We start from the raw sequence: 288358 nt of genomic DNA, 5'->3' as shown, positions 1-288358 counted from the left end.
TCTACTTGACCCAAAGAAAATATTCATATTTCATAGCACATATCTACTCAGGATGTAAAATGAGTTTTCCTCATTACAGTTTGTAACACTCAGTCTGGAACAATTTCAAATGCAGGTAAGCCAAAATCAGAACCATTTATCCAAGACTTCTTGAATTTTGGGTGTTTACCTAAAATGGAACCCCATTCCGGACCACCTGTGGTTTTGCTCCTCTTCAGCTTGAGGAATGGAGCCAAGGCAACATATATTTTAATTTTCTTAGCCACCCTTAGCATAGTTAAAGATATAATCAAAGCCAAGAACAAGAGATAAGTTAGGAGGACAATATTGATTAGAGAGCTAAAATGAACCAGTTAAAGTTTAATATACTGTTATTTGTAAATCACTTCAAAACTTATTAATCTTGAATTTTGATTTTAAATTTGGCTTAAAAAGTAGTAATGCTCATCTTGAATTTCTATTTTTATTCAGTTAAAGACTATCTGATCTCTGTAATCTAAAAAAGGTAATGGCAAACTTCCCCCCCCTCCCCATTTTTTATTCAATACAGGCTCTACCTACCCCAATAGGCCTATTGTGATAGTAATTACTAGGAAATCATCAAAATCAATATCTGCAGTAGGATTTCTTGCCCTTTACTTTGAATGATCTGGTACTCTACACTGTTAAAAACAGGATACAGAACTAGATGGACAATTTTCTCACTGGGTCTGGCAATTTCTATGTTCTTAAAGGTTGTTCTTTGCTGAAAACTCTATTTCAGCTCAGCTTAAATTCTGGCAATCAGGACCCTTGTTGTCATTTGTGTAATGAGGCAATGTATACACATTAGGAAATTAAGTCACTTGCATAACATGTCCAGATTTCTGGAACAGACTTGCCAGCTTTGGGTTGTCAGCAAAGATTTCTGCCTCTCGGAAAGAATCTGCAGGAACATCAAGGAGGTTCCTGTTGGATATGCAAAGGTTTCCTTTCAGTCTCGTTTTCATAGATCTTTTTTCAGAGTAGCAGCCGTGTTAGTCTGTATTCGCAAAAAGAAAAGGAGTACTTGTGGCACCTTAGAGACTAACAAATTTATAAGAGCATAAGCTTTCGTGAGCTACAGCTCACTTCATCGGATGCATTTAGATCTTTTTGTAGCCCTATTTCTTAATGCGTGTGCGCGCGCGCACACACACACACAATCTGAACTCTAGGGTACAGATGTGGGGACCTGCATGAAAGACCTCCTAAGCTTATTCTTACCAGCTTAGGTTAAAAGCTTCCACCACCAAAGTGTTATACAAAGAACAGGGGAAGTGCCCACTTGGAAACGTCTCCCCCACAAAATATCCCCCCAAGCACTACAGCCCCTTTCCTGGGGAAGGCTTGATAAAAATCCTCACCAATTTGCATAGGTGAACACAGACCCAAACCCTTGGATCTTAAGAACAATGAAAAAGCAATCAGGTTCTTAAAAGAGAATTTTAATTAAAGAAAAAGTAAAAGAATCACCTCTGTAAAATCAGGATGGTAAATATCTTACAGGGTAATCAGATTCAAAACAGAGAATCCCTCTAGGCAAAACCTTAAGTTACAAAGAGACACAAAAACAGGAATATACATTCCATGCAACACAACTTATTTTATTAGCCATTTAAACAAAACAGAATCTAACGCATATCTAACTAGATTGCTTACTAACTCTTTCCAGGAGTTTTGACCTGCATTCCTGCTCCGGTCCCAGCAAAAGCATCACAGACAGAGATCGTTTCCCCCCACCTCCAGCTTTGAAAGCATCTTGTCTTCTCATTGGTCATTTTGGTCAGGTGAGGTTATCTTAGCTTCTTAACCCTTTACAGGTGAAAGGGTTTTTTCCTGTGGCCAGGAGGGATTTAAAGGTGTTTACCCTTTCCTTTACATTTATGACATATCCCTATTTCTTAATGCACGTGTGCGTGCACACACATACACAGACACTTTATTAACTTCAAGTGACAGTTGAAATTAGGCTGCAGACGGCAATATCTTCCCACTCATAGCAGCATGAAAGTACAATATCAGCCTTAATTACAGCTGTTCTGATGGTGTGCTATTTTCAGTTCTATAACTTTCTAAATCCGTAACTTGTAGAAAAGTAGGATTTCATTGATGGTTTAATCACAGATTGAGATGCTTTAGAGAGTGTTAGGCAAGATCACATCTCTTTCCTTGTTTTTTTCCTTCCAGTTCAGCACACGTGCAAGCAGGAGTGCTGGTACAATTTGTATACTGGGGGTGCTGAGAGCCATTGAACCAAACTGTACCCTGTATATGATGGAAACCACTTCAAGCCAGGAGTGTGGTAGTACCCTCAGCATCCCTACTTCCAGCACCTGTGTGTGCAAGCCATCAAATTCAGCTAAAGTCCAGATTGTGAACTCCTTACTTCTAGTAAGAAAAGGAGTACTTGTGGCACCTTAGAGACTAACAAATTTATTAGAGCATAAGCTTTCATGAGCTACTGCTCACTTCATCGGAAGTGAGCTGTAGCTCACGAAAGCTTATGCTCAAATAAATTTGTTAGTCTCTAAGGTGCCACAAGTACTCCTTTTCTTTTTGCGAATACAGACTAACACGGCTGCTACTCTGAAATCTGTCATTACTTCCAGTAGTGAGCAATTACTCACCCTGGGACAGCTTGAATGAGTAACTGTTAACTAATAAGAGTAAGACGTTCACAATGGGGGGCTAAACCTTTTTCTTTACTTTTGTTCAAATCCTTCAGGACAAGACTCTTGAGATAAGCTCCATTGTAACCATGTACGATGGGAGCTTCAGTTTTCCAATGTATTTTGCTACAGAGTGAACCATCTCTGCATTAGCTATAACCACCGAAAAGAAGTAGTCCTTTGCCAAGTGCACTGCTAGCTGGTCACAGGACCACAGTCAGAATCTGGTAAAGCTCTGTGAGGTGAGCAAAACATTCAGCCTCAGTTAGAGTACTGCGTGTACCAAGCAATAGTGGAGAAGCTGGCAGTGTTGGTTTTGAATTTAGTAAGAAAGTTTGATACCATCACCTCAAACAGAGCAGTGACCAATGATGGAAGGGATCAAGCATATCAGGAGCTACTATTGGAAAAGCTTGGGATGAGAACTGCACCTCTGAGAGCTTCCTGACATCCTGCATAATTTTTAAGGACTTTAACCTGGTGCTGGAAACTACGCCGAGCCCAGAGAGGTTCATGATAAGATGGTCAACCTGGATGGTGGCCTTCTGACCCCCCCCCCCAAATCTAATATAGTCATCTGCAAACTTTTCCTGAAGTAGGAACTTAAGATGGGTAGTCACATTTCAGGGAAGATGGACTTTCTAGGTCCTCCTTCGTAGGTCACCAGCCTACCCCACTCAAAAGGTGTGTTGTTCATTCAGCATAAGCTCAGAAACTTCTTCAATACTCATAGCTGGCTTGCCCCTGGTTACCTGGAATAGAACATCCTTTTGAAATTCAGGAACCTTCAGAATGATGTCCACCAGACATGATGTTGAATGCCTGAAAGGAATGTGAAACCATATGTAATATACTATGGCACGTGTTGCAACTCTTTCTTCCCAAAAAATTGAAGTCATCTCCCATTTTTAAACATATAATTTGTAAATTCCACTTTACCATTGCATCTGAGAACTTAACTGTAGCAGTCAGCATATACCGAAGCAGAGTTTTACAAGGCATCATTTTTTGGCCTTGAGATTGCAAAGGCCCTTCAACTGATGTAGAGAATCCTCTAATTCTGGCAGGATTAGACTGATCCTATCAAAATTGTCCAAAAATTTTTTCCTTGCATAAGGTTATGTTCTAAAGCAGTGGTTCTCATTTTTTTTCCCCTGCGGACCACTTGAAAATTGCTGAGTGTCAGACCACCAGCACTATATATTTAAGCAGTAGGGTTTCACTTTGCAAACCCCTCTGGCCCTCCCAAGCTGTTTGCCCATGATTTTCTGGACAGTTACTGAAGACAGAACTGTAATGAAAAACACAACCTCAACAGGAGAAGGTGCTGTGTCACATTTTGCCTTCATGCCTCCATAATCTGTCCACCATATTTTTCCTCCCTTTCCAGTATCCTATCTTTCACACTTTCCCTCTCTACCCCTCCTTATTCTCTTCTCCCCATCATTCTCTTCCTTCAGCTTTTCAGCCTTCAATGCTCCCTATTTCCTCCTGAACCTCTTCATTGACCTACTGCACCAGACATTCCTGCCTTCTTATAGTTCCTTGTATAGACCCTTAATGAATTTCACTTCAAATAATGGGAATTGGTGGCCATCTTTTCTAGGGACAGCCTTACTTCCACATGTAAATACTGTTAGGAAATGATGGAGAATGTGACTTAGTGCGGTGTGATGTCAACCCCATTGAAAATAAGCCATTTTGAATAAGGGATCTCTCTGGTTACAGTGTATATGGTAACACCCTTTGTTTCATGTTCTCTATGTATATAAATCTCCCCACTGTATTTTCCACTGAATGCATCCGATGAAGTGAGCTGTAGCTCACAAAAGCTTATGCTCTAATAAATTTGTTAGTCTCTAAGGTGCCACAAGTACTCTCTTTCTTTTTGCAAATACAGACTAACGTGGCTGCTACTCTGAAACTTCACAAAAATACAGTGTCCCTGGATGGGCAGGTAATATGAACAAACAGAGGTAAAATGCTCAAAGAACCACAGTTACTGTGGAAAAGTAACTTATTTTTCACCTTTGATATGACCTTTATATATTCCCAGGTGCTGGCACCTGCAGTTCCCAACAGGAGCTACAGATGCCAATACCACTCAGGATCTGGCATTGAGGACATAAGAAATATAAGTTTTAAAAAGCAGAAAAGGAACTTTTGTAGAAGAATTGTTTTCCCTCTATTTTTATTTTTACAAGAAGAGCAATAGTGAGTATGAAAAAACTCTGCTGTTACATTTTTAAAAGACATTTCTTTGTAGTGAAAGAGTGTACTAACAACAAGAACTAAAATAATTATTGAGAATATTGTTTGTATTAGTACCCTGGATATTTAACATTTTTAATCATAGCAACCTACTTTTTCCACATACCAGTTTGGGTTATCTTGCTACCTATAGACATGGATTAAAAACAGCAAATTGATTCTGCCTCACATGGTATTCCTTCCAGCGTTCCTCAGAAAGCAGGTTTTCCTCCCGTGATATCTCCATTCATAAAATGTACAACATACTTTTATACTATGACTGTATATACTTCAAAATTCACCATTTCCTTGCCACATAAGTACTATAGAACCTCATCCAAAATCAATACCTCTTTTTCAACAGTTATAGAAAAATCCTAAGAAAATGCAAACAATTTCAGAGGCATATAATTTTAAACAGTGAAAATACCCAATGCCACTACTACTTCTCTGAAATATAGCTAGGAAAGGGCTTTTAATGTTTCTTTCACTAGCAAATTCAGGGACAGAATTTTCCAACACCTGTAAATTCAGTTTGATAATTAAGCAATACTTAGTTCAGTTCAAACAAATTCACTGGATTCCAAGAAGATTGCTAAAAGATGACTTTTCTGAAGACGATTGTTCTAATATTAGGGATATTGTGTGGATATGCAAGTGAAAGCATCTTACCCGGAATCAAATGCCACACATAATGGAACTAGTTGGGGAAAGAGCAATACCTCAGTTCATCCATGTAATACCCTTACTGAAATTAAGAACCTCTCACAATTGAAAGAACTAGATTGCATTAACTATATTCTCTGTGACAAAGTGGATGGAATCCAAATTGACCAATATCAGAAGACTGATTTCAGTGTAAAGGAGAAATAGGGTTATGTGAAGCTGATAGACAGAGCTTTGTGACCTGGCAAAATGGTGGGAGGTGTGGGAGCAATTTTTGGAAGTGAAAATATAATTTACATGAGAAAGAAATATAACTTTATGCTCTAAATTGTACACAAGTGTTTTAGATTCAGACATTGATTTCCCCCCCCCATACATCTCTTCCGAGTGTGATTCTATCTTTTTTTACAAGCCTTTCAATTCAAGGATATCCTTTGATGTGTGTATTTTTCCTGTCATGTTTTTGCTGTCTTATCGTTATTGTATATATTCATGTGCATCTATACAAAATAAACGGTCAAAGTAAAACTAACATAGACTGTCTTAACTATATATGAAAGGCTGCATTATTGATTACCAAATTAAAAACATTTATTTTTAATATGCAACATGGGAAAGTTCTCTCGTATTTTAACTGGACCAGAGAAATGTTCTCATTAGTTTAACATCTAATGATGGATTGTGCTGTGCTATTTAAGGCATGCATACATATTCTGGCTCACAGCTGTAATGTGCACTATAGAATTTTAGTTTTGGTTTCAGAACCGTTTCCTTTGAGAAATATAATTCAGTTTTCTGAGTAACAGAATCCTGGTTGCTGAATTTCACCAGGAAGATGGGGAAAAATTGGTACCACGACCAAAAGAAAAAAAAAGTACATATTAAATCCTTTCACAGTAACCCCCCATTCCGTTTACAAGCACCATGACTGACTCAAAAAATAGCAACTAGAAAAGCAGCCTATTGCCACACGTACAGAAAGTAGATTTCAATAAATCTAAACTAACTAATTCTCAAACAATGCTGTGTGGTTTTATGGATACTTTCTCATCAATGCAATAATTTCATTGTACACACGCTTGGCTGCATCAAGACCCCAGGTGAAATCCCAGTGGTTCCAGTCAGAAATATTCTTGTGGTAAACTAGGTTAGTAATTTGAGGGAGTAACATGTCAATATCCTTTGGGTCTACCATCCAGTCCTCTCCACCGGACCATACTGCAGTTGGCACAGTCATATCTTCTATCTTATAGAAGGGAGGGACAGACTGAAAGACAAAAATGTAAGTCTCAGATGCTGTCTTAATTTTTAAACAAAAATCATTGATTAACCATTTGACTGCTGTGCAAAATTGCCAGATTCATCCGAGATGATCAGTGTTTTGGGACAGCAGCTCTCAAACCATGGTCAATAGTCTACACAGCATCTGCTGTTGCTCCATAAAGAGCTGCCTTCTACATGTGTCCCAATTCATCTTTGTAACATAGCGTCTGGGTGCCCATTAGGGTCGCTGGAAATCAGCGGGATAAGCCTGCCTAGTTTCCTCACTAGGAATCAGTGCTACATGGGAGGAGGAGGAGGAAAAGGAACTGTTCTCACAGACTTGCTGCTGGAAAGAAGTTGCCAGTGGAAGAAGAGCCAAGAGCCATCCAGCTGGAGACAAACATCCAGCAGAGAAGGGAAACAGGCAGTATGCATTGGAGATCAGAGGAGAAGGGAAACACATGGCAAGGAGAACGTGCAAGAAGGGAACTGGAACATATACAAGGGAATGGGGAAGAAAAGAAGCTGGAGGCTGTGCAGGGAGAGAGGAAGACCCAGAAGTGGGGGAGCATGGTGCAGGAGGAGACAAGGGCCAAGTAACAATGACCTTTTGCATGGAAGGTGAGGACAAAGCAGCAGTGAACACAGGGCAGGAAAGTGAAGGAGAAGTCGACCAGATGAGCAGGTGAAGCCTGGGGAAAGAGAGGAAATGAACAAATGATGGAGGAGATGAAATGAGGAGCAAAAGGAGACAATATAATTAAGTTTTTCAAATGGATGAAACCCATATTAAATACACCCCAAAAGTCCATAAACTAATGCTAGTTTTCCTGTAGTCAAATGCTGTAACAGATTGGGGATGTGTTGTGACCGAGTGTGGGAAGGCAGGGGATCGTTCTTATTTTTAAAAGATCACTTATGATTTTTATTGAAAACTTTCTCTCTACCTGGTTGTACTTAGCCTTGTTCTCACTGCCATAGTCAAAATATTTGAATTCTCCCGATTTAACTGCCTAGCAAAAAGAAAAGAAAGTGTAAAATTAGACAACAAATTATCCACATGCCTTTGCATATCAGTGTGCTGTTCTGCCTTAAACTATCATGAATCAATGATATTACAGTATACAGGACTTTAGACATTTTGGATGAAATTTTGGCAAAACACTCATTGACTTCAATAGGATCAGAATTTAACCCTTTGCATCTACAACAGCACATTTTGAGCATAAAAAAAATAAAATCACTTCTCACTTTTCATTGCCGACGAATAATTTTTAATCTGTATCTGCTAACAAACAAGTTTTTCCTTTTTGTTAACTTCATCATTAATGTTGTGCACAAGGGGTGCTTTTTGAGAACTTTGTATCAACAGATTTTGGTATTACATAGTCCATGATTTTTTCATTCTCTCTCTTTCTTGACACAATAGTCTTAAAATATACAAACAATTAAGAGAATCATAATTTTCCTTTTCAGAATTGCTTTCTATACTGGTGTTAGTCACTGAGACAAGCAGCAACCCCTATAGTTAAAATCACCTGGCACTTGTCATTATAAGACCCTGTTTTCAGTTTGCCAAACTTTAGTTTAGGCTGAAGTTTTTCAGGCTGGGCATCTATTTCAGGCTAAATTCTTTTGGCAAATTTCAGTAAAACCAGTTAGCGTTTATTAGAAAATGTCTAGGTTTCCTGAACCATGTCCATCCTGTGCACTGAATGAGGCAGGGCCCTGTGGAAAAAAATAGCTTGTGATCATGTAATTAAAGACTGTATCATAATACCTATGTACAAGTGGGCTTAATTAAAGTTGCCTGAGCAAACTTGATTCTGGAATTTCCTAACTTTTGAGTGTGACTTTACACTCTTAATATTCATAGCTTTCCTACATGCCCATCCTTTCACACTAAAAACTCTCGGTAACCAACATCATAAAAGATGGAACTCAAAGGATTGTCACTATATTAAAATCTCATTGATAAATAAATACCTGTCTGTTCTGAATAAATCAGGTTTTAACTATGATCAGAAAGCATAAATCACAGAATATTGAAAGATTTCAGAAGCTTTACCTGGGCCCAATGCAGTATATTTTTAACAGATGTTTCATCTGGAAAGTGGCCTGTGTACACATCCATTCGACTCTGCAAGAAAACATTTTTAGGATATCATGTGTTTTCTAAATGAAATGGGAGAAAGGCAGAATTCTACATAAACAAAACACCTTCAGTTCAGTAACTACAGCATTACAAATCATCCAAACTGGAACAAGTTGGATAGCCAGAAAAACTGCAATATTTTCAGAAATATAATTCCTCTCATATCTGTTAATTTTTAAATCAATTACTTAATGACAGTTCTGCCAAAAATAGTAAGAAAACATAAAATATTAAGCTCTCCTTGAACCTATTGTAAGATTTGGTTTAATTCTGTCTGATTTATGGTTCTGAGTGCTAGATAAAAACAGGCTTGCAATATTTGCCTGAACTACCTCATGCTTTTACCATGTGTAGATCTTGGGGGATTCTATTGACCCATTGAGCTAGGTGGATTGTCAGACCATCTGACTATAAAGGAAGTGGGAGTTGCTTTCTGTAAACAGAGGAGTCAGGGTGTTGCTTAAGCAGCCTCATGTAGGAACAGACAAGTTTGAGTAGAAAGCTGGGCTGAACTTTGTTTCCTGTCCTTAATTTCTGTGCTAAGAGCCAATCCTAACCCGCCCCTGGAAGGGTGCAAGTCTTTGACTCTATGTATTGCATGGGACTTTGTTTCAGAGCAGGTTGAGCAAGATACCAGCTCACACGAGGCATAATTTCCATTTCATTTTTTTATTCAGAGAACTCCAGATTGCCATGTAAATGACACCTCTGGCAAATGGATTACCATTGGACTCTCAACATTTCTCCCAGAGAAAAAATTAAATATTCCTGACAACATAGGTTTGCAAAGTGTGACTGTGTGACAGTGAGTACCTTGCAGCGCAGCCAGCAGACTTTACTTTTATCTTTGGCTGACTGGTGCCTGTTAAGCCTACAGAAAATTTAATATTATTGCTAAATATTACTTGGCAACTGTTAGTTGCCTGTTAGTTATGGAACTGCAGATTTTCCTTATCGGGCTGCATTCTAGTGTAGGGGAGGTTAGATTGAGGAATGGAATTCGCACACACCACCTCCTCAAATGGACAGATAGTCATTAGGACTTTAGCATAACCCATCTATGGCCACTACACTGTGCTACAATATGTTCTCCTGAGTAATGTTTTGGGGGCAGTGGCTCCAACAGCTTGTCTCCTGCCCACCTGCCCCACTGGAAACCAATGCAGATGGCCTACCCATAGCACTGAAAAGCTAGCATTGTGTGACACTCTACAGCCTGCAGTCCCAGGCCCTGTCTTGCATAACAGCAGTGTCACAGAAGCCCCAGGGTGGGTGGGTGCAGGTGCATGCTATGGCCAGAGCAGTTATGTAAACTCCAAATTTGACTGTGATATTTTCATGCCATATTAAACATTTACGCTGCTTTCTTAAGAAAGACAGGTAACACATTAGCCAAACCACTAAGCCAATTGTAGGCTACAGAAATTCCCAGTTAAACTGCTTATCACCACCTGCATTATTGAGGCATTTGCTTTCTCCATTCTCATCATGTTAGAAAGTCCCTAGCAAAACTCTACAACAATTAAAGGACCCTGCTTTACTCATTCCAAATTAAATAATTGCACATTTGGCACAAATGCTGAACTGAAAAAGTTAGCTTGATTTTAATCATCACTAAAATATGGTTGATATAGATATACACACATACCATATTTAGGTTTTTCTCATTGAATCCACCCGCAAAGAAAAATACATTGGCACAAAGTCTATTAGGTAATTCATAGCAGCACATTTTGGCAGCAAGCTCCCTCATAGTCTTACCCCACCAGCGGAAGTCTTTTTTGCCAAGAATATCCTGTGAAAAAGAAAGGGCATTATTTACAGTGAACCTTCAAAGTGTATTTTGTATAGTTCCCTTATCACAGTCCAGGCCTGATCCAGATCATACCTTTAACTGGCTTCCCTGAGGTTCTCATGTAGCTACTAGGACCACAACTGTGCCTCCATCAACTGTGTATTCCACAAACATCACAGTTAATACTTGCATACCTCATGGAATTTTCATTCATTCAAGGCAAGAAGGCAGAAGTGTATTTCCCACCCTCTACCCGACTTGTACAGATACCTCAAAGTCATAAGCATCTGAATGGTATCAATACAGTAAGCTGAATGTGAAGTTGGAAAATTCACATTCGGATACCTTCTCCCCCCATTTTTTTCAAAATAAATTTAAAAAAAATACTTGAATACAGCATTAAAATGGCTAATTTAAACATACTGAAGACACGAATTCAGCAGATAAGACTCTGAACAGGGATGTTAATTCCGACACCTTGCACATACTGAGAGTGTTATGAAGGCATATGTTTAACAAACCAACCAACCACAAACACTACTGAACATACACACGCTGTGACTGAATTAATAGTCCAGTGACAATCTAAACTGTTTAAGGCATATTTCCTTTTGTATTATCTGATTGAGTGGGACTCCTATTCAGGCACAATGCCTCTTTTTAAAGACCAGTACCCAGTAGCATAATAAAATACAGAGAAATCTCATACCTGTAATGCTCCTTCAGGCATTAACAACATTTTTACAACAGGGCTTTTGGTGTGTCCAATGGTGGCAGCAGGAGCCAAGGCAAAAAACATTTTGACTTTCTGTGCCAGCTGTGGCATGGAGGAAAATGCTACGAACGCTGAGAAAGTGAGAGAATAATTACAGAAATCTTACAAAAAATAACTGAATATTTCAGGCATTTGTATGAAAACTCCACCAGAGGGTTCATCAGGACCCAGCATGTAGTATTTGGTTTAGAAGAAATCAGTTCTAATACAGAATGAGGGAATTTGCATGCAGTTTGGGATGGCCCTTAACTATGACTCAGGACAGGTGATGTCATAAAATAGTTTAGCCAGGGACTGACATAAGAGCGCTGTGACTGTGCTGAATGATGCAATTTAGCCCAGAAAAAGAACAGGCAGAAATGGGAACTGTACCAAAGTCATTATCATTTCAGAAGAGTTAGCAGGGATATTTGTTCATGACCTATCTGTTTAACTTTTATATCACTTTCACAGCAGAGATATTAAAAGGAGATTATTTCTTTATTTCTGTGGTCAAATACAGTCCTGATATGAACCTCTTTAATGCCTATTGCCAAGAAACAGCTCTCTCAATTATCGGTTATTGAGACTAAAAGGATAGTCTTTTGTCCCTATTGCTAACAGAGAATATGATAACTTGTGTGACAAAGCTCTGCCCTTGTTTCCGTGGGACTCGCACTTCCTGGTGGATTTCGCTAGCCTCAGAGGCTCACTGTGACCCTCCACGTAACCCTTCTCTCTCTAGAGACAAGGGTCACAGTCTACTGAGCCATTTTCATCATAAGCCAGCGAGGGAGGTGAGGAGAAGCTACTCTCCCTTGCACAGTCTCTGTTGTGTCCCAGTCTCAGTGATTCATTTGGGGGGAGACAGGGCGGGGGGGAGCCTGGGCCTGCCCTCTACTCCAGGCTCCAGCCCAGGGACCCTAATAGTATTAGCTGTGGTAGCTGACCTTTTGGAAACAGGACGTGTACAATTCCCTGGGCCACTTCCCCACAGCAGCCTTCCCACCCGCCTTCCTCAATATGTACTTCACCCTTACCTCAGGGCCTCCTTCCTTGTGCCTGATACGGTTTGTACTGCTCAGGATCTCCCATTGCATGGCTTCCTCCTACAACTCCTGACATGCTCCACCTGACTAACTGGGAGGCTTTTAACTAGTTTCAGCCAGCCCCTGATTGGCTTCAGGTGTCCCAATCAACCTAGCTGCCTTCTGGAAAGATCTTAATTGGCCCCAGGTGTCTTAATTGATCTGAAGCAGCTGCCATTTGCTTATCCTGGTAACAGGGATTTGTTTAGCCTGTGGCTAATATATCTGTCTCCCACTACTTTACTAGAAGGGAGCATCATGCATTTCACTTGAAAACAAAAGCCATGAATTTGGTGCAGAGTCCCTTGGTTAATTTTAGGGGGTATCCTGGTCCTTTCAGCAATGAAAAATATTTCAGGCTGCAGTACAGTCAAGTATTCCATTTGTGACAGCAAGATGAAGTTTAGCAAGAGAGGAACCTTTGGTGGCCACCAAAACCTTTCTGGTTGTTCTAGGAATCTGTTGGCCATCTCTGATTACATCACAGGCTCCATGGCTTCAGTGGGATGTTTACCTGAATCAGGTCTGACTGAAAACTGAGAAAGGAATCCTGCACTTAGCCCTATATAAAGTACTTGCACAATGTTACACAAAAATGGGAATCGTCTCTGCAATTTTCTGCTTATAAACATATGAAAAAGAGTTAATAGCCCAGAGAAAGCCTCTCTTAAGAGAGAGAAAAGTACAATGCAAATGCATCAAATTCTGCTAGCATACCCATAGTGCCGCCCTGGGAGTAGCCAACATAATACAGTTGCTTCTGTCCAGTTTCCTGCAGAATAAAGTTTATCATAGCTTGAAGGTCATATTGGCCCATTTCATGAAAACTGCAATATAAAAATATGAAGTTAACCACATAATGAAGTTACAGGACCAGATTCTCAAGTAAGTTATGGCTCCTATGCACCACTAAGGTTGGAATTGGGGGGTAAGTTTCCAGGAGAAAATTCCCATCCTGTAGGGAAGCTCTCTGCTGAGTGCAACTGCGTGGGACCTGGGGCTGTGCCTCTGGCTACTACTCCATCCTTCCCTCAACCCCCTCGCTGGTAAAGGGTCTATTAAAGACACTATATGAGTACTGCAGCCTTGAGCTACTCAGCAGCATCTGAAAATTAGCACGGCTTGCTCTCAGAATCAGAGAGCTGTAACCAGCTTTGCAGTGAGCGGTGCTCCGGCTAAGGAGAGAATCTGGCCAGCAAATCCTGCCCACATACATTTGAATGCAACACTGGTGAACCATGGGTCTGTCAGATAACAGCTCAGACTATTCAGGGATCCAGCCTAGCCTAGGTTTGCCAGCCTAGAGTTTGAGTCTTTGTCTCTCTACATAATACAGATGCCTTATTTATTTTTCAATATTGAGTGTGTTTACAAGCCTAGGAAAGATAAGACTGCTCTGTTGGCCAAGCCATTATGTTTGAATTAATGTTAGCCCAATGCTCTTTTAATTCTGCTTCTGTGCTAAAGGAAAATGGTAATGTCCTTTAAAAGGCATTCTAATCACTAGACCCAGTTCCAGTAAATAACTAACAAGCAGCTTGTTAGGAAATGGCTCAGCTATAGTTAAACAATGCCCAAAGGGGAGGCAGCAGCCGGGTGGAAAGCTTGATAACATTGCCTAAAACCTGTATTCCATGCATTTTATGCCTGAGCTTTCTCATGTGAAAGGGAACGTGCAGTTGCCCCTTTAGCATGGTGCTGCCTGCTCCCCATAGTTCACCTTGCCTACTCTGGACTGGTGCAAATGGAAGAGGACAGGGCCTGTTCCATGCTCCTCCTTATGCTCTTTGGGACAAACTATCCCCTTGGTGCAAGGTGAGAGCAATCCCTGTTCTGCTTTGTGCTCAGGGACTCACTGCAATCCTATCCAGTGGCCAAGGGCAAAGATTCCTTGTGATATTTAATGAACTAAACATTAACAGCACATTATATTTCTGTACCTGACTAGTGGCCCTGACAATGAAATGTTTCAATGCAAAGGTTTCTACCACACAGAGGGTTCTGTTTAACTCTGTGCTACATCTTTCAGTCCTAGTGCTACTGAAATCAGTGGCATTAATGATGTGAGTAAGGGGTGCAGGAGGAGGTTCTCTGCTGATTTAAACTGTTGGCCTCCCAATGCCTTGGCAATGGAGCTAAAATTATAGATCTAAATCCTGTATGAGCACCATTGCTGTGCACAAACCACACAAATTGATTTTCACATGAATTAAGAGAAACATGGATCACCGCACGTACAGAATTGCCAACAAGCAAAACAGTTTGCTGCTTTCACTAGTTTCTCTCCAGTTCATCCTACCTGAAATCCCAAAATTCCTCTTGGGCAATTGAAAATTTCTGGTGTTTTTGAGACCAGGTTGTGCCTCTGCTATTTCCTATCCAAACATCATAACCAGCATCTGCTAGCATGAAGCCCAGGCTGTTACTGGCCAAATTTTCGACCCAGTTGCTGCCTTGACCAAACAATCCATGCTGGAGAAGCACAGCTGGCTTTGGACCTAAATAAATGGAATACAGGTTTGGTAAAGTAACATGGCAAAATGACGTATTATATTTCACTCATCCCAAACACATGCTGATAAAACCTTTATATCAGAGCACACGCACAAGTATGATACCCCATGGCAAATAATTAGCTATAATTAAAAGCAATGGTAAAGAGGGATTTAGAATGGAAACGTTTAGGGAATTTTAGCTATGGCTGTCATTATTATTCCATACATATACATGTATAATTAACTGTAATGCTGCTAAAATCTGTAGTTAAGATTTCCTAAGCATTTCCATACTAAATCCCTGTTTTTAGTTTCTCATAACTAAGGTTGGTTGCTTGACATAACCAAACAAACAGAACAAAAGTCATGAATTTATAGGGAAAAAAAATATCACTGTGAACTCAGCCAACAGACATCCAGTCTCTCCTGTTCTCAAACTTGTGTCATTGCTAATGTCAAAAACCATGACCTAATCATTCTCAATTTTCCGCACCCTGTTTTGTTCAGAAAAAAATCATGATCATATAGAAATTAGTAAAGATTTGATTGATTGATTGGTTTTCAGTCTGATATTTAGAATCAGGATTTTGGCACAGATATTAAACATGCCTCCAATATATAATGTATTTTTTTTTTTTTTTTTTTTTTACTTGGATTGGTGGTTTGGTTGGATGTTTTTTTTTTTTTGTTTTTGTTTTTTTATTTTGGATGAGTGTTATTTGGGGTTTTTTGCATCAAGCAACATGGAGCCATACCTTTGTCTGTAGGTTTTTCTCTGCCATAAGGAATTCTGTTTATTCTCAAATAATAGCCATCCTCAGTCAGAACTTCATACTCCTCACTGGGATATCCTTCAGAGCAGATCAACTGACTCTGGGGGAATTAAAATAAATGTCTAAGATTGTTTACAGGTATCAGATTTTTAATTATCTATTGCAGGGAAGAGGGCATTTCCCACGAGGAAGTGTTAGCGTGAGTGTTTGTTTAAATTTTGAGTTCCTGCACTTCATTGGTTTCAACTGGGATATGGAACAAAGCCTAAAATAGTGAGAGAATTGTGTTCCTAACCTGGCCCAAACCAGGAAGTATTGAAAATATTCCAAGAGAGCTTGTTCTCCTGAGATTTCCAGCCCAATTATCTGAACAAGGAGGTGCTAAGAAGGCTGGATTAGTCATGGAAAAGCTTAGAAAATTTCTCCACAAAGAATGTAAACATTTCCATGTTCTTCCTTCACACATCCAAATGCAATGGCATTAGCTGGAAGGGAATAAATATTCAGTAATCTATTATTTGAAAATAGTTTTAATTGGAATAACAAGGAGTCCTGTGGCACTTTAGAGACTAACACATTTATTTGGGCATAAAAAGTGTCAATTATTAAACAAGAAAAACATAATAAAAACTAACTTTAGATCTGTGATGATTTGAGGAATTTGTCTATGTACAACTTAAGAATTCTGGTTGATTTTATGTATCATTGAATGTGAACCATTCACTATCAGCTGTCAGGGTTGTCACCTATCTCTCTGATCAGGAACAATGGTAGGCCACTCAACTTTGATGATCCTCCATTCAAATGGAGCACCTTTAGCAAACAGGTTTCAGAGTAGCAGCCCTGTTAGTCTGTATTCGCAAAAAGAAAAGGAGTAATTGTGGCACCTTAGAGACTAACAAATTTATTAGAGCATAAGCTTTCGTGAGCTACAGCTCACTTCATCGGATGCATTTGGTGGAAACCAAATGCATCCGATGAAGTGAGCTGTAGCTCACAAAAGCTTATGCTCTAATAAATTTGTTAGTCTCTAAGGTGCCACAATTACTCCTTTTCTTTTAGCAAACAGATGATTGCTGCCCAGGGCAAACCAGTTTTTCAAAGTCTGAACTCCAGGGATGAGGTAACTATACAATAGATCTGGTGGGACATTGATCACCTGATGAGCCTGATCCCTGATAAAGAGGAAATCAAAGAATGACACAAAGGGCATTTGGTCAGGAAAAAAGAAAAGAGGGACATGCTGTCATAGTAGAACGGTTCTATTTAACTGCAGGACTGGCTGAGGAATAAGGAAACTGTGCGCAGAGGAAAGACTCCATAATTTGGAGGAAAAGCCATGTGCAGGAGATGGTATCCTGGACTCCTTAGTGTACTCTGCCCTAAGCTCAAAGAATGCTCAAGAGTGCTGAGGAAATTGAGGCAGGAAAATGTGTACAGGATTCTTATAGTTTTGTCTAGTTCTGTATATTTCTTGTGCTAGCTAAAGTAAAGAGTAATTGGTTTTTGGAATCTTTTGAGAAATCAGTGCATCTGTTTACAGTTAAACTGTAAACACAGAGTTCCCACAAACTTGGAACTCAGGGATAGGATGATCTTAAATTATGGGGGAATCTGGGTATTAGCACTGGTGACGGGGTAACAAACAAGGAGCCTATGCCCAGGAAGCGTGCCAGAGAGGCCAAGAAAAGAGACAGTGTTACAGACTACTCGGACTAGGGGACACTTTAAGCACATGGGCCCAGTGTGTGAGGCCCAAACACAACAGCCTAGTGAGTGTCCAGGTGGGAGAGCTTGCCAGGACTGCAACATGAACCCAAACAGAAAGGTAATTAAGCACATGGAGGGGAAGATAGATCTGGATCCCAGAACCTGAGTATTTAATCATATAAACACTTCATCCTCGTATGTGAGGAGTAGGTTTGTGCAGAGCATTCTGGAAAAATGCCAGTTTTAGGAACTCGTAAGAACCAGATGATTATAAGCAATGGTGTCTGCTGACAGCTCAACTGAACATAGGTAGCAAAATTGACATGCTAAATCTTTCTGAGCCAATTTACATCTGCAGATAATGATTGCAATATACCTGAGCCAAAACAAGGTAGACGAACTCCATCTTGCCTAACCTGAAGGGCCAGCACTGCAGGAAAACACAAGAGGTGCCGGAATCCTGCATGCTCGTGTAATTCTCTGACAGCGATTGTACTTGCCTTCTGACAGCTCTAGCTATTAAAATCCACTCCACTGAGGAGTTTCAATTAAACCAAACTTTAGACTCTCTTAGATTTACTTTGTCCTATAATAATTATATATCTTGACATCTCAGAAAATGGTTGGCTTGGCAATATAAAGAACTTTGTTATGAATCCTCTTATAAAAGTAAGGGTATAAATATAAGCATTTACAATACCACAGAAAAACACCAAACACCAAGCACCCTTTCTCTGCTCATTTCACTCCCTCCTTGAAACCCACTCCCTTTGCAAAGTCTCCATCTATTCAGTTCCACATTTTCTTACAATTTATCTCTTGTAAAGATCCATCTTATGCTTCATACTTTAAATCATAATAATCTATTTAATAATCCCTTAACAGACATACATCAAGCAATCACTTCCCGAAGGGTTGTCCCAAAAAAAAAAAAAAAAAAAAAAAAAAAAAAAAAGGTGTTTGAGCATAACTATTATTATTGCTGGCTCAGATCCTGTCTCAAAATAGGGAGCCATGACATATGAGAAGAGAAGAGAGGTGTGAATAATTTTCTGCCCGGGAACAAGGAAATGCATGGAACTGAATTATAAGAGATCATTCCAATTTATAGCAGACTTACTCATATGCACACTTCATACTTCCCCTGATCTATCCTTCAATACAGATAAATTGGAAGGCCCTTTTGGAAAAACAGACTGAAGGTATAGTAAGGAAGGTATATAGTATAGTGGGGGAAGGGAAAGAGTTAAAGAGAAAACTTGTTAATGAAACATTATCAATATTAAATATGGACCTAAACTTGGATCCAAAGTTTTCAATTAGGTCACTTGGGGGATGTCTTTAATGAGCCTTTCTAAATCCCAAAACAAGACACTCCCAAATGTTGTGGTTGAAAATTTGAAATGCAGCCCTCAACCTGAATCTGAATTTTCAGGCCTGTGTCTAATTATTATGCTCCATTATAGTTAACATTTTCACAAATACTTGACTTACAATATTCATAAACGTTTCAGGATTCATGTTTCTTTTCTTCTTGATGAGTTCTTCTGAGCTTGTAACGACTTGTATTAGATAGATTAATGCAATAAACCACCACATCTTGTTTCTGTGAAAAAAAGTGTGTCTATTAATAACATTTCTACCAACATACATCTTGGCTTTGTAACATTTATTCCAACTCTCTCGTGTATATAAAAAGAGCGTGAAATTCATGTTGGAAAATGTGTGTGTGTGGGGGGGGGGAAGCACTATTTTACCTGCCAATCCTTACAAGCACGGTAATATTGAATTCAATTGGGGGGAAGACCCTACTTCGGTCTCTGTCATGATTAATTTGAATTTATGGCCATATCCAACGCTTATCGAAACACTCCCTTTGCCTGCAATAGAAGAGGGATCAGATCCTACGTGAAACACTGCGTGGCAGAGCTCCGACCTTGTCCCCATGGGCCCCACAGTTCCAGGTGGTTTATGCTAACTTCAGAGGCTCACTACAACCCTCCACATAGCCCTTTTCTCTCTAGGGCCCGGGATACAGTCTACTAAGCCATTTTCATCATAAGCCAGCAATGGAGGTTGGTGAGAGAATTCCCGCAGTCTCTGTTGCTCCTACAGCCTCATGCCAAAACAGTTTAGCCTCCTGTCCTGACAGGGGCCTGTTTTCCCCTCCCAGGAGGTGTTTCTGTAGTGGTGGGTTAGGGGGAACCCGGGCCCGCCCTCTACTCTGGGTTCCAGCTCAAGGACCCTAATGGTAGCAGCTGTTGGCAGCCAACCTTTTACTGCCAGAGTTGCTACATTTCCCTAGGCCACTTCCCCACAGTTCTCCTGCTTCTGCCTTCTTCACCCTTACCGATTACTTAGTGTCTTCATTAACCAGCCCTTCAGCCACACTTCCTCTTCTCTAACTCCTCTCTTGCCTGACTGGCGTGAACCCTTTTATATTATCAGAGGCGCCTTAATTAGAGTCATGTGGTCACATTAGCTTACTGGTCTCACCTGACTCTTTGCAGGTTAATTGGAGTCAGGTGTTCTCATTAGCCTGGAGCAGTCCCTGCTTTGGTCAATCAGGGAACAGAAAACTGTCAATCCAGGGGCCAGTATATCTGCCTTCTGCTACTCTGCTGTACCCAACTGGCCTGGGTCTATCATAACTGTTATACCTTCAGCACTACAACGCAGTTAAATTGCTTTATACCAGGACAAGTGTTATGTAAGTTAGTGTCTTACGTTTTGTTAAGCACAGAAACACAATAAAAGTAAAAAGAAAAGGAGTACTTGTGGCACCTTAGAGACTAACAAATTTATTAGAGCATAAGCTTTAGACTAACACGGCTGCTACTCTGAAAACAATAAAAGTAAGGATTAAAAATATGTCAAGGAATGCATTCATGCCAGTCAGTTTACGGCCATATTTATATGTTTGTTATTTGATTATTACTTAATAATATATTGTGGATCAGGAGCCTATTGTACTGGACTTTGACCAAACACATAGGAAAACATGGTCCCTTCCACAAAGAGTTTATAATCTAACATACTACTATAAATCATTATTTCCAGGATTATAAATTTCTCAAACTAAATTTTTTTTTTAATAAATTTGTCAAGAATACATCAAAAAACCTCCATACTACTTGGCCCATATAGTAATCACATCTCCCAGTAAAAGACATATTTATAATATGACCAGAATGGCAAGTGTGCTTAAAAAGCATGACTTTAATATAGCCTGCAAGCACTCTCCCTGATCCTATGCAGTGATACCAATCCCTCGCTTTGTTGAGGTGTCAAAAGTACCCTAGAATTTTACAATAAATATGCTGTAAACAAACAGATTTGTGGCACGTCAACGCAAGTTGGGAGACTGAAAGTTAGGTTTGATTGAAAACAGCACAAAAAGAACCACTGTTGAATGCTATATTAAGAACTCAAAATACTCGCCATGCTCAGTTCAGATGAATATTCTTTTGGGCCACGCACTTTTTTAAAGTACTGTAAATAGTACATTTTACAATAACTTAAGTAATGTCTCAATCTATGAAAAGGAACAGATCTACCCTGAGGAAACTTTCTGTCTATTGTCCCTCATTCCAACAATCTTCTCCCACACAAAATACATAGACCAGAGGAGTTGCAATGTCAATTCTCCTCATTCTTTCTGAGGAAATGTTACAAGCTTTCACCATAACTCCATCTAAGGATTTGTCAAAAACCATGTACGAATGTGACACAAACCAAGTGACTGAGGTACAATTTATCAGTTATTTTGCCTCCAAAAGAGCATCTAAAACGTAAACCTGAGTTTAGGAAGGAAAAGATATTACCAACCAGAGTCCACTCACAGCATCAGATGGGATTTGGATGCTTGAATGATAGCAGTTCAGTCAACACCAGTGTTAAGAGAAGCAGGGAGTGACAGACATGCAGTACTTTATTATGTGATACAATTAAAGTAGGTGCATATCACTAAACACCACTGATGACTAAAACCATATTTATTGTGCAATTAAATGCCTTAATTCACCTCCACATGCAGGCATGTGATGTCATTTCATGTATTTCCGCTGTTGTTCGGTAAGACATGGATCCTCCACTCACTTATGCACAAGCTTAACTTTAGGCTACTATATGCATGTTAGCTGGATGCAAACTCATTTAAATTTAATCTTCTCTTATGTTCACACAAAGCAGCTGCTGATTTGTGCAAGTCGTGAAGGGTGTTAATCAGTGCCATATGTCTATATAAAATATATGAATTACTCTGTGTGTGTGCGCGCGTGTGTGCGTGCGTGTGTGGTAACCCGTAATTTTCTATCATCACCAGTCACTGATAAAATACATGTGTGCATAGTCTGAGTTACAAAGGATTTGGTTAGCTTCTTATCTAGTTCATTTGACTACTTCTTTGCCAAAGATCTGATGCGGGCTTTTGTAAATCTATTCCCACTGTTGTGTTGACAAAAATCCTAACACATATAAAATAAACCAAGAACAAATATTTGCACATCTAAACTAATATTTACTTTCCATGATCATGACTACAAGTGGATCATGCCAATGTCTGTATTAAACAAATTCAAAAAAGTGTCAAAGCTGAGCAGGGAAAATCGTATTCATGGAAGCATTATTTACAGAAAATGTTTCATGGTATGTGCCCAGTTCCAGTCATTAATGCCCCTAATTATTTTATGTCTAATATGGACTTTTTTCAAAAGAATTATTTATTCAATAAGTGAGGATATCAGCAATTGTCAAAGCAGTATGTGTATCTAGTAGAGTATGTTTTTGCCAAAAAATAAATGAGAGCAAAATTTAGCCCACAAACTCTTCATTACAGATATTTTCAGGTTTCAAAAAACAGAATTATACTTCTGCACATGTATAAGTGTGGTATTAGCATCAATAATAAAATGTTTTATCTCCATTTTACATTCTCCATTGAATGTGCATCAGAGCAAGCTATAGTCTTACAGAAAGACAGAGCCCCCATAGCAAAAGTGTAATCATTTAGTCCTACCCTCTGGGATCTCTCTGCTTGAAAGAAGTCAAGCCACTTGTGGGTGACTCCTACTCTCTTCAGACATCTCCAGAGACAAAAGGTCCACAATTTCTCACATAAGGGGGACAAAAATCACAAACTTTCCAAGCGATCAATCCAATATTTCTCTTTAGAGGATAAATAATTTATTCGTTCCTCCCTTATTGCTGAAAGGAGGAGCAAAATGAAAACTATCATAGAGGCTAATGACTCAACAAATATCATAGTGTTAATGGTTCCAAATATTAGCTGATCAGTCTAACAAAATCAAATTGGCCACCTGACTTTCATCCATCACTAGCAAAACATTAACCAACAGAACTAGTGCAATGTCCATATCATACTCAGGTCTGAACCCAGATTCATTATGGACACAGAAACATGAAGTATTCAGATATTATAGAATTGTCTCACCGCAATCTTCACAAAACTCATTCCCAGGAAGGGCCTTTATAAGAGCTACTGGATGTTGAAATCTTTGCAAAACAGGCCACTTATTGAGGTTCCTAAATATGGATGTAAGTACCTAAATTTTGGTTTGTAAATGTTGACAAATTATTTTTCTTGTCTCTGTTACTGTAAGCTACCTGCACAGCACTACTAACCACCCTTCTTAGCCACCACCTGTTAGAATTAAATATCATCTGACGTCTACGATAATGATCTACAGGTCTTCCTTGATCAGTTTAAATTGCCCTCTAAATGGCTCCAAAGCATTTTTTGGAGGGTCAGGTGTGCTTCCCTATGTTCTCATCAGCTTCTTTAGGCATCAACATTGATGTTGCTGTCATTGGGTCCTAATATCTGACTGACCAAAGCAGGGACTGCTCCAGGCTAATGAGAACACCTGACTCCAATTAACCTTCTTCTTAACCATCCTCAGAGGATTGGGAACACTTCAGGAGCATTTCTGAGAAATGGAAGTAGGAATGATATTTAATACCAATATTTAGAATAATAGACCCATAGGGTTAGAACAGACAACAATGGGTTATCTAGTCTAACTTCCTGCCAAGATGCAGGATTTGTTGTGTCTAGACCATCCAAGACCAGTGGCTATCCAGCTTCCTTTTGAAAACCTCCAGTGAAGGAGCTTCCATAACCTCCCTAGGCAGTCTGTTCCATTGTCCTACTGTTGTCACAGTTAGAAAGTTTTCCCTGAGATTTCCATGGAAAACCCTGCACCCTTCCACATTCCTGCCCTACCTGAAACCTCCCCCTCAACCTATAGCGCCGGGATTCCAGCAGGGACTTCCCTGCTGGGTGGAGATCAGGTGCCCCAGTCCATTACCTACTATTTGGGCAGTAGGTTCCCAGAGACAGGTAGGTTTGTGCGGCTGAAGCCAGGGAAGAAAGTGCTGAGATGTGCTAAGCCCAGGCAACCAGGGCAGGACGAGCAGGGAGAGGTGAAAAGTTGGTGATAAGCAGCATGGCTGTTGCCAATATCCAAATCTCATTAACATTAATGTCAATGGGATGGACTCAGCTCCTGGCATAACATTACTATTAACCAAAAGTTGTTAATCTCTGGCTTGCTGTTAACTTAAGCCACTGTATTTATGGAGTGGCTTTTCATATTCCCTCTCAGTGTTTGTTAATAGGAGTAATCTCTCCCCTAAAACACCAAATTGGGATGTGATGTCCCCAAAAGTTACAATCATGCAAAGATTGTGAAGAATTTAATAAATTAGATAAAATAGATTGTACTTTGCAGACTGCATATATTATTTCCTTATCACATTCATAGATTTGTTAATCATTCTACAATAATATGTATTGATTAAGCTGATTAAACCGAAGAAGGATAAATCTAGCTTGATGTCAACATTACATTTTGACAGGTTTCAGAGTAGCAGCCGTGTTAGTCTGTATTCGCAAAAAGAAAAGGAGTACTTGTGGCACCTTAGAGACTAACAAATTTATTAGAGCATAAGCTTTCGTGAGCTACAGCTCACTTCCGATGAAGTGAGCTGTAGCTCACGAAAGCTTATGCTCTAATAAATTTGTTAGTCTCTAAGGTGCCACAAGTACTCCTTTTCTTATTACATTTTGAGTGAACATAACTAGGAAACAGGTACTGATTGTTAATCCTATGATATTCCTTCCTGCAAGTAGACCACTGTGTAGGCCAAATTCTGCACTCGTTTACAGTGATGCAGTGCCACGGAAGGCAATATGGTAACTGGCAGAAAACACCACTCCTACTGAATATGTGCCCAGTGCTCTGACATTTGTTGATATACTTGTGTGTGCAATAAAATCATTCTTTTTTAAAACACGCAGTTTAAGCATAGAAGTGTTTGGCTTGTTAATGGCTAGAACTGGGGGCATACCATGAAATGTTTTCTGCAACTAATATACACCACAGATTCGCTTTGGCCATGCTCTCTTGCCCCCTTTTATATTTGTTTAACATAGACACTGGAGTGAGCTAAGGTTTACTCATATAAAAGGCCCATGCAAAGTCCATTTTAAGTTTGTGTATTTACCTGTGGTTTAGCCATGCCATGGAAAAGCCCTTACCAGCTCCTAGGCACTGCGGCAACTAACTGAGTTGGACAAGGATCTGACTAAAACCTTCAGAGCTAAGTCTTCGTGTTTGTGCTGTTGGTTTAGGTCAATGACTGTGGTGATTATAGACACAGATTACAGTGATTACATTGTTACATGATGCAAGTAACATTTTATATGGGATGAGACACAGCTTAGCATCCTTTACAACTTGCTCACTGCACACAGATCAGCGATTGCTTTGTGAAACATGACGAGAAAATTAAATTTAAACTAGTTTGTATCCAGCCAACATATAATACAGTAGCCTTAATGTTAAGTACATGCATAAGTGACTGAATAATTGATCATAAGAAGATTAGGGTTGGGAGAGTCCTCAGCAGATCCCCTAGTATTCTAGTCCAACCCCCTGCTCAAAGCAGGACCAATCCCAACTAAATCATCTCAGCCAGGACTTTGTCAAGCCAGGCCTTAAAAACCTCTAAGGATGGAGATTCCACCACCTCCCTATGTAACCCATTCCATTGCTTCACCACCCTCCTAGTGAAATAGTGTTTCCAAACATCCAACCTAGACCTCTCCCATGGCAACTTGAGACCATTGCTTCTTGTTCTGTCATCTACCACCACTGAGAACAGCCTATCTCCATCCTCTTTGGAACCCACCTTCAGGTTGTTGAAGGCCGCTATCAAATTCCCTCCCCCCCCGCCGCAGAGTGAACAAGCCCAGTTCCCTCAGCCTCTCCTCATAAGTCATGTGCTCCAGCCCTCTAATGCCTCCCCGATCCTTTAGGCTGATACTGAATTACTGCAGAAATGCGTATGAGATGGCATCCCATCTCTGAAAGTAGTCATTTTCATTCTTTCTCTGGCCCAATGAGTATTCAAGGATTTCATACAAAGTGAAGCACTTCTACAGGAGAGACAGAGAGCTGCACTGACAGATATCCTCTATCCCAGTAGTTAGGGCACTCACCTAGGCAGGGAGATACCTGGATTCAACTCTCTAATCCAAAGTGGGGATTAAAACCAGCCTCTCCTATATACCCGATAAGTACCTTAACCACCAGGCTGCAGGCAGCACACCACCACCCCGTTACCCCCCTTTTGTGAATAGCTTCTAAATCCTTTTGTGCATTTAACCTGAAAAAATTCTTTTGACCAAAACTATTCAGGAGATTTGTTTCAAATTTGCGAAGTTTCAAGTTAATCAAACCAGCATTTTTCAGTGAATAAACTAGTCTGAAAACATCACACAGAGCTAAACTGTAGGAATAAAGACTGAGAAGGGAGATGAGACAGGAAGCATTTGTATTCCCATTTTACCAGTGGGGAATTGAGGCACTGAGAGATTAAGTCTTTAGCATAATAAGGGATTTGCAGGATTGGGGCTGGTAGTGATGTGATATAATATAGGGCCAGACTGATGTGGCCTTCACATGGGTGCTTGAGGAGAATACAAGGATTCCTCTACAACTCAGGTTTCAGAGTAGCAGCCGCGTTAGTCTGTATTCGCAAAAAGAAAAGGAATACTTGTGGCACCTTAGAGACTAACAAATTTATTAGAGCATGAGCTTTCGTGAGCTACAGCTCAATTCATCGGATGCATTTGGTGGAAAAAACAGAGGGGAGATTTATATACACACACAGAGAACATGAAACAATGGGTTTATCATACACACTGTAAGGAAAGTGATCACTTAAGATAAGCCATCACCAGCAGCAGGGGGGGGGAAAGGAGGAAAACTTTTCATGGTGACAAGCAAGTAGGCTAATTCCAGCAGTTAACAAGAATATCTGAGGAACAGTGGGGGGTGGGGTGGGGGGAGAAATAACATGGGGAAATAGTTTTACTTTGTGTAATGACTCATCCATTCCCAGTTTCTATTCAAGCCTAAGTTAATTGTATCCAGTTTGCAAATTAATTCCAATTCAGCAGTCTCTTGTTGGAGTCTGTTTTTGAAGCTTTTTTGTTGAAGGATAGCTACTCTTAGGTCTGTAATCGAGTGACCAGAGAGATTGAAGTGTTCTCCAACTGGTTTTTGAATGTTATAATTCTTGACGTCTGATTTGTGTCCATTCATTCTTTTACGTAGAGACTGTCCAGTTTGGCCAATGTACATGGCAGAGGGGCATTGCTGGCACATGATGGCATATATCACATTGGTAGATGCGCAGGTGAACGAGCCTCTGATAGTGTGGCTGATGTGATTAGGCCCTATGATGGTATCCCCTGAATAGATATGTGGACAGAGTTGGCAACGGGCTTTGTTGCAAGGATAGGTTCCTGGGTTAGTGGTTCTGTTGTGTGGTGTGTGGTTGCTGGTGAGTATTTGCTTCAGATTGGGGGGCTGTCTGTAAGCAAGGACTGGTCTGTCTCCCAAGATCTGTGAGAGTGATGGCTCGTCCTTCAGGATAGGTTGTAGATCCTTGATGATGCGTTGGAGAGGTTTTAGTTGGGGGCTGAAGGTGATGGCTAGTGGCGTTCTGTTGTTTTCTTTGTTGGGCCTGTCCTGTAGTAGGTGATTTCTGGGTACTCTTCTGGCTCTGTCAATCTGTTTCTTCACTTCAGCAGGTGGGTATTGTAGTTGTAGGAATGCATGATAGAGATCTTGTAGGTGTTTGTCTCTGTCTGAGGGGTTGGAGCAAATGCGGTTATATCGTAGCGCTTGGCTGTAGACAATGGATCGAGTGGTATGATCTGGATGAAAGCTAGAGGCATGTAGGTAGGAATAGCGGTCAGTAGGTTTCCGATATAGGGTGGTGTTTATGTGACCATCGCTTATTAGCACCGTAGTGTCCAGGAAGTGGATCTCTTGTGTGGACTGGTCCAGGCTGAGGTTGATGGTGGGATGGAAATTGTTGAAATCATGGTGGAATTCCTCAAGAGCTTCTTTTCCATGGGTCCAGATGATGAAGATGTCATCAATGTAGCGCAAGTAGAGTAGGGGCATTAGGGGACGAGAGCTGAGGAAGCGTTGTTCTAAGTCAGCCATAAAAATGTTGGCATACTGTGGGGCCTACATGCCTCTAGCTTTCATCCAGATCATACCACTCGATCCATTGTCTACAGCCAAGCGCTACGATATAACCGCATTTGCTCCAACCCCTCAGACAGAAACAAACACCTACAAGATCTCTATCATGCATTCCTACAACTACAATACCCACCTGCTGAAGTGAAGAAACAGATTGACAGAGCCAGAAGAGTACCCAGAAGTCACCTACTACAGGACAGGCCCAACAAAGAAAACAACAGAACGCCACTAGCCATCACCTTCAGCCCCCAACTAAAACCTCTCCAACGCATCATCAAGGATCTACAACCTATCCTGAAGGACGAGCCATCACTCTCACAGATCTTGGGAGACAGACCAGTCCTTGCTTACAGACAGCCCCCCAATCTGAAGCAAATACTCACCAGCAACCACACACCACACAACAGAACCACTAACCCAGGAACCTATCCTTGCAACAAAGCCCGTTGCCAACTCTGTCCACATATCTATTCAGGGGATACCATCATAGGGCCTAATCACATCAGCCACACTATCAGAGGCTCGTTCACCTGCGCATCTACCAATGTGATATATGCCATCATGTGCCAGCAATGCCCCTCTGCCATGTACATTGGCCAAACTGGACAGTCTCTACGTAAAAGAATGAATGGACATAAATCAGACGTCAAGAATTATAAGATTTAAAAACCAGTTGGAGAACACTTCAATCTCTCTGGTCACTCGATCACAGATCTTAGAGTGGCTATACTTCAACAAAAAAGCTTCAAAAACAGACTCCAACGAGAGACTGCTGAATTGGAATTAATTTGCAAACTGGATACAATTAACTTAGGCTTGAATAGAGACTGGGAATGGATGAGTCATTACACAAAGTAAAACTATTTCCCCATGGTATTTCTCCCTCCCACTCCACCCCCCACTGTTCCTCTGATATTCTTGTTAACTGCTGGAATTAGCCTACTTGCTTGTCACCATGAAAGGTTTTCCTCCTTTCCCCCCCCTGCTGCTGGTGATGGCTTATCTTAAGTGATCACTCTCCTTACAGTGTGTATGATAAACCCATTGTTTCATGTTCTCTGTGTGTGTATATAAATCTCCCCTCTGTTTTTTCCACCAAATGCATCCGATGAAGTGAGCTGTAGCTCACGAAAGCTTATGCTCTAATAAATTTGTTAGTCTCTAAGGTGCCACCGTTACTCCTTTTCTTATTGTCCCCAAATGTGAACCTGGGGTATTCTATCTGCTACCCAAGATCCATAAACCTGGAAATCCTGGACGCCCCATCATCTCAGGCATTGGCACCCTGACAGCAGGATTGTCTGGCTATGTAGACTCCCTCCTCAGGCCCTTCGTTACCAGCACTCCCAGCTATCTTCGAGACACCACTGACTTCCTGAGGAAACTACAGTCCATTGGTGATCTTCCTAAAAACACCATCCTAGCCACTATGGATGAAGAAGCCCTCTACACCAACATTCCACACAAAGATGGACTACAAGCCGTCAGGAACAGTATCCCCGATACTGTCACGGCTAACCTGGTGGCTGAACTTTGTGACTTAGTCCTCACCCATAACTATTTCACATTTGGGGACAATGTATACCTTCAAATCAGCAAGATCTTGTCACCATGAAAAGTTTTCCTCCTTTCCCCCGCCCCGCTGCTGGTGATGGCTTATCTTAAGTGATCACTCTCCTGACAGTGTGTATGATAAACCCATTGTTTCATGTTCTCTGTGTGTGTATATAAATCTCCCCTCTGTTTTTTCCACTGCATGCATCCGATGAAGTGAGCTGTAGCTCACGAAAGCTTATGCTCTAATAAATTTGTTAGTCTCTAAGGTGCCACAAGTACTCCTTTTCTTTTTGCGAATACAGACTAACACGGCTGCTACTATGAAACCTGTTATTTCCCCATGTTATTTCTCCCTCCACCCCACCCCCCACTGTTCCTCAGATATTCTTGTTAACTGCTGGAATTAGCCTACCTTGCTTGTCACCATGAAAGGTTTTCCTCCTTTCCCCCCCCTGCTGCTGGTGATGGCTTATCTTAAGTGATCACTCTCCTTACAGTGTGTATGATAAACCCATTGTTTCATGTTCTCTGTGTGTGTATATAAATCTCCCCTCTGTTTTTTCCACCAAATGCATCCGATGAAGTGAGCTGTAGCTCACGAAAGCTTATGCTCTAATAAATTTGTTAGTCTCTAAGGTGCCACAAGTACTCCTTTTCTCTCTACAACTCAGTCTCTGAGCTCCCTGATCACAGGGACTACTCCCCTATCGAGCCTGAGGGGTATACACTGACCCCAAAGTTGTGAGATGGAGGTGAGGCCAATTCCACCTCCCACAATAGAAAGAAGGATCCCCCTTCATTCCAGGAAACTTGGGGAGGGGATTGTGCCTTCCTGAGCTCCCCTTGAGGAGATGCAATCACCCCCAATGTTGGCCTATGTCTAAATGGCACCATTTATCAGTGAAAACTTAGGAACTGCCCTGCCGGATCAAATGCAAGGAATAGCTAGCTCAGTGTCCCCATCTCCAATAGTGGCCAAAACCAGCAGCTTCAGAGGATGGCATAAGAACCTCACAGTGGCAAGATGTGGAATAACCCTTCACAGGCTTCCTGCTTCTGATATAGTTAAAGAATCTCTTGGGGTTTTTTTTTTTTTTTTCACCCTTTGCTGTTTTCTCCATTTTGGCATTTCTAATTTCTAATTATTTAATGAATGAGTGAAGCGCGCAAAGTGGTAAAACCCAATAAGTAACACATACAGCTATGCAAGGTGTATTGGTTTAATTTGATTTATTTTTATTTATACACTCATTCCATACACTTCCATCCTTTTCTCTGGATTCTCCTTGACACATTTAAAAAATACAGTTATAAACAACTCCGGGACTCTCTTTTTAGCAATAATAAGCATACATACATAACCCTGCAGCCAAACACATTTATGAGCATTATCATCTCCCACTAAAATCTTCCCAATCCCTCAAAGCTAAGAGAAACAAATAGGCCTTAAATTGTGTCCTGAAATGATCATGATTTTTTTCACCAAAACCTTAGCAGTTTTTGTTAGTTTTGTGCCCCCCGAATATCACGTTATGAAATTATCTTTCCTTGTTGAAAACATTCAAATAAACACATGAAATTTTGTATGGCGAGGCTGTTATTTGAATCATTCACTTACGTGAGGAAAATGAATCCCGCTATATTATTTAGTGTGAATTTTCACAACTGTCACACAAATAGTGAAATTTGCATTTTCACATTGAAATATTAAAATTTTTAGGGTTTTCATTTTCATTGTTCAACACATTTCTAGGCATGGGAAAAATTTGAAGCCATAAAAATCTCTCTCCTCTAAGAAATCAAATTCAGATCCTTGAGGAGGTCCCTGAATTTCCAGCAGGATAGACAATATGGTAATGACAAGTAGTGCAAATCCAAGGAATCATAGCAAACACCTTTGTTAACCCTACAATTGGTTCAGAAACAAAGCTTATTTCATAGAAATCCTTCTAAATCCTGCTTAATTCTAACACATTAATATGCAATTCTATGGATGTTTCTTCATCAGATCAACAATTTCACTGTATACTCGCTCAGGAGCATCAAGACCCCAAATGAAATCAAAATGGGCCCAATCAGGAATATACTTTTCATACTGTAGATTAGTGATTTGTGGGAGTAATATCTTTATATCCTCCAGGTCCTCAAGCCAGTCCTCTCCACCATACCACAATGCAGTTGGAATTTTCATATCTTCTAACCTATGCAAGGGGGCTTCAGTCTGGAAAACAAATTAAACACCTTTAAAAGTGAAAGCCTGTGAAGTAGTAAGTTTTAAACACAAAATATTCATCTGTGGCTTGATATAGGCCTGAAGTTCTGGGTGCATCCAGAAAGAATGCAACTATTTCATTAAAAAGAAAAGGAGTACTTGTGGCACCTTAGAGACTAACAAATTTATTTGAGCTACACTTCATCAGATGCATTCATTGTTAGATATAGCTAGATCATCATTAAGTTTCACGGATTTCACTGGAAAGTCAATAGAAAAGCAACAGCTGGACAGGGACAGTGGACGGACACCAAAGAATTTGCAGTGGTGAAAATATTTTGAGCAGAGTATTGAATAATTCAAATAAATCAACTAAGATGATATTTCCACTACAATCAGACAGGAATCCAGCTCTCCATGCAGCTTATATACTAATACACTTTATTCCCTCACTAGAAATATTCTTGCTGTAGTATTCTGTTTATTTTTACTTTTAAGAGATCACAGATTTTTCTTACTTGGTTGTATTTAACTTCATTCTCCTCACTGCCATAATCAAAATATCTGAATTCTCCTGTTTTAAATGTCTAAGAAAGAAAAAATATACATATTTTAATATCCTTTATTATTTGTTCTGTCCCAATGTATCCTGAAATGGTCAAAATGAATAGTGGATTTTAAAAGAAACATTAGAAATTAATTAGATTTTTTTTTATTAAAAAAGGAAACAGTAGGCAGCTTTTCACAATGGAGACTGATATCATGATCTTGTTAAAATGCTTGCTTGCTTCACTTTCAAAATTTAATTCCAGACTGATAAGGCAACCAACCAGAAGGCTTTTAAAAAGTCATGCAGCCCTAAGATCGAGTGCATCATTTCAATACTGGTCCAGAGTTCGCATTCTGTGTTCATTCTTACATTGATCAGAATTACATTCTTTCTGAGATTCTATGCCCACTGATTTACTGGTACTAGAAGGTGATGGAAGTTAAGCAAAGAGCCAATAGAAATACAATAGATTTTTCAATATAACAATTAACCTTCTGTGAACCAGAGGGTTAAAGTTGATGGTTGAGAGCTCTTGGAGATTATCCAAGTTGATGCAGTTATAGTTGATGATATAGTTGGACTAGGGAGATATAAAATATCCCTCTTCATGGCTTTGAGACATATGAAATAATTCTTTAATATCAGACAGGGAAATCCATTAGAATTTTGTCCATCGATTGACAGAATTTGAAAAACTATTCCATATCCATGAAACACAAAGGCTTACTTTCCATTCTATACAAAGTAATCACTGTAATTTACAGCAAATAACTATGTTTATGAAACAATAGAAAATTGACATAGGCAAAGACAACAAAATCGAGGAATGGGCAAATATATGGGTCAGTGTTCCCCACTCCTCAATAAACACATTATTAAAAGAAAATTACATTAAAATTCTTTATCAATTTTCTCACTCCCCTTAAAATTAAACATATTTTGGTACAGGGATAGAGCAAATGCCAAAGAGAATGTAACGAAATAGGATGATTTCTCCATATATGGTGGAAGAGGCCAACAATTAAAACATTTTGGAAAACCATAAGGGAAATCAGGATGTCAGCTGTCAAATAGCTCAAGTATTTTTATTAAGTTGTCCTGAAAACTCTGCATCTTATAAAAGCCAGAAATAACTTATCACGCATCTCCTAGTTGCCACTAGAAGTACTATAGCAAGATAGTGGAAGAGGAGTTACTGTCCTGAAACTACTGACTGGTATCAAAAAGTGTGGGGAATTCTGGTACTCATCAGTCAGGGCTCTACAAGGGAGAAGATACAAAGATCGTTACTTAGAAATCTGGTGGAACTTTTTGGCATATGCTGGAACAGGGTCATTCCCAGCCATCAAACCTGATAGCATTAAAAAAAAAAAAGTTCTTAAAGTAAGGGGAGAGAAACCCTTTCAACTATAGACACAATTAAACTTCAAGAAAAAAGATTAATATCACAGAGTTTTGATACAAGAAGTAAAACAAGTTACATATTTAAATGTAAGAAAAACAGAAGTTTGGACCTAAATATATGGTAATGAAAGACTTTAACTGATACGGAAGACGAAGAATAGAAAAGCATCAACCACAACATGTGATCAATACTACAAGCTGAAGAAAGCGACTGGTAGCAAGTCTTGTTAATACAGCTTTAGGGACTTCCAAAGGCCAATTCATAATTGTGTATTTGTGTACATAATATGTTTATTCAAGCTGTAAACAAGTTTTTTATAAGATTTCTTTTATAAAAGAATGGATCTGTTAATAATAAGGAAAGGAAAGGAAATTTAGTCCATTGGAATGAGATTACTATTTTATCTTATTATCTATACATATATTTTGTTTTCATATTGTAACAGTGAGTGTGCATGGTATTTTGTTTTAACCAAATAATTTATTCCAATATTTTGATAAATGTTTCTGTTAAAGTCTGTAATAACTTATTTTAGACCTTATTCTCCTCTCACACTGGTTTTCAGACCAATATGAACCCAGTTCATGCCTCTCTGATCCATGTGTGAGGAAGTCTTCCCTGTGTGACTCTCTCAAGGGAGATTCAGCCATCTTTATGTCAATGTTTCCCTTCCTTTCCACATAGAAGCCTCATCATGCATTGTTTGTGGAGGATGCTGGAAGGACTGGGCAAAGGAGTGAGTAGCCCAGCACCAGGGTAAGATGCATATGATCTCTCCTTCATTCCTAGGGGGTATCCTCTGAAAAACAGATACAGGCCCAGGCTGTATTAACTTTTTTGCTAAGCCATTCCCTCATATGGCCAAAGAGAGTCCCTGAGAGCAGCGACTTATAATGAAGTCGCATTACAAGGGGGCTGAGGGGAATGGGGAAGTATTCTACTGGGCACTGGAGGCTAAAACACAGGATGGAGACACAAGTTTGGGTGTGGCCAGGTAGCCTTTTCTGGTTGATCCCCCTGCTCCTTCCCATGGGATGATACTGGGGGGATCTCCAGGAAAAATTCTTACAGAGGTTTCCTCCCCAGACAGACAATGCTTTCAACAGTTCCAGCTCCCACCCCTCTTCTATCTCCTTCTCTCAGACCCCAACTAAATGGCCTTTCATTCAGCTTCCTACATGCAGTGACTCTTCAAGGCAGCACAGCCACTTCCCTGTTGGCAGCTGACTGTAGAGGCTGGGCTAGGAAGGGAAGAACTGTTCTACCTTTGATAGACTGTTGCTATCACTCCCATTCCAGAAAGACATCTAAGGGAAGAAGCTGCTTCCCCACACAGGTCAGCTACAGCGCTCAGCTGTGCAAGAGAAAACAGGTATGATGCTTTGAGCAGCCTCTGGCTATAGGAAGCCTCATTAAAGCTGCATTAAAACTTTTACGTCCATATCCTGACTGAAGAGGTTAAGGCCCCAATCCATCAAAGCATGTAAGCGTGTGCTTAATTTTAAGCACATGAATAGTTTTACTGAAGTAAACACACACACATTTAAAAAATCATATTTTTACACCATGGACTGCCTTTCCTAGAGTAAAGATATGTTATGTAATTCACCAATCCATCACCCCCTCTCCTTATTCACATCTCACCTAATGACTCACCTCTGCCATGAAGTCTATGGAATGTGACCCGATTCATGTACTAAAGTGAAACTTAGGGCATGGCTACACTTGCAGGTGTAGAGCTCTGTGAGTTAAACCAGCCTTCGTAGAGCACAGTAGGGAAAGCGCTGCAGTGTGTCCACACTGTCAGATTCAAGCGCACTGGCATGGCCACGTTAGCAGCTCTTGCAATGCCACAGAGAGCTGTGAATTGTGGTAGCTATCCAGCATGCAAGTGGCTGCAATGTGCTTTTCAAATGAGGGGGGAAATGGGGTGGAGTGTGACAGGGAGTGTGTTGTATGTATGTGGGGGGAGCGAGAGTGGGTTTTGGGGGGGCTGTGAGCATGTCAGCATGTTGTCTTGTAAGTTCTGACAGCAGCAGACCCCCCTTCCCCGCGCCTCTCTCTCACACAGTCACAGCAAGCAGCATTCCACACTAATGGGTACTTTGTCCCGGAGCAGATAAGCATGCCGGCTGTCAGAAACGGAGCTTTGAAAGGGCATGTCCGCATTCCTACAGCCGAGTTCAAAACAATGACAAGAGTGGCCACTTGACTTAAGGGGATTATCCGGAGGCCGATCAGAGTGCAGTAATGCATCACCTCGTTCACACTGACATCGGGGCGTTTCAGCCAAGGCACAGCAAGCGTTATGCTTCTCGTGGAGGTGGATTACCAGGAGCGTTCCAGCTACAGAGTCCAGGTGCTCTAAGTGCCTTGCCAGTGTGGACGGGTCATGAGTTAGGGCGCCTGGGGCTGCTTTAATGTGCTTTAACTTGCAAGTGTAGCCAAGCCCTTAAGAAGGAGTCCTGCTTACTAAGGTGATCACATGAACTAACTGAAGCCCCAATCCTGCAAACACTTATACAGGAATATGAGTCTTCACGTGATTTAATTTATGTAACCCTGTCCAAATCCACCTGCTTCTTTTGTGCCCCTATTTTGTTATGTGATGTATAAACTGAAGATGGTAAATGTGTTTTAGCAGAGACCCAGCTAGTTATCTGTTTCAAGGTACCCACTTTCACCTTCAGGTATGTCACAAGTAAGAAAAATAAGCCACACATTGTGTGGAGCAGGTGACTAATGGTGCACTTCCTGCGTAGATGAAGGCAAAAGCCTGAAGATCTCATGCTTCATAACATACCCAAGGTGTGTAATCCTCTGCACACATGGCAACAAACTACTCATGCACATCCTTGTCAGGGTTCCTTCCCCATTCTGAACTCTAGGGTACAGATGTGGGGACCCGCATGAAAGACCCCCTAAGTTTATTCTTACCAGTTTAGGTTAAAAACTTCCCCAAGGTACAAACTTTGCCTTGGCCTTGAACAGTATGCTGCCACCACCAAGCGTTTTAAACAAAGAACAGGGAAAGAGACCACTTGGAGACATCTATCCCCAAAATATCCCCCCCCAAGCCCTACACCCCCTTTCCTGGAGAAGGCTTGATAATAATCCTCACCAATTTATACCGGTGAACACAGACCCAAACCCTTGTATCTTAAGAACAATGAAAAAGCAATCAGGTTCTTAAAAGAAGAATTTTAATTAAAGAAAAGGTAAAAGAATCACCTCTGTAAAATCAGAATGGAAAATACTTTACAGGGTATTCAGATTCAAAACACAGAGGATCCCCCTCTGGGCAAAACCTTAAAGTTGCAGAAAACAGGAATAAACCTCCCTCTTAACATGGGGAAAATTCACATAAAACAAAAGATAAATTAATCCGCCTTGCCTGGTTTATCTATACTGGTTGCAATATTGGACACTTGGATTAGGATAGGTTGGAGAAGATGGATTCCTGTCTGGCCTCTCTCAGTCCCAAGAGAGAACAAAATGTAAACGAAGAGCACAAACAAAAGTCTTTCCCCCACCCACAAGATTTGAAAATATCTTGTTCCCTTATTTTGTCCTTCTGTATACAGAAAGGTGGTTAACCTTCCCTTTATATTATGACAATCCTGCTGTAGTTTCTTGCTAAGTTAGTATCCTGTTCTGAGTCATGCAGTTCTGCCTAGGCACTCTACTAGACTGAGGGTTTGGGGCTCATCCCTTGTGCTTGTGAAAAATCTATGGGAAACCTCATTGAGGGACCTGGGGGTGGGGGGTAGGATGGGGGAGAAAGAGGGAGGGGGAGAGTAAAAGAATATGTTCACGTGGGAATAATAAAACAATCAAGTTCACTGTGTTCTCTTTCTAACAACTGTAATGAAGTATCAGTATCCCAAGATTGAAGAGTAGATAATTAATGTTCTTAGCCACTTAGTGCGGGTGGGGGAAGGATCTAATTAAGCAGCAATCACAAGAGGATCTTACCCTGTTTCCAGGTTACGTGTAAGGATGAGATAGTATCACAACCCAGTATAACATGATACTGCTGAATATATTTATTTTATTAATCTCATTTTAGTTTTCTTTTAACATTATAAAGAGGCTACTTACAGAGACTGCAGTTTTTAAGGAGTAAAGATCGTTCAGAGGCTTAAGATGCTTCTAGTATATACTGAAGTGGCACCTTTAAAGAGTAAATTTAAATTTAGGACCTTCTGGATAGGTTTCCTCTCAGTTCTTAGTCAATGTCTTCCATAGACGCATATTCATCAATATGTATTTCCAAAGACTCATCACTGAGGTTTAAAAAAGTGGTCTTATTGACATTTACACTCCAAGCTGAGTGATCCCAGCAATTCTACTCTTAACCTTACTCTAGCACCTAAACATTTCTTGTTTTACATAGTTTGGTATCCTCTCTGCTCCCTACATGCTCCAAAAAATATCATATGTCCAAGGCCAGAAGTCTCTTTATGGCCTTGTCTAGACTAGCATTTTATGTCAAGTTACTCACAGCCACACAAGTGGTAGCCATGGTGGAAAATTTAGTACTTTGATCTTTGCACATTTTCTTTTTCAAATTCTAATGAAAGACAACATTAAATTTAAGGGGGTGGTTTACATTGTGTATGATGATAGTGATTTATGATTATATGGCAATGATATCTGAACTCAGTGTCAGAGTTAATAAAATTGCACATTATTTTGCATGAATAAATCTCAACACCAGTGCCAGGCCAAAACAAACCAAGGATCTGAGATGTAAAATTTCAGGTAGTTCTTTCTCTTTCATGAATAAATCCGAATTCAAGTATGTTCAGACAGGACCCATGAAAATATAAAATATCAGAATTGGCTGCATAATATTTAAATATAAGCAGTGAATTAAAGCCATTTTATATTTCAGAAACTCTACCTGGCCCCAATGGAGCATAGTTTTTACAGACATTGAATCTGGAAAGCGTGACAGGTGGATATCAATGCGACTCTGCAAGAAAACATTTTAGACATTTATCTTCTGGCAGAAATGGATGAAGTTCAATTCAACTTAAACTAAATACCATTCAGTTCAATAACTACAGAAGGTGAAATATCTACTTTAGAAAGTCTTACTGAAAGGGACCTGGAATACTGCCACTATACAATACAAAATACAAAACACTGGATTCATTTCCAAGAACTGAGCTAACTTTTTTAAATGAACATTTTCACTTTAGTTCTACAAAATGTAACTATATTCAACACTGTTCAGAAATAAGTAATGAACTCCACTATGACAGAAGTTTTGCAAACCATTCAGTAAGACTGACAATTTTCAAGTAAATCTGAAGTTATGGATCCATACGGTTTTCTAAACCAGAAAAAAATGTAGTAACTTCAGCTCAGTTTCCCTCTGAGTAAGGTGGTTCCTTTATGATTGTAACAACATTTTGACTTTCATGACAAAACCATGACTTAAGGTTTCTATAATAAATCCTGGCCTTTGGAATCCTGGCCAGCTTCTGTTTAGCAATACTATTCCATAATTTGTTACAAATCTGAGTCTGATTCTGCCCCACATGCTCGCATTGAGTAGACCCTTACACTGTGGGTAGTCTCATGAAGTACTCCACAGTTAAAATAAGGGTGGCAGAATCTGGCACTGTGGAATATGCTGAGTAATCAGAGGATTTTAGTGGTTTTAAACTGTTTGCTCATTTTTATTGGCATGTTTTGAATAACTTTTACTGCAAAATCAAGGACATCTTGCTTAATGTGATCCTGTGAGTCTTTTCATTTTGTCTTTGTGACTTTTGCAGGGTTTTACAGAGCCATGCCTTTTCCAAGCTTTTGCCATGCCAAACAACCAATATTAGCTTTTTCAACCTCATAACCCATGTGAAATGAAAACCTCAGTTTCCAATTAGACCCATTTACCCAAATTCCAGTCATGCAAAATATTTCAAACTAACAAGATGGCAACACCTCTGTGAAACTGGTGATCAGGGTCCTGCTTTGAGCAGGGGGTTGGACTAGATGACCTCCTGAGGTCTCTTCCAACCCTAATCTTCTATGATTCTATGATTCTATGATTCTAGAGATTTAGATAAAGTATAGATTACAGATGGATGACACTAAGGCCATATCTACACTAGAGAGCTACAGAGATGCTGCTGTAAAGTCTCCCCTATAGCCGCTCTATGCTGACAGGAGAGAGCTCTCCCATCAACATAATAAAATCACCCTGAACGAGCGGTGGTAGCTATGTCTGTGGGAGAATGTCTCCTGCTGATATAGTACTGTCCCCACTGGTGCTTCTGTCAGTGTAACTTATGTCGCTGTGGTGGGGTGGCTGCCCCACACAGGCAGGAGAAGGCTTAAGGCAGCCTTCAAGAGGCTGCGCAGAACCCTGCCCATCAGGAAAAGGTTTATTGGGAGAACCAATCAGGAGAAGGCTTTCTGGAGCAGCCCATATATAAAGGGCTGCTCAGCAGAGCAATGGGCAGTCTCTTCTTGGAGGGCAAAGGGGGAAGGACTGTTTGTTGAGGAGCACTGGAGAGACCCTGCCCAGCACTGCAGTAGTGGAGCAATAGGAGATCTCTTGGCTGACCATGGCCAGACTGAGACCCTGAAGCCAGGGCAGGGAAGGTGCTAGGGCTATGGGGGAAGTGTCCCAGGGAAAGCAGGCAACAGGAATAGGAGGAGGGGTAGTAAGTGACTGCCAGCTATAGTGTCCCTGGGCTGGGACCCAGAGTAGTGGGAGGGCCTGGGTCCCTCCCCCCATTTATCCCTACTTGCCAATGAGGAGTGTGGCCTAAATCTAGACTGCAGTTTGCCCCTGAAGCCACGGGCTAGACTAGAGACTGCAGTTGGCCATTGAGGCAAGTGGAAGGACTGAGGACTGCCTGTCCCCCAAAAGTGGAGAGACAGCAGGCTGGGGCATAGCTGGAGGGCTGTGCCTTGAAGAGGACACTGCAGTCTGGGAGAGGTGCAGATCCAGATGGTGGAGGAAGTGGAAGTAATGGCAAGTGAGATAGTGCTAGTAAAAGGTGGTAGTCCAAAAGAGCTGATTTCCAGTATGATCAGCAGGAGGTGCTGCGATGGTGGGTCTGCACCTCTACAGTCACTCAGGGGGGCATTTAGTCACACTTGAGTGACTTAAGTTATACCGACAAAAGTGCTAGTGTAGACAAAGTTTGCAACTAGAACCTCTCAAACTATCGCTTGGGTTCACGGAGCTTTTTTGCGGGGGGGGGAAGCGGGTCCTATTAATATAACTTTTTTTGTAAGGGTGATTTAATTAAAACATAGTCTAGCTAAAGAGAAAAGGGCAGCTAGTGTAATGTGTTAGAGAATTATCTCAGCCTCTATGATACTCAAAGCTAGGGTGGCACAAGCTTGTGTCCTACCTACATCTGCATTTTTCATCCACCTCATCCCTGTTCTGTCTAGGTATCCTACCAAGAGGAAAAGGCAATCATTCTGTTTGAAATGTTGCCAGTCAACATTCCTCCCTGGCTGACACTGCATTGGTATGTGATAACTATACTTCAATTTGTCTGTAGGAGAGGAAATGCTGGGCTCTTCTGCAGCCATATTTATGCCGGAAATACTTGTGCAAAGAGATTGGTTCTACACAGATACCTCAGGTCTTGCCTACAGCAGAGAGATTTGTACATGTTAACGTGGGGTAGTTTCTGGCATTAGTCACAGCCCTGAGCCAGGAATACGTCACCAGCTACATCGTCCCCACATGCATTGTGATTTGGAGACATTGCTCTTGATCCTAATTCCTTCCCTGCTTCCTCTTTGCTCTGGGGTGGGGGCAGGATGGGAGAAGAATTGTAGTTTGCTGCTGGCCTATACCATCACTAGAAATAGATAATTTTCATATCATAGTAAAGGCTTGTGAATTATACTCTAACTCAGTGAGATTTGTAAAAATGTAAACTAGGACCTTGAAATAGACCTAGAATTAGAGAGGGAGTCAGTGGAAGTTGCATCTACACTAGACTTTTTTACATCTCTCACCAGCTAGCAGAATTAACAAGAATGGTAGCGTAGATAGGGTACTGGTATCTTTCCCCACTAAGTCTACCAAACCTGTTCAAAGCAGGTCTAGATGACAGAAGTAAAAATGCTTGAGTGAGATGCAGCAGTTATGCTCATGTTCTTTTGCAGGTTGGCTGCTATGTACTATTTTGTGTGTGTGTGTTTTAAAGAGCTATATGGTTATACATTGGGTGTATGTTGTACTTAGATTATTTTTCCTGATGCCCTCACAGTTGTTTCCAGCTGGAATGTGAACCCAATAATGTCAGAGTTCAAAAAGAACTTTCAAACCTACAAAGTTCAAGTGGTTTCAGAATAACAAAGTGACTCTGCCTATGTTCAGTGAAAGATTTCAGACTTCAGAGGATTATTGCATTTTGTTTACACAGTGCATTTGAATTCAGAGACTAGTACTTCAAGATATTAAGGGCCTCTTTTTCCATTGCCTTGTGCTTAGCGTAATCATTTACTCCTGCCTGAAGTGAGGGCATCCTACAACATCCCAGGCAACCTGCACTCCCTCATTTGCCACACACAAACTTTAGGAGGCAGTGTCAAAATGTTAGCATACACTGGGATCCAATTGGTAATGAAAAGAGGCCAATTTTGTTGTTAGAAATTAATTATCCATGCATAGGTGGCCAAACAAAACTTAGTTCATTTTAAATCACTAAACCCATACCATATTTAGGTTCTTTTCATTAAAACCCCCGAAGACAGAAAAGACCAAGGAACAAAGCTTCTGAAATACTCTGTAGTGGCACACCTGAACAGTACATTTGCTCTGAATCTCTCCCTTCACAGACTATTCTTTCTTGCCAAGAATAGTCTGTAAAAATGCAAAGACATTACTCACTGTGAAGTGGGGGGGGGGGGTTCTTGTATTTTCCCCAATGGTTTGCATGCAGTGGGGGTGGGATGCAGTTTCCCTAGTTGTTACTGGTTTAATGAGGGGAACTTGGGACTCTGGCCAATGGCCTAAAGAATGGATACCCTGGTGACTGGGAGGTCCAGCTTGGGAGTCACAACCAGTTCTGGCCAGTGGGAGGACAATGGGCTGCAAAGAGTTGACCCCAGTGACCTGACCAGCCTGTTCCAGCCAGAGGGGACAGAGGACGGCAGAGAGGAGGCCCAGGTGACCCTGTTTACCTGGACAGAAGACAATGGACAGAGGTGGGGTTTGGGGGAGGTGTATCAGATGCCCAGCTGGGAAATAGTGGGGCTCGGGTCTGGAGAGAGGGAGCAGGTAGAGCCCACCTGGATGCAGGGGAGACTTAGATGTGCTATGCTGAGGGATGCAGTAAGTCTGACACTCGCTGAGGTTTATATAATCATAGTACTCACCTTAGCAGGGAGTGGGAGTGCTCAGTGGTGTGGAGGAGCATGGCTTCATGTGCAGGAAAGCACAATGCTACAGATTCTGGGACTGTAGATTTTCCCCTTAGCTCCTTCCTCTCTGGCAGTGTACTAACAAAATACTCTGCCAGGAGTTGCAGCAGTAGGGGACTGATAAAAGCCATTGAGTGGGAGGTAACACTGAAGGGAATACTTTAAAAGGTATCAGTGATGGACAGAAATGAACAATTTTATTTCTTTCATACACAGAGCACATAGATCCTTAAATCTCCTTTTGAGTCACAATTTTAGTTAATTCATTTTAAAATACTCCAGGAGATTTCTCCTCCCTCAAGGCTCTTCTGAACAATGAAGTTATTCTACAAAGCCTCTAAGACCAACTCACCCTGACACATGACAATGAAAGTGTTGCATTCTTCTCACAATGAATAAGGAACTTTCTTAGAAATAAGAAAAATAGTATAATTCCTAAATTTTCTCTCTCCTGCTCTATATCCTTCATTGTAGGACCTCTGCTAAAACCTTTCCAAGCCCCTCCTGCCCTGTTTCCTGTTACAGATTTAAAGAAACAGTATACATCTTCACACAACCTATGATGAGTAAAATATAAAACAAAACAAAAAAAAGTGCAAAATCTGCCAAAAAATGATTGACTGCTTTTGTTTGATCCCTTCCTGGAATCTTGTGTAACTACTAGGGCTACTACTATTTGTAGGGCTACTAGGATGATCCGAGGAATGGAAAACTTGTCTTATGAAAGGAGACTTAAGGAGCTTGGCTTGTTTAGCCTAACTAAAAGAAGGTTGAGGGGAGATATGATTGCTCTCTATAAATATATCAGAGGGATAAATACAGGAGAGGGAGAGGAATTATTTAAGCTCAGCACCAATGTGGACACAAGAACAAATGGGTATAAACTGGCCACCAGGAAGTTTAGACTTGAAATCAGACGAAAGTTTTTAACCATCAGAGGAGTGAAGTTTTGGAATAACCTTCCAAGGGAAGCAGTGGGGGCAAAAGATCTATCTGGTTTTAAGATTCTACTCGATAAGTTTATGGAGGAGATGGTATGATGGGATAATGGGATTTTGGTAAGTAATTGATCTTTAAATATTCAGGGTAAATAGGCCAAATCCCCTGAGATGGGATATTAGATGGATGGGATCTGATTTACTATAGAAAATTCTTTCCTGGGTATCTGGCTGGTGAATCTTGCCCATGTGCTCAGGGTTTAGCTGATTGCCATATTTGGGGTCGGGAAGGAATTTTCCTCCAAGGCAGATTGGAGAGGCCCTGGAGGTTTTTTTGCCTTCCTCTGTAGCATGGGGCATGGTTGACTGGAGGGAGGCTTCTCTGCTCCTTGAAGTTTTGAACCATGATTTAAGGACTTCAATAGCTCAGACATGGGTGAGGTTTTTCATAGGAGTGGGTGGGTGACATTCTGTGGCCTGCGCTGTGCAGGAGGTCGGACTAGATGATCAGAATGGTCCCTTCTGACCTTAGTATCTATGAATCTATGAATCTATAACTACTTTTACTACACAGAAGAAAGCCCCTCAATGAAGAGACTTTGCTTTTGTAATTGTCTATAAAACAACAAACACACACTTGGTATTATATACGTAAAATAATCAGGAGCATCATATAGCAGAATCTCACACCTTACTTATTCCTTCAGGTATGAAGAACAGTTTTACCAATGACTTTTGGAATGCTTAAGTGTGATTATAGGAGCCAATGCAAAAAAAACATTTTGATTTTTTTGAGCCAGCTCTGGCATCAATGAAAATGCAATGAAACCTGAGAAAGCACAAGAAATAGATCAGAGCAATCTTGAAAAACAAACAAAAACAAACCTTGCTATATACAACTTTAAAACAAATCCACAGTTGCCAACTATTGCACTTTTAAAGTGTATCACGGTGTTTGGAGTTAAATATAAAGCTTCAGCTCCTTGACACAACTGATTATACAAGAGTCTTAGATTTCGTTTAAAAAGAGGAAGTTTCTAGCCTTCATTGTTATGGACAAGGATTTAAAAATGTGATTAAGTGCACTGTAGAGACTCAAAATCCAGAAGGCAAATAAAGACATCCCCTCCTCCCGATCTGTTACTTTTTAAAAATCTTATAATTGTTACACCAATTTCATGATCTTTGGGGGGACCTGATTCATGATTTTTGAATGTTTGGGGGGGAGGAATAATTCTGTATCGGTTCAAACACCTAATCTGATGTAAGGATACGTTCATCCTGAACCATAATTTTGCCTAAAATCTCTAAATTATTTCCTGGCATAACACCATTAACTTCAGGTCAGTTTTGTCAGGGGAGAATTTGTCCTTTTGTTTGTAAGAAATCTGATGTAAAAGAGAAAGAAAGCTAAACATTAGCTAGACTGAATACACACTCAGGCTTGCACATATGGGATCTGAGTTACCCAGGAAAAAATTTTCTGTAGTATCTGGCTGGTGAATCTTGCCCATATGCTCAGGGTTTAGCTGATTGCCATATTTGGGGTCGGGAAGGAATTTTCCTCCAGGGCAGATTGGAAGAGGCCCTGGAGGTTTTTCGCCTTCCTCTGTAGCATGGGGCACGGGTCACTTGAGGGAAGATTCTCTGCTCCTTGAAGTCTTTAAACCATGATTTGAGGACTTCAGTAGCTCAGACATAGGTGAGGTTTTTCGTAGGAGTGGGTGGGTGAGATTCTGTGGCCTGCGTTGTGCAGGAGGTCAAACTAGATGATCAGAATGGTCCTTCTGACCTTAGTATCTATGAATCTATATTGGCATTGGTATATGGCAGGAAGGCAATTCACATCTGCATCAAAATATACTGTAAACCAAAAACTTCCAAATCACACATTTCTGTGGGGCCTGGAATTTTCTTACACATTTCCAAATGTCTCCAAAGAAAGGAGTCAGGGCTACTAAGGGCAGAAATCTTGTCAATATCAGTGCCCTGCTGACTGGGACTAAAGTGCCAGAGATTGGATGGATGAGGGTTGGAATTATGACAGGCTCACCTGGACTAAGACTATGTACATGGGAAGCATTTTGGAACCAAGGGAAGAGAATCATGGTCTTTATAAGAACTATCAGCTCCCAATCTAGGTCAGAATGTCATTCCACTCTTATTCGTGGTGTAATTGCAGCCGTGTTGGTTCTAGGATATGAGAGAGACAAGGTGGGTGAGGTAGTATCTTTTACTGAACCAATTTCTGCTGGTGAAAGAGACAACCTTGCAAGCAACAGAGAGCAAAAGATCTTCTTCAGGTCTGGGAAAGATAATCTGACCTGACCTGAAGAAGAGCTCTGTGTAGCTCAAAAACTGGTTTTTTCAGTTGCACTTTAATGCACTTTCAACATAGCAGCCTTAATAATCCATGATAAAGAGAGAGATGAAGATATTCATTCTCTACCCTAAACAAAGATTATGGAAACTCGATGGTCACGACCTTGAATAAGTTATCATATTTTCATATTTGTTCTTGACTGAAAATGTGAGTATCATACATCCCCCGGGAAATTAAGAACCTTTCAGGGAATTCTCATATTACTAGATTCTTAAGTGCTAACTTTACCAGCTAAAGTGCACACAAGTACAGTGCTTCCCTGCTTTCAGATCTTACCATGCCTTACTCATTGGTTGTGATGCCTACAGAAAACTGCCATCTGCAAGACAGATAGCTAGTTGATATCACTGTTATTAGTGCCAGTGTATCTAATTACATCTATGAATGGTACACACAAGTAGGATAGCTAAAACATGTTGTTGTTACCCAGTCCTCTTTCCCTCATCACTTGTTTGTTTCATCCTCCTGTTACATCTTATCTTTTAAGTTATAAGCTTTTGGGGAAGGAACTGTCATTTACTATATAGAGCAGATAATACAGTAAGGCTCTAATTTTGATGATAAAAATTTGATTTCTCTTACCGTACCCAAGATGGTGCCCTGAGAATAGCCAACGTAATACAGTTGCTCTTGCCCAGTTTAAAGTTTATTATGCCAGGAAGGTCATGTGTGGCCATTTAGTGAAAACAGCAACATAAAATGAAATTGGATACATTATGAAGTTATAATTACTGCCCATGGGTGCAGAATGCAGCATTTCTGAATCACAGTCACAGCAAATCTCACTGATCATTTCTGCCACCATGAGATTTAAATCTTAGTCTCTTTATGTAGTAAAGATACCTTTTCATTTTTACTTTTAAAGCTTTGAAATATTTGGGCTTGTCTTCGTTAGGAAAATATGGTGTGATCATAGCATGTGTTAAAATCATACTGAAGATAAGACAGTTGTAGTTTTAACCTGTGTCATCAAGTCAAGGTAAGCCCTAGGCTTGAGTAATACTTGGACATGAGGAGAGCTGGTTGGAGAGGAGTATGATGTTCACTGGCTTTAACAATTGGTTGAGGTGTTGCATATGTTGTTTACAATGGCATTCTAGCAATATTAAATTATTTTTGGAATTGGTTTGGGGTAGGATCCACAAAGGGCCTTAACCCTTACATTGCTCAGCATCACACCATCTAACTTTTAGGCACCTGGAAAAACATTGCAATCCACAAAGTCAAGTTAGTTAACTAGGCTCTCTATACAATGAATGGTGAGAGATCTAAGAATGCAATCCACAACAACCAGCACGGTAGATGGGGGGCCTGCCTAAGGTAGATAATGGGAGACACCAATGACAGGAGTGTGTGCTAAGCTTGGCTCCTCTCTTGGAGATAGGTGTGTAAGTCCAGGATTCAGAGAAGTGCCTCTCTGCTTAGTGAGCCACAAACTTGAATTCACAGCCTGGAGTCAGACAGTTTAAGCACCCAAGGCATTTCTTGAGGGAATGAAAAAGGATTCCTGCCTCACATCACAAAAAACAGCCAGAAGAGAAGGTGATGGTGGTGCCCATATTCTAACTTTTAGCCTAGTGGTTAGAACCTGGGATATAGGAGACCCAGGTTCAATTCCTCCCTCACTGCCAAAAAATTTGAAGAGGCGACTCCCACCTCCCAAGAGGATTCTCTAAATCCCACTGAAATATGGGAATATTCTGACATGGGACCTCAATCTCTGCTGTTGAAGCTGTTCCACTGTGGATAAATAATAAGAGTGACTGGAGCAGAGGAACTAGACTCAAATTCTCTTGCCTCCCAGGTGGTGCCCTAATCCCAAGCCATGTATCCCCCCAAGGCTAGGAGGATCGCAGCCATCACTCCCAAGAGGAAACGAAGGATGGTGGTTGTCAGTGATTCCCTTCTGAGGGGGACAGAGGCATCCATCTTCTGTTCTGACCTGGCATACCAGGAGGTGTGCTGCCTCACAGGGGCCTATATCCAAAACATTACAGAAGGATTGTGGAGGATCATCAGGCCCTCTGACTACTAGCCCATGCTGATCATTCATGTGGGCACTAATGATACTGCAAGATATGACCCTGAGCAGATCAGCAGTGAATACAGGGCTCTGGAAGTGAGGGTAAAGGAGCTGAAGGCACAGGTAGTGTTCTCATCAATCCTTCCAGTCAAGGGTTGGGGCCCAGAAAGACAGACACATCCTGGAGGTGAAAACATGGCTGTGTACATGGTGACGCCAGGAGGGCTTCAGCTTCCTCAAACATGGGATGCTGTTCCAAGAAGAGAGACTGCTGAGAAGAGATGGGATCCACCTATCACGGTAGGGGAAAAGTATCTTTGGATACAGTTGGCTAACTTACTGAGGTGGGTTTTAAACTAGGTTCAAAAGGGACAGGAAAAAAACCCCCATAGGTAAGTCCAAAACACGGAGACCTGGGTGAAAGGTAGGAATCTGTTGGAGGAGGGTGTGACACTGCACCACACTGCACCACATATTCTTCAGTGATATTATTATGACAATCAATGTAGTTTATGCATGATAAATCATATGAGATGTCATTGGAAAGGTTATTTACTGAATATGATTATCCTATTTGTATGTATGTATCATTTTTGTATCTGAAGTTAGGAATACTGACTATATATTTGTATTACAAATGTGTTTACACCTGGGGAACGCCCACTAGGCAAAAGGCTCTCGATCCAGACGGTTGGCTGGGAAGGGCCCACTCAAGTTAATGAACCACTAGGGAGAGCAATCGGCCTTAGAAGAAGCTTATTTCCCACCTGGGGGCTTTCCTGAGGATGTTACAAACAGCCTTTAACTCATGACTGCTGTGACACTACAGGGACATGTCATCAGGTCACCTGGTGCTGGACTCCATTTTGGGATAACAGTGTTTTTCCACTCACTGGCGTGAGAACCATGCTTTGAAACAAAGGATTCTGGCCATATTAAAAAGGCTATTTAAGGCAGGGGAGTGACATTGTGGTTCTTCACTGATTCCCCACACAAAGACACCTGGAAACACCTGAGAAACAAAGAATGAACAGGGGGAAGTGCTGGACCCAGGCTAAAGGGATGTTTAGCCTGTGAATGGAACACCTGGGGTTTCTAAACCAGTGCAGCTTGCCCCTTAAGAATCTGCAGCCTGCCTGTATCATCACTTAAGTGAGGATCTGCTGTTCCTATCCAATGTCTTTAGTATATTAAGCTTACTTTGTGAGTTCTGTTTATTTGCTAGGTAATCTGCTTTGATCTGTTTGCTATCCCTTATCACTTAAAATAGACTTTTTGTAGTTAATAACTTGTTTTTGCTTTATCTAAAAGCAGTGTGTATGGGAGTCATAACTCAGGACAGAGGGAGGGGGCGAATTTCATGAGTTTACGCTGTACAGTTCCCTGTGCAGCGCAAGACAGCATAATTTTGGGCTTACACTCCCGAGGGGGGTGCATGCCTGAGTAACTGGGAAGTTCCTGAGCTGAGCCTTCCCATGCAGAACTGATCACAGCATCTGCATACAACTGCAGCTGGGTGTGTTCCTACCTATGTGTGTGCTGGTGAAAGTGCAGGCTGGACACAGCAGTACAGTGTAAAGGGAGCCCAGGATGGTGGGTCAGGATGGCTTAGAGGTACCCCAGTTCCAGGTGGCACCCCGGGAGGACCCCATCACGGATGGAACATGAGCAATCTCAGCAGGAACAAAGAAGAGACAAGAGGGAATAGAAAGGGGAAACGTAATTAATGTCTTAGATATCTATACACTAATAGAAGTAGTATGGGAAAAAACAGGAAGAACTAGAAATACTAGTGAATAATCACAATTACAATACAATTTATATCACAGAAACTTGGTGAGATAATTCACATGATTAGAATATTGGTATAAAATGGCACAGCTTGTTCAGGAAGGACAGGCAGGGGAAAAAAAGAAAAGATGTTGCCTTGTATATTGGAGATGTGTATACCTGCACTGAAATTGAGTTAGAAGGGCAGGCAGACCTGTTGAAAATCTCTGCATATGGATAAAAGGGGTAGAAAAAAAGTGATGTCTCGGTAGAGGTCTACTGTAGACCACTTGTACAGGAAGAAGAGCTGTTTTTTTAAGCAACTAAACAAATCATACAAAACTCAGGACTTGGTTGTGATGGAGGACATCAACTACCCAGGCATTGGTTGGGAAAATAATACAGCAGGGCACAGATTATTCAACAAGTTCTTGGAATGCACTGAAGACCACTCTTTTATTACAGAAGTAGAGAAAGCAACTAGGGGAGAGGCTGTTCTAGATTTGATTCTGACAAACAGGGAGAAACTGGTTGAGAATTTGAAGATGGAAGGCAGTTTGGGTGAAAGTGATCATGATTTGATGAGTTCATGATTCCGAGGAATGGTAGGAAGGAAAACAGCAGAATAAAGACAATGAACTTCAAGAAGGCAGACTGTAGCAAACTCAGGGAATTGGAAGGCAATATCCGGTGGGAAGCAAGTCTAAGGGGGAGGGGGGGAAGGTCAGGAGTGCTGGCAGTTTTTTAAAAAGAAACATAAATTAAGGGCACAAAAGCAAAATTATGCCAATGTGTACAAAAGATTGGAATAATAGATTATTAGGATTGGAAGAGACCTCAGGAAGTCATCTAGTCCAAACCCCTGCTCAAAGCAGGACCAATACCAATTAAATCATCCCAGCCAAGGCTTTGTCAAGCTGGGCCTTAAAAACCTCTAAGGAAGGAGATTCCACCACCTCCCTAGGTAACCCATTCCAGTGCTTCACCACCCTCCTAGTGAAATAGTGTTTCCTAATATCCAACCTAGACCTCCCAAACTGCAACTTGAGGCCATTGCTTCTTGTTCTGTCATCTGCCACCACTGAGAACAGCCTATCTCCATCCTCCTTAAAACCCCCTTCAGGTAGTTCAAGGCTGCTATCAAAGCCCCCCTCACTCTTCTCTTCTGCAGACTAAATTTCCCCAATTCCCTCAGCCTCATAAGTCATGTGCCCCAGCCCCTTAATAATTTTCGTTGCCCTCCGCTGGACTCTCTCCAATTTGTTCACATCCCTTCTGTAGTGGGGGGACCAAAACTAGACGCAATACTCCAGCTGTGGCCTCACCAGTGCCGAATAGAGGGAAATAATCACTTTCTTTATCTGCTGGCAATGCTCCTACTAATAGCCCCCTTGACAAGAAGGGGCACACTGCTGACTAATATCCAGCTTCTCGTCCACTGTAATCCCCAAGTCCTTTTCTGCCGAGCTGCTGCTTAGCCGATCCGTCCCCAGCCTGTAGCGGTGCATGAGATTCTTCCTTCCTAAATGCAGGACTCTGCACTTGTTCTTGTTGAACCTCATCATCAGATTTCTTTTGGCCCAATCCTCCAATTTGTCTAGGTCACTCTGGATCCTAACTCTACTCTCCAGCATATCTACCTCTCCCTACAGTTTAGCATCATCTTGCTGAGGGTGCAATTAATCCCATCATCCAGATCATTGACAAAGATGTTGAACAAAACCGGCCCCAGGACCGGAAGCATGGTAAGAGACCACCTTGGCTTAACCAGGAGTCTTCAGTGACCTGAAACTCTAGGAGTCCTACAAAAAGTGGAAACTAGGTCAAATTATAAAGAATGAATAAAATAAAACATAACAAGCAAATAGGGACAAAATTAGAAAGACCAAGGCAAAAAATGCGATTTAAAACTAGCTAGGGACATAAAAGGTAACAATAAAACATTTTACAAATACATGAGAAGCAAGAAGACAACCAAAGACAAGGTAGGCCCATTACTCAGAGAGGAGGGAAAGACAATAAGAGAAAACGCAGCAATGGCAGAAGTGTCAATGCCTTTTTTATTTCAGTTTTCACCAAAAAAAAGTTAGCAGTGTTTGGACGACTAACATAGTGAACATCAGCGTAAATGGGATAGAATCCGAGGCTAAAATAGGAAAAGAACAAGTTAAGAATTTCTTGGACAAATTAGATGTCTTCAAGTTGGCAGGGCCTGATGAAATACATTCCTAGAATACTTCAGGAACTGGCTGAAGAGATCTTTAAACCATTAGCGATTATCTTTGAGAACTTATGGAGAACAGAAGACTGGAAATGGGCAAATATAGTACATAAATATAAAAAGGACAACCCAGGGAATTATAGATCAGTCAGTTTAACTTCAGTTTCAAGATATGTAATGGAGCAAATAATCAAACAATCAACTTATAAGCACCTAGAAGATAAGATAAGCACCAGTCAACATGGATTTCTCAAGAGCAAATCCTATCAAACCAACCTAATGTCTTTCTTTTACAGGGTAACAAACGTTGTGGATATGGGGAAGCAGTAGATGAAATATGTCTTGACTGCATTAACTTTTTTTTTTGGAAAACTGTACTTGAAGAGTAGTTATCAATGGTTCATAGTGAAGCTGAAAGGGCATTGTGACACTACATCCCACATTCGTAATAGTAATTTTGTACAAGATGGGTCATGTAAGGTGTCATTGGAAAAGTTATGATTTGCTGAATATAATTATCCTATTTGTATGCATGTGTCATTTTTGTATCTGAAGTTATAAATTATTGACTATGGATCTGCATTTCACTGTGGGCTTACTCTGGAAAACACTCACAGCCAGCCTTTCAGGTACTACAGTGAAGAAGCCAGATTGTTGATGATCCATTAAAACAATGGGCTGTGGAATAGCTTAACCTTCCTGTGGACATTTCAGCCAGCCTGTAAGTAATGGCTGCTATGACTCTGCAAAGGGCATGTGACCAGGCATGACTCTGGACTCCATTTTGGGATGTCAGTATTTTTCCACAAACTGGTCTGGGAAACAAGTTTGAAACAAAAGGCTCCTGCCCTATGCAAAAGCTATATAAGGCAGGAAGTAATATCATCTGTTGTTCTTGATTCCCCCACAACTCAACACCTGAGAAGCTCTGAAAAAAAAAAAAAAAAGACTTGGAACAGGGAAGGGGATCCTAAGCTGCAAAGCAAATGCACCTTGTCCCATAAGATTCTGCAAGCCTGCTTGTATTATCAGCAAGGGTGAAACTCTGCTAATGCATATCTTATCTTTCTAGTATCTTAGGCTTAGTTTGCAGTTTTGTTTATTTACTAGGTAAATTACTTTGATCTGTTTGCTATCACTTAAAATCTATCTTTTTGTAGTTAATAAACTTTAACCTAAATCAGTGTGCCTTTAAGTGAAGTGTCTGAGGAAAAATCTCAGCTTAGTTACCACAAGTGTGCATATTCCTTTCCACACAGAGGTAGAGTCAGACATATTAATAAGCTTACACTGTACAAATCCCTGTGCAGTGCAAGATGATATAATTTTGGGTTTATACTCCGGGAGGGGAGCGGGGGAGCCTGGGAGCTGGGAAACTGGCTGGGGTCTGCTGTTTGTACTTGGGTGGCTTAGGTAAAGCACTCTCAGGTAGCTCAGGTTGGATGTGTAGCACCATCTGCTGTCGTGGGAAGTGAGCTGTAGCTCACGAAAGCTTATGCTCAAACAAATTGGTTAGTCTTTAAGGTGCCACAAGTACTCCTGTTCTTTTAACAGGGCCTCGGCAAGTCTGGCTGTGTCTCCAACCAAGGAAGCAGTGTGAGCAGGGCCAGTCCAACTGAGTGGTTAGAGAGGCGCAGCAGTTTCTCACGGCTCCCAGACTGCACCCCAGGGATGACAACCCATCAGAGACATATCAAGTGAGGTCCTGCAGGGATCTGTCCTAAGTCCAGTTCTATTCAATATGTGCATAAATTATTTGGATAATGGGCATTGAGAGTGCACTTATAAAGTTTGTGGAGGATACCAAGCTGGGAGACGTTGCAAGCACTTTGGAGGACAGTAGTAGAATTCAAAATGATCTTGACAAACCGGAGAAATGGTCTAAAATAAATAGGATGAAATTAAATAAAGACTAAGGAAAAGTACTACACTTTGGAAGGAATACTCAATTGCACAAAAGCAAAATGAGAAATGACTGCCTAGGAAGGAGTGTAGCAGAATAGGATCTGGGAGTGATTGTGGATCACAAATAAATAAGAGTCAACAATATAATACTGTTGCAAAAAGAGTGAACACCATTCTGGGATGTATTAGCAGGAGTGTTGTAAACAATACATGAGAAATAATTCTTCCACTCTGCTTGGCACTGATAAGGCATTAACTGGAGTATTGTGTCCAGTTCTGGGCAACAAAAATGATTTAAGGACAAGAAAATGTGACCTAGGACAGGAGTGGGAAACCCTTTTTCTATCAAGGGCCATTGACCCACAGAAAAAAAAGCGCTCACAGATCCAGCCCCACAGAGGCCGAGGCTTGGGGCTTCTGGCCCACGGCACCAAAACTAGCGACGGCCAGGTGAAATTAAGCAACAGGACGGATCCAGCCTGCAGGGTCCCCATCCCTGATCTAGGAGGAAAGATTGAAAAAACTGTGTTTGTTTAGTCTGGAGAAGAGACGACTAAAGGGGGACAGGGCAACAGTCTTCAAGTATGTAAAAGATTGCTATAAAGAGAAGGGTGACAAATTGTTCTCCTTAACCGCTGAGAACACCACAAGAAGTAATGGACTTATATTGCAGCAAGGAGATTTAAGTTAGACATTAGAAAATCTTCCTAATTGTAAGAGTAGTTAAGCACTGGAACATATTACCTGGGGAGGCTGTGGAATCTCTGACATTGGAGGCTTCTAAGAACAGGTTACACAAACATCTAAGAGAGATGGTGCAGATAATACTTAGTCCTGCCTCAGTGCAGGGGACTGGACTAGATGACCTATCAAGGTCCCTTCCAGTCCTGCATTTCTGTGAGTCTAACTATTGGATACAGAGTCATTCCCACTCTCTTCTTCTCTGATCTAATGACTGTTCCACTGTGGATAAATCGTTAAACAGTCACTGGGCTCAAAAGGGAGCGAGAATGGGAATTATTCTGTAGGCCAGTTGTTAGGGCACCCACCTGAGAGGTACGAGACCCCAGTTCCAGTCTTCCTGCTACACGCATTCTTGCATTATTTATCCATAGTGGAACAGCTTAAACAAGAGAAACTGAGAGAGCTCCCACATCAGAATATCCCATAATTCAGTGGTTAGAGAATGCTCCCGGGAGGATTTGAAGAGTGGTCTCCAGCCTTTCTCCTCCTCTAGCAGTGAGGGGAAAACTGAACCTGGATTTCTCACAACCCAGGAGAGTGCTCTAACCCCAGGGCTAAAAGTTATGACAGACAGCAAAAACTCCTCCTCTTGCTGGATTTTGAATGGGACTCTGAGCACCCCTAAAGGATTGGGCCCTGCATGCAACTTTGACAGCCATATGCCTGAGGTGTTTCATTGGTTTATGAATCACTCTGGGGTGGGAGATTGGGTCTCTGGATGCCTAGAGGGAGGCTCCAGTGTGCATGGCCAGAAGCAGAAATTTAGGTGATTGAGGGATTTTTTTTTACTCTGAAAACGGTGCCGAGTGAGTCAAGGCTTCAATGGGAGTTTTGAGGATCACAGTGGAGCCAAAACTGGGACTTAGGCGCTAAAGTACCTTTGTGGATCCCACACTTGAACACCAGCAGATGTGAGCAGCAGAGTAAACTGTTAATGTTAATTAAGTCTGAATGGTATAAGCATGTCAGCTGATGTAAATTACTGACATACTGGTAGAGACAGTCATCAGTCAATTGCAATGCTTTTGTGACTATGTTGGGTCATAAAGAGAGCAGTGCAAAGAAGCTGAAATGTACCAGTGAATCTGACCCATTTGTTTAAAAATATAAAAATCTCTAAAATATAAAATAAAATAGTAAGATTTTAAAAGTTTCTCTGCCATTAAATTTAAGGTACCTGTTAGCTGAAAATTCCTCTTGGTCAGCTCTAAGATTGTAGTGTTTTCTTGCCCACTAGTTCGCTCTGTTATTCCAATCCAAACATCATAGCCAGCACCTGCTAGTATGAAGCCCAGGCTCCTGTTGGCCATATTTGCAACCCCGGTGGTTCCCTCTAAAACTAAGCCATGCTGCAGAAGAACAGGCTGGAGACCTGAGAAAGAGAGAGAGGGATTATTTTACAAAAGTAGAATCTCTCTAATAGGATAATAAAAACACTTGACTCCTCTCCTTAGATTTCTTTCACAATGGCACATCTACTGGCAGTCGCATATTAGTTACATGCCATTGTAGGCAGCCTCATCATACCATACTCTCCATAATCTTATCAAGCTGAGTCTTGAAGTAAATTAGGTTTTTTGTCCCCAGTGCTCCCCTTGGAAGGCTGTTCCACAACTTCACTCCTCTGACGGTTAGAACCCTTCATCTAATTTCAAGCCTAAACTTATTGATGGCCAGTTTATATCCATTTGTTCTTGTATCATCATTGGTGCTTAACTTAAATAGGTCTTCCCCTGTCCTTGGTATTTATCCATCTAATGTATTAATAGAAAGCAACCATATAGAGTGACCCGAAAGCAAGTGTGAAAAATCAGGACAGCGGGTGGTGGGCAATAGGTGCCTATATAAGACAAAACTCTGAATAATGGGAAAAAGAAAAGGAGTACTTGTGGCACCTTAGAGACTAACAAATTTATTAGAGCATAAGCTTTCGTAAGCTACAGCTCACTCCATCGGATGCATTTGGTGGAAAAAACAGAGGGGAGATTTGTATACACACACAGAGAACATGAAACAATGGGCTTATCATACACACTGTAAGGAGAGTGATCACTGAAGATGAGCCATCACCAGCAGCAGTGGGGGGGGAAAAGGAGGAAAACCTTTCATGGTGACAAGTAAGGTAGGCTAATTCCAGCAGTTAACAAGAATATCTGAGGAACAGTGGGGGCTGGGGTGGGGGGGGGGAGAAATAACATGGGGAAATAGTTTTACTTTGTGTAATGACTCATCCATTCCCAGTCTCTATTCAAGCCTAAGTTAATTGTAACCAGTTTGCAAATTAATTCCAATTCAGCAGTCTCTCGTTGGAGTCTGTTTTTGAAGCTTTTTTGTTGAAGGATGATCACAGACCTAAGAGTGGCTGAGTGACCAGAGAGATTGAAGTGTTCTCCAACTGGTTTTTGAATCTTATAATTCTTGACGTCTGATTTGTGTCCATTCATTCTTTTACGTAGAGACTGTCCAGTTTGGCCAATGTACATGGCAGAGGGGCATTGCTGGCACATGATGGCATATATCACATTGGTAGATGCGCAGGTGAACGAGCCTCTGATAGTGTGGCTGATGTGATTAGGCCCTATGATGGTATCCCCTGAATAGATATGTGGACAGAGTTGGCAACGGGCTTTGTTGAAAGGATAGGTTCCTGGGTTAGTGGTTCTGTTGTGTGATGTGTGGTTGCTGGTGAGTATTTGCTTCAGATTGGGGGGCTGTCTGTAAGCAAGGACTGGCCTGTCTCCCAAGATCTGTGAGAGTGATGGGTCGTCCTTCAGGATAGGTTGTAGATCCTTGATGATGCGTTGGAGAGGTTTTAGTTGGGGGCTGAAGGTGATGGCTAATGGCGTTCTGTTATTTTCTTTGTTGGGCCTGTCCTGTAATAGGTGACTTCTGGGTACTCTTCTGGCTCTGTCAATCTCTGTCAAGCTTCAAAAACAGACTCCAACGTGAGACTGCTGAATTGGAATTAATTTGCAAACTGGATACAATTAACTTAGGCCTGAATAGAGACTGGGAATGGATGAGTCATTACACAAAGTAAAACTATTTCCCCATGTTATTTCTCCCCCCCACCCCACCCCCCACTGTTCCTCAGATATTCTTGTTAACTGCTGGAATTAGCCTACCTTGCTTGTCACCAAGAAAGGTTTTCCTCCTCCCCTCCTCCCCTCCCCCCGCTGCTGGTGATGGCTTATCTTAAGTGATCACTCTCCTTACAGTGTGTATGATAAACCCATTGTTTCATGTTCTCTGTGTGTGTATACAAATCTCCCCTCTGTTTTTTCCACCAAATGCATCCGATGAAGTGAGCTGTAGCTCACGAAAGCTTATGCTCTAATAAATTTGTTAGTCTCTAAGGTGCCACAAGTACTCCTTTTCTTTTTGCGAATACAGACTAACACGGCTGCTACTCTGAAACCTGAATAATGGGACTGTCCCTATAAAATCAAGGCATCTCCCTTTAGCCTTCTTTTGGTTAGGATAAACAAGCCAAGCTCTTTAGTCTCCTCTCATAAAATAGGATGATCCGAGGAATGGAAAACCTAGTAGCCCTTCTCTGAACCTGTTTCAGTTTGAATTCATCTTCCCTAAACATGGGAGACCAGAATTTCACACAATATTCCAGATGAAGTCTCACCAGTGCCTGTAAAATCGTACTAACACTTGCCTTTCTCCACTGGAAATACCTCACCTGACGTATCCTTGGACTGCATTAGCCTTTTTCACACCCACATCACATTGGTAGCCTGTAGTTATCCTGTGATCAACCAATACACCCAGATCTTTCTCCTCCTCTGTGGCTTCCAACTGATAAGTCCCCAGTTTATAGCAAAAATTCTTGTTGTTAATCTCCAAGTGCATGACTTTGCCCTTTGTACTATTAAATTTCATCCCATTTCTATTACTCCAGTTTTCAAGATCCTCCAGATCTTGTATGATTTTCCGGTCCTCCTCTGTATTGGCAATACCTCCCAACTTTGTGTCATCCGTAGATTTTATTAGCACACTCCCACTTTTTGTGCCAAGGCATTAACAAAAATGTTAAATAAGATTCGTCCCAAGACTGATCCCTGAGGAACTCCACTAGTAACTTCCCTCTAGCCTGACAGTTCACTATGATCCATTGTATGATCAGTATGATCTATTGTAGTCTCCCCTTTAACCAGTTCCTTACCCACTTCTCAAATTAATCTCAGTCTTCTCCACTTTAACTAATAATTTCCCATGTGGAAGTGTATCAAATGACTTACTGAAATCCAGGTAGATTAGATCTACTGCATTTACATCATCTAAAATAATCTTATCTTGTCAAAAGAAGGAAGTCGGATAGGTCTGGTGCAATCTACCTTTTGCAAAACCATGTTGTATTTTATCCCAGTTACCGTTTACTTCTATGTCCTTAACTACTTTCTCTTTCAAAATTTGTTCCAAGATTTTGCATACAATTGAGGTCAAACTAACAGGCCTATAGTTTTCCAGATCACTTTTTATTCCTTTCTTAAAAACAGGTACTCTATTAGCAATTCTACAGTCATAGGATACAACCTGTGAGTTTACAGATTCATTAAAAATCCTTGCTATTGATCTTTCACTTTCATGTGCCAGTTCCTGTAATATTCTTGGATGAAGATTATCTGGGCCTGCTGATTTAGTAAAATAGAGCCATACCTGAGTTCTTATGATTTCCTATGCCAAAGGGAATTCTGTTGATGCTAAGATAATAGCCATCGTCTGTCATAATTTCATACTCCTCACTCAGATATCCTCTGTAGTGAATGATCTTACTCTGCAGGAAACAAAACAAAGGTGTTTTCTAGAATTGTTTGCACTTTTGATATTATCTGGGGGTAGTTATGAGGGCGTCTCTCACATGGAAGTATCTAGAAAGACTTATTTCTGTTTAATTTTCATAAGCTTTTACAGTTTTCAGATGAGCCAGTAAACAAATCGGTGTACGTGCAACTTGTCGCAAACAAGGAAGTACTGAAACTAGGACAGCTCATTTTTCACTACTTGTCTTCTTATACCATAGGAATATTTCCATTAAGATGGAATCAGGTTTTTAGGAAAGGTCTTGGCTAACCTTCAAAAAAATATAGAGGCAGAAGCTGATTTAAACAAATCTCTAAAGGATGAGAAGTGAAATGTAGAAGACAATAAAGAGATTGGCTCTGGGCTGTTGAATGCACTCCTCTTAGAAGACAAAGTTAAAAGGAATACACTATTGCCCCATTCTCAGGCAGAGTGCATCCGGGGAGTCTAGAGCAATGTGGTCACTGGGTTTACCTGTTACTATTAAATTTATTTTGTGAAGTTCAGCCTTGGAGATCATTGGGATAATTATTATTGTACTCTCATTTCTGTCTCCATTTCAAATCTCTTCCTTAGCCTCCTTAGAATGAGAGGTAACTGGACTGAAAAGATGGCACGTGCTTCTGCCCACCAAGTGCCTCCAAACCCTGTACAGCAAGGAGATAGCAAAGGCTGACCCTGCAAATCACTCATTACAATCATGTTTTTTAAACTTCTCTTTCTTTTTCTTTGTTCTTTTGCTGTATATCTGTGTCCCTCTACCATGTACATTACAGTTCTTTGTGAATATGGCATTGGATGTGATCCAGGTGCCAATATATTGTTTGTACATTTAATTAATTTTAGTTCATTAATTTAAAATTTACAAGAGGTCATTTCATATGCACCCAGCCCATACTCTGGACTCTTTACATACTTGCATTTCAGAATGATGAGATATTCCTGTATCATGTAATGGACTGCTCATAATTAAGCCTCCAAAAGAAACTAAGAAAAGTACTTGTGAGTTAGTCTTTTGTTGGTAAAGAACTAAAACAAACACATAAAACATGCTCAGAAAGAAAATTTGTAATTTATATTAAGATGGGATCTAATGGAGCATTATGGAATAATAAATAACCAATATATCATATATGCAAAACTAGGCTGGGCAACATATTCAGTTATTGCCTCACCTAGGAAAGAGAATTTAGTAAACTTAAAAACTGTCTTGCTCTGGTTACTCAGCTCTTTCTTCAAGCCAAATCTGTTCTCTTCATATTAGAACACATGTAACCATAAAGGATAACAATGTCTCAGGATAATCATAGGGAAGGAACAGTGGGTCCACAGAAATGTGGCTTCCCCTCTGCTCTCAGAGGGTAGTAATTACTGCTGGCCTACATCATGCTACCTCTCCTGCGCTGGCCAGTGAGTAAGGGGTGATGTTAAGGCTCCAATCCTCTCCCCTGCTTGCTCCAGGAAGGGAGTAAGCAGGTGAACTCCTATATACCTGGACACACAATGTAGGTAGCCTGTGTAAGGGGGAGTCTTGTGCCCTTTTAGTCCCCTGAACAGACATTTAACCCAAGTTACAATCCAGCCTTTAATACTCCCATGAAAATATTACATTTCTTTTTAAATTGACAGCTACTACTTTGATTAAAAAACATAAAGGAACCATTCTCTTTACGTGCCTCTTCCACCAGTAGGACTACACCGAAAACAAAAGGCTGCTCTCTCTCTAATAAAAACATAGCCAAGGTCTCACTTATTAGTCCAATATAGCCTTCAGCAAAGGAACACTCCAAGGGCTCGTTTGAAGAAAGGAAAAAAAAAGTATGAGAAAACAATTGCTAGGTTGCTTCTTTACAAAAGAAAAAGGACACTAAATTATCTAAACGACTACATGTCACAAGGGACCACAACAGTGGTTCCCTTAACCCACCCAGCAATATTGTTAATCTATCCAACTATACTCTTAGCCCAGCAGAAGAATCTGTCCTATCTCGGGGCCTATCTTTCTGCCCCTCCACCCCCACAAACATGATACAGTCCTGTGGTGACCTAGAATCCTATTTTCGACGTCTCCGACTCGAGGAATATTTCCAACACGCCTCTGAAGAACATACTAACTCACAAAGACCTTCCAACCAAGACTACAAAAAGAAGGATTCTGGGTGGACTCCTCCTTCTGAAGGTCGAAACAACAGACTGGACTTCTACGTAGAGTGCTTCCGCCAATATACATGGGCTGAAATTGTGGAAAAGCAGCATCACTTGCCCCATAACCTCAGCTGTGCAGAACACAATGCCATCCACAGCCTCAGAAACAACTCTGACATCATAATCAAAAAGGCTGACAAAGGAGGTGCTGTCGTCATCATGAATAGGTCGGAATATGAACAAGAGGCTGCTAGGCAGCTCTCCAACACCACTTTCTACAAGCCATTACCCTCTGATCCCACTGAGGGTTACCAAAAGAAACTACAGCATTTGCTCAAGAAACTCCCTGAAAAAGCACAAGAACAAACCCGCACAGACACAGCCCTGGAATCCCGACCTGGGGTATTCTGTCTGCTACCCAAGATACATAAGCCTGGAAATCCTGGATGCCCCATCATCTCAGGCATTGGCACCCTGACAGCAGGATTGTCTGGCTATGTGGACTCCCTCGTCAGGCCCTACGCTACCAGCACTCCCAGCTATCTTCGAGACACCACTGACTTCCTGAGAAAACTACAATCCATCGGTGATCTTCCTGAAAACACCATCCTGGCCACTATGGATGCAGACGCCCTCTACACCAACATTCCACACAAAGATGGACTACAAGCCATCAGGAACAGTATCCCCGATAATGTCACGGCAAACCTGGTGGCTGAACTTTGTGTCTTTGTCCTCACCCAAAACTATTTCACATTTGGGGACAATGTATACCTTCAAATCAGCGGCACTGCAATGGGTACCTGCATGGCCCCACAGTGTGCCAACATTTTTATGGCTGACTTAGAACAACGCTTCCTCTGCTCTCGTCCCCTAATGCTCCTACTCTACTTGCGCTACACTGATGACATCTTTATCATCTGGACCCATGGAAAAGAAGCCCTTGAGGAATTCCACCATGATTTCAACAATTTCCATCCCACCATCAACCTCAGCCTGGACCAGTCCACACAAGAGATCCATTTCCTGGACACTACGGAGCTAATAAGCGATGGTCACATAAACACCACCCTATATCGGAAACCTACTGACCGCTATTCCTACCTACATGCCTCCAGCTTTCATCCAGACCACACCACACAATCCATTGTCAACAGCCAAGCTCTACAATACAACCGCATTTGCTCCAACCCCTCAGACAGAGGCAAACACCTACAAGATCTCTATCAAGCATTCTTACAACTACAATACCCATCTGCTGAAGTGAAGAAACAGATTGACAGAGCCAGAAGAGTACCCAGAAGTCACCTACTACAGGACAGGCCCAACAAAGAAAATAACAGAACGCCACTAGCCATCACCTTCAGCCCCCAACTAAAGCCTCTCCAACGCATTATCAAGGATCTACAACCTATCCTGAAGGACGACCCATCACTCTCACAGATCTTGAGAGACAGGCCAGTCCTTGCTTACAGACAGCCCCCCACCCTGAAGCTAAATACTCACCAATAACCACACACCACACAACAGAACCACTAACCCAGGAACCTATCCTTGCAACAAAGCCCGTTGCCAACTCTGTCCACATATCTATTCAGGGGACACCATCATAGGGCCTAATCACATCAGCTACACTATCAGAGGCTCGTTCACCTGCACATCAACCAATGTGATATATGCCATCATGTGCCAGCAATGCCCCTCTGCCATGTACATTGGTCAAACCAGACAGTCTCTATGTAAAAGAATAAATGGACACAAATCAGACGTCAAGAATCAGAACATTCAAAAACCAGTCGGAGAACACTTCAATCTCGCTGGTCACTCTATTACAGACCTAAAAGTGGCAATTCTTCAACAAAAACACTTCAAAAACAGACTCCAACAAGAGACTGCTGAATTGGAATTAATTTGCAAACTGGATACAATTAACTTAGGCTTGAATAGAGACTGGGAGTGGATGGGTCATTACACAAAGTGAAACTATTTCCCCTTGTTTATTCTCCCCCTCCCCCAGCGTTCCTCAGACGTTCTTGTCAACTGCTGGAAATGGCCCACCTTTATTATCACTACAAAAGGTTTCCCCCCCCACCCCGCTCTCCTGCTGGTAAGGGCTCACCTTACCTGAGCACTCTCCTTACAGTGTGTATGGTAACACCCATTGTTTCATGTTCTCTATGTATATAAATCTCCCCGCTGTATTTTCCACTGAATGCATCCGATGAAGCAAGCTGTAGCTCACGAAAGCTTATGCTCAAATAAATTTGTTAGTCTCTAAGGTGCCACAAGTCCTCCTTTTCTTTTTAGGTTGGGGAAAGAACTTGGTTAAAAGGACACTCTGTTAATGAAGAAATTAGTTCGGATGTTATCAATTCATAATCCATTTCCCTACTCCCGACCTTTTCTCCAGCAATAATATGCAACTCACAATATTCACGAATGCTTCAGGATTTGCATCCATTCTCCTGAACTCTCAATTCCATGTATCAAACACACTACCATAATAAAGAGCCACATCTTGGTATTGTGTAAAACAATGCACCTATTAATAACATGGATATTAAACACATCTTGGCTTTGAAAAATTGCAATACACAGATGCAAAAAACAGTATTATAGTATTACTCAAAATAGGAAACAAATATTAGGGATAGTGTTTCAGTTGTTTGCCCTCATCCTTGTATAATGCCTTTCACTTGACACATCAAGATGATCACGATCAGATGAGTAACAGAATTACATTAGTTTTAAATACTGAATCTTTCAGTTTGCCCTAGTTGTCCATTTTCCCAGACGGATCTTTCCTTTGTGTGGGAAAACTAATAGACAAAGAAGGAAACTCCACTTAGTTCCACCCACACAGAGTTTCCATCAGATTGGGGAAGATAATCCACACGTGTGCAGACTGGTTTTAACAGACTATTTATCTAAACTGAGTTTCAGGCAACATCAACCCTAATTCTCATCAGCCTAACATTTGTTCACATCACAAGTTGAATACGGTGGGTTCCAGTTTTCTGTTTATAATTTGGTTGGGACTCCGGTTACTCATAAAAGTGGGTGTTTATTACTATGCCATAGGACCCAGCCAGTGAATACAGAAACATTTAAGCTACTTTTAGAAAATTAAACCAAAACATAACCACTATTCCAGTCATGAGATGCTACTGCATAGTGCTTGGTCAGTGTGCCAGAAACATATGCTTTGTGGCATGTTCCCTTGGCAAATTTCAGTTTCCGAAATTTCATTGGTTTGGCACAATCCTGTAAAATTAAGGTTTAGAAGAAGTAATCACAACCATAAGTTAATCATTTTAAATTCACTGCTTATATTTATTTATTCAGGTGTACAAAATTATGTTAAAGTTAGGAAATGTCAGTTTCCAGTATAACATCAATTCATCTCCTCATGTGTCCATGCACAAACAAGAAGAGAAATGGCCATTTTTAACAGTTTATATCTCAGCAAAAGATTAATTGAATTTCATGGGACAGAGGAAAGGCACTTCTGTAGTCTGAGGGCATTCCCCCTGCTGAATTCCCCCTGTGCATTTGAACTAATTTGTGGTTATACTTCTGTTATAAACCTAAGATTGTGTCAACCACATTAAATATAAAACATTGTAATTGCAAAGGGAACATAATAAATCCTCTCTTATCTGGCACCCCTGTTCTCAGGAGACTCATGAAATATCCTCTGGATGGAACTCAAAGTACCATGCATATCCTAATTTTCAGCTGAAGAAATCTTCTGAAAACCACTGCTGGAGCATACACCTTCTGAGAGCCACAAAGGAGTTAAATCTATTAGGTACTTATTGCACTATCATGCTTTCTAAACTTCATGTCGTTTTTCCATTAAGTAAAGATAGATGGACCCTCAGCAGACTTCCCCGTCCCCCAGTTCTCTCCTTCCCCATAAAACCATACAGACCTCCTCATTCCTTCAGACCTCCTCATTCCTTCAGACGGAATCTGACAGGCAGCAACAACATCTCTATCTATAGAACAGTCAAAATGCTCTACAGATTTGTTCTGATAAAATAACCAAGTAATTCAGAGACAATTTATTAATCAGTCTATCTCCAGAAAGGTAACCAAAAAGCAGTTTTGATTCAGGGAAAAAGAAGAGATTACCAGAGTTCACTTGCTGTACCAGATAGGAATCAGATGTCTTAATGGTTGCACTGTTGATAGCCCTAATTTAAATGAAGCAGGAGAGAGAAAAGAGAATAAATCACACAACTTTTCTCCCCAGCTTGTTATTTATTATTAAAGGGTGTGCACAACAGCACCTCTGTTGCCTCCCTTTATTATTAATAAGCATAATTTTGTAGGCTGTGATCTGTTTTCTAAGGAAACACTCAAACTTTGCAGCTAAAAGACTGATTTATGGTTAGGAATACATTCACCTACACATTGTCACAGCTACTGTCTCTGTTCAGAATGCACAACCGTTTATTCTCAATTCAACCTAGCAAAGCTTAGGCCAACATAGCAAGATCACACTCCATAGTCCCAAAGGTCATGGTTTGCTACCTTTGGGGCACAGTCAAATGCCCAATTGTCTGTGTCAAGCTGCTGCCATATCACATGCTGCTTCTTTTTGGAGCAGCTGTGAAATCTGCTAACACAGCTTGTGCTCGCAGCACCCTGAGCCATCCAGAGGTGTACAGACAGGATACCAGCAGACAGGATAACGCAGGAACCTGCTTTTTGGCCATCCCTGTTCCACTCCAACAGTGGGCTCCAGACTGGTGTGATTTTTTTCCAAAACTTCTGTATTTTAGTAGCCAATGAAATGACTATTAGATTTTTTTTTTTTCCAAAAATGATCCCATCCATGCTGAACAGGAAAAAAGTGTCAGGAAAAAACTGGAAGCAGGAAAAACCTGTTTAAATATGACTGTTGCTACTGTGATTTCAGGACTAGAGGGAGTGTGCCTATGATGCTTTCTTCATGCTCCCACCCCCTCAGGAGCATAGGACATCTGTCAGTTTCTGCTTTTTTTAACCTGACACCTTCTTCCTGTCTCTGTCACCGATTGACGGGTCTTGTCTGCGCCTCCAATGTGGCATAGAGAAGAGACCCAATGTCATCATGTGACAACCTTCCTGGAGCAGGACAACGCTGCAGTGAGCTCTGCATCTATCATTAAGTGGTTAATTAACAAACAAACTTAGAATTCAGCTATCTGCACCTTTAACCTAGTAAACAAACACAAAAGGTGAGGTACTTTCCAAAAGGCCATGCCCTGGCCCTGAGGGGTCTGGAACTGAGGCATTTCTTTTCATCCTGTCCCAGCAATTCCACTGAGATGGTGCAGGCAAGCCCTCTTAACTTGCCAGCTAGCTCCCGGGCCTGCAAGGAAATCTTGTTGGTACGCTGGGCAGAGTAGGATTTTTGCTAGGCAGGGGATGTTTCAGGGCACCGATTAGCATAAAAAGACTTGCTCAGGAGTTTCTCCACAGAAGGAAGAAAGATCATATGTCTAAATCAAAACATGCCAGGCAAAACATTTTGAAGACTCAGCGTGGGCATGTGTGGCTCTCTCTCCCTGTCCGTCTCTGATGGAGGCCATGCCCCTTTGCTGACAAACTCCTGAAACCACAGTCTAATAAAGGGGGAAATACGAGGTCTCTGACTCCAACCCTTAGTCAGGGTAGCGCTGGGAATAGTTCAGGGGCCCAGGCCCTCAGCCAGGGTGGGGCACCAAAAACAGGGTCTAAGGTGCCAGCAGGGTTTAGGCACCCAGCAAACAGTTTAGGGGGCCAGTAGGGGCGACCACCACCACAGTCTGTCGTCCTGGCTCTGGTGGGTGACACGCAAACGCAGGCCTCTTGGCCTAAGAAGGAGGAGTACTGCCGCCCCAGGGGTGGGGGTAAGGGGATGCAGGCCCACCCAACTCCACTGCATCCCAGCCCAGGGCCCGAACAGCAGTCTGCCACTGGGTCAGCAGGGAATCCCACCACAACATGCTGACCACGGTTCAGATGCCCCTGCAGCCAGACTACCGTCGGCTATCCCCGGGCTCCTTCCTCCCCTTCCCTCCAGGTGTACCTGAACCCCAGGGTCATCCTCTGTTTCCTCGGGGTATTCTGCCAGTGGCAACCCCAGCAGCTTCTCAGCATCAGGCATGTCTGGCAATCCTGGTCCCTGGGAGGTGCCCTCGGAGCAGCAGAAGTCTTCCACGGGTTCCGGTTCCAGCAGTAGGCTGGAAGCATCTGCCTTCCTTGGTAGCTCCTGCTCAATTGAGCTGCTGGGCCCGCCTCTTATACTTCCTGTTCCTGCTCTGCCCTGCTGCTTCTGGCATAGGTCTTCCGAGTTCTGCTCACCGGGGGCACCTGGCACTCCCTTGCTGTCAGTCTCCTGGGGAAACCATGCCCCTCTGCTACACAGCAATAGCTTTCTCCAGCTTCTACGGCCTCTTGTTCCTACAACCCTGACCAGCAGCTGGGTTCTGTCCCTTGCATACATCAAACCAAACAGTTGTTTCTAGGCTGAACTTTAAATAGTTGAATATAATCATGTAATTTAACTATTCAGAAAATATTACCCATCAAATTTTTTGACAAGAAGTTAGGAATAATTAATATATTTGCAGAAATCAGGAAGAGCCCATGAATGATTCAGTTACTTGTATACAGTCACAGGGTTTCAAATCCTCTGTCTGCTCTGTAGAAGCGCTCCATCCCATCAATGCAACATGTCTCTTTTAATGGGAATGCAGAAGGATGTTCGTAGGCAGATCTTTTCTGATCATTCAATAACAGACTGAGCATTAATCAGCAAACATTTGTAAAGATAAAAATCACTGCTTTGGGTCAGAGCGAGGGACTTGAACCACCACATCCAAGGTGAGTGCTCTAACCAGCTGGCTATAGTCTAACTCTCGCTCTGGCACAATGAACATTTAATTTATGCAAAGTGGAACAACTCCCACAGGAAATTAACTCTATAGCCCAGTGGTTAGGCTATGGATACGGGGCACCCAGATTCAAGTCCTTACTCTGAATCAGGCATCACTCCAAATCAACCCGCAGAATAGATCTTGTTCATTTGGTTAACCTTACAGGATATTAGACAGTAGCAGCAAACTCACCAGTCTCGTTTAGCTGGTCCAAATACGAGTAACCACACACTGGAATCACAATATCAAAAATGTTACAATAGCACATGTATTGGTAGCCCTTCACAGAGCAGGAAGCTGTGTGCCATGCTCTCCATGATGGTGTGACACCAGGGTATATCACCAGCTGAGGAAGATTGATTTGTTCCTTGTAGATTCCTTCTTCAAGATAGCTCACAGAATGGACAGCTGCCAATTTGTCAAATACTGCTATGTTGGGGTCCAGCACAGGCAAGGATACTTTAAATGACATTTACAAAGGGCCTGACACAGTCGATGATTTTGTAAGATAACGTGAGTCTTGGTTTGGATGCAGTATTACTAATCCCAGATTTCTAAGAGTGTTGAAAGGCACTCTTTTACAAAGTCTCTCTCTTCTCTTGGTTCTGAGACATCTGGGCCATTGCCACTTAAGGAGTTGCTCATCTTTAATAATTTCAGGAATTCTCTCTTCCAGATCTTTTAAGATTTTGTTTATAATAATTAATACATAGCTTCCAATTGCTTTTTTATTGTTTATATTAATTAATGTATTAACTTTTATTTGTGTCTATTTGAACAATATAGCAATGTTGGGCAAATTGTAAATAATATTTTCTTCTATTGCAAACTTTTTACTCTTGTTATTATGAGCTATAAAACTTTTCTGCTTCTTGATATTCATAATATCTAATATTTCTTTTTATATGTTTCATATCAGCTCTATTTCATATTAACCAACAAACCCAAAATAGATTTAACAAACTTGTTTAAATTATGCAATTTCCTATTCTTAAAATCTTCTCACTTTGGTACCATTTCTTTCTCTGCTATTGGATCTTGAGCTTGTTCCTGATAAATGTTATTATATTCAGTAACAGAGAAATGTAAACAATGATACATTTATTTTGATACCTTGGCCAAATGTAGCCATATTTTCAGTGATAAAAGAGTTAAAATTACTATACACACACACACACACACGTGCATAAACTATACATTATTAAGCAAAGTTCCAGATATTGAGATAGCAGTTAAGCCACTTGTTGATTTAGGCTTTACATTGGGGCGTCTTACACTATGTCTGCACTGCAACTAAACACCTGCAACTGGCCTATGCCAGCTGACTCAGGTTCAGGCTGTTGGCTATACAATTGCAGCGTAGATGTCTGAGCTCAGGCTGGACCCAAGGCTCTAGGACCCCATGAGGGGGGAAGCGTCCCAGAGCCCGGGCACCAGCCCAAGCGTCTCCATCACAGTTTTATAGCCCTGCAGCCTGAGGCCCATGAGCCCAAGTCAGCTGATATGGGCCAGCAGCAGGTGTTTAATTCTAGTGTAGACATATCTTAGAGAAGCAAGGATCACAATCTTCTCTAGTGTTGTAACGGGTATGGGCAGTTCATGAGTTGAAAGATTTTTTACCACCAGCGTGACCAATCTGTATGCTGTCTATATGGTCATGAAGAGGAGGTTACTCACCCTGTGCAGTAACTGACGTTCTTCGAGATGAGTGTCCCTGTGGGTGCTCCACTTCAGGTCAAGGTGCATCCCAGTGCTTTCAATTGGAGATTTCTACAGCAGTAACCCTACAGGCCGCGCATGCGCTGTGCCTACCTCTTGAGCTGTCAGTGTTTGAATAGTGTGTGCACAGCCCCGGCTCCTCAGTTCCTTCTTTACAACGGAGTGTGTTCCAAATTCCAAAGTAGAGGGTGAGTAACCTCCTCTTCTTCAAGAGAGAGAGGTCCCTGTGGGTGCTCCACTTCAGGTGACTGAAAAGCAATATCCCTTAGGATAGTTGGGACTTCAGATCAGGCAAGGTGGCTATTGACAAGACTGCTCTACCCACTCTGGTGTCAGACGCTGCAGTGTGGATGAGAGCATAATGATTGGGGAAGGTAAGGTTCGATGCCCAGGTAGCAGCCTTGCATATGTCAGACAACGGGACATCACAGAGAAAGGCCGTGGAGGTGGACACAGCTCTGGTAGAGTGTGTCCTAATTGATGTAGGAGGGTGTATTTGCCTCAGTTGATAAAGTCGTATGCAGTCAGCAATCCATTTAGAAAGTCTCTGTAGAGATAGTGTTTCCCTGCGAGTGCTGAGCAGTAGAGACAAAAAGTCTGGGGGGTTTTCTGAATGGTTTTGTTCTATCCAGGTAAAAGGGTAATGTTCTGTGAACATCAAGAGTGTGCATTGCTGTTTCAAAGGCGTTAGCGTGAGGTTTTGGGGAAAATGTTGGTAGGTGTATAGGCTCATTGAGGTGAAAGGAAGAGTGTATCTTAGGTAGGAACTTTGGATGTGTGCGGAGTGTGACCTTATTGCAGAAGAACATGGTATACGGAGGGTCTGCCATAAGCACTCCCATTTCTCCTACTCATCTGGCAGACGTGATTGCTATGAGGAAGGCGGTCTCCACGGATAGGTGGAGAAGGGAGCAGGTAGCCATTGGTTCAAAGGGTTTATCCATCAGGACTTTGAGGACTAGGTGTAGGTCCCAAGGTGCAGCAGGCAGTTTCATGTCTGGGTATAACATCTGGATACCCTTCAGGAACCTTTTGGTGATTAGATGGGCAAAGACAGTAGCATTGTCAATCTTATGGTGAAAAGCTGTGATTGCCGTGAGGTGGACCTTGAGTGAGCTCGTGGAGAGGCCAGATGTTTTAAGGTGTAGCAGGTAATCTAGTACCATTGGGAGTGAGGCCTAAACTGGAGAGGTCTGTTTGTCAGTGCACCAAGATGTGAACCATTTTCATTTATGCAGGTAGGTAATGTGCGTGTTGTGTGTTCTGCTGTTTAGCAAGACAGTGCACACTTGGTCTAAACATGTTAACTCCCCATTAGAGAACCATTGATGAGCCAGGCCCTCAGGTGGAGACGTTGTACATCGGGGTGAAATAGTTGTCCCCGATGTTGTGTTAGGAGGTTGCTGAGCGGGGGAAGGGGGATGGGTGGCTTGATTGACATGCGCATGAAAAAGGGGTACCACAGTTTCATAGATACTAAGGTCAGAAGGGACCATTATGATCATCTAGTCTGACCTCCTGCACAATGCAGGCCACAGAACCTCACCCACCCACTCCTACAAAAAACCTCACCTATGTCTGAGCTATTGAAGTCCTCAAATCATGGTTTAAAGACTTCAAGGAGCAGAGAATCCTCCCTCAAGTGACCCGTGCCCCATGCTACAGAGGAAGGCGAAAAACCTCCAGGGCCTCTTCCAATCTGCCCTGGAGGAAAATTCCTTCCCAACCCCAAATATGGCGATCAGCTAGACCCTGAGCATATGGGCAAGATTCACCAGCCAGAAACTACAGAAAATTCTTTCCTGGGTAACTCAGATCCCACCCATCTAATATCCCATCTCAGGGGATTAGGCCTATTTACCATGAATATTTAAAGATCAATTAATTACCAAAATCACATTATCCCATCATACCATCTCCTCCATAAACTTATTGAGTTTAATCTTAAAGCCAGATAGTTGTCTAGGCCATGCTGGGGCTATGAGAATGATGTTGGCCCTGTCTGTTCTTATCTTCTGAATTACTTTGTTCAACACAGGCATTGGTGAGAGTTTTGGTCCATGGGAGCATAAAGGCATCTCCCCACAAGTGTTTCCCCAGGCCTGCTCCGGAGCAGAATGTCGGGCATTTTTTCTTTGTTGTTTGTGACAGCTAATGTATCTTATCTAAATATTAACTCGAATGACTAAACCCCCTATCTAAATAAACTGAGAAAAACTAACTAGCTAATCTCAATGAGCACTACTGAACTCCATCTCTAGCTGGGGACGGTAGAGAAGGAACCAAGGAGCCCGGTCCGTGCACATACTGATCAAACAAACACTGATAGTTCAAGAGGCAGGCACAGCGTGTGTGCCTCCCGTAGGGGTACAGCTATAAAAATCTCCTATCGAAGGCACTGGGATCACCTTGACCTGAAGTGGAGTACCCACAGGGACATCTCTTGAAGAAGAAGAAGGCTAAGATTTTCTCACTGGGGTCATAGAAGTTACAGAATCCATGACTTCCAGAGACCTCCATGACATTTTCCGCCTCAGCTAGCCATCAGCTGGCTGGGGCCATGCAGCTCTCAGCCACTAGGGATGGTGGGGGGGCACCCCTGCCACAGTTCCCAGACGCTGGGAGCAGAGGGGAGACCCCCACGGGGGAACACCGGAGCCCAGCAGCTGTGGGTGCTGGACCCTCCTCTTTCCCCATTTTGTCAGGGATATTTTTAGTAAAAGTCAGGGATAGATCATGGCTTCCATGAATTCTATTGCCCGTGACCTGTCTTTTTCTAAAAATATCCATGAATCATCTGCTATAGGGGCTGCAGAGATTACATTATGCAGTTCTATATTTATAGGGATAATTGCCAAAACAGGAGTCTTAATTGGTAAGACAAGGCTGCGTTGTGGTCCCTCGCTGGCTGTTGCCGGCTACAAAGGAGCGGTGCTGGGGGCAGGCTGAGGTGACTGCTGCACCTGCGGAGGGAGAAGAGGAGGAGGCGCAAAGTTTTGGTAACAAGTTTACTGCTTCCCCACAAGCACTTTATTTTAGCAATAACATTAGCTACCAAGTTTTACCCACGCTTTTTAAAGTTTGTTTGTTTGTTATGCCAATTAAAGTAAAATTCAAAATATAGCTTATAAATGTATATGAACTAGTTCTGACATTTGCTTATCTTTGGGAAATAAACCTTTAAAATTCACTTGATTAGGTTTAACAATTTATAACACAAATAGCCAAACAAGATATAATGTTTGTTTTAAAACATTCTGGCTATAACATACTTACAGCTATTAATATTGTGGTGGCTTCCTTACAGTTTTAAGTCCTTTTTCTTTTCAACAAAAAGTTTTCATTAATAGAAAAAAATCTTTGTTTACAATTAAATTATTCATTGAGGCAAAGTATATGCACACATATTTATGACTGACATTTGGTACCACAAAAAATTTATACTTGTGTGCAAAATTTCTTTGTTGCAACAAAACAAAACCAAAATACAAAAAATCATGTGTCATAAAACATATAAAAACATCATAATCAGGGACAAACAATCCCATTTATTAGGTCTCAACATAAAATAAAAAAATAAAACTGAAGTTTATTAGGACAACGTATCAGAAAAACAAAGTTAAATGCATGAAACAAACTACTGAACAGATTTAAGGCAGGTTGCATGCTTAAGTCTATTAATAACTAAGGAATTTACAATACTTTCATCTTTAAAATACTTCTATATAGAAATCAAGAATACCTATATTTGAGTGTTAGTGGCTATAAAAAAAGTTTTCATAGTTATGCTAGAATTTAAAGCAATTCGCATTTTGTTTGACAACAATATTTTAACCAAGTTTAAAAAAATTACAAGTTCCTTTAACTTTTGAATTCCTAAGGATTAAAATGACTAATTTCACTAGACTTGCCCAATAGCAGAAATGACCAATAAGGTGGATTGGCAATGGAAACACTTCAATCCGACTTGTTGAAATCAGTTCAATAGTTCAGTCGGGAGCCAAAGGTGTTTTTCTTGAAGACTGTAGCAGGTCCATAAATCAGAAAAGAACAGATGTTTTAGAAAATGATGATAATACACTATTTATCTATAGAAATTGGAAGGGAATTGTGAAAGCCCTGTTGGGGATAAGTTTAGACACTTCCACTGAGGTGGTGAGTCAAGATCTATATAGTAACCATGACTACCCTTTTCTGCAGTCAGATTTGCGTCAAGACACTTATTTTAACCATAGCATTTTATAAAACAAAAACATCTGTGCTATCCAGTTCATTGCACTCAATGCAACCTGAATGACTACCTGCCCTATGTGAAGGCAGGGGCGGCGAATTATATGGGCACATGGTGCCAGGCTCCAGCAAATTCAGGGCCCAGCTCCACCAATGTTCGGGGATGGGTCTCTCCCCCAGCCTCACCTGCCACCCCACACATCTCCCCTGAGCAGCACTGCCTGCCCTGGGCAGCAGGCGGGTGCCCCCTGCAGTGCTGCGCTGTGGTCCCTCGCTGGCCGCTGCCAGCTATAAGGGAGTGGTGCCGGGGGCAGGCTGATGCAGCTGCTGCGCCTGCGGAGGCAGGAGGCGTATGGCAGCCCCCTCCCCTGGCAGGTGACTCTGATGCGGGGGGAAGAGGGGCTTATCCTGGCTGGACCTCCTGAGCAACAGCCTGGGGGGGGCCTCCCCTTCCCCTCTCCCCTGGACTTGGCTGCTGCTGGCAGGGAGAGGGTTGGGGGAGTCCTCCTCTCTGGTTACCCACCCCAGCCCCGGGGCAGCCTGCCTGCTTCACCCCAAACTCCTTAACCCTGGCCCAGCCCCATGTCCCGCACCTGCTCCCACACCTCAACCCTCTGTCCCAGCCCAGAGCTTGCACCCAGCATCCAAACTCCCTTCTGTACCCCAACCCTGTCCCAACCCAGAGCCTGCACCCCTCCTGCACCCAAACTTCCTGAGAGCCTGCACCCCAAACCTCCTCCTGCACCCAAACACCCTCCCAGAGCCCACATCCCACAACCCTTCCTGCACCCCAACCACCTGCCGCAGCCCAGAGTCTGCACCCAGCACCCAAACTCCATCCCAGAGCCTGCACCCCTCGTGCACCCAAACTCCCTCCCAGAGCCTTAGGCAGATGTGTGTGTGTGGCGGGAGGGTCAGGACTTGGACCTGTTTTGGGCACCACCAAAAATTATACAAATCTTCTGTCCCTGTGGGCAGGTGGCATGTGTACATTCAGTGCAAGGAGCTCTTGGCCCCCAGAGACTGTGTATGGGCTTTGGAGACCAGAGTGGCTGAACTGGAGGAGTTGAGTGAGACAAAGCAGTACATAGATGAGACTTTCGGGGACATGGTAGAATGGTCTTTCTAAAGAGAGATCCTTCTCTTCTATGTCAGTGGCCTGATTTTGGGAAGTGTCCAGCACCCAACATCTCCCCCCTGAGTTCAACCCAAACAGACCTGAACAAAATTACAAAAAGGAAGAGAAAGAGGGGCTGTGATTATGCCCAACTGGGGGAAAAAAGGAAAGCTAGGCACAAGCAAATTAGAACACTCGCCCAGGATCACACTGTGGCAGTCTGTGACAGAGATGGGAGTTGAAGCCAGATCAACTGATGGCCAGTCCCATGCTTTAATGCAAGATCACCTTTCCTTCTGTGCCTTCCAGCTCCCTTTTCCATGTAGGCATATGTAGACTCCCAGTGACTCTGTTATGAGGTGCCTAAATAACCTCCAGGTAAGATTTCATTTCCTTACTTCTGACTCTGATTCTAGGTTCTGAGGCACAAGCTTCCTCATTTTTTGAAATCCCCCTTTCTAAAGCTTAGTGTCACAGGGCTTGGTTTTGCTAAAATTCTTTCCCCCAGGGTGTTAAACTTAATTCTATTGTGGTCACTATTTCTTATTGGCTCACACACAGTTGTTTCTTGAACCAGCTCTTGTGTTTTGTTCAAGATTAAGTCACAAATAGCCTCCCAGTTGTGCAGCCTATACCACCCGTTCTAAGAAAAGAGGTAATTTAGGGTCTCAAGTATGACAGCTCTGACCATAATCAGATTGAAACCCAGGTCTCCAGAGATGAAAAAGCTAATGCACAAACCCACTGTGCCACCTTGATCCCTGCAGGGACATATTCTGGCTTGAGTTCTCGCCTCATTATTCTTAGATTTCAAAAAGAAAAAGAAAAATCACTTTTCCCTACCTGATTGTATTTATCTTTGTTCTTACAGCCATAGTCAAAAATACTTAAATTCTCCAGATTTAGCTACCTAAAAAGGAAAAACAAAGGCGTAAAATACCACTGAATGATCTTAATTCATTTTTCTGTTTTAAGGTGTCATGAAATGCCCAAACTAAAGAACAACACTAGCATGCAAAGTTCAACTGTTTTTCTATAAACAAGGATACGCAGCTGTGCAACATAAAAGATAAGCTGATTTCATAACATTCTTTAAAATCATTCTCTATTCACCCTTAGGGAATTTTTTCATTTAAAATTATATACTCAAGACTCATAATAGTATACAAATATTATTTTTTTGAAATGAACACATTCTAAAGGAAGGAACTGCTTAGAATCCACAGTTTTCCAATATTCCCATCATATGCAAAATTAACTGATTTCTATCATGGACTGAGAAAAAAGGAAAACCACTTGAACTGAAAAGAAAAGTAGAAGACAGACTGTTGATGAATGGCAAGATGAGGAAAAAAGTGATATGCTGAATCTAAAGAGATCCTTATACAATTATAAGCACTAATTTAATTGTCTTATATATGTAAATAGCACCTTTAATTACCCCTTTTTAGACTGACCAATCTACTCTAGCTAGTTATCCAGGGGGGTTGAAAGTGATGTATCTATTTCCAACGGCTAAAATGAATACTAGTAAAGCACAATATCATTATTCTGCTCTGTAGTCCATTTCTCCATTGGCCCAATGCTTCTGTCCTGTGCTTCTCCCATTAATGTGGAATATTTCTTTTCTTAAAAAAAAAATCACAGATTTATTGGTATCCCAGATTATTAGTGACCATGACGATTATGACAGAAAAGGAGAACTTCCCTACTGGAATCAGGGTCCCCATTTAGCAGGACTCCCCTCCCCTTAAGTAACACAATCATAATCAGTCTGAATTTTCCCACTGACATCCCTGGGAACCAGAATAGCCTAAGAATGTCAAACACATCCTGGGTCAGTGCCACACCAGCAGTATATCCAGGTCCAGGAAGAAGACACTGCACTTGTAATTTTGTTGTAACAAATTTATTGCACTTTAGAAACTGCTGGATTGAACCTTGCCCAAGCCACTTCCTCACAGTGCTTATGCTGAGAAGTGTTTTCTAATCCCCAAAGAAATATTTTTGGGATATTAATATATATTTAAATGCATTGCAGTGATCATGGGTTAAAAGGGTAACAAGTTAGGCCTATCCTGGAAGCACCCTTGTCCCTACCTAGAATTGCCCATGGAGAGACTGATGTAAACAGCCAGGAACTCCTGGGCTCAATGCTCCCTATTCACATGGGACCGGGATGGACAGGCAAGGTGAAGTGAATGGGGGCAGGGACTCAGTTCAGCTCAGGTACTGTGCCTATACAGAAATTCCCCTACTACGCTGTGACAAATCCCCACTTACACTTTGCTGAAGTATAGTTTTGAGCCCAAATCCAGTTAAAAAAAAAAAAAAAGCACATAAACCAATACTAATCTTTAACTATATGAATAGTCCCTTTGAAATCAGGAGGACTTAATGCTTTGCTGGACTGGGACCTTTTCATGAGTTTCTTTGAAGAACTCACTCCATGTGGTCTTGGCTCAGTTGTCAAGATTTCACCTGTAACTAACTAGATTTCCAGTCCCTTAAATAAATTCCACGGGGCTGTCTTGACAATTATGAACTCTATTGCATATGGAGGAAATGGACCTGCCAGTACTTGAGGGGGGAAAAATAAGGCAGTTGGACTTACTGCCATGGGATTTATGTGATTATCTAGCAGAAGGCATTTCTTTTGCCACACTTTTCAAGAGTATGTGCACAGAATTGGAGAAAATCTTTCCTTACAAATTATTCACCTTTCATCCTCTTCAAATAAATGTCAACAACATCAGGAGGATGTTGACACAAATTAGGAATTCCTTTGTAAAATATATAGAGAGAACTAAAACTTGTTCTGCGAAGACATTTATAGAAACTCCCATTGGGGATAATATGTATCTTTGTGGGAAAAATGAAAACCTGGAAAGTGTGCCATGTAATACAGTATCTTAAAGGGCTAATGTGTTGCAGTGCTCAGTCCACAACTTCTCCTCCAGAAATATCTTGCAAAATCAGATTGTATGCGACTTATCGAAAATTAGACAGGAATTCTGTTGAGAACCCAGCTTTCCTATCTCTCACTTTTAGCTACCCGTCCAGCATTGTTAACCACAAAATCAATCATCCTATCAGCACCTTTGAGTGTATTAAACACTGATCCAGGGAGGAACTGAGTACTTGCAACTCCTATTCACCTCAGGATCCAGTTCTGAGTCACGGAGGCCAGGAAAAACTGTCTGCTCAGCTCACTGAGGTTTTGAAAACTTTTAATATAAGCTTAGTTAATTTTTCTTCATCCTCCCTTCTCCTTCATTGAGGACATATAGCAGAAGGAGGATACTTATTACACTGTAGAAATATTTTTCCTCTCTTTCTTTATTTTGGATGATCAGAATTCTTCTGTTTACCAAAAAATTTATAAACTAAACTAAAAATAAAACAAACAGCTAATACCTGATTATTGAGCTAGCCATTCACAGTCAAACTTGCCAACTACAAAAGCAGTTTCTCCTCCCTTGGTGTTCACACCTCAACTGCTAGAATAGGGCCTCATCCTCCCTAACTGAACTAATCTAGTTATCCCTAGCCTGATTCTTGCATTCATATTTATACCCGCCTCTGGAAATTTCCACTACCTGCATCCCACGAAAGCTTATGCTCCAATACATCTGTTAGTTTATAAGGTGCCACAGGACTCTTTGCCGCTTTTACTGATCCAAAGTAACACGGCTCCCCCTCTGATATTTTGCTTCAGTCTTCCTTAAAAGGAAAAATGGTGACCAGATACTCAACAAAATTAATATTAACAACTGGGAATGGGGGTGGGGAAAGAGAAACAAGCCAAAAATAGGGAATGAACAGGTTAAAGAATATTTAGTTAAGTTAAATGTATTGAAAATGGCAGGGCCTGACAAAGTTCATACTAGGGTAATTAAGGAATTAGCTGAGCAATCTTAGTATCATTAGCAATTATCTCCAAGAACTCATGGAGAATGGGTGAGGTTCCAGAGGGCTACAGAAGGGCAAACACAGTACAGTAAAAAGCTGTTTTGTCTGGCACTTCACCAACTGGAAAGCTCTATAAACTGGCATTTCTGATCTTCATTGAAAAGCCAGTTTAAAGTCCGGTTGTCGTGGGACCAGCAGGGGTTTGGGATATGGGAGAGGGTAGGGAGCGTGGGCTCTGGGAGGGAGTTTGGGTGTGGGAGGGGGTGCAGCATGCCAGAGGCCACTCACCTCAGGTGGCTCCCTGCAAGTGACGACCTGTCCTGGGCTCCAGCTACTCTTAGGCAGAGGCACAGTATGCTTCTCTGCACTCTGCCTACCCCCCACCCACACCATGAGTGCTGGCTGTGCAGCTCCCATTGGCTGGGAATTGTGGCCAATGGGATCTGCGGGGGCAGCGCCAGTGGGTGGAGGCAGCACGAAGAGCCACCTGCGGTACTTCCACCTAGGAGCAGCCAGGACAGGTCACCACCTGTGGGAAGCTGCCCGAGGTGAGTGCTCCCCAGATCCAGCACCCCACATCCCCTCCTGCACTCCAAGTCACTGTCCCAAGCTCCCTCTCGCACCCGAACTCCCTCCCAGAGCCCACAATCCACACCCCTACTGTGCCCCAACCCCCAGCCCTGCACCCACTCCCGCACCCAACTCCCTCCCTCTTAGTTAACTGGCAGTTTTCACTTACCAGCGCCCTCATTCCCCCAGTATGCAGGATAAAACAACTTTTACTGTACCTATCTGTAAAAAGGGGGAACAAAGACAGCCCAGGGTATTATAGACCACTAGCCTAACTTCAATACCCAGAAAGATACTGAAATTATTAAACAGTCAATTAGTAAGCACCTAGACATTAATAGGGTTATAAGGAATAGCCAACTTAGATTTGTCAAGAATAAATCATGCGAAACAAACCTCATTTTTCTCTTTCGGCACGTTTCTGGTCTAGTAGATAGGGGCAAAGCAGTCAACCTGATATATCTTGATTTTAGTAATGCTTTTGATACAGTTCCATGTGCCATTCTCATAAGCAAACAAGGAAAATGTGGTATAGTATGAGATGGGTATACAACTGGTTGAAAGACCATGCTTAAAGAGTAGTTATCAATGGTTAGCTGTCAAACAGGGAAGGTATATTTAGTGGGGTCCCATACATGTCAGTCCTGGGCTTGGTATTATTCAATATTTTCATTAATGACGAGGTCAATAAAACACAGAGTCTACTTATACAATTTCTGGATGCCATCAAGGCAAGAGCAGTTGCAAGCAATTTTGGATGGGATTAGAATTCAAAATGACCATGATAAATTGCAGAATTTCAATTCAACAAGATGAAATAAAGACAAATGCAAAATATTTCACTCTGGAGGAAAAAAACAAAATTACTCATGACATTTTCTCACTCAAGAGAAAAAAAAGAGAGAATCACACATAAAAAGTACTAGTCATGGTGCTTAACACGTTCCTGAGAGACATGCAAATACTATGGAACTGAGGGTGGTATAAGAACCATAACAGAAGAGAATAGAAAAGTCTGGAGGATCAATAAAATGTAAATAATATTAAATACTTGCCAACTGAGTGCTCTTACAGTACTCATCTCAGTGTTCACTGTTATTTAAGGGTATGCAGCAAGGCTGACCAGAAAAGCAAACAAACATTCAATTTTGTGATCAATTGAAATCTCAAAAAAAAAACAAACAAAAAACAAAAAAACTTCTAGACAGAAACAAAACAGGGACCCTTTGAAACTTCATGAGAACTCAAGAAAGATCTTGGGCCAGAATAGTTAATAGTCTGCTGTCTTAAAAAAAAGTCACCCTAAACTTGAAAGTAAAACGTAGACTTGGAGTCAGGAATTGTCAGCAAATTCAGGTATGAAATATTCACCTAAATTCTGTATTCATCAATCATATAGAAATCACTTAAATTGTAGGTAACAGAGCATTAGCCTAACACATTAATACACAATACATTTGATAGCATGGTTTAATCCTTTGCTGGGTTGATAATTTATTAGGCAATGATATTTTTCTTTGTTCTGCCTGTGTGCGCAGGTGACAGATACTTTCTCAATAATATTTTTGCAGGGAGGCAGTAGAAATCTAAAAGTGCAATTCAATATTGCTAATTGTAATTTTCATTCCCTATCAACTTTGTCAGAATCACAGGTTCACAAAAAAGACACTTTGGGAGAGACTTCAGGTTCTCCTGGATGATAGCCTCTGATGTGTTACTTTCACTTTTACTCCAAAATAGTTGTTCACTAACACATCAGGAATTTCTTTCAAACATTCCACGTGTACAGTTATTGGAGCTTTCTGCCTTAGCGGTATCTGTAGGGCCAGCTGTGGTGCCTGCTGGAGTAGTGCTCTCATGCAGTGGCATATCAGGCACCGCCGCTTCACACCCTCCCAGTTCCTTCTTGCCAGAAACTCCGACAGGCAGGAGGGCGGGTAATGGAACAGAGACACAAGAAGCGCATCTCAAAGAACAACAGTTATGAAAAGGTAGGTAACTTTTCTTCTTCGAGTGGTTGCTCATGTGGATTCCATTTTAGGTGATTCACAAGCAGTATCTAGGGAGGTGGGCTCAGAGTTCACAGCTTAGTGGCTTACAGTATTGCCCTACGAAAGCCAGCATTGTCCTGGGCCTGCGGGGTAAATGCATAGTTGGACGTAAAGGTATGAACAGATGACCAGGTGGCTGCCCTACGGATGTCCTGGATAGGCTCTTGGGCAGGAAAGGCTGCCAAAGAGGTCTGCACCCTGGTAGAGTGGGCAGTGACAATCGCCGGGGGTGGCACCTTTGCTTGATCATAGCAGAAGCAAATGCAGGCTGTGATCCAAGAGGAAATCCTTTGAGCGGATACAAGGCTACCCTTCATCCTGTCAGCCACAGCGACAAAGAATTGCATGGACTTACGAAACAGCTTAGTCCTGTCAATGTAGAAGGCCAAAGCCCTCCTGAAATCCAGGGCATGCAGCCGACACTCCCCCTCCGACTTATGCGGCTTTGGAAAGACCTGCGAGTAAATGTCTTGGCTCGAATGAAACTGAGAGACTACATTGGGGAGGAAGCCCAGGTTGGTCTTAGCTGGACTTTTTCCCTGTAGAAGACTGTGTAAGGTGGTTCTGAGGTGAGAGCCTGAATCGCAGACACTCACTGGGCCAACATCACCACTACCCAGAACGCGACCTTTCAGGAGAGGAGGAGGAGAGATCAGGAAGCCCGAGGCTCAAAAGGGGGGACCTGTGAGCCGTGACAGCATCAGATTCAAGTCCCACAGAGGCATGGGATCCCTGACATGTGGGTAGAGGCGCTCCAGGCTCTTAAAGAATCTGGCCATGATATTCTGAGCGAAAACTGACCTGCCCCAGAAAGCCAAGATGGCCACTAGATGGACCTTGATTGAAGAGAGGGACAAGCCCTGGAGCTTGAGATGCAGGAGGTAATCTAAAATGAGCTGCAACAAAGCTCCCACAGGACTGACCCCCTTATTTGCAATCCAGCAGGTGAACCGCTTCCATTTAGCCGTATAGTTCGCTCTAAGGACTGGCCCCATATCAACCAGTCATTGAGGTATGGGTAGATCCGAATCCCCCAATGTCGTAGGTAAGCGGCCACTGGCACTATACACTTTGTGAACACTCTCAGGGCTGACGAGAGGCCAAAGGGCATCGCCATGAACTGGAAGTGGCACCAACCCAACATAAAATGGAGAAACCACTGGTGCTCTGGGAAAATGGAAATATGCATCCTTTAAATCGAGGGCGGTGTACCAGTCTCCCGTTCACTGCGGACACCACCAGTGATGCCATGGGGGATGGGTATACAAATACTCAAAGACCTTTGCAGGGACAAAGTATTTCTTTTCTGCCTTCTTGAACATCAGCGGAATAGGAGAGGAAGATTGCCATAAAGCCTTGACTATCTTGAGGACCCCCGGGTGGATGGGAAATGTAACCCATGCTGGGGTAGTGGCTGATATGATGTTGAAGAGGTCATCAGCCTCCTTGGCGACCTCCTCAATTTGTAGGCCAAAGTTCTCAGCCACCCATTTAAGGAGGGCCTGCTGCTCCTTAAAGTTGTCCAGGGGGCTACTAGGGTGGGATGGCCTGGCCACTGCCTCATCGGGGACAATGATGAGGACTGCACCACCTGCAGGAACATGTTGTCCCCTTCCTTGATGAGGGAGGGTTCCCTCGGTGCCAGGATGCAGTGCGCCACCTCGGCCTCGCCTTCGGTACCGCACTCTGATTGTGGTACTGCGGCCAGCTTGTCTGATGCGGCCAGGGAGTGGCTGGGAGTATTGAACTGGCATCACCTGCATCACCATGGGTGGAGTCACTTTGGTCACCTGGTACGGGATCTGTGGAGCTGGCTGGGTCTGCTCTTTAGCTGCTGGGACTGCATCAGGCACTGAAGGCCTCACAATAGGCTGGGAGCCCCTGCTGCTGCCTGGAGTGGAAGGTGGGTCTCGAGTCAGGCTGGGAGGTCTGACCGCTGCAGTATCCCCGAAGCGGGTGCATGTCCTGACACAGGTCCTTTGGTCGTGGGCCCTCTTTCAGTGCCAAGGGACTCCACTTCTTTGGCTGCTTCCTTGGCACCAGTGAAACGGAGCAGTGCCAGGCTGAGTGCGGTGCTGGCGGTGCACTGTACAGCGAGGCCGATGTACCTGGCATGGGTTCTGTGGCAGAGGGCTCCGTCACGGTACGAAGAGCAGCCCCCATCAGGAGGGTCCTCAAGGGAATATCTTGCTCCTTCTGAGTCCAAGGGAGAAAGTTTTTATAGACACGGCACCTGTCTTTTCTTTGGCTTTCTCCCAGATACTTGAGACAACTGTCATGCGGATCATTTATCGGCATCAGCCTGCTGTATGCTGAACACGACTTGAAGCTGGGAGAGTGAGGCATGCCCCGCTTGCTGCAAAATTCCAACCAGGACAGTACAACTTAACACTATCAAGTAACTAAACTGAACTACATACAACCAATAGAATGAAGTCTATGAGAAAGGTTATGAAGAAACTGCTAGTGGTCTTGTGAGACAAGGCTAGGCGCTCCAACCAACCGCCACAGGTGGAAGGAACTGAGAGGACATGGGGCTGATGGTGTCTGATATTCTGCAGCATGAGTGCGCTATTCCAGAGGATGCCACAGCCGACCCTACAGATATCACGAAGACAGAAATCTCCAACAACTGTGCACATGGGGGCGCGTGTGCGCGCACACACACACACACACACACACACCCCTAAAATGGAATCGACATGAGCAAGCACTCGAAGAACTAAGCGCTTGTTTCAAAAGCCTTGAGTTCTTTATTGCTTCCATAGTCCTGCCAGGGTAGAAGTCCCTGCCTGGAAACCCCTTGATGCAGTTCCTTCCTATGGCAGGAATCAGGCAATAGGCAAGGTTCATCAGTGTGCTCATGGAGCGATCCCCATAGAAAATGGGGTTATTTCCAGTGGCCCATTAAACCCCCACCCAGCTCCTACACAGAAGGCGTTGCCCTCTACATCCCAAGTGCACAGGATAAGCTGCGAGTCTAGGAGTTATGGCGAGACCCCGGAAACCCAGGGTGATAATAGCAACTTCTTGTATTCCCAACAGCCTCTGTATTGCATGATGACACAGAGATGCCCTTAGCTTTGGGGATGGGCCAGAAAACAGGTGCATACTGGCAACTGGATACTCTGATACATCACATTGCAGCTAGTTATTTCATTTCTGAGTTGCCTTCTTCTTGGTCCAAACTCAGAAATTCTTTATTGTTAAACACCAATGATGTCCTCAGAGCATGTGAATATTTCACTACTGCCCCAATCCCACAATGAGCTCCATACAGGTGGGTTGAACTCACCGGGGCTCAGTCTGGGGGGATGAACTCCATTCAGGATCATAGACTTATAGAAATGTAGGGCTGGAAGGAACCTTGGGATGTAAAAGTCCAGCCCCCCTGTACGGAGGTAAGGCAAACTAAACCTAGACCATCCTTGACAGGCATTTGTCCAACCTGTTCTTAAAAAGGAGAAGGTTTTTCCGTACTATCTATCCTAAATCTCCCTTGCTACAGATTAAGCCCGTTACATCTTGTCCTTCAGTGGACATGGAGAACAATTGATCACCGTCCTCTTTATAATAGCCCTTAACATATCTGAAGAGTGTTATCAGGTTGTCCACCCTCAGTTTTCTTTTCCCAAACTAAACATGCCCAGTTTTGTTAAACTTTCTTCAGAGGTCAGGTTGTCTAAAACTTTCATCATGTTTTGTTGCTCTCCTCCAGACCCTCTGCAATTTGTCCACATCTTTCCTAAAGTGCGGTGGCCACAATGGGAACAGTACTCCAGCACAGGCCTCACCATGGCCAAGCAGAGTGGGACAATTACCCTCCCGCCCCCCCGTCATACATAGGACGTTCATGTTAATACACCTCTGAATGATATTGGCTTTTTTCACAACGGCATTACTTTGCTGACTCTTATTCAGTGGGATTGTGGCCTGACACTGGGAATGGCTGATGAGACCAGTTCCTTTCAATGAATGTCAGTGACACACAGACACATTTTCTCACAGTATTTGACTACAAACTGCCCAAGGAGAACTGAACATCCACTTTGCACCACAAATAAAAGATTTTTGGGAACACCTCTTTCCCCTCTCAGAATTATTTAGATTGGGCTGAAAACAGCTCTTTTGCTTAATTAAATGTTCCAAATGAAACTGACAGATAACTCAGGCACACTGTGTAAATAATTGCTACTGTTGCAGTCATAACAGAATGCCAGAGTTATAGTTACCGGTCCTGTCCCTTTAAGGATTAGAAGGAAGAGGTCAAGGGGGACACAGCTGGTAACAGGATGTGGTCCCAGGAGAATTTGGTGTACTCCAGAAAGACTCAGCAGCACTGGGGCTTGTGCAAGTTGTGTTTGCTTGTTTCATAAACCCTTCAGTTTTGAAACCATGCCTGGTCTGGGAGTGTAACGCTGACAGGCAGATACATGTGAAGGCTGCATTACTGAGAGCTAATTTTCTAATAAATCCTGTTTGTTCTTCCAGTTTAAGAAGTGAGAACTTTGACTGGAGGCCAAAGAACTGAAAGGAAGGGATTGGAAGTAAGCAGAGATTTACGGATTATGCATTGGGAAACAAAGATGATGAAATCCCAGTCCCATAAAGCTCCATTGCACAATTTCTATTGACTTCAATAGGGCATAATAAAATCTAGAAATTTCTTGTCTGGGACCCTGAAGTACAATTTTGGGACTAATCCATAGTGCAAAACTATTGTATGCTGCTGAAAGGTCAACTTTAACATTTTTTTTTGTGCTTGAGTCATTCAATGGTTTTAAAACAAAAGTAATAAATAAATAAATAAATAAAAAATAGCATGTCTGTAGTCCTTAACAAGATCTAGCAATTTAGAAGACAAGTAACGTGTCACAAAAACAAAGTGAATAGTTAACTATATATTGAAATTTGGTTGCACAAACTACTTGACGAATAGATTAACAGAAATCAGGATTGATTTGTGAACAATTAACAAACAGACAAAAACTCAATTCATTGGCTAATTAAATTACAATGAAGAATTTGACCAGCTTGATTGGAAAGGCTTTGGGCAACTTTATTCATATCTGAATAATCCACTGAAATAAAGCTATTAACATGCATGAGAACTGGAAAGATTGAAACCTTAACCTATATCAAGCTGTATTCATCAACATACCAGTAGAGATGCCCTGTGAATGGCCGACATAATACAATCGCTCTTGTCCAGTTTTCTGCACGATAAAATGTATCCGTGCTGGAAGGTTGTATCTAGCCATGTAATCAAAGTTATAAATGGAAAGTCATCTTTAATTGGATGTAAAATACAATTATATTTCTATATTTAAATGCATGTATTTGAATGTCTCACTACTGATTTTCAGAGTTAGCAGCTGAAGTAACTGAAATATTTAGGTGATTAATTAAGCAGCTGTGATTTGGGGTCTTGTCTAACCACTACTTAGTTGCTTTAAACTGTGATGTGTTATCACTATCAACAACATTTTTATTTTTTGTTAACAGTTAAATGGATTTTTGATATTTGTGAAAATCACTGGATTGACATTGACACTGAACGTGGCATCCTCTTGCTGTCCACAAAACACATATGCTATGTACCACAGTACTACTGACTTCTCCATATATCTCACCAGCTCTGTTTTTGCCCCACTCATACCGATTCAGGAAAAGAGTTAAAGAATTGTATTAAACTGCTGTCTAAGCAATTCTAACAGACAATTATTGGTTTAGTTGTAACTATGTTGAAAACAAAAAGAATGAGGAATACTTGTGGCACCTGAGAGACTAAAATATATTTGAGCATAAGCTTTCATGGGCTAAAACCCACTTCATCAGACGCATGTAGTGGAAAATATAGTAGGAAGACAGACACACACACACACACAATGAGAACATGAAAAAATGCGTGTTGCCATACCCACTATAACGAGAGTGATCAGTTAAAGATGAGCTATTACCAGCAGGAGAGAGGAAAAAAAAAAAACCTTTTGTAGTGATAATCAGTATGGCCCATTTTCAACAGTTGACAAGAAGGTGTGAGTATCAATAGAGGGAAAAATAAGCATGGGGAAATAGTTTCACTTTGTGTAATGACCCATCCACCCCCAGTCTTTCTTTAAGCCTAATTTAACGGTGTCCAGTTTATAAATTAATTCCAATTCAGCAGTCTCTCTTTGGAGTCTGTTTTTGAAGTTTTTTGTTGTAGTATTGCGACTTTTAGGTCTGTAATCGAGTGACCAGGGAGATTGAAGTGTTCTCTGACTGGTTTTTGAATGTTCTAATTCTTGACGTCTGATTTGTGTCCATTTATTCTTTTACGCAGAGATTGTCCGGTTTGGCCAAAGTACATGGCAGAGGGGCATTGCTGGCACATGATGGCATATATCACATTGGTAGATGTGCAGGTGAACGAGCCTCTGACAGTGTGGCTGATGTGATTAGGTCCTATGATGGTGTCCCTTGAATAGATATGTGGACAGAGTTGGCAATGGGCTTTGTTGCAAGGATTAGTGGGTTAGAGTTTTTGTTGCTGGTGAGTATTTGCTTCAGGTTGGGGGGCTGTCTGAAAGCAAGGAATGGCCTGTCTCCCAATATCTGTGAGAGTGTGCGATCGTCCTTCAGGATAGGTTGTAGATCCTTGATGATGCGCTGGAGAGGTTTTAGTTGGGGGCTGAAGGTGACGGTTTTACCCTTCCCCCCACCCCTCCAGCTGCACAACAATGCTGCCCTCTGTTGCACCTTTGCCACAAACATGTTTGGCCTTTCTTCCCTGCTGCCCATTACATGAGTCACCCTCTGCAAATCAATTTGCGCAGCCATTATTCTGTCCTCCTCCAAATCTCTCCCAAGATGAACCTTTACCATGAAGTCTTTGATACACTTCCTAATGCTAATGATTAGGCAATTTGCTTGTTAACCACTCAATAGTCTGCAAACTTATGTAAATAGCAAATATACATAACGTGATATTCCTATTACTGTTACCCTCTCCTTTCCTTCTCTGCTCAACCACCCACCTGTCATACCTTTTCTTTACTGAGCTAGTAAATTCTTTGAGGCAGGCACTGCCTTTTACTATGTCTGCACCCAGTACAGTGGGGACCTGATCCTGACTGGGGTTCACAGGGCACTACAATTACAGAAATAAATAGTAGTAATACCTGAAAGCCCAGTGTTTCTCTTGGCTCACTGAAAGGGTCTCGTCTTCTAGAGGACGTTCCTCTACTATCAAAACATCATAGCCAGCATCTGCTAGAATGAAGCCCAGGCTGTTTGTGGCCAGATTAATGATCCAACTGGTACCATCTGTAAGCAAACAATGCTGCAGAAACACAACAGGCTTGGTACCTGAAAGAGAGATGCACTGAATATATATAAGAAAAAAAAAATTTGTGACACTGGTAACAAAGTGACAGCCATACAGTTAGACATTGTGTGTCTCAGACTTCCAGTCTAGCATCAAGTGCTAAAAGTAATGAATTTGTATTGACAGTAGCTATGTACTGGTAATTGAGTTTTCAGGACCTAAAAAGAACTTCTCTTCCTCATCTCTTGTGGTAGTGTCTGTAATATGATAACAAAATGTCTGTAAAATAACATTACTGAAATGCTCTACACTCTCTATTTTGAAAGTTTCAAAGAAAATGTCTTACTGTGTGTGGCTGAATACTAACCAGTATTACTCCTACTGCATTTGATATTTCTAAGGTTAATTAAGATACAAATTATAAATACATGGAGAGATGTATATCAATTTACCAAGTGTCCTGCCAAATAGAGGCATCGAGGGCCAGATGTTCAGCTCATGTAGTTAGTAAGTGGTGGCAAACAATCATTTGACAATAGAGAGTTTTTACAGAAAGGCATGAATGACCTGGCACGTAAATAGACAGTGAGTAACAACCAATAACCAATCTCAGATCACTTCTAGGAGCTCCCTGTGCCCATTTCACTGACATACGCCTACATATAGGATGTAAACCTGGCTGCATCATAGACAATGGCAAACCTCCCACTGACTTCAGTGAGGCCATAATTCTACCCACAGAGTAGATATTATCCTTGTTTCACTGACATACACCTACAAAAAAGAAAAGGAGTACCCGTGGCACCTTAGAGACTAACAAATTTATTAGAGCATAAGCTTTCGTGAGCGGATGAAGTGAGCTGTAGCTCATGAAAGCTTATGCTCTAATAAATTTGTTAGTCTCTAAGGTGCCACGGGTACTCCTTTTCTTTTTGCGAATACAGACTAACACGGCTGCTACTCTGAAAGAAAATCATACACCTACAAAGAGTGTCCAGTTTGTTGGATCTTGGAAGAATGAGTTTAACACACAAACTGCCTTCAGGAAACTTTCTTTGTGATCTTATCAGAACTGAACTTAAGTGGCCATTAGCCCGTGATAGGGTCCTCGGGGGTTAGGTAGTGTAGTGGTTAGTGCACACTTGTCCTCCACACACTGTCTCTCTCTCTCTCTGAGGCAGATGGAGTTTCAGAAGTGAAGTCTGGTCCCTGACCCCAGACTGAGACTGTTAGGGCCTTCCTCCTGCATCTGGGCTTTTGCCCTTAAGTGGGGTATGGTAAGGGGACCAATGCACTCCCACTCCACCAGCTCCCAGCCCAGGACCCAGTGAGAAGTGATACTGGCAGATTCCTCCCTGTAGAGAGCAAGTCTGCCATCCTGGATTCCTGGGAGATTATTTTGAGAAATATGAACTCCAGAGTCAGAAAATGAAGAGTTAAGATTGAAGTAATCAGCGCTGCCTCCACACTATATGGACACATACCTAAAAATCTAGGCCATATGTTAATATGATAAATCTCTTTTCACATTGAATTAAGAATTAGATAATAAAATCTTGTAACTGTCAGATTGTCTTTCCTATATCTACAAAAATGAGGAGTCTAGTGGCCACTGGACTCCATGTTGTTTTTGTGGATACCAACTAACACAGCTACCCCTCTGATACTTTCCTATATCTGTATTTCAAGATTCATTGCATCAGATTCTTCCTTTCTGATCCTCTATTTAAAAAAAAAAAAGAACATATCTAGAATTTGAATATTTAAGCTCTATTTGTGTTGAATGCAAAGGTAGGTAAACAGAGATAACATACAACAGATCTGGAGATTTGTTTCACATTTATTTATTTTGCTTATGTAGAACAATCCTCAAAATAACCCAACCTTTTCCCTGCACTCTTGTTCAACAAACATATCACACCTCTTTGTGGTCTGTATTAGTAATCATTCGGGTCAGTTCATGACCTCAGTCCTGTGACAGCAGTAAGGACTGACCCTGGTCAGATGATTGGGGTGATGAAATAAAGTCTCTAGTCCTGATCATCGGCTGCATTAGGTCAGTGTAGCTCCATTAATGTCAAAGGAATGATACACATATTCAAAGTAAACCAAGTGTGAATCCAATGAAGTGAGCTGTAGCTCACAAAAGCTTATGCTCTAATAAATTTGTTAGTCTCTAAGGTGCCACAAGTACTCCTTTTCTTCAGGTGTGAATTGGTACCATTGTGATTGCATGTCTAGCCATATTTATCAGTTGTCTCCCATGCCCTCAATTAAATTTTATTGAAAAGGTCATCTAGACACCAGAGCGAAAAAATTATCTTGGAACCAGATGCCTGTCCATGATTGAAGTGTTCTCCGACTGGTTTTTGAATGTTCTAATGATATACTTTATTTCTAAAACTTGGCAGATTAGAAAAACAAAAGATTTATATTTACAATGCATATGCATTATATATTGCAACTCAATATTTCCCTTCTTTGGATACATTTGTGCTGCTCCCCTAATACTGAAGTTCATTAAAGAGAATTTTATTAAAGTAAAGTAAATTCATCAAGTATAGATTGTTACATATAAGAGTTTTGTAATTCATTAAAAACCAAATTAGACAGATATCAACAGAAATTAATATAATCCTTGATCCCAAAGCCACATTTTTAAGTATTCTTTCTCATCAAGTTGAGGATTTCATTATATACGTGCTCAGGTGCATTGAGGCCCCAGATGAAATCCAGGTGGTTCCAGTCAGGAATCACCTTGTGGTAAACCAGATTAGTGACTTGTGGGAGCAAAAAGGCAACATCCGTAGGGTCAGCAAGCCAGTCATTTCCACCACTCCACATCGCAGTTGGGACTTGCATGTCTGTCACGTTGTATAAGGGTGGAATATCCCTTAAAAAAAAAGATTTCACAAAAGAAAACAAGTTTGGATTGGAATGCAATGAACAATCAGTTGCACATCACTAGAAGACTGTTTTAAACAAAGAACTTTATAATGATTTATGGTAGTTCTTGAAAGAGAAAATAATTCAAATTAAACATGATGTGTAATAATTGTAACTTAAATATCACAATTTTGATGACAATAGAGAGAGAGCTTAAAATGAGTTCTCTCACACGAGTTTCATCAATTTCTGGCTCTGAAAGAATGCATTCTTATTCAATGTGTTGCAGAATTTTAATGACCTCAGAAGTTACACCTAAGCCTTACACTGAAACCTCCACTATCGCAGTCTGCTGCCACATATAGAGGACATTTTCAAAGGAACAATCACACAGCAGGTGAGAGACTTCAGGATACTCAGACAAGATAAAAACAAAACAAAAAAGAAACCAAAAAACTCAGGATCTCTTCTGTTTCCTTCTCACAAGCCTGGTTTTGTACCTAGAGTTTCTGAACCTGAGAGCTTATTTACATGGAGCAATAATGCAGATGTTCAGAGTGTGATTTCTAAAGTGAACTAACGTGTTGCTCATTAATAAGTCCACGTACACCCTGCTGGTGTGAGCTAAAAGTTCCCTAGTGCACTGAGTTCACACCAGCAGGATCTACGTGGACCAATTAATCTGTTACTTGTTAACATGCTTTATAAATCACACCTGCGTAGTCCACTTTACTGCTCCACGTAGATAAGTCTTCTTTACATTTTACCTGAACACCTCTTTTCCTCTCATCTTATGACTGTAAAATGTTTGGAAGTAAGGATGAGATATTCAAGTAAGATGTAAATAAAGTATCTAGAGGGCTACATTGATTCATCACCACAATATTTTTCCATCTGATGAGTCTTCAGAGCACAACCGCTGAGCTTCCAGGCAACGTCTCGACTGCGTTTCTTCCAGTTAAAAATTCAGCTCTCTCTGAGGAGGTGCTATGCCTCTTGCTAGCGGAAGCCAAAGACTTGCTTTTGAGTCTTTTCATGCTTCAAATATCCTACACCTCCTCGCAGCCCCCAATGACCCAGCAGACAAAACTCGAATTCCTCCAACGGACTGGTCTCCTTTCTGACTGGAGGTTTTAGCAATAATATAATGGTATTAGCAACGACTTCATTTATATTTCTGTACTCTATCCAAACTAGAATTTAAAGTAGGATTGAGGACAATGAGTGTTGTGGACCACAAGTTTCAACTTTCCAGATATTTTCATTTGAATTTTCAACCAGGAAATTGGGATGCATCATTTTTGTAACTGAGTTTCCTAGTTCTTTTAAAGAAACCAACAGTAATTGATCAGACAAGAACACAACAGATTTTATATTTGAGATTAGAGATTCAAATTGGATGGAAAAGAAAGAAAATTCCAACTAGTTTTTTTCTGCTTTGAAATAAATTAGACCTTATTTTAAAATATGCTTTATTATAACCATAGGCACAGAGATACAAATGTATACTGGTGACTTACTACATAAATATTTTGTGTGTGTGTGTGTTTTTTTTAAATAGAGGACAGTAAATTCAGTGGAATTTCTCTGGATTTATATTGGTATAAATGTGAACATAATTTGTCCCCTAAATATGGAATTTTTTTTTAAAGTATAGCTTTTGCTTGGCTACCACAGCTTTTGCTGTCAGATGGGATAGTATGATGCCCACTCTTTTTTACAGTTTTTAAGTGAAAATATTAAAATGTTTTCACATTAGAATTACCTTACCTGATCATAGTGGACTTTGTTAGATGGTATTCCCCAGTCATAAGCTTTCAGATTACCACTTTTAATGGCCTAGAGTAAAAATTAAAATAAAATATACATGTTTTAACTAAAACAAGGAAAAAAATTATTTCTGAATTTGCACCCGCAAAGTTAGCCTTTGAAACTAGCTACTGCAGAGGTTTGCATAATTTAGTTCAAACTGGATTCTCCAGGGTCCAACAAAGAAAGGATTTTAGGATAAATAAACTGGGATTAGATTGACTCAGGACCTTCTCCCTGATGCAACAAATGAACAGGATCACTGGCCTATGGAAGGCCTGAATCCTTAGGGGAGGGTTGGAAGGACTTGGCCTATTGAGGTCACGGAAGACAGAGTGCTTGTTCTGAGCTTAAACTGTGATGAACTTGTGACCACAAGGAATCCCCTGGGTGGGGGTTGAAGAACTACTCCTGCAGAATCCACATTAGGGTGATGTCTGTTGAGTTTATTAGCATGCATGTAGGTTCTTTTATTGTTTTAACAAGTTTTCTGTGTAGTGTTTTTAACTTAAGACTAAAGTAGGCTTGCATAGGAAGTGCTATGTGGTACCTTCTAACTCTAGTAATTATACCTGTTAACCGTTTCTGAAGAGAAAGCAAGCAGGTGTCCTTGGGCAATCTGCCTCTGATGGGAATAACATAGTGAAGGCAGGGAACTGTACAGTCTGGACATGCCCAGGTCAGAAGGGATTGACAATGTGGATTTCCACTCCAGAAAGCCAATGGCTGGAGAGCTAGAAGCCTAAGAATGGGTGCTCTTGCTGGACCACTGAGGAGGAATACAGGTGCTGCTGCCCTGAACTGAGACAATGGCATGTCTTCTCTACCATTTCTTTATAGAGACCAAAAAAGGATATTTTGTTGATTATATTTCCATGTTTCCTGGGTGGGGACTGGCACAGAGTACTAACTTGCAAGCTAATTTGTACATTATGCAGGGAAAAAAGAAACTAGCAGTGCTGCCCTGTGAGGTTGCTCTGTATTTAGCTATGTTCATGCCTCTGTCAAGTTCTCTGCTTGCAGAATATACTAAGCCACATATATTAAGGGTAGACACAAGTATGATTAAGGGATGATTAGTTCTTTCAATGTGGCCATGCCAGCTTGATTGATAAATTGTTGGGACTGAGAATAAATTATGACAATAGAATAGGAGACTGGCACTAAATCAATTTTTAAACATCATATACAATTGTTACATAACGATTGCAAGGCACTTTATATTTCAGAAGTTCTGCCTGTTTCCAGTGAATCATGTTTTGTACAGAGGTTCCAGCTGGGGCATGTATTATATACACATATATTCGGCTCTGAAAGGAAACATTTATATTTCATAACAAGTTTCATCTCAGGAATGGATCTACTTCTTTATCACAAATCAATGCTGGCAATTCCAAGGATAAATCTGTTTTGCAAAAAATATCTGAGGAACAATTGTAGTTTAGACGTACCATATTTAAGTTCTTCTCATTGAATCCACATAGCTCAAACATGAGGTTGCCACAAAACTCTGATAATATGCCCTGGCTGCAAAATTCAGCAGCAAACAAGTCAGCAAAAAAATTTTGTTGTATGAATTTTTACGCCAACTACAGTCTGTAAAATTACAAAGATTCATATTTAATAAAATTACAGATATTGGAGATAACCTGCCCTTCCCTCTATCTGCCAGTCATAGAATGTCTCCTACAGTATATTCAAGTTCTGTGTTCAATACACATTTAAATAACTCAGGTGATTAGGAAGTGGAAGACTATTCACCATTCCAATTGTCCTCACACTTAAGAATTTTTCCTTCAGATTTTCTAAGCCTTAATTATTACCTTCTACTTACACCTCTTGGATAGACTTAAGTAATTCCTCTCCCTCCTTGGTATTTACAACTTTCAGATACAGCCAAACTACCACACTATCCTCCGTCTTTTGGCCAAGCTACAGGAGCATAGGCATTACTATACCAGATCAGACCTCTGGTTCAACCAATACAATTACTGGTCTCTGCAGTACCACATACTTCAGAGGGAGATACTAGAATCATGGAACAACACGCCTGAAGCAATAAGGCGAAAATCCCTTGTTTTGTACCTTACCATATATAGCTGGATGTACTCATTAATGCCTAATCCTCCTTTGAACCCTGCTAAGCTTTTTCCTTTTAGAGTTTTAGATTTGTTGCCCTTCAGTTTTACTGAATGCTACCCTTTTCTTGTATTAGGAGAAGGGGTAAGTGGCAATGCTTTGTTATAACAATAACATTTTCTATTTTATAAACCTCTCATGTCTCCTTTTATTCATACACTCTCTGAATAGTCCAAGATTTTTTCATTCCCCCATGACTCTGAAGTCTGCCCATCCCTCTAATTGGTTTCCTAATTCTGCTATAATATACTTTGCGGGTAAATTTTTGCACAGTAAACACAGATTATGGATTAAGATATGTGACTAGTTTTAACATTTGTGCAAATTACACAGTAAAATCTCTGGAAATTCTAGAATGTCTCACTTCATTTTAACTATTCTGTCCTAATGGGTTTTAGAATCCCCACCAAAAAGTCCAACTAACTTTGGTTAATAGATATTCTGTCTTAAAAAAAATCACCTACCTTGATCACTGCATCGGGAAGTAATGCAAGCTTTGTCAACAGGCTCTGGGCATATTTAAGTGTAGCTATAGGAGCTAAGGAAAAATACATTTTGATTCTTTGAGCCAGCTGGGGCATGGTTGAAAATGCTATGAAAGCTGAAAATGAAGAGAGAGATTTACAAGTTACTATTGCAAGGAGTTCAAGCACAATGTTTAGATTTTGTGAAAACTATTTTACAAACTGTAAGGAGAACAGAAATGTTGAGAATTTTTAAAGGGTCAATTGAAAACACAGGCTGTTTATAATGTAAACATTCCCTAGCTACATTTGCAGTCTACACATTGCAAAAACCCCCAGTGAAGTATGAAGATAAGATGTCTTTCAGATGAAAGTAACTTGAACGGAATTTAGTGCCTTTGCCTTGCTTAATATAACATTGTTTTTGAACAAAGTTTTGCTGGCTTGTAAATAAATAGTGTCCTGTGTGCACACTTCAAGTTTTCCTTAAAGTGTGATTATAGTTAGAAAAACAACTGTCAGAATGGCACCTACTCAGATATCCTTCCTTGGTATTGCCAGGCCCAGATTTACTTATCTGAGCAAAAGAAATAAGCATTTATTACTCATTAGCACTGCAGAAACCAAATAACTATCGTGACGCTGAGTGGGCTGCTACTGTGGTTCATGTATCAACAGAATTGTTATCTGAATTTCTATGTTCCTGTCCACCCTAGGATAAAATGGTTTATTTTACTATGTGGCAGCTACTATGAAATTCTAAACCTAGAGAAGACAGGGCAATGGTATTTTAAAATGTAATCTGCTTGTGGACATGTATTGTTAAAACGTGATCTAACACTTTCTTTCTAATGTGGACAAGCCCAAGAGCACAATCTGCACTTCATGGTGTACACCTTAATTTCACCTTAACCACACACTCCAGCTGGATCAGTGTTATTGGTGATGGTGATGTGCAAGTCAAAAAACAGAACGTGGCATTCAGGTGACACAGCTACCAGAACGTGATATTGCCCTAAAAAGTTCCCCTCTGGTCACATGTGATATCTCCAGCACAGCGGAAATTGTGTGTGTGTGTGTGTGTGGGAGAGGGGAGGTGGAAGAGATCTAGACTTCAAAGGACAGACAGTTCAATTGTTAACAACAGACACTGCATTCCCCTCAACTTACCTGTTGTGGTGCCTTCTGAATGTCCAACATAATACAGTTTCTCTTGTCCAGTTTTCTACACAATAAAATCTATCACAGCTGGATGGTCGTATTTAGCCATTTCATCATAGCTATAAAAGGAAGGTGATCGTCTTTATGTCAGCTGTGTAATTATCTGCATTTGAACACCAAAAGCCTTAGAACTGAAAAACAGTCATAGCACTACAAGTTTCTCCATATTATTCCCCCCAAGCACCTCAAATGTTTTTAGTCCCCTCTGCACTGGGCCAGGAACTGACATAAGGAACTATATTTAAACTCTGTTCCAGCTACACCAATCAATATAGATCATAGGCACTAACTGCGTTTAAAATAAGAACACATTGTTTTATAGATACCAAACTTGTATTTTGCAACTGCAGCTGTTTTTAGTACCAGGGTTGCAGAGTTGTGCAGAACTGTTTTACTCCTTTCGTAAATTCACACAATACAGTCAGTTATTTGACTTAATGGATTTATCATGTACCACAATAATTTTAGTGTTCATCCCCAGAGAACTCCAAATACTGTATCAACAGAGAAAGACAATAAGACCTACATGTTTGTGTGTATCCACTAATTCTGGAGGTGCAGTCTGACATCTCAAAGCCTGATTTTTTTAGATGCTTAGCAACTACAACTCCAATTGACTTGAATGGAGCTGGAGATTTCAACTCCTCTGAAAATCCAGCTATAAATTGTGAAATTAGAAATTAGTGTTTTGGCTTACTTCTTACTTTAATCAGGACAATGGATTCCCAGCATCACTTTACAAAACAAAATAAATTGGTCACGTCATAGTTTCCCCCAAAACTACAAATTTATTTAAACATAAGCTTTTGTCGAAAGCTTATGCTCAAATAAATTTGTTAGTCTCTAAGGTGCCATAGTACTCCTTTTCTTTTTGCGAATACAGACTAACACGGCTGCTACTCTGAAACCCAAAACTACAGGCTACCTGAAAGCCCAGAATTCCTCTTGGTGCACTGAAAGGTTGATGTGTTGTCTGGACCAAGTGTTCCCTCTGCTATTTCCTATCCAAACATCATAGCCAGCATCTGCTAGAATGAAGCCCATCTGTTTGTGGCCAGATTAATGATCCAACTGGTACCATCTGCAAGTAAACCATGCTGCAGAAACACAACAGGCTTCAGACCTGAAAGAAAGAGAGAGACACCAAATATTCCACATAAGCAAAACTTCTGTGATACTGATAATGAAACAACACTCATGCTTCATAGTCAAATTCCTAAATCCAGCATTAACCTCTGGAGAGAGATTTGTTGAATTGCCAAGGACTGTATTTTAAAGGATTTTAATTTAAAAAGACATATGTCCTTACAGTAGGAAGACTGCATAGACCCCTTTCATTTTTTGTGCAAGTGGGTCTAAACCCAAGAAAAGTGTCAGGGGAAAATGGTGTTTCTCAAATGCATCACTAATAAATATAGAAATCTTTAGAGAAGATTTAAGAGAAAGGCTTATTATTACCATAGTTACATGTAAACAGAGAGTTTCAGGATTAGTCCTATTGTACTTGATTTTCAAATGATTTGATTTTGATATGTAGTTTAGGCTCCAAGCAGTACCTGTCTGGTTGTATCTTAGGTTAGTGAGCATCACTCCGATTATTGGATCCAGGATTTTGTTGTCTATTGGAGAGAATGCAAGCAATTGGGCTCCGTTTCCTCCGGTACTCCACACCTGTTCCCACAATATCTGTATCTCACTGCGTTAGTTTCTCTTGCTCTCCCCCACACTCACGTTTATTCCCCATTCAGTAGCTTCTGATAACATTTGGTTTTAAGTGTCATGTAGTGAGTGTCAATGCACCATATACCACTGTATTTCAGATCATTTCCTTTTCAGAGTCATTACTTTTGTCCCACTCCCTGCAGCACTCATATATATGCACAGTTCTGTGTAAGTGACCTAGAATAGTATCTCAGTTGTGAACATTCGTCCCAAAGAGCTGATATCTGGAGTACACTAGTAGGTAAAGGAGCCTTCCCTTCCACATCAGTAAAACTAGCAGCTCAAGACCAGAAGGGGAATCACTTAATGTCTTGCTGCAGAAAAAGTGGTTCCAGGGACCAAAAGGGTTTGAATGGCTAGGAGGGGATACCACTATCAAAGAGCATTTCTAGCCTTCACCAGAGTCTTGACTAAGTTCACCACCAAACTCTCAGTTTCCTTCTCCTCCAAACCAAATAACCACTCACTCCTGCTCTGAAACCTACCAGCCACAGTCTTCCACCACCAGAGGCCCATCTCTCTCCCCTTCCTTTCCATAAATTGATGCGATAGAAACATTTCACCAGCCCTGGTACTCCAACAAGCAGTTTAAAGATGACAACATAGCTCATGTCCTTAGCATACATATGGTCTACTATATACAATTAAAGCTCTGCCGATCTAACAGCCAAAAGGTCTATTTACAACTGAGGCTAGTTAAATGATTTCTTTACAAAATTAATACAGCTGGCACAAAAAGGTATTCCATTTTGCAGAGGATTTCAGTATTTTGAAATATCGTTTCATTCCAATTTGGAACAAATCCCCAAAATTTCAGATTTATCCACAAAAGGAAATGGAGTCCTGGCTTCAGAGCAGTCCACCTGGTAGGCTGCCCTGGAGCTGTGTGCCCTGGAAACCTGGGCTTCAGAAGAGCCAAGGTGGACAAGGGGACAGGAAATTAAGCATGTGTCCATTGGAAACCTACCTCCCAGGCAGGGTTCTGAAACCTGGCTGGTTTCCAGAGGATCTTCATTAAAATTGAACCATCTCCATGTCACCCAGTCAGCAAATTCTGACAAAAAACTTGCATCTGCACTGACTCAAAATTAAGTGTGCAAAAAATAGATTGATAGAAGGAGAAGCTTTATTCTACTTCACAAGAAACCATCTCTGAAGAGCACTATGAAGAAGATGAACAGTGGATGCCAAGGAAGAGATCGGTTTTCACATTACATAGGCAAACGTTAAACTAAAACAATAACCAAAATTTACACAGCATTCAGACAAACGTATGAAGCTTTTATATGAATGATGTTCATATGTGTTTATAATAATACTGATGGCTTAGTGGTTTATATCTGAAATGAATACAGAAAATTTGGAAAATCTGTTAGGTTTTTGCTTACTCCAAATGACTTATTTTCAGACTTATAAATGACAATTAGGAGTTAGTCAAAATCATCATAAATTTGGGAGACTGCACAAAGAAAAATTGACAGCAAACCCAATACCAGTCTCACTGGAGGGATAACAGCAGTTTACAAAAACACAGTATCATCATGAATTAAATATACTTTATCTATTACTTCTACAGTTACTGTCGCCCCATACTGTAAAGGTTCCCTGAACAGCAACAAAGCCTACAGACCGATGGTCTCTGTTTTAGATTTGTGGCTGGTGCATCTTTTGAACAAGAGACAATGTTGCTCAAGGCAGAACAATTCACTTAGACCTCAACATTTAGATTGCAGCAGTGGCACTTTAGTCATCCTAGCCTCTTTTTCACACCCATAAAGTTTCATACTACCGGGACTCAGTTTTCCCATCCACACAGGCAAAAGCCTTTCATCACATCAGCCTTCAGTTTTTGCTAACTCCCTCTTTTCCCTGACTTCTACGTAGTGCTCCCACTTTTCCTCTTGTCCACCACCCAGTACTCCTTCCCTTGTCCTTTGACTTTTAGGAGACCTTTACCTGCATCTTTATTCTCCCTGATTCTCATATACACTTCACGGTCCTTGAGCAACTTTTAGAGTGCTTCTCTACAGCATTTTCTGCCACCTACCATAAAGACAATTTGCACTGCTGATGTGTTCTCTAAGGGGACTAAGAGTGGAAAGCAGGGTGTGGGCATGTTTAAGGGTCTTTGCAGGGACATTGTTTAACTCCTGCAATGGAAAAGTCCATCTGTAGCTTCAGCATATCTGGAGGCCAGGACTGGAATGTCACATGCAGGAAAACTAGCATTCAGGTAACTCGGGGTAACTCTCCTCCATTCTGCACAAAAATATCACACATCCCTGCAGAGCAGACAGAATGCTTGCTGAAATGCTTAGGAAGAACATAGCATAAGGGATGGAAATACAAGATGGTTCAGTTGATGTATAAGGAACTTTTGTTCATTGTCATGGTCAGTGACATGGATATGAAATGAAGACTAGTATGTCTGTCAGCAAACACATTCAAAAACTTCTAGGCTTAATTTTTATAACCACAAATCCTTTCTTCCATGCATATTATAGAAATTAAAATTTATATTATACACCACAAACATCCTCATAAAACTAAAACTACAGAGAAAAATACTGGCTCCCTGTAACAATAGTAGAACTCCATCTTTAGATTTGCAGAATTTGCTAAGACCCCTGAAAACCTCCTGTATGTATTGCTGTAATCTAGGTCATATTTAAGACAGAGAGGAATTTAAGGTTACAACAAGTTTCCTATTTAATACAGACATAAATTTTACCTGTGTTGTCAGCATTTACTTTCCCATGAGGAATTCTGTTAACACTAAGGATATAGCCATCTGCTGTCACAACATCATGCTCTTCACTAGGGTATCCCCTGTATAGAATTATTTCACTCTGTAGGAAGAAAAAAAATCAAAGGCTTTGGTCTCAGGCTGCCAACAGGTTTTCATTTTTTGAAGGCTTTCCTAGGCCATGTATTTACTATTGGGGGTTTTACTGGACGTAGTTTCTGGTGGGATATTTTCAAGGAATCTGAACGGTGAGGCATTATCTATTATAGCCTCTGTCAGTTTATTCCACCAAATAAGGTGCATTAATAATGTATTTTTCATTGTTTCTCAGAGACTCCCTCCGACCCAACTCTCTCTTTAAAACATTACTTACAATATTCATATACATTTCAGGATTGTCATTTGACCTGCTGTCAGAGAGTCCTTGCATCAAAACAATTCCATGAATCAAACATGGTAGAGCTACAGAATGCCACATCTTGGGTCAGCCTAGAATAATACGTTTCATATTAGTGCTATCTGAATCATGCTTAACTCCTCCAAGCAGAATGTGTCCTCACCAGTTAAGACCAAGTAGCTTAATGTTCCATATAGTCTGCCTAAGAAAACAAGTTATATTGGGCCTGCAAAACTCAGGAACTATGCTACGTATTCTCAAACACCATCTTGTCCATCAACACATAACTTTTATAAGCTGAAAACTGCAGGACTGAGTCCTGCTTATTTTACTGGTCATCATATACTATGTTGGGCACAAAATATTCAACCTGGGCTATGTGAAGTTCTAGGCTGCCTGATTATGCTGTATTTGGTCTCAGTCCTATAAAACAGTAGTACCACACACAGTGTCGGAGACTCAGTAGATGTGGTGTAAAGAGCCATAATTACTTTATATCTTAATATCCTGTTCATTACAGATACTACAGATGGGTCTGAGATGTGAAGTTCGGATTCAAAATTAATCAGTCAAAATTAATGGTTCAACCCATTAAGGAAATAGGAGTTAGGTGCAGAGCTTCGATCAATTTTTCCAGGGAAAGAAAGAAACATTTTCCATTCCCTTCTAATTAAGCCAATTCCTTCAGCAAAGAAGAAAATAACCAACAATGCAATTTAGAAAGACAGATCTCCATTGCAATCTCTTCTGTATTGTCCTTTCCATCTTTCTTCTCTTCTTCCTGGGGAGCAACCTGTTCCTCCAGCAGTTCTTTGTAAATTATCCACATCTTCATAGGAATTAAATCATTTATCTGCCTTTTCTGGAGCATTAACTAATCTAGCTTTTTCACCATTTAGGATCTTTTTTGGCTGGAAACCATAGTGCAAAAAACTTGAATTCTTTCTCCTGGAGATGTTGGTTTACATTAACAAACTAGAATGTCTACCATTGAGACTCTATTTCTACATCCGTAGTTGTAAGCTGATTACTTTGAAATATTCTTACCAAATATAGTCTAAGTCTCTAGCAAGCCTCAGATCTTCACCTGGGTGCTGGAGACAAAAAGCTCTCTTATAAGTAGTGGGGGCCTGCTCTCAACAGGGTTTGAAGTGCAAACTGCAATGTGCCCTATCGCTAAATCAAATCCTGTATCTTCAATTGCAATGATATGCAAGTCAGAAGGAAGTTAACATGCTGTTCTCCTGGCTCCCTTTTAAGGATTTTAGTCACTCCTTCATTTGATTCAAGTTAGATCTGCCAGTGGGCAGGCTCTCTTATTTTACATTAGTGGGCAGTATTTCAACTTCTTTGTGCACTTTTGGGATCCTTCAGGCTACCCATTCTCTGCTCCTCTTCAGTGAGCCTCTCTTCAAAACCATCTATGATAGTCTAAAGGATTTGAGGATGGCTCGTAAAGCTATGACATGTTCAAAGAGATATTCTTTATCACCTCTTGGTACTCTTTGAAAAATGTGTTTTTAATTTCCGCCCCCCCATCTCTTCCATGCATTATTAGCTACAGAGTTTGCCAGCAGCAAACACTATAAACTAATTTAAAATTAAAAAAAATTAATATTATAGCCATCCTTAAGATGCTTTTGATATTGAAGAGAGTTTTTTCTATTTAAAGTATTTTCTACTCCGAGACTTCATGTAAGCAATAGTAAACAATATAACTAAGACTGAAATGTAGCTTCTAACCCTTGCTAACTCTCAGAAACATTTGTTTTCTGCTAGAATTTGTTTTAGAATTGAGAAACACCATTTTTAGTTCTCTATGTATGTACATGGCAATGGGACGAGAGAAATGCTCTCAGACTCCTATGCATGCACAAATGTGCTGATTGCTTTAAAAGGCGGATATAGTTTTGTTCAAATTTAGCAGGTCTCTTAGGCTTTAATAAGCAAGATTTAAGACACTTTATCTTTAAAACTACTGAATAAGTTATTTAAAGTTTTTGACTAATGAGAATCAGGATGCAGAGTCTCAAATTGTTCACAGTTTAAACAATAATCAGAAAGATTCTACTTTTGATTTTGCAGTCTGTTTTGGGTGTTTTGATAAAGTAAAAAACTTATGTCTTTGAATTAAGTTTTTGGCAAAAAAACCTAATATTGATTCAATGTTAATATCAGCTACATGTTAATAGTGCGTCTCTTTTCTCACTGAATTGAGCATTAGCTATTAGAATATTGTAATCTTTTCATTAGCTTGCTATTTATCATTCAAGATTGTTCTATCAGATTCTTCCTTTCTGATCTTCTAATTATGAAACAAAAGAAAGAATACATTTCTGAATTTGAACATTTAAAGAACTTTACTTTTATTGAATTCAAAAGCTATGTAAATAGAGATGATAGATTACAATTACAGAGATTTTTAGTTAATGGCACACGTCAGCTAATACGTATATAGAACAATCTCCTCCTAATAGCCTTTTTCTACTACTTTCTTCTTCAAGGGGTCAATAAAAAGACATGCTTACTGGATCTCTTCATGGTCTGTATTGATAATCACTGGGATTAGTGCAGAATGACTTTTGGTCACGTGACAGAAGTATTGACCCTGATCCTAGGTGGCTGACTGGGACCATGAAATAAAATCTGGCCCAGATCCTCAGCTGCATTAAAATCAGCATAGCTCCAGTGACAAAGGAATTACATGTTTAAAAAGTAATTAACAACTTGGGTGCTTTTCTGAATTTGCATGTGTGATTGCGTGTCTAGTTTAGCCACATGTATCAGTTGTGCCCCATGCATTCAATTCACCTTACAGAAACGGTCATTCAGACACCAGCTAAGAAAATCATCTTGGAAGCAGATCTATCCTCCTATTCATGATGTATTTAATTTACGACACATACTTTAGAAAGCAGAAGACTTAAAACTTGTGTGTGGTGCTTTTAAAATGTACGTTGCTAGTTGAATTACTTTCTTTGGATATGTATGTGGAGCTGACCTAATATTTAAGATCATTAAAGAGAATCTTATTAAAGTAAATATAGTGAATATAATGACAGATTTCAGAGTAGCAGCCGTGTTAGTCTGTATTCGCAGAAAGAAAAGGAGTACTTGTGGCACCTACCTTAGAGACTAACAAATTTATTTGAGCATAATGCATCCGATGAAGTGAGCTGTAGCTCATGAAAGCTTATGCTCAAATAAATTTGTTAGTCTCTAAGGTGCCACAAGTACTCCTTTTCTTTTTATAGTGAATATAGACCATTATGTTTTGTATGCAAACAGTTTTGTAGTTCACTAAAAATCAAGAAAAACAGATATCAATAGAAATTAATCAAATCTTAGATTCTACAGCTACATTATTTTCACGGGTTTTTTCTCATCAAGTCAAGGATTTCATTATACATGCGCTCAGGTGCATCCAGGCCCCAGATGAAATCCAAATGGTTCCAGTCAGGAATCACCTTGTGGTAAACCAGATCAGTGACTTGTGGGAACAGAAGGGCAACATCCTTAGGGTCAGCGAGCCAGTCATTTCCACCACTCCACATTGCAGTTGGGACTTTCATGCGCTTCACATTATATAAGGGAGGAGTATCCTTTAAAAAAAGGGGGTTTATAAAAGAAAAAAAAAGTTTCATGTCACTAGAGGATTATTTAAAACAAAGAACAACTTTATAATGGATTTATTGTCATTCTGGAAAGGATAGCACTGAGGACAAGGGAGTTGTGAATCAGAAGTTTTGAATTTCCCTGACGTTCGTATTTGAATTTTCAACCAGGAAATTCATTGCATCATTTTTGGAGCTAAGTTTTCCTAATTTCTTTAAAGAAACAGTAAGAGAACAGAAACATAATTTAATATGCAAGGTTAGACATTCCAACTGGAAGAAAAGACCAACTAAGTGATTCTATTTTGATATAAATTTTGAAAATGGTTCCTAACCTTTGCTATCTCCCCCTCCCCTTTTTTTTAAAAAAAAAAAACAACAGAAAGACAAATATTTCCCCATTTGGAGAGGTTTACCTGATTATAGTGCAAACGGTTGAACCAGATTCCCCAGTCATAGGCTTTTAGTTTACCAGTTTTAATTGCCTAGAGTACAAGATTAAAATCAAATGTATATATATTTTAGTAAATATAACTGTGATCATTGTGAGGAAAAGATAGGTTCATTACTTCATACATTTACAGATTTTTCACATGTAGAGGCTAATAATTCTCTCTGTCTTAAAAACCTTACAGGGTGAAATACAGGGAGACAGCAGCTGAAGGAAAACTGGGTTGTCATACGTATCCTGAGGTAACTGGAGTGCACGTAGCAGAGCAAGTCTGGTGCATCTAAACAGATATATGGCCACAAGTGGAAAGTATTAAAAATATATGGTTACACCATGTTTACTCTGCTATATCTATCTATAATTTAAATAGCATGACAGAAAAATATTGATATTTTGTTTGCTGCATTCTCATGTATTCTGGGCATGGTTTGGTAGTCAATATCAATTTGCAAGATAATTAACATCTTACTCAAGGAAAAAAACCTAAGGCTTTGTCTACACTTTGTCCATGGTAAATCGACCTAAATTACGCTAGTCCAGCTATGTGAATAACGTAACTGGAGTAGATATAGCTTAGGTTGACTTATTGCAGTGTCCACACCACGTTGTGTCAACAGGAGACACTCCCCCATTGACTTATCTTACTCTTCTCATTCCGGTGGAGTACCAAGTCAACTGGAGAGTGCTCTGCTGCTAATTTAGCAGGTCTTCACCAGACCTGCTAAATTTACCCCCGCTGCATCGATCACAGCAGTGTCGATCTCCAGTAAGTGTAGGAATTCCTATAAGTGCTGCCCTATAAGATTTCTTGCATTTAAGGTATTTTCATGACACTGCCAAAGGTCTGTTTTGCAAAATATACTATGGTAGGCCATTAAGGGAGAATTAATTTTTTTGATGAGGCAATGCTGTCTGGATTGATAATTTATTCTGAATGACAACATTTCCTGACAGAATAGTATGGGAGACTGACCATAAATTAATTTTCAAATACAATGTATAATTTTTACATTATGATTGAAGGGCACTTTATGTTTCAGAAATTCTACCTGTTTCCAATGAATCATATTTTGTACAGATGTTCCCGCTGGGGCATGTGCTGTATACACATGTACTCGGCTCTGAAAAGAAACATTTAAATTTCACAAGAAGTTTCATTCAGGAAGTGGCTCCATTTATTTATCACAAATCAATGCAGACAATTTCAAGGATAAATTGGTCTTTCAAACAAACAAACAAACAAAACACACCCTGATTTATACATACCATATTTAAGTTCTTCTCATTAAATCCACACAGCACAAACAGGATATTACCACAAATCTCTGATAATCTCATATGGCTGCAAAATTCAACAGCAACCACCTCACCAAAGTAAGTATGGGGTAAGAAATCTTTATTCCCAAAAAAAATCTGTAAAATTACAAAGATTTATATTTATTACAATTACAGATATTGGCGACGAAATCTTCCCTTCCCTTATTAACGCTAAACTCAGATGTAATATACGGGACGTTTTATGTTCAATGTATATTTAAATAACTCAGGTGAGGATAGTTCCACCACCTGGAAGACAACACCTTATTCCAAAAGTTTCACTGTTAAGATCTTGATTACTATTTTCTAATCTTTAATTAATTCTTCCTAGTTTTACTCTTTGGATACTCCTAAATAATTCCTCTCCTTCTTTGGTATTTGCAACCTTCAGGGCCTACTAAACTATTGCATGGTCTCTTGGCAAAAGTTATTGGCATTACTGTGCCAGATCAAGCTAGTGGTCCAACTAGTCCAGTTACTGCTCTCTGCAGTAACACATGCTCCAAAGGAAAATACTAAAATCCTCATAATGGGGAATCATGCCAGTGGGGGAAGTAACTTCCAAACTCATGGCAGCTCATGCTCAGTTTATACCCTGAAGCAATAAGATACCCTTATTTTGTATTCTACCTAGTATAGCTGGATACCCTCATTACCCATAGAAATGTCTAACCCTCCTTTGAATCCTTCTAAGCTTCTTCCTGTTAGAGTTTTAGATTTGTTCCCCTTCAGTTTTATGGAATGCTGACTTTTTCTTGTATTAGGAAAAAGGGTAAGGCAATGCTTTTTACCACCTCTATACCATTTACTATTTTATACACCTCTCATGTCTCCCTTTAATTCATACACTCTCTGAATAATCCAAGATTTTTTCACTCTCCCATGAAAGAGAAGTCTGCGCATGCCTCTAATCCTTTTCTAACATACTTTAAGGGTAAATTTTGGCACCGTAAACACAGATTATGGACTAATATACATAACTAGCTTTGACACTGGTGCAGATTGCACACTAAAAATCGCTGGATATTCTACAAAAAGAAAAGGAGTACTTGTGGCACCTTAGAGACTAACAAATTTATTAGAGCATAAGCTTTCGTGAGCTACAGCTCACTTCATCGAATGCATTTGGTGGAAAAAACAGAGGGGAGATTGATATTCTACAGTGTCTCAACTCATTTTAGAATCCCCACCAAAAGGTCCTACTAACTTTGGCCAATAGATATTCTGTGTGAAGAAATTGCATACCTTGATAATTGAATTGGGAAGTAATGCAAGCTTTGTCAATGGGGATTTGGCATATTTCATTGTGACTACAGGAGCTAAGGCAAAATACATTTTGATTCTTTGAGCCAGCAGGGGCATGGTTGAAAATGCTATGAAAGCTGAAAATGAAGAAAGATATACAAGTTACTATTGTGGAGTTCAGGCACAATGTTTAGTTTTTGTAAAAACTATTTTACAACTGCAATGAGAACAGAAGTGTTGAGAATTTTCAAAGGGTCAATTGAAAACAGAGGCTGTTGATAATATAAACATTCTCTAGCTGCATTTATGGCCCACACTTTGACGTGCCGTGCTAGGTCACAATTTTCAAAAGACTCAAGTACTAGGAAGTTCCCATTGAAGTTTGAGGATGAGATGACATTTGCAGTCTGAAACTTTCTTTCAGGTGAACTTAACTGGAATTTAGTGCCTTTGCTTAGCTTAATGAAATGCTGTGTTAAAACAAGGTTTTGACTATTTGAAAGTAGAGTCCTGAGTGTGCATGTCAGATTTTCCATAAAGTGTGATTATACTCAGAAACACAACTGTCAGAATGGCACATCCCTACTCAGATGTCCTTCCTCTGATTTACTTATGTGAGCAAATGAAGTAAGAATTTATTACTCTGATTAGCACTGCAGAACCCAAATAACTACTGTAATGCGGAATGGGGTCCTACCGTGGTTCATACATTAAAAGAATTGTTAACTGAATTTCTCCGAGTCCACCCTAGTATAAAATGGGTTTTTTTTCCTATATGGCAGCTACTGTGCAATTCTGAACCCTAGAGAAAACAGGGCAGTGGTGCTTTACAATGTTAGTTGGCCAAGGTGAACCACAGGTGTTGAAATACAATGTTCCTGCTCTCTGTTAGGATTTTATAATGTGCTAGTTGAAACATGTTAACTCACGTTCTAGCAATACACTTTCTTCCTAAAGTGGACAGGCCCAAGATAAAAATCTGTACTTCATGGTGTGCACCTTAACTACACACTCCAGTTGCATCCAGGTTATGGAATGATTATGTGTAAGTCTGAAAAGAACAGAACATGACTTTCAGAGCAACAGACAGAGCAACCAGGACATGACATTGCCCTAAAAATTCTTTTCTAGATGCCTGTGGTATTTGCAGCAGAAACAAAGAGAATTGGAAACAGGGTGTATGTAGGTATGGGAGGTGGATGTGTGGCAAAGGAGAGAAGAGATCTAGCTTATAATGGACAGTTATTTCCATATTTAAACGATACACCGTATTCCCCTTAACTTACCTACAGTGGTGCCTTGTGAATGGCCAACATAATACAACTGCTCTTGTCCAGTTTTCTGCACAATAAAATTAATCACTGCTGGTAGGTCATATTTAGCAAGTTCATCAAAGCTACAAAAGGAAAAAGTACCATCTTTAAGTGTAATAGAATTAGGTGTCTACTTTTAAACACAAAATGTCTTTGAACCATAGAATAGGCATAGCACATGTACTGCAAGCCTCTCCATATTGTTCCCCCAACGTGCCTCTAATGTTTATAGCTCCATCCACACTGGGCCAGAAACTGAGGTAAGAAATCATGTTTAAACCCTTTTCCACTGTATCAGTCAGACTGATTCACTGGTCCAAACTGTGTTTAAAGAAAAACAAACAAAAATTTGTTGTTTGAGATACAGCTTTCTCATATCCATGTTAGCTGCAACTATGTTTAAACAGAGTCTCTAATGGCAATCTCTGACAGTGACTGTCAGATACTGTAGCAAGGCTTTTGAACTTTTTTGTCCTTTGGTAAGTTCAAGTTAAAAAGGCATTTGATTTCATTTAATTTATCCTGTCCTCATAATAAATTTAGTAATTCCAAGAGAACTCCAAGCATGATACAGAGAAATAGATAATAAACCTTCATATTTATGTGTGTCTCCACTAATTCTGGGGGTGTAGTCTGACGTATCAATTGCCTGATTTTCTGAGATGCTTACCATCTACAACTGCAACTGACTTGAACAGAACTGGATGTGTTCAACACCTCTGAAAAAATCCAGGTGTAACTGTCAAATTGGGCATTCAAAATTACTGGACACATTTTAGTGTTTTAGACTAATTCTTTATTAGTTTTGCACTGAAGTAGTGAAAGCTTTCATAACATCACTTTATAAAACAAAATAAATTGATCACATCATTTTTTTCCCAAATTACAGTCTACCTGAAAGCCCAGAATTTCTTTTGGTGCACTGAAAGGGTTACGTGTCGTCTAGACCAGGTATTCCCTCTGCTGTTTCCTATCCAAACATCATAGCCTGCATCTGCCAGTATGAAGCCCAGGCTGTTATTGGGCAAATTGGTAATCCAGGTGCTGCCATCTGTAAGTAAACCATGCTGCAGAAACACAACAGGCTTTGGACCTGAAAGAGACAGACAGACACATGCTGCATATTCCACACAACCAAAACTTCTGTGACATGGATAATAAAATGACACTCATGCCCCAACAGCCAAACTCCTAACTCCAACACCCAGTTCTAGCTGTAGAGGGATTAAGTTGAATCGCCAGAGACACTAATGTGGAATTCCTTAAAGACACTTCTTAAAACAGGAAAACTACATAGAAGTATTCTCTCACTTGTACTACTGGGTGTTAAACAAAGAACAATTTTATGGAAAAAACTGCGTTTCTCAAATGCTATCACTACTGAATATGGAAAATATGGGAGAAGATTTAAGGGAATGGCTTATAATTACCATGGCTAATGCATACTAAAGGTGTACTTCAATATTAGTCCTATTATATTGATTGTCAGAAAACAGATTTGTTGTGTAGTTCAGGCTCTAAGCAGTACATGCCTAGAAAGATGTATCAGGTTAGCGAGTTTCATCCTGATTACTGGATCTACAGCCTCTCTCAGCCTCTTCAAATAGTCCACACTAATTCCCATAATAACTGTATCTTGATGAGGCAGTTCCTCATGATCTCCTCCCACCATCATGTGGCTATGTTCGTTCCCCTCCTAATCATTGCTACAATACCGTGAATCCCGAAGTGGGGTCCCCGGACTTCTGCGGGTCTGACGTGGGCTCTGCTGAGGTCTGTCCCTGGAGGGCCAGCACACACTGGAACAGCGTTCCAGCTCTTTTTCCATGTAGGGTATGCCATTTTGTTCTCAAAATGGCATCCTCTGCACAGCATACCCTCTGACGCACTGGGCATGCCAGGTCATGCTGGAGGGGGCGTTCCGGTTATACCAGAAATTAAAGGGGTCCAGGACACTTAGTAAGATGCCGAAGAGTTCATTGGGGGAAAAAGTTTGGGAACTATTGTTATAATATTAACTGGTTTTGGTTTTTTTTAAGTGTCATAAGTCAATGCCAGAAAACCTTATACCACTGCATTTCAGACCTTTTTCCTTAAAGAGCCCTGACATGAACCCTTTTCACTGTACTTACACCCATAGACACTATAATTAGAATTCCAGTTTGATCTATGTTGTAATCACTTGACCTGGGGACCTGGTGTCCAGAGTACACTGGCAGGTATAGGAGCCTTCCTTGTCCCCTCCTCAAAACAACTAGCAGCTCAAGCCCAGCAAGGAAATGACTGTGTTTTACTGCACAGGAAGCGGTGCCAGAGAACAGAGATTTGAACTGCTTGAAGGGGATACTGCTACCTAAGAGTTTTTCTTGCTTTCATCGAATATCAGAGTTGGAAGGGACCTCAGGAGGTCATCTTAGTCCAACCCCCTGCTCAAAAGTAGGACCAATCCCCATTTTTGGCCCCAGATCCCTAAATGGCCCCCTCAAGGACTGAACTCACAACCCTGGGTTTAGCAGGCCAAGGCTCAAACCCCCGAGCTATCCCTCTCCCCATTCTTTCACTAGGATCTTGACCAAGCTGGAACTAGTACCACTCACCTTCCTGCCTTTGAACCTACTGTCTTTCCACAGTTGCCCACCTCTCCTTCTTCCCCATCCCTAACATCATTGCAACAGTTTGTGGAAACATTTAACCACCCCATGGCACTCCAACAAAGCAGTTAAAATAGACAACATAACTCAAGTTCCCAGGAGAGCCCTGCAGTTCCACAGATACAGATTTCTATCCACAGACAAATTCGTATCCACGCAGGGCTCTAGTCACGGAACATTTTTTGTGAGGGGGGTTGGAGTCGGAGTGGGGTCGGTCCCATACTGGTAAGAGTCAAAAATCTACTTGTATCACTGGTGTTGATGGCCCATTAAGGGCACTCAGCGCTCACAATAGGCCATTGAAGAAACTCATCCCACCCAGTAGGTCTTCCGGCAGATCCCTCAGACAGCAAGAAGCTGATGGCAAACCATGCAAGGACATGCGATTTGCTCATGTTACCCTGGACTCCATCTTGGGCCAGTAATTTTCCATACAAATGGGCATTGGACTTTATTTGGGATAGTGAATTTCCATGCACATAGAGGATATAAATTGTAGTTGGAATATCTTCATTCTGTCTTCATTTCCTGCTTCATTTCTCCAGACTGGATTTCTATCAAGGAAGCTTTGAACAAGGACTAATGATTCCCATCTGTTTGGGTGATTTCAGAGAGGCTTTTTACAAGTTAGCAGAACATTCCACCACTACTACAAACCTGACATAAATGATTGCCAAGTGCTTATATGTATACAATCTATTAACCATTTTAACTCTCTTTTCTGTTCTTAACAGATCTTTAGTTAGTTTACTAAGGATTGGCTGACAGTGTGGTTTTCGGGTAAGACTGAGATACATATTGACCTGGGGTAAGTGTCTGATCTCTTGGGAATGGAAGAACCTCACATATGGGGAAATGTATTTTCAGTAACCACTCAGCCTATGAGATCAATTTGTCTGGATGGGAACCAAGGGCTGGAATGCCGAAAGGGGACTGTGTTTGACTTCTTGTTAACCAGTGTGGTGATACAGAAGTTCTTTGTTACTTGTTTGGTGAATCTAATTACAGAATAAGTCATCAGTGTTTGGAGGACTGTCTGCCCCATTTCTTGGGGTCTGCCCTAAGCATGGCATTCTCAGTGTGGCCCATCCCGAGCACCCAGTCATGAAGGGTTTTCACATTACATAGGCAAATGTTAAATAACAACCACCAAAACTTGCACTGAATTCAGACACTGTTCTGAAGCTTTTATACGACTGATAGATTGTTGAAACCCATCATAGACTTTCTGTACTTCTTCCCCATCCCCTTGTCATTGCTGATCATCACTTCAATAACAACCTCATTTCCAATCCAATAGCTCCCCCTGATGGATTCATTTAGCCATGCCATCACTCAGTGTACAATGGAAAAAACAACAAAACCCCAAAAAACAAATACGCATTGGTAACATTCATTTATTTAGATTTTAAAATATAAAGAGATGCTCATCCATGGCACTAGATGCCCTATCATCATCATCAACACGACAAATAAATTCACAGCAGTATTAAATAATCACTTTATACTAACTCAACAGACACCTACTAAGACTGCTTTACATCTTGATCATCTTAGCTGTGCACCATACCCTTTTCTATCAGCCCTGCACAGTGACACTTCCCAGGCTCTAAAGATTTTCCCTTAAGTACATGCTGAGAGGCAAAGCAAAAAAAACAAAAAACAAAAACAAACAAACAAACAAAAAAAACCCACACAACTCCTCCAGGCTGGTGGTCTCTGTTTTAGGTTTGTGGTTGGTGATTCTTATGGATAAGCAATAACGTTGCTCTCGGCAGGACAGCTGATTTAGATCTCAAAAACTGGATTGCAGCAGTGGCACTCTAGTCATCCTGGCTTCTTTTTCATGCCCAACATGGTTTATACTAACAAGACTCAGTTTTCCATACCCACAGGCAGAAATCTTTAACCTCTCCTGCCTTCAGTTTGTCTGTCAATTTTGTTTACTCCCTCCCCATCATCTCTCCATTCCTCATTTTGCTTATATTTTTCCTCTTCCCTCCAACTTCCTCTCTCCTCACTTCCCTCCCCATTCAGTACTCCTTCCTTTGTCCTCTCACTATGCTGAAATCCTCACCTGCATCTTTAGTCTCAGTTCCTCAAATACCCTTCGCTGTCCTCTTGTGACCTTTAAAGTGCACTTCACTGCAGAATTTTTTCCCCATTTTTATACAGTTAGCACTGTTTAGCTATACTCTAGGGATTAGCAGGGAGGAAGCAGACTACCCGGGCATTTGTACACTTTGCAAGGACAGGGCTTAACCTCTACAAGGTTGCTTTCAGATGCAGAGTGGATAGGCTTAGTTTAGAATAAGATGCAAACATTACATATAAAGACTCTTGTTCTCTTGAGCATTTTCATATTAATTTGTTTGAGACGCTGCATTTGGTTATTTGTAGTCTTCAAAAAAGCAACAGTTGAGAGGAATCTCTTATTCCAAAAGACTTCCCGTTAGACAACCATACAGCCCACCTATAGTCAAATGGCAATATAAATATTGATTTTTCCCATAATAAAAAAGTTTTGGTTTATAAATTTTAAAGAAGCAAGTGATCACATACTTTCAGTGTTTCAATACCGAATTTATGCAAGAGATTAGAAAGCTAACTGTAGTAAATGAGACAAGTAGTTAAACATTCAGCTATTTGTTGTACATGCTTTGGTTTAAGCCATGGAATCACATAGATAAAACAGATGACTAAGTGAGAGACTGGTTACCCATTTGAAGACTGACCGACAAAAAAACCCCAGGAAATAAGCACTTCTCTAACAAGGGCCCAGATCACCCCTCTCTGCTCCTAGGATATGGGGAAGGCTGAGATCCAGTGGGTACAAGCACAGGGATGGTGTTGGGACTATTCATTAATACTCTTTCCCCACTGTCAGTGCCCTGTGGAAGCTCCACTACTGATGCTCCAGAAGTCTTCGGGCCGAACTAGAACATAACTTTGTTCTCTGTACAACCTACTTCGCAGCCACAGGACTCTGCCAATGGCAGCATGGCTTCCATAGGACCAGTGCTGTCAGCTGGGGATCGTGGAGGTTAGGAGTAGTGCAGAGCTGTGGGGTAGAGTAGGTTGTGGGAGGAAAACCCTTTCAGGGCACTACAGGGAAGGGCCTTCTCCATAAAGCTGCCTTTACTGGATGGAAACGCCATGAAACCAAACTCATGGGATTTTCTGGGACCCCTGTAAGCCTCTTGAACATATGTCTATGATCCAAGTAAAATTCCTTCCTAACCTAACCATAAGGATACAGCAAGTGTCCTGTTTAATATGGACATCAATTTTACCTGTGTTGTCAGCACGTACTCTCCCATGAGGTATTCTGTTAACACTAAGTATGTAGCCATCCACTGTCACAACATCATACTCTTCACTGGGGTATCCCCAGTGGGTGATGATCTCACTCTGCAGGAAGAAAAATCAAAGGCTTTTGTCTTTGAAAACCTGTTGGCAGTCTGTTTTTAAAGGCTTTCCTAGGCCATGTATTCACTCAGGATTTTAACTGGAATCCTAGTTCAAGGAATACTGAACTGTGGGCCATTATCTATTGTAGGCTCTGTTAGTTTAATCCACAGATTTGCACATTTAATTACTAGCAATGTACATTTCAGTGTTTCACAGAGATTTTCCCCCACCCTTCGGCACTTTACTTACAATATTCATAAATGTTTCAGGATCTAAAGGTGTGTTATCGACAACAAGTCCTTGGACTGATATAGTTCCATGGATCAAACATGTCACAACTACAGCCAACCACATCTTGGGTCTCTTTGGAAAAAAAAGAAAAAAGCGTGTGCTGTGTTAGTGCCATCAGAATCAAGGATAACGTACACAAACCGGGATCAGTTGTGACTTAATGTAGCTTACTATTATTCATGTTTATTCTGCAGTGTTATACTCTAGGAAAATTATGAAGTCCTGTTTTCTGCGTGGTTATTCTACTGGTCATTAATTGCTAGGATAGCCTCAAACAAACAGCAACATCACTCACATAGTTCAAGACTCAGCAGAGGTAGAAACAAAGCGTAGATAACACTTGCACTGTACGTTGTTAATACATGGTTTACAATAACAACTAGAGATGGGGTTGAGCTGGAAAGCAACTAGAGCTGGATCAAAACTTATTCAGCATTTGATGGCTTTGGCCCCCCAGATTTTGGTTTGGCCCCGTGTCTAACAGCAATAACAACTGCTGAATCCAGCATTTCCTTACAGTTGACGTCCAGCTGGTTTAAAGCCTTCACATCCATATACAAGGGCTACACAATCAAGTGCTAATCTCTATGGTAAGCTAATTGGAGAAGAGTTCCAGATATACTAGTAGCTAATGTACAGGACAATAAACCTCTATCAGTGCCCCGCACATACCATCTGAAATTGAAAAGTGTATTAAAATAGACTGGCATATGCCTAATTTCTATTTTCATTGTATAATCTCTCTCAAATTCAATTCCTTCTATCTTGTCACTGAACCCAGAAAGTGCCCTGTGTTTCCAAACTGCTGCTTAAGTAATATAGACCTGAGAGAGGCCTCTTTGGACTAATCACTGTTGGTATTTGGCAGGGGAAAAAAAAAATCAGATGCAAAGAACACTTATCACTCTCAACAATATTTGTTGGGTAAATAGACCATTCTAGTAGAAAGTTAGCAGGTGTCTGTCTTTACAGGTTATCTATTACACTTTTGTGGGCACATGTATTTTTATTAGCTAATAAATCTAGGAGTTTATTCATAGTTTGCTACATAGCCTAGCCATTAGGAGTTCCAATCCTGCAAACGCTTACACTTGCTGTAGTCCCATCAAAGCCAATGGTGCTACTAATGTGAGAAAGTCAAACAGGACCTGGCTTGTGATGTTGAACAATGCTAAGTATTGGAGTGAATAACATGCCTCCAGTGCAGCCTGATGTGCCAGGATGGCCTACTTACTGCTGCACACATTCCAACAGCGGAGAAAGGGATATGCCACCTATTTGTAGTTAGAGTGGGTCTGTGTTACATTTCTCTTGCACTAATCAGATCATAAAGTGGTCTGTCTCCCATCAATGCACAGAAGAATAGGTATACATTTTCCAACAGCATTAAGTGACAGAATAGCTCCCTTTAAGGTCAATCTCACCTGCCTCTTCTCCTCTCTAGGCAGTACTATCATGATAATATGGAAACGTGTGTACTTATCTAAGGAGAAATTTTGCAGGCATCAGTATTCTGTATGCACAAATATTTCTTTTAATACAGCTAAACAAGTCTACCCAGCAGTTTGTCATCCTTTTTGTCTCTATCTGATTCTGAACAATTCAATATACATGGTAAGAGCCCAAACAAAATAAGCGATAAGCGCTTTATTTCTAGGCTTGGAGGGATTACATTTGTATTGGTAACTGTTGATAAACGTTAATTTCACCATACACATACAAACAGACAAAAAAAAAGTTCCATTGATAATAGAAATGCATATGTAGAAATGAAAGATGCTGTTTGAGAACTAATTAGAAGTGATTTAAGGATATTTAATTCCCATGTTTTGACATGTTAACTTTATAACCATTAAAACACAAATTGTCAACATCACATTTGAATCTCAACATCTGTCATTAAAGTATTGTCTGACTCCCTCCCATAGTTTCCAACAGAGAACATTTAAATAATTAAAAACTGAAAAAAGCATAAACCCATAATTTTGTGCAACTGTGCAAAATTTAAATTGATAAAAATAAGAAATCCTGTAAAATAAATGTTGACATTATCTGTCAAAATCATTAAATTATACATAATTTTCTATTTCTGCCAAGTCTATTTATTTTCTTTAAAAACAACAACAAAAAACTGGTTAAAAAGAGTTGCTTTGTCTATCTTAGGCTTTTCTCTAGTGCTCATGATCATAGTGAAAGTGATACAAGAATTTACTACAACAATTTTTAATACATTTTCTAAAAATATAGATGTAAGCATAAATCACACCATGTTACACTGATTAACACACCCTACAAAGGGAGTGTTGATCTGAACAAATATCACACACACATTCTATTGTTTTGTGAACAGCCCATCTCTAAATTATTTTTCCCGGTACTACACCTACCACCTAAAAAGCACAGGTTACCAGCTTCATGTAGATACAGGAGTAGGACAGCTCCTTTGGAGGGATTCAAGGACAGGATTCAGAGCACCCGTGACGGACACAATGCTAAAACAATGTCAGGTTGTGGGATGTCAGAGGAGAAGGAACAGCGACAGTATATGGCAATAGGGAAACTAGACTTCCTCCCACCAACTAGCATGGTTTGCTGCACTTTGTGTCCCTCACTAGCCAGACCTTCCTAGTATTTGAACTTGGGGAGTATGTGTGGTTGGGGAGGCAGGGAGAGAAACAGGATAGAAAGAAGAGATATAACTCCTCCATCAGACTGTTACACATGTAGGTTATCTGCCATTCTTTACAAATCTAGCTGAAGTCAGAACGCCAGCTCGAACAGGTTGTACTAAATTCTATTTCACCCTTCTGCAAATATTTATGAAGGTTTTAATAGGATTTTCTTTAGTGAGATGCTTGATATTTTAACAGGACCTAATTGCATTGGCTTCCAGTTAGCTTATTTGTCAAGAACACTATCTTTGTTAGAGTCTCCATTTATTATAGGAGAAAGCAATAACCTACTAAAGAACAAGTGTTCTATACACAAATGCTTTTGAAAATCTTTAATTAAAAAAAAGATATAGCTGGGAGTCAAATGGGTTTCCCACAAAATGGAATAGAAACAAGAATGCTGGCCAAAACTTATTAGCGAGGGGAAAAAAAAAATCAATATTTAGGTCTTTTAGTCTGTATCTTTAATGCAAACATACTTCCAGAGCCAAAACCTATTTCTCAGGAGCAGTGATGTGGTGGAGGGAGCTTTGGGACTGTTCATTATAAAATACATACAGACACTGACAGAATATGAATTTATGCTTGAAATATCCTTTTCTTTGAAGATTACAGCACATGCAACAATATTAATATATCTGCCTAACCTTACAGTTGTCATTAACAAAAAGGTCTAAGTACTAAAATAGAGAGTTTTGGTGTAAGTTTTGTAGACTTTAAGGAAGAAAGGTCTTGTGTTTAAGGCACTGGGCTAGAAGTCAGTATATGTAGATTTGTTACTGGCTCTACTATAGACTTCCTGAGTGATCATGGCCAAGCCACTCAGGCTACATTTCAGACATGGGTAAGTGGGTGCATTGTTCACCTTGTGAGTCCTCAGGGGAACATGGGTGTCATCCACAACTCCTAGCCCACTTTCCTTCAGTGCTTTCGGATAGAATGCCCACAGTGCGGAGTTGAGTGGTTCTGCCCATGGGCTAGATGATATAATCAGGTGCCCTACTGACTATGGAATGCCAGAAGTCCTCAAGGCAGTAAACTGACATATGGTAGCAGTGTTCCCTATAGACCTTTAGATAACTCCAGAGGCCAGTGCACCCAGAGAAGCAATGTTCTGGAGAAGGACAAAGCATGCATGGCAATTTTGTGGCCCTCTCCAGGTCCTCCCTCAGCTCACCTCAGATACGTCACAGTGGTGATCTGGGGTTATTCTGACTAAACCTGATAAGGAAACATGCAAGTTGGCTGCCCTGATAATATCCAGCACTCCTTTTTTATGCAATCCCCCTTTCAGCACTGGCTGAGTATCTGTACGATGTATTAACAGGAGAAAGGTCACTCACAGTATATGGACAGTTCCAACATTGCTGTTGCTTGGACTCGTTTCACTGTGCCCCCTCCTCGTACTGGTGTGCTTAAAGAATAGAGCTACTTAGCTGGGCCTTCAGTGAGACAAGGTGTTAAAACACACTTAGGGCTAGTCTACACTAGAAGCACTACAATGGCACTGCTGTGCCAATGCAGCTGCGCTGCTGTAGCGCATCTGGTGAAGATGCTCTATGTCAATGGGAGACAGCTCTCCTGGCAGCATAATAAAACCATTTCCATGAGCGGCGGCAGCTATGTTTGCGGGAGACTGTCCACACCGGGGCTTAGGTCAGTGGAACTTATGTCACTCTGGAGGGTGGCTTATTTACACCCCTCAGCAACATAAGTTATACCAACAGAACCTCTAGTGTAGAGAAGCCCTAAGGCAGGGGCTACCATGCTTGAACAAAAAATAATCCAAACTCACACAAACAAACAAGTTAAAAAGAATAAACTATAAACTGTATGTAACAATTTGATTAAAGACAAATATACAATAAAATATTAAATGATTGAAATGATTAGAGATATTAATAATGCTCTTTAATTACTAATGGCTATGCTGGCAAGCACACTAGGGCATGTGACCACACACTCCCTAATGTTCCTACCAAAAAAGTGTCTCCTCCTTCAGTCCCCCACATTTCAGGTACTCAAGTGGTACATGTGGAGGCATGTTGCAGGCCGGTAAGGAGATGCTCTTAGAAACACACTTTATTATACTGGGAATTGTAGTGCAAATCTTGATGATCTAGGCAGATTAAAGCCCTTTCACTGACGGAATGTGCCTTAATGGTCTAAGATTAAACCTTAGCTACCTATCTAGCTGTAATACAGGATACTCACTCAGGTTCCTTTTCTGGCTGAGCACTCAGAAGACTGGTGCAAGCATGCAGGTACTTCCTGGGGATCACTGGAGAGGAACTAAAACATCCACACCCTTCTGGAACAGGGCTGACAGTCTTTAAAGCTTGGAACCCACAGGTTCAGATGCAAGCAGGTCAGGTCTCAGGATACAAAATCCCAGATCGGGTGTGGGCTGGCTGCAGGGCAAGCAGGCTGCAGGTGGTGGAAGGAGAACCAGGCTGTCTCCTTCTGTTGCTGGCAAGAGGCGGCAGGAGGAGCAGATTGTACCCTCCCGAGGCTCTTCTGCTGGCTGAGGTTACAGATAGGTCACTGCTGGGCCTGGCAGTGCTATGCTGGCTGGCTATAGGGAGACCTTCTCTCTGCTTCGCTCCCAAGCTAGTCTTGCCACATGGAGGAAAGCAGGGCTATTTGTAGCCTCCCTCCTGCTTTCCCAGGCATCCGGGGCTGGGCCCAGGGTCAGAAACTGCTTTCAGCGCTGCTGCTTGGCTGTCTTGTGCCCTCTAACTGGCTGCTGGTGACTTTGGTTGTCTCTCCTCTTCCCATTGGAGGAGAGTTGCCAGGGTGACTGGGGAGGGGTGCTGTCTCTTCTCTACTGCTGCCAGGGTGGACACCAGTGCAGGACTCTGTTGTGGACCCCAAGCCCACAAGGTGCATCTCTTCTCTTGTGACACGGCCCCCTTGCTATTAAAACCAACTTTAGCACCAAAATATGAATTTTTAAAAAGAATAATCACAGAAACCTAGGGTTGGAAGGGACCTGTCCCCTGCACTGAGGCAGGACCAAGTAAACCTAGATCATTCCTGACAGGTATTTGTCCAACTTGTTCTTAAAAACCTCCAGTGAGGAGGATTCCATAAGCTCTGGTATAGGCTTCAAGGGAGGTTAACTACCCTTATAGTTAGCAAGTTTTTCCTAGTAACTAACCTATATCTCTCTTGCTGCAGCTTAAACCCATTATTTCTTGTCCTACCTTCAGTTGACATGGAGAACAACTGATCACTATCCTCTTTATGATAGCCTTTGCATATTGGAAGACTCTTATCCGGTCCCACCTCGGTCTTCTTTTTGCAAAGCTAAACATGGCCAGTTTTTTTAAAACTTTCCTCACAGGTTAGGTTTTCTAAACCTTTTATGATTCTTGCTACTCTACTCTGGACTCCTTCTGACGGTGGTCTCCGAATATGTGGTCTCTCTAAACAGATATGCTAGTCACAAGCAGAGAGTATATATAAAAAAAGGTTACAACGTATCTACTCTGCCACTTCTTTACAGCAGTATGGTACAAAGACAAAAAAGGAACATTTAATTTTCTATATTCTGATGTATCCTGAATGTGGACTGGCATATAGTACTTACACGCAAGCTAAGTGGCACCTTATGTAGAGAGGGGAGAGAGAGAGAAAAGAAACTTGTAGTACTGCCCTATTAGTTTGCTATGCACTTAAGATATTTTTATGCCACTACACAAGCACAATTAAGGGAGGATTATTTCTTTCAGTGTGGCAATGCCATCCAGACTGATAATTTATTCTGAATGCCAACATTTTATGACAGAATAATGTGGCAGACTGACCACAACTCACCAAGTTTTTTTAGGTTTCAGAGTAGCAGCCGTGTTAGTCTGTATTCGCAAAAAGAAAAGGAGTAATTGTGGCACCTTAGAGACTAACAAATTTATTAGAGCATAAGCTTTCGTGAGCTACAGCTCACTTCATCGAATGCATCTGATGAAGTGAGCTGTAGCTCACGAAAGCTTATGCTCTAATAAATTTGTTAGTCTCTAAGGTGCCACAAGTACTCCTTTTCTTTTTGCAAGTTTTTTTAGTCTTTCCTCAGGATAAAAGGTTTAGAAAACCTGCCCTATTTTTGTTCTTCCCCTCTGAACCCTCTCCAATTTGTCCACACCTTTCTTAAAGTGTGGCACCCAGAACTGGACACAGTATTCCAGGTGAGGCCTCACAAGTGCCAAGTAGAGCAAAATAATTACCTCCTGTGTCTTAACTCCTGTTAATACATCCCTGAATTATATTAGCCTTTTTCATAACTGCATATCATTATTGACTGATTCAATTTATGGTCCACTATAACCTCCAGATTCTTTTCAGCAGTTCTACTGCTTAGCGAGTTATTCTCCATTTTGTAGTTGTGCATTTGATGTTTTTCCTTCCAACGTATAGTACTTTCCACTTGTTTTTAATTGAATTTCATTTTGTTGATTTCTGACCAATTCTTCAATTTATCAAGGTCATTTTGAATTCTAACCCTGTCCTCCAAAGTTCTAGCAAGCCCTCCCAGCTTGGTATTATCTGCAAATTTTATAGGCATACTCTCCACTCTGTTATCTGAGTCGTTAATGAAAATATTCAACAGTACCAGACCTAGGACAGACCTTTGCAGTACCTCACTAGATACATGTTGCCCCCCCTCCCAACTTTTACAGTAAACCATTAATAACTACCCCAAGTACAGTCTTTCAACCAATTGTGCATCCACCTTATAGTAATTTCATAGACCACATTTCCTTAGTTTGCTTATGAGGATGTCATGTGGGAATGTGTCAAAAGCCTTATAAAAATCAAGATACATCACATCTATAGCTTCCTCCTATCCAGTAGGCCAATAATGCTGTCAAAGAAGGAAATAAAGTTGGGTTGGCATGATTTGTTCTTGATAAATCCACACTGGCTATTCCCTATAACCCTATTATCCTCCATGTGCTTACGAACTGATTGTTTCATAATTTGTTCCAGTATCTTTCCAGGTATAGAAGTTAGGCTGATTGATCTATAATTCTCCAGGTCCTTGTTTTTGTTGAATGGGACTATGTTTGCCCTTCTCCAGTCCTTTGGGATCACACCCATCCTCCATGAGTGTCGGAAACTAGGCCTAATTGCTGGCCAAAATAATGAAGGCATAGGCTTTTCCACCCACTATTCCCTTCGTGGGTCCTTAAAGAAAGACTCTAGGGAGAAAAATAGGCTATTGGAGCAAGTTTCACCATTGTGGGTGCCACCACCCGATTTCCTGGACTTTCATCATCCTGATTCTGAGAGATGTTCTGACCAGACCGGGCCAGAGAAAGGGACCTAGGTGACATTGCCATCTCTATTGGCTCCAGCTGAATCCGAAACATCACCTTGATGAAATGGGATCTGACTAACAGCAGCTCTAGCCCACCTCAAGTAACTTCTCTTTCCCCAAAAAGACAGGTATGACCATCTTTGATACCATCTAAGAGACTGTTAAACCAGGTGGGGTGGGGGAGAGGGTCGGGGATTCCTACTAAAAACTCTACAGAAAAAGGAACAAGGGATGTTGTTAAAATGAAAGCATTACTTAATACTTTACATTTCAAATGCTTTAACTGATTTTCCTTCATTTCTTTATCTTTAATTAAAAAAATCTTTTAGACCTTTAAATCATGTGTTTACCATGATACTAAGCAGGCTGAGGTCTCTGTATACTTAATCCTGCAGCTTGTTTAATAATGTTTAAATGTTGGACAGTGACTGGATTATGTTAACACCTTTGGCCCATATATTCCATCTACATTAATACAACAATGGAAGTACAACAGGTATTTCTCAAATGTGTGCGTGTGTGTGAGATGCAACAAGCTTCAGTCAGTTACAAAATGGGCACTTCAGAGGTGCAGCTATTTGGCTCTGCCACAGTTAAAAGGGCCAGCCCCAGAAAAGCACGCTGAGAAAAATATATTCAAGAACTGGGGATCCCTGCACCGAGGAAAGTGAGTAGAGAGCAGGAAAACACCAAGGAAGGAATTGCTTCTCTATGTGTACATCACCCTCATCACATCCATATGCACATACATCATAATAGGAGAACTAATGAGATGAGAGAACTCAAATATTAAGAATACCCCTAGATAGGAATAAGTAATGAAAATTAATATACATTAGTGAACAAGATACCTACCATAATGCAGCTTTAGAGTATGCAGCAGCCATACCATTGTACCCTACAATTTTGTCCGCTTTTATGCTCTAAATGGGTTGAAGATGGATCAGTATTTGGATGGCAGACCTCAAAGGAACATCAAGGTGCTACAGCAAATGGTAGTAGCAATTCAGCTGACACTCTCATTTGGTGGCCGTATTGAACCAATATCTTGGCACAGAGTTAAGGGGAGTGTCCTTTTGGATGAAATTTGAAATTGAGATTCTGACTATTTATGGGTTTCAGAGTAGCAGCCGTGTTAGTCTGTATTCGCAAAAAGAAAAGGAGTACTTGTGGCACCTTAGAGACTAACAAATTTATTAGAGCATAAGCTTTTGTGAGTTACAGCTCATCATGAAAGCTTATGGTCTAATAAATTTGTTAGTCTCTAAGGTGCCACAAGTACTCCTTTTCTTTTTGACTATTTATGGTCACTAAAGAATTTATGGCACTTGTAAGGGTAAGGGAGCTATCCCAGCTGTCACAAAATGTATCACTATCTTGGGCACCTTCACTAAGGTCTAAATGCTCTAGCTGGAAAACTGGCAATAATTGTGATTTAATGAGCTCAGTATTGGGCCCATGGGTTACTTGCTATTTAACTAGTGTCCTATCACATGCATCCTTCATACAGGGGTTTCCCTAGGTCTTCTGCTCCTTGGTGTACACTTCAGCAATAGACTCTACCCTGGAGTGGTTACAGCTCTTGTAACCACTCTTGTAATGAGCTGTCTCATATCGGAGCTTCTTCATTATCAATATTTACTGATTGCTCCTGAAAAATTCCCAGGTTTTTGAAAAAGCCAGTATATGTGTTTTTATTGATTTTCACCTGAATTTTGGCTTTTTTGGGACCTGGAAATTTTTAAGAGGGCAAGTAGACAGAGCCACACTAAAGGGTAGGATCAGAAGAGGGCTCTGCCCACCAAGGGGACCAGTACACATGGGTTGCAGCCTTCCACTGATCTCCTGACCCTTCAGTGCAGCCCAGTTTGCTTCTCCGCAACTTGTGCGGGGAACAAGATGGGAGAGGAGCCAGGTTCCAGCAGCCGAGACTACCCACCACTGCAGGGAGTGGAAGGCTTCCTCAACTGGCACATGGTGAGTACCCTCTGAGAGTACCCAACCCCCCCCTCACCCCCGCTCCCTTTGAGTACGGGGACCCCTCCCCCACTTGCTGACTTCCTTTTCATTTTTACTGATACCCTCCCATTTTTTAAAATTTTTGAATTAAACCCGGTAAATTCCTGGAAAATAAAAAAAATGAAAATAAAGGGCCTAACTCATACCTCATGTAGTTCTTTCTGGGGGCACTCTTTTCTCCCTCTTTCCAAGCAACCTTGGTGACTGACTTACCAGCTGAACATAGAGAGATTTTCCTTCTAACTGTAAATCTTTTGTTTCCAAACTCTCATTGATGTCTTTATTCACATTTAATAAACTCACCTTCTGTAAAAACACCAACAGGGACTCTATATATCACTCTTATTTTCTTCTGAGATTTCACTTGTACTCATAACTTTCTGACTGCTTTAGATACCTACCTCAACTCAGAACCATAATGTCCAGCTGACCCACTTCTACATGATTTCACCAATGAAAATCCACCAGTCCCAGGAGAACCAATCCTGTTTCTCTATAAATTATACTGATGATTAGTAGGCATAGCACATTTCCTAATCATATACCAAACTCTTTGGTAAAATAAATCACTCCCAAAAACAAACAATTAAGTGACATGAAAAGTTATTATTCAAAAAGGAAAAAGTAAATCTAGCAATAGAATACTACTCTACTCATTGCAAAACTAACTTCTATTGGGCCTAAAAAGGCCTTCCAGAAGATAACTGTAAAATGGGATTCAAAGCAAAAAAGGTTTCAGAGTAGCAGCCGTGTTAGTCTGTATTCGCAAAAAAGGAATCACTTTAAACTACACTGAGCCCCCGTCATTGTAATGCATGGAATGTCTTTACTGGAGATGTATATACACCTGCCTACTGTTTTTTTTCCACTCCATGCATCTGATGAAGTGGGTTTTAGCCCACGAAAGCTTATGCCCAAATAAATTTTTGTTAGTCTCTAAGGTGCCACAAGTACTCCTCATTGTTTTTGCTGATGCAGACTAACATGGCTACCACGCTGAAATGTTTACAATGGTTACCAGGCTTGTTACAAATAGAAGTGTTGCTGGCCTGTTGCCATCTCAAGCTCGAGTTTCCTTGAATATGAGCTCAGAATTAATGGAGGTATATAAGAAGCCTTTACATTTTTCTAAAATCAGATAACTATATTCAGAAGTAAAGCCATTATCTACCCCAGTTGAGAAAATAATCTAGATCTCTATAATTTGCCTCAAACTTAGTTATGAGCTCAGTTTCCAACTGATAAAAGCATTTTCTACTGAAAATGTATGTGGTTTGAATAGCCCCCCATTTTAGCCTGATCACTTTTTATAGTATGATAGGTAGGATTTGCCAGCAGCAAACACTAGAAATACTAGAGTGTTGCAATCTACAGGGGACTCAGCTACGTCTACACTAGAGACCTTAGAGCAACACAGCTATACCGATGCAGCTGTGCACTGCAAGATCTCTCATGCAGCAGCTCTATGCTGACGGGAGAGAGCTCTCCCATCAACATAATTAAACCACCCCCAACAAGTGGCAATTGCTATGTCAGTGGGAGAAGCTCTCCTGACAACATAGGGCTGTCCACACCACCACTTATGCCAGCTAAATTTATGTTGCTCAGGGGTGTGTGTTTTTCACACCCGAGTGACATAAGTTTTGCTGACATAAATGGTAGTGTAGACATGACCTTAGAAACAAGAGGCAGTATGGCAGGACAGGGAGCCAGATGTGGCATGATTTGTAGTGCAGGGCCCTTTGGTTGGATTGGATACGGTCCATAGTGAGCTTTAATTCACCACTAGATAGATGTAAATCATTGCATTAAGAATCATACAATTCATTTAAAAACAGCACAGTGCACTGTGAGATGTTTGGGACAAGGGCTGTCCCTTTTGGAATATCTGGAAGGTGTCCAGTACATTTACAGTCCAGTACATTTTATCAGACAAATGACTGAAATTTCCCAAACTTTGGTATATGCCGAAGCAGCCAGGACAATGTGGAAGATGTCTAGATTAAGATGGACAAGCCATTAAGAATTGATGGTGGGATTGCAGGGGATGCAACTGATTTCATTTTCCTAAGGGGGTTCAGTTTACAAAAGTTTTGGAAACACTGTAAAGGAAAATGATAAATATCATTAGTGACCACACTAAGTATATTTGCAAAATACTACGTTTTGGTATAATGCCTAAATGTCCACAGATATAGACTTGAAAGGTTACATTTATTAATCTAGTTAACAGCAGGTTGAACAGATTTTTCTATTCTGAATTCAGCAAATCATTTATTAAAGGAGTTATAGGCAGCTGGGCAGGGAATGGAATGGTTTTGAGGTAATGTGTTGTCTCATCTCTAGAAGAAGGATGAACTAAAAGAAAGATAAAGAATAGAAGAAGTATACTAAAAATACCCACTACTTTAATAATGCTCAAAATCTTGGAATTCAACGCTGGCTGGGGCAGTCTATACCAGATAAGATTACAGCCAAACTTCTCAAAAGTAACCAATGGAAGCTTCAAGTCCTGAAAAAAAAAAAAAAAAAAAAATCAGGCTTTAAGCCCCAGATCCTCAAAAGTATTTAGTAGCCTAATGCCTCATATTCCTTCCTCTTACCAGCCTCCTATAACCGCTGTAATAAATGGTTTGTTGCAGTCAGAAGAGAAAAATCTGTTCAACCTGCTGTTAATTAGCTTAATAAATCTAAACCTTTTGAGTCTCCATAGCTGTGGACATTTAGAGCATTATGACTCTAGGAGCCGAAATACCTTGAGAATCTGGCCCTAGGTGCCTCAGATTGGTACCCAGAAGCTGACACACCCAAAATAAATGGTTACTTCTGAAAATTCAGTATATTCTATGGCTCCTACTCTTATCTTCTGAGGTGCATGATCTTCAGCTGAGGCCAGAATTTGAGATATAGGTTATCAAATAAAACATTGAAATATATGTTGATAAAGGCTTTTTAGAATACCTACTGAATAATAATATTACAGCAAGGACATTGGAAACATTGAAAGTTTACAGCATAAACTACAGGAAATTTTCCACCTTTCCACACTGACTTTCTACTATTCGGTTCTACAGTTTTGTGGTGGTGGTTATTTCTAACCCACTTCCCAATTTCTGCAACAGTTGGCATAACCGTTGACCGCCATTTCCTAATAAAACATCATATAGAAAAACTGATATCTAACCTTAGACCTGGCCTTTGGTTTCCTATCTGCTGGCCTCTGCCCAGTCACACATTACAGTGGTGTTTTGCTCACTCTTGCTTAAAACATAGACATTGCCACACAAGGTGCCATGTACAAATAGCAAAAGAGGCATGTGCTCAATCTCTGGACTGGAAGAAAGGCTTAACTGTGAAGTTGCTAGTTGGAAAAAAAAAAAAAAAAAAGGAAGACTGCAATACTTTAGAGAGTCAAATAATTAAAACGGTAAAGGAAGAGAGACATTCGGAGTTACAGGTTTCAGATGAGACTGGAATAAAGCTAGTCAATGAGGAGGAGAAATACGCGGAGGGGGGTGGGAAATGTGAAAATTAAAGGAAAAGAAACAGAACTGGCATGGTGGTGACCCTTGCCCATGGAATGAGTCAGACGTGGAGAATCTGAAATGCTAGTCATAGGTTGATGCTTGCAGAAGGTACTGACATTATTCTCTAGAAAATGTCATTAATACTGTATTTGAAGTGCAGAATTCTTTGTGATGAAGCACTTCATATTTTGTTTTAATCTAAATGCACGGAAAGGAAAAGTGTGTGATGAGAGAGGAAAGGAGTACTTGTGGCACCTTAGAGACTAACAAATTTATTTGAGCATAAGCTTTCGTGAGCTACAGCTCACTTCATCGGATGCTTCCCCCCACCCCCATTCAGTGTTTGTTCTGTCTTTTTTTGACACCAGTGAAAGAGGAAAATAAAATAAATCCCCTTTGCCTGTTTCTTATGCTAATATTTAAAAGATTTACAAGAGAGTTAGAGGGTTCAGAGTTTAAAATGCTGCTGGCTGTTTAGGAGCTGTGTTGCAATATGGTATAGCTTGAAAGTCCTTCCTGAAAGGATATGTGGAAGGACAGAAAGACAGTATTTTCTTAAGTGCTTTAGATACAGCTGAGTGTCTTTCTTACTCTGCTGTACATAAGAGCACAAGAAAGTATGTTAAAAGAATGGGTGAAAAAATAGTGGAAAAAACACAGACCTTCTGCCTCATTCAGACCCTGTTTCATCCAGCATAGGATTGATGGTATTATTCAATATTTTGTTTTATCCTCATTGTCCAGTGTGTGGCTCCAGGCCTTATTTACTGCATACTATTCAAACCTTGCTTTTAATACAGAATTAGTAGTTTCCTCCTGGGTGCTTCTACGAGGTTCAACAGCATACTGTCAGAGTGCTTCACAAACACTAATGAATTTATTTTCACAACATCCTTGTGAAGTGAGGTGGTGGTTGTGATTCTGGCAGTTTAGGTGCCAGCTCATGCCAAAGTCCATAGGCCTCACTGAACACTGATATAGCTGAAAACCAGTCTGGCCCATCTGTGTGTTTGTTTTGTTAAAATAGGTATTAGACTTATAGAGATGTGTATAGTGTTTGGACGTTATGAAATGCTTGAGAGTTGCTGCATGTATCAATATCACTCATAATATCTGTATCCAATGTCATAAGGTAATATATAAGTGATTGCTTTAACTATGAAAGTGTTTGCTATGAGACAGGAAACTCTTACATTCAGGAAAGGAGTATTACCAAGTGTGAAATACTAGTTTACCACAAGAAGTGTCATCTCCTGCCCCACAAAAGAAGGCCTATACACACCAGATGAACCATTGTGGAACATCAGTGGACAAAAGATTTTGTTGATTGCTCCCCCCACACCCATGAAGTGGGGACATGCACAAACCCATCACAGTTTGAACTGTCCCACCAAAGTTTGAACTCTGGGGGAAGGGGATATTCTATCACCAGAAGGAATTATATCACTATGCTGCTTGGAATTTAGAGAGGGCAATATTTCTAAGCTTAAGCAAGAAATCCCAAAGCTGCTTAGCCCTAAAGGGCATACAGACCTTGCATAATACAGCAGGTTTCAGAGTAGCAGCCGTGTTAGTCTGTATTCGCAAAAAGAAAAGGAGTACTTGTGGCACCTTAGAGACTAACAAATTTATTAGAGCATAAGCTTTCGTGAGCTACAGCTCACTTCATCGGATGCATTTGGTGGAAAAAACAGAGGGGAGACTGATATACACACACAGAGAATAATGCCCCTACTCTACTTGCACTACATTGATGACATCTTCATCATCTGGACCCATGGAAAAGCATCCCTTGAGGAATTCCACCAGGATTTCAACAATTTCCATCCCACCATCAACCTCAGCCTGGACCAGTCCACACAAGAGATCCACTTCCTGGACACTACGGTGCTAATAAGCGATGGTCACATAAACACCACCCTATATCGGAAACCTACTCACCACTATTCCTACCTACATGCCTCTAGCTTTCATCCAGATCATACAACATGATCCATTGTCTACAGCCAAGCTCTACGATATAACCGCATTTGCTCCAACCCCTCAGACAGAGACAAACACCTACAAGATCTCTATCATGCATTCCTACAACTACAATACCCACCTGCTGAAGTGAGAAACAGATTGACAGAGCCAGAAGAGTACCCAGAAGTCACCTACTACAGGACAGGCCCAACAAAGAAAACAACAGAACGCCACTAGCCATCACCTTCAGCCCCCAACTAAAACCTCTCCAACGCATCATCAAGGATCTACAACCTATCCTGAAGGACAGGCCATCGCTCTCTCAGATCTTGGGAGACAGACCAGTCCTTGCTTACAGACAGCCCCCCAATCTGAAGCAAATACTCACCAGCAACCACACACCACACAACAGAACCACTAACCCAGGAACCTATCCTTGCAACAAAGCCCGTTGCCAACTCTGTCCACATATCTATTCAGGGGATACCATCATAGGGCCTAATCACATCAGCCACACTATCAGAGGCTCGTTCACCTGCGCATCTACCAATGTGATATATGCCATCATGTGCCAGCAATGCCCCTCTGCCATGTACATTGGCCAAACTGACAGTCTCTACGTAAAAGAATGAATGGACACAAATCAGACGTCAAGAATTATAACATTCAAAAACCAGTTGGAGAACACTTCAATCTCTCTGGTCACTCGATCACAGACCTAAGAGTGGCTATACTTCACAAAAAAGCTTCAAAAACAGACTCCAACGAGAGACTGCTGAATTGGAATTAATTTGCAAACTGGATACAATTAACTTAGGCTTGAATAGAGACTGGGAATGGATGAGTCATTACACAAAGTAAAACTATTTCCCCATGGTATTTCTCCCTCCCACCCCACCCCCCACTGTTCCTCTGATATTCTTGTTAACTGCTGGAATTAGCCTACCTGCTTGTCACCATGAAAGGTTTTCCTCCTCCCCCCCCCCCCCCCCCGCTGTTGGTGATGGCTTATCTTAAGTGATCACTCTCCTTACAATAAAAAGAAAAGGAGTACTTGTGGCACCTTAGAGACTAACAAATTTATTAGAGCATAAGCTTTCGTGAGCTACAGCTCACTTCATCGGATGCCCTGACTAACACGGCTGCTACTCTGAAATCTCCTTACAGTGTGTATGATAAACCCATTGTTTCATGTTCTCTGTGTGTGTGTATGTGTGTATATAAATCTCTCCTCTGTTTTTTCCACCAAATGCATCCGATGAAGTGAGCTGTAGCTCACGAAAGCTTATGCTCTAATAAATTTGTTAGTCTCTAAGGTGCCACAAGTACTCCTTTTCTTTTTGCGAATACAGACTAACACGGCTGCTACTCTGAAACCTACAACTTCTTAATTATCCATGAGGCTTACAGTGGTTCTGAGGAATCCCTAAACAATCATCTTTCTGTTGGACTTCTTGAAGGGAAGCTTGGCATGCAACACTCATGAAGATACAACTCAATATATTATATCCTAAGAAGCCATGCCAGATTGTAATTACATTCTTATGCAATAAGGCTTGATTTAATATTTGTAAGCTAAATAACATTACTTACCAATGTACTGTGTACAGCACAAGCAGACATATAAGAAGTACACATAATATACACGACAAGTATTACAAATGGAAACTGCATGATAAAGTATAATGTTGTATTTGATGTTACTAATTCAAATAGAATTTTAATTAAAAGTTATACATAGCTTTAGCAATGGGGTAAAAAGTTGAAATTTGCCTGGGAAAGGGTCCTTGTTGAGGAAAAGGACCTTCAAGTGCTCTGGTGAAAATTGGTTTTGATTTGACTGAGTTATATGTGATGGAACAGTATACATTGTAAATCTGCAGTTCAGTTTGTAGGATTATTTATGTATATCTGCAGTACCGAGAGCAAAGATTGGCTGTATTGTAGGCCTCTCTATCAGTGCTTCTTTTAAATCCTTTATGCTGTTCATCAAGCCCTGCATCGTCCCTGTTCATCTTTTAAGAATTCAGCCTTGCAAAACAGATACTGTTATTTACTTGCATGTCCCTAACATAAGGATTGATCATAATAAAATGGAAAGTTATTCTACATGCCTAAGAAAAAAAATTCAGCTGTCCAGGATCAAATAAATATTGTGTGCAAGATACAAATTTCCATCTGCTATGTATTGAATGAGGCAGAGCTCATAGCAGCCCACCTCATTTGTGGCATATCTTGTAAGGCGCATCAAGCAGTCTGTATGTACCTTGTAGTGTACAAATATTCAAACAAGCTCCTTCCTACTAACCTAGTAAGATGCATGAGACTGGATGCTCTCATGAGGTCTGACTTTTGACATTTTTCCTGGGGAAAAGAAAAAAGTGAATTAATTTTTTTTATATATAACAACATTTAAGGTTGCACAGTTAACCACTCAGGTAAGCACAGTTAACCTCATCTCCATCAGGCCCCAATCCAAAAAGCACTTCAGCATGTGCATAATCTCAATAATGTGATTAGTTCCACTGAAATCAATGTGACTATATGTACACAAAGGACTTGGCTACACTTGCAAGCTAGAGCGCATTAAAGCAGCCCTAGGTGCTCTAACTCACGACCCGTCCACACTGGCAAGGCACTTAGAGCGTCTGGACTCTGCAGCTGGAGTGCTCCTGGTAATCCACCTCCACGAGAAGCATAATGCTTGCTGTGCCTTGGCTGAAACGCCCCAACGTCAGTTTGAACGAAGTGTTGCATTACTGCGCTTTGACTGGCCTCTGGAAAAGTCCCATAATCCCCTTAAATCAAGTGGCCATTCTTGTCATTGTTTTGAACTTGGCTGTAGGAATGCGGATATGCCCTTTCAAAGCTCCATTTCTGACAGTCGGCATGCTTATCTGCTCCGGGACAAGGCAAGCAATTACTGTGGAATGCTGCTGTTGAGAGTGTTTCTGAAAGAGAGGGGGGAGGGAAGGGGATCTGCACCTGTCTGAATTTACAAGACAGCATGCTGAAATGATCTCAGCCCCCCAAAAACCCACTCTCCCTCCCCCCACATACAGACAACACTCCCTGTCACACTCCACACCACCCATTTGAAAAGCATGTTGCAGCCACTGGCATGCTGGGATAGCTACCACAATGCACTGCTCCCTCTTGCATTGCAAGAGCTGCTAATGTGGCCACGCCAGCGTGCTTGAATCTGACAGTATGGACACAGTGCAGTGCTTTCCCTGCTGAGCTCTCGGAGGGCTAGTTTAACTCACAGCGCTCTACACCTGCAAGTGTAGTCATGCCCCAAAGGTTAACCACTTGCTGAAGTGCTTTGCAGGACTAAGGCCTCACTACACGTCACAAGATGTGACTTACAAGGTTGTATGAAACAATTGTATGATATTCTATAGTACATTTGCATTTCCTAACATTAGTGTGCTTAATCATTGGACTTTAACAATCTTTTAACATTATTTTAATAGTATAGAAATTAATCTGAGGAGAAATATTTTAAGGTAATTAAAAGGGTTAATTGAAATGCATATATAAATGACAGGTTTCAGAGTAGCAGCCATATTAGTCTATATTCGCAAAAAGAAAAGGAGTACTTGTGGCACCTTAGAGACTAACAAATTTATTTGAGCATAAGCTTTCCTGAGCTACAGCCCACTTCATCGGATGCATCTAAATATAAATGCATATACATGGAGACAGTACTTTCCCGAGTATATGCAATTCAAAAGAATTTTAGTATCATAATTATTGGTGGCCTTCTTCTAAGGGAGAAATTAAATATCTGATCTTGTATAGCTCTAAATTCTGAATTTAATTTAAATGTTGAAAATTATAGGATGTCATGGGCAGCGAATCCCACGGGCCTGTGGTGCCGGGGCACCAGGAATATTCTTGGCCCGGGGCCTGGCTCCAGCAATGTTTGGGGCCGGGTGTCTCCCTCGCCCTCCCCCCCCCCGTGAGTCCTCCGGTTTATTTAAAACAGCCCGGGGCCCCCACTCACCACTGGCAGCGTAGAGGAGCTGAGCGGCTTCCTCCCTGCTCACTCCATGTGGCTGCCGGCCCCTCCCTGCAGCCCCTGGATGGGGTGGGTCTGCGTCCTGCCCCAAGCGCCCCTGCACCAATGGGAAGCTGGGGGGTAGCAATACATGGAGACTCCCGGCCTTCCCTGCCTAGGAGCCCCAGGTAAGCGCTGCACCCCTCCACCCCCCAAACTCCTTCCCAGAGCCTGCACCCCCTCTCATCCCCCAGCTCCCTCCCAGAGCCTGCACCCCCTCCCCTTGCCCCCATCCAAACTCTATCGCAGAGCCTGCACCCCGCACCGAAACTCCATCCCAGAGCCCAACCTCTCACCCGTCCAGATCCCCAATCCCCTGCCCCAGCCCAGGGCCTGCACCCCAGACCTTCTCCCCCCCACCCAAACTCCCTCCCGGAGCCTTAGGCAGGTGTGGGGTGGAGTTTCGGGCGGGTTCTGAGCACCACCAAAATTTCTACAAACCTGCCACCCTGGAGTCTCTTCATGCAGAGTCACTTGCAGGATTGGGCATTCAATGACCGGACTTGTCGTTTGACTCCTGTAGGGGGAGTGTGGCGGGGCGGGGGGGAGAGAGGCCGGTATGTATGCGGAGCGTGTACGGATCGCGCTGGGCCGGGATTTGTTTAGGTAGGGCCGGGTACGGGGTACATGTGTGATTTGTGCATGTCCCTGTCTCTCGTGTGCGCACAAGACAGAGCTGCCCAGGGACACAAAGCAGCAGAAACCCTCGCCCCCTGTAAAAGCTCGTCCCCCCCCCGAGCCCCGGCAGCCCGGAGAGGCAGCGCTGGTAGGCGGCCCTCCGGGGGCCGGCTGTCACTGCGGGCCAGTGGCCCGGCTGCTCCCCCTGCAGGCGAGCGGGGCTGGGGCAGGCTCCGCCGGGCAGCGCGCTGGTTGGGCCCGCAGCAGCAGCGGGAGGAGCCAGGGCCCGGGCCCGCCGCCCGAGCGCAGGCTCACTACCGTCGTCCGGGGACGGTCTGTGTGGCAGAGCCGGCCTTTTCGTCACATCTCCGGGTAGGCCAATGGCCGCCGCCGCGGCGCGGGTGCTGATCGTGGGCGCCGGGCTGACCGGCAGCCTGTGCGCTGCGCTGCTGCGGAGAGAGCTGCCCCGGCGGCCGCTGCGCATCGTGCTGTGGGACAAAGCCCGGGACGCAGGTGAGGCCCTGCCGCGGGCAGAGCGGCCTCTGCAGGGACGGACAACCCCCCGCCCATGCACGGGGACAGCCCCGGGCACGGGCGCATAAGCACTGGGGGTGGCACCCCGGCTCGGAGCCGGGCATCAGCCTCGGGTAAGCGCAGGGCCCGGGTGTTTACATGCCGCGGGGGGGACGTGAGCAGTGCCCCCTGGAGACACTGCACAGCATAGCAGAACTGCCGGTATGGCCTGACGACAGGTGCGGAGAGAGGGACTCTCCTCCCCAGGCTAGTGAGCGGGGCTGGGGCGCCAGCATGTGCCCGAGCGAGAGCGAACAGCTGTGCAGGAAGGAGGCCAGCTGAGAGCTCTGGGGGCTTCGCCTGGACGACTCGAGAACCGGGGCGCTGACCGCCCCTAGGGGCCAGAACCAGACAAACATCCCGCTGGAAAGTCATTTTTGTAACCCCCCACACGTTAGGCGCTAACTTTGTCCGGGGACAGTATATGTGGGGGAGCCTGGCCGTCTTTTAGTCACGTCTCCGTGTTCCCAGGAGGAAGAATGACTACAAGCAGGAGCCCGCACAACCCTCGCTGTACAGCGGATCTGGGAGCACAGTACATAACGCTTAGACCCGCCTATACCCAAAAGCATCAAAGGTGAGGTGGTGAATGAAAAGCTGTTGCAGCTGTAAAAGGATTAGGAAAAGTAACAGGCGAAGGAGCGTTATCTTTTTAATAATTCATGGTGCACTGCCCAGTCTAGGATACAAACAAGGTGATGACACTGATCCTTTAAAAAATAATTTTCAGCTATCAAAGGGTAGTTATATATAATAATGTTTTCTTACATGTCTTACTAAGGACAACTTCTTACTAAAGTGAAAAAATGATAACACCCTTGACATTGTTTATGGGATTTGTTTATTTTCTGAAGTTTTCTCATCTTGGACAATTAAAAAAAAATCTGTAAGATCCATTTCGTTTGTGTTTTATAGTAAGTTTCACTTTTAAGGTCTTTGCTGTTGAGATTTCAGAGGAGGTTTATTTGTCTTAAACCAGCTGGTCAACAGGAAGCTTTGTTTAGAAGTATATATATATATATATATAGTTGGTTTAAAAAAAAATCAACTCACAATATTTAAATTTCAGGCTGTATATAAATTGACAGTGTACCTTTTATATTTTATATGATTTGAATATTACGGTTAAAGTAATTGTATTATTGAATTCAAGAGACCATTTTAGCCATCATTTTTAGTGCATTTTGTAGGCAAGTGGAATGAAGATCAGACTCAAATTAAAATAGTTTGACATTTTAAAATTAGCAGATTTACAAGTATGTGGCAGAGATATTAATTTAGATATGATAGCACTTGTTTGATGTGAACAGCCCCTGCTAGTTTTAAGTATCATAATGTCAACAAATTTCTTAAATGGGTCCAATAAGCTATAATGACAACACTGGACCAGGACTGTATTGTGATTGTCTTATTCATGCACATAGTTGACGTTAATAGGACTGCTTATGTTCAAGTCTGTTTGTAGTTTGGCTTTGGGAAAGTAACAAATAATAAATCTGCATGTACTCCTCAGCAGTGTCCTCACTAGACAAAGATGGAAAACGGTAGTAAGAAAGGTTTCAGAGTAGCAGCCGTGTTAGTCTGTATTCGCAAAAAGAAAAGGAGTACTTGTGGCACCTTAGAGACTAAAATTTATTAGAGCATAAGCTTTCGTGAGCTACAGCTCACTTAAGCATGTCCTTTTGCCTGCCATGCCATGCATTCCAGGAGTTCAGTAAACTTCTGCCATTCTTACTCATGCTGAGTGGTAATTTACTAGTCTGCCAGTCGTTCCGCCAATCACAGTGAAAGTATTCAAGGAATGAGGTACCACTTGGTGTGAACAAGGGTGGCAGAACTGGGCCTACCCAAGTAGCACAATTAAGGGAATAGTTTTGGTATGACATTTGGACCAATTAGAGGTTTGCTTGGGCTTAAATTTTAGGCCCTGACCCAAATCCAAGCCTATTTGACCCGGCCCCCCAAACTTGAATCACCACTGCTGCCTTTTGGCTCTGGGGTTGGTGTAATTACAGCTGCATTCATCACCCCTGCTGTACCGTGTTCTGGCTGCAGAATGAGAGACTCTGCCACTCCGACACATTCACTCCACAGCACACAGGGAGGTAGAGGTGGCCAGCAGGAGTGAGGACGAGAAGAGCTGAACCAAGCAGGTGGGTTTGTTCTCCGACCAGATCTGGCTCTGACACTTCTCCCATTGAGTTTGGCTCGGGTTGCAGGATTCTAAGCCAAATTCTGCCTTGAGTTACTTTACACACTGTCTCTATCCTGATTGGAGTCAGAGGCATTACATGTGAAAAATTAAGAGAAACTTTAGGAATTGTCCAGTTTTCCTTCTAGGCTTACTGAAAATTAAAAATAAAACCTCAGACTTACAGAGTGTACTGTGCCATCAGACTAGCAATAGCGTATTTGTTGAAAAGTTCTACTGGTTTTATAAAAATGTTACTTCCTATCTTAAAAAAATCATCAGGTGTCTCATTAAAATGGTTTTACGCTGCTTTCCAATTGATAGCTTGTCTAATATATTTAAGTTGTGTCATTCTCTCTCTCTCCTGGAGGTATTCATCTTATTGATTATCTTAGGGACCCTGCTTGACTTGGCACCTTGCCTAAGTCTCAAGGATATAAATGGTGGAAAAATGCCTTTTTCCAGTGGCTCTTCACTCTGTCCTCCCAGGTGAGGATCTGACCGCAGAAATCCATCCAGACTAATGTAGCTCACTGTATCTGAAAATAGCAACAGTGCAGATACTCCAGCTTGGATAAAATACTGTAGTGTTTGCCTTGTTAGTGGGCCATACTGCCATGAGTACATCACCTCTCTGCTGTGCTACCTCGGCTAACTCCTAATTTGCTTCTATTATCAAGTCAAGGCCTTGGGTTTGATCTTTCTTGCTGTCAGCGGTTCAAGGCCCAGGTTCTCTGTCCAAGACCTCCTTAACAACTGGAAAAAAAAATGCAGCTAAGAAAGCTCAGAGCAAAGCAAGTATGTCACAGCCAGACGCAAATCATTCGCAAAGGGAGGGGTTCAGCTGTAGAACAAGCTTCCAGAAGAGGCTAATCCAGAGTTTGACCACTTTTAGCGCACGTTGCAAAATCTCTTTAACAAGGCCTTCCTCCATTCCAGATTTGGAGGCGAGAGGTGAAAGGGGAAAACCACACACAAATATCTATCCCAAAACAGAGCTGACTACCAGGCAGGGCAAAGAACAGAAGTCTCAAAATCTACTAGGAACCTTGCCATGCAAACTAATGTACCAGGGAAGTACTTTGATATTACAGTGATAGATGCTGTGGAAAACTAAGGCAGATAGTGGCCGAGTCTAGTTGGAAAGTTGGGGAATCATTGATTTCCAGTGGCATGAAACTTTTTATTTCTTGCCTTATGGAACTGTGAAATATCAGACTTTAAAGTTCTTATGGCTTTTTTTTGCTTAAAAAAAAGTTTTCACTGGACCACGGTAATATTTTGGAGAGAAGGAGAAAACACCCCTATTTTAAAAAAAAAATTTGTATGACTGTTTGAAGCTGTTCATTGGTTTGGAATATTGCAATAAATCCTTAGGAGCTGGGTTAGTGGGCCGACAATGTAATGATAGGTAATTGATGATAAACTGTACAGGACATCTTTTGTAAATACCAAAGGAAGCAAGTTGCACCTGTTAGAAGATACTCAAAGTCCAGCTCTGACATGATCTAGAGCTTTCACAAGAGAAGGAAAGTGAGCAGTAAGTTAAATACTTTTAGCTCCAGACATAATCATATATCTTCTTGCCACAGTAAGTCAGAATTTCCAACTGATGGGAAACTTTCCAACAGGATTGCAATGGGGAGAGCTAGGTGGGTATATTATCTTTCCCTTGTAAGAGACCAGTCCTTATGAAGTAGTGAAAAGTAAATATAAGGTCATTTTTATTTATGTAATTATTAGGAATACATTAATACTAAACATATATAGTTCAGCTTCAAATGCCAGTTGAGTATGTTATAGAAGACAAAGATTATATAATTTGTGTGTTATGCCAGTCTAATTGCTATGGTTAACAATTAATGCTGCTGTTACTGTTCTTGCAGATATTTAGCATGTATATTTTGTTTGATTTTTAGCTTCTACGAGGACCTTTTGGCCCATGGTGTGTTGAAGCCATTGACTGCCCCTGTGGAAGGCATGGTGATGGAAGAAGGATCTCACAATTTTGTGACTCCTCAGGGAATCTCTTCAATTGTCAAGCATTATTTAACAGAGTCAGGTAGTCTTTAGACATCTTGTGTAATTAACAACTCTCCGATAATTATCCTTCCTTTGATCAACAAGGAGTGACCCAGGCTCCCACCTACCTCTTGAAACTACTGTCACGTGAATGCGATAGAAAGTTTTCCTTTGCACCCCAGGCTTAGTATACCCTCTGGAAAGGGATCTGAATGCAGTGACACTGCACTGCTCCCATGTCCTTTGGTCAAGGAAGCTTGGTAGCCGAGTGTAGGATTTGTATATGTAAGACTTTGCATGATGGATTGGAAAGCATGCCTTATAGAGATGGACTCCAGGAACTCAGAGTAGCAGCCGTGTTAGTCTGTATTCGCAAAAAAGAAAAGGAGTAAGTGAGCTGTAGCTCACGAAAGCTCATGCTCAAATAAATTTGTTAGTCTAAGGTGCCACAAGTACTCCTTTTCTTTTTTCCAGGAACTCAATCCTTTTAGCTGAACAAAGTGAGGATTAAGGGGTGACTTAATCAGTCTGTAAGTTCCTACATGGGGAATAAGTATTTGACAATGGGTTCTTCAATCTAGCAGACAAAGTTATAACAAGAGCCAGCAGCTGGAAGTTGAAGCTAGACAAATTCAGATGGGAAACAAAGTAGCGAAGGTAACTAACCATTGAAACAGTGTCCAAGGTTTTGGTGGATTCTCATATCACTGACAATTTTGAAGTCAAAATTGGATGTTTTTTCTAAAAGATATGGACTAGTTCAAACAGGGCTTATTTTGGAGAGAGTTCTGTGGCCTGGGTTATTCAGACTAGATTATCACAGTTGTCCCTTCTGGCCTTAGAATCTATGAATCTGTCATGGCACACGAGCATTTTGAATGAATATGGCTTGATACAGTCTATTTGAAGCTGAAAAAGACTAGATTCTTTTTCATAAAAATGTTTCATGCTGACATCTTGAAGATGTTTAAATGGGTAACATCTAATTTGCAAAACTTTAAAAACCAAGGAAACCAAGTCTCTAGTCTTGTAAGCATTTACACACATGTAACTTCAGCTGAGTGAGCAGTCCTGTTAACTTCAATGGGACTGCTGGCATGTGTACATTTATGCACATGTTTAGGTGTTTACAGGATCGGAGGCCAGAGTTATATTTGCACTCTCTGCTTTATCAGTATAGTCCAGATCCTTTAGGATAAGGATACTTTTGCCATTTAATTCTGTGGGAGTAGGATCGTACCTTGAGTGAGAGGTTTAGGGGGAAATTTGAGTCATAAATCTTGAGTAACTGCATCTGACCAGAATTTGGAATTTTTAAACTAATGTATAGTATTGGTTTAAACAGTGTTCAGTTGATGATCTGGGAATCTATCAACTGACTGTAAAGCCTTGTGCTGAAAAGAAAGATTTATTAACCGTTAGTGTTTCACAACATGTACTTGTGATATAAAGCTGTACTATATTTAGAATTGTTTACAAAAGATTAAGGAGCAGATAACCAAGCTGATATAAACTGTCATAGCAGCATTGCTGTTTTTCTTTGAAAAGCAGTGGAATTTGAGTGTTTTGTTACAGTATTTAGTGCGTGTTCTACCTCTCCATATTGAGATAGTTATTAATTTTAACAGGTTTTTTTCCATCTGTTGATGTTGCAAATCTGTTATAATTGTGATCATAATTCATTAAGTTTTTATGCCCCAGTCCTGCTAACACTTAGGCATGTATTTTAATCATGCGAGTAGTTCCAGCTGAAAATGGGACAGATTAGGTGCTAAAAGTTAAGCACATGCTTATCTGTTTGCGGGATCAGGACCATAGTTTTGATTACTAGTGGAAGTTATTCTGATATTATGCATGTTCTCTACTATCCGATACAGAATTGTATGTATTAAACTATTCTTTTTTGAAGCAGGTGCAGATGTCTTCTATGAACACCATGTAACACAGATCTACCTCAGAGGGGGAAAATGGGAGGTCTGCAAGAAAACAGGATCCCCAGAACAGTTTGACATAGTTGTTCTCACAATACCTGTTCCACAGATTCTTCAACTTCAAGGTGACATTGTGAACAGTAAGTCTTCCTACAATAAGTATTTAACACAGAATAATAATTTATAGTATGCTATAGCAAAGAACCTCTGAGTTTGTGACCAGTTCTCATTTGCAGAAAGGAGGAAATATTTTGTGGATGGTGTAAATGAAGTAGGGGTGCATTGTCCAATAAACATCAGATTATGTTTTTACAGGCAATATTTTAACTGAAACCCAATTTTCAGAAGAGAAAATCTGTTCTTTTGGAAAAAATGAGAATTCTGATCTGTAATTTTTATATTCATAGTAAAAACTGGGACAGATCTGTAGTAACTAGGATTTTTTGTTTGGCCCAGTAAGGGGAGGAGGGAGAAGAGAGATTATTAGATCCCAAAATATAAATAGTCCCTCAGCAGTCCTCCAAGTGGCTGTTTACTGGCTTACTGCCTCCTTCAAGGCCTCTGGTTACAGGAGTAAATAAGTAGCCTTCTAACTGAGAAGCTTGTTGGAGAGAGCAATGAATACAATTTTAGTAACATCTGCAGTTTCAGGAAAAGTTTATGCTGCAATTAAACAACCGCAGATGGCCCACGTCGGCTGACTCAGCTATAGGGTTGTTTCATTGCAGGGTAGACAGACTGGCTCAGATCCTGGAAGCCCAAGTCAGCTGATACGGCCAGCCTCAGGTGTTTAATTGTAGCGTAGACGTACCCTCAGAGACGTGAAGTCAAAACCAATGGTACTGGTATTGATTGACCAGGACTAGCCACTGAGGGCATATTGCCCAAATATTCTGAGTCCTCAGTTGACTCCCTGTGCACTATCGTATGCTGATCTTTAATACACATAGATGACTGGGACCAGGCTACCTTAGAGACTGCCTCTCTTTTCACTGCCTACAAAACAGTGAATATCAGAGACATAAGCTACCTGTGTCCAGAGTGAAACAGTAGGAGCAAAGGGTACAGCTACTGCTAGGCTGTGGAATAGAGCAGGGCAGAAAATTTTGGTAAATAGTAAATTTCCTCAAGAAAAAAAAAAGCAGCATTTTTCGATGCACTAAAACCTTTTGCTGGTTTCTTGTGTTGAATTCAATGAAAAGCTTTGGCTGGAAAAAAAAAAAAAAACAAGAATTTCAGAAATGTTGAAACTGATCATTTTTAAAAAAAATGCATTTCTAAATGAGAAAAGTCAAATCAATTCAACATTTTCAAAACCTCAAAAACGCATTTCAGTAAGCAAACAGAACAAAAAAAAGTCTGTTTAGGTTTGAAGCCAACAACTATTTTTTGGTTTGGCCACCAAACCAAAATAAATCAACTATTTGCTCAGCTCTACTATGGAATATTCTGTCAGAGAATATTAGCATGAGCTCTAGTCTGACGGTTTCCAAGCCCTACATAAAGCTAATCGACGGTAACCGAACCTAATGAACAAAGAGAAGGGGAAGATAAGGAAAGAGCGAAGAACAAAATCTCAAATATAAGCATCACATCTAGAATAACAAAAGCAGAGTCCATGTCCAATGACTGGAGATAAAGGAAAATATTTTCATTCCAGTCTAATTCTAAATGCCATTCCTTTGCTATGGGACAAGTAGTGCCTTAGTGACTATGGAAGAGTCTACTCACCATAGGAGTGTCTCTCGTAGCCGGGTGGCATAGCAGCCTCTTCTTTGGTGCCCCCTGCTAACGGCCACTCCAATACTGTAATGGAGTGCCTCTTCCTTTGACTTGGCCCTCCAGCCAGGTCACTTTTAATCCTTCCCCTTCCAGGGTAAACCAAGCCCAACACACCAATAGTCTGGCAGCATTGAACCAGAACTTTGGGATTTGTGGACCTTACAGCCCTTGGCTCCAGCAGCTTCACACCACATCCTAGGGGGTGTCATTAGGGAACTCAGGCCCACCCTCTACTCTGGGTTCCAGCCCAGGGATCCTGTATGAAGCAAATAAGGTCTGTTTGTTCAGAACCTCTGCTATATCCCTGGGGTGCTTTTTACTAGTCCTGTCTCGTTAGTCTCTTCTTCAGATCCCCAAAAAGGGGAACCAAACTAGTTATGATAACCAAAAGGTCCCAGACCAGGCCCAGCTGCCCCAAAGAGGTATTGATCTTAGCCAGGCCTTCCTTCACAAGCCTAACTCAGGAAGATTATTCCCTCTGCCAGTTGCATTTTACTGAGATGAGCCTTTCCTCTTTATCTCCTCCCTCCAGGCTTGTTGCCTTACACAGGTGTAATGGGGTGGGGCTGATTGGGCTCACAGACTCTCATTATTAATCCTTTTCAGTCAGTGTGGGGTCTGTGTACCCCATCTCAGTGACCACCTCTGCCATTCATGACTTTATATACTCTCTCATAATTCCTCTTACGATCCATAATTCTCCTTTGCCATACTAAATAATCCTGTTCTCTTTAACTCTCCTTATTTGGAAGAGATCACTTCAAATTGACAACATAAACAACATCATGCTTCTAATAATTTTTGTAGCCCACATGTAGACCTCTTATTTTATTAAATATAGTTGTTTTGTTTGAATATTTAGGTTTGAATGTGGGTTTTTTTTAATACAAAGTTATACTGATGGTAGTTTAAAACAACAACAAAAAACCCTGACTAAGACTAGTCATAACCTAGTCATAGACTTTAAGAGTTTGCTAAAAAGAGTACAGTGATATTTTAATAATTTGGAGTAGATTAGAAATGGGGTATGCATCAGAGAGAGGAAGAAGGACTTTGTCTGTATTATAATATTACTATAGAGAAATACAATAAAGTGACTCTTTGATTCGAGAGAAAGAAAAGGTGAGATATGAAAAATTCAGAGTAAATTGGTTGGGAGGCCAAAATTCCAAAGAGAGTGCTCCAATAGTCATGGTATTTTCTGTGTAATTAAGAAGAAAGAGTAGTGGAAAGTGCGTGTAAAGATTATCAGTCATCTGTAGTGGATGAATTGATGTATGGCCAAAAACAGTTCTGCTGTCAAACTACTGGCTGTATTTGGAAACAGTGTTTTCACAATAAGTCAAGTTATTATTTTTTTTTAACTGAAGGAATATCTCAGGTGGAGTGAAAAATAAGGGGAGTAGAAAGGGGGTGTAAGGTAAACATGAACATCGCTAGTATATATTTATCAGGACTGGGCATGCAAGTCAATGCTGGTTTAAATTGGGTTTGAAGAGAGCTGGGTGATGAACCAGGGTTCATAGGCATTAAGTAGCATATAAGCGATAACTGCCATCTACTGGTTAGAGTTGAAATGGTTTTTCAAAGTAAATTGAGTTGGTGTTCAATTTTACATGGACAGAATATCTGGTAAAAGAATATATAAATAAAGAATCAAAGTCTATTTTCTGTACTAACACACACGTCATTTATGTAGACTCGCCCAACTGGATAGGACACTAGACTCGTGTCTCTTAGTTGGATGAGTTGTAAATGTTCAGTTCACAGGTTTTTGAGTACAAGTGAATGTGTGTTTGTGGTGGTTTCAACAATATGTTTAATGACCTCAGCATGACCGTGGATTTCTCTCTAATCAGCGGAAGAAGGCACTTGTCCTTGCAGCAATCAGTTGAGCCAAACCAATGTCAGGGCTAGGGTGACCAGACAGTAAGCGTGAAAAATCGGGACAAGGAGTGGGGGGTAATTGGATCTTATATTGTTATGCCAATAAAATAAAAACCAGCAGGATCTTATTAAAGGGGAAAAGGCAAAATGCCACATTATTGTGAATACAGAAAGAATCCTAGTAAGCAATTAGTTATACCTATAACATTCCATTCAATTTCATATTTATACACACACACACACACACAGAGGTTCTGCAAGGTTGTTATCATAGTTACCAGCCGTAGAGTGGCTCATGCCAAGCCACTGGCCAGGTGGCCTGGACATGAGGAGGGAGCAGGGCTTTGTCAGATGCTCCTCTGATGCTCCTGGAAGTTGGTTTGCAGAATCACACCCCAAAGTTCTCACTTTCTAGAGTCCATTTTTATAGGAATTTATTCCTATGCCAGTCTATGGGAATTGCTTCATCATGCTGTTGCTGAATCAATCAGCAGATGGCACATTCCTGACGGCTCCGTGCTGCCAGATGTTATCTTGTTCTTTGGTTCTCCCATCCTTGAGGCTGTTGGGTGGATTCCAGTCTGCCTTCCGGGGGTCCTCTGGTTATTTCCACTTGACGTCTTCTTCAGCTGATGGACACTGGATTCTTAGGCTGGCACCTCCCTGATCATTCAGTTATTATTCACACCAAGCATCCATCCACATACATCCTCTATCTCTATTTTAATCACAATTGTTAACAAAGAGAGATGAATACAACAAAAGGGTGTGGAGTCTCTGGGTGCTGTTTCTGTTTTTACAGAGTATTGCTTTGAGTCTCTCTCTGTGTGAGTAGTTGTTGTTGTTGTTACAAAGAATTGCTTTGAGAACAGACTCTGTCTTAGAATGTACTAACACAATTAGCCGCTTGCAAGTTTCAAAGTGTAGTGTCTGTTCTTATCAGTTTAATCTCTTTTGATGAACACTTGCAACACCTGCTCTGAAGATAGATTCTCCTGCTGCCATTTTTGAAAAAATTGATTCTGCTTTGAAGATGTATTCTGCTGCTGTTACTTTGGAAGGAAATCCTCTCTCTGCTCCTGAGACATCCCCAGCTGCACCGTGTACCACCACTGCTGCTGCTCCACAGAAGGTCTCTTGGACAATGACTACAAAGAAGATGCTAGGTGCCTCTAGGACATTGCAGCACGAAGGGGAAGAACAGTGGCTGCTCGAAGGACCCACTCCGAGATAGTGTTCCAGTAAGATCCTGCATCCTGAGACTGGCCTGTCAGGACATCACAACCAGAAGGAACATCCCCCTCCCCCTGCTCCCCAGCCGCCGAGGGACAGCCCCCCACCTTACAGCAGTGCCGACGGAGAGCCCTCCCGCTCTCCAGCAACACCAGGCGCCAATGGAGAGCCCCCCCACTCTACAGCTGCAAGATGCTCTGAGGCGACCACCTCCCACCCCCGCAGCTGCCCAGGTCCCTGACGCTGGTGGTGCTCTCGCTGCTCTACACACCATCAAGAGAGGAATCTCCGTAGACAGGACCAGCATCTCTCCAGAGATCACCCAGAGGGTCACCAGCACCTTGCTGGATGCCTGCCCAGCCTCAGAAACCACCCTCAGGGACCCCAGGATCTTGCCGGATGTCCACCCAGCCGGACCTCTCGACCCCACCGCCCACACCAGGATGAACCAGCCAGCGATACCGCTGATGCTGCTGGAACCCCCCCGCTGCAAGGTAATGAGGACACCATCTACCTGCAGTACCCCCTCACTGTGGACATGCTCATCTGCCCCATCTGCTCTCTGCCTCAAAGCTTCTACCTCCTCTGTGGCGTCACCAGGCACCTAAGGAGATGACACAGCAAGCGGGTCGCCTTCAGCTGTGCCCTCTGCAGCCTGCCCTTCGAGATGCAGAAGCAATGCAAGACACACCAAGTAGCCTGCAAGAAACGCCTCAAGGGAACAACACAGTCTCCTGCCCCGGCTCCCAGCCCTCCTACTGCGTGCCGGTCTGCTGCTCCTGAGCCTCAACAAAGAAAAGCAACGTTGCAAGCTGCTGTCAAGAAGCCTGCCCCCGTCGCCAGGCCAGCAGAACGGGATGCTGCGATCGAGAAGGTACCTGCTGCCTCAGGGAACATCACCCAGATCCTCGCCAGCAGGAGGCCCGTCTCACCCTCTCATGTCGCCAAGCAAATCTCCATACTGAGACGACTTAGTACTACCTTGCCACCTGTCCAGCACGTCCCCATCCCCAGAAGGATCAGCGCTCCACCGCGCATAACTACTCGATATCCTGTTGCCAGAAGAGCCAGCGCTGCCCCTCAGACCGCCCTGCAAACTCCAACCATCGGAGCCAGAGCCACACCTCAGACCACCCTACGAGCTCCAGCAGCCAGAGGAGCCAGTGCCAAGCCTCAGACCGCCCTGCGAGCTCCAGCCATCGGAGGAGCCAGCACCATGCCCCAGATCGCCCTACAAACTCCAGATGTTACTGGAGGAACCAGCCCAGCAGCCACAGCAAAGCACCGAGCCTTCATTGCCAGACAGCCAGCACAGCCCCCAAGTCCATTCTGCGGGACATGGCCTACGGGAGATCTCACACTCCAGCAGCAACCACCCAGGCAGAAGCCACACATAGAAGGACCAGCGGTGTCCCAGCAACCCTTGAGTCAGACCGCGTCTCTCCGACCACTAGCAACGCCAGCATCCCACCAGAGATCCCACCCCAGTACCCAACCGAAGGGAATCCTGACCCACGAGATAGACGGCAGGCTGACCACGCAGGCTTTGAGCCTGCACCAGACGAGGTCGAGGACCATGAGGGCCAGCAGCTTATAGTGAGGGCTGCCACTCCGTGGCAGACTGCCTGGACCGAGGAGCTACAAGCAAGTCCTTTGACGACTTCGACCTCCTCGTAGACAGGCTCACCCAAGAACTGTCTGTGGAAGTAGCTCCTAGGAGAAGTTCAAACCAGGAGAACGCCCCGCCTGCCCACAGAATGCCTGCTCCAAACCACAACACCACCACCAGGGGAGCCAGAAGTAGAGACGCCAGCTGCCGCTACGATCCAGCAGCGGCTTCAAGGATCCAAAAGCTGTACCGGGCAAACTGCTCCAAGGCCATGAGGGAGATCCTAGATGGGCCCTCGCCCTACTGCACGATCACATCTGAGCATCTCTACAGCTACTTCAAGGATGTTTTCGACCGCATAGCCCAGAATGACGCGCAGCGCCCAGAGTGCCTCCGTTCTCTGCCCCGTTTCGATGAAGCAGGTGTCCTGGAAACTGAATATACACCCAAGGAAGTGATGGCCAGACTCTCAAAAACAAAAAACACAGCTCCTGGGAAAGACGGCATCCCCTACAGCCTCCTGAAAAAGCAAGATCCCGGCTGCCTGGTCCTCACCACGCTCTTCAACCAGTGCAAGCGATTCTGCTGGACTCTCAGCTCCTGGAAGAAGGCCATGTCAGTACTGGTGTACAAGAAGGGCGAGCGGGATGACCCCAGCAACTGGAGGCCCATCTCCCTCTTTTCCATAATGTACAAGCTCTTTGCCAGCTGCCTGGCGTTGAGGATCACAGAGTGGTCGGTGAGCGGGGGAGCCATCAGTGCCATCCAGAAAGACTTCATGTCCTCTGAGGGCTGCTATGAACACAACTTTGTCCTCCAAACCACCATCGAAACAGCCAGAAGGGCGCTGAGGCAGTGCACGGTAGCATGGCTCGACCTGACTAACACCTTTTGGATCCATGCCCCACCACCACATCTTTACCACGCTCCAGGAGTTTGGGATGCCAGAGAACTTCCTTCGTGTGATCGGAGAGATGTACAAGGGATGCAGCACCACCATTTGCTCGGTCGAAGGGGAGACCGCTGAGAGATCCTGATCCAGAGTGGAATTAAACAGGGCTGTCCCCTCAGCCCCATGATCTTTAACCTTGCCATGGAGCCGCTGCTGCGAGTGATCTCCAATGGCACAGATGGCTTCAACCTCCACCGTGAGAGGGTGAGCATCCTGGCTTATGCAGATGACCTGGTCCTGACCGCGAATGACCCAGAGAACCTTCAACGTATGCTAGATGCCACAAGTCGAGCTGCTGATTGGATGGGGCTCCGCTTCAATGCAAAGCAGTGCGCAACTCTTCACATCGATGGCAGCAAATGGAACTCGGTGCAGACGACAGAGTTCCAGATCCAGGGCGAGCCCATCATCCCCCTGGCAGAGGGGCAGGCGTACCAGCACCTCGGCATGCCGATGGGTTTCCGTGTCCGGCAGACACCCGAGGACACCATCCAGGAGATCTTGCAGGATGCTGCCAAGATCGACGCTTCCCTGCTAGGACCGTGGCAGAAGATAAATGCCCTGAACACCTTCCTGATCCCCCGCATCTCGTTCGTCCTAAGGGGATCCGCCGTGGCGAAGGTACCCCTCAACAAGGCAGACAAGATTGTCCAGCAGCTGGTGAAGTGGCTGTTCCTTCCCCAGAGAGCCAGCGACGAGCTGGTCCACATCGCCCATAGGCATGGCGGTGCCAATGTCCCCCGCATGGGTGACCTGTGTGACATCGTGGTGATCACCTACGCCTTCCGCCTGCTGACGTGTCCCGACTCCATGGTAAGGAACATCGCGGCAAATGTCCTCCATAATGCAACAAAGAAGTGGATCGGCAGAGCCTCCTCCAACCAAGACACGGCCACCTTCCTGAGCGGTTCCCTGGATGGCGAATTCGGACGGGACGGGCACGACGTCGCATCACCGTGGTCCCGCGTTCACAATGCCACGCGTCGCCTGGGGAAGTGGATCGGCTGCCACTGGGAGTGGTGCGAGGAGCGCCAGGAGCTGGGAGTCCTGGTGCCGCAGATCAGGTCCGACAACAACACCATCGTCACCCCGAGTGCCAGGGGCATGCTGGAGAGGACCCTGAAGGCAGCCATCCACTCACTGTACATGGAAACCCTGAAGCGTAAACCGGACCGGCAAGTGGGATGCCAGCAACCACTTCCTCGCCGGGGGCTCCTTCACCCATTTCGCTGACTGGTGGTTCATCCACCGTGCTCGGCTCAACTGCGTCTCGCTCAATGGAGACATCCGCCACGGGAACTGAGACAAGTGTTGGAGGAAGTGCGGCTACTCCAACGAGACCCTGTCCAGAGCCTGGCAGCTGCACCACAACGCCATCCAGAAGCGCCTGGTGAAAGCCATCGCACTGCGCCTGGGGGAGGTTGCCGTGAACTGCGCCATCCCCGGTACTGACAGCCAGTTGTGACCTGACATGGTAGTCACCGATGAGGCCCAGAAAAAGATCATCCTCGTTGACATCACAGTCTCCTTTGAGAACAGGACTCCGGCTTTCAGCAAAGCCCGAGCTCGTAAGCTGGAAAAATACGCCCCCCGGGCCGACCCCTTGAGAGCGAAGGGCTATGAGGTGCAGATGGATGCCCTGATCATCGGAGCCCTGGGCGCTTGGGACCCCTGCAACGAACGTGTGCTGTGGACCTGTGGGATCGGTCGACTCTATGCATGGTTCATGCGGCGCCTCAAGGTCTCGGACACCATCCGATGGTTCAGGGACATCTACATCGAACACATCACCGGCCACCGACAATACCAGGAGGTGTGAGCCGGTACGACATCGTGCATCAACTATGGGAAAGGGAATGAGAGACTTTTTCTATTGGGACCATATGAACTGGACCCATAAACTCACTGAACATTAAATCCCACCAAATGAGGGTAAATCCATCCTCATCATCGTATCCATTCATTATACTCCATACCTGAACATAGCCATTGTCTGAACAACATACCCCCATATCTCAATGTCTGTAGTTTGACCTGTTAAACTTTTACCCCAATCAGGGAGATTGCAGATTATGCATTCTTTATGCCACCTGTTCCTAAACCAAATTTTGCACCCCTTGATAATCTGTACCTTATTCCCTGAACCAGAAACTTCTGGTTAAACGCTTAAACTCTGTACTGTTTTCTTTTTACTTCAACATCCTCTGTACTAACACAATTAGCTGCTTGCAAGTTTCACACAGAGAGGGAGAGAAACAGTACCAAAAACCAAGAGACCTCTTAATTAGTAATACCCTGGAATTTAAACTATGGGGAATCAAACTCATTTGTGATTTTAATACATAATTTCTTTAATATGATCCAACAATATAAGAAAAAGACCCCAAAATCTGGACTATTCCTATAAAATCGGGACATCTAGTCACCCTTGTCAGGGCAGCTATGGCTGCACCAAATCTGCCTGAATAGCTAAAGAAAAGTAAAATCTAGCACCATCAACTGAAGCTGCCAACTGGTTTGCTCTTGCAATGCTTATACTGCAGCAGAAGTTAGTGCAGCTATAGATGTCCTTGAGAGAGGCAGAAGTGAAGACGGGGACCTTTCTGAAGGCCCAGCTCACTCAAGGTTAATAGTCTCTTTTGAGGCCACCTACTGAATCACTGGCCATGACAATTAGTTCAGCTGTGGTGGTATGTGTGGCGGCATTGTGCTGAATTACCCATGTTATCTGCACAGCTGTGCAAATGATTCCCCTTATCAAGGCCTGACAAAATTGTGTTCCTGGTTGGTGAATTACTCTCAAAACCTAGAGATGGTACATTTCTATTAATGTAGTGCCTAGGAGCTCTAGTCCAGGCCCAGTACCCCATTGTGCTAGGTGCTGTACGAACAGAACAAAAGACAGTCACTGCCCCAAAGACATTGCAGTCTAAGGGTATGTCTACACTACGAAATTAGGTCAAATTTATAGAAGTCGATTTTTAGGAAGCAATTTTATACAATCGATTGTGTGTGTCTCCACTAAGCGCATTAAATCGGCAGAGTGCGTCCACAGTACCGTGGCTAGCGTCTACTTTCGGAGCGTTGCACTGTTGGTAGCTATCCCACAGTTCCCACAGTCTCCGCTGCCCATTGGAATTCTGGGTTGAGCTCTCAATGCCTGATAGGGCAAAAACATTGTTGCGGGTGGTTTTGGGTACATTTCGTCAGTTGACCCTCCCTCCGTGAAAGCAATGGCAGACAATCGTTTTGCACCTTTTTTCCGTGCAGATGCCATACTGCTGTCAGCAGACGGTGCAGTAGGACTGCTAACCGTTGTCGTCATCCACCGCTTCCGCTGCAGCTCTGCTCTCCTGGTGTCAGGAATCCACCTCACAGGTCCTCTCGTTGTTCTGTATAAATATCTATTCTTGTGGCATTCGTCGTCATCCACCGCTTCCGCTGCAAATCTGGTTTCCTGCAGACAACATACCACAGCAAGCATGGAGTCCGCTCAGCTCACCGCTGCTGTTGTGAGCATTGTAAAGACCTCTCACATTATCCTGCAGTATGTGCAGAACCTGCAAAAGCAGGCGAGGAGGCAACGACAGCGCGATCATGATAGTGATGAGGACATGGACACAGACTTCTCTCAAAGCACAGGCCCTGGCAATTTGGACATCATGGTGGTAATGGGGCAGGTTCCTACCATGGAATGCCGATTCTGGGCCCGGGAAACAAGCACAGACTGGTGCGATCGCATAGTGTTGCAGGTATGGATGATTCCCAGTGACTGCGAAACTTTCGCTTGCGTAAAGGCGCTTTCATGGAACTTTGTGACTTGCTTTCCCCTGCCGTGAAGCACAAGAATACCAAGATGGAGTGGCCCTCGCAGTTGAGAAGCGAGTGGCGATAGCCCTCTGGAAGCTTGCAACGCCAGTCAGCTACCAGTCAGTTGGGAATCAATTTGGAGTGGGCAAATCTACTGTGGGGGCTGCTGTGATCCAAGTAGCCAACGCAATCACTGAGCTGCTGCTATCAAGGGTAATGACTCTGGAAAATATGCAGGTCATAGTGGATGGCTTTGCTGCAATGGGATTCCCTAAATGTGGTGGGGAGATAGGGATATGCGTTCCGTCTCTCTTGGGACCGGACCACCTTGGCAGCCAGTACATAAACCTCAAGGGGTACTTTTCAATAGTGCTGCAAGCACTGGTGGATCACAATGGACTTTTCACCGACATCAACATGGGATGGCTGGGAAAGCTGCATGACGCTCGCATCTTGGAACTCTGGTCTATTTGAACAGCTGCAGGAAGGAACTTACTTCCTAGACCAGAAAATGACCATTGAGGATGTTGAAATGCCTACAGTTATCCTCGGGGACCCAGCCTACCCCTTAATGCCATGGGTCATGAAGCCATACACAGGCACCCTGGACAGTAGTAAAGAGCAGTTCAACTATAGGCTGAGCAAGTGCAGAATGGTGGTAGAATGTGCATTTGGATGTTTAAAAGCTTGCTGGCGCAGTTTACTGACTAGGTTAGTCCTCAGCGAAACCAGTATTCCCATTGTTATTTCTGCTTGCTGTGCGCTCCACAATATCTGTGAGAGTAAGGGGGAGACGTTTATGAGGAGGTGAGAGGTTGAGGCAAATCGCCTGATGGCCGATTACACACAGCCTGACACCAGGGCGACGATAAGAGCACAACTGGGTGCCCTGCACATAAGAGAAGCTTTGAAAACCAGTTTCATGACTGGCCAGGCTACAATGTGACAGTTCTGTTTTTCTCCTTGATAAAAACCCGCCCCCTAGGTTGCCTCTACTTCCCTGTAAGCCAACCACCCTCCCCCCCTTCGATCACTGCTTTCAGAGGCAATAAAGTCATTATTGTTGTTTCAAAATCATGCGTTCTTTATTAATTCATCACACAAATAGGGGGAAAACTTGCAAGGTAGTCCGGGAGGGGTGGGTGAGGCGGGAAGCACTGGGTGGGGTAGTGGATGAGGGGAGGCAGGAAGGATAAGGCCACACTGCACTTCAAAACTTATTGAATGCCAGCCTTCTGTTGCTTGGGCAATCCTCTGGGGTGGAGTGGCTGGGTGCTCGTAGCCTCCCTCCCCGCATTCTTGGGTATCTGGGTGAGGAGGTTATGGAACTTGGGGAGGAGGGCAGGCAGTTATACAGGGGCTGCAGCGGCTGTCTGTGCTCCTGCGGCCTTTCCTGCAGCTCCACTAGACACCTGAGCATGTCAGTTTGTTCCCCCATTAGCCTCAGCATTGCATCCTGCTTCCTCTCATCGCACCCCTCCCTCCTCTCATCGCGTTCATTTAACACTTTCCTGGGTTGTTTGCCTCCACGCATTCTGCTGAGCTCTTTCAGTGCGGGAGGACTGCATGAGCTCTGAGAACATTTCATCTTGAGTGCATTTTTTTTCGCCTTCTAATCTGCGCTAGTCTCTGGAGATGATAGGGGGAGCGTAGAAACATTTGCAGCTGCGGGAGGGGAAAAAAGGAGAGTAGCATTTAAATGATACATTTTAGAGAACAAAGGAAAGACTATTTCACACTGAATCAAGCGATTCTCATTACATAGCACATGTGCTTTTGGTACAAGGTCTCATTTTGCCTCTTATATTGAGTGCCTCCTGGTTTGGTGTGAGACATCACACATGCTTGGCTGGGCAACAGAATTTGGCTTGCAGGAAGCCATGGTAAGGCAAAGGGTTTTGGCTTCTTCAGCCTTCATAACATGTAGGAACTGTTTCAAACAGCAGTGCCCTCCTTTCCCATACCAAGCAAAGCCCATTGGGTTGGCCATTTAAAAGGAGTGGTTTTGGGTGAATGTGCAGCACAACCCAACACCCCCTTCCCCCCAGTTTTCTGGGAGGATCGCTTCCTTCTCCCCCCTTCCCCCCGCATGGCTAGTATTAGTGAAGATCCCCGTCAGCCAAACGCGAACAGCTCAGCATGAACGGTCCTCCCCCGCACCGCGTGGCTAACAGTGGGAATGATTTCTTTTCAGCCAAAGGCAAATAGCCCAGCAGGAACGGGCACCTCTGAATGTCCCCTTAAACAATTTCCAACCAGGTGACCATGAATGATATCACTCTCCAGAGGCTAACATAGAGAGTACCTGTACCAGGAGAACTTCATGGAGATGTCCCTGGAGGATTTCAGCTCCATACCCAGACAAGTTAACAGACTTTTCCAGTACATGGCTATACTGGCCATGAATGCATCCCCAAGTTTCAGGGCAAATTAATCATTAAACACGCTTGCTTTTAAACCCTGTATTATATTTACAAAGGTACACTCACCAAAGGTGCCTTCTCTGGCTTCATGGTCCAGGAGCCCGCCTTGGGAGGGTATTGGCTCCAGGGTGATGAACAGTTCCTGGCTGCTGGGGAGAAGGAATTCTCCGCTTGCCTGCTGTGTGCTATCTTCAACCTCCTCCTCCTCCTCTTCCTCATCCACAAAATCCTCATCCCTGTGGCGTGAGACTCCCCCCTTGCAGGTGTCCACGGACAGTGGTGGGGAAGTGGTAGGGTCCCCCCCTAGAATTGCATGCAGCTCATCATAGAATCAGCATGTATGGGACTCAGACCCACAGCCATTTGCATCCTTTGTTTTTTCGTAGGCTTGCTTCAGCTCCTTAACTTTCACGTGGTACTGCTGTGTGTACCTGTTTTAGTCTCTGTCCATCATGCCCTTGGAGATTTTGGCAAATATACTGGCATTTCGTCTTTTGGGTCGGAGTTCTGTCTGCACGGATTCTTCTCCCCATACAGCGATCAGATCCAGTGCCTCCTGTTCGGTCCATGCTGGAGCTCTTTTGCGATTCTGGGACTCCATGGTCACCTGTGCTGATCAGTTTGCCATGCTGACCAAACAGGAAATGAAATTCAAAAGGGCTTTTCTTGTCTACCTGGCCAGTGCATCTGAGTTGAGAGTGCTGTCCAGAGCAGTCACAATGGAGCACTCTGGGGTAGCTCCCAGAGGCCAATACAGTCGAATTGCGTCCACACTATCCCAAATTCGACCCAGTGAGGTCGATTTTAGCGCTAATCCCCTCGCCGGGGAGGAGTACAGAAATCCGTTTTAAGAGCCCTTTAAATTGACAAAACAGGCTTGGTCATGTGGATGGGTGCAGGGTTAAATCAACCTAAATTCGTAGTGTAGACCAGGGCTAAGTATCTGTTATTAGAACTGAGATTGCATGTTTTGTTTGGAGTGGAGGCACGTGTGTGTCAGCAGTGGCTGTGGAAGAGGTAACAGAGGAGGTGAAATTATAGTTGTGAACTGCAAGAGAAGAACTTAGGATGTACCTACTGTGTTGCTGAGATATTTAGGTGTATGCTGGTGATTTATGTACCCAAGCCTTAATGAAGCTTTTTGTTTTAGTGGATTTAAGTTGTATAATTGTGTAAGTGCGAGGCAGGATGTATTGAAGACAAGGAATGGTTTAGAACTAAGGCTTGAGATGCCCTTAGTTTAATTGCTCACATCGCAGGACTTTGATACACTACAAGTCAGAAACTGAAGCCAAGAGACAAAGAGAGAGCTCAGTGGCATTGTAACATTGTTACCATGGTTTCAGAGTAGCAGCTGTGTTAGTCTGTATCCGCAAAAAGAAAAGGAGGACTTGTGGCACCTAAGAGACTAACAAACCTATTTGAGCATAAGCTTTCATGAGCTACAGCTCACTTCATCGGATGCATTCAGTGGAAAATTTTCAGTATTTTCCACTGAATGCATCCGATGAAGAAAATGTAGCTCACGAAAGCTTATGTTCAAATAAATTTGTTAGTCTCTAAAGTGCCACAAGTCCTCCTTTTCTTTTTATTGTTACCGTGATAAATACAGAGCTACTTAAAGAAGAAATGTGTGATAACTGCAATGAGGGAAGGGGAGGTGTGACATTAAAGGGAAATAAGTCACCTGTCCTCAAATCCACAGAGAGCCCTAATCGTGCTGTTAGCTCCCACATTCAACAATACATTCCTTTGCCATCTGATGTATCATCATCAATCTTTTGACAAATTCTTAATGAAATTAAAATATATATGGCTCTAGACTGACTGCCTAGCTGCTGCCCTTTCACCAGGTGCTGTGTTCTCCCTCTCTGCTGTCACTCTGGCCTAGAGGTCCTCAGTTAGGTCCTCCCCACACTGCTAGCAATGGTTTTCCTTTCTTGGCCAGAATGAACCAGGATTTTGTTCTGAGAACCTTTGCTCACAAACAGTGAGTCTCTAGCATTGCTGCAAGCATTCCTATCAATGCCAACTGTGTAAATTATGCTAGACCCAACCGTGTTTAAACATGTTTGTCGCTATCACTTACTGAATGGCTTTTGATAAGATATTGTTTGTACAAACCTGTAGGTGAGGATTGTGAAACGAAAGTGATGCTAGAGACCTCAGAGGTTTAGATCGGTTAGTGTGTGCCAGTGTTTACATCAAAAGTTAAGAATCTATTAAAGTGTTGATTAATCTTGGATGCAGCAAATTGCTAATCAGATGTGTCTGACAAGTCTTTTCCTTTCAGAACTAATCTGACTTGTTCCTTCTGTCTCCTTTAATATAGTAATGCTCTGTTCTTACTATTTCCATTTAGCTGTATCCTTTAGGTGAGGCATTTTTGTCATCTTTTCTTCCTTGAAGAGTCCAGAAGGAAAGGGTACAGAAGGGTATGTAGCTGAACTTCTGTACTTCATTCCTACCACAGCTACAAATAAGTCTAAGCAGTTGTGTTTTTTTTTGTAGTAGCTGAGGAAAAAGGAGTAATCAACGGTAATGGATCCCATAAGATGTTGATCTCAATTTAATTTTTAAAAGTGTGAACGGAAAAGCAGTTCTTATGTAACCAATTATACTGATTTCTTTTGAAATTATCATTCAGTATTAGCTGGTATTCACAAATAAATTGTATGAATAGTGTTTCCTTGCAGCTAGAGTGTGGAGTTACCAAAAAAGTTAATAAAACTAGACTCCTATTTTTCTCATTGAAAAGCCTTTGGCACTTGAAGGATTAGAAGCTTTCTGAACCTGGAAGTATTTTGAATTCAGTACTGGAATTGTCTTGTGGCAAATTAGGAAATTCTGTTTAGTTTGTTGCAACATCTTTAAAAAAAACAGTAGGTGGCAGTGGTTAAATAATCTTTGTGACAGCTAAATCTGTAGGCCTAAAACAATTTCAACTAGGTTTGTGCATAGATTTTAACTGTAGCCAATGGTTGTATTTGGGCTTCGTATCTTTCATTAGCAATTCCTGAAATTGCAGAACAGTAAAAAGAAAATAAATGGCACTTTTCTGATTTTACAAGGTCTCTCGTAAGTGCAGAAAAATAAAAATCAAAGCAGGAATTGTAAATTAAAGGATTCAACTCTACAAAACATACATTATGTAATGAATATTTTAGAGATGCTAAAGCAGCTGGAATCTCTATTGAAATCAATAATTTTTGAAGAACTATAGGTATGAGTATACATTTGTGAGTGGGATTATTAAGCAACTAATCTTTTTTGTATTTCCAAATTTAATACGCTTTTGTCTTTCCAGTCTGTTCTAGAGAATAAGCAATTTTTACATTGTAAATCTGAAACATTTAGTAAATGATTAATGCAACAAATTAGGGTAAGTTTCATTTGTTAAAATATTAAAGAAGTCATTTTGCTCCAAGTCAGAAGTTACACTTTTGAATTGAGTAATCTATTAACAGATTTTTTAAAAAATTTTTATTTTCCCCACATATCGATTTTTCATGTACTATATGAATATAATTAGTATAATTCAGCAAGGAGACGTGGCAATATAAATCATGAGCGCAAAGGTCATGTCTTTTCACCATTCCCCAAGTCTTTGTCTAACATTATTGCATATATTTTTATAGAAAGATAGAATGTTTATATTTGATCATATTCCAGGCAGGCACAGCAGGGCTTGTCCAAACTTAAGTGAACAATCAGGTTCACTCACATTATATAACATGACTGAAAAGTGTACTGTAGACAGGGACAATACTGTAGTTTCAGCTGGTTGTCATGTGCTTAGTGTTATGATATAATACCATATGACTTATTGTTTCTGCTCTTTTAAAACTACATGCAAATATTTAAAGGCTATTAGCTTTAATGTGACAAATTGTTGATAACAATATGGCATTTTCAAAACATGAAGTGTAAATTAACATTTAAGATGGAAGCAGTCTAATAATAAATGTTTGATGTTTTGAGAATAAACCACATGAACTGATGTCACAAGAACAACTTGTAGACTCTAATAGGGGTGACAAACATTCAGAGAGGGCCAAATTCCAATTTTAAGTGTGTTTGGTAGGCCAGGGTATAAATATAGATATCTCTCAATTCAGAGCAAGACCCCTAGTGATGTCAAGGGGAGTTTTGCATGAAGATCAGGATTAACAGAATGTGGCTATTGGTAATAATTAAAAGGTTAGTGTTATTCTTTATTATTTGCTGAGTACCTAATTGTCATATTCAGCATTGCTCAGTGGGAAAATAGGCTTCCTTTAGGAACATTGGTATTTCTGTCTTTTACTTCCCATCCTTCTTTCTCTGTTTCTCTCCCCCTCTCTTTGTCTTTGTGTGTCACCTTTGTTCTTCCCTCTGCATTTCCTTTGCTGTAGCAACTCCTAATCCCACCCCTTCCTTGTTCTATTTGCTAAAATGGTCAGCAATGAAGTACTTAATGTTAAAAGAAAAGGAGTACTTGTGGCACCTTAGAGACTACCAAATTTATTTGAGCATAAGCTTTCGTGAGCTACAGCTCACTTCATCGGATGCATTTGGTGGAAAAATGCATTTTGGTTTTTTCCACTGCATGCATCCGATGAAGTGAGCTGTAGCTCACGAAAGCTTATGCTCAAATAAATTTGTTAGTCTCTAAGGTGCCACAAGTACTCCTTTTCTTTTTGCAAATACAGACTAACACGGCTGCTACTCTGAAACTTGTACTTAATGTTGACATTGAAGTGAACTTTAAAACTGACATGCAGATTAGGTTAATGGGGGCAATGGAGTTCACAACTCAGAGTCATTGTTTCAGGCTCTCTGAGAGAGGTTACCTTTGTTTAACATTTGATTTTCTTCATCACCATGAGGGCTAGAAAGTTACTGCTTGTTGTTTAATAACTTAAATTCTGAACAATTGGAACATAATCATACAGGACACATACATACAACAAGTAGGATACATTTGGCTGGCAGACTGTGTTTGACCCTTCTGGATCTCTTTTTTATGTCTGCTTACCTAGTATGCTTATTTTGGACCTGCTCCTATAGCTATTAATTAAGCATGTGAGAAGTCCTGTTAAAGTCACATGAGTAGTCACATTGACTTCAATGGGACTTTTCATATCAGTAAGGGCTAGAGGATCAAGCCAGCTGTGCGAGTGTATGTGTATACAAAATATCAGGAGAATAAAATAGGATACATGCAGGAAATTGGGTCCAGTTTGTATTTTCACCTGATTCCAAATACTGCCTACCCTTGTCAGCTAAAAAACAGAGTCCCTGTCCTGATATTCTCAGAGTTTTTGGCCAGACTGAAACATTACAAATAAAACACAAAGCTGGAAAATATAATAGTGTCTCACATGTACATATTTGGCTATATGGTCAAGTACAAGACTAGAGGCTTATTTGTGGGGGTTTCAAAGGGATCAATTCTCTCTCTGGTCCTTTTCAACATCTACATGCAATCACTAGGTGAACTGGTCAGCCAAGATGGATTCAAGTGCCAAAAAGAGCTCTGTCCTTCATTATCTACAGACTGCACCACTACCACCAAGATGGCCCAGTGTTTGGATGAGATCAGATCATGGATGAAGTACAGCTGCTGAATTGAATCTGAGCAAACCCAAGGTGATGCTGGTGGGCAGAGGAAAGTATTTTGAGCTGTTTGCAGCCATGGTGCAGTCTCCTTTGCTTGAAGGTTCATATCCACAATTAGCCAATGCAGTCCATACTCTTGCATTCCTCGCTCTAGGAGTACTTTTGGATTCCTCATTGATGCTGAGCTCTCACATTGCAATGGCCACAAGTAATGCTTTCTGCCATCTCCGGTTGGCTAGAGGACATCATCCCATCCTCTTGGACGAAGACCTGTCCTCGGTTATTCATGCCTTCGTCATTTCTCAACTGGATTGTTGCAATGTGATATACCTGAGCAAGACATTTTCTGCATTCAGCTAGTATAAAATGCTGCAGCAGCACATCTCCTGAGCAGCACAGGCTGCTGTGAGCACATGACACCTATCCTCTGCTGTCTACACTGGCCTCCAATACAATTTTGAACTAAGTTCAAGATAGTCCTTATCTTCAGAGCACTCCAGGACCTGGGTCCAGGATACCTAAAAGACTGTCTAAAGCTCCAGGACAAAGACCGTGGTCAACAACTAAGCTCCTTTGGCATGAAGGAATTCTCAATGATAGGAGTGAAGTTCATCAGTGCAGGAGACAGAACCTTCTCCAGGTGTGGTCCAAGACTGTGGAATGAACTCCCCCAGGAACTATAGATTCATAGATACTAAGGTCAGAAGGGACCATTCTGATCATGTAGTCTGACCTCCTGCACAATGCAGGCCACAGAATCTCACCCACCCACTCCTGCAAAAAACCTCACCTATGTCTGAGCTATTGAAGTCCTCAAATCGTGGTTTAAAGACTTCAAGGAGCAGAGAATCCTCCCTCAAGTGACCCGTGCCCCATGCTACAGAGGAAGGTGAAAAACCTCCAGGGCATCTTCCAATCTGCCCTAGAGGAAAATTCTTTCCTGACCCCAAATATGGTGATTAGCTAAACCCTGAGCATATGGGCAAGATTCACCAGCCAGATACTACAGAAAATTCTTTCCTGGGTAACTCAGATCCCATCCATCTAATATCTCATCTCAGGGGATTAGGCCTATTTACCATGAATATTTAAAGATCAATTAATTACCAAAATCACATTATCCCATCATACCATCTCCTCCATAAACTTAAAGTCAGATAGATCTTTTGCCTCCACTGCTTCCCTTGGAAGGCTATTCCAAAACTTCACTCCTCTGATGGTTAGAAACCTTCATCTAATTTCAAGTCTAAACTTCCTGGTGGCCAGTTTATACCCATTTGTTCTTGTGTCCAGATGGGTACTGAGCTTAAATAATTCCTCTCCCTCTCTGGTATTTATCCCTCTGATATATTTATAGAGAGCAATCATATCTCCCCTCAGCCTTCTTTTAGTTAGACTAAACAAGCCAAGCTCCTTGAGTCTCCTTTCATAAGACAAGTTTTCCATTCCTCAGATCATCCTCGTAGCCCTTCTCTGTACCTGTTCCAGTTTGAATTCATCCTTTTTAAACATGGGAGACCAGAACTGCGCACAGTATTTCAGGTGAGGTCTCACTAGTGCCTTGTATAACGGTACTAAAACCTCCTTATCCCTACTGGAAATACCTCTCCTGATGCATCCCAAAACCGCATTAGGTTTTTTCTCAGCCATTTCACATTGGCAGCTCATAGTCATCCTATGATCAACCAATACTCCAAGGTCCTTCTCCTCCTCCGTTACTTCTAATTGATGCGTCCCCAACTTATAACTAAAATTCTTGTTATTAATCCCTAAATGCATAACCTTACACTTCTCACTATTAAATTTCATCCTATTACTATTACTCCAGTTTACAAGGTCATTCAGATCCTCCTGTATGATATCCAGATTCTTCTCTGAATTGGTAATACCTCCCAGCTTTGTATCATCTGCAAACTTTGTTAGCACACTCCCACTTTTTGTGCCGAGGTCAGTAATAAAAAGATTAAATAAGATTGGTCCCAAAACTGATCCCTGAGGAACTCTACTAGTAACCTCCCTCCAGTCTGACAGTTCACCTTTCAGTAGGACCCGTTGTAGTCTCCCCTTTAACCAATTCCTTATCCACCTTTCGATGTTTATATTGATCCCCATCTTTTCCAATTTAACTAATAATTCCCCATGTGGCACGGTATCAAATGCCTTACTAGGTAAATCTAGGTAAATTAGATCCACTGCGTTTCCTTTGTCTAAAAAATCTGTTACTTTCCCAAAAAAGGAGATCAGGTTGGTTTGGCACAATCTACCTTTTGTAAAACCATGTTGTATTTTGTCCCAATTACCATTGACTTCAATGTCCTTAACTATTTTCTCCTTCAAAATTTTTTCCAGGATCTTGCATACTACAGATGTCAAGCTAACAGGCTTGTAGTTACCCGGATCACTTTTTTTTCCTTTCTTAAAAATAGGAACTATATTAGCAATTCTCCAATCATACGGTACAACTCCTGAGTTTACAGATTCCTTAAAAATTCTTGCTAATGGGCTTGCAATTTCAGGTGCCAATTCCTTTAATATTCTTGGATGAAGATTATCTGGGCCTCCCGATTTAGTCCCATTAAGCTGTTTGAGTTTCACTTCTGCCTCAGATATGGTAATATCTACCTCCATATTCTCATTCACATTTGTCATGCTACCATTATCCCTAAGATCCTCTTTAGCCTTATTAAAGACTGAGGCAAAGTATTTGTTTAGATATTGGGCCATGCCTAGATTATCTTTAACCTCCACTCCATCCTCAGTGTTTAGCGGCCCCATTTCTTCTTTCTTAGTTTTCTTCTTATTTATATGGCTATAGAACCTTTTATTATTGGTTTTAATTCCCTTTGCAAGGTCCAACTCTACTTGACTTTTAGCCTGTCTCACTTTATCCTTACATGTTCTGACCAAGCATATTGCTTTCAGTTTTGGATGCTTCATTATAAGAAGAAGGTGACACACTTGGTTACAATTATTAATGTTTTACAAATGAGTTGACTCTGCCTCAATAACTTGAGTATCCAGGTAACAGGTTTTTCTAAACCCAAATAAATTTACGTTTTGGAGATTTTCAATTTTCCGTGTGAAGTGAGAAAGTCAGTTCCCCCAACCATACTCCTAGTAGCCTTCTAATATGATGAATTGTCTTTAAAAGTCCCTTGGTAATGCCCATAGAACATCTACCCCCATGAACTCTGATCCAGGGCTACTAACAGTGAGACCAGCTAAAACAGGCAATAACTGCTACTGTTTAAGAGGTTTTTGGGGGGATTGGGATTTTTGTGTGTATAATAAATGTACTTTTCTAAAGCAGCACACTTGGAGGTAAGGTCTCACATTCATAATGTACCAGCTTAGTACATAGTTTCATTAAAAAAATGAAACACTGTTTATGAGATTTAAAAGTCAGCTATAAGACCTCTCAGAGCATTATTTGTCTCATGTCCTTTAATTGTAATTTAAATATCCATTATCAGTGCTTCATCCTGTGACTGATAAGAGGGTTGCAAATGGAGTTGCAATTATTCGACCAAACTAGAGAAAATTGTTTTGTACAATAGTAAATTTTATAATGAATACTATCTCTAAAAACAACAAAGATTTTTCTGAAATTTTTAAAAATAGTTAATATTAGGTAAAAGGATTTATAATTGGAACACAATATAGTAAATCTTCTTACACAAGAGAGGCTACAGGATCTCACTATGGAAAGATGAGTCAATACCATTCCCTCAGTCCTCCCCCCAAAACATCACTTTCCATGTTACAGCAGATGACTACCTGGTCTGATTAGCAAATTGGATCAATCTAATTGCACAAATGACAGCAATCTGGTCTCAACATTGTGTTATAATTAGTTGCAGTTCTGTTTGTGAAGCTTTAGTTAAAGATTTGTCCATCAGTTCTCAAGCATGTGGCTCAGTCAAGCTTTACTGCATATTACTCATACTACTCTGAAACCTGCATATTAATTATATTATATTAATTATATTATATTATATTTTATATTTATTATAACCTTCTGCTCATAGAAAAAAAGCAAAGCAAAATTTTAAAAAACTCTCTGGGTTTTCATTAAATCAAAGTGTCTGGCTATCTTATCACAAAACAAATATATGGTGAGCATTTCCATAAAGCATAGGAGAGAAAATAGGTATTTTCAGGAAGTTGGCACACTTTGGTCTCAAATTTGCTATGCTTTAATCTCGGCAAAGAGGGGAGCATTTTTGGAAAATTTGATCAAAATCCATTCAGCTACTTCAAATTAAGGAATGATTATTTAAATATAAAATCAAAATCCCATTTTGTAAGGCACTATTTTGCTCACATATAACTTAAAAGTGGCTGAACTTTGGAGTTTGGAATGTTTTATTGTTTGCAACATATATTTTCAAAAGCTGAGCTGTAGCTATTTCTGAACTCAAACTTATCTAGTTGGGAATTTTTAGATCAGATATAAGGACCCAAGATGGAATTTAGATGGAATTTGGCATGATTGTAACTCTAATCTGAAAAAAAAAATGCCAAAAAATCTTTGCTGACAAGAAGAAGAATTAATTATCCTTATTAATTATCTTTATTCACAAAGAATTAACAGAAGAGAGGATTACATCAGTATTTCCAGGGTCTAGTGATTGTCACTGTCGTTAATTTTCAATTGAAAACAATATGCAAAAAGTAAAAGTTTAAATTCAGAAAATAAATGCTTTCCTGTTAACTTTAATAGTGTACATGTTGATATACGTTGGCCTTTACAGGGTGATATAAAGGTTTACTAATGTTAGAAACATTCTTAATGGTGCTCAAGGATAAAAATGAACATTTAAATCACTTCCAAAATGAGAAACAGTACGAGCCATTTCTGCATTTAAAAACTCAGAGGATTTTGAGTAATATGTCCCGTACTGGATGCCACACATTAGGAAAGATGTGGACAAATTGAGAGTCCAGAGGAGAGCAACAAAAATGATAAATGGTTTAGACAACCTGACCTATGAGGAAAGGTTAAAAAAATCGGGCATGTTTATTCTTGAGTAAATAAGACTTGGTAGGGACTGGAGCGGGGGAGGAACCTGGTAACAGCCTTCTAATATGTTAAGGGCTATTACAAAGAGGATGGTGATCAATTGTTTTCCAGGTCACTGGAGGTAGGACAAGAACTAATCGGCTTAATCTACTGCGTGATTAAGGGAGATTTAGGTTAGATATTAGGAAAACCTTCCAACTATAAGGTTAGTTAAGCTCTGGAATAGGCTTCAAAGGGAGGTTGTTGAATTCTTATCACTGGAGAGTATTAAGAACAGGTTAGACAAACATGTGTCAGGGATGGTCTAGGTTTATTTGGTCCTGGACTAGATGGCATCTTGAGGTCTCTTCCAGCCCTACATTTCTATGATTCTGCGATCTCCGGACAATGATAGAGACATTATTTTACAGAAATCACTTTAAGCACTGGGGGGTCCTATGGATTTTCACCCCTTTATTCTGTTGAACCACAGTTTTTTCTTGACTCTCCCCTTTTGAGATTGATGATCGCAGCACCCTTCCTTCTGGCCACATATGCCTCTTTCACAGAAGGTAGCTTGGGAGGAGCAGAAGTGTGCCATAAGATTCATAAAACAGAAGCATACGCAGCACATCCGTTTTGTGTGGAAACCATGTTGTAGCAAACTACAGAGAGCATGGCTGAGAAAACTCATTTGCAAGATCCACAATTTATGGCTATCTTGTTGATGATGAATCTTTGTGGCTATCTTGTTGATGATGAATAGCACTCAGCTCTTATGCATGTGCCTGCAAATGTTATAGCATGCTAGGACACTGGAAACTATGTAACAAACATTTCCAGGCAATTTACCCTGGCCACATTTCAAAACCATTTTAAAATTCCTCCCAAATCTTCTCTCAGGTTAAACATATATCACTGAGGTACACACAGCTACAAACTACAAGATACACAGTAATTTGGGTTTTTCCTCTCATTTACCCCCAGGCTTCAGCAGATCGTAAGTGCTGTTGTTTTGCCTTTGAGGGTCATTGGGATGATACCAATATTTCGTTGTAATTTGGTGTGGCATCATGCCATGCCATGTATCAGATATTGTAGTGTAGATTAGCTTTAAGATTTCTGAGGCTGAGTTATAGCAGGTGCCTATGCTTTCCTTTACTATGTGCAGCATATACACATGGAAGCATATGGGGTTTTTAAAGCAGGTAAGTAGGCTGCTGATCATCATTTCATGAGGTCAGGTTTCTGCTGCTTATGATTTCATTTTATCTACAGTAGAACCTTAGAGTTACAAACACCAAAGTTATGAACTGACCAGTTAACCACACATCTCATTTGGAACAGGAAGTACGCAGTCATGCAGCAGAAATGACAACAAAATAAAAAATAAAAGAGCCAATATAGTACAGTACTGTGTCAAACAAACTATATTTTAAAAAAAGGGGAAAGTTTAAAAAAAAAGATTTGACAAGCTAAGGAAACTGTTTCTGTACTTGTTTTATTTAAATTAAGATGGTTAAAAGCAGCAGTTTTCTTCTGCATAGTAAAGTTTCAAAGCTGTATTAAGTCAATGAGTGTTCAGTTGTAAACTTTTGAAAGAACAACCATAATGTTTTGTTCAGATTTATGAACAGCCCCCATTCCTGAGGTGTTCGGAACCCTGAAGTTCTACTGTAGTGAGCAGCTACCACATGTACCCTCAGGAAAAACATACCAAAGAGTAACTTTGTCTTTTGAGCAGCAACATTTGTTACAACGTATTGACAGGAGGTGATGTTTGTTTCCTTATACTGTCTGGTTCCTTATACTCGTGCTATTGGCAGGTTAGCAGCAAAGTATAATTTTTAAGAATTCCTATTTCTGTAATGCTCAGACACCTCCCAGACATCTGTTCCAGTGCAGTAATCGTGGCTCTCCTGATTCCAAGTATAGAGAGAGACTGAGAACCAGATTTTCAGTTTAGGCACACAATTAAATGCCCAAAGTGTGTGTACAGTTTGAGGCCTAATTTGCACACGCTGTTATTCAAATTGCCTATGAAAATTGGATAATTTTGTACACAGATGGCTATTTGAGTGTGATTTCCTGATTAATATGTACAGTGACACTTGTATATGCGATGTGCATAAGCAGTAGCATACCTAATCTCTTTGGAAAAATCTGGCTGGAGAGAGGTCACGGAACGAGAGAGGTGTTACGAAATGAATAAACAAAAGGACGATAGGAGAGATATCCCCAATATGTGATACTGATGAGACAATATGAAATCATTCACTAATTTCATGAGTGAAGTATATTTTTTCTCCTTAAAATAGATCTCTCAATCTGTGCTTTCTGTTAATGACTATATTTTACCTTGGACATATAGATATTTGAGATAGGGACATAGGACAGTGAATCCTCTGCTAGTATACTCACTTCACATTGCTATTTACATCTCTGGGTTAACTGTAGAGTGCTATTAACTGTGGAGATACAGATCTTGGGAACCCACACTACAAGAAGTACTACTCATAGGATCATCATTCGATACAAAACTTTTTGCATGCTATCAGTTAAAGAAGAAAGAAATACTCTGGGGACAGGATATTTGGTTTTATTTGTCTTTTATGTTAACAACAAGTGGTGTCATCTGAGCATAGCACTGGGAGCAAGAAACTACTGAGTTGTAATTGTGGTTCTCACATAATCTTCTGTGGCTTTAGGGAAGCCACTTAACCTTTCTGCCTCAGTTTCTCAGTTGTTAAAAATGGGGATCATACCTACAATACAGGTATGCTATGAGAATAAATTAGGTAGGACTTGATTATTAATAGACTAAAATTTCTAATTCGAATACTCTTCACCTCTCAGAATCATGTCCACCTCTCCATTTGTACAGTGCTAGGTAACTGAGAAGTATTAAGTAGCATACTATGATGAAGAATACCTAACTGTGATATAGTGCTTTCCAGCAGTAAATCTCAAAAGTACTTCACAATCTTAAATATATTTGTCCTTACAAAATTGGTGAGGCTATATATAATTTGTTTTATTTTAGACTTATAATGTGAACTGAAGTACTATAGTAATAGACCCCTTTCAGTATTGCCTACAATACACAGTGAACCAGTTCATCATTCCAATACAGTCTTGCTGGCTCCTCAGCTTTTCTCACTGACACCAGCTATCTCACTTTCTTAATATAACTTTACCTTTGCTGCAGGAGCTGTGCTGTTCCAAGAATGCATGACAAAATTAGATTGTATTATATGAGGGGTTTGATTTATGGGGGTGACTTTTTTTTTACTGATCTTTAAACTTATCTTTTGTGTTGGGCATTGCAGAGCCAGATCTAACAGAAGGTAGAGTTGTGAAATACAAGGAATTGTAGGGGTGATATATAGGTACTGTATATAGCCTGCACACACACAAAATCTATCCGAGGCCAGGGAAATCTCCAGTGTTTGCTCAGAGAAGAGATCACCACATGCTCAGTACTGGAAATTACACATCCTTATTGAAAGAATTAGCAGTACTTCTCAGCTGGGGCATTCCAGACCACCAAATAAAGTCATGACAGAGAACTTAAACAATTTAGCTTTCTTTTACATCCTCCACATTAGTCTCTTTTTCTCGTTATCAAAGCATTTTTTTAAAGTAGAAAATAAGGAAAGAAAATATGGTTTCATTTAAAGGAAAGCTGGTTTGTTACTCAATTGGCATTAAAGTGATGACTATTGTCACGTCAGCAGCATGTTTTACAAACTATTTACAAGACTATTTTATAAAGAAAAGTTTAGTAGTAATTCTGAGGAAGATTATGCTCCACATCAGTTAAATTTTTAACTTAAATGTAAAGTTGTGAAATTTCTCGATCTGAGTTAAATGAAATTGGTATTAACTCACATGGATTGTTTTTAGTATACAAAGGACTCAACATCTGGTATATACTGCCATGGAATAGGCACCTTATAAGCCCCTAAAAGGGCCAGCAAGCTTAAAAATAACCACCACCACAAGGACTGATCCCAAATGAGCAATTTACACTAATTCACCACTATTAAACTCAGGAAGTTGAAGAGGAAAATGGTTTGTATAAAAAATGTTAGCATGACATGCTGTGCAGTTACTCTGGACGCTGCTAGAGAAATTATTTTATTATTTAGCAATATAAACCAGTTTTTTTTCACAACTCAGTCTACTCATGCATTTAGATGATCATTACCCCAGCCTCATGCCTCTCAGTATATTCTCTCATGAAATATACCAAGAATGGGAGGGGCAAGCATTTCTTCTTGCAGCATAATGCTTTATTTAAAACTTTTCAGAATAAAATGTCTGTAATTTTTAAACAGGTGCTGACTTGTGTACCTATGCTTCCACACACACCAACCACTTGTCTGTAGAGGTCTGCTCGGGCCTAATTTTAAAGGCCCAATCCAAACCTGACCTGGGCACATCAGACCTGAACCCAAGTCTTTTTCAGACCTAGTCAGCTCTAACGTTTACCCGTGAACCTGTATCATTGCCCCCATCTCATCCTTGGTACTAGGCCTGGTGGGGCTTTCCTGCTTTCTATGCCTGCAATCCACCTCTGGCTGCTTTCTGCCCAAGTGGTGGCAGTTGCATTTCCTGCTCCTGCCAGCTGCTCTGGCTTCGCTGCGCTGTGCATGCTATGGAGCGAGAGACACTGTGAGTCAGCATATTCACTCTGCACCACGGGCAGAGTGCAGCAAGGTGGCAGCAGCCAGCAGGAGAGTGGCATGCAGGCACTGCTGCTCAAACCCCACAAACAGGAGGTGGTGATCAGATCCAACCCAAGACCAAGAGGATCGGGTTGTTTTCAGACCTGACTCAAACCCAACACTTGGAGTAACGTTCCATTGGGTTCAGGTTGGGTTTCAAGGCTGTACGTATGTTCGTATGCGCACACACACATCCACACACCCTTAGGTCTCCAGTTTGTGTGTGCATGTGATTGTATAGGTGTCTGTATAGACACATGCAAGCAAGCTCACTTGCACATATGCACTCGTAAGAATGAAAGTAGACATGGACTTTGGGCCTCACTCTCTGTATGGTTGGTATGTTTTTGTTCACTTGGATGACAAACAATTTTAAATAAGATATTTTAAAACTATTTTTTCACCTGAAATTATGTGTCTTTGTGCTAGAAAATAATTACTCATGGCTTCTCTTATGCAGAATAGTATTGTACTCTATCAGTAGCCTCCTTGGGACTACTTGGGAAGTAAAGTGCTACCTACCACGACAAAGGGTATCTGAATCTGGTCTAGAGTGGATACTGAAATACTGCTCTAGAGTGAGATACTCAAATAAAATGTGTGGTTTTGTGCTCAACCTCAGATTTAGCTTTGATCTTTCATAAGTGTCTAAGAATTTCCTGCGATCTCCTGGCCTGACTGTATCGAAGCAATTCATCTAATCCCATCATATTTCTAAAACTACTTTTAAATCCTGTTTTGATTCTAGGGTCCCACAACTCCCACTCCTGGGCCATTTCCAGAATTTATGGGTATAGCACATATGGCCAAAAGAAGGAATTGTTTCATACAAACATTTCAAATATGGTTGCAAAATCTTCTCTGAGATCAATACATACATTTTGCTAACATTGTCCATGCTGATTACCGTGCAAATTATACGCTAACAGTTATGTTGATAATCGGTAGTGAAGGCATACACCCTGTGCATGTGTGTCAGAATTCTCTATTTTCATACTTAAATAGTGATACCAAAAAAACCCCTATGTATCATGAAAATTCCAGCATGTCTGACCCTGGGCAAGTCACTTAACATCTCTGTATATACTCCTCTGTAGAGTGGATTTAATACTTGCAGTGTTTTACCAGACATGGTGAGATTTATGACCTGATCTGTTCCTGTTGAAATCAATCAAAAAACTCACATTAGGAAAACTGATAGGAAAAAATAAATTCCATTTACTTGACTAATGTGTAAATACCTACTCACTTTTTAAAAATGCATGTCATTTACTCAATTCTTTATCTTTAATGATTTATTATGAGAGGTCATGCTTACATTCTTTGTGTGATTTTTTCCATGTATATGATTAGTCAATATCATGAACCAAGTTTTCCATGACTCCCATCTACAATCAATGGAATTTTGGCCTTATACGCAGAGAAGAATTTGCTGCTTTCTGTGCAATATGGACTTTGAACCATACATAATAGATATTTTGTAGAATTTCTAAGTGAAGACAAAAGCCTTTGTTTCACTGAGTCATATTCTTGAAGAATAGATAGCTATCAGAAAGTTTGTGTCCAGCTCCAATTTAGACTTTGAACTGAAGTTCTTCCTTATATGTGCTTCTCTTTTTTAAAAAAAAGGTAGCTGTAGGATTTAGCATGTACAGCCTTGCACATTTTCTCTGAGCCCTATTATCTCAGTTCTCCCTTTTCTTTTACAGTAATGTTAACTGTCTACAGCTTGCAGGGTTTCTCTACATTTCTTAAGAATATTCTGGGAAAAGGGACAGTAATCAAAATCTTGTCATGTCAGTTTTCATAGGTTCAGAACATAACATGTTCAAAGAGGAAAAGTAATAGTAGTTTGTACTTATAATTAGAGGTGAGGTGCCTAAATAGAGAATAGCTATTCATTCAACTCATTTTAAAGTGCAATTGACATTTCATGGCAACATGTTTGAAAGACATACTGTTTTGCTGCTGGTATACATGGTAGAATATTATTCCAGAGGAAACAATTATTTCTTATGTCCTTGCATTTCTAAACAAGTGTCAGGGGAAAGAGCTTCCATTGAATAGCTTTAAGGTAGAGGAAAATGAAGATGCATTTAGTGAAGTAAAAATCCAAATTAGGTCTTGTCTGAATATAATCCAGTTTGAGTGAAATTGATCAAAACTGCCAGTTAGTCCCATACCCTTATTCCTGTTTCCCAAACTTGGGACGCCACTTGTGCGGGGAAAGCCCCTGGTGGGCCCGGCCGGTTTGTTTACCGGCCGCGTCTGCAGGTTCGGACGATTGCGGCTCCCACTGGCCGCGGTTCACTGTGCCCGGCCAATGGGGGCTGTGGGAAGTGTTGCGGGCTGAGGGATGTACTGGCTGCCGCTTCCCGCAGCCCCCATTGGCTGGGCACAGCAAACCGCAGCCAGTGGGAGCCGCGATTGGCTGAACCTGCAGACGCAGCAGGTAAACAAACTGGCCCGGCCCGCCAGGGGCTTTCCCTGCCCATATGGCATCCCAAGTTTGGGAAACACTGCCCTAGGGAATCTTGAATGTTTTACTCACTGTTTGGAACCTTTGGCATTTTTTTATTTTATTTTACTTGTTACGATTAAGATTGTTAATGGCTATTATATGCCATAAATTGGCCAAATCTAAGAAAATGTTAATATTGTAGTCCCAAGAGTTGTTTCTTCAGATTCATTATAGAAATTTTTTAATAAGAGTGATTAGCTTTGGAATAGTGACACAAACTGCTATGTTACTGCTCTTCTAAACCCTGAGAATTAAAAGAAAAAAGAGTATCGTATAAAACCAGTGGAGGAATAAGGTATGCGTGCATGTGAGAAGGGATTTTGAGCTTCTGCTTCCAATTTACCACTTCCATACCCTTGATAGCACGTACTTTACTGAAGAAATGAACCACTAAATTATGAAATTACTCCTTTATCTGAAATGTGGGTAGATGCCATTGGTTTTGGCTGAAACAATGTTTTAAAAAAGAAAAGAGACTATGTGCTGCATCATTGGCAAGAGAAGCTATAAAGATCACATTGGTGAGAAAGGTCATTGCAGGAATAACCATGAGTTTGTGGTTTGAGGTGATTGAAGATTGGGTTCAGAAAATGAGTGACAAGATTGAGGAATCAGAGTAGCAACCGTGTTAGTCTGTATTCACAAAAAGAAAAGGAGTACTTGTGGCACCTTAGAGACTAACAAATTTTGTAAATTTAAATAAATCTAGTAAATTTGTTAGTCTCTAAGGTGCCACAAGTACTCCTTTTCTTTTTGCGAATACAGACTAACACGGCTGCTACTCTGAAACCTGTCATTATGCAAGGCACTGAATTTAGCCGTATACAGTGGAAAATTTGTTAGTCTCTAAGGTGCCACAAGTACTCCTTTTCTTTTTAAGATTGAGGAACTGTCTGCAGAAAAAGAGGAATTGCAGCACATAATTCTGACCTCAAGAATGAACAGAAGAAATGAGAAGTGGGCAGCAGAAGAAACTAGAGTTATAAAACTAACTGAAAAAGCTTGCCGATCTGGAAAAGCAGGGGCTTAACCAAGAGTGGAGTGGACAAGTATCTGGTCATGGTTTTTCAAAAAATGGGTCCTGGAAAAGGTGCAAATGGAAATTGAAATTTACAGTTAAAATAGAACTGCCACAGATTCAGCAGCAACAAGGGCATTTATGTTGGGATCCACAATTTTAAGGACTAATGGTGAAATCCTGACCTATTTAAAGTTAATGGCAAAACTTCCACTTATTTTATTGGGGCCAAAATTTCACCCTAATAGTGCCCTTTGGAAGCATCAAGACCCACCAGAGACCCTGAAGAACACAGTTGCCAGTTCTTTGTCCAGGACCAGTTGATGAGGAGCCAAAAGTGAAGACACGAATTTTCTGAGTAAGGAAATAACTCCATTCATTGCTGCTTGAGAATGTGAATAGTATAAATAAATCTTTTGTAGAGGGGGAAATAAAAAGATGGTTTCCTTGGGGGGGAAGAGGTAAAAAAGTTAATAAATTACAGTTTAAAGACTGCTTTTGGTTTTGTTTGTGATCTAACTGATCAAATGTGACTGAGATTTTCAAAGCAATCTAGGGGATTTAGACACCTTGTTCATTATTGAAATTTGTGTCTAACTCCCTAGGTAGTTTTGAAAATCTCTGCCGCATTTTGTAGCCAGAACAAACAAAATTAAAAATGAGACTGGATATAATGTTTTATATTCCAAGAATGGAGTTCTGATCTATGACGTGCATTTGAATCGGACTCCTTGATTAGAAACATTAAGAAATGCATCCTTACAGAAAGGTGGGTTACTATGCAGGGAGAACTATGTACAAATGAAACCCTTATTACCCTGGGTAACGTTTATACGTTGCACTTCACAAAAGAAGGTAGTGTAAAACACTCTGATATAGCGCAGAGAATTGGAAATCTCGTACAGAATAAAATATGGGTCGGGTATTTCAATTACTTTTAGTAGTATAAAAGATTACACTCCCTTGACACAAGTAAACAAGACCCCTAAACCAAAGCTATTTTAGAGGAGGGTTGGTCTGACGAGTCATACATCCACTCCTGTGTCAGGCATTTTGACTTCAGGTCTCACTACAGCCGTAAATTAAACCAAATGCTGAATTGACTACTTCTTGATAATTGCCCTACCTAGTTCTTTCTGCACCCCAATAAGCATTATTGCCTTGCTGGATTGTGCTGATGGTCTTGGGAAATCTCTTTCAAGTGAATCTTGCTCACATACTAACTGATCTCCACATTTGGGGTCAGGAAGGAATTTTCCCTCAGGTCAGATTGGTAGTGACTGTGTGGGTCTTTACCTTCCTCTGCAGCATGGGGTGGAGGTCACTTGCTAGGACCATTTGTGTATCTCTCACTTAATCAGTCCTTGTTGTTTCAGGGGCCTCGAGCAATGGTGCACTTTGGTCACTCCTGTTCTCAGACTTTCATGTATTTACTAGTTTAGACTCCCAAGAGCTGTAATACTTTGGTCTAATTCTGGTTGTTGGCATGATATGAGGAAGGCTGGGTGTTGTTTAATGGCCTGTGATATACAGAAGATCAGAGTAGATGAGCTGCTGGTCTCTTCTGGCCTTAAACCCTATGATTCTATGCTGTCCCAATAGCGACTAACCTTAGAGATTTGATAATCACCTCCCACTTGTGACTAACAAATACCTGCACTTTTAAGAGGACCTCGACAGAGGTATCTACTGGCACAGTCTTAAACCTGTTCTGAAAGGACAAACTCCTATGCAGAGAATAAGAAAAAAGCCATTTTAGCAACCCAGATGAAAGTAGCAAAAATGTAGCACAACTGTAAATTGATTGCCATAACCTCTACCCAAATCAAAAACACATCCACCAAATCTCAGGCTACTTACTAAAATCAGGGAATCTTTTAATACTTTAGTCACAGTAAAATCCCAAATAATCTACTGTATACATGAAATTGAAATATTACAAAAACCTGTTATAAAAATAAGAATGTGCAGCAACTTTTCAAAAATAAACCTCTTGTTGTTATAATCAAATACTCCCAGGGACTCTCAGGTTCTTAGACTAAAAGAATAAGTGAATTCAATAAATTTCTGCATTGACCTGTACAAATGATCCATAGTTGCTCAGAATACTGATAAATTGTAAATATTTAAGAAAAAAAGAATATTTAGCAAATATCAAACTGCTGATAGTTGTGGATTCACTGCAGATTGAGGAATTTATCACAGAAGAGGAAATTGAGAAATCAGTTGGAAAGTGTGGTACTTAGGATCTTAATTTCTTTAAAACTTTTATCAAGACATTTGATATTTTTTAAAAAGTCCAAGGATGAAGGAAAATATAGTCATTTCAAGACCCTGGAAAGGTTTATAAATCTTTGCTGCCTACGGGGCAGTTTCCCTGATCAAATGACACAAAAATGCTGACATACATCTTTGTCTCCGTACTAAATGAATTCCCTCTAAAACTCATTAACTCAAACCAAACCAACTTTATGCTAGATCTACAAGGTAATTTGCAAAACATTTTGAATATGCTGACCACCTCCATACAGATCACCTCTGTGTATTTTGAGAAGTTCCTTGTGTAGTGTGGCCTGTTTTAGTCCCGATCATAGCTATCTTTGGGCCAGATGAACATTTTGATATCTGGATAAAGGCATGCCACATGATCCCACAAACCATGCTGAGGTTTCCTCTCACTTTTTCAAGTCCTGTTGATACCAGTCAGCTCTTGTGTTCTTGGGGAACCAGGGCACAATATCTAGCCTGTCTGACTCATGAAAGACGCCTCCCCCCGCACCAGTCTCTTCTTGAACCAATACCGAACAGAGAAAAGGCTTGCAGAGAGCAATGAAAGGTGGACGGGATACACTCCTAGACCCCCTCCTGACAAGGGTGACAAGTTAAGACATCTCCATTAGCATACAGAATGGAAAACAGAGACAACTCCCCAGGCTTATCGGCGTGAAAGATGGGACAGGGAGACATCTCAATTTGCATACAGAATGGAGAACAGAGAACCACACTGAACACTGGGATCACAAAAGCAGGGACGTGTTAATGAACCTACGCCTGCACACACCCTGCTCAGCAATTATCAGACTAATTCTAGTAATAAATCCTTTACTGAGATTCAAAATACTGAAGCAGCCTAGTTGCACTGTGAACTCCCTGGAAGAAAACACAACCCATAGCCAAGAGTGATCAGCTCCTAGTGCCTAGCCTAAAGAAAACCCTTGAGTCATCAGTTTACCCATAAACAAATTTAGTGTTCTCCATTGAACCGTTGTATTTTCTCTATAAACCCCCCGACCTATGCCCAAGTAAGTATTCTGATGCTTAGATCTAAATTATACATCAGTTCCACTGGGACTCCATCATCTCTGACTGATCATGCTGGGGGCTCTGCCTGTCTTCTGCCTCAGGACCCTGAGCTACCCCCATCACCTGGGAACCCCGACCAGTTCAAGCTTCAGAGAGCAGTGAGATCCCTTCCTCTCTCTCTCTCTCTCTCTCTCTCTCTCTCTGTTCTCCTTTCTACCTCAGGTATTAATCTTTAATAATGTATGTTATGTTGGTTTAGCTCTCCTTGTGTAGTTATCACTATTATTCAATAAATAACTTTTATGGTTAAGCTGGTTGCTTCTCTCTCTGTCTGAACTTTACTCTTTGGTGTTTTTAGCTTCCCCGTTTTAATCTGCAGCAACGCTTCTTTTACCTAAACTAAAGATCCCTGTAGTGCCCAAAAATACTGTGGGGTTTGCTCATCAAATGGTTACTGCCAGTACAATTGTGACGTGAAAGTGGGATAGGGACGTGTTAAACCTGTAGGACATAATGCGGGGGACAGCTGAAAGTGCTGCTCAGTCCAGCCTATTGAGACCAGGGGCACATAAGGGTAACAGTTTGAAGGTGCTGCTTAATCCAGACCAGGGACATATGAGGGGATCACCTTTAGAGTGCTGATTGACCTGGTCCACTCTGACTTGCTCTGTTAGTGTGTGGGTGTGCGTGTGCAAGTTCATCTAGTTCTAGGGGGGAGGAACCCAGTCCTGGGGAACGTAGGTATTGCAGGATAGCTCCAGGGGGAGGGGACTTGCAAAAGGAAGGAGTAGAGCTCCATATGAACATACAAGTGACATAAGCAGTACATTAATATAATTACAGAACCCCCCCCAGAGTAACCCTAATAAATGAGCATACCCCAAAGTAACGGGCACATCTGGTAACACTGCGGAATCCAAGAGCAGGATGCTCTTCGTCCTAGTTATTATTTGACATTAGAGTAGATTCTTGGCAGAGACAATTAGGAACTAGCCAATGTTTAAAAGTCTCCAAGTAGGCCAAAATGGCACTTTTTGCTCTGTGGTTTCTGTTACATAAGTTAAACAGGCAGTCTTCAAACGTTTAACTACTATTGACAACTTTGGCCAATTAGGCTACAAACTAAATCTTACCAAAATGGAGACACTAAGATCATGATACAATTTGCCTTTACAATATCTTCTGGATCAGTGAAATACATGTGTGAAGGTACCACTAAGTTCAAGGACATAGTAGGGCTACACATCTCCATTACACCTCCACCATCACAAGGAAAAAAATAAAATAAAAAAAAATACAATATGGGCAGAAAAACAAACTTTCTCATAGCAATGGGAGATACAAGAGCTCTGTTACAGATTAACACTTTTCCATGATTGTTATACCAATTCTTGAGGTTCCCATATTATCTAAAAACTTTGTTCTCTTGCCACAGTTGGCAAAAGTTAAAGAATGAGAGTTCCCTTTATGTCCGTGTGGGAACACAGAAGCCCATGAGGCCTTAATGTCTGAATTTAAAATTCTATTTCTGGGGGCAGCATAAATAGTATATCTAGTGGAATAAACATATTTTCTATAAAAACTTACTTTTGTCAAAATTGGCATTTGAAACTAGAACAACAGAGAGGCTCATGCAAGCCTTAAACAGAATTGGTACAGCTATCCAAGGAGTTTGCTGAATTTTGTCATGAATAGCATAGCAAATAAGAGTACTTTTAAAAAATGTTTCCCCCCCCCATATTATGTTTAGTCTGTTTGTAATAAAATGGAGCTCTGTGTACAGGTCAGCAGGTTTATGCACAATGAATTCAGAATGGTTTCCCAGATGTTTGTGTTTAACTAACAACCATATTCCTGAAAGGAGTAAAGCTTTCAAAGGTTCTCTCTCTGATCAATGGCTTTCACTGTTCTCAGCTTAGTGATTATAGTCTGTCAGGAAAATTAACCATGTAACTCCCAGCTTGGGTCTTTGGAACTTTAAATACAGGAAGGATATACTGGTAGAGAAGATACAGTTGCCATCCTCATTTGAAATAAGATCCAGATATTATTTGGTCTAGTGATGGATCTAACATTCATTTTGCCTGTCAGAAAGATTTGGAAAAAGGGGGGAGAAATGGGCAGGATTATGCACAATGGACATGGTTTATATTGTGTTTTGCCTTGGATTTCTCTGCATTTCATTGAGAACCAGCTGATGATGTGCTGGGGTTAAAAAAGATCACTATAGAACTATAGTCTAGGAGGATTTTGGATCTTTTCTCATGTTATAAATTTAGTCTAATGTGGCTAAGTTTAAAAGTACTATAAGCCATAAAAATAGAAAACCTCCTCTACAAAATAAGCCATTGACAGCGCCAATAACTTTTGTGAGGAGAAATGTAATGGTCCTGCGATACACTCAAACACTGAGCCTACTCCACAGAAACAACCCAATGCTTGCTAAATTTTACAACTCCATCACGTTACCACACAAGATTGCATGTAATAATATATTTTCGTTTATCTTTCATTAAACCCACAAACTTCTCATCTCCCACCTGACAATCCATATGACAAGACCCTGCCATGCACCCCTACTGATAATCTACAGACCTCAGTACAGAAATGAGGCATATTGGATCTCTCAAGGTACACATGATCATACATGGGGGCAGAGCAGGGAGAGGGGCTGAGACCCCTTCCCAAGGGGCAGGGCCCTCCAGGTTGCCTCATATCACAACTGCAACTGTGCCAAGTTTCTCCAACTAATCCCTCCACCAGTCAGTACAGCTACACGTAAGACAATGAATGCAGCGGGCATGCAGCTAATTATTGGTGGCTATTGCCACCTCCAGTGGGGCAGAGGTAATAGTTGATATGTGCCATAACTCTGTATTTCATGGTTTTCAGAAGTTTGAGTTTTGCTGAACTCAACCTTCTGGAAGGGCATGAGATATCACTGGGCAATCTTTAACTCTGAAGTAGGTGCAACTGCAAAATAAGGCCAACCTTATTGTGCGGGCTGCTCCCACAATTGTCAGCCAAATCCTAAATAGTCCCCATCCAATAGGCCCTGTGTGAAAAAGAAGTGGGTAATACAGCACCCTTTGAGGAAGTAAAAGAGGGACAGTTTGAGCATCCCAGTGAGATCTGTAAAGATCCCAAAAGTCCTTGGAATAATCTGCATTCGCATGCTTAATGCAGCAGTGAGTGAGCACTTGGCTCCCCAGTGCTGCTGGGGTGATGGTACTGTCTGTTAAGCTCTTATGCTTCAAAAATCAGGTTTCTATCCAGCATCCCTCTATTGCAAGCAACAAAATGCAAGAACTCAAGGTGAAGGGAAAGAATTTTGAAATCTGGCAGTGGGAATGGGATAGAAGGATGGAATATTTGTCATGGAGGAGGACTGGATACGGGTGGAACGGATGCTAGCTTTAAATCATCACCACCACGGAGGTCTTTCAGTGCCCTCTAAGGTGGATGTCGATGTGTATGCAGGTTTCACAACCTGTCTGTATTCAAGAACAGAGTAAGACGTTTTGTAACAAAGCAAAATGGTACTCCATACATACAATACAGGCAGTTTACTGTTAAGTGGCTATATATAGTCTAACAGTCTTTAATTTTGAACTTTTTTTTTTAAACCCGTTGCACAGTAATTAAATATTCATTATCTTTAGAAGTTTACATTGGACTGTACTTCAAAAACTATCAGCACATCAACTTAAAATATACAACTTCTCTTTTAAAAAAATATCTGATTGTTGTAATCATTTGAGATGCATTTCTTACAATTAGTTCATCAGTGCAGATGTTAGCAACTCACATGGGACAGCTAAAAATGTTTTTTCATAAAAGCCGATAAGAAAGTCAGCTATAAATCATATGCTTGAAATAAAGGAGCCTGTATCTTCCTGTGGGTAGCAGGGATTTCTCAAGACCAAGCCATTATAAAATTAAAGTTTTAATTCTCAGGTTAATATTATTCCAGTGTTTCTTTTATTGATTCTTTGTGCAGAATAGTGGACACCTCCCCTTGGATTCTCATTAGCAAACTACTGACAGAAACAAATTTTTAGACGTGGATATGTTTGTATTTTCCAAGGTAGGGAATACCAATGTATGCCAATACATACACTTTCAGTTCGATTTAATATCTCATATCTTCGGGATCTTGATTGATGGCTAACAGTAAACATGCCTAATTATTTTTTCATGCAACATAGCCATTGGCAGTGATTTTGATGGCAGTAATTTTCCCTGCTGAGACTGCAAGTCATGATTCATCAGTTTTATTAGGATTATGAACCTTACCCAAGACTTTAAAAGCTTGTGGTTGATGATATTATTAACTCTTTAAGTATGTTCAGAAATAAGAAACACACACTGTATGGTCTTCAGCAAGAGGCTGGAAACAAGTGCAAAATTAATTTTCTAGTTTGCAGTTTCACAGCCAGATGCTCATTTTTATGGATGTTTATAGTTGTGTCATCAAAGCATAATGTTTAGATTATATGACTGAAGCCTCAGAGAAACAGAGGAAGGCTATTGTGATACCTAATATCAGCACACAAAAGGGCTTTGCTAGTATCATCCTAGCCATTTTAGACATTCCTTGAGCCCCCTTAATGAGAATGGTAAACATCCCCACTGTGTAGGTAGAAAGATGCTCCATAAAGTTTTTGTCTCCCGAGGTTTGCTGTTTATGCTGTTGGCAGCCAGGCAAATAGAGCATTAGTAGTAATGATTGCAGGATAGAAAAAACTGTTTTTTAAGAGGGAACCCTGTGTTTCTCCTATAACTCTGCCTTCTGCAGGAAGTACTGTGAGTCAGCTGATTAGCAGAGCAGACTGTACTGATTCTCAAGTGCCAGGCCTGAACCCCAAACACTGAGTGGGGTGTGTACTGAATGAATGTGGTTGAACTCGGTTACCTTGTCCATGCTTCAGGAAACTAAAGGCCCCTTCTAGAGTACAAAATATTTATTATCTTGAGCAATCCATTAATACTATCAAATATTGGTGCCTGGCTCAGTGACTTGGCTGATCTTGCAGCTAATGGATAACTGGCGTTCCACAAAAAGGGAATGCCTGAAAAATTCAAAGCAATTTGGGCTAACATTTTAGAGGTCTCTGATTAACACAGACCCAGAAGATAGATAAATATGTCACTTACCCTCCCTTTGTCCTAATTCTCTTTCTTTATTTTGTGCATTATGATGAATCTTGTATTTGATGTATTTGGAAAAAGTAACTAAAAATTATAAATTTAAAAATCTGTGTCCGGAATAATCCAGTTAATGGTGAATTCCCAACGCTTGCCTATGTGTTTGTCATATCCGGGGTTTATCCACTAATTACACAGTGCTAGAATTTTGAATTCATAACTACATTTTTTAATTGGAATCCTATCCTGAGAGCTCATAATAGTTCATTACTTCTTATAGGTTTCTGACTCGCCATCTTATACAACCATCATTTCTTCTCCCATTTCCTTATCTATGAAAATATTAGCCATTGTGTTTCTAGTCTGCTTCAATCTGTTCTACTCTATCTTTTGCCTTTTCAGTGATTCTGCTGAGAGGAAAAAAGAGAAGGGATAATCTCAGTTCAGAAAGAACAAACCACACTATATAGATTAGGATCAGATTTGTTCATGCAGCCTTGAAATACATTTTACTTGTCTGGGCAAGTAAAAAACCCTTTTGACTGTCCCCTGGGTTATAAGTCTGCAACTGAAAAGCTGCTGGTGACCTTTCATATAAAATACTGCCAGTTTCACAGTATTCAAATGAATGTATTTTTTGTTAAACTATACCAGAAGTTGAGGTACAGCCATAACCCATGGGAACAGAACCCTTAAACTTCATTTTCTGTTAGTTAAAATAGCATCAACTGTAGGCGAAGCACTGTTTGAAGAAGCCTGTGGGGGTATTTCAGCTTCCTAGTTCATAGTCAGTTTTTTTAACTTGTACAGTCTTGTTCCGTGTCTGTTCTGTGGAAGCCACAAAATAAGTGTCTTAAATTGAGCCATTACAAAACCCTTGTTTCAGAAATCACAAAGAATTAGTCTGCTTTAAGAGCTAACTGCCTGTTCATTTGCCAGAAGTAAGTCTTCCTTTGGCTATAAGTTAACATAAGCACATAGGAAACAAATAATTTTTTTTCTAACTTCCTATATGTAAAAATGACAAAATTATTAAAATTGTGTCCAGACTGTCAACTGTTCAGCCAAATTTAAAGCCAGTACAATTTAAAACAGACCCTCAAAACTGAATATTTAATTAAACTCACAGATTTTTCAGTCTGGTTGGTTGCTCATATAGTTCTTACAGGCTAACTTAACTATTCTCCTCTTTATGAGAAACTGAAAAAAAAAATCAAATTGCTTTGCTTAGAAAGCAGTCAAATAAGAGGGGATTTGGTAGAGACAGAGTCAATCAACTGCTCCTAGTTACCTTTTCTCATAGAAGAAAAAAAATTGGGCATTCAGTTGTATTGAAAGACGGGAACATAACTGATAAAAATATTTTAACATAGAACCTAAATAAGCTGTGGAACTCACTGCCACAAGACATCATTGAGGCTAGCAGCTCTGCTACATAGGCAGCTTATCCCTCTGGTGAGCCTGGGGCTTGTCATAGGGAAGACCCATTCAGATGAGCTTTAGCAGGTCTACCAGACTAGGACTCTTGTTGCAGAAGCTAATTTGTCCTAGAGGGGCTTGAGGAAGGGATAGTACTGACACAGGCTTACTCGAATAAAAAAGTGTAGACACTACTTTTACAGCCAATTCTCTAATATTGCAAGAAGAGTTGCTAATTTAAATCTCAATGATTGAGTAAGACATTGATATCTAAAAAGGAAACAGGCTAATAGTTTGATAAGGAGGCAGCTATCACTAAGATATCATAGTCCAGGGAAACAGGGGATGTGCCCAATCCGTCTGTCTTCATAGTGGCAATATATTGACTCTTTTCTATTTCATTGTTGCCCTAGAGAATTTTCAGCACTTTACATGAAGTAAAATTGTTTTTAGTGGATAATTTATGAAATTAATTAGTTTCTATTTTCTTCTTTCAGAATTTGTACATTTCATCTGAGAACTGGTAACCATAATTGTAATCCTTAACAGCTCAGATTCATAGGTGTTGTTGCATGCTTTGTAGCCTTTTTCATTAAGAATATGCTCAAGTGTTTTGATGATTATATTGTATATTAGAAAGTATCTCTAATCTTGATATTTCTGGAAGCACAGAAAAGAAACTCATTATTTTCGCTGGATATGGGCCCAGGCATACAGCTCTTATGTGAGTCATCCTATGCAAGGCATGAGAAAAAGTTGCAGGATTGGACCCTACATTAGCTTTGCTTCATCCCTTTTCTTTCCCATCCCCTTGGGTTCTGCAAATGAAGAGGACACTGTGCCTGGACCTCTTCCTTGGCAAGTTTGGGGGGGGGAAGCAGCCTGTTTAGCATTCCCCCACTTCTAAATGCACTCTACCCCCAAAAAGAGTGATTTATAGGACCAGCAATTACACAGAAAGGCGGGAGTCAAATGGGGTGAGATGGGACCATGAGAAGAATGATGCTTTGTACATCGTTCTTAGATACTACAAATGTGAGTGTAGTATAAGTGCTTAGGCAGATAGATCTTCCTCTGGCAATGAGCAGGGAATCCTCTTAAAAGTTCATCATCAACTTTTCAGTTTAGGATATGCTAACTGTTGAACCCCTACTCTCTGAGGATGTTTCCAGGGCACCGTTTCCTGGCAGAGAAGTTCCTTTGCAGCCAGGCTGCCAGAAACAGGATGGTGGGGGTCCCAGAACTGGTTTGTAGGCACAGGCTTCTAATGGCTCTGCACAGGACCTGCCACTGTGATGCTGTGGCCAAGAGGACTAATGCAGTCCTGTGATGTATAAATAGGGAACCCGTGAATAGGAGTAAAAAGGTTAAATAACCTCTGTATTTGGCAGTAATGGGACCACTGCTGGAATCCTGTGTCCAGTTCTGGTGTCCCTAATTCAGAAGGATGTTGATAAATTGGAGAAGATTCAGAGAAGAATGATTAAAAAATTAGAAAAACATGCCTTAGAGCAGCGGTCTTCAAACTGTTTTGTGGAGGAACGTTGGGGGGAGGCGGGGCGACACCCAGCCCCCAGCCAGCCCCGGCCCCAGCTGCTGCTCTGCCCTCATTCCCTCTCCGCCCCCAGGACCGGCTCCACCTCCAGCCCCAGCTCCTCCCTCAACCACAGCTCTGCCCCCAGCTCTGCCCTTCAACCCAAGCACCTCTGCTGAGGAAGCCTGGGCAGTACTGGAGAGGATTCTATTACTGGTAAGGGTGGGTACAACAGGAAACGTTTGGGCACCACTGCCTTGTAGCGATAGACCAAGGAGCTGAATTTATTTAGTTTAACAAAGAGAAAGTGAAGGGGTAATTGGATTATAGTCTGTAAGAACCTACATGGAAAACATATATTTGACAATGGGCTCTTCCGTCTAGCAGTAAATGGTACAACACAATCCAATGGCTGGAGGTTAAAGCTAGACAAATTCAGACTGAAAATAAGGCATAAATTTTAACAGTGAGAGTAATTAACCATTGGAACAATTTACCTAGGGTAGTGGTGGATTCTCCCTCACTGACAATATTAAAATCAAGTTTGGGTATTTTTCTACAAGATCTGCTCTGGAATTTATTTTGGGGAAGTTTTATGGCCTTTGTTTTACAGGAGGTCAGACTAGATGATCACTGCAGTCCCTTCTTGCCTGGGAATCTGTGAATTATGCTATGAATCATCCTTTTTTTTTTTCTCCTCTCTCTTTTTTTCTCCCCAGTGGGGAATTACTCGAGTCAGGATTTTTAATTTACTGAGAACTAGTACAGCTGAAATTTGGTGCAATCAAAGCTCTTAAACCATAACTATATTACAAGAGTTGTGGAAACTTAACAACTGCAATGTGATCCCTCCACAGAAAAAAGTCAGAATTTTTCTCAGTTCCTATTGTGCTTACCCAAATGAGGAGAAATTACTGTGAAAAAGGAGACTTGCAGTGAATTAATGCCTTTGATTTTACTTTGAGGTTCAAATATATCTTGCGGGAGAAATGACTTGCATGTTTTGGTTTTAGTTCAGCTCTTTAACCTTAATAGTTTTTATATTAAAAGGAAGTTCGTAGCTTATGGGAATCCCAGAATGAATGAGCAAAGAGTGGGAATTATCATATGATCTAAGAACTGTGTGGGTCTTAAAGCCCAGATGCAGAAATATGCAAGAAACATCTTAGAGGTAGGCGTTTAGTGCAGTTGCACTCTGTCGGGCTATTCCTCTGAAAACTTAAAAGTATGACTGGCATAGGATGCATGTTTTATATATGTTAAAAAATAAATGGGACCTTTTAACTTTAAAGAATATTAAACAAGTATTTGCTTTACTATCAATCTGATCTCATTCAGTTATTTATTGTTTGTTTGGCTGCTAATGTGCTTTGTGTGGGCATTGTTCTTTCATGTTCATTTTAAAGGAGCTCTCACTTGTTCTTATGAAGTTCATATATCACCAAATTAAAATAATGTCTTCCTGTCCAAAATGTTGCAATACAAAACTTAATGTAATTATATGAGCAACTTCTGTAGTATGAGAATTGGCTGTTCGATATTTAATAAATAGATCTCCCTATCACCATTTAAAAAAAAGAGGGGGGGGAGAATGCTGATTTTACAACATTATAAAATATTTAATTTACTTTCAGAAAATGAAAAATTAAAGTTTTATTACACATTGCAAAAAATGGTATTACTCATCTTAAAACAATATATTTTAAGGACATTGAAATATACAACTAGAAACATTTTACAACCTTTTTTTTTTTTTTCCCTGCAGAGGGAGATCTGGGACAACACAGCCAATTATTCACACCCTCCTTTCCTTTTATTTATTTATTTTGTAATGAATAGATTGACAAATGAATTTGCCCATTTCTCTTTTATACAATTTTCTGTTGAATTGACAATGTTTCAGTTCAGTTAAACTTTTCCTCTCATCGAAGACATTCTTTTTGAGCAACCATGCACAAAGAATAATTTGTTATCAGGAAATGTTGGAGAGTTAAACAGATAGTTGATGATCCAATATTTGGATCCTCCTCAAAAAACATGTGTGTCTGTATCAGAGGGATTTTTAGGAGGTGCAAAAAAAATCTAAAATCACCTCTGATGAACCAAATCCAGGAGTTTGTTGATATCACAAACAGGTTGTAATGCTGGAATAGTGTAAACGCTCCCCAACTATTTCCATTCTAGTGAAGCTACAAGTAAAATGTAACTTTAAGTGTATGTTTCCCATCAATTTCAATCCCCATCTCATTTTACGAATCACGAAAATGGAGTTGTCAGAGAGAAAGTGAAGCCTGTATTTTTTATGTCATGTATGCTCTTATCTATGTCAGTAAACTGAGCACTTCGGATTTGTGTTTTATCGCAGATCATCAGGTGCACTTTTAGGGGATTTGCAGCTCTTGTTATGAAAAATGCTAATGTATTTATTTATATAATAGTGGACCTATGAAAATGAAACAAACATACTATATAGTGGGTGGAAGTAGAATGAGCCATCTTTAAAATGTCAAAAATGACAACTTTTTTAAACAGATATATTTAAACATTTTATGATAAATCTTTCAAAAAAAATCTGACTCCTTTACATGCCTGTTACCATGTCACCTGTGTTAATAGCATGAATTAACTACATTAAATATATTACAATGCAATATAAATATATTAAATTAGCCTCCCCCCAGCAGGCAGCACAAACAATTACCCTGTACCATCCCAGTCAAACTTAATAAAATAAGAATGATGGTCTGTTGTCATGTCTCTCAAATTGTGGGTAGAAAGTAAGCAAACAAATTTTAATAGAACATCAAAAACTGCATGGATTTTTACTTTAATTTCCAATCCTTAGTGTGTATATCCTGGGAATGCCAATGAATAAGTGTTAGCTGAGCTGTGGCATCATAGAACCGTAGAATTGTAGGGCTGGAAGGAACCTGGAGATTCTGTAGTTGAAGAGATCCTGGAGAAGAGATCCTGTAGTTGACATACCTATACCCCTTCTAATGCTGAAGCAGGATTAATATATCCAGATTATCCCTAACAGGTGTTTGTTTAACTTGTTCTTAAAATGATGATTATTCCACAACCTCCCAAGGTAACCTGTTGCAATGCTTAACTATCCCTACGGTTGGAAAGTTTTTCCTAACATCTAATCTGTCTTGCTGCAAACTAACTTCTTGTTCTGTCCTCGGTGGACATGGAGAACAATTGATCAAATATGTAAAGGTTGTTATAAGGAAGACAGTGAAGATTTATATCGGGGTAGTTGTGTTAGTCTGTATCCACAAAAACAATGAGGAGTCTGGTAGCACCTTAAAGACTAACTGATTTATTTGAGCATAAGCTTTTGTGGGTAAAAAACCCACTTCTTCAGATGCATGTCCCCACTTCTTCAGACTTATGTCCCCCTTCAGCCCTTCTGTATGTTAAACATGACAAATTCTTTCAGCCTTTCCTCATAAGTCATGTTTTCCAATCCTCCCCCATCATTCTAGTTGCTCTCTTCTGGACGCTATCCAATTTGTCCACATCTTTCCGAAAGCACCCAGAACTGGACACAGTAATCCAGCTGAGGCCTCACCCGTGCCAAGTAAAGCAGGACAATTATTTCAGTGTCTTACATACAACACTCCTGTTAACACACCACAGAATGATATTAGCATTTTTCGGTACTGAACACTGTTGGCTCATATTCAATTTGTGATCCACTTTAATCCCCAGATCCTTTTTTCATCAATAGTACTGCCTACCCAGTTATTCCCCATTTTGTATTTGTGCATTCAATTTTTTTATGTGAATTTCATCTTGTTGATTTCAGAGCAATTCTCCAATTTATCAGGATCATTTTGAATTCTAATTCTGTCCTCCCTAAGCGTTTGCAGCTCTTCTAAGCTTGGTATCAACTGCAAATTTTGTAAGCATTCTCTCCACTCCATCATCCATGTAGTTAATGAAAATATTGAATAGTATAGACTTAGAACAGACCTCTTGAGGACCCCAGTTGATAAGTCCTTCCAGTTTGACATCATGTTTGACCCGCGATGACTACTCTTTTAAAATGGTCTTTCAACAAGTTTATACATCTATCTTATAGATGAAATTACTAGACTCTATTGCCCTAGTTTGCTAATGAGAATACCATGTTGCACTGCGTCTAAAGCCTTACTAAAGTCCAGATATATCATGTCTACTTCTTCCCCTCTTATCCACTCGGCTAGTTACCCTGTCAACGAAGGAAATTAGATTAGTTGTCAACTGATCTCAACCCATGTTTCTCTGGCACAGTGGAACTCTCAACAATAAGAGGAAAGCTCATCTGTGTGAGAGACAGAACTTTCTGTGGGTGTCATCAGACGGTGGAATGAACTCACACAAGAGCTAAGGGTCATCACATACCACACCACTTTCCTCTCCAATTGCAAGACGTTTCTTTGACCTCGCTATGTGTTCGTTAGTAAAAGGCAACAGGTATATTTATTTAAAAACAAAACAAAAAACCCCACCAAAACACAACTCTCCACTGCATATGCTTCCGTCCCTGGGGAGAGGATCAGAAAACAAAACAACAACATGTGACAGATGTATAGTCACATTGCTTAATGCACTATTGAAAGGCCCTCAAATACTACAGTGAGAAGCACTGTATAAAGAACTTAGATAGACTAGACTAGAAATAGACATGATTTGTTCTTGACAGATCCATGTTGGTTATTACTTATCACCTTATTCTCTAGGTTAGAACAAATCAATCATGGATAACAAAAAGAAGTTTCCCCTAAAGTAGAGAAGTCCTAAACCATATAGCCTATTTAGATTACAACTAACACTTTGAACTACTGAATGAAATCCTGAATCCCCTCCCCTCCTCCCTTGAAGCCAGTGGGAGTTTTGCCATTGATTTCAGTGGACCCAGGATTTCACCTACAGCACCTAACACCATTTCAAGAAATAAGATTTAAACTTTTAATAGAGTGATTCATGAATCTCTCAGTGGGCAAGGAAAATGGAATGAGAACTAAGCCATCATGATCTAGTTTACTAAAGATCTGAGTTTTTCAGACAAAGTTCTGAGCACATTATACTTTTGGCTGAGTAATAGTCTTTACAGATGCTATGCCTCGAATAGGCTCACCCAAATAGGAAAAAACCTTTAGATTTAGAGTAGGGAGTTTACTAAATATCTCATATTTTAGCAGCTTGAGCATTGCAAATCGTATATATGTATGAATAAATGGAAAAAAAAATAGTGTTCTCTAATGATAAACTTGAAATATCAAACACTAAAGCCAGGAAATTCTAGATTGCTCCCACGGTACTACATAGGGATCACTGCATATACTACATTCTATTCCTGTTTTTTTATTAAATGTAGACTTTTAGGTATTGTTTATATTGCTAAGTCTCATGAAAACATAAAGGTGTGTAGCCTGGCTGTTAATTTTAGTGGAAAAACCTTAAATTTTGGAATTGTTGAGCTCTTGAGTACTTGGTCTTATAACTTGTTTAATTGTTAATACTTAATTTTGCATTAACCTCTTACTTACGTAATAAAAGATGTGCATCATTTCATATTTCTGGTTTGCTGGAGTAAGAATATAGAATTCAGCAATAATACTTTTGACTTCTGTGGTGCCTAAACAGATAACATCTTGGGGGTTTAAATATTATTTAAGTAAGCAACACTAAAGAGTTCTGTGTGGCTCAAAAGCTTGTCTCTCTCACCCACAGAAGTTGGTCCTATAAAAGATATTACCTCACGCACCTTGTCTCTCTAATAGACCGGAAACAGTTGCTGAGTAATCTGCAAGGATAGGATGTGTGCACTAATGCATGAGTATTTGGAAAAATGAAATCATAGAATCATAGAATATCAGGGTTGGAAGGGACCTCAGGAGATCATCTAGTCCAACCCCCTGCTCAAAGCAGGACCAATCCCCAATTTTTGCCCCAGATCCCTCTTTCATGTAGGCTACTCTTTCCTATACTGAAGGTGATCTCCCAAAGTGTTGAGTTGAGCAGGTATCAGGCATTGTGAACCATTTTGCATGCTATTGTGACTGGCAGCAGCATAGTGGAAGGTATAATGTATGCAGTGGGCATGCCTTTTATTTTTGGATGGTCCCCTTTTGAAATAGCAGAGTGTGAATGAAAATGCTAGTCTCGTTATTTACTTGAGTAGTCAGTGGGAAGAAAGGATATTCCATTATGAAGTGATTTCTAAGACTGAACTGGTGGCTTTAACATACTGTAAAATTATGCCTGCTTTTTAAACACTTTACAGAGACCAAAGAATAGGTATGATTCAGACAGTAGGAATACAAGGTTCTCTATGCTGTCCAGAAACCCTGGCCTGAAAGGGCCTGCTTTGTATCCTTACAGTAATCTCCATGGCCCATTCAATCCTGGGCCTGTTTGCTGAGGCTGACAACAAGGGAATCAACTGTGATGGTTACTTCTGGTTCGTGGAGAACTACATTATATACTGAGAATCAGAAAATGACAGTATGGTCAATTCCTAAAGCATGCCTGCTCACGTGACATTGAAGGTACAACTCAGGCCCCTCTGCTCCAGAAATACCAACCCCCACCCCCACCCCCAAGTTGATCTGAAGAATAGTTTTTAGTTGTAGCAGTATGAAAAGTTTGTATCTTCTATGGAACTGATAGAGGATGATAGTTATACATGTTTGAACTGGTCTGATATTTTTAAATACATATATTTAAATAATCTGTACTTTGTAGATGATCCAAAGTTGCTACTTAAATGGCTCTTTGAGCTGCAGATTCAATTCTAAGTTTCCTTTTGCTTTGTGTGGATATTGAAGATTCCATACCCATGTTTTGTAAAAGTAGCAGTTTGTGTCCGTGGTTTAAAATAGCTTTCATTGATGTTAGCCACAGTTTAATCTCTTTTTTCTTCATCTCTGTCTACTGTGCCATGGGTCACACAGTGGAATAAACAAATGATTTGATTCAGGGAACCTTTTTGACTATTTTTGTTTGGAATGATGGGATGCAATGATGGGAATCCAGTGGTAAAAGAAGCATTTAATTCAGAGGATGCCCAGTGTTCTCTGCAAAATCCATTTGTTGTGTAATGGCTGTACTGTAGTGGCGCCTACTTTAATTAAGGCTCTGACAGTATTTCCATTATAAACTATGTTTTAAGAGGTTTATTACTCAACTGTAAAAATGTGCTCCAGGCTGAGACTTGATCATAGAAAGTTTCAGCATAAAAGCATTTTCTTAAATTTTGAAAAATAAATTAGCTTTAAGTTACAAAAGTACAGTTTCAAAGACACTATTCTTCAGCTGTGCAACTAAAACAGCTTTTATTTATGAAAAGAAAATGTGTTCTACTCTATTTTGTAAACAAGAGGGGTGAATTTAAAAAAGGCCAACATCAAATTTTTTATTTAGGACACAGTTGATAGTGAAATGTGCATTTTAAATTGTTACACAATTTCAGTTTCAATATTTAAAGTATCATTATTATTACTATTAAATATTTACATTATGGTAACACCAAAGGCCCCAGGGGAGTTTGAGGTCCCATTGCACTCCGTGCGCTACAAACATAGAAAAGAGACAGTCCATGTGCTGGAGGGTTTATAATTTAACAGAAGGGAAAAGATAGGAACGTTACCCGTAAACTAATATGTATGGTGACATGCAGACAACTCTGCTGGTTACATATGGTGCAGATGTTTTTCCAGTTGCAGCAAAGGTAGGAAATTAAATTTTAGTGTGGAGGCAGGTTTATGCGTGAGCTGGTAGAAGGTAGAACATCTGTTAAGCTTTGTGGCCTGTGTGTGCTTCATTTATTGGCCTCTTTTCTTTGGTGGTTTTTTTTTGGCTTGGGGGGTTGGCCTCCTGGTTAACTAGATGAGTTTCTATGCTATTTGATGAATTACTCTGCTGTAGGAGAGTAAATTTAAAGCCTAGTGAATGGCTTTCTTTCTCAACAGTGCTTTTGAGGAAGATGGATAGAAAGCTGGAACTCCTTTCAGCAAAAAATTGGAATGTGTGCGTCTGGCCTTGGGAGTTCTATAGTGCATTACTTAGTATTAGAATTCTGAATGTGCTTTCATAAAAAACTAAATGTTCGCAAGGAAATTACTTTGTATTTCCTTTTCTCAGGTGTAAAACGGCTCTACTGCTTACCAGTAGCCAATGCAGATTGGTGAAAACTTGGTGCACACCCTAAGATTATATTTTTCTTTTTGACATCTTGTTTAAGGAAGGGATCTGGGTAGACTTTACGGGTCTTGGGTACAGAAGGCAGAGTGGTCCAAGCTTACAACCACGCTGCATTGGGTATTTATTTTATTTATAAGAGGTTTTTACTGTTCCTGGGAGTTCATTTCAGTAGTGCATAACTATCCCAGCTATGTGCATTATATACAATTTCCCAGACCTCCTTTAGCTGCTGATTCTGGTATTAGTTACAAGCACAACTGTCCCGTTAACATAGATTAGTAATAGAGCAAAAGTTTCAAGCTCCTAGTGCAGATGCAGATAATATTTGAAACATTCATTCATAGAATATCAGGGTTGGAAGGGACCTCAGGAGGTCATCTAATCCAACCCCCTGCTCAAAGCAGGACCAATCCCCAACTAAATCATCCCAGCCAGGGCTTTGTCCAGTCTGACCTTAAAAACCTCAAAGGAAGGATATTCCACCATCTCCCTAGGTAACGCATTCCCGTGCTTCACCACCCTCCTAGTGAAAATTTTTTTCCTAATATCCAATTCTGCACTAAGTGTCTAGTCATTATGGTTCAAAGTTACCCTTCCCGCTATGGCTGGGCTATTCACCTCAAAGTAGTGTTAACTATGAAATCTAAAGTGACCATCCTAACAACCAAGTCTTAAAATAATTCTGGTATATATTGGTAGTTATACAATTCAGTCCAGATAACCGTGTGCACAAAGGGGAAAGTAATCAAAAGGCTGAATTAAACTGTTACCTAGAAATCCTTACAATCACCTTTTCCATCTGAGGGATACTGAATGGAACAATAACTTCACTATCTACAGGTTTGCTTGGACCATGTTTTATTCCCCAACTTCAAACAAACTTTCTGTCATCAGTGGGATTTCCACTGTCTATGAAAGATGATTGATAGTCCCTACTTTATAGTGCTACTGCTGAGGCATATGTATTTTCCACTGAATGCATCCGATGAAGTGAGCTGTAGCTCATGAAAGCTTATGCTCAAATAAATTTGTTAATCTCTAAGGTGCCACAAGTACTCCTTTTCTTTTTTGCGAATACAGACTAACACGGCTGCTACTCTGAAATCTAATTGAAAACGTAATTCTACCCTCTCTACAGTGCGAGTTTAATTCTGTTGGTGTAGAGACGTTTGCTCTAATTCTGTATCATAAATTCTGCATCAGTTTTTCCTCACATTCTTTTTCTGAGGGACTTAGCTCTGTCAGACAGCCTCACTGATGAAAACCATGAAAAGTATCAGAAGAAACATGTCTGAGACCTTGTAAAAGATTTTGAAATGTCAGTGGTGCACTCTTTGAAAGCTAATGTGGTCTTGGGATGTATCCGGTTAGGTATATCCAGAGATAAGGAGGTGTTAATACTATTATACATGTCAGGTACTGGTGAGACCTCATCTGGAATACTGTGTGCAGTTCTGGTCTTCCATGTTTAAGAAAGATGAATTCAAACTGAAACAGGTACAGAGAAGGGCTACTAGGATGATCCGAGGAGTGGAAAACCTGTCTTATGAAAGGAGACTCAAGGAGCTTGGCTTGTTTAGTCTAACTAAAAGTAGGCTGAGGGGAGATATGATTGCTCTCTATAAATAAAATCAGAGGGACAAATACCTGGGAGGGAGAGGAATTATTTAAGCTTGGTAGCCATGTGGACACAAGAACAAATGAATTATAAACTGGCATCAGGAAGTTTAGACTTGAAATTAAATGAAGGTTTCTAACCATCAGAGGAGTGAAGTTCCGGAATAGCCTTCCAAGGGGAGCAGTGGAGGCAAAAGACATATCAAGGTTAGTCTTGAAGCCAGATAAGTTTGGTATGATGGGATAACCAAATTTTTGCAATTAATTGATCTTTGACTGTTAGCGGTAAATACGCCCAATGTCCTGTAATGGGACACTAGATAGGGTGGGATCTGAGTTACTACAGAGAATTGTTTCCTGGGTGTCTGGCTGGGGAGTCTTGCCCACATGCTTAGGGTTTAGCTTATTGCCATATTTGGGATCGGGAAGGAATTTTCCACCAGGGCAGAATGGCAGAGGCCCTGGGGGTTTTTCACCTTCCTCAGCAGCATGGGGAATGGGTCACTTGCTGGAGGATTCTCTGCTCCTTGAAGTCTTTAAACCACGATTTGAGGACTTCAGTAGCTCAGACATAGGTCAGGGGTTTGTTATAGGAGTGGGTGGGTGAGATTCTGTGGTCTGCGTTGTGCAGGAGGTCAGACTAGATGATCATAATGGTACCTTCTGACCTTAAAGTCTACGAGTCTATATACAGATTTTGTATACGTGTACAGTATGTGTAATAGGGTTGCATCTACAGTATGGTCATTTCACAGTTTGGTGTTTTCTTAAAGCTCCAGTTTGAGTTATGATTACCTGAGAATCTTACTTTTCATTTTTAAAAATGAAATTTGTAGGTTGGATGGTTGTAGAGAGAAACTTTAAAACATGAAACTGTGAAGGCTCAAAACCTGGGAGGAAAATAAAAAGAACCCAAAGATAATTATTTTAAGTCATGATTTTTGGAGGCCTGACTCATGAATTTTGAATGGTTGGATTTGGAAATACTACATTCATATAAAAGTAGTCTTAAAAGTTGTTTGTCTTCCGGGACTGTTTCTGTCTCACTATTCATACAATATAATGGAAGCTATAGAAAGAAAAGGAGTACTTATGGCACCTTAGAGACTAACAAATTTATTTGAGCATAAGCTTTCGTGAGCTACAGCTCACTTCATCAGATGCATGCCGTGGAAAAATACAGTGGGGAGATTTATATACACAGAACATGAAACAATGGGTGTTACCATACACACTGTGACAAGAATGATCAGGTAAGGTGAGCTATTACCAGCAGAAGAGCGGGGGGGGGGGGGGGACCTTTTATAGTGATAATCAAGGTGGGCCATTTCCAGCAGTTGACAAGAACGTCTGAGGAACAGTGGGGGGTGGGAGGAAATTAAAACTATTTCCCCGTGTTTCTTTGTGTAATGACCTATCCACTCCAGTCTTTATTCAAGCCTAAAGTTAATTGTATCCAGTTTGCAAATTAATTCCAATTCAGCAGTCTCTCTTTGGAGTAAGTTTTTTTGTTGAAGAATTGCCACTTTTAGGTCTGTAATCGAGTGACCAGTGAGACTGAAGTGTTCTCCGACTGGTTTTTGAATGTTATAATTCTTGACGTCTGATTTGTGTCCATTTATTCTTTTACGGAGAGACTGTCCAGTTTGGCCAATGTATATGGCAGAGGGGCATTGCTGGCACATGATGGCATATATCACATTGGTAGATGCGCAGGTGAATGAGCCTCTGATAGTGTGGCTGATGTGATTAGGTCCCATGATGGTGTCCCCTGAATAGATATGTGGACACAGTTGGCAAAGGGCTTTGTTGCAAAGGTAGGTTCCTGGGTTAGTGGTTTTGTTGTGTGCTGGTGAGTATTTGCTTCAGGTTGGGGGGCCATCTGTAAGCAAGGAGTGGCCTGTTTCCCAAGATCTGTGAGAGTGATGGGTCGTCCTTCAGGATAGCATCCTTGATGATGCGTTGGAGAGGTTTTAGTTGGGGGCTGAAGGTGATGGCTAGTGGTGTTCTGTTATTTTCTTTGTTGGGCCTGTCCTTTAGAAGGTAACTTCTAGGTACTCTTCTGGCTCTGTCATTCTCATTCTTTTCACTGCTGCTCCATTCTGGTGCACCAGGTTGCAGTGCTATCATCATTTCACGCATGGGCATGTCCCTCTGAACAAATCTGGGCATCCTATGTTTCAAATGCAAATGATGCCACCTATGTGTTTTTTATAGTCCGTTGAGCCTGTCATCCAGGTAAACTTGGCCACAAGCTAGGAGAACCACCATGCAAGTTGTTTCGGTTGGCGGGGAGGGAACACTACTTTCAGGCTGAGTTGGCCACAGCAAATCCCACTGAGCTGCAGGGGGAAGCTCACAGCAAACGGAGGCCAGTTTATGTTCACTTTGTCTCTTCACAGCCTGTGTTGACACCAAGAAACAACTTCCATATTCTGTTTTATTTTCACCTTTTTCTTACTAGCTGCCAATCAATTTTGGATACTCCTTTAATTCTTCTGTAATTGATACTAATTCCTCTGTTTTTCTCTTGTTTTTATGACTTCTTTGTCACTGTGGCTTGGTTGCCAAAATGAGAGGCTTTCTTGAAACAGCTGTCCCTTAAAATGGATTATCCAATAAAGCCATCCAGACAGTTGCTATCTTCAAACTGGGAGCCTGCTTGTTAGCTGTCCTAGGCAGGAGCTTTATTTATAGGGTCTTCCCTCCAATCATTGATTCAGTTTAGTCTTTCTTATGTCAAGTCACACTCAGCATGAGCAGCCAGAGTCCTCCTTCAGTCAAGAACACTAGGATGCAAGAAAACAGATATTTTTTTCAGATATATCTGTGTTTTGCAGGCAAAATGCAAGACAGAGGGCTGTATGACCCAGCACATGGGAAAAACAAAAGGCAGGCTTGCTCTGTGTAACTCATGCTCAACTAAAGCAGTCAGCACTGTAGAGACTGGCCTAGCCACTCCTGACCCACAGAGCTTGTTTCTCATGGTGCACCTTTAAAGCAGCTTTAGTGTGCTCAAAAGTCAGTGCAGCAAGACACCTCTGGCCCAAATTCATTAGATATGGATCCCTGCTGCTTGCAAAAAAAAAAAAAAAAACCAAAAAAAAAAACCAGTGTACATTTTAGCCAGGACCATTAGGGCTTGTCCACACTAATATTTAATTCATGGCAAACTGTTGTATAAATCTACCCTGCACTAGCCTGCCATTCACTAAATATCCGTGTAGACCTTGCTGACATGTGCTTTGGACTACCCCGCTTTTGAGACAGGAGCTTTCCATGAACTAAATGATTATTTTAGAGCTTGTCAACATGCTCTAATCTGACCTCCTACATATCATAGACCAGGGATTGGCAAACTTTGGCACACCCTGCCAGGGTAAGCTCTCTGGTGGGCCGGGCCAGTTTGTTTACCTGCTGCATCCGCAGGTTTGGCCGATAGCGGCTCCCACTGGCCGCAGTTTGCCGCTCCCGGCCAATGGGGGCTGCAGGAAGTGGCACGGCCCGAGGGATGTGCTGGCCGCCGCTTCCCGCAGTACCCAGCATGTTCTCCCCATATGGAGTCAAGTCACCTCTAACTCTTCTTTTGGATAAACTAAATACATAGAGCTAAGTCTCTTTTCTCTGTAAGGCATTTTCTCCAGTTTTCAAATCAGTTTTGTAACTTTTATATGCACAGTCTCCAACATCCTTTTTTTAAAAATGTGGATTCTGGCACTGTATCCATCATCAGTCTGAGCAATGCTGCATGCTGAGTTAAATCACTTCCCTGTTACTCACTATTCCCCTTATTCATCAAAGGATCACATTAGCCCTTTTTGCCACAGCACCACACTGGGTTCTCATGTTCCATTGCTTGTCCACTATGATCCCTAAATTCTTTGCAGAGTCAGTGCTTTCCAGGGTATAGTCCTTTTTCTGTAGGTATAATCTGCATTCTTTTTTCCTAGATGTATAATTTTTCATTTGGTTATTTTAAAAATGCATTGTTTGAATGTACACAGCTTACACAGCACACCAGATTTGTCTATATGACTGCCCTGTCCTCATCATTATTTACCACTCCAATGTTCGTGTCATCTGCAAATTTTATCAGCAGTGATTTTATACTTACTGCCAGATAATTGATAGAATGTTGAATAGCATGCACCTAGTACTGATCCCTACAGAACCTTACTAGAAGCACCCCCATTTGATGAGGATTCCCCATAGGCAATTACTTCTTGAGATGTCATCTAGCTAGTTTTTAATCCTTTGTTGATATTGCATAGTGTTAATTTTTTTAATCATAATAGTATGTGGTGCTGCCTTAGAAAAGAAATTATATTGAATCTGCAGTTATCTTTATCAACCAAACCTGTACTTTCAAAGAATAAAATCAGGTTTGTTTGATCAGACATTTTCCATAAAACATGTTGACCGGCATTATATTCCTATATTTTAATTCTTTATCAGTCGAATCATTTATCAGCTTTTCCACTGTTTTGCTTGGGATTGATCTCAGGCTAGCCATCCTATAGTTACCTGGGTCACCTTGCTTGTCCTTTTAGACTATTATCACAACACTAACACTCTTCTGGAATTTCCCCAGTATTCCAAGATTTATTAAAAATCATCAACAGGCCAGATATCGTCTCAGCCAACTCTTTTAGAACTGTTGGGTTCAACGTTATCTTGGCCTGCTCATTTTAAAATATTTATGCCTCCTAGATAATGTTTAACATCCTCCTTCATTACTAATGGACTCAAACATATGGATCAGAACCTTTTTTCCTGACTGGGAAAAAACCTGTTTTCTCCCTTTGTCTTTAAAGCATACTATCAGTAAGTATCCATAGTTGCTCTCATAGTGTTCATACATACATATCACAATGATATTAATCACCAGCGTGTCACCACTTTTGTAAAAGATCTGACTCAATACAACAGTATTTTATTGTGTACAATATTATTATTAAAACTCCTTATTGCCCTTAGCCAAAGGTGCAGAGTAGTTGTGGTGATGCCTCCACTGTCGGTGTTCAGTATAGTGAATAGCAGCAAATTGCTCTTTTGGTTGAGAATTCTGCTTCTTGGCCTTGGTTCTGCAGTTTCCAATAAAAGGTCGCTTACTTTTATGGTCTCTCAAGAGAAAAAAGTAAAAGATTTTCACATCTTCCATTACAATGGAAATCTTCAAGGAATTTTGGTAAAATCTGCTAAGGGATTTCCTAAAACCTGCAGAATTTTTGCAAGGGTTTCATTCACACTTCCTACTCTGCCACTTTATTAATACCAGGTATTTGGATATAAACAGAGTCCTTTACCATCTTAACATGATACTAAAGTGAGATGTCTGTTACTCACAGTTTATGTTTCTCTAGAATACCCACAGCCCCACCACAGGAATGCAGCATTTGCAAAAGCTAAGACAATTACCACCACTGTAACCCTACATTTTTAAAGACCATAGCAAGGGTCAATCAGTTGAGTAACCCAGGCTGGATTTGTGACCTTGTGGTTAGTACACTGTGGGTGAAACCCTCCCCGTGTTAGAGGGCCATTACAAGACCTATGACTGAAGTGCTGCATAGTCTTTGTCCTGGCCCTGTGCATGGGCATGAATTTCACCCTGTGAAAGATGGGTTTGATTCCCAGCCCAGTGTCTGTCTCTGTGTGTCTCTCTCTCTGTCTGTCTGTCTTCCCCCCCCCCCCCGGCTAGTCGACTGGGGTCTGAGTCATCACAATGTGAAACAAACTAGCAAGATCCGGGGAAAAAGCCAAATCTCCATTCAAAGATGAGTAACAAGGAAAACAGATAAAATGTATACGACCATAGAAAACTTCAGACTTCCCAATATTTTCAGTATGAATGAGCGACAGTTGTATTTAGCAATTAACCTTTTATACAAAAGATGCACATGCATGCTTGGGCACTCAGAGGTGAGGGGCTGGGAAAGGAGTTTATTTTCTCATAAGAATTGCAGACAGCATTAACTGTTTAAAGGAAGGAGGGCAGGACTATTTGCCAAACAAGCTTATGTTAAGTACACTTGATTGAGTGCTTAATACAGCACTTCATTTCTTAGTGTTATACTGAGTATATTGAAAGCAGAGCTTGGTGTTTAAACAGAGTCATTGGCAGAAGTTGGGTGGAAGCTATGCTCTTGTAAGGGGGCGGTGGTATCCTTGTCTGAGAACCTTTCTAAAATACCTGCTCCTGTTTGGTGCAATCTGATGTATTCCAGTTGTAAAATAATTGCTCCTTGGAAGTATCTTTAAAAGCTGGGGATATGTTAACAGTGTCCAAAGACAACTATTTACTACACCGAACACCAAAAAAATCCCCTTCATCCCCCTTTCCATCTTAATGCTTTATAATATAGCATGAAGCCACAGTAGAAGGAAGAGCCTGTATCCCTGCCTGGAATAAGTCTAGGCTTGAAGAAAATGAGCCGACCCTCAACTTGGCATTTGCCCTAAAACATGTAGAAAACAAGGACAGAGAAGGTGACAAAATTTTGAGGAGACAAAATAATCCCATGCAAATCTGTAGTCACACAGGCAACAATGGCTACTCTGGAGATATTAAAATATGATCTAGGCTAACCCTAATTATTTAGCCACAGCATCTAGATAGCCAAGAATACTGCCACGATAGAAGGATTCATTCCATCACCTCCCCATGACTCACAGATAGGATGCCTGCCATGAAAATGCACAAAAGTATAAGAAGATAAATCTCTCTCTTTTGGCATCTCTAAATTATTCTGTTTCTTTCTTCCTTTTCCTCACCATCTCATTTTAGCCCCATATCTGTTATCATTTGTATTCCATTTTCTTTTTCCCTTTTCTGTCTAGGGTATCTCTAAGAATTCTCTCTCCTTTGTCTCAGTCTCTGAAAAACACTTCCTTCTACTCTTCCTTATAAAAAAATCTTCTGTATCCTGTTCTAATTCCTTCCTTCCTTCCTCTTTACTATCTCATGTCTCTTGCTCCCCTACTGTTGTCTCTGCCTCCTCGTTTCTTCATTCTCATCTGTCCATATCTTCCCCCCTCCCCCATGTTCTCCATCTGCAATCCATTGTCAGTCCCAAATTGCCCTCTTTCCTCACCGCTGTGGATCAGATTATGTTACCTTGTGTAAATCTGAAATAACTGTAAAGTCAGTGAAGGGGTAATTTTTCTTCTTTGAGTGGCAGCAGCAAGCACATAATTCAAAGATATTCAATGGGAAAATAAGAGTATTAGCTTTCTTATATTTTATAGACCATCAGTTACAGTTCTCAGCTCTGTGCTTCTTGAGGCAGCTAAGGGAAAATACCACTGAGACTGCCTAATTCAACCACTTCAAAAAGGAAATCTAGCTATATTCAAATTGATTATAGCATTTTTTCTTGCACGTTTCAGCCATTGAAAATACAGCTCTGAAAAACCTGTGTAGTTCTGTGTGTGAACAAAAATGGTGTCCAATTCACTTCTCCCTGCCCCAGAATTGTTCGTCCAGTGAACTAATTGTGAAGTCTTCCTACTTCAAGCTTTTTGTAAGCATAAACAATAATATGTAATACAGAGGACTATTTTATCCAGATAGAATAAAAGAAAACTATCAAAGATATTTGAATCAAATTTCAAAGCCCTTAAAGGCTTCTCAAATAAAAACAAAGCTGGAGATGGCTTTTTTTTTTTTAATAGTATGTACAGTACATTGTGGGGACTATACAGCAATTTCCACCCAAGTCTGGACTTGTAAATTATACATTAGCTTTCTAACTGCTGAGAGCATCACCTCTATTATTTAATAGTGTGCCTCATCAATAAATTATAACATTTCAATATTATGCAAATTTATATCAGTATTTGTGTTCTTGAAACTACACACCCTAAACTCTCATATTATACATTACAAAAGTAGGTAAAATCTATTTGTAGAAGCTATCACTGGACACTACAGATTATAACAAAGTTCCATTTTCCTTTCTAGAAGGGCAAGTAAAATTTTTATGATTGTTTCCTTTTTAGTTGGAAATCAAATTAAACAGTTAACAACAACACAGGTGAATTGTATGTGTTTTTTTAAAAAAGGCATTATGGGATATTATATGTGAAAAGAATGCTTCAGAAATTCAGATGAGTGAGAATATGAATAAGAGTTTTCAATAAATGGGTATGCAAACCAGGATCAATTTTTTTTTCATCCTTGTAAATAGTTTTTTTCCAGTAGTGCATATTGAAACAAGACTATAACAAAAAGAGTAATAGCAGAAAGAAAATATGTTCCTTGGAAACACAACCAGGCCTTAGAAATCTTTGGATATTAATTAGGCAATACATAGAAAAGAAAGGCATGTAATCAATGAAGAAATACTTATATAAATTGATATGTAGCAATTTCCCAAATAAACAGGATAATATGTAATATATTGTAAGAGTGACTCACTCCAACCACCTTCTTATGACTACACGGAGCACTGGAGGGTCTTCCTCTCAGTCAACTCTGTCAAATGGCTGTTTAGTCCTGCTGGTGGTCCACTTTCCTACTGGTGCTCACATAGTCCCATATCTTCCAGGGTAAACCAAGAGTCCAGCAAACCATATTCCAATACCTGACATTGGATCTTCAGCTCAACTCTGGAGTCAGTAGTCTTTACCCCTTGTTTCAGTGGGGTTTCAACATCACCTTACTCGGTGGTCAAACCTCCCTCTCCTTTGGGTTCCAGTGCAGGGACCCATTAATAAGCAGCCCAGGCCTGTCTGTACAGACCACTTCCTACCTCCATCAGTCTTGGGGTTTTCCTGGTGTTCTCCTTGGCTCACTGTCTATTGGCATGTCTCTCCCTTGGCCTCTTCCTCAGGTTCACTGGGAAGCTTCTTAGCACTTTCCGCCACCCAGCTGCTTCTGCTGCAGGAGAATTTCTTTACTGCCCTAGCAGGGCAGTCCCTGACCTTGCAGGAGTCTTCCTGCTCCCTACAGGCCTCTCCACCAGCACAAATAAACCTGGGCAGACCCATTTCCTCCAGCTTTCCTTCACAACTGCCTTGGGCTCCCTGTTGCTGCCTATCTTTCTTCAGAGGGATTCTCTGCCTCCAGCTCAGTGAGAGCCAGAGATCTGCTCTCCTTCCCAGTGAGCCCCAAACTGGGCCAGGTTCAGACCTTTTAACAGCTTGAAGCCTACTGCAGGTGTAGCTGGGAGGAGCTGATTGAGCATACAGTCACTAACACCTTCAGGCCCAGTGTGGGGTTTTTGTACCCACATCACACATCAAAAAGTTTAAATAACCAACTTTCAATATTATTTGAATTCTAATAAAATTTAAAAGCTTTAATGTAAAAAGCTTTAATGGAAACATTAGGGGGTATGTCCCTATGCCTCATTCAGGCCTGGTATAAACAGATGCAACTCAGATGACTTCAGTGCAGTTACACAAGCTTATGCCAGGTCTGAATTTGGCCTATTGACTCCAAGTTTGACATGCCCATTGTGGATCCTGCACCAGGCATTGTTTAGGCAGCAGTCTGAAATGGATGGAAAAATCATTATTTTAACATTTTCTATTAAATTAAACATTAAGATCCTAAATTTTAGAACAGCTTCAACTCAGCCTTATTTCTGATATCTGCAAATAATTCCAGCTGTAATTTTGCTGGTGTCTTTTATGCATTTATAAATCTGCCTCACTGTACAAGCTCATCAACTAGACAGACATCTAAGTGTTACAGAAATGTGGCAGTAATTATCTGTAGGTGCAATATCTTAAACTCCTCCTGAGACTCAGTACCTAACTTATGAACATGCTCAATACTGAAATGAAGGAAGATTGGGCAGGAAACATTGGGTTCTGAGTCTGTCAGAGTGAAAGTAGGTATTATGAACCAAGGGAGGAAGCAGGTTCTGAACTTGGAAAGGTCAGGTGAGCGGAGAGGGTTGAGCTTTATGGGACCACTGATGGGAGGAAGTCAGAGGAACTTGAGGAGTTCTGACCTGAGGGGGGTTATGTTACGTTGGCAGCGTGGAATGTTAATGGGCAGGGGTGAATTGATAAATGTGAGGGTGGTGTACGTGAGTGAGGGGACATGGGTGGGGGAGGTAGAAGGATAACAGCTAAAATGAAAGTTGGGAGAGAAAGTGGCTGAGAATGAAGAGACTGGGGGTGCAGGGAAAAATAGTGAAAGGGTCACAGACTAATAAATATTGTTTTCTCTCTTCCTGCCAAATCCTTTACTGCAGTGTTTCTCAAACTTGGGATGCCGCTTGTGCGGGGAAAGCCCCGGCGAGCCCGGCCAGTTTGTTTACCTGCCACATCCGCAGGTTCGGCCAATTGCGGCTCCCACTGGCCGCGGTTTGCCACTGCAGGCCAATGGGGGCTGTGGGAAGTGGCACGGGCTGAAGTACGTACTGGCTGCCGCTTCCCACAGCCCCCATTGGCTGGGCACAGTGAACCGCAGGCAGTGGGAGCCGCGATCGGCCAAACCTGCAGACGCGGCAGGTAAACAAACCGGCTGGGCCCGCCAGGGGCTTTCCCTGCACAAGCGGTGTCCCAAGTTTGGGAAACACTGCTCTACTGTAATGTGTCCCAGAGTTTCAATCTGAAAGTATGATTACAGAAGAGTGAGCATCCTTTTCACAATCTCCTTTTTTCCCCACCAAAACCCTCCTCCATGACAAACCCGCATCCACATCCAAGGTTTAGGCTGCAAATATGGGGTCAATTTGCAGAGGAAAGGTAGGAGGGACTTTGTTACTTGCAGCACCCACCTGTATCAGTCTGCTCACATTATTATTTCTTCTACTTCGTACACCACCACTGGGTTTATCATGTATTTTCTACTGAAGCAGTATTTTGGGGTGTGCTTTCTTCCAAATATTTTCCTATAGTACAACAATACTATACTGTTTATTGCCCCAAAGGTAGGCATTTCTTCTGTTTATCATAGTGGATATATAAATTGTTATGTATTATTTGTTCTTTAATTATAATTTGAGGAAAGAAATACTAGTTTCAGAAAGTAAAGGAACGTATGCTTTAATTAGATAACATAATGTTTTATTATTAGATTTAGGATGTTCAATTTCTGTACATGTTTAATATTAATAAAGTGAATGTTTAGAAGAGTGAAACAATACAAGTCAGGGCTGATAAGTTGTTACAAGCACTGAAATGCAAGAAATCAACCAAAATGCATCCCAGAGCTTACACTATACAGTATAATGAAATGAGGTTTGTTTTAAGTCAATTCTAATAGTGGTTATAATTTTTGAAGAAGAGAATTCAGAGATTTAAGTAAAGTAGGTAAAGTCTGTTTTACTGGTTAAGAAACTTGGAGTTACTGTCACTAATTATTGTTATTTGTTTAGTCCCAATGTACTTGACACGATTTAGTTAGTGTATAAAAAAAAAAAAAGAGAGAGATCCTATCCCAAAGATCATATAAAAACTGGGAAATGCAGATAACTTAGGGGTTTTGTTTTCTTGCTTTCCATTCCTAAGCATTTGCTCTCCACAATAACTGTGCAAATGTTCATGTGTTTCTCTCTCCCTCTGCAGCTATTTATAGAGGTGAGATCAAGTTCCAGATTTTGTGTGAGTGTGTTAGAAGCAGGCATTTACTTCTTAGCTAGAAGCTAGGTAACATACCTAAATTTTAAGGCTAACTGGCATTTTACTGAAGTGTATGGGTAGTGCTTACACTTCAGAGCTGGCAATGTGTGTATACTAGCCATCAGGATACCAAAATTGTATAAATGTCCTGGAGACAGAGGGAGGAAGTCTACTTCTTCTCTTTCTTAATTCTGGGGTCTGTCCTCCCTCAAAGTCTGGTCATAAATATCATCAGTTCCAGATTGGCTTCCATGGGAATTAAAGGCTTGCAAAGCTCCTTTGGTTTCAGGGGTAGTTTTTTCTGCTATGCTAAAATAGTGTATATAAAGATAATGCCTGACTCTTGTTGACTTACACTGGCAGTTGGCTGTTTCCTGCTGGAATCAGGTGAGAAATTCTGAATCTGTTTACTTTATACTGTCTGCACTTTTCTGACTGTAGTTATTTCACACTGTCTATCTTACTCTCTTCCTATCTATCTTTTGAAACTTCCAGTCTTTCCTCACTACTTAGTATTTTGATAGACTTATATACAAATTTAAGTGCAGCTTCTGATGCTCTTTCTTTGGGGGGGATTGTCGCAGGGCAGGGCTTCCCCCCCCGCCCACCCCCCACTTCCAAGCACACACTGCCATGCCCAGTCTCCTTTAAGACAGTGTCTTTTCTTAAAACAGGCAAGTAAAGGAGCAGGAAAAACAGTCTTAACTCATCCTTTGTTTCAGGCATCTGGAGAGATATCTGGACCTCCTACTCCTGGCAGCTTCCCAGTTTTAGCCCAGCTCCCTTTAATTTACTGGATTGGGCTCACTCTGACTCAGGGGAGCTGGGCCCAACTCTGCTCACAGGGACCAGGGACCTTGTGACAGAGATATAAGTAAAACAGTTCTATCTGACTTCTCTTTTGTCCTTCTGAAAGACATTAACTATATTGGCTGTCAACTGATTGTTAATTGAATTGTTTGGAGTAGTCAGAAGAGGATTTCTCTGAGCTCCAAGAGACCTCACATCATCTGTCTTTGAATATAGTTTCCTCACCCCTAAACTTTATCCCTTATATCTGGAGGATGTAAATATTCTTGGATTAATGTGAACAAAGTTGAGTAAACCTGTGTTTTGTCAGTTTGGGCAGTTGTATCTGCATCTGGGGTGTCAGTACAGTAGAACCTCAGAGTTACAAACGCCAGAGTTACAAACTGATGGTAAACCACACCCCTCATTTGGAACTGAAAATACACAATCAGGCAGCATCAGACACACCAAAAATAGCAAATTTTTTTCCAGACGATTTGAAAAAAAGCAAATATAGTGCCCATCTTTAAAAAAGGGAAGAAGGAGAATCCCAGAAACTACAGACCAGTCAGCCTCACTCAGTCTCCGGAAAAATCATGGCGCAGGTCCTCAAGGAATCCATTTTGAAGCACTTGGAGGAGAGGAAGGTGATAAGGAACAGTCATCATGGATTCACCAAGGGCAAGTTATGCCTAACCAACCTAATTACCTTCTATGATGAGATAATTGGCTCTGTGGATATGGGGAAAGCGATGGACGTGATATACTTTGACTTCAGCAAAGCTTCTGATACGGTCTCCCACAGTATTCTTGCCAGCAAGTTAAAGAATTATGGATTGGATGAATGGACTATAAGGTGAATAGAAAGCTGTCTAGATCTTCAGGCTCAAGAGGTAGTGATCAACAGCTTGATGTCTAGTCGGCAGCCGGTATCAAGCAGAGTGACTCAGGGGTCGGTTCTAGAGTTGGTTTTGTTCTACAGCTTCATTTAATGATCTGGATAATGGGTTGGATTCCACCCTCAGCAAGTTTCAGGATGACACTATGCTGTGGGGAAGAGGTAGATATGCTGGAGGGTAGGGATAGGGTCCAGAGTGACCTAGACAAATTGGAGGATAGGGCCAAAAGAAATCTGATGAGGTTCAACAAGGATAAGTGCAGAATCCTTTCATGTATTTATACCTGCTCCTGTATCTTTTACTTCATACATCTGATGAAGTAAGTTCTAGCCCATGAAAGCTTATGCCCAAATAAATTTGTTAGCCTCTAAGGTGCCACAAGGACTCCTCTTTTTGTTTTGTTTTTTTCACTAGGAGGGTGGTGAAGCACTGGAATGGGTTACCTAGGGAGGTGGTGGACTCTATCCTTAGAGGTTTTTAAGGCCTGGCTTGACAAAGCCCTGGCTGGGATGATTTAGTTGGGGATGGTCCTGGTTTGAACAGGGGTTTAGACTAGATGATCTCCAGAGGTCTCTTCCAACACTAATCTTTTAAGAAATAATATACAGTACTGTGTTAAATGTAAACTACTAAAAAAATAAAGGGGAAGTTTAAAAAAAGTTGACAAAGGTAAGGAAATTGTTTCTGTTCTTGTTTCATTTAAATTAAGATGTTAAAAGCAGGATTTTTCTTCTGCATAGTAAAGTTTCAAAGCTGTATTAAGTCAATGTTCAGTTGTAAACTGTCAAAAGAACAACCATAACATTTTGTTCAGAGGTACAAACATTTCAGAGTTACAAACAATCTCCATTCCCACGGTGTTTGTAACTGAGGTTCTACTGTATTGGGTTATAAACCCAAATTTTGGTCTCTGGGTAGAACCCACCACTGTCCTTTTTCCCAGTGGTGAGAATAAAACTAGGTAAATCGGTTCAAATAAACATTAAGGGTCTGATTTAACATAAAAGCAGTGAAGTTAAAGATAAAACTTCAAGGTATGGATAATGCATATGCAATATGCTGAAGGGCCTAATTCTCAACACAAAGCTATGAGTGAAGCATGGAGTGTCAGCATTCAGTCTGCATTGTCTTTACTTCTGTACCTTCTCTGACTCTTAACATTTAGACATTCACCTCAAGCTTTGTGGGTTTGGTTGAATGTTATCGATAGACTCTCTTGTAATGTTTTTTTTAAAAACATGCATTGGACGTTCATTATTTATTAGCAGGATTAAAAGCATGTGAAACTTCTCAATGCCTCAATATGTACTAATAAGTTAAAATATATTGTTGAACTGTTAATTCTTCCATGAAATGAAAGTTCAAAATCAAGCATGAAAAACCATGCTAGTTTCCCTTCAGTCCTTGCTCTTCTCTCCCATCCCATATTTTCAGAAACTTAGTCTTAATTTTTGTTCTTCACTTCTGCAGCAGTATTGTGACATACGGAGCAATGTGTAGGAGTATTTTTGCTCCTGCAATAAGGAACAATGAAGTCCAAAGCAATCCTGTGCAGTAAAAGATAAGGCAGATTTCCTAAAGTTCAAGCAAATTTTTTTATGTATTTTCTTCTGATGGAATGAACTTTTGCAAATAGAGAGTGAGGAAATATAAATCTTCTTTGAGTAGTGTCCCTATTGATGCTCCTTTCTAGGCATGCTTGTGTCCCTGTGCTGCTGATAGGAGAACTTCAGTAGCAGTGTCCAGTAGGCCCACACATGCATTGTCTCTCCTCATGCTGTGCCACAAGGCTAGCCAGCATGCACTGGCTAACCCCCCTCAGTTCCTTCTCAACCATCCCTTGCTCAAGACAGAGCTCCTCGCAGTCCATTAGGATCATCACTCTATTCACAGATAGATACTTAGTTCTCTTAACTTAGCATAGCTGTAGTTTTTTCTTTATCCTTTTTTCTTTCTCCTTGGGAAAAAAATCATCTTTTTTCCTGCTTCTTCTTCCTTGTTGAGGACCCTACCCTACAAAGAGGTGTGCCCAGTTCACCGGGCTTCAAGGAGTGCTTCACTTGCAAGGAGAAGGCCGCATCCAACAAAAAAGTGTGGATCTTGTAAGGACAGAGAGCTCCAACAGAAGATCATCTTCATACAGGCAGCTCTCAGATCCTCCCAGGACCTGCACCACCAGTCAGCTGGCAGACTTGAGTCTTCAATCCACAGTCTTTAGATGTAGAGGGCCGTGGGGAAAAAAACAATTGCTGACTCCTCTTACAAGTCATCTAAGAAGAGAGTGTGAAGTCCTCAGTCAGCCCGAAGATAGCCGTAAGCAATCTCCATCTTACTTGGTATCTTTGGCTTAGAGAACATCTAGGTCCAACATCCATAGCTCATGGAGACCCAGAGCAGCCGGTACCACTGACATGCCCACGGACCCGTTGGAAATGGGCACCAAGTCATCTGCACCAAGAGACAGGAGTAAGCACTCTACTAAAAAGGTGCTGCTGGTATGAGAGTCAATCACTACTGTCACTGACGCCTTATCCATCACTGGAGTGACTGGTATGGGCAAGATCCCCATTCTCCCTCGCATTGACACCAAGACCATCAATACGGGCAGAATCCCACCATGCCAGGGACCTCTGTACATCAGACATTCCAGAGTCCCTGTGCTGGCTAATCTCATGGCACATCACGAGGAGAGACAGTGCATGTGCAGGCCCTATCTGACACTGCTACCAAAGTTCTCTAATCAGCAGTGTAGAGATACAAGCACACCTACAGTGGAGCACCCACAGGGACACACATCTTGAAGAACTATCATTACTGCACAAGGTGAGTAACTTCTTGCCTATCATTGAGTGTAAACATGCTGATCACAGGACCTTCGTTCTGGGAGCACAAGGACAAAGTTTTGGGTATTGATCTTTATTTTTCTGTCACAGTTGCTAACAGCATCTGGTCCTGTGCTTCTCTCGGCCCTGACTTCCCACAGATATTTATTAACATGTCAGTATTGCAATTACATGTTGTCAGTGCTGTTCCCTCACTTATCACAGATAGTTTTCTTATAATCAAAATTTGAATTTTCTTTCAAATTTAAAATGAGGTTTGTTGTATATTCTTCTTTGTATATGTTGGAAAGTATGGTATGTTATGTTATGTAATCTCTATCGCATGTGGGTCTCAGATAATCTGACAGATCATAAAGCCATCTTGCGTGACAAAATTTGTCAAACTGGGAAGCCAATTGCTTGAGGTTCAGCTCCCTCTCTTGCCCCTTGTCTCTTTATGACAGGGCTAGCCAGCCCGTGTCCAACCTTGGAGTTAGTACCACTCCTGTTTGACTCTACTGGGATTGGCATCACTCTGCTTCTTTCCTCTCGCCTAGTCCTAGCTCCCCCTAGTACAGGCAGTGAAAGCTTGTCATGCTGTTTCCTTCCCCACTTCAGAGCGAGTTATTCTTTGTATATTAACACCACTACACATTAAAACCATATTCATAGTTATAGCTATACAACTAGCCCTGTAAGTATGTGACCTAAATATTTTGTAGTAACAAGTTGCCATATCTATTCAGAGTATTGTAAAAACCGTAAACTCAATATGGTTCATGTTGTTCAATAAATAGTTCACACAGTCTTTATGACTTCAGCTGTGACTTGTCACATGCTGAGTGATTAACTGTAACAGTGTCAGTGTTCTCTCTCAGTCCAATTCAACAAAATTAGCATCCAAGGAAGTATATGGGGAAGTATGTCATGCCAAGCAATGTATTAGTCTTCTCTTGGGTGCTAATAAATAGAGCCAGGTTTACTGGAGCATAAGAGATTTAGAAAAAGTGGTTCTAATAAATGGTACAGCAAGAATGAGACAATGTAGACTCAGACGCAGTCAAAACTAAACTAAAGAGGAATATAAAATGAAACAAAGCTCTTTATGTACATTGTTATACCATGAAATTTAATTCTACCCAAAACATTAAAAAGAAGAAAAAAATCCCAGAGGTTTTAAGCTCTTCTGAACATTGCTGATAGAATGGATAAACAGCCAACATTTCCCTATAGAAGTAAGGGTTGCTTGAGAAGCAAATTACCTATTCTTCTTAGATGGCTAAAGCAGCCTACTAATATTCCTGTCATTATGCAGTGAACCAGCATCCATTTAACATGATTTCACCTCATGAGTAAAAATATGGATATAATTTACAGCTGTTTTACTACAGGAACAAAGGAAGGTGGAAACCTCTCCCTGACTAGGTCCAGTGCTTTAATGTTCTAGGCGTTGTTGACTGTACCTTTGACTACTTTAATAAAAACACCTGTTGCTTTTGTGGCATCTTCAGAGTGCTGTTGAACACTGAAAATTCTCACAACAATACTGCAAAAAAGGTAAGTGTAATTAGCCCTATTTTAGCAATTAGAAAACTGAGACCTGGGAAGGTTAAGTGGTTTGTCCAAGGCTGCATTTGCAAATAAAGGACAGAGCAGGACTTAGATCCCAGAAATACCTCACTTTGAGCCCTATTCTTATTCCATTAGACTGGGATGCCTCTGCTACATAGTACTCCCACTTTCTTCATATAAATGATCTATAAAAATAGAAGGCAACACACCATCAGTGTGAAAGTATAGAAAACAAAAATGTTACTAATAGCAGCCTGGTGTTCAGTCGTAATGCTTTGTATGTGTATGTGTTTTAAACCTTTTGGCCATGGACCAAAAATGTATCTGGTGTACATATTCAGCAGACATACCAGACTTGTTAACATGAGGCACCAATGGTAGCAACTGAGAGGTGCACAAATCCACATTTGGGACCCCAGAGATAAGCAGAGAGCCAGATGTCCTGCTGCCAAGGGATGATTAAAAATACAAATAATCTCAATAAAAAGTAATGCAAAATCCAGATTAAATAAAATGTATTGACAGCTATTGATTTATCAAAATATGAACAAATCGCTGTGATGTCACATTGATGGTAAGGACACCCTCAAAGCAAATGTTGGCATCAGAAAGAACTAGCTTGTGCCAGTTATTAACAGAATAAAAATGATTACTTGGGCAATAAAGTTAGATAAAGGCTCCAAAATAAGATATCATGTAATACTTCCATCTGATTCCAGATATTTCCCTTGCCTAATGCCAGTTATTCCATCAGTCTGTAATGGTTCCAACTCACCACCATGATGCCTCCTGCTGGTCCTTCTGGGACTTAGCTCCCTCTTTTTGTAGGGCACCCCCCTCCGGGTGGTGTCTCATTACTGTCGTCACTTCTGCTTTGGACCTGCGTCCCTCAGGACACAGCCCTCCAGCCATGCCCCATTCCGGTCTCCCCCACTTCTTGGGGAACAGCAGTCCTCTGTCCAGCTACTCGCCTCCGTGGCCAACTGCAGCCCAAGGTTTTTGCACTTGCCTCAGTGACAAACTGCAGCCCTTCACTGGCCACTCCCTTCAGTGGCAAATGGGTACAAGGGTGGGGGGAGACCTGAGCTCACCCACTACTCCGGATCCAATCCAGGGACCCTCTAGGCGGCAGCCACATGCTGCGTCTCCTTCAACCGCCGCCATCTGTTTCCCTGGGCCACTTCCCCATAGCCCTAGCACCTTCTCTGCCCCTATATCAGAGCTTCAGTTTTCCAGCCAGTCAGGCTGGAGCTCCCTCCTGACCCAGCCCAGCACTGCTCTGTCCAGGGTGCTGGCAGTTCCCTCACCCCTTCAGGGACCCAGTCCTTTGTCCCTAAGCTCCCAAGAGGGAACTGCCACCTCTTCCCCGCAGCTCTCTTTATATATGGGCCTGCTCTGCCTTGATTGGCTGCTCGTTGCAGCCACTCTCTGATTGGCTGTCTGCTGTACAGCTTCCCCATGGCTGCTTTTAACCCTTTCTCCACCAGTGTGGGGCAGACACCCCATCACATGGACCTATACTGGATAGCTAGTTTTATCAATCAAAGTGTGTGTGTGGGAGGGACAGATTTAATTCTCAAGGACTGCCTTCTTGGCCACTAGGGGCTTGTCTACACAGGGGTCTTAAACCAGATCAAATCAAATTAATTCTGTTTGATAACATTTGCATACACCCATTACTGTGCACTAACACTGCATTTATCGGGAACTCTGGAATCCTGTTGCAAAGTCGACTAGGTTTGCTTTCAATTGAACTAGTTTGGTCTTTGGTTCATGTGCACACAATTGCTGTGCCCCACTATTTGCATACTTCTGACAGCTATCTCACAGTGCTCTGCAGATTGACTATTACTGACCTGTCTTTAGTTTTTGCCCTCCTTGCTCTGGTATCAAGTTTCCAGGACAGCTCTTCTCCCTTTTTAAAAGGTGGCAAAGAGCCAGGTTTTGCCCATTTGCTCTTGGATCCCAGGCCATCATTATTTTGGCGGTACAACCACTATTGCAATCCATAAGCCCCCCAATATGTCTTGTGCAACGACATGAAGCCATGCCAAAACCCTGGATCTCATCGCCATCTGGGGAGAAGTGTTGGTACAAGAAGGTCTTCTGACAAGCCACAGGAATAAGGACCCTTTAGTGGACTTTTCCAAGCAGATGTCCCTGAGGGATCATCTCTAGGATGCTGACCAATGCGAGATAAAGAGCAAGCAGCTCAGGAGAAAGTACATTGAAATGAGGGATAAAAGAAAACAAGCTGGTAGGGGACATTGGACCTTTCAATTTTTTTGATTAATTGGACATGATTCTGCACAAATACAGTACAACCCATCCTGGACACTGCTGAAGCCTACTGCCTATAGTATCTCGCCCACTGAAGAAGATCAGAGGATGATCAGGAGGATGCTGGAAAGGAGCTGCCCCCTGAGAGACAGAATCTTTTTGGGACTCAGGAACCTTACCACAACCAAGCTACAAAGCCAGGCCCAGTCCTGCCCTGATACAGTGGATCCCTATTCCTGCTCTGCATTGGCTGAGCCTGACAGAAACTAAGGCCAGGACCAAAGAGTCAGAACCCCTGGAGAGAACTTTGACCTATGCAAGTACCTATGTTCATAATTTATTATCTATTATGACTGGTGGTGGATGTGAGCTGGGAGCTCCCGCCTCCTTCCCGCTCACCCTTTTTGCTATTTCAAAATGGCACTGCCAACATGGCCCAGTCACAGTCTGTGCCCCACCCCACCCCTCACCAGCAGATTCTAATAACGAAAGCATTCATCTGTGCAAAATTCAATTTATCGAGACAGTGCTTACAGGAAAAGAAATTTGATTAGTTTTTCATAATTTACATGTATACATGTACATTGGGGTATACATGTACATTGCATGCCGCTCAAGACCACAAACAATACTGCTTGATTTAGTCCTAAATGGAGCACAGGATCAGGTCCAAGAAGTGAATATAGATTTACAACTCTGCAATAGCGACCATAATCTAATTAAATGTAACATCATTGTAAGAAGAAAAATGCCAAAAGAACCCATCAGAGTAGCATTTAATTTAAAAAATGGGAACTGCACAAAAATGAGGCTGCTAGTTAAATGGAAATTAAAAGGAACAGTCACAAGGGTGAAATGCCTGCAAACTGCATGGGGCCCATTTAAAAACACCATAATAGAGGCTCAAACTAAATGTATACCCCAAGTATAAAAAACTAGCCATAAGAAGACCAAAACAAATGCCTCCCTGGCTAAACAGAGTAAAAAAGGTGGTTAAAGAAAAAAAATCCTTTAAAAACGAAGTCAAATCCTAGTGAAGAAACTAAAAAGGAGCATACATTATGGAAAGTGAAGTGTAAAAAAATAATAAGGCAGGCCAAGAAAAAATTTGAAGAACAACTATATAAGGACACAAAAATTAACAGCAATTAAAAAAAAAACTTCAGAAGCAGGAAACCTGCCAAAAGTCAGTGGAACCACTGGATGATCAAGGTGCTAAAGGAGCATTTAAGGAAGACACGGCCATTGCAGAGAAGCTAAATGAATTCTTAGCATCAGACTTCACTGCAGAGGTTATGGGGGAGATCCCCACATCCGAGTTATTCTTTTTAGGTAATAAATCTGATGAACTGTCTCAGGTTCAGCTGTCAATAGAGGAGGTTTTGGAACAAATTGATAAATTAAACAATAAGAAGTCACCAGGACCAGATGGTATTCATCCAAGAGCTCTGCGGGAATTCAGATATGAAATTGTAGAACTGCTAACTGTGGTATATAACTTATTGATTAAATCAGCCTCTGTACCCAACCACTGGAGCGTACTTAGTGTAATACCCATTTTGAAAAAAGGCTCCAGAGGCAATCCTGGCAAATACATCCCAATCAGCCTAACTTCCGCATCTGGCAAATTGATTGAAACTGTAGTAAATATCAGAGTATTCAGGCACATATATAAATAAACACAAAATGTTGGGGAAGAGTCAACACGGCTTTTGTAAAGGGAAATCATGCTTCACCAACTCATTAGAATTTTTTGAGGGAGTCAACATGTATGTGGACAAAGGTGATCCAGTCAATAGTGTACTTGTACTTTTGCAAGGTCACTCACCAGAGGCTCTTAAGCAAAGTAAGGAGTCATGGAATAAGAGGAACGATCCTGTCATGGATCAGTAATTGGTCAAAAGATAGGAAGGGTAGGAATAAATGGTCAGTTTTCACAATGGAGAGAGGTAAATAGCAGGATCCCCCAAGAATCTGTACTGGGACCTGTGCTGTTCAGCAGATTTTTAAATGACCTGGAAAAGGGGGTGAACAGTGAGGTGGCAACACTTGCAGACAATTCAAAATTACTCAGCCGATAGTTAAGACCAAAGCTAACTATGAAAAGTTACAAAGGGATCTCACTAAACTGGATGATAAAATGGTGGATGAAATTCAATGTTGATAAGTGCAAAGTAATGCACACTGAAAAAAAAAATAATCCAGCTCTACATACAAAATGATGGAGTCAAAATTAGCTGTTACCACTGAAGAAAGAGATCTTGGAGTCATCATGGGCAGTTTCCTGAAAACATCCACTGAACATGCAGAGGCAGTCAAAAAAGCTAACAGAAAGTTAGGAACCATTAGGAAAGTGATAGAGAATAAGACAGAAAATATCATAATGCCACTATCCATGGTATACGGACAACTTAAATACTGCAAACAGTTCTGGTCACCTCGTCTCAGAAAAGATATATTAGAACTGGAAAATGTACAGAGAAGGGCAACAAAAATGATTAGGGATATGAAACAGCTTTCATACCAGGAGAGATTAAAACCTGGGACTGTTCAATTTAGGAGAGAGACAAATAAAGGGAGATAAGAAAGGGGTCTATAAAATCATGAATGGTATGGAGAAAGTGAATAAGAAAGCATTATTTATCCCTTTCACATAACACAAGCACTGGGTGACCCCCTAGTTAAGTTAATAGGCAGTAGGTTTAAAACAAATATAAGGCAGTTCTTCACACAACACACAGTCAACCTGGGAACTCGTTGCCATGGGATGTTGTGAAAGCCAAAAGTACAACTGGGTTCAAAAAAGAATTAGAGAAATTCATGGAGGATAGGTCCATCAATAGCTATTAGCCAAGATGATCAAGAATGCAACCTCTTGCTCCAAGTATTCCTAATCTCCAACTGCCAAAAGATGGGACTGGACTACAGGGGATAGATCACTCAACATTGCCCTGTTCTGTTGATGGTCTCTGAAGCATCTGATGCTTCACACTGTCAGAAACAGGGAGGTAAAGTCACACCCAAGAACCCATGCAGGCAAGAAGATCCAGAGGCGAGGTAGATACTTGCCTTTAATTTAATGTACCTGCCCCATCCTAAATTGTTCTATTTGAAATATTTTACTGTTGCATTTTGAGTTTTGTTTGCTCTGTTGCAGAAATTAAAAGGTTTTTATATAGTTGGTTACTTAAGAAGATTGGTTAGTTACATGCATTTCCAGATACAAAGATATTATTTTCAAGTAGTTTCATTTAAAACTTTATCATTGTTTTTACTGTCCTTTCATAATAAAACCATTTACAATAAATGTGACGATGACTCATAAGAGATGTAACACAAACTCCTTGAACAAAGCTGAAATAATTGATAGGGTTTTGCAAAAAACACATAAGGAACGTTAAACTTCAACCACCCACACACACTAGACAGTGCTTGCAATGACTGCATCCCAACACACACTCCACAAGCTAACATGTTCAGGCAGGAGACTCAAAATATGAACAATAAACACTTTGACAGCATTCCCCTGTGTGTTTGTGTTCTCTATAGGATACCTTGTTGGCTGGTTGAACCTCCAAGCAAGTCTCTGCACCTCCGCCTCTCACCCATTAGTATGGCTTTCCTGCTTGTTCTCACAAATGTTGTGTAAAACACAGCACAGAGCTATAAAGGTTGGAACTTTTTTTCTGCTATTTTAGAAGCGGAGCCATCTGCCTTTCAAACAGCCAATGCACACTTGCCTACCATTTTACAGTACTCAGGCAATAGTTAAAACGGTCCTTTCTTCTGTCCATGTGGCCTGTGTATAGCTTCATTAGCCAGCACATGATCAGGTAAGCCATGTGTACCTGAATAACTGGACCAGCCACCACACCATTAATGCCACATTGGTCCTGAGGGTGAACAGTCCTTTCTCCATTAATTTAAATAGTACTGAGTTCAGAAAGATCCTAGTATCAGGGTCCCTAATGTCTGTAAAACTTCTGCGGTGTTCAGTCATTCCTTGGAGCACCATAGAGAAATGCCCCTTTCTGTTTATAAATTCTGTGCTCTGGGGAGTTCCATCAGTTGCCCTAATGTAGTTTGGGAACCTGATGTGTGGAAAGCTATCATTAATCTCCTGAGCATTACCCAGCTTCATGACCTTGTTAAATAGCACCTTTTCAATGGCATAGCAGGCCTACAATAAGAATGACTCCAACGGTTGATCTCACCATGCCTAATTGGTTGGCTACAGATGGCAACATTCTGAAATGGCAAGCTTCCAGATGGCGACAGCAGGCTGTTTCTCCATGGGTATGGAGCACCACATACTGGAATACTGTCACTGAAGCTCTGGAGTCATTCTGAACAGATCTCAGAAAAGGTACCCTTCATCATTCTGAAATTCCATCACCACTGCTGATCACATCAGCTCTGCAAAATGATCCTCTCCCACCAATCCATGCTGGTTTTGTGGGCCCAGAAATGGCACCGAATGTCATGTCGTTAATCCAGGAACAGCTCAGTGTATTATGATTCTTCCACCTCATCCTGCTGCCGCCACTGCAAAGTATCCTCCTGCTGCCAGAGAAGCTGCTGCTGCCAGAGAATATTCTCTTACTACCACATCTCCTTTTCAGTGGTGCAATGGCAGAAGTCCAGTGCCAAATTCATCTGGATTGGAGTGCTGTGGTACAGCCTGAGCAGCCTGTGGGTATTTGCACTTGTCACCATAGTGGTGTGGAGCATTGCTGGGTCTATTGTTGGCTGACAGCAATTTGAAATGCCACAAGACCTCCCAGAAAGGAAGTACGGGATGGAGACAGTGAAAACACGGGATTTTTTAAAAAATATTTGAACCCACTTGGCTTTCCACAATTCACTGCTAAAACAATCCCCGCATTCATGCTGCTCAGCAGTGAAGCAAAGGACCGGGGATACCCTCTGAGAACTCTGTGCCCTCAGTTGACAGCAAACTGCTGCTGTGTGTTCATGTGATGTGTATTGAAAATGGAACAGGTGTCTCTGTGCATGCTATCAGTATAACTCGCGAGTTAACTAACATACATCAACAATCTATTATTCCCCCTTACAGACCCACCCTGAAATAACTAGTGAGAACTATTTTCTGTAACTTATAGGTTCAGTGATTCAGTTAACCCAGTTGGTGCAGGGAAAATGGACTAGGGGAGGGATATATGTTGGGAGGAAAGACTTTTGTATATATTATTCCAGTCACTTCTTAATGGATGTCAGGAGACAGAATGGGTGGCAGATTAGTTGCTGCTACCTAAACTTCCTGCTTTTGCCATGATTCATTAACCCTAACCTGAAGAGATGTTTTGTTGTCTAGTGCAACCTATTCAAGATATTGTTTAAAAGAAATAGATAGAGAATAAGAGATGTCCTTCATGTTCTGCCATAGTGATCCCATTTCTCTTTATAGAGCATGATGATTTGTTCTGTTCCCCATTTTTATTTTTTGAGGGCTACAGTCAATGGCTATTGAATGTTGTTTAATCATAAATAGGTATTTTGCATAATAAGAGCTGCATTGTTAAACTTAACAGAATTATTCAGTGGAAAATATAGTTTTTTGGAAGAGAAAGAAAATCTCATGCATCTAAACCATTTGAGTGATTCCATGTGGCTATGATACCAAGGAAAACAAAAACAAAATAAAATGATCAGAAAGAATCTAGCATAGTTTTGAAAAATCAGTGCAAGCAGATGAACATGACAAATTGGGATCTGGGCTGATGAAAATAAAAAGAAGAATACCTACAAGATAAACATAAAAATACATTTCTTTATACATTTCACGGTACCATGCACTGTTCTTTGATACAGGATACAGCGTCTTCTATTGTGTGTTGTGCATTACTGATTCTTTAGAAAATAAATATTGATGGAATGAAGATATAACTGAGTGGTGGTGAAGAACTGAAATGATAGTGGATGCGTTATGAGGGTCAGTATGGAGGAGCAAGATCTATCAATAGTCTGTGTTATGCAGGAGGTCAGACTAGATGATCACAATGGTCCCTTCTGGCCTTGGAATCTATGAATTCTTCAAGGAATTAACACAGAAGTTTGGACATTCAAAAATAGATGCCTTCATGATGCCAGAAAGCCACAGGATTCCAATATTCTACTTGAGAGAGCCAGAGAAGCATCTCTAAGAAGCTGCAAATAATGCATTACCTCAGAATTCAATCTCTCAAGGTATCCTCCACCCAGTACAATTGTTGTCCAAGATCATTCATGCCTGTACAGCCTAGGAGGCCATAGTTTTATAAGTAATTTCATATATTGGTGCTTTACCCCATTTGACTCACTGTTTAGGTGGATCTGCTATCCCAGGGACTGTGCAAGGAACAGAATCCAGTGAGTCCTGAATTTAGTAGCATGTCTGGCTGAATGGAAAATACTGAGAAACATAAGAAACTCTAAAGAGGTGATAAATAAGTTCTTTGTACCTTTGTGGTATTTATATTGCCATCCATACCCCTTATTTTTTTCTCTTCTGTCTATATCTGTGAGTCCTATAAAAGAGAAAATGGGCCAATTTTTCTTGTATCAAAAAGGCATTTCCCATGATCGATCCATCCATCCTCTCCTGATTTGCATATGTACTCTCTACAGTAGTTATTTGTTTAATCTGACATTTTTATAGTGCTAGTTACAGATCAATCTGAAGGTTATAATTCCATGGTGTCACAGGGTAGCACTGGCCCTTTAAGAGGGAAGAAGCCAGTGAACGTGTGACTCATATACTGCTTCCTAATTGGGCCATATAAATGACATACTTGATGAGTTGGAGTCAGTCAGAAAAAGGGCAGATGAGAGCTGCCTGGGAATGAGATATTGGCAGGTCAGAGGTGCCAGAGGCAAGCAGACTAGAGGAGGTCCCTGAAGGAAGCTGTAGGTGGTTCCTGGGTGAAGACTGAAGGCAAGAGCAGCTAAAGGGGTTTACTGGCTGGTCACTGCAAGCCAAAGAGTCAGGGCCAGAGAGCTGAAGGCCAAAGCGCACCAAAGGGAGTTGCCTGCTGCCTTCAACACCAGAGAGCAAAGGGCCAGAGAGGGCTGAAAGCAGGGGAGCAGTGGAGGGACTTGCCCTCTGACATTCCATGCTGGATAGCTAGAGCCAGAGGGCTGAGAGCCAGGGAGAGTGAGGAATGCTCCTCAGATGAAGATGAGCTCCCAGCAGAGAAGTTATGGTGGCGGGGGTGGGGAGGGTGCCTGCTGGCAGGAAAGGGATTGCACTCCAGCTGGGAGAGCTAGGGTGGTTGTCTTGATAAAAGGACACATGCGGGCTGAAGAAAAGCCCATGTGTGGCGGCAGGCTCTGGAGCATGGTATGTGCTATGTCAACAGATTAAAGCATGTGGAAGTTTAAGGACTAGATATACTGGTGGTGAGAAATGGACTATGTTTGGATACTTTTGTTATGGCTTGTTTGAATTATGTTTTTGCAATAAACTGTCCCCCAAGGGGGGAGGGATATTACTGAATCAAGAGAAAACCTGGATGGAGTTACTGGGGACCAGAAGAAAGGGAAAGTGAGGCAGGTGCACCTGTTCTACCACAGGATGGCATTCTAGGCAAGGTTCCCCATGACACGAGCATATGTTACTAGCACTATAGTATGATGTACAACATACCAAGTTGTTGTTAACAATAAAAAAGCTTTGGAAGATCTTATTCTGAAGAGAGAACCTATGGGATGGCCTCCAAGTGGCCCATCTTCTGCACTTTACCTTGAGGTGCCTCGATCACAACAACAAGTGAGGATTTGCAACTCATAAGTCAGGATCATCAGTAAGAATATCTTATCATAGACAAAAAATTGCCAGATAAGCCAACGTTTTTCTGTTTATGGCTTTGAAAGCTATCAGGGCCATTTCTACTGGCATCACGTCATGCCTGGGGAAAAAACCTCATTTTGTTGTTCAGCTTGAGTCATGCTACAGCAGATGCAAAAGTGATTTGCTAAGTGTTTTATAATTAGATTATATAAGCAATGTGCTTTCACATCTTAGCATGAACAGGGAAAGGACTCAGATCTAGAGCTGTCCACTTTGAGGCAGGAAATAAAAGTGGCCCAAGTTGACACAAAAAGTACATCGTATGAATTGGGAGTAATTAATATGTCCATGGAAGGAAAAGGTGACATTATTATTAATCAACATTTCCAAACCTAAATGCCTACAGTTAGGCTCTTAAGGCCACATTTAGGCACCTAAAGAGAAGTGGCCTGGTTTTCAAAGGTGCTGAGCACTTGCAGTTCCCAGTGATTTCAATGGGAACTAAAGTTATAAATGATAAACAAGTGAAAACAGGGTTTTATGAAGGAAAGCGTAAGGCAACCTTAACTACAGGTGTCATTACAAACTGTGCCTACAGTCAGATAAAACTGTACAAAGTAATGAGAGTTATGAAAAGCAAGTCTTGTATGTTCCCTGTCATTTACAAAATTATATATGAAGTATCCTCAGTTGGCCTTTTACCTAGCAATTATTAGTTAGCCAGTTTCTTGGGGCTCTGTGTATCTCCCTACCCTCCATGGATGGCCTGAGAGCTACTGAAAACCCCTTTAGATCTGAGGAATCAGTGGGATTGGTGAGTCCTACTCCTGTCCACTCTGCAAGGAAACAACCTCCCACCACCCAGAAAATCTGATGGAAACTCCCATGTTAAATCACCCCTCCATGTTTTTTTCCTCCTCTGTGTAGATGGTGATGCAACTGTAAGGAAATGTTTGCAGTGGTCCTTGCAAAGTTGCTCATATAGCCTGCGCCTTCAGATTTATAAACTTCAGATCCCATTGACCCAATGGGCCTGCTTCTCTGCGAACTCCCATTTTAAACTAAGATTTACTTAATTTTGAACAGTGGTGATCTCCAAAAAGAGCATAAACCTGCAGATGTGCTAAACTACAGGAAAATTCTCAGACTATGGAATATTACAGTGTACCTAAAATGGTGTAGAAGACTCTGGCACAGATCCTCAGCTCTTAATTATTATAGCTCCATTGACTAATGGAACTATGGACAGTTGACATGACCCAAGGCTCTGCTTCTTTGTGCAGGGGTCAGCAACGTGTCCATAATAAAAATTTTGAGGTCTGTGCTAACTTTTCAAGAAACGTTGAACAACTGAATGATCCCTCCCCCCACGTTCATCACTAGGTACGGTAATTTTGTCAAGTGTCTGTTGCGCAGCGTGGTGGTGCCAACTCCTGCCTTTGTGTGTGAGACCTTTGCACTGGAGTGAATTTCACCCACAAAGCAGTAATCCACTGTGAATGTGCCAGTCATAGCTTGGTTCTATTTCTTTTGGGTTTTCAGCCCCTATAGAACACAATATGGCTCTCAAACATGATGACCAATCTGGTTTAGATTCATTTAAAATATACAGATACCAATTAACCTGACAATGTTACAATGTTAATAAAAATATGGCCGGATGATATTTTTATTAAGATTTAACAAAAGTGAGTTAAGTCTTTAAATAAAACCCTGCCTTTAAAAATGAAATTTAATACCTAAAGTCCTTGTTCCATTTTCTCAATAACATGCCAAGAATTAAAATAATTTCCACTGAACAGCATTAGGCTACATGCTGATTTATGCAGCATATATTAAAGTTAAATACTGCAAAGTATATTCAGTTTTTATTAAAGGAAAAATTGTTGTTAGACATTTTAACATTATAGAATGGATTAAAGGATTTAGGATATACACATGGGAAGGGTACAATTATGTGGATGAGCAGACTTCTTATGAAAATCTTTAAAAAAGAAACTCTTAAGGGTTTTTTCTAATGAGACCTAAACCAAATTTGAAATCAGGGTGTAACATTATATTGCACGGCTGCTAAAAACACTTTCAAGTTAGCCAAGGACATGATTGTTCTCACCTAAATAAATACCAGATTTCTGTATCTAATATAAGTGTATACAGTAGTCCTACAAAGAGTAAATATTGGCTACATACCCAGACTGAAGAGACTGGAATGGTGTCTCTCAACTTTGCATCATACAGAATGCAACTCTAAAATACTGTTTTGAAATGTTGTAGGTGTTTGTGAAATTCAAACAACAAAAAATCTCCAAAAAAATGTTATTTCTTTAAAAAGACAGAAAAGCTGAAGTCATGTTCATCTCATTATTGGAGAAAGTAAGTGCTATATTTTTCCCTGTGTGGTGTGACAGGGAGCAGCAATTCTTGTTAGTTATACAATTGGGGTGGGGCAGAGAATGGGAGAAAAAGGTAGTATGCTTCCCCACTCTCACAGCTCCCAGCTGCCTCTCTGCAATAACAACAAAAAAGTGAGCAGAGCTCCAGCTGAATTTTGAGGGGAGGGCAGAGGACCTGGCCTAGAGAGTGGAGTCAGGGGCTTGGGGCACATGCTCCAACAAAAACCCATTGTCACTTAGTGGGAAACAGCTGCTTAAGTTTCTATTAGCAAGGTCAACTTTAACTTGCTCTATAGCTTCATCCTCCATTGGATGGGACAGAATTGTATAAAAGCCACCAGAAGAGCTACTAGCAGCATAGGAACTGAGCAAACTGCCAATGTTGGGAAACGGTATGGGGAGCACTTCATGTGTAAGGCAAAGATCCATTAGATTCAGGCCACAGTTCCCCATGGATCTCCAGCCTATGGGATTGACAGACCATCTTCCAATCTCTTCCATGCTATCACCTGCCCTTTCTCCAGTAGGAGGCAGTATGGTATATTTTCAGTCTGCAGAGTTTTCAGTCTAAGGTTTCCCTTTCTACCAAAGAGAAAGAAAACAGTTTTAGAAGTGTAGCAGTTTCATCTCCTTTACAGTAAATATTGACATTAGCAGATCATGTTATGTTATAGCCAGGTAATGTAAATTCTTTTATGAAAAAGGACTGGAGTGTCTTATAATAACAGAGTAAACATGTATTAAATTTGTCAGTAGGATGTATGGAATGTGTATACAAACCTAGTACCTGTCAAAACCCATTAGGAACATCATAAAACTCATTGTATTGTCATTCTTTTTAATACCTTCCCCCTATTTGAGTATATAACTTAATAAATATGCCTTTTTCAAATCTTTCACCTATCACAAACTTTAGGTAATAAAGTTTATAGCAAACCATTCTGGGCTGCAGTGATTTAGAAATGGCACTCACTAATAGTAAATTGTCATCCTGTATCTAAATATTATGTTGCAGTCTTAAATATATTACCCAAATGGAAACTCTGCACATTAAAAATATAATGTTTTTAATTGCCATTACTTTGCAAACATTAATGCAACTGCATTTAAGTACAGTGCTGCCTTTTAAACCCTGAAGACATTTGATAAGGAAACATAACTAGCAAATGATGTCTTTCTCATAACCTTTGCTACCACCTACGCAAGTAGAGAAACAGTAAAACAGTCTGCAGCTTGAAACGGTCAGTGCAGTGGCAGAAGGCCAGCATCATTTTGCAGCATCAGCTTAAAAAAAACCTTAATGATTAACAAATGGGTTGTTGCCTGAAGAGTCCATCCTTTATGACCACCAAACTGGTGGCCTCTTAAAAAGTAGCTTTTAATTGTTCTGTAGAGAAACATAAAATGTATCTAAAAACTCACAAAGGAAGACATCGTTGTCATCCAAGCTGACTTCATTGTATGGATGTTGCAATAATGTGCCATTTTAAATAACTGATGTCCCAAATAAAGGTACAGTAGCATTTGGTGAGGATATGTAAGACTATATATGGCATGTCCAGATACTAAGCAGAGCTGCATGTACCACTGGTTCTGTTTTGTTCAAATCTGTTAACATGATCTTCATGCTAAAAATACCTATGTTACGGTTTAACCACAGCGTTTCCTTTTGAAATTAAAATAGCAATCAGCAGCAGCCTAAAAATATTGCCGGTAGGCCAAGCAATTTGTATCTAATTAACTAATTTAGATTCATTGCCACTGTACAGTAAGTCAGACACTGCCAATAAAATCTTCATAAACCAATCTGTTGAAGAAAAACAAAAAATCTGCATGTTTTATTGGCTGAATAAGCAACAGAAAAGTATACAGCTTCAGAAATAAAATGTTATGTAAGAGCTCTCATTTGTTCAAACCTGTGCTCCTTAATGGGATGTCCCAGTCCAGTGTTTGGGAATGCTAATGGGCACCGAGACAATTACTTTTTTACATTCCTGATTAGTCCATCGAATGCAGGACATGCAACATCGCATTAAAATCAGTTAAAAAACTGGACACATTTTCCTAAAGCAAGGTCTGTGACAGTATTTTCCAAATGCCCCTCGGGGGTTAGTTAGGTGGGGGAGGACATCACAGAACAGTGGCAGTGCAGTTTTCCTCCTGCTGCCCTGCTAACATGATGGGATCAAAGATGAGCATGATTGGTTTCATCTTCCTGAAGGAGGAACCGAGGAGTCAAAAAATTAGGAAATGCTGCTCTGGTGTGTGACAAAGGACATCAGATTGCTCTCTGGCTTGGGGTGGCCCATGCTATTCCATTTCCTCCTTCAGAATAAATTCATCTCCAAACAGCTTGGCTCAGTTTCCAACTGAGCCCTCTAAGAGAACAGTTTCTTTTCTGAATAGTTTGAGGTAGGAATTAATACAGACACACTAAAGAAGCCACATTAGAAATCACGGGCAAATCCTCAGCTGCATCAGAATTCTGCTCAGTGCAACTTGGGAGATCATTCGGCTGTCAGGGATTGGCTCATCCCCAGATATAAGTTAGAGCAGCCCTCAGGATGCTCTAACTTCCATCTACTTATAACAGCTCCTGGGGCTGCTATGATGACTAGGGATCACCAGAGCACATTCTGACCATGTCTCCAACATACTTATGTAACATCAGCAAGGAACGGGTGGCTTAGAACTGGCATAGTACCATCTAGGCTTTCACACCATGCTTGGAGAATCCCCAGCTGCTCAGTTGGGGTAGTTTTGGCACTGCCAAAGCAGCACCAAGGGTCCCAAGCAAGGCCAATATCTAACAGCACTCCCACCAGAATTAAATGAGATAGATAGTCACTGAGTGCAAAGCATCAAGTAGAAACAGATACTAATTGAGAAGAGTGATATTTTCATAACAAAACCCCTTAGATATAAAAAATCCCTCAGTATCCCAACACCATATCACTACTCGAAATTGTCATTTTGAACTATAGCTTAGAATCATAGGATTAGACGGGATTGCAAGGGTCATCTAGTCCACCAGTTCTCAACCGGGGATCAGCAGCCCTCTGGGGGACCACCAGCTCTTTCAGCGGATCCACAGTGCCCTGATGCTGAAGCCTGAGCCCCAGCACCCCCTCAGGGCTAAAGCCGGGAGCTGCGGCACTGAAACCCCGAGCCCCAGTTCCCCCACGGGGCTAAAGCCGGGACCTGCAGGTCTGAATCTCAGAGCCCTGGCAAAAACCCTAGGGGGCTGAAGCCCAGGAGCTGTGTGGCTGAAGCCCAGAGCCATAAGCACAGATGCCCCCACGTGGCTAAAGCCAGGAGCTGTGGGGCTGAAGCCTGGAGCCATGAGCCCTGGTGCTGCTGTGGGTCTAAAGCCATGAGCCCTGGTGCCTTCACGGGGCTAAAGCAGGGAGCTGCAGTGCTGGAGCTGGGAGCAGGGAGCTGAAACCCTGAGCCCTGGCGCCCCCCATGGGCAGAAGCCCCACTTCCCCACAGGGCTGAAACCCAAGCCTTCTGGTTTCATCCCCAGAAGGCTTACAGGGGAGCCCCGAGGGTGGGGACCACCCAGCGTGTCAGTCAGTCTCACCGCCTTCCAGCCCAGCCCTGGCTCTGCCCCCAAAAAACCCTGCATGCGAGAGCTCACTCCTTGGTTTCTGCCCTGGTCCCAATAACACCAGCCTTGCAGGTTACATAGCTCCATTTTCTGGATGTAAAGGAGCAATTTCAGCGGGGGCAGGACAAGTTACACAGCACAGGGGAAATTGTTGTAAGCATAGACAATAAATATCAGAGATGGATAACTTTTTAATTCGACCATCAGCTTCAAAACAACAAAGCCCACAGAGAATTGATACCAAACTTCCTTCAATAAATTCAACCACCGGAAGGGCTGAAGAATACCGAGTAGGTGATGTGAGTAAGAAACAAAACCCTTATTAACCAGGCAACATTTTGGAAATATGAAGACAACTATTTGAATTTTGGCTTTATTTGTTCTGGAAGTGGAGATATACCTCAACTGCAGTGTGTAATTTGTGCACAAGTACTGTCCAATGAATGTTTAAAACCCTCCAAATTGCAGAGAAATTCAAGTACAAGCATGAAATCTATTAGGATAAGACCATTCATTTTTTGAGTGAAAGGCCAAGGAACTGCTTGGTACTAAAGCAGTAATGAAATCCACAACTACTGCCGATAAAAAGTTAGAGAGTTCAATCTTACATAGTGGCACAGAAAATTGCTAAAACAAAAAAATTGCATACCATTGCTGAGACTTTGATAATGCCATGTGCTATTGAAATAACAAGGAAGTGTTTGGAGAGAACGCCAAGGTACTGACAAAAGTACTGATATCAAATGACACTGTCAAATGATGGATCACTTCTATATCAGAAGACATAGTTTCACAGTGTATTGATCGGCTGCATGACAAGGATTTTGCTATACAACTAAATGAATCCACACATATTTTGAAAATGTCCCATTTACTTGCCTAAGTTTGGTATGTGTGGCATAAGGAAATAAAGGAAGAGTTTTTGTTTTCCAGAGAGCTCAAGACAACATCAAAGTCATGACATTTTCAAACTGTTAGATGATTTTAGGATTTCAGCACAAATCAGCTGGAATAATTACACTGAACTGCTGGAGCTGCAGCCGTGACTAGAAAGCATTCTGGTGTTGTGCAAAAAATAAAAGCTGTTGCACCTGGCACTATTTGGATACACTACTTTTTACATCAAGAGGCACTTGCTGCAAAATATATTGAACCAGGTCTTTACAGTGTTCTGAACACAGCAGTAACACTCATTAATTTTATTAAATCCCGAGCAACAAACTCCAAGTGTTTTGCTGCACCTTGTGAGGAAGTGGATGCAGAGCCCCATTTCTTGCTCAGCCATCTCACCTTTGTATGCATATCTCAAGGCAGAATGCTTGCCCTTACATTTCATCTCAAGGAAACGTTATGTACTTTCTTAGCGGATAAGAAACCTAAACTTGCTGAAGTGCTGAAAGATGATGTGTGGTTGACAAAACTGGGTTCCCTCACAGACATATTCAGGTAAATGAATAAGGTGAATAAAACTGTGCAAGGTGGAAACACTAATTTTATTGCTCAGCATGAAAGAATTGTAGCATTCAGAAGAAAACTACAGCTCTGGAAAGTTCTGTGGGGGCATTACTGATATATTTGAGCTCTTACATTCTTTCATTCAGGAATGAAACATGGACTTTGACATCATTAAACCTCAGCTAGCAGTGCATCTGTCTGGTCTGCTTAACAAATTTAATGGTTATTTTCCCAAACTCACAACAGAACAAGCTGCTACACACTTGGGGACTACAAACCCCATTAGTGAGAAAATTGAAACTAGTTGTCCACCCAATGTCCCATCAAAACTGTTAGAAAAGCTCATTGACATTCATCAGACAGATCCCTCGGAATCAGGTTCATCTGGAGACATTTTGGTGTGAGTGTTCCAATGAATACATCACTGCTTCTTCTGCAGCACTGAAAGTTTTGATCCCCTTTAGTACCAACTACTTATGCGAAGCCAGATTTTCAGCCATGACATCACTGAAAACAAAGTACTGAACCAGGATGAACACTGACCATGACATGCACATGTGCTTGTCAAACATACCCCCGTGTCTTGACGGAATTGTTGATCAGCACCAGCAACAAATTTCACACTGAGTAAAAAAAAAAATCAGTATTTTTTATATTTGTAGCTATATTGTCCTTTTATATTTGTGTGTGTGTGTATTTAACTGTGTAACTATCCATTTAATACAGCTTTTAATGTACTGGATATGCAGAAAAACAGTTTGGCACAAGTGGGCCATGGAGTTATTATAGCATTTTGTGGGGATCTCAGAAAGAAAAAAGGTTGAGAACCCCTGATCTAATCTAATCTTCTGCCAAGATGCAGGATTTGTGCCGACCAGGAGTCGGCAATCTTCAGCACTCGGCCCATTAGGGCAATCCACTGCCATTTTGTTTACGTCGACTGTCCACAGGCACGGCCCCCTCCTCCTCCTTTTCCCCCTTTTTAAAGCCGAGCCCTCTTCAGTCTCCTGGAACCTCTGAGATTTCTTCAGCTAATTCCATCAGTGCCCTCAGGTGAATAGTATCCGATCTCGCTGATTTGAATTCATTCAAATTGGTCAGAAGATCTCTGATGTGTTCTTTACTTATCCCAATCTGCATCCCTTCCTATTTATTGTCTGTGGTAACTTTGCTAGTTATCCAGTGCACATGTTATTTTTTGTGAGAAGACTGAAGCAAAGTAGGCATTGATCAGCTCTGCCTTCCTCTCATCTTCCCTTACCAGTTCACCTTCTCCATTGAACAGCGGACCTGCACCGTCCTTGATCTTTCTTGTTTTTCTGACATATTTGAAGAACCCCTTCTTGTGGTCTCACAATCCTTGCCGGCTGTGACTCATCTTAAAACGGAGCTGCAATTTATTTGTTCTTTTAGTAGGTAAATAGTAAATAGCTTTTAGATTCTAAATTATGGTTTATAGAAAAGATTTTCAAGATTATACAGCAGTTTTCACTGTAATTATAACACAAACTATAATATTTACATATCTGATATTTCCATAGAGCTATTATCCAGTGTATTCTTATATTTTCAATGCCATTAAAGTCAGCTCTAGAGATATTGATGCCAATCAACTTGGAAAATATCTGACTCTCACATGACAGTCAAACAAAACAGTAATACTTTCCCACTCATCCCTGGAAAGAGACCAATTTTCAACTGACCTCAGATCAACATCTACACACAAATTTGCCCATATATTTTTCTGCACATGCAAGAACTGCATTTGCATACAGACTGGGTAGATTGTATGCAGATTTGATATGCAGACTGGAATTCACACAATTTTTACAAGCGCAAAATTAGGGGCCACAAAACTTTCCCCAAAAAGTACTATTTTAACCTCAGCACCTTTTTTCCTTGCTTTCTAAACATGGTCTTCTCTTACTTTGCCTAGCCCTGACCAATACTTGTAGATTTACAAAATGGTGTATAAGGAGGCTCATATTACACTGTGGCAGAAATTTATGATAGTAAGATGGTCTGTATGGGGTTCTGGGTCTTTTACCCATCCTGTCATTTTGGAGATTTCTAATCTAGCCTTTGAACCATTCCACTCCTTTCTTCTAACTGCCTAGTACACCATTAGCATTTATTCCACTATTACTTAGCTGAATATTCTTATGCAATACTTTAGTATCCACAACAGAGGTGCTGTTTGCTCAGTCCTTTCTGGAAAGTGAAGTTGTTCTCAGCAATGTTCTTAGTCCCTGTCAGACTGAAGAACAGCTAAGATCCCTTGAACTTCCTGTGTTTAAGTAATATTTCTGTTTGTTGGCCCTTCAGACAGGCAGGGTATATCCCTTCTCTGTCTCTTTTTAAAATGTGCTACAAAACAGTATAACAGATGGGCTCCACATACAATTTCAGAGGGACCTCTTCACTTTTTCACAGACTCAAAATTGCAAATCCTAATTGTGCCACAGCCCCGAACTCTGTGCCAGGCAGATAGTTGAGCTGCACAGCTTCCTGGCTCCTGAGCACCTGAGATTCTAGGTAATCTCTATAGCCTGCGGTTAGGATTCTGGCCTCCCTGTCCCTTTGGACATAAGCTAAACTTCCAGACTGACTCTTGGCCTCCCTTTTTGCTTCCCTGATTTCTAAGCTAGTAGAGAACTGGGCTCACTCCTGAGATCCTGGACTGACAGCGGGACACTTGGCTTTCCTGCTTTGCTTTTGGCCATGGTGTGATCCCTAGATTCTTGTCCCCCACCCACACCGAGGTAGTGAGACAAACATTAGAGCATTGGAACAGCAAATAAAAAGCACATATTGTATTTATTGAATGTTATAAATAAGTAATAAACCAGTCCTCTGTCAGGGTTTGGTGAAAAAACAAATGGAGTACACATACTTCCTTGCTTTGATGTAATTTAATTACTCGAGTATATTGATTATAATGGCATCCACTAGTGTTGGTGTAGTTAAGGTGATGTGGTATTTCCATTGTAAACCTTGATTTCCAAGACTTATTAAAAGTTGCTTTTAAAAAAATCTCTTGAAGCTGAATCTTGTACCCTGTACAAGTTCATGGTCTGAAAGCAAGGGTTTGTTGTTTTTTTTTCCAAAATGTTATTAAAATTATCTTAATCATTTTTGTTAGAATGAAAAAATGATTGTTATGTTATGGTTTCAGAAACATTAAAACAACAATCCAGTTCGGATTTAAACCAATATAAGTAAGGAAATTCAAAGCTAAGGCACTTACCCTGTCCTTATTTCAACCTGGTGTCCTCAATATAAAAACAGACTCTATGAGACATAAAATCAGATACTCTTATGAGATCCTTGCAATAGCTATGTTAAATTGGACAAGTTAAATACAGAGTAAAAGCCTTAACTCTAAATGTACTTTTTCCTGTGTATTTCATGCCATACCATTATCTTCACATATGGTACGTAGGTTTGTTGTTGGGTGTTTCAAGATAAGAATGTATCACTTAATGTGACTGCACTTGCGTACTTCATTGTAAGCTATGAAAAACTTTGTAAAATAACTTTGCTGCAATATAGATTCCTGCCTGCTATTCAAAGTTTGTTTTACAAAAAAGGTATCTATTCTGTGAATTTTTTTCTTTGCTTGCCACAAGCTCTTATATGGAAGGTTTATAGTTTAGCACCTCTGATGGCAATTTAAGAATTTAGATTTAAAAATTAGAATGAGGATAACAGAGATACAAATAATGAATGGCACAAAGAATGTGAATTGGACCCCTTTACAAGAAAAAGAAGACATTCAATTACACTGAAAGGCAACAAATTTAAAAATGATAAAAGGAAATATTTTTCATCAATGCACAGTTAACATTTGGAACACATTGCCATTACATCAGTAGGATTCAAAATAGGATTGAACATTTATATGGATATTGAAGACATCCACAGTTATGTTAGATAGGATTAAAACAATTGGGAGGGACCTACATCCTTACACTTCAGGACATTTGCCAACTTCTTACATCTAGGGCTAAGGAAGAAACTTCCCTTATGGAAGTATCACAGTTATCAGGCTAACCACACCACTGATCCCTCCTAGTCTCAGCCATCACCTCTCTCTTGGAATAGAATCACATGATTTTCCCACTCTCAGACTGGGCCTTGAGCTGCAATCCCCAGGTGCAAACCATGATTAACTCAGCAGACATGACTTATAATCAGTATCTGCTGTTCTGGTCCCACCAGGAGCTGGCTAATACAGTGACCAAGCAGCCTTCTTAAAAGTGAAGTCTTATTTGTTTAGCACAAACGCATTTCAGAGAAAACAAATCTTAAAACAATGAAACAGTCTATACACACATCTTGCTTATCAGGTGTCTATCCATTTTCCACCCAGGAATCCTGGCAGGTCTAAGCTTCTATAAATCTCCTGATACTTGTAGGGTCTAGGTGGCGTAGTCTGTTCCCTTCATTCACAAACCATTTCTCCTCCCCTGCTTTTGGGGAAGAAATCACTTTTTTAACGGTTTATAGCCCTTTTACCTCCCAGCACTGGCAAAACAGCTTTGCAACTTTGGACTGGAGCCTGGAAATAGGCCATTGTCCTACTATATACCCCAAGTGTTTGTTGGGAGGTTGCTTATCTAGATTTATTGTGTTGCTTCCCTGCTTGTTTTCCAACAGACCCCTGTTAAGCTAAAGCAATGCATTCATACAGGACCTTTACCTCACTGACCAGGCCACATACAACAGTCATTAAATTATTCCATAGTCACATTCTTAGATAGCCGTTCCATGTCCACCTTGGGCAGATTATCCCATAATTGTCCGTAGAGAGTTTCTACAACTTCCTCTGAAATAGCTGACAAGATACTCAGAGGTCCACTGGTTTGTTCCAGTGTAGCAATTCCTTTGTTCCTAAGATTGAGGTTTGCTGTTCTACCTGCAGTACTTTGCAGATTTTTTTCTATTTGTGCTAGGGCAGTTGACCCTCACAGAGTAGTGTTTTACCAGGAAGTTTAGAAGATATATCTTTTCCAAAGAGAAAATGAGCCTAGGACATCTGTCAAACTAGCCTCAATATTCTGATGATATTTTAGATAAAAAAAATTCAGGTTTCATATTTATTTACTTACATGTTTATTTTGCAGTTTTATATATTTTTCAGATCACAACCAGAATAAATGTAACCCTTCTGCCAGGGGTTGTCAGCAACAAAAAGAGACAGATTCAGTGTTGCAGGTTTTCCCTCTAAAAACTTAAATAACACCAGCTTGAGCTGGTGGAAACCAGCTGGAAACCCAGGAAATGATGTATATCACCCTAGGTGCCCTTGAGGAGCGATACTTCCCCACGCACAATTCTTCTCCCCTAGCAAGAATTGAACTCAGAGGTTTAAAACAAAGAGAGCTTTATGCTGGTGAGGCACCTGGGTGTGGAGAGGACCCAAAGAATAGCCATGGGAAAACCAGCAATTAATAAATTAACAAATTCTGTGAATTAAGACTCCCAGCCTTAGGGTGTCTTCACAGTAGTTCCAGCCTCAGACTTCCACCTGCATTTCTGAGTAACTAATGCATTCTAGCCACTTTCCTCCTCCCCAGTTCCCCCACTCACGGTTTGCTCTGGGCCAGAGATATCCCAGGATTCTAGCAGGTCACTGCTACCTGGACGGCTCTGGGGTCTCTATCAACTCACTTCAGCTTCAGTTGCTAGCTAGGAAGGCCCACACCAGAATCTATTAGATAGGCTACTGATATCTCAGCACTTTCAGCTCATGTATCACCTTAAAGCCAGCTCAGCTTTGTGCCCTTCATCATTTTGTAGCTGTTCCAACTCAGCTCTTTAGAGAATGCTCATTGGTACCTAGAACCCTTCACAAAATCTTTATCAGAGAGAGAGACTCCCAGCAGAAAATCAGAGTCACTTTCCCCTTGTAGTCACTGTTCATAGGGGTTCAGGGTTCCATACCCAACTGTGCCTGACTGTAGTGTTGGTCATGGAGGCCACAGGCACAGTTAGTGTCAGTCAGGGGTTTTTTTCATTTCCCAACAGAGTCAATAGCATTTTTTTGCCCCAGACTCAAAACTTAACAGTATTTTAACCAGACTACCCCAAATTGTTGCTTAACCAAAATGTAAATGAGGCCCAGCCCATTCAGTCATTTCCCCCTGTTCATCAGCAGATGCCAGCAGAGAGCTCACATCTGGCATTCACAAGCAGCTGTGAGCTGAAGGCCTATTTCACTACCAGGCATCAGTAGTAAGCACTGTACAGTCTAGGGCAGGGGTTCTCAAACTGGGGGTCGGGACCCCTTAGGGGGTCATGAGGTTATTACATGGGGGGGTCATGAGTTGTCAGCTGCCACCCCAGACCCCGCTTTGCATCCAGCATTTATAATGGTGTTTAAAATATTAAAAAGTGTTTTTAATTTATAAGGGGGGGGTCGCACCAGAGGTTTGCTGTGTGAAAGGGGTCACCAGTACAAACGTTTGAGAATCACTGGTCTAGGGCTTCGGGGCTTATAACATTATTGTTCATTGGGGGTGTTTTATATTACCAGCCAAGAATGGGGCCCTGTTGTGTTAAGCTCAGTACAAACAGAGAGAATGGCTTCACGTGCAGCTGGGGAGGGGGTGAGATTCCCAGCTCTTGTAGACATACTCGCGCTAGCTTCATTGAGTTAACACACTAAAAATAGTAGCGTAGCCAGGGTAGCACAGGCAATAGTGGCATAAGTTAGCTATGCTGAGGCGAAGCCCGTGGGTATGTACTCAGTACAACTAGCCCATGCTGCTGCTCGCCGTTGCCTGGCTCTACTACAATTTTTCATGCACTAATTCAGTGAGAGTTATCATAAGTATGTCAATGCAAGCTGGGAATAACTCTCCTGATTGCAAGTGTAGACTACTTCCAGAGTGGTAGACAGTGCCTGCCCTGAGGAGTGATAGGATACACAAGCAGAGCGAATAAATGTGACGTGAGTTCCATGAGTTTGTTTTTGTTAGGAGAGGATTAGCTAAATGGAAAGACAAAGGAAGGCAGAGAGATGAGGGGGCCAAAGAAGGTGAGAAGAGGAAGGAGGAATAAAAAGGGAAGCTGTGAAATGCGTCTGAGGTGAACAGATTGAAAGGGAGGGGGAGGAAGAGGGTTGGAGCTAGCAGCGAATCTACACAGGTCAGAAAATGTCCAGTAAAAAAAATGTAGAAAATACTCTGAGGACATCTGCAGCATCTGTTGGTCCCTCTTCAAGCTGCTTCTGCAGCTGCTCCTGCCAGCTTTGGTCTCTGACTGGCTCCTCCTCAGTGTTTCTTTCCCCAAGGCCACATGGTAGTATTGGGAGGGGAGACATGGCCTGGGTCCTAGTATCTCCAGAGGGGAGGTCATCACTGGGTCCTGAGGGTGCTTGAGTAGGGGTATTTCTTTCATTGTGAAGACTAACAACAATGGTAATGCTGGGCAAGTGTAATCTCTTTTTGCTCTGGAGTGAGCATTAGCAGAGGCTGCTCTGTCTTTGTTGCAACCAGGTGCTGCAGGATCAGATACTAGAAATGGCTCTGGTAACAATGGTTTCTGAAAACACTGACACTTATTGCAAGCAAGTTTGTACAAGCTGCTTACCCTACAGAGACCACACAAATTGCAATGGTTTTAAGCAGAGTGGTTTGCTGGGATAACTCCAGCTGTCTCTTTAGAGAAAAGAAGACATTTTATTTTGATGTCTGCTTTGACTACCTTCATCTTTTGAGCCTAGAAAGAAAAAGTACTTGACAAAACTATCTTAAAAATTACCAGACTTCCTACTACTATTATATTATTAATGATAAATGATAAATTATTAATTATTATTATTATTTGTATAATGGTAGCACCACAAGGCTCCAGTCAGTATCCAGTGGGTTGGGTGCTATACAAACATATACAGTTCTAAAAGATAGCTCTTGCCCCTAAGAGTTACAACCTAATTACAGAGCGGACATAAGAGTGGACAGGAGAGAGGGAGAAGACGAAAGTAACAGTAACACAGTAACATGGACTGGTAGTGTGCATAATTTGCAGGTTTATGGGGTTTATTTAGTAAGAATTGTACACACTGGGAATTGTTGCACATAGCGGGAAGAAGTGATCAACCGGGCTGAGCAAGTTTAGAATGTGCATCCGCTTCTGAAATTCTGTCCTGACATTATTGTATTCCAGCTCCTGACAGACATTGCCTGATTCAGGAGTTCTTGAATGAAATCACCAGATTCACAAGTCCTGATTTATAATCCCGGATCCTACAGTTGTTGCCTCAGCAACAATAAAGTATAGAGAGAGAATACATGATGGTCTGGTGTGTTCTAAATATTTTATTGCTAGGAGTTTGGGACAGCAGCATTACTCACAAGTGGCAAGGCCAGCCACATCATCGTTTTTCCATTTGATGTATGTTAATTACTACAGGAGGAAGATTGCTTTGCTAGGAGTATGACACTAACAAGAACAGAATAAAATCAATGTATTCCCTCTTGCTGAAATGTCACTAATTATCCAGTTGCTATGCTGCTTAAGTATGTGTTATACTATAAGGACTATAGTTGGATACAAGTATTCATTATGCCTAATAATTCCTTAATAAAAAATTTTTTTTGCTACTCATTTTGCTTTTGATGTAATTCAGTGTAAAGCTAGGTGTTTTGAGAGTTGGGCTTTTGTCTCTCCTAGACTGGCTTCTTGTTATTGAATCTGTAAAAAGTGATAATGAAAGGAGAAGCTTCACATATGACAGGAGAACTCTGATATCCTGTAATTGTGCTTCATCTTCATTATCTACTAACTTCAGGTCTCAAAGACCTTATTGAATATGTACTTTAGTGGTACAAAAATATGAACCCTGCCTTTGTCACAGTAAATAGTGTAAACAGTTGCTGTTTGCTCAGAAGAAACAATAATTTTTGAAGTTTGTCATCTGCTGCTACAAAAATTTTCTCCATTTTATAAAGATTATAAAGTTATGAAAATCAATCAAAACTAATAAATATGGAAAAAAGAACAGAAAATTTTGATTTAGAATTGGATGAAAAGCTTCTAAATAAGCTTAAAATACACACAGCTAAAAGAATAACATTTTATTTTAAATTCCTTTGGATATTTTTCTCTATCCTGTCTCTGGTGGTGGTATTTTAAATCTTGACTTTTGCACAAAGTACACTTACTGCTAAATAGTTAAAAACTATTTCAGTTGTTTCTCTTTATTCTCCGTTGCTCATCAAGTTGCTTATCATTTTGTATGCTTGAATAAGGAGTTAAAATAGGATGAGGACAGAAGACACTAAACTAGATGGATTAAGAGCAATTCCTTTGTTTTAGGGTTTGTAGTTCTTCCTGTTGCTCACCATGAATTTCGGTGCTTGAGTGTGCTCTGGAGCTGCACTTGGAAGAGATAAAGCATTGGCAGCCATGAGCACTATGCACTGACAAAAAATGCTTTCCACTGTTCCCCTGAAACATAATCTTCCTTAGCCAGTGAAGATCAGTACTTCATGCTGTGTGCTGGACCCCGTGTTCTTGCTGGCCCATCACCTGGCAGTAGCCATTCTTCTCAGTTGATTTCACCTTATGGATCATAAATAATAAAGCACCATTCTCAGTAGCCTTATCAGTGGTTCAGTGCACTTTTCATCTACCCCCCTATAAGACTGAGCCCTAAAGCCTAATCCAGTAAAGTACTTAAGCACATGCCTAATTTTAAGTATATGCTTTAAATCCCATGGAAGTCAGTAATAATTAACACTGGTATCAGTAGAATGTAAGCCAATCCCTAAAATTAAGCCTAAACTTAATTGCTTTGTTGAAATGGGATAGACTGCAGAATCAGGACCTAAATCACTATTTTTCCCAAGTTTCAAGGGTTCCTAGATAAAGAGTTTGTTAATTATGTACAACCATTTTGTTTAGGCAGTGTATTGGCTACTTTAATTTTCTCACATGAGCAGTCCCACTGAGTACACCAGAACTAAGGGCTCCACAATCAGGCTCCTCTCATAAAAGCTTTAAGTCAGTGTCTGCTATTGGATAAATAGGATATAAACAACTAACAAAAAGTGAGTTTATCTAGGATGCACTTAATACCATACCTCTAAAATGTTTGGATAAATCACGCAGAAAGTAATAAGAAGCTTTTAGCTTTTAATATTAAATGATAAATAGACTGAGTATCCTAGGTCTGTTTTAGGAAAAAATCAGCTTAGCTATCGTATTCACAAGTTTAATGCTCTGAGAGAAAAGTGATTGTCTAATTTTTTTTTCCACAGTAATTAAGGAAAGTCAAAAGCAGCAACTGGAATCTGTGAGCTACTCCTCTCGCTATGCTCTGGGACTCTTTTATGAAGCTGGCACACGGATTGATGTCCCCTGGGCTGCACAGTACATCACCAATAATCCCTGCATACGCTTCATCTCCATCGATAATAAGAAGCGCAATATAGGTCAGTGCTCCTATTATTTCCCTTAAACACAGTAACAATAGAGGGTGTAGATCATGAAAAATGCTGTTTAATTGAGTGTTGCTATTCTGAACAGAGCAAGTATTTAACTCCAAGCCACAGGGGATAAAATTTAATGTCACATTTGGCCTGTAATAAAAATGCACTATGAAACCAGGGAAGTTTTCAGAAAATCATCACCCAGCACATGGTTTGTATTACTGAATTTATGAAAACAGCGTCAGAGGATTTAAAACGTCAAAATGTTACTATTCCAAGAAATAGTCTACATTCTATTATTTAAACATTAATTCATGCACATGCTAGTTTATCTACCATCATCTATTATTTTACAACTCTTGATCTTTCCATTGAGCATGCTTGGAACTGTTAATTAATTATATAATCAAGACTGATCAGTCTAATTCAGTTTTAGCTAGTTTATTTTTTCATCATGGAAAATCTTTGAGATTACAGTATGTACAGTATTACTTCACAAGACTACTTTGCAGAGTGCTGCTTAAGAGCTTAGCAGGCATTCTGTGAGGCTTACCCTTCTCATCTCTTTGTTGAAGATAGTCATAAAAACAGATATTATGCTGTACTTATTAATCATCGTTAGCACGAATCCCATGGGAAAACTACAACTCTTGGATCATGTTAAAAGTAACTATGGGCAACTTTCTAATATGAATATTTTGTGAACCATTAATTTTTTTTGGGGGGGAAGGGAATGTTGGGTAAGTTTTTTGTTTTGTTTTGTTTTTTTATTGGAAGGGAAGAATGTGAATCCTATATTGCTGAAATTCTTGGAAAATAAAAATTGGCATAAATTTGTTATCACTACATTATAGTGAAGTAAGGTTCTAACTACCTTGGTTAAATCTCTTGCACTTATATTTGGTGGCGTTTCTTAGAACATCCCGACTACACAACTATTTCAAAAATCTAACTGGGACATCCATAGTCTAGTGGACTGAGCATGGGCTAGGAATAAGGAGATCTGAATTTCTCTTCCCAGCTCTGCCACTGACTCACTGTGACCTTGACAAGTCAGTGAACTTCTGTTACTTCGTCTGTGAAATGGGAATATTAATCTATCCATTTTTGCAAAACACATGGATATTTGTGCTAAAAAGTGCTGAGAACTATGAACAACATGGGCGAGTAAGGATTCTCAGGATCAGGTGTTATATAAATACAAGGTAGTATTAATTAACTGAACTGAAGCAGATGAACCTAGAAATATTTCTTTTTAATCTATCTTGTTCAGTCTGAACTGATTGAGTTTAAATTCATACTTCGTATATGCACTGATCAGCATCTAACTGTGAAAGTACTCAGGTGTGCCCATCACTAGGGTTTCCCAAATACCAACAAAATTATAAAGTAATCATATCAGAAAGACTGAATTTATTTTTCCTTGTATTATACCAAATACATAGAATTTTAAAACTATTATTGTATTAGTTACCATCTTTAGGAAGTAAGGCAAGCCATTCTTTAGCATTATTATTGTGGGAAATCTGTAGCAATCAGATGATCTCATATTTCCCTCAGGCAGCAAGAAAACTGAGGTTGTTCTACTTACTGGTGTAAGGGTACAGCTATGGACCAGCTGCCTGGAAAGGCTTGCCTCCTGCTTATATAGTTTTCACCCTGTTTTCTAACTCCAGCATCCCCAAATAATACAGCTGTCAAGTAGGTCTCCGAGAGAGAGGCCATTCCTGAGATATCCCAGGGGCAGCTCATGTGAGGTCATTAAAGATCACCATCTGGACCGTGACCTGAATCCAGTAATGAACAAGGAGCCAATGTAACATAACGAGTTCCAATGCAATATGCTTAAGTCTTGCTGTGCTGCTGTTGCATGCTCAAACTTCCTGGTTTTCTCTTCCTTCCTCACATTTACAGTAGCTAATTGTGGCAGTCAGGCTTCTATTTTGATGTGGCCAGGTCCCCACTTGGCTACTGGGGATGATCACAGGCATTCCTTGTTACTGTTGCATCACCTTGAAGATCAGAGAGTGTGTGTCCCCAAACTGAGAGTGATGATGTAGTTTGGGCCATCGTTTCTAAGTATTTCCCTTTTCCCACCAAAATCACCTGGCGTCTTTTTCTGGTTTTGTTTTAGCCAGTGACTCGTAGTGCCCCAGGCATACTGACTCATGGTGCTGTTTATTGATGGCACAATTAACCAACTGTGTAGCAAGTGTTTTGGACATATTAATACGTTACTAGAGATCATCAAAATTTATATATTCAAGATGACACACTCTTTCCACCTGTTAGTGTAGGCTCCAAAGTATCATGATGATAAATTCTCTAGGAAAGTGCAATTTCTCAAGAGAAATGAACTGCCTAGCCAGGGTTTGAACAAGCTGAGGACCAGCAATTGCAGATGAATTGCCCCCCACAAGGCCTCATTACAACATATAAAGAGCCAGCCAGCCCTCTCTTTTGTACTCTGTTCCTTGTTAACTTGAATTTTAGAAAATTAAACTTTGTTCCAAGAAAACTAGTCTTGGAGTGGGAGAATAATGCATGTTAGGAAGGAAAGAGAAATATTTCTGATGGTGGGCGCTCCTGCATAGCATGGGAGGTTTGAAAGACATGCTTTATTAAGGGTTATTATTTTATTAATGATTATTATTATTGTTTATTAAGGATATTTTAATAAATAAAAATATAAACAGCTGAATAGCACAAGTAAACTATCAAGGAGAGATTTTTGTTTCTTTATACACAACTCCTAACTTTACGGGGATATGTATAATTACACACACACACAAGTAGCATTCAATGTGTAGTTTACTTATATTAGCAGTATAGTAACTGAAACACTGTTTTACAAAGTTTTCTTTGATTAGTTTTGGTATAAATATAAATAGTTTACACTTCCATTTTTCTCTTACTGCACCCTTAATAGGCGTACATTGTGTTTAAGTAAGAAATAGTTGCTTAAGCACACACTCACGAAAGGTGGCAAATATTAAGATACAAACAAAACATGGTGGGGGGAACAGTGCCCCACTACTTTTATGTATGATAATATATACACAATAAGTTAAGCAAAGATTTTATATTATCTGGGTTTTACATTGCCGATGAAAACTTACTGGCAAACAACATAGAACTGCAGCCTTGAAGAGCACTACAGCCTTCTGCTATGGGAATCTCAGTTATTTTTCAAAGTAATAGATGTTGCTAAAATAGATATATGCATACACTGTCTGCACAAAGACAAGATTATTTATAGCTGTTACATTCTATTGCTCTTTACAGAAGTACCAGCTTTTTTTTTTGTTTACACAAGACTTGGTAATTATCACTTTGACTCATTTAGCACATGACATAAGATAAGGAAAAAGAAATAAATAGAACTTTATAGTGGTGGTTTGACTTTTTACTGGTGAGATTTCCAAATAAAAAGTGAACAATTTTCTGTTACTAAAATCGTGATAGGATGCAGTTTGTTATCAAAGGTAATCAGTTGTCTCAGACTGGCAGATGAGACGTAAGCCAAGAAATAATACAGGAATAGTAATGTTGTTCATTTTAAGGAATATGATGTTCACTCATGGCATTACTGTGCTTTCACATAGGCATTGCTTACCACTCTCTATTGATCAGGTAAACAAATATTTTATGTTGTATTTACTGTACAGAAGATGCAGGCCATTAAAGTGTATCATTGCTAGGAGACCCACTAGCTGTATAAAATAATGTACAGTATCCTTATAACTGCACCTTGATGTCCTGAGAGGTGTTGCTCAAGAGTCCCCACTCTGAGTTACATTAAAAGACTTGATCCTGCAAAGGGATCTACATAGCTAACCCTTGACTTCACTGTGTGCTGGGGATCTTCACAGGGGACAGATGGGGAAGGAATCCTCCACTGGAGCAGCTCTGAAGCTGCTATAGTGGCCCAGAGGTTGTAATAAATTCAGTGGCTAGTGTATTCCCTCTCTGCAAAGGAGAGCTGCTCTTGCTTTGGTTCCCCAAATCCCTATTCCTAAAGGGTAGGGGACTCTGCTAACAAAGAGGAGGAAGCATCTGTCCCATCACACTTATAGTATGTCATTGAGAGAGAAATTCCAACCACTCCCCTCAAGGAAAACATTCCCTTTGAATCTACTACACACAGCTACTATAAGACCAAACTTGATCTCACAGCCATGTGACAAGCTGACTCCAACTCCTACTCTGGTGGGTCAGAAGATGGCAAGCACAACCCACAATGAGCTGCGTCAGACAGGGAATGGGTAGGCCATGGCATCCAGGTGGTGCACTGATTCTATGGTTTCCATGGGCATCCTCCACCATAAAGACCCTGGGGACTCAGAGGTTGCAAACTAAATCCTGTGGCGCCCACAGGGCTGTACCAAGCCCTGCATTTGTAAAATCTGTACATGGTTTTAAAATGCAACTGTTACATATCCTCACTCTCACCTGAGGATTCTAGCTCCTTAACAACCACAGTATCAGTTACTTCAGCTGTCTCACCTTCCTGATTTTTATTATAAAACAGAAAAATCAATAGTAAAGATTATTCATTGATTGCGCCATTCTCAGTATCTACATGGAGTATGCTCAGCCAGTAACCTCAATGGAGTCACACCTATATACACCAGCTGAGGAGCTGACCCACTGTTTTTTAATGAGGCTCGTACCTGCAGATGTAGTGTTCTTGAACATTGCATCATGAAAAGATCCTACTTCTATTGTATATTAACTTCTCTGCATAGTATGTATGTATGTATATTAAAGAGTTAGACACTAGGCTGTTTTTAAAATCCCATTAATATTTATAAGGGACAATGGGAATTCTTCAGCAAAATTATGCCAAAAATCATATTTGTAAGACTACAGAATCTTTACATTCTATAGGAATAAAGACAGATGACATACTAAAGATAGCAAGTTCCCTTCTCTTATTTAATCGGCTGTGTCATTATATAATTTAACACATTTTCATGGTTTCAGGCTCAGCATAATTCTTAAGTATCGTTTTTACATTGTAAAGCTTTATCCCTCAGTATTGATGGAGCAGTTTTAGGAAGAGGCAACAGCTAAAGCTTTGTCTCATGGAAGAGTCTACAGCTTATTACATGTGGCTTTCCTTGATAATCCCATGCCTAGTCTGCTTCCTTATTATGAAGCCAGTCAGAAACAATCATGAGGATAAAGAAAGACTAGATCAGAAATCTAATACTGCTCATACTCACCTTACATGAGTTCTTCTAAGACGTACGTACATTACAGTGATACCATGCCGAATAAAAGAACCTCTGCAAACCATGGGAATTTTTAAGAGACATTCAAGATCAGTCTGTTCTTTTACCAACCAATAAAATAAATTCCATTAATACTGACATTTTGGAGGAAATTCTGTGTATTTTTCCTGTTTCTAGGGTCTAGAATTTTATTAGTTATTTTTAGTTTAGATGTGATTTTATTAAATCTAGATCCTGACCTCTCTTCTAGTCTGAGGAATTGGACTGTTCTTCCCTTCCTGGAAATAGTGAGGCAGTTCAGCCTTATCCAAAGGTTTTAGGAACAAGTGAGGTCGTTCCCCTTTAGCCCCAGATTCTCTGCTGCTATTGGCCCAGAGTAGCATTTATGCTCTCCTTTGTCAGTTTCCTGCCTAACTTCAGTAGCTTATTTTGGCTAACAGAAAGCAAAATCCAACCCCCAGCTCTTCACAGTCAAGTTGGATTTTTTGGATAATGTGAGAAAGTACCCCATGCCTCACATTAACTGCCATCAAAATCTACCCACCAGGAAACAATATCTTTCCTTTTTAAATCTTCTCTTCTAATTCCAGATTTTGTGACACTGGTATCCTCCACTTCCTTGGAACATGAGGGGAAAAAAACCTAGTAGATTTTCCTCTGTGAAAGATGACACCGTTCTTATGGCAGCCTTATAAATAAAGATGTTCCAGTTGCAAACTGAGGTTTATAAGTCCCTTTGGCTGCTGATGTGAGGGAGAGACTTACCAAAAAATTCCCAGCAACCCCTGTTAATAATGGTGGGATTCCCAGTATAGACAGTACTTGGGTGACCAGAACAGTTTTTGCCACTGATTTACTAAACCTGCTGGAAACAGGTATAACCAAACAAGTGGTGAAAATGGGCCTCACTCCCCAGGCTGCAATGTTGTTCCTTCTAGTTGTAGTATTGTTCAGCTGAACCAGTGTTAGAACCAGTGGGAATATTTTTCTGGACTTCCGTATTGTTGGACACCTTAGTGATTACATGGGAGTAATTTCTCCTGTTTTGCTAAAGCCAGAAGTTAGGGTGTGGCTATTAGTTGTTTCAGAGTTCACAGTGGCTTTTGTTTTGTTGAAAGTTACTGAGTCTTCTCTCTAAACCACAAAGCAGATACAGCAAACACAGGCTGTTGTACAAGTTTTCTCACACTCCCCACAAACGTGCGTCAGTCAGGAGCCAGCGCGACCACTTCTAAGAGTGAGGATGTTCTCTGTACATTCAGTCCTTGGCGCCTCTGTGGAGGCAGAACAAGGGTGTTAATGTGGTAATGTTTTGTCGGTGTCGGATCTTTTTAGCATAGGAACTGAATAGTGATCACCAATTCAGGCCAAGCACATAACATTCTCTCAGGGTGTATAATTATCTTTGGACAAATACAGCTGGCTTTTATTTTATTTTTACAGAAACGTTGGCCTCTTCTCTGTGAGGACTGCCCAATACTCACTTCAACAGCTATTTGAAACAACTATAGAGTCCTTCACACAGGGCCAAATCCTGACCTTATCTTACACAGGACTAAAGAGTACAGACATTCCTTGTTCTTTTGCATGGGCACTCAGCACTAACCTGATCAAAATTCAAAACAGAGAGGAAAGGGATTCAAGATGTTCACCCAATATTCTCTTGTATAATTAAAACAGCTCACAAGCTAGAATATCTCACTGTTTTTAGGCCTTTGTCTTCTGAAACTGCTGCTGCTTTTTAAATCTACCATTTTCCATTTCTTCCTTCTCCTCATAAAAGGTATAGTTTTCAGCTTCTCTGATCTCAAGATTGAGGCATCCCAGAATCAGAGGTAAGTTCTCAGGTCACAAAATATGTAGAGACTGACCCTGTGCCAAGCAACGTTGTAATGTTCTCAGACTATTTGACATCTGCCAATAGAGCACGAAACTTTGAATATTCCTGAACTCCGCTTTTTAGCTGAGCCAAAGATACAGTTTGCCAGAAGTTTTCGGGCACATCTGGTAACAAACATCACCACACTGATCACCAACTGCTGCTATCTTGAAAGCTCTACATTTTCTTCTAAATTGAATAATTACACAGCCTGACTTGATAGAATTTCTGGACCAACATTCTTTGTTTTATTTTTAAAGATAGCAGAAGCTTTTACTTGACTAATAGAAGTGATCTAGTTTTTAAGCTGTTAATATTGTGTGCTATATTATACCAAAGTTTCTTTAAAACCTTAAGGGCCATATTCTGACACCTTTTCCTCAGTTTGAGTAGTACCTTATTCTGTAAGTAGCGTCACTGAAATCAGTAGCTGTACTTGAAGAGTAAAGTGTTACTCAACATAGAATGAAAAGAATTGTTAGAATACTGCACTAAAACCAATTGAAAAAGGACTTAATTCTCCCGTGTCCAAGCTCTGCTAGGATGCAGGGTGGAGGCAATATTGAGCCAGTTGCAGCTCCCTGATCACGTGCCAGTTAGCCCTTACAAAAGTTGGAGCAGTTAAGGGCCTGCTCTAACTTATGCCCGTGGAAGATAGGTGTAGTGGAGCTCTGCTCTGATACAACCGCTTCCTGATTTTAGCAGGCCTCATTCCTTCCCCTTCACCAAAGGTTAGGAGGTGGCTGCCACAGCATCTGCCTGGGTCACCCACACCCCTGCAGAGATTTCCCCTGCACAAAGGGAATTCTCTGCTGACCAGCTCCAGCCAGAATCTGTTCGCTTTGTGTCTGTTCAGTAGTGCAAAGCAAAGAGAACAGAACTGACGCAAAGAGCCCAAAATATTTTTCAAATTTTATTCACTATTTGAACACAGAAGTCATTTTTCAGCTAAGACTCTGGTGCTAGAGACTTGCGGAATTGTTTCATCATGGATAATGTATTATATCTTTAATTAATATTCTTTTGAGCTAAAAGTTTAACATATACCTGTCAAACTTGAGTGAATAAAACTATTTCCTAGAAGAGAGGCTTATAGAAAAGGAGTGAAAATAATAATTTGCCTAAGTGCTGTAAACCACAAAATTAATGAAAGTGGATGCTATCCAAGTCAAATACAAATAAGCACATTTCATGAAGCTCTCCCATTCAGAATCTCATACTCTCCTTTCCTGATTCTCTTCCCTGCCAAATTGTGTGTTTTGCAAGATACGAATGCATGAAAAGACCACTTTTCTGCTTCTTTACAGGTTTTGGAAAAGAATCCATTGAGATAATACTCCAAACACAACATAATATATTATTCTTTTCTGTATACCTGAAAGTAAAATGAATCTTCAAAGAGACGGATTTAATCTCTGAATTTTTCACCTTTAATCAAGTATTGCCTTTTGTCAATATTTTGTGACATGGTAAAACAAGAAAAACTAGTTCAGTTATGACTACGTCCTTCATAATTCATAAGAAACTCGGTGTATGAACTTATATTAAGTTAGTTTTCCGCCGTTGCAGTATATGGTGATATTATTGAGAATAAAGACATTGATCAGCTGGAGAAAAACACCTGTTTTGGATATGCCTTTTAGATGCCTTTTAGTGAATTCTAGTTAATACAGATGTCTGTCAATAGGTCCAGTATTTTTCAGGGATCATTTCTCACTTGTCCCTTGTGATCTGAAGAGACAGATGTTAAACTGAATTATTGGCATTGAGCCAGTGGGTTTGAGAGGAGTTACCAGTGTCAGGAACTTGATAAAGATGCCCAGAGACTAAAGGACAGACTCTACCTTTTAAAAAGTATATTTGCTGCAGATCCTGAAGTCAAAGGAGGCGGAAACATCAAGAAAAAATATTCAAGAAGAAATTACTTCCCTTGCACTAGTCACAGCTAAATTACCTAAAAGAAGGTCAGGAGACTGAGGACTGCTTATGTGGATTAAATGGCTATGGGTATGTCTACATAGCAGTGTAAATCCAGCTCTGTGGGACTCGAGCCCACACACATGGTGTTTATAAGCCCAGGTTTGAGCATCCACACTGCATATTGACCCTGGGTTTAGAATTTCTGGACCCACATCTCACACCCAGGCTCATGCTTCTATACTGTACTATGCAGAGCTGAGCCGAACCAGACTATCCCAGGCTTCCTAGCATCCTCCCCAGCTGTAGCAGCTCTAGTCCTTAGTTTGTGGTGCACTGTGGGAAAACTAGACTGTTCATCCAATGGCACTTTACAGGAACTTGTCGCAGCCTGCCAACGCTTCCTGCCGAGCAGTCTTTTGAGCTACATGCTCCTGGCAACAGCAGTCTGAAACATGGAGGTGTTACCATTTGAAGAACTTGCCCTGCTTGCACTTTCACTCCTGTGTCAGGAAATGGGCAGAGCAGGTGGTGGACATTTCAGTGGCTTTTCTGATCTACCAAAGGCACTTTTGGAGGAGGACAATGACGATACAGACATGGCAGACTCAAGCTGGCTGATGCTGCTCACAATGCTCAGTGTAGTTGCTGATGCTAAGTAGTGTAGACTGGTGCTTCTAGAGCAGGACCACAAGCACAGGCCTTGCAGATCACATAGCCATGCAGAGCTGGGAAGACCAGCATGACTCCAGAACTTTTGCATGAAGAAAGCTTCATTTCTGGAGATTTGCAAGCAGCTTGCTCCAACCCTCCACCATTAATGCACATGCATGAGGGCTGCCATCCCTGCCAAGAAACAGGTTGCTATAACCATCTGGAAGCTGGCTACCTCAGCCTGCTACATGTCCATTGCTGGAAAGTCAACTGTGGGGGCTGTCATGGCAGAACTTTTTGAGGCAATCAGGCAGGTGATTTACCCAAAGACGGTTGGCATAAACAATGTCCCTGCAGTAACTGCTGGTTTTGAGAAAATAGGGTTTCCAAATTGTGCCAGGGCCATCGATAGGACTTACGCGCCCATAGTTTGCTCTTCTCAAGGAGCACGTGAGTACATAAACCGCAAAGGGTGCTTCATTGTTTTGCAGGCTCTTTTCAACCACAGAGGCTGATTTGTGGATGCCAATGTGAGTTGCACAGGAAAAGCTCAGGATGTCAGAGTTTGTACCAATAAGGAGTCTGTCTACTTTCCTGGACAGACCAGGATGCTATTCACATCAAATGACATTGTCATAAATAGAATTACTCTCCACTGTTATTCTCTAGAGCAGTGTTTCCCAAACTTGGGATGCCGGTCATTCAGGGAAAGCCCCTGGTGGGCCGGGCCAGTTTGTTTACCAGCTGCGTATGCAGGTTCGGCCAATTGCGCTTCCCACTGGCTGCTTTTCGCTGCTGCAGGCCAATGGGGGCTGCGGGAAGCAGCAGCCATTACGTCCCTCGGCCCGCGCCGCTTCCCGCAGCCCCCATTGGCCGGGCACAGCAAACCGCGGCCATTGGGAGCCGCAATCGGCCGAAACTGCGGACGCAACAGGTAAATAAGCTGGTCCGGCCCACCGGGGCTTTCCCTTAATAAGCAGCGTCCCAAGATTGGGAAACACTGCTCTAGAGGATCCTACATACTCCCTTTTGTGTTAGGCTATGAAACCGTGTCCTGATCTCAGAGGTCCTGGCAAAATAAAGTTTAATTACACTCTCAGTAGGTGTAGGATGGTGGTTGAATGTGCGTTTGGCAGATGGTAAACAGCACTAGCAAGATTTCAGAGTGTGGCAGGGCCCGCTTGCTCCTGCCTCTGCTCAAGTCCACAAACAGCTCAGAGACCTTTTACTGGTAAAACACCCTGTGCAACTGATTTACAGTATTAGTTTCCACCACCCTTATATGCTATATAGCCTCACTCCTACAGTCCTAGGGACCTTCAACTCCTGAGGCAAGCAGGAAAGAGCAATTTCTTTCTCCCTGTCTCTTTCTGCTTCCCTCTTTCCCACTTCCTTCCTGTGCCTTTTGTATCATCTGCCTAAGGGCCTAATTAGCCTCTTAAGTTCTCCTCAGCCCATCAGTTAGGCACAGCTCTTCTTAATGAGGTCTGCTCTGTGGTAATTAATTAGAGTTGCAGTGACCAGAGTGCTGACTCAAGTGTTGTTACCCAGCACTCTGTCACCCAGACTCGTTTGAATTCCAGTGTCATCTGCTGTCAACATTATTGTGGCTTGCTGCTGTGCTCTTCACAATCTTTGTAATCCAAAGGTGAGCCATTTGCCTGAGTGGACAATGAATTTGACAGCAATGAATTACTGAACAGGTGCACTCAGCCAGAAAGTTCACCTATCACAGGTGCACATGGGCAACAGAAATCAGAGATATGTACCCACATTATGGGCTTACATTGACCAATGGAAGAGGGGGAATAGTTTGTGCACCCACATTATGGCCTTACATGGACCAATGGAAGAGGGGAAATAGCTTGTTTATGCATGTATTTGTACAGAAATGTTAACAGTGAATAAAGTACTGTCGCTGTAGTCTAACAATGGGATGGGGGATATGATTGTCATGAATTTCTATTTAATGATGAGATGATTGCTTATACAAAGTGAGGATAGGAACAGTGGTTGTGTGACAGAACTGTGGCTTTTCATTATGGATTGATCTGAAAGGATGTATTAAGAAATCGTATGTGGATACAACTTTCTAGTTGTGCCTTCTTCAAAATCCACTCATTATATGATATGATGCCGTGATGGTAGTAAACTTTCTTAATAAAATAAAAGCCTCTATTTGTTAATATGGCTGTATTACAAAAAACCCACAATAGTTAAGAATTGTCAGGCAAGCCAGCTGCCATTTATTAAAACACCAAAACCAGTCATAAAATGAAGTGCATAACACAAATGTTGAACAGTGCAAAATGATGAAACCAGTGCAAATAAATAAATCCCCTACTTCTGTCTGTCCCGTGTCCTCCTTTCTCTTTCTAGCATATTTAGCACACCCATGGCACTGCTGCATGGGAGTGGAGGACTAGAGGATTACAGGGAGTACGTTTGTCCTGTGCAACTATTGTTCAGTCCCATTGCATAGGCCACCCAGCCATGTTATTGTCTAATGCATTCCTTGCCTGCAAGACTTACTACCGTGAATAGGACTCGGGACATGGTGCAGTTGGAACCTGAGTCTGAACTTTCATGGCCATTAGCCCCAGAAGCCTCTCAAACAAATCTTTCTGCCACACTTAGTTTTTCTCCCTCAAGTGACATTGCTTCTCCAAAAACTGCACTGCAAGTCTCTCCTCTCATGCTGCAATTCTCTCCTTATGCTCTGCAGCCTGTCTGTGCCTTCCCACTTGCCATGCATATTTTGTCTTTGGGTATTGTACCTGCTTGGGGGCTCTGACCAGGATGTCCATCATCAGTTCATCACTGACACGCTTCCTCTCCATGACCGTTTGAAATCCCAGGTTCCTACTGGACTGTGGCTGGGCTGCAGAGGGGGGAGGGCCTGAAAACAGCTATCAAACAGTACATTATTGTCTCAGTATTTCCAAAAGGTTCAGCGCATCCTCAGACAAACGTGCCTCTGGAATCGCAAGGCCAAAACTGATACTTTGTAAAACTCACCTTCACTGTATTCTCAGAAGAACATTTAAGTTCCCAGATGCTCTGTGGACACAGAATTAAATCAATGTGAAAGGTCTGCATTTGGGAATGTTAAGGTGAAATTTACAATGCTGTATGTTTACAAATTGCAGACCATAGTGGCCTTGCAGAGTGCGGTGCCGTGGTGTACTACCTAAGGTTTGTCACTCCTTACAAGCTTTCCACATTCTGGAGGACATAACGATGCAAGAGGTTCCTGAATGGCAAAGGGACATTCTGTTCCAAGCTACGGATGGCAAACCAGCTGCGAATACCTCATAGATTTCCAAGCTTATGGCGACTAAGCAATATATCTATGAGTGGAGTGGGCTGCTGTCCTAAAGAGGAGGACCCAGAAAATATTACTTTTCCTGAAATGTGACTTCCTCTCTGCTGTTCCTGCTATGGAAATAGTTTCCAGTTATCAGCACCTGTGATTAGGTCAAAACTCATGGGTGCAATCAATAGGATGCTGCACTAGCATCCATGTGGATTACTACCTCCCTATGGCTTATGAAACAGCCTGCTATGGAACACATCTACCAATGGGCTACATGCAAACATGCATGATACTATGGATTCTCAAAGAACTGCATCCCTCGCATTTCCCTGGCATATTTCTGGGCTGCATTAAAAATCCTGTATTTTGGACAGTGAATTTGTCACCCAGGCACAGGTAAATTCAGCCAGAAAGTACACGTGTTATAGGTGCTTACAGGCAACAAAAATCAGGGATGCTTTGTGCACCCGTATTATGGACTTGCATGGACTAATGGAAAAGAGGGATACTCTACATTTCCATTTTACCCTCTCGCTCCTCCTCCCTCCCCAGCATAGTGTACTGTTTATAGACTGTGGCATGGCTAATTTGTACAGTGTGGCATACTAAATGGGAAGGCAACATAGGATTTTTACTTTCAACACCCACAGCACATTTTTGTAAGAGTGTGGGAGCATCTAGTAACAATTTGATGTTAAATGCTTAACTGTTATGCTGCATTTCCCAGTCTCTGTTTTGAATTCCACATGGTGTAGTTGGGGTAATGCCAAGGTGCTCGCATGCATTCTGCCATCAGTGGATGCACCCTGCAACCCACAACTTGTCACAAAAATTGCATTGGATCATAAACCTGAAATCCTTCCCATTCATATATTAACAGCAATAGACATGGAACCAAACACTTACCAGGCTCCGGGCTACTTCTGCCTCTTCTGTTTCTGCTGCCAGTTCCATGGTGGGCTGCTCCTCCAGGGAGTCATCAAACAGCTACTCCAAGTATGGGCCTAAGATATGCTTCAGTTGTTCTGGCAGCAAAGCCTCCCTGGGGAGAGGTCTGAGCACCAGAGTTACTTCATTAGCCTCATCCAGCGGCTGCTGGCTCCCTTCTGATCTTATACTAGATTCGGGGATCAGAAGATCACCGGTCCAGTTCACCAGGCTGTCGTGAACTGCTGGAGATTCAGTGTTTGGCACAGTGCCCAGCATCCAGTGAGAGTCTTCATAAAAGAGGCAGGATGACAGTGAGTTCCCAAAGGTGCAGTTCTCATTCCTGGCTTTCTGGTTGTCACTCTTGAGTGGCTTCATCTGCTCCCTGCGCTAGTCCCTGGTCTGCTTAATCCCTGAAACTACCAGCTTGTCTGCTATTTCTTGTTACATTTCTTTTACTGAAGTTGAATGTCTTGCTTGCTTGGCACCGCAAACTTAACAGAGTCTCAGTGGGGTGCCATGACCAGGTTGCAGTGCACTTGGCAAAGGACTTCATCTTGCTGGTGGCCGTTAATGCAGGAGACAGTTCATTCTGTTGGCAGTTCAAGAGCCAGAGTAAAATGGAAGGGTTTAAAGTCTAGCAGCTGTATTTGAAACAGGAAGGTTGCTTCCATTTCCTGGGAGTCAATTGGCTAGTCTTGGGACAGAAAGTCCAAGTAACACTGGCCCATGGGTTTGTGGGATAAAGTTGGTGAACTCTCAGGACATGAGTCCAGAGACCTGGGCCTGATCTGCACCCACACTTCAAAATTATGTAGTTTGGATGTGAGTCCTAGTGGGACTCAGGATCAGATTCACCCTTTTGCCAGTCTTGGGACCCGGATCTTGAGGGTTTACTGGCTTGAGTCAGACAGATTTGTATGGAGATGGAATCGGGATTTGGGCTTGAATTTGAGCTAAGGCTAACACTGCAGTGTAGGGATACCATATGATTAGTAAAACCAGCTCCAGACTTTATTTCCTGATATCTGCAAAGCATTGGAGCATGTTTTGTTCTCCTATCTCTAATCATAATGGCAAATGGGACTTCCTTGTTTTCTGCAAGCCTGGAAACCTGAAAGAAAATCCAGGTGCAGAAAAGTCTTTCTTAGGTGGGTGTGCACCTGCCAGAATAATATCTGAGTGCTGAATGCTATGAATCCTGGCAACATACGCTAACAGTCAAAGCAACTGCTCACCCAGTAAAGTAGTCATAGTTGTAACCAAATCTCATCCATCAGTTTACCTATGACTTTCACCATGATTGTGTCCATTGTTTGGATTCATTAAACACACAGGTTCAGGGATGGGGGGGGGGGGGGGAATTGTGAGTAGACTCATGCTTTCATTCTATTTCTACTTGTCTAAATATGCTGTCCCTTACATTACTGGCCATTACTAAGTTCTTTAACTAACTTTTCTGTTATCTCACAGTGCTGTGTGTGTCAGTTGTTTGTTTGCATCACCCACCACCATCAAAAAAAAAAAAAGGGCCCATGACAGGAAACACTGCTCCTCGGATTAGGTGCTGTAGTCTGATCTAAGCAAATTGGGAGAGGTACTTGCAAGTATTACTTCCATGACAACTGAGCTGTCACTCATACCCCATTGCAGCAACGTTAAGGTAGTTAGGTGTGTTGGCTGAGCTATCCCCCCACTCCCCTTCTCCGGAACTTTTGGGAAAAATCTCTTTTGAACTATTCTCTTGGCCAGTACTTCTATGGAGTAAAGGCTTGAGTCTAACTGGATCCTTACAGTTTGCATATTTCAAAACTACAAGACTCTGACTCAATGGACTCTGGAAAATCTCCAAACTGGGTAGTTTGCAGGAGGAATTAAAAACTCAATTGACTGTTTTCTGAAGTTTGGTATGTACATACTATAGAGGAGATGAGAGATTTTAAAGAACCAGCCCTGATCTCAAAATCTCTGGCTACTAAGCAGGGCCGGTGCAAGGATGTTTCGCACCCTAGGCGAAACTTCCACCTTGCACCCCCGCCCGGGAGCCCTGCGGCAGCTCCCCGCCCCCCCCAGCCCTGAGGTGCCCTTTCTGCAGCAGCTCCCAGCCACCGCCCCCCCCTTCCCTCCCCTCGGCCCAGGTAGCCGTGTGGCAGCTCCTCGCCCCAGCTCACCTCTGCTCCGCCTCCTCCCTGAGCATGCCACCGCTGCTCCACTTCACGCTGCCCCACCCCCATTACTTGCTGTGGGCAGCCCTCCCCGCATCCCCCTGCCCCAGCTCACCTCTGCTCCACCGCCTCCCTGGAGCACGCTTTTGGCTGCCCCACCATTTTGCACCCTAGGTGACCGCCTAGTTCGCCTAGTGGTTGCACCAGCCCTGCTACTAAGTACATAACAAGTCACAGCAGGTTAGGAATATTTATTTCATTAAAATATTTCGTGATCTTTCAGCTAAGCCCCCTCTCTGTTCGCATGTGCAAGAACTTGTAAAGATACGATACATGCAACAACAAAACCCAAAGTAACAAAAATATTCTTCCACTTAAAAAAAAAATCCTTCCAGTAGTCCCCCCCTTCCACACCCCAGCAAAAGTCAGCTTGTGAATGTCTACTATGCTGGTGGGGAAAGCAATAGGAGTCTTTCCCCTTTGTGCCTCTGGTGCAGGGACAGTATACTGCTAGTGTCCCAACATGCATGATCAACCCCAAAGTGAGGAGGACATGCTAGGCCCTTACTAGCCAGCAGAGCTAGTTGATGTGCAAAGGGGAGCATGCTTCATCCTACTAAATGTTGATGAAAGGCTGTAGAGCACCCAGGAGCTTTGGGGAGTGTGGTGTTAAGCCATAACTGAGCCCTAGAAAACAGGCAAACTCCAAAGGTTGAAAAATGAAGGCTCTGTCAAATCAAGAGGAAAAGCCATTGACAAAATCCTGTCCCTAGTTCCCCCAGACATTTTGATTCTGGTCCCTGTGAGCAAAAGCTATACGGCTAACACAGCTCAAGCTCAGGGGAAAAAGTGGTCTTTTAGTTACCTGGGTTCCAAGTCATATCAGGCATTCTAGATCAAAATCAACACCTTGAATTGCAATAGAGAGAAAACTGGAAGCTACTGCAGACTTTAGAAATATAGTAGAACCTCAAAGTTACGAACCCCAGAGTTACAAACTGACTGACCAACCACACACCTCATTTAGAACCAGAAGTACGCAATCAGGCAGTAGAGACCAAAAGAGCAAATACTGTCGAGCACAGTACTGTGTTAAATGTAAACTACTAAAAAAAGGGAAAGTTTAAAAAAAAGATTTCATAGATACTAAGGTCAGAAGGGACCATTCTGATCATCTAGTCCGACTTCCTGCACAGCGCAGGCCACAGAATCTCACCCACTCACTCCTATGAAAAACCTCACCCATGTCTGAGCTATTGAAGTCCTTAAATCATGGTTTAAAGACTTCAAGGAGCAGAGAAGCCTCTGCTTCTCTTTAACGAGGTAAGGAAATTTTCTGTGCTTGCTTCATTTAAATTAAGATGGTTAAAAGCAGCATTTTTCTTCTGCATAGTAAAGTTTCAAAGTTGTATTAAGTCAATGTTCAGTTGTAAACTTTTAAAAGAACCATAACATTTTGTTCAGAGTTATGAACATTTCAAACTTACGAACAATCTCCATTCCCCAGGTCTTCGTACTTCTGAGGTTCTACCATAGGTGTAATATGTGTCTAACAATAGTACTTCTCATCTAACTGGCAGCCAGAATTCTGCACTAACTGGACGGTGGCCTGGTCCACATTTGAGAGAAAAGATTACAAGTGTTAACCAGACAGATGACTGGGGGCTGACACTATAGAAGAATCCAGATGTAACCTAGAATCTCAAGTACTACCTGTGAACTTCTTTGAGAGAGAGAGAGAGACACTTTTTCATTAATGCAAATAGACACTTACCCTGCCACTTACTATATAAGACCATGTCTGCACTACTAACTTTGGTCGATACCTTGGCGTATAGCCAACAAAGTTTGTATAGTGCTCAGGCGCATGCATGCTTGGCTGTTTGCATCAGCACTGCATGTACTCACCAGGAGTGCTTGTGTTGATGCAAAGTTTGGCAAATCAAGAGTAGGTATCCCAGTGTGCTATGTATGGCTGTCCAGGGCAATGCCTTTGGGGAATTTTTGCAATGTGTTATGGGGTAGAAGTGAGTCACTCAGGGATCTCTGGGAGTTAAGGGTCAAGTTCCCAGAGTGCAGCTTTCTCCATCCCATAATGCCATCTCTATCCCATAATTTTCATGTTTTTTTAAATCCCAGAAGCCCCCATGACACTTTTCGACATCTGCTATCTCTGACAGAAGCATCGAGCCCACAGAGCTCTGCACTATTCTCATGAACTTTGCAAATACAAGATGCACGATTCTCCTGTATTTGCAGACCTGCAGGAAGTACTTTCTTTCCCAACTGGTGGATTACCACTGGCAATATTGAAAGTCAGTAGTGATTCTGGGGAACCCAGCCTAACCCTTGCCCCCCCTAGCTCAGCCCAAAGTAAAAATTCAACTACCAGCTCTGCAGGTGCAGAGTGTGCTTTTGGTAGACTGGAGGGATCCTGGTGGTGTTTACTCACCGGATTGAATCTCAGTAAGAAAAGTATCCCAATGGTTATAGCTGCCTCTTGCGTCCTGCATAATATCTGTGAGGTAACGGGGGCAAAGCTGCCACCAGGGTCGAGGTGGAGCAGCTGTCTGCTGACACTGTACAGCCAGGCACAAGGGCCATTACAAGAGCTCGACATGGAGCTATGTGGTTTAGAGAGGCTGTGAAAGAGCACACCAAAAGTCAACCACAGTAGTGCTCTGTGCTGGAGTATTTTCTGGGGGCCTAGAGCTTTGAGAGCTGTTAGGAATTGTGTAGTGCTTGTTGAATATTTATAAATATGAGGCTTTTCCTGAACCTATGAGTTCTGTAGTGCTGTACATTTACAAGTATTGGATTCTTTGAGTACTGCTATGCTGCCTGCAATATGTGTTGTGAAATAGTAAATATATTTTATTTTCAAAAATATAGAAATTTACTGAGTGACAAAAACAGTGCAGAAATTGGTGTGCAAAATGCCAGGCAATGCAATAGAAACTTTTAGTATAGATTAAAAGTTAAAATTGGAAAGGCACTACACATTTTTGTCCATTTCAATGAACAAATGTAGTCCATTGTGGCTACACATACACCAGCCATGGTTCTCACAGGTCAGTGTTTGTGAAGCCATGGTTTTCCTTGCTGTCCTTTGGCATGGAATGGTAAGGGTAAGGATGTGGCCCGTGATGCCACATAGGATGTTGGGGGACATAGGGAGTTGCTACCATGGAGTTCTCTAAGGAGAGTGGGGAGTCCAGAATTTTTGAATCTTAGGTCAACCAGGATCTGCACCATTTGGGTCTGCTGCCTCTCTCTCTCATTTTCCTGCTGGGACTTTCTCCTCTTCACTCTTTCCTTCTCCATGTCCATGGCAATTTTTTTAGACTTATCAGCAGTTTACAGTATCATTGATCATGAGCTTTTGGTGGTTCAGGTGTGGACCTTGGCTTGGGCAAACTAGTTCACATTTTATATGTTCTGTTTTTTCAGGACAGGAGAATCCAAGGGATGCCCCGAAGGTTCTCTTGTCTGATTCTACAAGGCTATATGCTAACACCACTTCTGTTCAACATGTATGTAAAAAGCCATTGGGGGAGATAGTGAGATGCTAAGTGCAATGGGGCTGTGCTGTGCTGTGCTGCCATCAGCATGTGGATGGCACACACTTCTAAGTTTTTTCATCTGAATTGGATGGCTCAGTCTAATATGCCAGTGTATAGATGGGATAGGGGTTGGGATGGATGGAAGTGAGCTGGCTGAGACTCAATCAAGACAAGAGAGAGTTGATACTGCTTGTTAAGAACATGCATTTTATAAGAGATAATTTCCCAGATAGGTGTGCTTCATCCCACTAACTACATCTGCTTTTTGTATCTTCATTATTATTAAAGCACAGAGAATGTAAGTATTTGCTTTATTCCAGCACTTCAACTTTGCAAATAATTTTTGGATGCCAAAATATATGGTCAGTCAAACTATGAAGAACAATCGGATTATTCCAATGATAATTTAACAAAAACAAAACAAAAAAAAACAGGTTTTGATCTGAAATTTATATTTACCTTAAAATTAATTTTCTGATTCTTACTAGCTTTTCATGATAATTCAAGTCTCATATTGCTCCAGAGGTTGTTCTTTTGGAGCAACCTGAAATATGGTTGCTGTGTGCCATGAACAATTTTGTGTTGTTTATGAAGGATTATTTCTTCTGTGTACGTAAACATACATGTGTCTATGATTAATTTTTATAGAAAACCCTGTCCCACTCCTTGAACTTTTACATTGGTTTTGATTTCTTTGGTATACATATTTCCAATTATCTGTGTTTATTTTCTCTGTATGTCTCAGGACATGACATATATTAATTGGCATTGCAAGATATATACGAGGAAAAATAGGTTAAAATAAAACCAAACCTGCAGCTGACACATCCCATCGCGAGATGGAGTTTCTCACCCTTGGTTAACAGTTCATAACGGTAAAGGAGCTGCTGCTAAAATGAATGCCCGCTGACAGAAAGGGATTATGCACAATCACACATGCAGCCCAGATGAGTGACATCTCCCCCCAGTCTCTGTGCACATCAAACAGCAGGTGAAGGCTGTGTGCTTCCCTGCAAGGCCATAGCACTTCTCGCCCACCCAGCCACAAGCAGCACTTTCCCTTCCGCTGGCCAGCATCTCCTTCACCTCTCCATCTTTTGCCAAGTAATAGCAGCTCCTTCCCAGTCCCCCTTTCTCTGACTCACTACCCACTGCTGGGCTCGGGAAAAGGGGAAAGGGCAATGGGGTGAAATGAAGGTAGAGGGCAGCAAACCAGAGAAGAAAATAGTCCACGGTAGAAACAGGAAGAGGAAAGAGAACATCATGAAAGGAAGAGCGAGAGAGAGAGAGTTGTATGAGAAAAGTAAAGTAACATGAGAGAATGAAAAAGATGGACAAAGAAGAAAAAAAAGTCAATTTTAAGGTTTGTAGGCTGTGTTTTTAATTGCACCATGGGGTCAATATAAATTGACAGAATTCATATATTTATGTAAATATGTAAGCAAATTAGTTATGATACTCAGGCTCTTAGAACACTTGGTAGCACATCACATGACTTGTGGTTGTACACCATGCAGTTCTTCATACAGTTCAGATCTGAAAGAAGAAGTGCTTTCCCCTCTTGACTCATACTTTCATACCCTAGCTGTCATGGGTGTGGCTGCTTGTCTGTGTCAGAGTTTGGGATATTATTTGTTTAAATTACACTTGGCATTTGCTGCTGTGTTTCAGAGAGTTCTAAAAGGATGAAAGCAGCAATAGGGGTCCTGGCTGTTGACAGATAATCTCAATCCTTTTGAGCTAGAGTAGGCCAGTGTGTTTTACATTTTACTATGACCTGCCCTCCAGAATATTAGAATAGTCATACAGAAGAAAAGTGGGGTCATGCCACATGGTTGGAACTTGTTTATACTTTGACAGAAGAGTGGAGCTAAAACATAGGCAAATTTAAAATTTCATAATGAAAAATAAATTGTGTGATTGCAATCAGCTAAAGTTAACTTGGACAAATTCAACACATACTGGAAGAGCTGTAACAGACAAACTTATCTCATTGTATAATTTTACTTTTGCAAGCTAACATGCTCTACCACACTACTGTGTTTACAGAACTACAATGAAGTTGGCCAAGATCTTGGCCATTTTTTAAGACTCTGATTTGCTCTGTTTTTGTTTTTGAACATTAGCATCCAAGAATAACCCTTAATTTTAAAAAATGCCCTTCATCCAATAACCACTATTTTAAATTCATAGCTGTTTATGTTTCAGCCGAAATTACAGGAAGTTCTCTTCTGCTGTTCTCAACAATAACACAACTCCTGATTGCTGTTCCTCATTGCTGTGTGATACAGTGACATGCTGAGTCTTCTCACTTTAGCTAATAGGAGCCTTTCCCTTTTTATTGTTCTTCTTTTCTGCCTGGGAAGCTTCATGATTTTACATTATTCTATGTATTTGGTAGCCAGTGTAAACACATAGGTCGCTGGCAGTAGGCTGCCTCAAAGCCCATGTCACTTAACTCTTTGCACCTAAGGTGAGTATATTTACTATGTGGTGCTGAGGGAGCGTATGCTTTCTCGGGCAACTTGCTTCCCATGTCCCCAAAGTGTGGTATGCTCTCCTTTACAGTGCAGTTCCATCCCTTTTCGTTCCCTCTTTATAATAAATCCTCCTCTAGCTTCCCAAAAAAGCTTCTGCTTTTAAAGTCTTATGAAAAGGGCTGTCCTCCCACAAATATGCTCCATACAAGGAAGTTCCTGTGACAGTTAGGCAATATATCTGTGTTCTAAAAGAATCATATCTGATTTCCTTATAGTTCGTCTGCATGGCTTCACTGCAGCCTGCCTGCCAGATGGCCTCTGAGCTGGGGACCCAATGGCTTCCAGGGTCTATGTCTCTGAGGCAGCCCACCAAGCAGACAACCTCTGAGGCAAGGACCCCAGGGCCCGCAGCTTGGGGGCAGCACTGCCTCTGTGGATTCGAACCAAACCCAGAAACACACAAAAGGGGGTGCGGAGCAGACTGGGGCAGGGGCAGTGCATTCAAGAGTTTTGTTTTGTTTTACATAGATCTGTAATGCTCTTGTGCTTTTCAAGAGTAAAGTGTATGCGTGTATGTGTAAGTAATTCATTTGCTAAGCCTATGTTTGCTTGCTTTACTGCCACATGGACCCTAGGGGAACCAGAATTCTCCAGCCCTGTGGACTCTGAAGGGAATGTGTCCAAGCAACTGGAGGCCTCAGGAGGTCTGTGACACTGGTTCTGTGGACTACGCAGATTGTAGCCAAGAGTGATGTCAGACATGCACCTGTGAGACCCAGATCTAGCAACAATCTATCTCTACCCAGGCCCAGGGAGCTTAGCAGCATGTAGGATTCAGCTGTTGGATCCCATCACAACAGGCTGGTGTCTGTCAAGGGAGCAGGACTGCAGCAGGTTGTTACAGTCCCCACCATCAACCTCTATTGCAGACACCTGCAGCCTCCCTCCTGTTATTTCTTAGACTGAAATAGAATAAGACCCAGCATCAGGGGAAAGCTGATCTCAATGAGTAGACTTGCAAGGGAGAGGGGTGTTACTGGGCAAGGGAGTTGGACTCAGTCAAGATTCACTGCATGTAGGATTCCTGACCCCTTCTAGTGGGCTCATGTCCTCCTTCCTCCCCACAACAGCAATCCCTAATGGGCCTGATCAAATCCCTGGAAATTAGCCGGTCCCAAATTACATACACCAGGGAATGTGATAGGTTCCCCAAAAGCTTCACATTCTCCTGTAGAACAAAACATCCAACTTCTTATTTACTCGCATCCATATTTCATTTTCATTTTCTGATACGCACTTGTGCATAATTCAGAATGAGCAGCAAATAACTTGACACCTCTGCAGAGATGAAAACCCAGGCTCAAATTGTATATCTATCAAACTAAGTCATGGTATTAAACCCTAATAAAGAAGAACATTCTGCACTAACTAGTGAAGTTGTTAGTATTGCTATCCTGATTTAGTACATGGTCTGCTTAACTTAAAGACCTCTGTTTCACTTCCCTCTGTAGTAAATGGATGGCTACATCATAAATGGTACCTTACCTAGATATATCTGTTCAATATAGGCACAAAATCTTCGGGGGGGGGGGGTCACAAAAAACCTTGGGGGAACAAGAGTGTGCATCCAATAACTTGAGGGAACAACTGAAGCCACTTTGAAAATGTAGCCTTAAGTGTCTACACTGTGTCCAAGTCTCTCCTAAAGATATATTGAGTAACTTTTAGTAGTAAGGGTGGTGGCTGGTACCTGTAAGGTATTCTATTTAATTTCATTTTAGGCAGACTGACATCCATGACATCTACTATCAATTTCCACAACTAAGCTTTTAAATTTAGGAGCAGTGTAACCAATCCTTAGTTCAGTTGATTCAGTGAAAGTTTTGGGGTTATTTTTTTCTTCTATGTCACCCATGCAGAGTCTTCCGAATTTGGGCCATCTGTTGTTGTGCACACCAGTGTACCATTTGGAATTGCACATCTAGAATGGGATAAGGAAAAGGTGCAGCCGATAATCCTGGATCAGCTGGAAAATATTATGCCAGGTCTGCCTAAACCAACTAGCATCAAGTGCCAGAAGTGGAGATACTCTCAGGTAATTATCTATCATAAAGAATGATCTGTGAGTAATAGAGAGGTCATCATAGTACAGCTTACTCTGAAGAAAATGGTGTAATAATATTGAGCTCTTGTATATCTGTACAATCAATTTGTAGAATGCTTTACAATCAGTCAGTCTGGATGAAAGCTACTATATGGATATATGGGCACTGCCATTTTACAGGTATACTGTATCCACTGTGCATTAAAGCTAAGTGCATTATCAACTATCCACAGGTTTACAGAGAGTAAGTAGGTTAAAATCTGATTATGAAGGATAATCAGTATCCATAATGCATTCATCCATAGTTAAACTTCTACATAAAGAATACAACAAAATAATTTTCACTAGCTGTGTGTGGGGTGGGTGGGTTGAACTACTGAACATTTTTAGCATTTTGTTTATCCCTTTTGTACAAAGAATAAAGTTACCCAGAGTTCACTATATGTGAAAGTAGGGCATGTTGTATGGGGTACAGCAAGGAAATAATTCAGCAGTCCTTTTCTCATGGATCCATGCATTTCAACAAGATTTTTGCTGTATTATTTAATATTGTAACTCAACCTGCCTTTTCCAGGTGTTGGTGAATAGGTGATAGTATTAGCAAAATTCCCAACCTACTGCTGAGAAGCAAATACTCCTAGTGTATTGGCTCAGTTCTGTTTGCCAGTACATGAAAATTAAACTTAAAGTAAGTTATCTTAGGGGAAATAACAGAAAAATGTGGATATTTTAAATGTCTCAAAAAAGAAAAAAAGGAAACGGTTAGTAATTTCCAAAAGCACTGAAATATATAGTATATCGATGTTTACTCAGAACCTCTTAAGTTAAATGACATTGGCAAAACTAAACCTGGACATTAATGCAAAATGTTTATTTAAAGTAGTTGGTTACTTCAAAGATTTTTACTTTTTATGAAATCTGCAAAAGTGACTGTAAAGGACTGGTTGTAAGTTCTGCTCATGTTACACTGGCTTGCAACCAAGTTTAAGAATCTGCCCTAGTTGGTAAAGTTTTTTCATGTTCTATAAGCTACGTATACAAAAATATATTTGCCAAGTCAGCTCCCAGTTCACAATGTTTTTAAAAATAAATTGTGTAACTAGGAACTTAACATAGTTTCATATTTTTCTTGAAAATCATTTGTTACTTTTATTTAGAAACATGTGCTTTATACATTTTCTTTGCTTTTTTGTGTTAATAAAAATCTCTCAATTTTTTTAAATAAAAACGTTCAGGATATCCAAACCCTAGGACAAAACTTTGTTACATGGATTCAAATTCCTGAAAAACCGTTTACACTGAAAATACTCATGTTGTTCTCTGATTAGTAATAATTTAATATTATTTTATTAATTCCCATAGTGCCTATCATTATGGCAGCAAAGTAATTTAATTACAAGGTAACACCATGTTTATTGTTATAGTTGATAATTCCTATTACAATAACACCCAACATGCCAATAGCATGCTACATGCTTTAAGTCAGAAGCATGATCCCTGTCCCAGAGAGTGAAGAGAGACCTTGATTGTGCAGTAAGCTCAGTGCAGGCTTCTGGATCCTGCTCATATGAATTCCACTACAGAATCAAGAGCAGAAGAGATAGTGCCTGGACAAAGGCACTAAAAACAGGAGGTGAGGAGTGACTTTAGCACACATGTTGTTAATAGATTCATAGATTTTTTTTAAGACAGAAGGGACTATTAGATCATCTAGTCTTGTATAACACGGATCATTCAGTTTCACCCCTTTGTCCCTGCATTGAACCCAGTAACTTCTGTTTGACTAACTCCAGAAAGGTATCCAGTCTTGATTTGAAAACATCAAGACATGGAGAATCTACCACTTCTCTTGGTAGTTTTGTCCAAAGGGTAGTCACCCTCACAGTTAACATTTATGCCTTATTTCTCATTTTGAATTTGTCTGGCTTTAATGTCCAGCCATTAGGTTCTTGTTCAGCCTTTCTCTGCTAGATTAAATAGCTTTCTACTTGCTGGTATTTTCTCTCTGGGAAGATACTTACAGATTTTAATTGTTCCTTTTCAGTCTTCTTTTTGATAAAGATTAAGCTCTTTAAGTCTCTCACTCTAAGGCATTTTCTCCAGCCCTTGAATCATTTTTTGTGGCTCTTTTCTTCACTCTCTCCAGTTTTTCAGCATCTTTTTTAAAATGTAGACACAAGAACTGGGTACAGTATTCCAGTATTGGTCTCACAGATGCTGTGTACAAAGGTAAAATTATCTCCAAACTCCTATGTCCTACTCTCCTGTTTATACGTCCTCATTAGCCTTTTCCCCACAGCATCACATTGGGAGCGCATGTTGAGTTGCTGTCCACTATAATCCTTAATATAATTAATAATTTATTTTAGATAAGTATAATAAATTAGATAATGTATTAATAATCTAATTTTATTTAGATTCTTCTCTTCTACATTATCTGATGTCTATCTAGTTCTCACTTCAAGTGGAGGGGTATGGTTTGGGGGGCTATTTAGATTAGGTGTGTGCTTTAAAGAGAGGCAGGTGGAGACATGGTGACTGGATCAAGGAAGAGCTCACAAAACAAAACCAGCTATTGAGCTAAACAAAATAAATCCATCTTCCATTGCATTATTACAATAGAATGCTATTGTAGCATATTTTGCAAACTTCATTTAATTGTGTTCATACATCACAGTGCTCTTAATTGTAATATTCTGTTTAACTGCTATATGATGGAGTTTTATCATGGGGCTGTTGGTGGTATAGATCCATATGTATTGAGTCTGGTATAATTCTGGTTTATTTCACCATGAGAATGTGTATTAAGTAAAGGACTAAAAAAAGGCAGTTAATTTCATGGTACTGAATAGAATTAACAAGTACATTCTCCAAGATAATTTATACCTTGTGAGCCCTTGCAAAATGAGTTTTCCCTGACTGTCAGACTTTTTTGGGGTGGGGGTGTGGCAAAATCCATACACACTGCTAAATATTTTAAATAGAATGAAACAATAGCTATTACTTTATAATAATGGACCTTATTTTGCATAATAGGCTCTTTTTCATCTTTCTAAAATACTGTATTTTGCCATTATCTTTTCTATGTTCTGGAATTTGTCCATTTTCCAGTAATTACAAAATTAAACCACAACATAAATGCTATTATATGCTCTGCCCATTTTTTAGAAGTTGCTGGATTCTAAGATACAAAGTCCCTAAACAATTTACAACTCTACCCACTCCCCTCTCAACATTCAGTGACAGATGGTTTCACTCACTAGCCATAGCCTTCTCTCCAATCACCAATCATTTCAACCATTCCCTTTCTCATTTTATACAGTTCAATCATTTTTATATTGTTTCCCTGTAATTTTAATAGATATAACAAGAACTCTGATATTCTCATGACTTCTCCTTAAGCTTTCTAGAAAAGTTAAGTTTTCATTCTTAGGCTAAAATTGGAGCCTAATGTTTCTGGTATCAAAAAAATCGTAAAATACATGTTTTATTCATGTAAATGCTGCGGAGTGACAGCAATTTTTTAAAAAAAATGAAAAAAGGCTCACTGGGTTGGATTTTCTGGATGAGACCAGGGTTTTAATCTTCCATCAAACAAAAAGTATGTCATTAAAACCAAAGGACTATATCAAGCATACCTACTTTTAGGCATGCTCTTGACCTTGGCAACTGAAATACTCAGAATAAGTTTCAGAGAAGATATAAACGGGACCAGTACAAAACAAACTCATTTATTTCAACAGCTTTTTAGTTTATATCGCCATTCAATAGGAAGAATTATCATGAGACTTTAACATACTAGGAGAATGTAGAGAACTCTCAGATTTGAAAATAATGTTGGCATAAAACTGAGCTATTATCTTGATAAAAATCCATCCCTATATCAGAAGGAGGGCTCCATACAAATAATCATTACTCAAATTAAATACCTGAGTACAGAACTCACTAATTCCCTTAAAATTATCTTTATTTTAAATTATGATAAGCTGCTGCCACCAAAGCAAAAGGAAATACAAAGATATATGGGTCTTCTCCCTGACTCTTTTAGGCAGGATTTGTCCTGCTTGTTAATTAAATACAGCAATTATTTCTTTCATATGGGCCAAACACAATCCAGGATTAAAATGAAGACATTACAATTACCCATAGAGGATGAGGGATTAGTGCTTCCAAACTTTGACTGATACTACTTAGCAGCACAGCTACACTTCTGTATCCCCTGGTTTAATTATGGTAAGACTATATTAGCATCTAGAATCAAAGACTTCCCTACCCAGGATTTCTCTTTGATAGAGTTACGTGAGGGGTGCAGGGGTGGGGAGAATAGCCTACGCAATATGGCTAGAGGATGGCTTTGATGACCGCTTTTTGGGCAGTGTCTTTTAAAAAGGTCCAGAAATGTCCAGCATTGTTACATGCAGAATGGGGTGGCTTACAAATATGGACCTCAAATACAGTTTTTGATTAAAATATACAGATTCAAACATGATCACGTTGTCTCATTTGATCCATGCAAAGTCATATTTAAGATTGAATGTTCACCATTCTCTCATCATTTACAAATTGGAAACAAAAAAAATTCACAAGGGGAAAATGAAAGATTGAATGAGCAACATACAAAACCTGTTCTCCTACTAGCCCTTCCTCCATTGTTTATGCTCAATGATGTTGACCTATTAGAAAAACTTCAAAATAAACTGTCTACTGACCTGAATAGAAACATGATCTCTGGCAGGGTATACAGTACACAGACCAGACTAAATTATTTCTCATGTTTAATGTTAGATGATGGATTATAATTTGCTGCAAATTCCCCTCAAAGAGTTGCCTCCTGAAAGGAAGGTGCATTTTTAACCTGCTAATAATGTACAACACAAAAGGATGGAGTTTTCTTTTGTAGTTGGTCCACACTGGAAAATACTGGAGGTATTCTATGCCATAAGGTGTTTAGATAACACATGGTTGAATGGATGCATTATAAATGCAGCTCATACCCATCATCATATTCTTTTCAGTGTCTATGAATAATTGAGCTTTGTTAGTGCTTTTTTTAATGCCTCCTAATTGGTCAAAAGTGTAAAAGAGATGCAGACTTGGTTGCAATGGGGAAAAAAAAGTTACCCAAAGGTGAGATATTCTTTACTTTTTTAATTGTTTAGATATTTTACTTTTATATTTTTCTATTTTTGTTAAGGGCATGTTAATACTGTTGACGATATTACTTAATATTGTTGGTCTTTTGTCCCCATTAAGCCCATGATTTGGTCATCCAACTTTGATCCTTAATTTGACCCATAGCATTCTACATCGGCGTGATTACTATGTACATTCTCTCCCACACACACACTTTTTCTATTTACTCAGTTAAGACATGTGCAATGAGAATTATTTTCTGCAGAGTATTCATTTCTCTTCCTGTTAATTATTGAGTTAGTATATGTGACCTTCTGTTGTCACTGGCAAATAAAAAAACATATGCGGTGAAGTTCTGGTCATACTGAAGTCAAAGAGCAAAGATCCCATTGATTTCAGTGGGGCCAGGATTTCACTAATAGACTGGAGCTTACAATTCTACTCCAAGGTAACCTGGGTCAACCAAAACACATTTTTGATCCAAGAGAGTCTAGACAGTCAAGGAATGATGGAGGGGAAAATTGCATCTTCCACTTTTTTCCTCCTTAATCTCTAGCATTATTTTCCTCATTTCTACCTTCTTCTCTCCCAAACTCTGTTGTTCTTTGTTTTTCTTTTATTTGTCTCTCTCTGGATTATTTTCTTTTTCAACTCCTCCAGTCTTATTTTTCCTTCCCTCCCTCCTTTCTTTGGCTACTTTTTTCCCACGCTCCTCCTCTGTCTGTTTCTGTCATCAACTTCCAACACAGTTCTTATCTTCTTTATCCCCTCTCCCTTCTCTTCCGGCTTGATTTCACTTATTTTAAGTCCACGCTGCCACTCCTGCATTAGCTCTTACAGTGCTGAATAACTGCTATCAGCTGCTTTGAGAAATAATGATTTTATACAATACGGACATTCAATCTTGTCACATACAATGGAAACGTGTTAGAACAAGGTGTGAAAATGTGAAGCATGGTTTAAAAAACCGTCATGGTCTTTTACTATGTTGTTTAACACATTAATACCATTAGTCAAGTTTTCCTGGCATAAAACACATTACCAAAAATAAACCCTCTTTCCCCCCTCCATGAATTTCAAGTACCTTGAAATTAATAGACACTGACTAAATTAAATTTTAAAAACATTTTATTTCAGTAAGTGTTGGCATCATCTGGATTCTCCCATTGACGTTCATTTTAAATTGGATTTTCCCTGCAAGGTTGCCAATTTTAAACTCCCCAAATATTCTATTGAGTTATTTTTTTAACAATTGGTATATTATATAGGATTGGGAAAAGAGGTTTATGGGTTTCTATTCCTGGGATACTGAGGAGCAGCTGCATAGATTTAATATTATCAGTGGAGGAAACTGGGCAATGATTGAACCAATGCTCTGTAGCTATACCCTATTTGGTGTTTCAATGTTACCGACATTTCCTGTTTTGCAAGATTTGCCATCTGAACTCTTAAATGTAATAGTACATTTATGTGAAGACTGATTAAGTCATTTTTTAGTTAATGCTTTTTGTGGCACATCTCCCATCATGCACTCAATCTCACTTTTGAAGGGATTTCCTCTTGTCTTCTACAATGAAGCCTTGGGAGAATATACGGATGTTTAGATGTCTGTGGGTACTAATTATAGTCTATACGGAATGGGAACACCTAACTGCCCTTTGTGCCTTTGAAAGTTTCCCCAAAAAATATTTTGTGGTATCACTGACATCATTTAAACATTTGGAACCTTTTTAAAAGCTGAGAGTATTAGCTATGAATGGGATTTAGTTTTTTAAAAAAACTGCTCCCTTGAATATACTCTACTATATCTCAGTGAATAGTTATGTCTTCTTCCTTGGCATAGCATAGTTGTGTTTTCATTATAGGGGAAACTAAGATGCCTACTCTTCTCTCCATGTACTAGAATTTCCACTAAAATTAACTGGAGTAACCTCTGTATGTAAGGGCAGAATTGAACCCTACAATTTCTAGCCTTTCATATATGGGCATGGTGGTATGCTAAGACACTGAAGTCAAAGGGAGTTGTAGTTCTACACATACAGGTAGAATTGGGGCTTTAGTGAGAAACGTATTTGATGATTTTTTTACCAAAGCATTCACTTCTGCAATTATGTGCTCTTTTAATCTTGTTCTGATAGTTAAGTGACAGAAGTAATACACGTTTAGAATAAAGTAGTCATCCCAGTGTTAAAGAAGGCAGATGTGCTTTGCTATAAAAGGATGCTTTAAAAGAAAAAACAAATAACCCAATCTAGATTTAAAGACTGCAAAGCTTGGTATTTAGAAAAAAATCTTTTTATTTGATCTGGAAGTCACTGAGACACAGTGAATCTGGAATCTCATAATGCCATTTTTATAGTCACTTTTCAGAGTAGAACCACAATTTCCACTAGTTAAGCTATATTTATTTGATGGACAGTACACTAAGGGTCTGAAATTGTGGCTTTTCTAATAAAGCTTTCAGAAGCCCTTTTGTGTCAGAATTTTCCCTCCCCACTTTGAGAACTGTACTAAGACACACTATACCGGCATAAACACTTTATGCTGATGTAACTGCCCTCACTAGGAGGTTGCACCTATTTTACAAATTCAGGTATTTTACTGATTTAGTTAAATCAATGCAAAAACTGTATGGACCCTTTGTATGGACAGTTATTTGCCCTTCAAAGCAGTTGCTAATCACAATAAATTGTAACAAGCCACTTTTATATTGCTAGGAATGATCAGTGTGGCTTGGTGACTAGAGGCTTAGACTTAGACTCAGGTGACCTGAGTTCTATTCGTGACTCTGCTGAGTGACTAGGCGCAAGTCACAACACCTCAGGTTGCCTCAGTTTTCCCATCTATAAAATGTGAATAATGACACTGAACTCCTCTGTAAAGTTCTTTGAGACCTACTGATGAAAAGTGCTGCATAAGAGCTATGTATTATTATATTTATTATGTATAAATTCTGTGTTAGTTTCTTTGACCTCTTCACTCCTTATATTGTTCTTTTCCTATAATCCTGAAGACCTTCAGTACCTCCCAGCTAGAGAAAGTTACCATATGATCCAGTGATAGATGGTTACCATATATATAAATATATCCTGGTGTTTATATTCTTTGGATTTCTGCTTTGTGAGAGGAGACAGGTTATAAGGACATAGGTGAGATCTTATCCTTCTTTGTTTGTATAACCCAGCGTGATTCTTCTCTTAAAACATTTCAGTGTGCTGCGGTAGTTTGTGGTTTGTTTTGCCTTATGGTATTTGTTGAATTTTACATTTTTATTAATTTTTAAGTAAAAACAATATATAGTACCAGGACTGTCAGTCATGAGTCCCCAGTGTGATGAATACAGTATAGTAACAGATGATGAAGATTGTTGCAGGCACCCTGTAGGGATAGTAGAAAATCTGCATCTAATATCTCTACCTAGAGTGGACTTCCAACAGATTGGACCCATCGTATGGGTTATAAATATATAATTAACTATATCTCTTTCTTGCTCCTCTTTCCTCAGTGACAGATAACCAAACCTGCTCAGTGAAAATAACAGTTCAGCTTATTTTAGTTTAATATTTGGCTAGGGGAAAACTGAGAAGGTTCATTCATCTACGTTCTGTAAGAAGATTCGATAAGAGTACTGAAAGCTTTAGAAACCGTCCTATAATGCCAACAGAAACTACTATATGTAGAAATGCTCCAACAGAATGACAAGTATGGAGCCCCCTACTTGTGTGGGGTGATACAGTGAGCTGCAATTTAGGAAACCTAGGTTCAAGAACATGCTTGGGCTCCTAGACTGTAGGCAGCAGAGATGAAAGTTTATAGAAGTGTCTCATTTGATTTGCAGTGTACTGCTCTGGGGAATGAGAAGTTCATTCTATATTTGCAATTCAAATATATTCTAAAGCACATAACAAAAACATACACTGGACATTTATTACGGATCTGCCTTCTAAACCTCAGGCAATAAAGAATTAAGGCTGCCACTTTGTCCATAATCTGCTGTACTGGGCTATATATTAAAGAGATTGAAAGCGAGTCATTTTTCCTGAATAATATGCCTATCAGACATCCAGCTGTGTGTGAGTGACCCTTCTCGCTAATGTAAGAAGCCATGCCAAGCCCTCTTCCTCAAGAGGATTGGTTATTGTAATGCACAGTTTCTGAGGGAAGGACTAAAAATGAGGAAGGACTGAAGAGAGAAAGGAGAGATTCTGTGGGAACAAGAGTGGTTCCTAGGAGTCCAGCTCCCATCTTTGCTCTCAGGGGACAGCAAACAAACCTCACTCAGCCCATTTGGGTAGATGCAATCCTGTTGATAATGGCAATAAGAAGGATTTTATAATACCTCCCAGGTAGGGCCCCAGGCCACAGTTCTGAATTGATAGTATTACATATATGAGCCCAAAATTGTAATTTTCTTTCTCAAGATGATGAGAGATTCTAGCCACCCATGGGATACATAAAGCAGGGACTGTAGAGAAGAGACTGGGTGAGCCCACCCTACCTTCACATTCCTTAAATCTCATACCTTTCACTTCCGGAGCCTGGACTAAGGGAGAAAATATTGGTGCATTGATTGGTGGAGGAAACCCAAAAAGGTACAGGTGAGGCAGGCTTTCTGCGGTGGCTGGTGGTCTGGGGACAGACTTTTTATTTACTTAATACTGGCAATATGCTCAGTACTGAACAAGGCACAAAGCTAAAGACTGTTGCTGTCCTGGTATGCTGTGCATCTGAAATACAAACACTAGGAAGGAAAGGTTTCAGAGTAGCAGCCGTGTTAGTCTGTATTCACAAAAAGAAAAGGAGTACTTGTGGCACCTTAGAGACTAACAAATATTTGAGCATAAGCTTTCGTGAGCTACTGAGCTGTAGCTCACGAAAGCTTATGCTCAAATAAATTTGTTAGTCTACTAGGAAGGAAAGATGCACTGTGCAGACCAGAGGAGGGAATAACTTACATTGGTGATTATTATTATGGGGGTGCAACACACTGCACCTTGTGTGCAGTCCCCAGCATCCCTGGGAACATTCTGTGCCTCTGTTCTCTGCAGGCAGATTGCCTGCAGAGACTGCCATTAGTGCAGTGCCCCTCTGCATACCCCTTGAGCAGCTGTGGCTTTAAAAGCTACAATCTGGCCCTACATTACGTTTCAGGGCAAAGCAATTTTTTTCAGCCAAGTTAGCCCATCAATATGGGGGTTTTTAACAGTTTTACAGATCCCTAACTACACTGGCAGTAGCAGATGTCACTATAATACAGTGCATGATTCATTATCTTCTATATTCTTTGCTATCCAGAGAGGCTGCTTTTATCTGGGCTTGTTTTTCATAGGTTTGGAGGGGTGGGGAGGTTAAGAGATGGAATGGAGTGAAATCAACTGGCTACAGGATGTTGTGGCTTAAAACAGTTTCATAAAAGCAGATTCCTTCTGTTATTACAAAGCTAAAGCTGCTGCATGGCCATATTCTGTAAGTGATTTGTAGTGTACTGTGTCCCATGGTTTGTTTGAACCATAGCCCATGAAAGGAAAATAACCCGTACTAATGCAGATGAAAGCCCTACCGAGAATTCACCAATTTACCACATCACCAGTTCTTAACTGTGGGTCACCATTACAAGGTGGATTATTAGAGTCTGGCAAGGGATTTCAGTCAAAATTCGCACATTTAAAACAAATGTCAGACTGCTTCATAGTATGCAGCTGCAAGGACCCAGGCTGAGAGACAGGGAATGTGAAAAATTTCTCCCTCCTCCTACTGCTACTCTCATCACTCCTCCCAACCCATGCCATCAGGAGCTCCAGGAGAAAATCAGGCTGCAGGTACCGTTTAAGGATAGTACAGGCTGCCTGGGCACCAAAGAAGCTGATGCACATAACAATCAGTTGGCTCCACACCATCCTTAAATAGCGCCACCTCTCCAACCAGAACCTAGGGAGAGGGAGGAAATAGTACTCCTGTATACAGCACCCATTAGGACCCCAACCCAGCTTTCCCTAAGACACCCCCTATTATCTGTGGTCCATCCAATCAATCACTCCTCCATAAGTATTTCACTGTCCTACACAAATATTATTATAGGGCTTGATCCAAATCCCATTGAAAGATTCCCATAGATTTCAATGGGCTGTGGATCAGGCCTACAGACTTCACAGTCATTTTCACAGCAAATAACTATCACCAGTACTTTGTGTCCATGTGCCTATACTGCAAATGATCATTTCCCCCCCATACCTATTTTATAATAAAAAATATTTAAAGGTAATGAAACACTAGAGAGAGAGCACTGTATAGACAAAAAAGAACATTCACTGACTATCACAAGACATTGAAAATTTACAATCTGGGTGGATACCTATGCAGGATTATAATATGACAATTTTACAAATAGTGAAGAGTGAAAAGAGAGCAAGCAAAAAGAGAAAGAAGTGGTGGGAAACAGTGGGTGGTGGGAATGGAGAGTAAATTCTATAAAACAGGTAAAAGCAATGCCATATGTCATGGGTGGCCAACCTATGGCTCCAGAGCCACATTCAGCTCTTCAAAAGTTAATATGCGGCTCCTTGTATAGGCACCGACTCGAGCTGGAGCTACAGGCACCAACTTTCTAATGTGCCAGGGGGTGCTCACTGCTGAACCCCTGGCTCTGCCACAGGCCCTGCTCCCACTCCACCCCTTCCCACGCCCTCCCCGACCCTGCAGTGTCCTCGCTCTTCTCCCCCCAGAGCCTCCTGCATGCCACAAAACAGCTGATCGGGAGGTGCGGGGAAGGAGGGGGAGGTGCTGCAGCAGGGCTGCTGGTGGGTGGGAGGCTGCTGACATATTACTGTGGCTCTTTGGCAATGTACATTGGTAAATTCTGGCTCCTTTTCAGGCTCCGGTTGGCCACCCCTGCCATATGTTAACATTATTTTGAAGTATTATAAAGTGTAGTAAAATATATACAGTGTGATAGAGAGATCTATATAATGTAAAGCATAACTGCTTATTCAGTTTTTTGCCCACTTATGCATTCCATTTAATATGCAAAACTATTGCTCTCTAATCTTGCCAGAAAGTGTATATAGAAATATCATTCTTAAATTAGAATTACATTGCTGTTTCAGACATGCAAATATCAGATGGATCATTATGAAGGAATGTGCCATGGCTCACATGGATAGCGTTGATCAGAAAATTGTGATGAAAAATAAATTTCAGTGAAAAACTGAAACAAAAATGTTCATAGTCAGAAAATAGGGGGAGGATGGAATCTATCTGTACTCATGGCATTTCCCTCCCCCACTTCTTCATCCCCACTATTTTCCAATGTGGTTCACTTCAGTTGTGTATCATTTTTACATTTATGATACAAATGCTGGTATTAATTCTATGTTAATCAGTCATATTATATACATTTTTACAAAAATAAAAAGTGTAAAGTTTTTTATGTTTGCCAGTCTTTGTGATAAGAAAATATAAAATAATGCAGCATCACAAGTGATAAGTAGTATCTTCATCTGTAACTGATGTTAAGAAAAATGTGTCCTATGAGGTCTGTGTATTTTCCCAACAGCATCCCTGACTGGTATCCCATTTTTCACCTGTTGCCAGATAGCATTCTGTGGTTTACATTATGTACAGTACAACTACATGGTTGTTTGAAGCTGCTGTCACTTATAAGTAACACCTCTGCTTACCTCGGGGATGGTTTTGTATACTCCAGAGGGAGTTTGCATCCAACTCTCCTCAGTTAGAAAAGAGTTTAATCCAATGCAGATGAGGGAAGTAAAAAAGTTGAAAGTGCCATGGAGATCCTCACATATATTATTATTTATTTCTCAGTACCATAACAACACTTTATGATTCAGATGAAGAAAGATTGTAAATAAGCATGTTTAAGGTTTCTAAACTAGTTGGACATGAGAAAGTGAGATGAAGATGCCCTTTTAATAATTCAGTGTTGTTTCTTTTATCTGTACTGGAAGTTTGTTAAATGCTAGACAGAAAGTTTGAACTGTTGACATAGATCTGTGGTTCTAGCCTTTTAAAGAGACTGGACAAATTCCATATCTATAAACATATAAACAGTTATTGCCATTTGCATCAGTGTTTGTGCTGGTCTCTGCTGTTTGTTTATATTACTGTGTGTTTCTGTAAACAGGCCTATAGATGCTAAAATAAGTACCTTGGGAATTCCACAGAACAGCTTTTTCCCAAAAAAGAACACACAATGAACAAGTTAGAAACACATGTGAGCCACATTCCACCCTAGATTTCAGAGTAACAGCCGTGTTAGTCTGCATCCGCAAAAAGAAAAGGAGTACTTGTGGCACCTTAGAGACTAACTAAATATGTTAGTCTCTAAGATGCCACAAGTATTCCACCTTAGGTTACATGCACGTGACTCCTCACTATTTACAAGATTCTCAGGTCCATCCTGACTTGCCCAGATCAAAGCAAGGCTGTGGAACCAATTTTTTATCTCAGATACACATGGGGAGTTAAAGGGAGATTCATGCATGTCTCTGACATAGAGTATTTAGCCCATTTATGTCAAATTAGTAGGTTCTGGGATGGCAGTGTGTAAAGAAGCCTGCATCAGCCAACATGCTGAAATGGCTTATACCACAAACATTCTTTCATACCAAAAGGCAATTCTGACCTTAGGTTTTAGAAATGTGACTAGACTCTTTGACATGCTATACAAATAATACAATAATACAAATAATATCTAACTAGTTGCCTAGTATTATCTTTCCAGTTTTCAGAAAATTAGTCTGCACATGCTATCCAAAAAGTCTCCCTTTTCTCTTGAATTGATTTTACAATTCTTTGAAGAGTGAGATATTTCTACTCTTAATACTTAGTGCAGTTCTATCTTGGAAAACCACAGTCACACGCACACACACACACATACTCACACACTCCTAAGTATAGTATTTATTTGGCTGAAAGTACATTGGCATTTTCTAAATAAAGGGATTGTATAGAATTATAGCAGTACCTGCTCATGCCCAGGACACAAAAGTCCAGAGGATGTCTCGGTTACAAATTTCTATTTGTAGTGGTGTTCGTAAGTGGCCATGAAAATTTTCTGCAGGTAGGAAACTAGCATGCAAAGATTCAGCCTAACTAGGGCAGAATTGTTTTTGAAATATACAGTTTACTTTCTTCTCTTTTTTTAAGAGAGGCCTATAAGAATCTCTTACTTTAAAAAAATTAAATGAATGTTTCTGCATTTGGGAGTCATATTACAGAATAATCTTTAGCATATTTACCCATTAGTCTACAAATCATAACAATCCTTAGCTCTTGTGTTTCACTTGTAGATCTCAAAGCGCTTTACAAAGGAATGGCCAATTTTTGTAGTTGAGAAGAAAATGTAGTTTGTTTCTCACAATCAATTATTTGTCTTTTTCATGCATGATACAACCTCCCTGAATCATTCACAAGTCCTTTAGCCTGTCCATATTTAAATCCCTCTTGTAGGCCCACTTCAGCTGCACTTCCTAACAGTGAATCAAGTTGACATCTACGTAAATTGCTTACTGTCATTCCCTTAACTTGAGTCTAATTGTCTCTTAGCCAGGACCATCCCTCTTGATTATTTGGAAAGCCCATAGCACATAATAAGCATAACCATAAATAATTAATATCATAATAATGTGGGAGGAGTATACGAATGAGCTACGGTCATAGCTAAGTGCTTCCTAGGGGCCAAATGGTCAATGGCACTACTTATGAGAGTAAGGTGATCATATAGTTTGGCTATAAAGTATTTTTATGAGCAAAACCAAAATGTCAACATTGTGTGTGATATTTTGGCCCTTATTGCCAGAATCTGATACAGTATGCAGAGTAATAAATATTTGCTTATCCTTCTTCCCATATATTTTTCTTTTGCAGGTTACAAAAGCCATCCCCAGTTGTCCAGGACAAATGACTCTTCATATGAAACCTCTCCTGGTATGTGGGGGCGATGGATTTACTCATTCCAACTTTGATGGGTGCATAGATTCTGCCATATGTATTGTGGAGGCTTTTAAAACTAATTTATAAAGCTGTTTACATATCGTTTTAGTTCTATGGTGAATGTTACCATGACGTTAAATTTTAGTGTATTGTTGACCTGATTGGCCTACATTTTACTTTAGAAAAAGCATCAAAAATTGCTTATATCTGTTTGAATGGAAATAAATTTTGAGGACCCTGGAACATATTTTGCTGTTCTACGATAAAGGAAACTTTTTCTTATGGCCTGATTCCACCTGGTGTTACAAGCTGAAAAGGTAAAAGATACTTTTGAAATGTCATACTGGGCAACATAGTACCTTTAAAAAGGCCCCTAGGCATGTCTGAAAATTTTACCCTAGGAATACTCAGTATTGTCAGGTTTCAGAGTAGCAGCCATGTTAGTCTGTATTCGCAAAAAAGAAAAGGAGTACTTGTGGCACCTTAGAGACTAACAAATTTATTTGAGCATAAGCTTTCGTGAGCTACAACTCACTTCATCGGATTCATCTTGATCTTTGCCCAAAACTCTCAATGAGACCTGTGGGCATAGGTGCTGGAACTGCGGGTGCTGCAGCAACCCCTTGCATGACATGGTTTCCATTATAAACAGGGTTTACAGTTTGGTTCAATGACTCTCAGTACCCCCACCATAAAAAGTGTTCCAGCATCCCTCTGACTGGGACCCAGCACACAGAACCTGTATAACAAGTGGCTGTAATAGTTACAAGCACACTTTTCAGATGTGGTTGCCAAAAGTTGGGCTGCTAAATTCATAGGTAGATACCTAAATAAGTGCCCTTTTTTCCCCAGAGATACTGAGTACTCAGCAGCCCCCAATGAAGTCAGCAAGACTCCTGGGTGCTCAGTATTTTTGAAAAAATCAGGCCATTTATTTAGGTGCCTAACCTGACTTGGGAGCCTAACTTTAGGCACCCATGTTTGAAAATCTTGGCCTACATCAAGAATTTCTTCAGGAGCTATATAGTACATATTCAGAATAAAATCCCATCCTTACTATCTGAAGTCATGGAGGTGACAGAGTAGAGTAATATCACCACCTAGTGTGTCCCCCAGATTAACCAATATGAACTAGCCCCCCCCCCCAATCTCAGAGGGACCCTACTACCACCAGGGGAGGGAGGGAACACACACAGCCCGCAACAACTACAAACCATCCAGCATCAAGAAGGGGGTGGGGCATCACAGGGGATTGGCCCTGCCTGCATGCTGTGGCAAGAGCCAACACGTTAGATTGGGACCCAGGCCAGCCCTGCAGGACAGGAGCTGCTGTGGGGTGAACATGGAGGAGGCTCACTCTCCAACATCCCCCAGGGGCAGGACCTGACATCCCACACCCCACTGGGGGAACACACACAGCTCCAGTTGCCATACTGCATAGGGCCCCAAAGTTCTTTCACCCAGCACATACATTCAACATACATTTGATAGGTCCTCCAGGTGCAGAGTAGAATGGGTACAGTTGATCATTGGGGCTCTGGAGAACATGGGGTGGGACACATCTCACTGCTCTTCTAAAAAGAAGCAGAATGTACTCACTGCCTAGAGTCAGCTGCATTACCCACTGGGCTAGTCAAGGGTCTGACTGTGTCTCCAAGGCAAAAGATCATGTCTGTGGGGCTATAATGTGCCAGCCAGGGTAGTTGCTGCCTGCATGTCCCCATCACTGTCCCCATCCCTGCCCCCCACACTGTTACATTGCAGTCCTATCATGCAAGCAAACAGTGGCTCCCTCTCCCCTCACTGCCACACTTGTGCAGCACAGTGTTGGACCCAAATGTAATAGAAAATCCAACATCCAGTGCAAGATGACTGGTAACATTATTATTTACTTAATTAGATCATAATCTGTGTTCTGGGGTTATCTGCTTTTGTGTTTCTTAGGTGGTATGTTTATCTTTATTTATTACTAGTCAAGTAACACTGGCTTTAAATTCAGAAGATGTTACTGACAGCTTTCTGCAAGCTCAGAGAAGGATTTATTTCTTTGCTTTTAGAGATGAAGTACCAATAAAATGTGTTGCCTGTCCTAAAAGTGGTGCAACCAGAAATAAACAGCCTGTACATGTGAAAGGAAGAAAGAAGAGAGTGCTAGAAAGAATACAGGTGGACATACAAATGTACATATCTCATGTCACTAGATTTGTTACCTCATAGTATTTTCTAATATATACTTTTGCATCTGGTAACATTAAGTTGTAACACTAAGTTAATATCAATGAATTTAACTAACACAAACAGCCAATTACTGGACCAGAAAATAGATGCACTTAAAATAGTTCAATATTTGCCAGATTAGCGGTTCAGAGAATAATGTATCATGCCTCAGTTCTTTGACCCTTTGATGCCTGAAGAGAAATTGATTCTTCACCTCTTAAACAGGGTGCACTCTGCGACTATAGAAAAGGTACAGGAGCAGCAACTATAGAAGAATTTGCCGTTGCTTTAGTGGATAACAAATGCAAAGAAAAAGTGTATAAAAGGACTTCGCATGAGTATAATTACATAACAGTGTGATAACAATAATAAAACTGTGATGGCTTTCCAGGTTCAGAGTTGCAGTAGCTACACTAAAAACATTAAAACTAGGGCTGTGAAGCGATTAAAAAAATTAAACGTGATTAATTGTGTGATTAAATAATTAATCACAATTAATCGCAGTATTAAACAATAATAGAATACCATTTATTTAAATATTTTTGGATGTTTTCTATATTTTAAAATATATTGATTTCAATTCCAACACAGAATTCAAAAGTGTACAGTGATCACTTTATATTTATTTTTGATTACAAGTATTTTCACTGCAAAAAAACAAAAGAAATTGTATTTTTCAATTCACCTAATACAAGTACTGTAGTGCAATCTCTTTATCATGAAAGTTGAATTTACAAATGTAGAATTAAGTACAAAAAAACCTGCATTCAAAAATAAAACAAAGTAAAATTTTAGAGCCTGCAAGTTCCCTCAGTCTTACTTCTTGTTCAGCCAATCACTCAGACAAACAAGTTTGTTTACATTTGCAGTCGATAATGCTGCCCGCTTCTTGTTTACAGTGTCACCTGAAAGTGAGAAAAAGGCATTCTCATGGCACTGTTATAGCCGGTATTTAAGATATTTATGTGCCCGATGTGCTAAAGATTTATATGTCTCTTCGTGCTTCAACCACCATTCAGGGGACATCTGTCCATGCTGATGATGGATTCTGCTCGATAACAATCCAAACCAGTGCGGACCGACGCATGTTCATTTTCATCATCTGAGTCAGATGCCACCAACAGATGGTTGATTTTGTCTTTTGGTGGTTTGGGTTTTGTAGTTTCTTTTTTAAAACTTCTTTAAGACTTGCTCTTTTAAGACTTCTGAAAGCATGCTCCGCATCTTGTCCCAATTAGATTTTGGAAGGCACTTCAGACTCTTAAACCTTTGGTTGAATGCTGTAGCTATCTTTAGAAATCTGACATTGGTACCTTTTTTGCGTTTTATCAAATCTCCAGTGAAAGTGTTCTTAAAATGAGCAACATGTGCTGGGTCATCATCCAAGACTGTTATAACATGAAATATATGGCAGAATGCGGGTAAAATTAGAGCAGAGGACATACAATTCTCCCCCAAGGAGTTCAGTCACAAATTTAATTAACACATTATTTTTTTAACAAGCGTCATCAGCATGAAAGCATGTCCTCTGCAATGGTGGCCGAAGCATGAAGGGACATACGAATGTTTAGTATATCTGGTACATAAATACCTTACAATGCCGGTTACAAAAATGCCATGCAAATGCCTGTTCTCACTTTCTGGTGACATTGTAAATAAGAAGAGGGCAGCTGCATCTCCTGAAAATATAAACAAACTTGTCTGAGCAATTAGCTGAACAAGAAGTAGGACTGAGTGGATTTGTAGGCTCTGAAGTTTTACATTGTTTTGGTTCTGAGTGCACTTATGAAACAAAAAAAATCTACGTTTGTAAATTGCACGTACATGACAAAGAGATTGCACTACAGTACTTGTATGAGGTGAATTGAAAAATACTATTTTTCATTTTTACAGTGCAAATATTTGTAATCAAAATCATATACACTTTGATTTCAATTACAACACAGAATACAATATATATGAAAATATACAAAAACATCCAAAATATTTTATACATTTCAATTGTATTCTATTGTTTAACAGTACAATTAAAACTGCAATTAATCAAGATTAATTTTTTTAATTGTGATTAATTTTTTTGAGTTAATCGTGTGAGTTAACTGCGATTAATCGACAGCCCTAATTAAAACACATTTAATTTAAGTAGCCACAATTAAACTACAGTAAAGTCTAGATTTAGATACTTTGTTTTGATAGACCATTTATAGATGTACACTGGCAATGATATTTCTATGTATACATTTAAATAAACAACTAATTCAATAAGACCAGACCTGAAATAAATGAATAAAAAATTGTCTAATTTTTTTGAGAAATAACTGTTGAAATGTCAAATATTTTTAACCTACTCTAGTTCTGTGAAGTCATGTTGTAATTGGTCAGACATTTTGTGATGATAGGGTAAATTTTTAGGCCCAAATTGTGAGCTCAACTGTAAAAAGTATGTGAATATTCATACGGTCACAACAACAAATGAGAATGGGAAAAGATACTAATGGGAGATAGAAAGCCTGAATTAGTCCAAACAAAAAGGCTCACTGATATAAACTTAGGGCTGTGTTAAGATCATGCTTCATAAACAAGAAAATGTGGCTCTGGAAATTAAGGAACCAAAATGATGTGTCGGATATTAGGCCTAACTGGTGGACAAAATAATGAGGAGATGGGAGATTCCACCCACCACTCCCTTTTGGGATCCTTAAAGAAA

General features: G+C 41.0%; 4 protein-coding genes and 2 pseudogenes across 23 annotated transcripts; 1 reads left to right on the top strand and 5 right to left on the bottom strand.

Annotated features, from left to right (window-relative positions):
* Positions 1-4855: 4855 nt before the first annotated feature.
* Positions 4856-23367, bottom strand: LOC119858617 (lipase member M-like). 2 transcript variants are annotated; one of them, XM_038409638.1, is made up of 10 exons: positions 19990-20044; positions 19134-19245; positions 15912-16029; positions 14961-15159; positions 13379-13488; positions 11529-11665; positions 10673-10819; positions 8938-9009; positions 7817-7882; positions 4856-6873 (listed from the first exon to the last, which is right to left on the bottom strand). In XM_038409638.1, exons 1-10 carry the CDS (start codon positions 20007-20009, stop codon positions 6640-6642), a joined length of 1215 nt encoding a protein of 404 aa, XP_038265566.1. In that variant the 5' UTR covers positions 20010-20044; the 3' UTR covers positions 4856-6639. The 2 variants fall into 2 exon arrangements, with proteins under 2 accessions (XP_038265566.1, XP_038265568.1); XM_038409640.2 differs by lacking the exon at positions 19990-20044 and adding an exon at positions 23092-23367 and having other exon boundaries at positions 4898-6873.
* A 7638-nt stretch (positions 23368-31005) lies between these two features.
* On the bottom strand, positions 31006-42771 carry LOC119859014 (lipase member M-like). Its single transcript, XM_043517990.1, has 3 exons — positions 42654-42771; positions 32513-32581; positions 31006-32003 (listed from the first exon to the last, which is right to left on the bottom strand). Exons 1-3 carry the CDS (start codon positions 42654-42656, stop codon positions 31770-31772), a joined length of 306 nt encoding a protein of 101 aa, XP_043373925.1. The 5' UTR covers positions 42657-42771; the 3' UTR covers positions 31006-31769.
* Positions 42772-45020: 2249 nt separating this feature from the next.
* Positions 45021-90234, bottom strand: LOC122455407 (annotated as a pseudogene).
* A 2647-nt stretch (positions 90235-92881) lies between these two features.
* On the bottom strand, positions 92882-105689 carry LOC119858906 (annotated as a pseudogene).
* A 194-nt stretch (positions 105690-105883) lies between these two features.
* Positions 105884-147000, bottom strand: LOC119858904 (lysosomal acid lipase/cholesteryl ester hydrolase-like). 7 transcript variants are annotated; one of them, XM_043517982.1, is made up of 13 exons: positions 137802-137923; positions 137307-137418; positions 135606-135661; positions 119222-119280; positions 117756-117869; positions 117389-117506; positions 112339-112537; positions 111418-111527; positions 110132-110268; positions 108836-108982; positions 108619-108690; positions 107535-107603; positions 106662-107106 (listed from the first exon to the last, which is right to left on the bottom strand). In XM_043517982.1, exons 4-13 carry the CDS (start codon positions 119252-119254, stop codon positions 106873-106875), a joined length of 1233 nt encoding a protein of 410 aa, XP_043373917.1. In that variant the 5' UTR covers positions 119255-119280; positions 135606-135661; positions 137307-137418; positions 137802-137923; the 3' UTR covers positions 106662-106872. The 7 variants fall into 7 exon arrangements, 1 of the variants encoding a protein (XP_043373917.1); XR_006282479.1 differs by lacking the exons at positions 119222-119280; positions 137307-137418 and adding an exon at positions 105886-106559 and having other exon boundaries at positions 106767-107106; positions 137859-137959; XR_006282478.1 differs by lacking the exons at positions 119222-119280; positions 137307-137418 and adding an exon at positions 105886-106559 and having other exon boundaries at positions 106767-107106; positions 137802-137877.
* Positions 137364-286187, top strand: RNLS (renalase, FAD dependent amine oxidase). Of its 13 annotated transcripts, none has more exons than XR_006282483.1 (9): positions 138195-138491; positions 139023-139128; positions 142662-142804; positions 144674-144835; positions 210007-210018; positions 243938-244111; positions 251129-251180; positions 268166-268341; positions 283369-283428. XR_006282483.1 is itself a non-coding variant. In XM_038410443.2 (9 exons), the coding sequence occupies exons 1-9, from the start codon at positions 138359-138361 to the stop codon at positions 285495-285497; spliced, it is 972 nt and encodes a 323-aa protein (XP_038266371.1). In that variant the 5' UTR covers positions 138196-138358; the 3' UTR covers positions 285498-286187. The 13 variants fall into 13 exon arrangements, 12 of the variants coding, with proteins under 12 accessions (XP_043373919.1, XP_043373921.1, XP_043373922.1 ...); XM_038410443.2 differs by lacking the exon at positions 251129-251180 and adding an exon at positions 285492-286187 and having other exon boundaries at positions 138196-138491; XM_038410442.2 differs by lacking the exon at positions 251129-251180 and adding an exon at positions 283617-283730 and having other exon boundaries at positions 138196-138491.
* Positions 286188-288358: the final 2171 nt, after the last annotated feature.

This window comes from Dermochelys coriacea, chromosome 7 (genome assembly GCF_009764565.3).
Source record: "Dermochelys coriacea isolate rDerCor1 chromosome 7, rDerCor1.pri.v4, whole genome shotgun sequence".
Classification (NCBI taxonomy): domain Eukaryota; kingdom Metazoa; phylum Chordata; order Testudines; family Dermochelyidae; genus Dermochelys; species Dermochelys coriacea.
This window is presented reverse-complemented; position numbering and strand designations above follow the sequence as displayed.

Bases quoted from the DNA above. Each gene is read 5' to 3' on its own strand.
- LOC119858904 (XM_043517982.1), bottom strand. From the start codon at position 119,254: ATGATAGTACTGCCTAGAGAGGAGAAGAGGCAG. The intron at 117,870-119,221 runs GTGAGATTGACC...TTTTTTCCAAAG, and splicing joins CTAGAGAGGAGAAGAGGCAG to AGACCCAAGATGTGGTTGGC. The intron at 107,604-108,618 runs GTAGAATTTCTG...CTTGTACTCTAG, and splicing joins ATATGATTCATTGGAAACAG to GCAATTAAAACTGGTAAACT.
- LOC119858617 (XM_038409638.1), bottom strand. From the start codon at position 20,009: ATGAAGACACTAAGTAATCG. The intron at 16,030-19,133 runs GTAAGTCAAGTA...TAATTCCCCCAG, and splicing joins CTGAAACGTTTATGAATATT to AGTCAGTTGATCTGCTCTGA. The intron at 6,874-7,816 runs GTAGAGAGAAAG...TTTGTCTTTCAG, and splicing joins ACAAGGCTAAGTACAACCAG to TCTGTCCCTCCCTTCTATAA.
- LOC119859014 (XM_043517990.1), bottom strand. The intron at 32,004-32,512 runs GTAAGAAAAATC...TTTGTTTTCCAG, and splicing joins ATGAAGTTAAATACAACCAA to ACTGAAGCCCCCTTGCATAG.
- RNLS (XM_043517983.1), top strand. From the start codon at position 138,359: ATGGCCGCCGCCGCGGCGCGGGTGCTGATCGTGGGCGCCGGGCTGACC. The intron at 139,129-142,661 runs GTGAGGTGGTGA...TTTGATTTTTAG, and splicing joins TATACCCAAAAGCATCAAAG to CTTCTACGAGGACCTTTTGG. The intron at 244,112-268,165 runs GTCAGTGCTCCT...TCACCCATGCAG, and splicing joins TAATAAGAAGCGCAATATAG to AGTCTTCCGAATTTGGGCCA.